Below are 288358 nucleotides of genomic sequence, written 5' to 3'. Positions count from 1 at the left end.
GCTTATTGATTAGACTTTGCGCTCCTGCGTCCCCTGAACCGTGAGCCAGAGGCACGGGGCGGGTCGGTCACTCTCACAGACATTCAAATCACCCCAGAGCCACAGGGGCAATGTCTATGCTAATGTCTATGATAATATAGCCCCCAGTTTAAGTCGATTATTGATGCTTTCTCTAAATGGACGGTTGATCCACAATTGAAGCTTTATGTGAACGGGTCAATAGCAAGGAGATTGATACTGGGCATGGGGTCAGTCTCATTTCAACCTCACTGGTTTCAGGAAATGAATTGCGAATTGCTTTGTTAATTGGAGCATTAATTGGAAAGTAAATGACATTTCTCAATTCCAAGTGGGATTTCTGTTCGTCCCTCGACACTGAACAGAAATATACAATATCCATGTATAAAGGCCCCGGGGAAGAGGTCAGAGACCCTCATTTGCTGAGGATCAATCTGTCGCTAGTTTTAATTCAGACATTTCTTTCCTTTTTAATAAGTTTTGTCAAATAGTTTCTGTTTTTGCGCGTGTGTATGTGTGTGTGTTTAAGAAGAAGACAGAGGGGGAGAAAAATGAAAAGAGCATAAGAACATATAGAGTACTGCGAGTCCCAAGGTAAAAGTCAACAGGAGAACTGATCTTACGTATATCTGGACCAGACAATAACAATGGTTGATAGTTGATAGACCTCTGGTGGGCGCTGGTGTTGGGGCCAAAGCAGAGCATCGTGCAATCAGTCTGAGAAAGGTCGGCGTATTGATCGGTGCGTATGGCTCCACTGTTACATATCAAAAACATCTTTGCTCTTCCCAACACTGACTTGAAGTACACTGCTCTTTACAACCGTCCGTCCCCAGACAGACATTCAGCTTGTGAAGCTGAGGCAACATCATCTTTTAGGCTCCAAACCCAGACCTATAGTTCTTTGTTACCACATTTGTGGCCTTTATAGGAGTTCCCCGGCAGTATCTTCTTATTTGTGCTTGAGATAAATGGAAAGATGTCTGTTTGATCACAATAATGCCGCAAAAATTAAAATCTTTCCCAAACTGATTAATATAAGCCCTCAGTGTTAGGTGGGGGAGATTAAAATTAAACCTTGATCTATCTGGAGTCGATTCTTCATCAAACAAAGAGAGGGGACACAGCCAAAAACACGCATCTGATGAGACACTTCTTTAATTACTGGTGTCATTTCCATTATGCCACTCAAACTGTGTCTTTGCCTGTAGGTGCTCTGAACTGTGCTCTAACCACTGATCTGTGTCATGTGGGAAAACTCTATTTTTCACCCCGGTCTGATCCCACACACACTTTAAGAAGCTGGCATAGAAAAGTACAAAGAGGGCACGACCGTACATGACTCATGACGAGGTGTGAATTAGGTCTACACAGTACGATGAGAAAGCAGCGGTTTGAGGCACGGGTTTTTGGCTTCCTTCGTCTTTTATTTGTATGGTTTCTGAAACAACCACTGCAATTAATGCAGCTTCACTTTGCTTCACGTGTGAATACGTTCTTAAGTAGGCCCTCATGTCCACGTATAGGAGCATGACAGTGTGCTTCTCATTCCCATTTGCAGTCGATATTGGATGAGGATATGAGAGTTGGTATTGATTGCAATTTCCTGCAACGCTACGTTCCACTCTCTTGCTTTATCAGGAGACTAATTCCTATCAGCTACGCTGTCGGCCAACCAACAGCCTTGGCTGCTGCCCAGGACAACAGCTAATGAATAAGAGAGGAGTGAATAATCCAGCGAGGCATTTCTCCTCTGACAAACAGGTTGCTACGGGGACGATAATGATGAGTCTGGGATATTGGCTGTGGGGAAATGTGTACGTGTATTAGTGCGCATCAGCAGCCAGGTTGCGTTTGTTTGCATGTGTGCCTGTGCGCTTCAGTATGTGTATTTGTAAGATGTTTGTGCTCCATGCATGCTTGCACCAGCCAAGTCTTCACTGATTTTAATGGCGAGATGTTTGGGATGTCAGACATTTGCGTGCCTTGGGATTTGCTGTTGTTGAGTGAAGTCATCAAGGGCATGAAGCCAGCTGACAGCAGCTGGAGAGCCAATCAGGTGTTTATTTTTGCTATAATTGTGGAGCTAAGTAATAATGTTGTCCTTCCTGAGATGCATCAGGGTCCAGGTACACAGTGAAAGTTTTACTTTTTTGTTGTCTTTTTTTCTTTTCATACCAGTTTCAATAGGAGAATCTCTTTTAAAAAACATAGCACTTGTTTTAGTGGACTACATCCACTGTCCAAACCTTTTTTTTTTACTATATTCACTTTTTTTCCTTTTAAATTTCATCCCTCTTCCTGTTTTTTGTTAGTTTGAGTTTTAAACCGAGTTGATTATACTGTAAGTCTCTGTGGCTGAAATGCTGCTTTAAATCTCTAAATATCCTGCTGCACACATTTCAGGTGCCTACTCTTTTCCATACCACTTGCTTCCATCTCCCCGATTAAGCATTTATCCTTTCTTCTTAGTTATTCTAGTTTAAAATAAAACGGCCTACAATATCTTTCATCAATAGCTGCAACCCTCTTTGTGTTTTGACTTAGTGTGAAAGTGGCAGGAACATGCAAGGCACCCATAAAGTGATTCAAATGTTTTGTTTTTGTGTTCATGCTGGAAATAATTCTGATGTAACTGTAAGTTTTGACGTGGTTTCCAATATTCCAATAGCCAAAAAAAATTTCAACCTTCTGTTGGGGGGTTGCCAATGCAGGGCCATTAGCCAAAGTGTAGTTGTGTTGTTGATAACCTATTCAAATTCAGTCAGTCACTGATATTAATTCACTAACTGACTGTGAGAAAAGTGTACAGTTCTTGTAAGCGCCAGACGTCTGCTTTATATTTTTATTTACGATCGAGTTCATGTTTGTTTTATAATTCATAGATTCATTACATAAGTCATCTTTTCAGGATTAATAAATATGAAAATATATGTGTTTATGTAAAGTAATTTTAAGTCACTGTTTTGGGATTGGAACCTAAAAGGGGGTACCTCTCACTTTAAGTATGTAAGTGCAATAGTAGCATGAAACCCTATGTGAGAGGGAAGGGGAGGAGCATGGACAGAGAGGTTAGGAGTCTCACGGTTTTCTGACCGTGTGCACAGGTAGTTCTGGATAACTGCTATTTTTTGGAACTTTCATGCTTATTTAGGAAGGAGTTCATTGTTACATCTTCAGTTTGTAATAAATAAACAGTCTTCAAATCATAATGCAACTGGAAGCATTTCTTTTGGAAACCAGGAACACGCGTCAGCCATAGACTCCCCTTTTTGAACTTGGTTTATTGGAAATTACCCTACAGTTCTAATGAAATCTGCTAAAGTTTGTGGCTTGCATCAACTTCTAGCTTTAGTGATAAGTATCTCTGTGTCTATGTGCAGTATATGTACAAGTAGTTATGATCATGCACATGTGGTTTTACCTCTGAGCTCTATATGTCGTATTATGGGTTGGCATGCGGTGAACAGAACAGTTGCTATCTTTTCTGTTAAATTTTAGGCTGTGCAGACCATTTGCATTCACAGAATTGAAGCTTGACTTCTGAAGAACAAGCCTAAAGTAGAGTACTGAAGATGCAGTCAAGTTTGATTGTAGCCGCTCTTCTCTGTTTCACAACCTGGATGAGCTCAGTCTGTGCAAGTGAGTACTGCAAGGAAGAAATAATTTTTCATTTACTTTATAGCTTGACTGTTTTTAACGGATAAAATTAATGCGACTTTTTCTGTGTGTGACATTTTCAGCCCCTATAAGCATACGCAGTTGTTGTGTCGTGTGGTCCAAAACCAGAGTCTCACTTGACCGAATTGTGAATTACTCCATTCAGAGTGAAGATACTTGTAGCATCAAAGCAGTACAGTAAGTTTATAGACAGCTTCACACTATATTGAAAAATATGTACTTGCTCTTCATTCAAAGGTGTTGGCCAGCTGTTGTGGGCGGAGTTTCCTACTCCAGTCCGAAGACATGCTTGATAGATTAACTAATTATTCTAAATTGATTGATGTGAACTTGAATGCTTGTAAGTGTTCATATCGCTTCACATGGTATTAATGTATCCCTCTACTGCACACATTTTAATGTTACTTGATAAAAATGCCTCCCCATCATCTATTGGTGAAAATATTTTCCTGTAGATATCCAACACTAGTAACAAATTCTACAGAAAGCTATGAATTTACAGATTTTTTACATAATGTTAAAAAAAACCATTAAGTAAAAGGAAAACTCATAGCATGACCCAATAGACCCAATAGAAACTAATTAAAAAAACTCACAAGGTTTTATTGTACAGAATGAGTTACTTGCACATCTCAGAAATGGAACTGGGAATGTAAAAGCAACAGATGTAGAACTGAGGAGCATAAGATAGATGCTCCACTCAAAGGTAAGGCCACCTGCTCAACGCAGACCTCAAAAAAAGAGCAAATACAGCAATACAAAACACAAGCGCAAACTAGTGCCTACTACGATGAGATCATGTGAAATTTCAAAAAGCAGTTATTCTAACCTGCAAAAATCCAAATGACTTTCAGTGTACCTATAATCACAAATAACTGATTCACATACAAAATGCGAGGTACTGTCTAAACAGATGTGGGTCATAAGCGACTATAAAAAATTTTTACCAAATTTTCAGTGCAAGCAAAAATACAGGTTTAAACCTCTGTATTCCATTGCACCATTTTGTAATAAAGCAAATTCTTTGAAAATCGTTCACAGAAATTCCAGCAGATCATTTGTAGGGGTTTCTGGTTTATAGTGGATGATGTTGCAGAAAAGGTTTACAAATTCACTGTATACTGGAATTGTAAATTTACCATCAGATGCAATTGAGAAGGATCTGTTATTATTATTATTATTATTATTATTATTATTATTATTATTATTATTATTATTATTATTATTATTATTATTATTATTTATAAGCAGGAAGTAAGATTCTTCGCCTTGGGCTTGGATAGGTGCAGAGCACAGAGAAAACATGCAAATTCGATTCCTTATCGATTCCCTTATCGATTGTTATTGGTTGCACTTTGAGAGTCACAACCCTCTCTAAGCAGCATATCAAAGAAATTATAATCCAAAATAATAAGAATCAGAATCAGAATCAAAATCAGAAATCAGAATCAGAAAGGGTTTTACTGCCAAATGTTGAACAGGTTTACAACATTTGGAAATTGCTGCGGTACTTAGTGCAAAACATACTGTCAGATAAAGCTCAAAAATAATTTCCCCCAGGGATCAATAAAGTATTCTGATTCTGATTCTGATTCTGAAATAAACATAAAAATAAAAATTAAAAGTGCTAAGTAGATAGATATATACATGAGTGCAGGTGGTGATCAGTGCAAACATGGAATGATGCAGTGAACACAGTGTAGGGTCATGTGTTAGTGGTGGGAACAGTCATATGGTTATTGTTCATGAGTCCAACAGCAGAGGGGAAGAAACTGTTCTTATGGCGAGAGGTTCTAGTGCGGATGGACCGGAGCCTCCTGCCTGAGGGGAGCAGGTCAAACAGACTGTGTCCAGGGTGAGAAGGGTCAGCTGTGATCCAAGCTGCACGCCCCAGTGTCCTGGAGGTGTACAGGTCCTGCAGAGATGGGAGTCTGCAGCCAATCACCTCCTCAGCAGAGCACACAACACGCTGCAGTCTCTGTTTGTCCCTGATAGTGGCTCCAGCGTACCACATGGTGATGGAGGAGGTGAGGATGGACTCGATGATTGCAGTGTAGAATTGCATCATCGTCCGTGTTGGCAGGTTGAATTTCTTCAGCTGCCTCAGGAAGTACATCCTCTGCTGGGCTTTCTGTATGACAGAGGTGATGGTGGGCTCCCATTTCAGGTCCTGGGTGATGGTGGTACCCAGGAAGTGGAATGAGTCCACAGAGGTGATGAGGGTGTCAGTCAGGATGATGGGGGGGGAGTGGGGCTGTGTGTTTCCTGAAGTCCACAATAATCTCCACTGTCTTCTGGGCATTCAGCACCAGGTTGTTGTGGCTGTACCAGGACACCAGACGTTCAACCTCCCTCCTGTAGGCAGACTCATCCCCGTCCGAGATGAGTCCAATAAGGGTGGTGTCATCTGCAAACTTGATTAGCTTGACAGACTGGTGGGTGGAGGTGCAGCAGTTAGTGTACAGGGAGAAGAGCAGAGGAGAAAGAACACAGCCCTGAGGGGAGCCGGTGCTGATGGTCCAGGAGTCCGAGACATTCTTTCCCAGCCTCACATGCTGCTTCCTGTCCGTCAGGAAGTCAGTGATCCACCGGCAGATGGGATCAGGCACATTCATCTGGGAAAGCTTGTCTCGGAGATGGTCTGGAAGGATGGTGTTGAAGGCAGAGCTGAAGTCCACAAACAGGATCCTGGCATAGGTTCCTGGGGAGTCTTTTTTGTGATCAGTTTTGAGGTCATTCAACAAAAAAGTAAAAAAGTAATTATTGCACATATTACACAGAACACTTTTCTTAAAAGTAATGCAGTACGTTACTTTATTACCCCCAGGAGAAAGACATTCATTATACTACTGGTTATGTTGCTTTCATGTTGCTCTGTAAAATGATCTGAACACTGTCTCATAATTACCAAACAGCGATATAAACCTACAGGCTATAGCCCAACATACCAAATCAAATCCCTAAATTCCTAATGAGGACACATGTGATCTTTCTCTTAGTATTTAGGTATATACACAAATCACAAATTGTAGTGAAAGTGCAAGAACTGATAAGCGGGATCGACAGGCAGGCAGAACTACAAGAACTGGTTCTTGATTCCCATCCCAACAGAGGTAACCAATGAGCCTCTCCCATATGGAAAATATATATATAAATCTTATAAAGTTTGTATCTGTCTTGTGTGAAACTTGTATGAAAATCATACAAGAGTGAAAACAGATATAAGATCCCTTGAAAAATTATATAAATGAAACTTGTATGTTTTGGATACTTACTAAAACAATATATGAAAGTAATGAGAAAGTGGCCACTTTCATGAGTAAATCATATAAGCCTTATATGATTCACTATATGAAGTAGGCCACATCTTATGCAAGTCTTTTATAAGTTTTTACTATTTCTTTTCCATATGGTCTGTGTCTCCAAACTTAACTGAACATCTCTGTGTTTGATTAGAAATAATGTCAAAAATGCACTACAGGTGTCATTAATGACTAACAATTGCAGGTTATGGACCGTGCTTGGAAAGATAATTTTCACCAACCTGACGCTGTGTGGACAAAAAAAGCTACTCAGAAGGTCGACAAGAAGTACTTAAAAGAGAAAAAGAGAAAAAAAACCTTCATAAGCAAGAAGTGAAACTTTTTAGATCAAGAATCTTTTTTGCGATTGGTTCCTCTGTCTAGATAGGTGGTCTGCACCAATCTAGACACAGGACACAGAAAATGAGAGAACATGCAGGCTTGCTGTGAGGCCTCTAAATCTGTTTGCACCTACCAGTATATACAAATAATGCTAGAAATGTATTACAATGCCATTAATAGCCAACCAACAATTGCAGGTTACGGACCGTGCTTGGAAAGACAATCTGTGCCAAACCAGACGCTGACTGGACAAGAAAAGCAATGGAGTGGGTGGACAGGGAGAATTCGCAAAAGGGATGGACTAAGAACATGTTGTGTCCCACTAACTAGCTAAGCAGCAGCAACAGTAAGTGACATTACACCAGCAGCGTTAAAAACACACACACTTAAAGACTGGCAGATTGGGGAAAAAACAAAGAGAGGAAAAAAGGGCAAAAACATGAAAAGACTTCAAATTTGCCAAAATCAGCTGTTCTTCTGTTTAATTAAACCCATCATGGTATAATTCTACGCTGTCTTCTTATTCGTGCCTCTCTTTTGTGTCTTGTAAACATTGTTTTCTGTTGTCTTCGCATGCATTGCCCTGACCTCTTCTACTATATACAGCACAGTAGTCACTCACTTATTTCCTTTTTTAATTTCACCCATCATCTATTTCTTTGTCATTTTAAATTTTAAAATGAGACAATTACATTATTGGTCTCCATGACTGGTTGTGAAATGCTGGTGTTATGCTCTAGGACTGGCATGTGCTGCCTCCTGCACACACTATTGATGCCTACTCTTTCCTGTATGCTACTTCCTTCCTTCCTGCTCTCCAATACAGCTTTTACCCTTTCTTCTGGTTTGTTCTACTTTGGTATGAAATAAAACTGCCTGCAGTCTCTCTCACGAGCAGCTGTGAGGGACGCCAGTCATGTTTGTACTTATTCTGAAAATAAAAGAAACACGTATTTAACCCAGAAATATACCCAGAAACTTTGTTTTGTTTATTTGTGGGAATTTATTCTAATGTAACTCCAAGCTGTGACACATCTTCAGATGTTCTAACAATATGTTGACATGATTATAGTTCATAGTAGTTTACAAAGGGGACAATATCATTGTCCTCTTAAATCCTCTGCATTTCCAGTGTTGAATTACGAGTCCTGTTCTGCTCCTGACTGTGAGGATTTGGTTGATGTTTAAAGTCAGTTTCCCAGGATTCCACATGCTAAAACTGCTGATTTCACGATTTAATTGTTAATTTAAAAGAAGGAAATTAAGCTTAACGGTCCTGCGATGTTAGTCACTACACACCCATACAATTGCGAGAAAGGGCCAAAAATAAATGTAACCTCTTATATGGGTATAGCTTGTGCGTAAAGGGCTAATGACGAAGGCTTAGCTGAGAACCACCCTTTCATGTATGATTCTGTGGTTGACAGCAGGATGAAAGAGGTGACTTAATTCTCTCATAGATGTTTTAGATAAGAATGAATCAAATTCAAACACTCACTGAATTCAATTCACTAATTGACTGTGTGAAATCCCCACTTTCCTAATTAACATTCAGTGTTAATTCACGCTCAAATTCAATGTTTCTTTAAGCTAGCAAACTTTTCAAACTCGTAGTGACAGTGGAGGCAATTGTGGCTTTCAGAGTGAGCACAAAGGGAAGTGATGAGTATCTCTGTGTGTGTACAAGTAACTATGCTTATGTGTGTTTGTATTTCTATACGCTGCTGTTTGTGTTGCATTGTGGGCAGGTCTGTGGTGAAAGGACTGTTTGTCATTTTTAGCTTGTAACAGATGAAGTCAATATTTCCTTTCCCCACTATGTGGCCATAGTGACTATCCCCCCATGATGAAAGGTCTGGGTGGGGTGGGGGAGTAGCAGAGGGGCTTATGTTTTATAAGAGGCGAGATCAAAAATTTAATGCTCAGAATGACTGAGAGAACTTCACAAGCTGGAAACGTCATATACCCCACGCCTGCTGCGTGAGCAACACTGCTTTGATTCGACACTCCGTTATCTGATCAGAAAGGAGTAAGATTACTTAGCAGGCTGTAAAGGTTTGCACTGACAGAATCAAGACTCAACTTCTGAAGAGCAAACCCAAAGCGCAATACTGAAGATGAAGTCCAGCCTGGTTGTAACCACTCTTCTCTGCTTCACCACCTGGATGAGCTTGGCCTTTGCCAGTGAGTATTGCAAGGAAAGAAAAAAAAGGATTTTCATTCACTGTGTGGTCTTTCTTCAGGGTAAAAATTAATGTGACTTTGTCTGTGTGACTTTTTCAGGACCTGGAGAAAGCTGTTGTGTCTCGTGGTCCAAAACCAGAGTCCCACTTGACCGAATTGTGAATTATGCCATTCAGTCTGAAGATACTTGTCGCATCAAAGCAGTACGGTATGTGTTCATAAAACCTCACACTGTACTTTAACTTGTATTTTAGTAAAAAAGTTTTTAGTAAAAATAAAACACGTGCGACATGAAGATTCTGGGTTCAAAGCTGTTGGCCAGCTGGGGTCTTTTCTAGATGTTTCACCAGTCCAAAGACAGGCCTGAGTAACTAGTCATTCTAAATTGACATCAGGTGTAAATGTACATGTGAATGACTGTATGTGGTCCTGTGATGGACCGGCGTCCTGTCCACGGTCCACTTTGCCTCTCGCCTTAGGCTGACTTTGGGCGAGAGTACTTTTCCTAAACCTGAAATGTATGGATGGGTATAAAATAATAAAATTCAGATAACCTGAATGTTTTTAAATTGTCTTCATAAATGATATAACAAATAAATAATTTAACCCTCTAAGCAAAGAGATGGTCCAGGAAAAGTTTGTTAAAAACTGAGTGAATATTGAACTGTTAGAAAAAGAATCCTTTTAGATGAGAAGCGAAACTTCTTCATTTAACTGCAGTACAGTCGCCCTCTTTTCAAGTTCTTATGACTACCATGACTTAGATGACCAAGAACGGACTCCGACAACGTAACACTAGGTGTAACTGAGAGGGAACAATTTTGCTATAAATATTAACTTTTATTTTATAGGGGAAGTGAAACGTTTTAGACAAAAAACTCTTTGTGGGAATGTCATTGGCCTAGAAAAGCGACTATTACTTGTAATATTATTGAGAGTCAGGAGAAATCAGAGCACAGAGAGAACATGCAAACTCCACACAGACCGTGCCCAGATTTGAACTCAGGGCCGCCACACAGTGAGGCAACAGAGCCAACCAGCCTCTTTCTTTAAACTTAACATGTACCAAATATGCCAGAATATATTTAGAAATAATGTCAAAACTGTATTTCAGTGCAATTAATGACTGACTAACAATTACAGGTTACGGACTGTGCTTGGAAAGACAATATGCGCTAATCCCAATGCTGACTGGACAATAAAAGCAATGGAGTGGGTGGACAAGAAGAAAGCACCAACAACATCCACAACAACAACATCCACAACAACAACATCCACACCAACAACATCCACAACAACAACATCCACACCAACAACGTCCACACCAAGAACATACAAACCAGCATCCACACCAGAATCATCCTCACTCTCAACATCTGCACCAACAACATCCACATCAGCAACATCCACAACAACAACATCTACAACAACAACATCCACACCAACAACATCTGCACCAAGAACATCCACAAAAACAACATCCACTAAAACAACATCCACAACAACAACATCCACAACAACAACATCTACAACAACAACATCCACACCAACAACATCCACAACAACAGCATCCACACCAACAACAGCCACAACAACAGCATCCGCACCAACAGCATCCACACCAACAACATCCACACCAACAACATCTACAAAAACAACATCCACACCAACAACATCCACAACAGCATCCGCACCAACAACATCCACACCAACAACATCTACAACAACAACATCCACACCAACAGCATCCGCACCAACAGCATCCGCACCAACAACATCCACACCAACAACATCTACAAAAACAACATCCACAACAACAACATCCACAACAACAACATCCACAACAACAACATCCACAACTAAAACATCTACAACAACAAAATCCTCACTATCAACAACATCCACACCACCAGCATCCGCACCAACAACATCCACAACAACAACATCCACAACAACAACAACATCCACAACAACATCCACAACAACAACAACATCCACAAAATCAAAAAATATCTCTCTGACGAAGTGCAGAAGAAGGAAAGGACAGAGGAAAATGCCATGAGAGGGAACAAGAAACGATGTGTTTGAGAAATCACAAAACATTTCAAACTTATCATAGTCGGCAAATGTTGCTCTTTTTTATTGTACTCTTCCTGCTTTATTTCATCAACAGTACCTGATAAAAGTAACATTAATCTCTCTATATATTACCATATATCACCATTCTTTGTTTTCATATTGTTGTCATGTACAAAAATGTATTTTAAAGTTTTCCCACTTTTAACTGCCAATAAAGCACTTTCCAGCAAATATTGTGTTTTTGTCATAATCAGTTAAAACAGGATTTCATTAGAATTATTCATACTCTGGTCGCTGTCGTTGCTCGTACCTTTAACTGCACACTAACCTCTAATGTTTGTCAAATGAGGAAACTCTGCTTTCTGAACCTACTCACTCTTTATTTACTATAATAAAGTGATTTTAATTTAATCCAATCTCTCTCATTTTAAAAACTGACTCGATTACATCATCAGTTTGCCTAGTGATGTAATCATTAGTATCAGTCTGCTAAAACTTCTCAGACTGATGCTTTTCAAATTCAATCACTCACTGATCTTAACTCACTTTCTCACCGTGAAAACTTTCCATGGTTTAAATTACCACGCCACATGCCACCTAAAATGCAGGTCACCTGTGGCTTTCAGATTGAATATAAAGGAAGTGGATTAATCTGTTTCTGTGCATGCACATAGTTACGATTATTTATGAGTTTGTATTTCTGATGCTGTTGTACTTGTTGCATTGTTAACAGTTTAAATATAAATGATGAACTCAGTGGTTTTTTACCCCATTGTGTTGGTAAAATGAGAACGAGCGCAAAGGGGCCTTTTTTTTTTTATTAGAATCAACATCAAAACCTGATTGCTCAGAAAGACCACACTAGGAAATACCATGAACGCATGCACTGCGTCTGCCATGTGAGCAAGACTCATTTGATTCGATACTCTGATAAAAGCTCAGGGAGGCACAGAGATTATTTAACAGGCTGTGAAGGTTTGTGCCGACAGCTTTGAGGCTCAGCTTCTGAAGAACAAACCTAAAGCGGAATACTAAAGATGCAGCCCAGCCTGGTTTTAGCCGCTTTTCTCTGTTTCACTACCTGGATGAGCTCAGTCCGTACAAGTGAGTACTGCAAGGAAGAAATAATTTTTCATTTACTTTATAGCTTGACTGTTTTTAACGGATAAAATTAATGCGACTTTTTCTGTGTGTGACATTTTCAGCCCCTATAAGCATACGCAGTTGTTGTGTCGTGTGGTCCAAAACCAGAGTCTCACTTGACCGAATTGTGAATTACTCCATTCAGACTGAAGATACTTGTCGCATCAAAGCAGTACAGTAAGTGTTCAATAAAAAACCTCACACTGCATTTTAACTTGTATTTTATGAATATAAACACATGTAGCATGAAGGTTCTGGGTTCAAAGCTGTTGGCCAGCTGGGGTCTTTCTAGGTGTTTGCTTCCCCTTTCCAAAGAGATGCTTCATTATTATCTTCAAACTGTATTTGAAAATACATAGATAACGGGCAGTGACACAGAGGTGGGCACAAAAAGGTTCTTGGTTGTAAACTCCTGGCTGGCACTGTGTTGAGTTTTTTTATATTCCACATTGCTTTGAAAACCATACTTGTTCAATTAAAAATGACTATAAACTTACAGTAAGTGCAGATGTGAGAGGGAATGGATGCCAGTCTCTTTCTGTGTTAACTCTGGGATGATCAGCTGACATCTGACACTGTGCTTTCCATTTAGTCAGCTGGGACAGACTTTAACCTCACTGTCTTCACCGCTTAAAAAAAGGAATAGATATAATTTAATAAAGTTTATACACTCCATCCAACTATTTTAAAATAACATTAAAATGACAAATAAATGACCTATAATATAAAAACACATTTTCCTGTGGTGATATCCAGTCATTCTGAGAAGTTTGGTTCTACATGTTTGACTATTCAAATACAGTGTCTGTCTTTGATTTTCACCACTATACCAATTAAATTGGCCAGTTGGGACTTTAGTAGTCATGTCATTCCTAACGATCCAAAAACCTATCAGCAGTTCTCACTGAAACCTCTTTGTACTGGAGGAAATTCTTTGAAAACATGTTCACAGGAAGGCCTTCGAGTTTCAGAAACCACTCTGTAAAGAGATGCTGCAGGGGAAAATATTTGATAAGCAAATTTACTGTGTACTGAGAATGGAGATGTTCAATACAAGCTAATTGCATGCCACTAGCTGCAACAGAGGTGAAAATATTTTTTTTTATTAACTTTTAAAAGCAAGAAGTGAAGCATTTGAGAATCAAGACTCTCTTTTGTAAGAGTGTCCTGGGTCTAGATAGGTGCCAACCACCTATCTAGACCCAGGACCCACAACATGAGAGAACATGCAGGCTTGCTGTGAGGCCTCTAAATCTGTTTGCACCTACCAGTATATACAAATAATGTTAGAAATGTATTACAATGCCATTAATAGCCAACCAAAAATTGCAGGTTACGGACCGTGCTTGGAAAGACAATCTGTGCCAAACCAGACGCTGACTGGACAAGAAAAGCAATTGAGAAGGTGGACAGGGAGAATTCGCAAAAGGGATTCACAAGTGACACGACCCCAACAGGATCCACTCCAGCAACATCCACACCAGCAACATCCACTGCACCCCCAACATCAGAAAAGATCCCTCAAAAGAATGTCACTTTGGGAGAGGACACGCAGGATGGAGGAACAAGGAGCAGTGAAAATGTGTCTGAGAAATCCCCCCCAAATTAAAGCTTACTAAAATCAGTGCCACTCTACTTAGCTTTACCGCTCTTGCTATATTTCATCATTAAAGTTAAAAAAAGGAATACTATAGCTACATAGTATAATATAATATATAAATATATATAAATATAAATGTCAGTTTGTCATGTTTCATTGTCATAAATATGTTTGTTTTAAAAAAAGTATATATTTGAAGCTTTCCCACAATCAATTAAAGTTACTTTTAAGCAAATGTTGCGTTTGTTGTAAAATATGAAAAATGTGGGTGAGGAATGTTCCTGGGAACTCTTGTTCTTACTAAGTCTCACTGTTTTTGTACAAAAATGGAAATAACCAATGTGCAGGAAGGAAGCCAATATAGAAATGCAGCTAAACACTGATAGCAATCTGGAGATGTGCATCATTTACATCATTAGGGCATGGTAAACAGACTTGTGCCAGCTGTCAAACAAACCTTGCAATAATAACCTGTACTAAAAGTTGAGTGATAGTTTCAATGCCAGTCTAGGGGTTAAGGGAAGGTGGTATGTGTGGTTTTGATCTTTATCACGTTGCCTTTGCCAATACCCTCAAAGCAGCTCTACTAAGGAGTCTCTTCACTTTTCTTTTCACTTGTTGCTATAATTTTGCCAGATAATAACATCACCCAACAGTGCAGTGTGCTAACAATTAACAACCAACTAACCAGATGTTAAACCAGCTAGCACGTCTCTGTATCCTCCAACATGCTGCTCAACCAATCAAACGACAACATGCTTAGAGTAGTACCACTCAAAACTATGCTGCTAATCGCTGTCCTAATCACTTAAGCTAACTCAGTTGCCTCACCTTCATAACTGCCAAAGTGCAGTGTAAAACCTAAAATTATAACTGATATTTCTTTTACTGTAGTTATAGGTAAAGAGGAACATTTTTATTAACTGACCAATGCGTTTCAGCTTGTGGCCTTCATCAGGGTCATGATGGGTCAGGATGGTGAGGAATACCCTGATGACGCATTGGTCAGTTAATAAAGTTGTTCCCTCAGCAACCTTTAAGTGTTGCTGGAGTGCCTGCATTGTTAGTTTCTCATCCTCTCCATGCACCTTGGAAGTAGGTGAAGTTGTTGCTATCCTTTCACTGTAGTTCTAAAATTAATATGCAATGACGTTATATATTTCCATTATGGAGATTGCATGGTAATTTTAAAGAAAACTGGACATCACATGGTCTGGCTTAACAGCTTGTTCTGATATAAAGCTGACTTTCGCCTAAAATAGCAGAGAGGCTCACGTACCGTGTTAGTATCAGGGTGTAAAAGCTGCAGTGTTTTTCCTTTCTATTTTAATGCACAAGTCAGGTTCATGCAAACAGTCTACTTGTTATGGGTGTGCAGAAGAACAGACACATCTCTGACTGATCACCATGATAACTGGTGACATTTGCTACTCACGTACATTCAAAAATTCTAGATAAGCTAATGTTATAGATAGTAATTGCATTTGAGAATTATCAATTTCGCAATCTGTATGGGTTTTTTTCTTTATTTGTGACGCACATAAAATGCCACAAAAACACCTTGTGGTGCACAGAAACCCAAAATACAAGTACATATTATAAGATGTAAATAGGCATTATATTAGTTGTATATTATATGTTAACATGTAACTTTTTCCCCTAATGACTGTTTGTTAATGGAAGACTAGTTTTTTCCATGAGTAAGAACAAAATGAGATAGAAAATTCAGAGTAGGTGTTGTTGCTTTCAGCATGAGCATAAAGGTTTTAAAAGTTTAATTGTGCTGGGGCAATTTTTTTTTAATATAGGTCATATTCCTGCAATATTTTTGCATTTATGTTTCAGGGTCGAGTTTGGTTTTCTCTGAAACTGGGGGCCTGTGATACCACGCTAACCACCACATCCTGAGTACACTTGAGCAGGTGGGATGAGTTTACACTTACGGGGTCTAATTTAGCAGAAGGCTAATATAGGGGCTATTTCCTCTCTTCTAAGAACATTAGGCATGTTTCAGTAGTCCGTGCAACATGAAATAGCTGACACAGACAAATATGTACAAGGTGTATTTATAGGAATACTTGAATACTTTGTCATACTTTTGCCTTAACAATAGAAAAAAAATACTGTGTGCTAGGTGACAGATGAGAGATGAATGTGGATATAAATAAATGACAGATTTCAGCATCTTTTAACTCACTGTTTTGGTCCTACAGCCTGCGGTTTTGAGTCATTCCTGCATTTGTCATCTACCTCCACAAAGCATGTAATGAGGCATTAAAAAGGATTGAATCAAATCCATTGATAAAAGGTGAAATCTTTGGGGGAATGAATCCTAAATTGATTTCACATTTACAGCAGCATTGATCTGGCCTAAGACTTTAGCACCTAATGTAGGTTAAAAAGCATTTCAGGAAGTTGTTCATAGAGTTGGGGTCAAAAGGCGACTCAGGAATCGTGTCGATGCAAAAATTAACTTTTGACCTGCATTTGTTATTAAAACTGATAAAATAAGTTGGCCGAGGTAAAAGGTAGGACTATTTTCTTCATATAATCTTACGTCTTTTTGCCTGCAATAGTATATATTGCCACATATCCTCTAGTATTCGGCCCTACATATGCATTTTGTGGTAGACCCGCACAGAGGAAAGTGTGACCTCACGTAGTTCTTTTGGCTCCGTGCAACGTGAGTATAATTTGGTCGCTGAGGCATAGGAAGTTATTCATTGTCACCTTCATACGGCACATGCATGCACCCACACAAGCATTTGCAGTTTTATGAAAAAGTGTGAAAAATAATGCAATACAGTACAAAGTAAATAAAACTTCACAGAGATTCTTCTGAAACCTACTGTAAACTGAACCGTGCGCAGTACTTTTGACTCGACGGCACATGAATGTGACAACTGAAAGAAAAGCCTTAGCGCCAGTGTTTTTTTTGCAATGTTTACGCCACACTTTTGTTTAACTACGGTTTAATTTGTAGTTTAGGGTTTTTGCTTAAATGTTTAACAGCTCTGTCATGCAAATAGCAACCATGGCGGACCACTAAGGTGGGTTCAGGGCTGGGAAAAACCCATTACTCTTTAGCGCGAGTAAAATGTCTCATCGACCTCAAACGCTCTCAGCCCCTCAGACCTCCCCCAGCTCTAGCACACTGAGACAGAGCTGTACTTTCTCTTTCTACCCACACATAGTAAACGTGGTTTTTAATAGCTTTTTTTTTTTTTTTTAATCACACATCATTGTGTTAGAACACCGGAATGGAGGAAACATGCAAAGTAAAGCCCCTAAAACTTCCACCTGGTCTGCCTGAAGCCCACCACGTCTTAGTAAGGGACATGGAACACGGTGACCACTAAAGAAGCAAAAATGATTAAGCTGTCAATGCAAATGACTCAGCCAAGATCGTGAGAAGATTCAGACTTTTGATCAACAAAAATGTGTCTGTTTTGATGTTTTGCTTGCGGTTTTAATTATGATTTATGAAAGTGGCTTTAGAGACAACATGTACTTATGTCTATTTTTATGTGTTTAAATCCCCGTCATTTTGAAAATTACATATTACACTAGTTATCTATGACTGCATATCACAGGATAGTTAAAATATTAGAAACATTAGCTCACTACTACACTAGTTGGCAGGTCATCTGGTCAGTTTGTTGGTCGATATGCCTAAATTGAAAACCATTGGCTGGACAATGCCCACTCTTGCTTTCATATTGAGAAACACACTGAAAACCTTCATTTTTATTTATTTGAATTCTTCCAAAAGAGACACTCATTTAATACATTTACTAAGTCTTTACTCTGAATCCTTCCTGTCTGCAGTCCCTAAACAGTGCAGACTTGAGGATGGACAAGGAGCATTTGGGCCTGTCCATGCTTAGTTGTGTGAATTATGTTTCAATCTGTGTACAGTCATCGTAAAATAGAAAGCACTGCAGTGATCAGTTCTAAAGTTTTCTGTATCAGAACATTTAAAAATTGTCTGGTCCTAAGCAGGCCTTAACTTTAGGTAAATACAGCCTCAGACGAACAACAACACATGACATGTTACACTGTGTCCTTATTCGTTTAACAGAAACTTGGACAACACAAAGTGCATCTCATTATTATGGCTTGCAGAGCCACCCTTGACAGCAATAACTTAAGGTGATCATTTTCTGTACTTCCAGTCTGTCACATCATCCTGGACCACTCTTCTTTACAGTTCAGTGAGGTTTGTGGGTATTCAGTTATGCACAATTATCCCACCACAGTATTTTGGTCAGGTTGAGGTCCAGACCTTCACTAGGCCACTGCAACTCTTTGATTCCTTTCTTCTTTTAGCCATTCCTTGTACATTTGGGCCTATGCTTGGGATCGTTGTACTGATACCTGACCAAATTTCGGCAGAGCTTTAGCTGTCGGACAGATGGTCTCACATTTGACTTGAGAATACTTTGGTTTACACAGGAGTTCATGGTTGACTCAGTGACTGCAAGGTGCCCAGGTGCTGTGGCTGCAAAGCAAGCCCAAACCATCCCCCCTCCTCCCCCTGTACTTGACAGATGGTATGAGGTGTTTCTGTTCATGCGCTGAGTTTGGTTTTTGCCAAACATCCCGTTGCACATCGTGGCCGAACATCTTCACTTTGGTCTTGTGTTGAAGATTGAGTCTTGTGGTTTGCAAAGACTCAACTTCACAAAGCCTCCTTCCGTTAGAATTTATTTAAAACTTCCCCAACCATGTTAACAGTAAAAATTTTATCATCTATTATTCCATCATTGACAATCTATTTAGTAAATGTATGATAAAGCCTACTAAGCCATTGGACATCACACTTACCTTTACTTAAGCAGCATTTTAAATCACGTTTAGCATGGTTTCTAGCATGGTTTCTGTCTCTATTTTAGTAAAGGCCTTGAACTATAAATGTTTTAGACCTGGCAGATCTTTTAGATGTGGGATGTATTTTGGATCGCTTCTCCGTTTTAAAACTCTCTAACATCAGTGCTGAGGATGACATTCCTCATCGACTTAGCCATCTTACTAAAGGAACGTTTTGGTTTTATCATATTCTCATGAAGATGAGACATTTAGAAACATCAGATAAAGAGGTGAAGAAATGCTCAAGATATAAGCTTTTCTCGCTGGACGCACCTAGATGCAATAGTAATCTTAAAAAAAAAATACAGTCACCACAATATAGCCATTACAGTGTGACACCTTTTATTACCCAATCTCAATCCATATCATTTCCAATATATGGACATACACAATAACATTATATTTACATATTTACATGCAGAAATCCAATGAAGACATTCAATGTCATATTAACTTCACGAAAGTTAGATAAGGTAGAAAAATAAGCAAATATTCAAGGTCCGTGGCAAAATCTGTAGTTTAAATAGTAATGTCAATTTTGGGTGAACGTAGATTTTGTGTCACTATTTCTTTGCCGTAATATTTCGTTTTTGCCAGTTTTTTCCATCGAGATAGGCCATGCTGGTCTGCGTCCATGTTTTCAAACTGTCCGAGCAGATTCTCCTGCCACTAATTGTGGTGAATCTGTTGAAAATCACAAAGAGAGAAAATTAACAGTCAGCAAGGGAAGAATATACATGAACAATTTGGGCTCAACATTTGAAAAACTTAAAGATACTTTAATATTGGATCATTTTTCTGACTTACACCACTGCAGGTATAGAACACGACGGCGGCTGCTGGATGTAGTAACTCTTCAGCAGGTCTCGATGGATTTGGGTGTTCGAGGTTCTCTGACAACAACTTGAAATCCCACCTTGAAATAAAGATAAAAGATTACAGTGTTATCATCGGCATGATCCAAATCTAACATGAAATCGTGCAAAAACGAACTCGATATTCATCCATAGAAGAATCCATGCATTACCTTGGGCAGCGGCTGTAGATACCATGATAGCGACAAGCAAAAGCGAGATAATTGTAAGTCCCTTCATCGTGTGGCCGTAGCTGAAACAGATTTGACTTTTGCACTGCTCTGCAAGCCCTTTTAAAGACCACCGACACATTCAGCATTCAGTTATTCCGCTTGCAGCAAGGTGTGAAGCACCCACAGATACGCACACGGCTGGAAAGTAGTAGAACAATTTCCTCCCACAATAGCTCACCAGTGTTGCACTTTGTTTCTCCACTCTCATCAACGGTGGTCTGAGGGTGTTAAGGCATTTTCCACTGCAGTTGAATGTGGTCTGTAACGATCATTATAATTTATTTTCATAATGAAAATTATATGGAAAATACCTGTAGCTACAACATGAAGATCTTAGAACACCATCTTAACAACTATGGCAAGTGGATATGATGTGATTCCTCTTTGTTTCTTTTAATTTTTAATTAAAAGAAGTGATTTGTTGACTCCTTCACATAGTTTTATTTCCATCATTAAGTGACAAAGAAGCTGGTGAAATATATAAGTACTTTATTAAACTCAAAAGAATCTGGAAAATGATGTGGAAATAAGGAGTTTAATATAACTGCATATGTTATGGTGAATTCCTCTCACTTTCTAGCACGGAAGCTTTCTACTGTTAGGTTTTTGAGGTGAGCGTCTCTCTGTGCGCTCAGTGCCGATGTACTCATTTCTGCAACCACACTGCAGAAATACATTTCCCTGTGTCGGTGTCATGGCATTTAAGAGTATATGTGAGGTTATACTTAAATCGGCACTCGAGCAGTGATGCTGGAAATGTTACATCATCCCACTTTAACCTATATGGTTTAAGGTCATCCATTCTTCTGGAAGAGCATAGGAGGAGTTATATTTAGCTCTGTTGTGTCATGGCTGTTGTGCAGTCATGGTTGGAGAAGATATGAATAAATGTTATGAAGTGGTAACATCACTACAGCAGGTCACAAAATCCCACACCTGGCATCAGGGAGATGTGAGAGCAGTCATTCTTTCACAAAAAGAGAAAGACTTCTTTAATTAAGGTGATACTAACATTAAACTAAAGAGTTAACATCCTCATGGATATATGGAGACTCTGTATATTTACAAGGGTTAGACCTACCAATCATACAGAGTGTTTAAGGAATATAAGGAATTGTTGCATTTTTCCAAGCTATCCATGGGAGGGCGCTGGCACTTGAAGATATCTGTGAGGAGAAGGAAAGAAAACCAGCAGAGGTCAAGATGCAAGGTACCCAAAATATTTGACTGACATTTACGACATATAAAGAGATCTAAATGTTTGCATCCAAATCTAAAATGTTGTGATCTGAATAAATAAATTGTGAATGTTTTTTTATGCTGCTGTTAGCTTACACACTGATAGCCTGTTGAATCATAGCTGTGTTTTCTAATTTAAACATAGTTTAGGTTATAAATAAGAATGAAATAGAAAGATATATAATTTAATGTGCAATTGGAAAATGAATCTTAGCTGGATTTTGTATTCTTTGCTGATAAACAAAGTTGCACAAATCTTTTTTTTTTTTTTTTTTTTGCTTTTCTGGCCCATTGGTCCCTACTTAACATGCTCCAGTGACCATTTGATGCTTCAGTCTACCCTAGGTCAGAAAGATGGTGGTGCTGTTAGTGTGGCAATGTAAGCAATGTAATATGAACTCGAACTTGTACACCTCTTTGTAACCTAAAGCAGCGGTCCCCAACCTCTGTATTTATCCGCAACACCTTAAAGGCCGGTCCGTGAAAATATTGTCGGACATAAACCGGTCCGTGGCGCAAAAAAGGTTGGGGACTGCTGAACTAAAGAACATTTAACAATGTTGGCGATTACCTGTGCAATGTTAAGAGGGTGTTACTGTACAAGAAAACCTTCCAAAAATCAAATCATGTATAAAAAAGCAAAAATGTTACATTTTTATTGAAGAAAATTGAAATCAAAGCTTTCCTTCTCACATCACAGGATACATCACTCATGAAGAAACTCCATTAAATACATGTACTAATTAGCATTTTAGAGCCTTTTTAGGTCTGTGTTTGGTGAAAAGGGTTTCTGTCTGATTCTGTGTCAGTGAGGTCAGTGCAGCTGTGCTAGCACACATGAAATACCGCAGGGATTTATTAATGTAGAAAGGAAACCACTGACATACAGCCAGCTCAGGGCAACAAACAGGGTGTCAGTGACTAATTTTCTGCAGAATTTCAAAATGGCAACTAAATGGTATGTTGTTACTCTTTGGACTAAGCTTAGCAACAATATAGCCATCTTAGATGGTCTAAACTTTAGACCATCAAAGATGGTTTGCAATATTTTTACAGATGTTATGATGTGTTGAAGATGCAACAGTATAGAGAAATAACCAAAATGAGGCAAAGCAGATTACATGAACTTTAATTTGTGAAGCTGAGACACTGATGTACACTGCTGACTAAAGACACACACAAACTCAAATCTGTGTAGAAGTGAAAGAAAATTTGAAACAGGAATGCTTTGGCATACTGAGGAACTGTTCACGCCCTACTTTCACATTAACTTCATTCATTCTGTTGTATTAAAAAGCATTACAAAGAGCCAGAAATATGCAAGGCTCTGCTTGAAACAGCTGCTTCCTAATTTATATAAACTCACTGATGTGTTAGATTATTGTCCTGCAGTATGTTGTACATTGCCAAAACACTGTATCATGGTAGAGATCTTTTTCATTGGTGTACATCTCATGATAGCATTGTGTTATGATGTATCTGTTACTGTATGTACTGTCTGATTCCCACTCCTAAATATTACCTATTGCAGTGACAGATCATAAAGCAATTATTTAACAGTTGTTCATAATGTTTAACCCCTTAATGCCTCGTGTATCATATTTGCTACCGTGACACAGGACCCACATACACACAGGTCTGGGTTATGCTTGTAACTGTGCTTTATTGAAAAGCACAGTTACAAGCTTTTCCTCCAGCGGTTTCCGGCACCAGCTTCGGATGCAGCCACTCCGTCACTCCCAGTGAGTGCTCCTTCTCACTGCCAAAGACATAAGACAGGTCTCCCTCATTAAATAGTCCTGTACACCTGTTCCCTCCCCGCCTCCGTGCTGCCCTGTGAGCTCACTGCGCCACCCCTCCTCTGCAGCAGGCCAAAGACCACACCCCCACCACAGTTACATACAGTTTTTAGATCTTTTGAGACTACTACACCATCAGTTTTCCCCCTGGAAAAACCAAAACAAAGAGCACACTACATTTTTAAGGAATAGATTGCAAAAAAATAATAAAATATAGCAAATATGATGCAAATTAAAGCTAAAATATACAAATTAAATATTGAATAACATTGAATTTTCAAAATATTTGGATTTCTGATAGTTATTTCATGAGTCAGGCTTTAAAGAGTTACAGGCAAAAACATTTTTTTTTCATTTCTAACAATTTAGTGGTACATATGTGTTTCATAATATTTTTTTTTTATAATTTAGCCATGTGTGTTTTACTTATTATACTTTAAAGAACACATAGGTATTTGTTTAACTGCTATAACACAAAAAGCACCATGGATACTGGCATTATGCTGGTATGAACGTGGACTCTTTTTTTGAGGGACTTTCCATCAAGATAGGCCATACTCATCTGTGTCCACAGTCTCATGGTGTCAGAGCAGATTCTCCTGCCACACACTGTGGTAAATCTGATACAAAGTACAGACAAAACAATGCGCTACAGCTTCAGCAGCTTCTGTTCTGTCTTGCAAAAAGGAGCAGATACAGGTACGTCTGCTGTGTTGGTGCTCTCCTTTAGTCCTGTTCAGTTCTCCCTGTGTAGTGTCACATATCCTGGTATCAGCTCCATACACTTGAGACTCTGCTGGAAGACAAAGCACACCTTCTTGTGATGGCATATATGGCATATATTACATTAAAACAAACATAATATGTAAGAGATCCCTCATGAAGAACCTACATTAAAGTGCATTTTAGAATAATTTTAGTTGTGTGTTTAGTGAAAAATTGCTTTCTGTCTGATTCTGTGTCAGTGAGATTACTGCAGCTGTGCTAGCACACATTACTCTCACCTCTTACATTCTGCCACCGCAGGTATTTGTTAATGTCTATAAAAAACCCAAAACAGATGGCTGAGGGAAACAAATAAAATGTCAGTGACTCATGTTCTTCACATTGCTAGCTATATTTTGACTGCTGTTGAAATATGTGTTATAGATGCACTAGTAGAGAGAAATAACCAAAATGGGGCAACAAAGCTTACATGAACTCTGAATTCTGAAGCTGACACCTGTGTGCATTGCTGACTAAGTAGCCAGAGATGGGACGTAACCAAATACAAATAGTGTTACTTTTACTCCCAACATTTTTAAACCAATGTCTGTAATATCCTTTCTCCTCCTTGCATTTTCAAAACAGACGCATTACTTCGTTACTTCTTCCAAAGCATTTACACGGGTGGGGGGATTTAAACCGGAAGTACAGCAGGTGTGTCCGTATGCTGTGTTTGTGGTACTTCCGACTCTAGCTAGCGCTACAGAAGAGGAGGAAGCATTAAGGAAGTGAGGGTTTTTTTTCCGTGTAGATCCACAAATAGCAGCAGGTTAGCTGATTACAGCACCTACACTAACCTACATAACAGATTGAAGCTTTCACGAGAATTCAAATTTAGATTTGAATAATATTTGCATTCTCCTGTACTAATATTGTTTTATATTATGTTATAAATGTTATGTTGTATATTATATAGCACAAGGTTCAGTTACTGTTTTGCAAAAATGATTATTAGAATTGTCCTTCAAGGAGCTCATTTTTACTTTCTTACTTTGAGTACATTTCAGAGCCTGTACTTTTTCACTTTTACTTGAGTAAAGAGTTGCTTCAGTACTTCAACTTTTACTGGAGCATTTCTAAATCCAGGTGTCTGAACTTCTACTTAAGTAAAGAAAGATTGTACTTTTTCCACCTCTGTAAATGGCACATATGAACAGGCCATCCTGAAGGAGCTGGTTTGCTTGTGTTGCTGCCGATGCCATCTCTTACTACCAGTACTGAGAAGGATACTAGCATCAAGCGCAACGTCACTCAGCAGGGATAAGGAAAGGGTAATGGTCTGTGGCCACCATTCAAGAATGTGCTTTATTATTTAGGACAAACTGAAATCCCTGAAGTTGAACTCAATGTATTTGATCTTACATGAGAATTATTATCTAAGTACTTTTTGTTTTTTGGCTAAACACACATTTGTGACATTTCCTGCCATAATATCAGTCCACTCTGTGCAAGCAGTGGGGAGTCATGCCACCCGTCTACAATGCTGCTGGTAAATTCACCGACAGATACTTGTGAAACACATGTGGGATGAGGTGCCACATGGTGCTGTTAGTTTCGGGACTGATAAAGCAGTTTTTGAATAATTGTGTGGCTGCCCCCAACTTTATGTGCCTCACAGTGTCTTTGTCACATTGTCCAGAGAGTAATTTCTGGAAGTCAGGCTTCTCTGTGCGTTTTTCAGCAGCTGTGGAAAGTGCGCCTCAAGGACTGCATTGTTGTGAAGTTGCCAGTGCACTGTGGTCCTTCCTGTTTCTTTTAAATCTCTGGAAATGTCAGTGGTGACTCAACTCCACTCAGGGGCTGCTTCCTTATGATTAACCTAAAACAGAAGTTTTAAGCTCCAACAAAAGTTGTAGCCCATAAAGATATGGCACAGCAGATAGTAGTCTGGCTGGATTCCTGAATGATCACATGCAGTGACACCTATAATGAAATAGTGGATTTCATTGTTAGATTGGGAACCGTGGTGTTGGATACAACCTGTCTTTTTCAGTTTCTTATGGTCATGCTTCCTTCCTCATTGTGAGTTATCATTTCTGCTTTCCTTTGACAAGTATTTTTAACATTATTGAAAATGACCAGATCCAGTGAAGTATCCCATCAGCTGACATTACTGTGACTTGATGTCATTGTGCTGTGAAGCATGTTACAGAGCCAAGAACTTTTCACATATTTAGTAACTCTTAATCTCAAAAGTCTGCTACCAAACCCAGTAAATGAAGAGATGACATGCTACGCATTTTGTGCTGTAGCTGTTTGAGATCTCATAATATTTCACTTTAAATGTTAAAGGTAAATGGGGAAATATCTTTTAGCATTTTAAAGCATTTATACAGCTATGTCTGTTGAGGATAACTCAAGACTGAGACCATTGCATTTATTCATTTCATTAAAAAATACCTCAATATTCTTGTTAGTGACACCGTGTCACCATATAACCGTGTCACGGTTATATGGTTAATATGTTCAGGCCACACAGTGGTGCAGTGGTTAGTACTTTGTGTCATATTAGTCAGATGGGCCTTTCTGTGTGAAGTTTGCCGTTTCTTCTTCCATCTTTGTGTGTTTCTTGTGGTTGCTCTGGTTTTGCCCACAGTCCAAAGACATGCTTGTTGGGTCAACTGGTGAGTCTAAATTGTTCTAAATGTAGCTGTCTGTCTCTCTGTTTTAGGTCTGCGATGGGCCGGTGATCTGTTGAGCCTTAAACAGTGAGAACATTAGGCAGCAATCTAAAAGTCCTTGTGTAATAAAGGCTACATTACAATGACAGCTTGGTGAGATTAAAGTGAATTGGGGGTAACTGAAGGTTAGGAAGTGCAGACAGAGGACCTTCTGTGAAATGATAAAAACCTGTATTTGAAAGCAGTTGTTTCATTTATAACAATGACAGTGGTTCCCTGAGCAGATTAGACTTGGGGATATCTGAATATCAGATTCTAATGAATGTTTCTGAAATACAAAACAAATACTACAATCTGAATTCTTTTTTCACAAGTAATCTCCTAATTAAAAGACTAGTGGTTTGATCTTTGTTTCTTACACATGAACCACAGGCCAAAGCCTGTCACTGTCAACTGACTTACATAGTTAGAAAAGTTATTAAATATAGCCTGTTTACAATCAGCGCAATTTTATATTAATTCACAAGGCAAATAAGTGCTTAACTTTGGGTGAAGTCTTTGCCATGAATTTATGGTTAGAGATTTGACCAGATTTGCCTAAATAGTGGCCACAGACCTTTTACTTCCCTTTTAAGACAGGTAATCTTTAATGAACAGAAATTTCAAATTAAAATGTAACATTTAAAATATCCAACGCATTATTTAATATTAATAAAAGCTACGGCGAGCAGGTTCATTCGTTCTTCTTTTGCTTGCAATAAAAGCTTTTAACTAAAAAATTGGTATTTCAAATAAAAGTAAATAAATGCTCCAATTTGAATATGTTATTATCATTTTATAAGAAAAAATATAGTTATAGGTTTGCATTGTTTTTTTTAACTTTTCCTACTTGGTTAAATCTTGAAGGATCATTGAACAAGTTCAGACATGTAGCTTTACTTAGAAATGACGGAATGACCAAATTTGGATGGAGGAGGCTCGGAAATCTGTGGTTTGTGGTGGAACCCTTAGGAAATGCTTCCTTCCCTTTTCCTTGTACTTGTAATAGCTGTCAGCATCAGAAAAAAAAGAGGGATAAAAATGAAGATAGAGATTGTGTCAAGTGGCGTTCATGATATGACGCGTAATTGCTTAAATCAGCAGATTTAACTAAAATCTTATTAATGCCTGATTATTAGACAAAGATTAAAAACTGTCAACTTTAATTTGAAGTTAAAGATAACAGTTATCTAAATGCAAATGTCCACCAACTCAATTTATCCACACTGCGTTCTTGCTTACCTTGTTAACAGTAATACTAATAATAAACAAAGATTACCAAGTGTCCTTTAAGTGGACATAGTGTGCCTTAATATAGGATCAGAATAATTATCACTGGATTGCTTCAGGTGTGTGTTATAATATTTGCAATGCACATCACTTTGTTATTTACTTAGGTAATATTAAAAAAAGTAAAATAAAAAGTCATGAACATGATTTCTTAACTCCTGTGCGAAAGTGGTGTTGAAATTTATTTAAAAAAAGGAAATGAGAGTCTCAGTGTCACCCGAGTCGTCCTGTCCCCCACCCTGATGCAAATGGATACTGTAGAAAAAGAAAGACACAATTCATCCGGTCAGTATGGCCTGATTCCTCTTTTTTTCAACGGGATAAAAGCCAGAGGTCTGCTGCAGGGAGTCAGACTTCATCTGCAAGATCTACAGGTCACCTGCTGCAAAGAACCTCAGAAAGATCTTACGCGATAACCATGCAGCTGTGCATCAGAAGACTCGCATGCCAGGCCTTTCTCGTCGGGGTTCTGTTAGTGGCCGCAGCCGCTGGTAAGTTTCCTGTCAGACTCCTCCGCAATATTGTTCTTATATTTATACTATAGTTTTAACTCTACTGTCTTCTGCTATGACTATCATTACTTGTAAAGAAATGTTTGAAATTCTGTTTTTGTTTCCTAAAAGCAGAGACCAAGACAAGTGACTGCTGCAAAGTGATCAGTCTCAATCCCATCACAGCTCCAATCATTGGCTACAGGATGCAGAAGAAGGACCCACCCTGTGTCAACGCTGTCATGTAAGATTTATCTCCTTGTTTTATCAAAGAAAGACATGATTAAAACATTTTCTTGGAAAAGCAAGTTTATCAAAGTAAGCCGAGTGAAAAATATGGGCTCAAGTTTGAGTTTTTGTCTTTTCTCCACCCAGATTTGAGACAACAGAAGGGGAAGTCTGCAGCCACTGGAAACAGGACTGGGTATATGAAAAGATCAAGGAGCTAGAGTGAGTATGCCTCCTTATCTCAGCTTGTTTCCTGTTTCGAGAAGTTATTGGTTTCTTTGCACATGAAGTTGCTGAGGTATACCACAAGCTTGTTTTAACCATTATCCACCGTGTGTGTTTTTTACAGGCATGCACGCAGAGCAAGGAAGACTGCTCTCAAAACTACCACTACTACAACTTCCAGCCCATAGAGAGCATCCCTCTTCACTCTAAACAGCTAGAAACATTTGTTTTAATCTTAAATAATTTAAAATGCTTTCTAATGTTATCTGTATGTCATATTTATAATTAGCGGTATTTATTTTTTCTGTTGTCTCTTTTTCTTTATGATTCTCTGCCTATGATAGTTGTTCGCTCTGTGCAGAGACACATCTTTATGATGAGACATGATGAGATATGGTGTTTGTTATAAATAAAAGGATTGATCCTGTCATCTGTCCACAGTCTTTGTTATTCTTGCCAATTATCTGGTTTTGTATTATTTATCTATAAAATTTAATCTTGTCTAAATCTAAGCTTATAATTAACATTTCTGACTTTATTGAACATATTCATTGAGAAGACACCAAATATGTGAGCATGTTACTGTTCGTATTAGTAATCAGGAACTATTTATTACATTCATAGTGCTTATAGTCCCCCCACGGCTCGTGATACACAGACAGACAGAGATGGACAACAACTATATAACTATTACCGTTTGATTAGCATAAACAGATTAACTTAAATGGATACATAGAAGCAGATCATTTCAAAATGTTTTATGCACCTTAAACATATTGTAATGACTACCAAGGTGTACGATGTACCTGACTAAGGTATGTTGTTTTAATGATTAATCCTGCCATCTAGTGGGTGCTTTGATTGATAGCCATGTTCTTTCAGTCGAACAAGTGTCTCATTGAGGGACTTACCTTGTCAGATAAACCCTTTCAGGTGTACACAATGTGCTCATGTAGTGTCATACAAGTAAAATACACACCATCTGCATCATTTATGGATCTCCTGTCACTCACTGACTGGAAAATATTCCCTAAATCAATGATTGCGTTTCCATCTGAACTAAGGATATTGCACGTTACATGATTTTCTTTGTTAAATGTACATTATGGTGATAGAGTATTGTTTGATTAGATAAACATAGACAGAGTTTCACTGCTGTGAAATAAATTCATATATTTGTGAGAAATGCAGTTGGTATATTTTAAGAGATTAATTTGGTTACGCAGCAAATCCATTGACAAAACAGATGTTCATATAAACATTTATTGACAGACTGATCAAATAAGCACCATCATTTGTTTAAATCTGTTCTTCTCAGTTTTGATACTGAGTACTAAGTCTGAGGCTGATGAAGTTAAAGGATAAAGTAAAAGATAAGGTAAAGCACAGTTTGTCAGTCAGTTTCAAGAGATAATATCCTCAGCGTTAACTTGACGGCACAAGCTTGAGATTCTTTTAGACTAAGATTTGGAAACTGAAATTTTTTAGTCTGTTTTTTGCTAATTGCTGTTAAGGAAAGCCTCTTTTATACAGAAAAAATATCCACGTTGAAGATATGCGTACGTAGCTTATTTGAGAGTTTAGAAATGTGTTAGGTAGGGTGTAGAATTATTGTAGAGACGCTGACACTGCCCTGGATGCAATAAAGGCCTGAGTGTGTCATGAATTTAGGAGTAGATTTCTAGGAGGCCCTCCCCCACTTTGAACTGTGAAAGTAAGAAAAAGAGAAGTTATTGTTGAGTGGAAATTCCCCAGGGGAGACCTGGGTGCGGGCCTCAATGTTTGTAATATGTTAACTCTGTTTTCTCTGTTGTGTAGAGGAATTTGGTGTAGCTTGGGTGAGGAGATTACTTTTATGACCGGCAGGAAGTCACATACACAGAGACACACACACAGTGCTTTGACTGTTATGACGCACCCACACTTACATGCACAGTCACTCACCTGCACTCACATAGACACACGGGTATGCGCACACACAGGCACTCACATGCTCGTGCATACACACACAGACACAGAGTTTCCAGCACACCATGAGGGTTTTATGATGGGGTCACTTCTACAAAACTGTGTTTCACAGACAAAGCAGTGAAGATCTGCAGAGGGACACCGGCCTTGCATGTCTTCCCTTCTAGAAGATGCATGCTTAAATGAAGATGAATAAAGGTTTTGTGAAATGACTACTGAGTTCCGGTGCCGTCTCTGGATGCCCGAGGAATAAAAAGAACCGGCTGAAACTGATTTCATAACAACGTCCATCACCAGCTGAAGCATTTCCAGTTTTCTTCACTGATGTTTACCTCCATCTGAGCCACCCTCGGACATGACCAGTTTTAAACTAAAAAATAAGTAGTTCTCCCAAGTGATATCCCAGAAACCAAATGCTTTTTATTTAGATTGATCATGCCTGCAGAGATCTTAAGCAACATCTAATTGATATTTAAATGTGAGTTAGCATCTCATACTGGAGTATTTCCAGAGTTTCCCTCACCCACTCAGCTTTCAGATTTGCACACACCTGCTTGTTTGCAATAACATACTATGACCATTATATTCAAATATTATAGAGTGAGACTTAGAGGTTGCAGGCAAAGTTGGATGGCTTGGAAGAGAGAGTATTACATGATATATATGGTAGTCATCACTATATTTTGCATCCCTTGATACAGGTCAAACGCACTGGCTTCAGCTTGTAGCTTGCAAAGTGTGTTTTGCTCATGTGGGCATCTGATGCACACACACATGCACCCACAGGACATCATAAACATCAATCATATTGGTATTATTGACTGACCAAAAGTTAAATGTGACAAAATAAAGTTAAAGGCAGGCAGAACTGAACTTAGCATGCTCAGTATGAAATAGGAGAAGGGACATCAGGGTGACCATAGCTCTTGGAGCAATGTTGACAATACAAAATACGAATGTGGCAGAGCATTCACTGACATGACCTCTGTACATATATATGAAGAGTCACTGTACTACTGATGCTTTTTTTTGTAGCCTGTGGCTCTTAAACTGGGGACAGGAAGCCCAGTGTTGTATCACAGCAACCAATACTGCATATTTTGCACCTTGGTTACAATTTAGACATGTATGTATTCAGTTCATATTTCAGTAAAATTCAGCACACGGCTGCAACTTTATCTCTCAGTGTGTATGGCTACATTTACACCTGAATGCAATTTGTTACACATGATAATGTCTTTTAGTGTTGCAGTGCTACAAAAGAAAAAAAAGACTGGCATAGCCTTATTCATGCAATATTTTGACATTGTAGCATAAAGCTGCTGTCAGGATGTTTTACATCACCAGTAACTTTGAAATTGTTTTGTGGTGAAAACTCCCCGCCCCCTTCCCCTGGTTACCATGACCTATTTAGTGTGCCAAAAGGGGAGAACACAACTGCAGCATCTTCAAGTGGTAAATGCTTTCTAGCATACAGTTTATATGAAAAACAACAAGTTGTTAATTAATAGATGCAAAATTAACACCTGACATTAACTTCTGCAATATTTAGACAAGAGTTTCTGAATGTTTTGCAATTAACAGGAGTTTAATTGCACCACATGCTCTATGTGAGTGGCCTTTTCAGTGGGAAATCAGGAGTGTGAAGGCCAGCAACACATCACTACCACTTTTGTTGAAAGGAATTCATAGCCTTGCTCAACGACACTTCAGAAGCACACATGCTTGTTCACACAGTGTGGAGACAGCTATAGAGAAGACTACTACTCGAATACATGTTGAAGGTTTTGCTTGGTTAATAAACATGCTCTTGCCAGAAACTGCTTATTCATGTCCAGCCTCACAGAGCAATTTATGTAATTTTCATGGCAAATGTTTTTCCTATTATGTGTCTTTGAGTATAAGGTAATTCATTCATTAGTAAGTATAAACACCGTAGTTAAAATATGAGCAAATTAATGCTGTAGGTACGATAATCATCCTATATTTTTAAAAGAAAAAGATCTAGTTCAACTCTTCTTTTGTAATCTTTCTTACTTATTGAAATCATAAAAGCTTACTAAGCAAGTTCAGACAAGTAACGGAGGATGGAATGACCAAATTTGGATTAGAGGACACTCAGGAATCTGTGGTTTTTGGTGGAAAGCCTTAGGACCGCTTTCCTTCCCGTTTTCTTATAATAAACATAACTGTCAACACCAGAGAAAAGGGAAGACTAAGATTAGTGATTGGTGTCAAAATTAAATATTTCTTTGTCATTGTTAATATATATAAAAAAAAAACACCCAGCACGCCCCTGCGGGCGGTTTATCCTTCAAGCTCGGGTCCTCTACCAGAGGCCTGGGAGCTTGAGGGTCCTGCGCAGTATCTTAGCTGTTCCCAGGACTGCGCTCTTCTGGACAGAGATCTCCGATGTTGTTCCCGGGATCTGCTGGAGCCACTCGCCTATCTTGGGAGTCACCGCACCTAGTGCTCCGATTACCACGGGGACCACCGTTACCTTCACCCTCCACATCCTCTCGAGCTCTTCTCTGAGCCCTTGGTATTTCTCCAGCTTCTCGTGTTCCTTCTTCCTGATATTGCTGTCATTCGGAACCGCTACATCGATCACTACGGCCGTCTTCTTCTGTTTGTCTACCACCACTATGTCCGGTTGGTTAGCCACCACCATTTTGTCCGTCTGTATCTGGAAGTCCCACAGGATCTTAGCTCGGTCATTCTCCACCACCCTTGGGGGCATCTCCCATTTTGACCTCGGGACTTCCAGGTTATACTCGGCACAGATGTTCCTGTACACTATGCCGGCCACTTGGTTATGGCGTTCCATGTATGCCTTGCCTGCTAGCATCTTGCACCCTGCTGTTATGTGCTGGATTGTCTCTGGGGCATCTTTACACAGCCTGCACCTGGGGTCTTGCCTGGTGTGATAGACCCCAGCCTCTATGGATCTTGTACTCAGAGCTTGTTCTTGTGCTGCCATGATTAGTGCCTCTGTGCTGTCTTTCAGTCCAGCTTTGTCCAGCCACTGGTAGGATTTCTGGATATCAGCCACCTCCTCTATCTGCCGGTGGTACATACCGTGCAGGGGCCTGTCCTTCCATGCTGGTTCCTCGTCTCCCTTCTCTTTCTTGGGTTTCTGCTGCCTGAGGTATTCACTGAGCACTCGGTCAGTTGGGGCCATCTTCCCAATGTATTCTTGGATGTTCGTTGTCTCATCCTGGACTGTGGTGCTGACACTCACCAGTCCCCGGCCCCCTTCCTTCCGCTTAGCGTACAGCCTCAGGGTGCTGGACTTGGGGTGAAACCCTCCATGCATGGTAAGGAGCTTTCTTGTCTTTATGTCAGTGGCTTCTATCTCCTCCTTTGGCCAGCCTATTACCCCAGCAGGGTACCTGATCACGGGCAGGGCGTACGTGTTGATGGCCCGGATCTTGTTCTTACCATTCAGCTGACTCCTCAGGACTTGCCTGACCCTCTGCAGGTACTTGGTGGTTGCAGCTTTTCTAGCGGCCTCTTCATGGTTCCCATTCGCCTGTGGGATCCCCAAGTACTTGTAACTGTCCTCTATGTCTGCAATGTTGCCTTCTGGTAGTTCAATCCCCTCAGTTCTGACTACCTTCCCTCTCTTTGTTACCATCCGACTACACTTCTCCAGTCCGAATGACATATATATATATATATATATATATATATATATATATATATATATATATATATATGGGCGTGCTGGGTGTTTAGTTATATAAAACACCCAGCACGCCCCTGCGGGCGGTTTATCCTTCAAGCTCGGGTCCTCTACCAGAGGCCTGGGAGCTTGAGGGTCCTGCGCAGTATCTTAGCTGTTCCCAGGACTGCGCTCTTCTGGACAGAGATCTCCGATGTTATTCCCGGGATCTGCTGGAGCCACTCGCCTAGCTTGGGAGTCACCGCACCTAGTGCTCCGATTACCACGGGGACCACTCATGACACCAAAGCAGCTGGATAGCGTAGTGGTTAGACTACACGCCTTTGGAACAGAGGATCGCAAGTTCGATTCCTGCCTGGGGCGTCTGTATCCAGTAAGGGTCCTAAGGCTAGACCCCCTATGCTAAGCAAGCCTACCGCAGACATGAGCGAGACAGATAAATATGAAGGCATGCCGGCTCGGACGTCGCCCGGATCAACAAGGTCCGCGTCAGGTGTTGAGGCACCCTGACGAAAAGTGGGCTACTGGAACAAGAAGGCATCGGTGGGCAAGAGACGAAAACAGGGCGTTGTTGGAATGCTACTACGCAAGTAACCCCGGCGGAAGGGGCTACATGAATAGGATATATATATATATATATATATATATCCAGCACATAACAGCAGGGTGCAAGATGCTAGCAGGCAAGGCATACATGGAACGTCATAACCAAGTGGCCGGCATAGTGTACAGGAACATCTGTGCCGAGTATAACCTGGAAGTCCCGAGGTCAAAATGGGAGATGCCCCCAAGGGTGGTGGAGAATGACCGAGCTAAGATCCTGTGGGACTTCCAGATACAGACGGAGGTGGTGGCTAACCAACCGGACATAGTGGTGGTAGACAAACAGAAGAAGACGGCCGTAGTGATCGATGTAGCGGTTCCGAATGACAGCAATATCAGGAAGAAGGAACACGAGAAGCTGGAGAAATACCAAGGGCTCAGAGAAGAGCTCGAGAGGATGTGGAGGGTGAAGGTAACGGTGGTCCCCGTGGTAATCGGAGCACTAGGTGCGGTGACTCCCAAGCTAGGCGAGTGGCTCCAGCAGATCCCGGGAATAACATCGGAGATCTCTGTCCAGAAGAGCGCAGTCCTGGGAACAGCTAAGATACTGCGCAGAACCCTCAAGCTCCCAGGCCTCTGGTAGAGGACCCGAGCTTGAAGGATAAACCGCCCGCAGGGGCATGCTGGGTGTTTTTATATATATATATATATATATATATATATATATAATAAAATTCTACACACTACCTCGAAATGGAACAGATACAAATAAAACACACACACATACATATACACCTCAAGATGTTCACATATGTTTAAAATGTGATTAAAAGGAGTAAAAAAAAAAGATGATAGGGACAGCGAAACAGTGGTGAGGTGTACAGTAGGAATAACGGATGGTTTCAAAGCGGGGTTGGGATTACATCAGGGATCAGCTCTTAGCACCTTCCTGTTTGCAGTGGGGATGCACTGCTTTATAAGTACCAGCCCATTTACCAAGTCAGTACAAGCAACACAGTTCCCCTCCTACAGGGCAGGATGATGTCTTTGCAGTCAGTTTGTCACTTCGTTATTTACTTTATGTGCGTAATCAGAGTGTGGTTTGTGTTAAAAGCGTAGGTGGGGGGTATGTTTTTGTTTTTCCCATGTAAATCCCCTATCCCCCACAGCAAACTGAGTCCTGCATGTAAAAACAAAATAAGAGTAATAGTCACAAACACGAGTGCTGAAGTCCTCTGTCAAAGTCATAATGAAATCACATCAAACGGAAATGCAGTGTCATCCAAGTCATCCTGTCCATCACGCTGATGTAAACAGACACTATAGAAAAAACTAATACGGAATTCACCCAGTCAGTATGGCCTGCTTTCTCCATTCATGAGATAAAAGCTACAAGTCTGCTTCAAGAAGATCAGTTTTCTCCACCTACAGGATCCTCTGATCAGCTTATACAGAAGCCATACAGCTGTGCATCAGAAGCGGTCTCTGGTAAGTTTCTCATCAGACTATTATTGTTACAATTTACATTACAGTTGTAACTACAGTTCTCTGCTATGGCTGTCATTACCTGTCAGAAAATGCAAGGACTTTTCATAATATTGAACAGCTTTAATGTTTCCTAAAAACAGAGATCAAGACAAGTGACTGCAGCAAAGAGGTCAGTCTCAATCCCATCACAGAGGAAGAACCCACCCTGTGTTATGTAAGATTTATTTCCTTATTTATTTCAAAGAAAGACATGATCAAAACATTTTACATTTATAATTTTGATGCAGTTGGAAAAGCAAGTTTATGAAAGTAAGCCAGGTGAAAAATATGGGCTCAAGTTTGAGTTTTTTTCTTTTCTCCACCCGGATTTGAGACAACAGAAGGGGAAGTCTGCAGCCACTGGAAACAAGACTGGGTATATGAAAAGATCAAGGAGCTAGAGTGAGTATGCCTCCTTATCTCAGCCTGTTTCCTGTTTCGAGAAGTTATTGGTTTCTTTGGATATAATGTTGCCTAAGTATACCACAAGCTTGTTTTAACCATTATCCACTGTATGTGTGTTTTACAGGCACGCACGCAGAGGAGTAAGACTGCTCTCAACTCCAGCTCATAGAGAACATCCTTCTTTATTACGAATAGAAAGGACTACAGACATTTGTTTTAATTTGAAATACTTTTAAATGCTTTCTAATTTCATCTCTATTGTATATTTATAACCAGTGATGTTAATTTTTTCTGTTTTGCCTTTTTAATTTAAATTTCCGCTTATGGTATGTGCTTGCTCTTTTCAAACACACCGTATATCTCCATGACAAGAGTAATACAGCTGAGACTTTTATGGTGTTTTTCATAAATGAAATGACTGATCCCATCATGTATCCACAGTCTTGTTGTTATCTGATTTTCTTTGCTCGGTTACAACTCCCTTACTTGACTTCACTGAACACATCCATAAAACAGAGAAGTGATGCTTTGAGAACACACCAAACCCAACATTTGAATGCAATACTAGCTGTTACACTGCTGATGGAAGAAGTAAGCAATTTGACATCATTCTTCCCTCCTGAACCACTTATCAGCCATCTTCTTAGGATGTCAGTGACTTTCTTGAGGTTATTCCAAAGCATTTAAGCCTGGGCTCTGTCAGATCTCTCAAAGTGTTGTTCTGTAGTGGATTAACTTCAGTCTTTACAGTCATTCTCCTACTGCGAACTTCTAGTGAGCTTCTGGCAAAAGAAACCACAAAGCATGATGCTTCCTCCTTTTCATGTTGCTGTGTGTCTTCCCATGTCTCATTTTTGTCAATCTACTAAAAACAGGTGAGTGCTGTTGTGCGCCTGAAGCATGCAATCTTTCTTCTTCTTCTTTTTAGCTTCATGGTGTATATGCAACCCTGAATTAGTATTTATGTGAGGTGGATATTTGAAGAGACATTAAACAAGTCAAATTATTCCTTTAAATCGCTCTTATTCTAATTGCCTTTTTTAGCTCATAGCAAAGTAGCTTTAAGACATGACTAATAACAACTGGTTTAATGAAATTGTGGATATAAACTCCTCTGACTTCTCTCTGTTTGTGAGGCATAGACCTTGAAAAAGAGAAGAGCCTTGATTTTTTGTAAATAGAGCATTTCAAAAAATGTTCATGTCCTTGTAGCCAGACTATCAAAATCTCATGACGCAGCAGACAATGGTGTTATTCTCAGATTCATTCTGCCCTCTAGTGGGTGCTTTAAGTGACTGCAGTGCATATTCAGTCAAAGGAGTGTGTCACCTTGCATGACTGGTACACCAACCTCTTGGGGTGTTAATCTGAAATAGCACAGGAAACTGCCTCCCTAACAGCCATGTCATACATTTACATGAGCTCAGAGATCAGTATTACTCATCAAGTTTTCACCATCCAACGCTTAAGTACAAGTGCTTAAAGTGTTCCTAACTTAACTCATTAATTGATTGGAAAATATTCTCTAAATGAATGGTTGGGTTACCTGAAATATTTTGTGAAACTGGTTAACAAGTTCTAAAGTCACTCAAATAACTTTAAAATCCATTCAGTGAAAGTGACATGGCGGATTTTAGCTGCAATTTGACTAAAGAAATGTAGACAACAGCGTTACATTACCCTGAAATAAATTCATTTACTTGTCTGAAATGCAATATATGTATATTTTACCTCATTCATTTGTTTACGCAGCAGATTTGTTGCAGTGAATGAAACAAAACAGATGTTATTGTAAAAATTTATTGAGAGAATGAACAAATAATCAACAACATTTGTCTCAAATCTGTTCTTAATACAGTCTTAATACAGGAGTACTGAATTTAGACTTGAGGCTGAAGAAGTTAAGAGCGAAAAGTAAAGCAAAGGCATTACACATTCAGTTTTTCAAGGGACAGTGCCCTCAGCATTAACTTGATTATAAATGCTTGAGTATCTTTATAACAAATGTATAGGCACACTGGCTAATTCTGCATGGCGATTTCTTTACATCGAGCTGTCTAAGGTGACACCTGGTTTTTGCTAATAAGCAGTGAAAGCCTCTGTTGCAGTGAGGTCAGATCCACTTCCATCACGACCTGAAGCGTTTCCAGTTTTCTTCACTGAGCCACCCTTGGACATGTTCTTCAGTTTTGCGCTAAAAAAATAAGTAGTTCTTACATGTGAAATGCCAAAAACAAACCTTTTTATGCTTTTACAGATCTTCAGGTGAGCATCTAAACAGCCCCTAATTGACATTTTAAAGTGAGTAAGCATGTCATACCTGAGTTGTTCAAGGAGTTTTTTCACCCATTCAGCTTTCGGATTGGCACACATCTGCCTGTTTGCAACCGTGTAGAAACTATAACAGCGAGACACATCATTAGAGTAACACAGAGTATCATATTACTGAAGCGTATTCATTTATGCTGCATGTATATGTGTTGGTATATGATAAATAATATCATATGCCAGAGTCGCTGCTTCAATAATTTAATAACTCAATTTAAGGATTTTAGGTTTTATAATATAAGTTTTGTTGGATTAGACTGATTCAGAACAACCTCAACTTTAATTAAATTTTGATTTATGATTTAACAACATTAAAATGTTAAAAATAAAAGTCTTATTTTTATTCCACAAAAATCTGCAGAAATAACTTTAATACGTCTCGCCACAAAAAACTACCAATGTATTTGGAATATTTTGGAATAGATCCAATCCACCCTGTTAGTCCCCACCAATCCACTTGCAAATGTTTGGCAATGTTTGCTATGATTGTTCTAGTCAAGTATTATAATGAGTAATTTAGAGGTTGCAGGCAAAGTTGAATGGTTTAGAAGAGTCTTACATGATTGCCTCGATGCGACAGTTTTCCCAGTTACGTTGTTCTCTGTATCCCTTGATGCGATTGAAGGACACGGGCGTCTTACTGTAGCTGGTACAGCAGGATGCACGGGCACCTAATGCACACACAGACACAGATGCAAAGGCACCAGATCATTAACATGTCATCTTTGAGTCGTTATGTGATATTGTCATTATTAACTGACCAAAAGTTAAATGCAACAAAATAAACTTACATTCAGCTGGAGCTGGACAAAGTATCCCCAGTATGAAGCAGAGGAGAAGGGCCGTCAGGGTGATCGTACCTCTCGGAGCCATGTTGACAGTGCAAAAAGGGTGGCCGGGGACTCACTGAATACATGGTCTCTGCACATATATATATACTTTTTCCACTACTGATGTTTTTGCATCTTGTGGCTCCTAAATTGAGGACAGGAAGCCCACTGTTGCATCATGCTGCAACTTTGCATCTTCATTACCAATTTAGGCATGTACCATGCTATTACGCAATGCTAGGATTTGTTTATGTGGGATGATATGGGCCTGGTGCTCTGATGCAGTTAGTTCATATATCTCCTTTGGCTCTAATATGGATTTATACTTTCTGCATATGCATGTTAAACTTTCTTTCTGAACAGTTGTGCAGTGAAGTTCTCCATATATGGCACAGCAGATTTGAATCGTTATATAGCTTAGCTTTACTTTGATTTCTCTTGATTTCATGGCTGCATCTTCATGTGTGAGTGCATATGGCCACATGGCTACATGCGAATGCACGTGACACTCACATGCGATATTCCCATAGCGTGTTGTAGTCCTACCAAAACATGACTGCCATAGCCTTTGTCGTACAGTAGTTTCACATTGTAGCTTGAAGCGGTTGTCTATCTTGGGTTTTTGATGTTATCAGCAATCTTGGGATTGTTTTGTGGTGAAAACTCAAAGTGTATGTGAAGGTTGTCAAACTTCCCCGCCCCCTTCCCCTGGTTCTGGTTAACATGACCTATTTAGTCTGCAGAAAGCTGACAATTTCAGATCTCGCTCAGCTGACCTAGATAGGTGCAACAGCTTCAAGTTGTAGCACATACAATAAGTATACAATATGTTTCAAAAACAGCATAAACAGGTTGTTTACATGTACGTGTAAAAATAAACAGCTCCATTACAGTAAAATACTGATATCTACAGTATTTTTTTTTTTAGGGACAAATATGAATGTTTTGCAATCAACATGAGTTTATTTGCACCACATACTCCACGTGATTGGCCTTTATCAGTGGGAAATCAGAAGTGTGAAGGCCAGCCACGCATTTATATCCAGTGCTGTTGATAGGAATCTGTGGCCTTGCTCAAGGACACTTCAGAAGCATAAATGCTTGTTGACACAGCATCTATAGAGAGGACCGCTACTTGAGTAAGTCTTCAGAGTCTCACTGAGTCAACTGTCAGCTGTTTGATTAACTCATGTGCTCTTGCCAGAGGCTGGTTTTTCATGTCCATCATCACGGAGTAATTATGAAAACGAGTCATTTTCATGGTAACCATTTTCTTTCCCCTGAAATTTATGTGTCTTAGAGCATAAAGTAATTCAGTAATTCGAGAACAAAATGCCTAAAATGTATTTATTTTCATTGTTGTTTATGCATGCTGATAGCTTTTATAAGGAGTCTGATGAGACAGATGAGAAGTCATCTGAAGCCTGAAGTTGTGATCCTAAATTAATTCTGACTCTTGTGAGCTTTGTGTCATTATGACTTGCACAGCTCCTGCCCTTCTTGAAACCTTTGCTGTCCTCCTACTTGGCAGGCTGACCCACACATCTAATTTAAAGCATCACACATGCACGGACCACGCTTGTTGGTGTCCTCCAGCAGTTTTTGCTTCCTTCTTTTATCCCTTTATCCATAGGGGGCACTGTGGTCATGGCCCGTTGATGGATGCCCAGCAAGATTTAATAAATAGAAATAAAGCAAATCTAGCCACTTTTTTTCTAGCCACGGCAGTACAATTGTTTTTCATACCACCAACAAGAATTGCCTTGTATTTGTAAAATTCTAATTGTTTGTTTTATTTTTTCTTTTCTCTTTTTATATAAAACATGTTGTGGGGCAAGCAACTTTTCTCAGCAAATTTTTATTTGTGTCATTGAGTAAAAGAAATGAAGAAACTCTCACGGTACCAAAAGAAAGCGTGTGGGAGTCACCTACATATCAAAATCAAAATGAGTCAGGTTCAAATCAACACAAGAATTAAGGTAACTCATTAACATCCCACCTTCTATTTTAACCTCTCTGTTTCTACACATGTAGGCGTTTGCGTGTGAAATCTGCAGCACGCACTGATAAAGGGAAAGGTGGCATGATTAACTCAGCAACGCCTGGTTTAACAGCCTAATCCCTGCTAATCCGACATAAAACACAGCCTCTTGCCGTCCTGTCTCCTTCACTTAAAGAAAAACAAACACCTTCCTGTGAGGTTACAGCCGCACTGCGTCTTTATTACAGAGAATTTACTCATCGTTTTTAAGGACCCAGTCAGCTGTTTGCCTGAAATCACTCTAATAGTCTTTCATCTATAAATTTATATTTTTATTTTATTTTTACACATTATCGAGAAAAGTAACCAGTTAATGCAGAAATGCCAGGATGATGATTATTATTTAAGCCTAAAAAGATCCAGATGAATGTTACACCTTGAAATAGTTTTCTTGCTCGAAAATATTAACTACTGTATTTCATTGTATTGAAGTAGATTTGTGTTTTGGCGCCATGCGAACTATTAGTCCACCTCTAACTGGTTGTTGCTTTTTAACAGCTCTTACTATCTGCCTCCACCTTCTAAATACTCCAATAAATACTTGATAGGCAGTGCATACAACTGTATGCCATTGCACAGGTAGTACAGAGTGTTTCTCACTGAAAATGCTTGCTTTATGTGACTTGAAGCATTGTTTCTGCAGCTACAGTGAACAGAAAAAGTGACACTAGCACATAATTCAAACAACACTGTGTCACAGAGAGGATTTAGCAATTTCCTTGTGGGCGGATCACTGTAAATACCATCTTTTTCAATAAAGTAACTCCTTCCTTATATTGTTGTTTCCTGTATTGCCCTTTTCATTTTTCTGTTTGGTTCTTATATTATTGGTTTGTTTGCTAAAGTGCTGTTATTATTTTACTCTGTGAAGTAGTGGTTAGTTATGTGAACCTTAGGAAAAATGGTTGCTGCCTCTGTAGCAGCTAATTGGGATCCAAAGAAACCAGAAACAATTTAATGAGATGCAGATAAAGATCGTTTGTGATTATTTTCAGTGTGACTAACTTTTTGCTCAGCTAGTTTTTGTTATTAGTCATGCTTTATCACTTGTATATACATAAAACTACTGCTTCACAGTCAAAGGGCACACATTCACACACACGCACACACATTTATCTATCTATCTATCTATCTATCTATCTATCTATCTATCTATCTATCTATATATATATATATATATATATATATATATATATATATATATATATATATATATATATATTCTTGCATCATCTTCTTTTTATAGATGTATCTTTGGTGATTGTTTGCTTTAGAGTGGGTGTGAAGTAGACTTTTTCTCCTCATAGGCCCCTCTCCTTCGTTTTGAACTTATGCTGTTGGACGGAGGACAAGAAAAGAGAGAAAGGGAGGAGAGACGAGAGGGTAAGGGGGTGGTGGTGGGGACGGGGAGTGGGGGGGGGGGGGGGGGGTCACCATTGAGTTGTCCACCCACACAAGGCCCCCTCTGGTCACCTGCGTGGGTTTAGGCCGAAAGAAGGGCGAGGATGCATGCACACACGTGCGTGAGCACACACATGAGCACACACGCACACACACACAAAGAACAAAACGGCAGCTTTTCTAACCCCAAATGTCAAACGTGCCAAAGTACTTTGGAATAAAAGCATTTTAAATGAGCAAAAAAGAACTTCCTCGAATCAACGGAGAGGGGGCATTGTCAGGATCCTTAAAAGCACTTCACAGCAGAGATGAGTTTAGCCAGAGAGAGAATCGGCAGAGAGATTAAGAAAAAATCTCCCAAAGCTCTTGGCTGTGGCATGATCTTCAAAAAATCATCATAATTAGTATCGTTCCAGACTGTCGAACCCGTGAGGCACGAAAAAAACAATGCACTCTTCAATATTTTATTGCGTTATGGTAAATTATTTCATGTGTAATTAAGTGAGCCCGGCAGATTCTGTCCTCATCGTTTTCCTCCTACATGCCATCTGCCCCGTGTGTCCAGACTGTGGGTGACTGAAGTAGCTGCGGGGGGAGATGAGGAATTATTGTGGAAAATTATAAGAAAACTTGTGATGTAACAGTCTGAGTTACACTTTTGTTGTTCAAACCAACACTGCAACATCCACGGCCTCCAATAGAATGAGTAGTAGAAGATGAAAAGGGGGGAAAATATAGAATTAGAAGACCTCTGTGACTCTAGGAAGCGCCCAGAGGTATTTTAGTCTGGCAGAAGCTAACTCCTGGCTGGGGAGACTCCGGAGGATAGAGCGAGCCAGAAGAGGTGAAGCGAACAGAGGGGAAGCGAGTAAGTTGGTAGAAAGATGAGTATTTTTAGGGTGGTCTGTTATCTGTGGAGACGAGGGCGTGCGGTATCAGAGCCGGGTCATATCGCTGAGGGGGGAAACAGCACGGGCTCTCGGCTGGGACGATAGATAAGGAGGATGGGAACAATGAGTTCTTTCTCTGTCTCTTGTACATGCATACACTCATACAAAAACACACATGCACACTAAAAAACAAAAAACAAAACAACCACATCCACAGGAAGATACACCATAGCTTCACTCATACACGGCTTCTCGCAAATACTTAGAAACCCTCAACCGTGTTAAAAGATGGTTTCAGAATGGAACCAGAGAGCTGTTACAGGTGACCCAGGAGTGTGTATTTACTCTAAAGAGTGTACAACAAAAACCAACAATATTGCAGAATCTCGTCACTGCACTACTTATCTCGCTTTCTTGCATTTCCCCTATCTGTCTCTCCTCTATTGTAGCCCTCTTAAGATGTAAATGCCAGCAGAACAGATGGATGGAGGGAACATCTCATCACTCTGACACCATGTTTATGCAATCACATGCAAACACACCACACAAACACACGCGGCATGCACGCGCACAAACACATATACACTCCATAGAAAGATGCTGATGGAGATTTCTTCAGTCATCAAAGTGAGCACATGATGCACAGCACACATACACACACACACACTTTTGGTGTTTTGGTGTTTTTGATGAAACCTTCTGTTCGCTTCTTCCTTTGTTGATACTGAGCGCACGTGTGCGTGGACACGGACGCACATCCACACACGAATTGAGTAATTCGCCAGACTAGCAGCTGTCATGGAGAAAACCGGGTACCAGCGAAACACCTCTGACATGCTAATGATGCTCTGTCGACCCAAGGAGTTCAACCACACACGCTCGCACCATACAGATTTAGAAAATCTGATTATTAACTGTCATGTAGCCCTGGGAATATCAGCCTGGTTTTGTGAATATTAAATGTTTTTAGCTCCCAGTGCGATGTAAGCACTCTGTGTAGGACTGCAAGCCAAATGAAACCTTAGCTCGCTCCAGGAATATCTTAGAGAGGCTTTGAGGGAAGATCCCTTTTCAACACCCAGCCACCCCCCACCCTCCACACGCACACATACACCACCACCACCCACCCACCCAATCAAATCCTCACTGGCAATGCGCTGCTCCTCATCTCTCTTCCCTGCTTCTTTTGTTCATCTCTCTCAGCCGCCCACACACCTACCGTCCCTCGGGCTTTTCTCTTAACACTCTCACGCACATGCACAAATTTACATTTGGCTACTTTGTATGTACTTTGCTTAAATTTCTTCCTCTTCTCTCTGCTCTCCTCATCGCTGTTTGACACTTGGCGATTCTGGATGTCTTTAAATGCTGGTTCTCATGCGTTCATACGCTAACAAGCGCCTGTATCTAGTGGTCAACAATACACATGTGTGGGCAGGAGCCATCTGGGGCCTCGCAAGGAACAAAAAAGCATGTAAGGATGTGTGTTTGTGTGTGGCGTAGGGCTAAGGGCCAAACGTAAAGTAGGGGTTCGATGCCGGGGGATCTTTGTGCAAACCCCCCTCGAGAAAGCTGCGATTCTCAGGGGAGAGTGGGAAAAACATTTCGACCGTCATCAATCAAAACTTTGGTGACACAAATGACCAGAAACAACGGAGCATTCTCCATCCATGTCACCGTGTCCCCTCCGCCTCGCTGCCATGTCCCACCCACCTGTGCCGCTGCCCCATTGGCCTTCGCCATACGACGCCCGATGCGATTGGCTCGCTGGTCCCCGAGCGAAATCGTGGTCCCCTCTCGGCTAATTGGGCCTTTGTGATTGCGCATTCTATCGTGGGCCTGGCGAAGAATGAAACGTGAAAACGTTATTATGGCGGGTGGGGGAAGAGTGGCAGGTCGATGCGGGGAGATCGTTTTTGCCGCCTCAAAGTGCCAGATGCTCCTCCTGGGTCCATTATGATGCCACACAGGGCTTTGAGATGGTTTCGGCGTAGCAACTGTGCAGACACAAAAGCAAGATGGAGACCGGCTCGCACAAACACATACTTGCAAACGCAGGCACGCACACACTCACACATGAAGTCTCACATACGGAGAGTCCCCAAAAAAGTCCTAACAAACACCTGCCATTTAGTGCTCTTTGTGGCTGGTCTTCAACAGGGGTCATCACAGCTTACCTTTGTACGTGTTAAACAAGGACTGAACATGATGGAGCAAGTCTTTGCTTCACCTTTTGTTGTTAAAATGGACGACAGAGGAGAGAAAACCAGACTGGGTCGATATAAATTGAAGAATTTACTTCTTCAAGCTTCAAGCCCCTCAGCAGTGATTCGTTTTCCAGGGTCTCTGAGAGAAGGAGCGTGTAGGAGGACAGGTCATGAGCCTGGCTCTTTGTGCGCTCCATCACGCTTACACACAAGGCCGGGCTCTTGAGCCTTTTTGTTTACGAGTGTTTTTCTTCTTTAATTAAGAACATGCTCATTTCTTTACATCCATGTGGGATTTGAAAAAATACTAAAAACTGTAGCTGACAGACGGCAGAGAAATGACTGAAGCTCCATCAACCCTCCTGTTCTCAGCCTTAAAATAACCAACAGCCCACTGTGAAATGATCCTGACCATTCTTTGGGTTTCTCCTCCTTCACCCGGCAACCATCAACAACAGGTGGCGCTGTAGTCACATTCATGGGTATTTCGCTTCTCAGGACAAAGGACAACCTCAACTCCAATCAGGCACTTCAGGCCTTTATCAGGAGAATGTGACATATTCATGTTTTGAAATGCACGTGACTATGTGATTATTTTTTAAGTGCAGCATTGTGACGTTTATGGCCTCCTGTACCCCAGCTGGCCCTCCTTTGGGTTATCACTGCTAAATGCCACTTCTGACGTGCGCCAGATAGCTTCTACTGACTACAGCATTCATTTACTCCATCATTATGTTTCCCAGATTAGGTGTTTTAAAGTGGGCTGACTAAGTTTTGTGGTCGAATCAGTGAAAAACGTCTCAATTATTATTATTTTTTTAAACAATTTTATGCAGTTTAAATTTACAGCCAGAGCGAAGTTATTCTTTTCAACTAATGTCACCCGTTTTTAAACGCAGAAGCTGCAGATCTGCATTTGCCTTCTTAGAAACGTTAACAAAGATGCTGAAGGATAACACACCGACGCTCGTATAGTCTAGAACAGTCATTTGCCTCGTGTCATTTATCATTACTGGAAGCATAGGAAGTGTAGGAGACCGCCCCAGTACCCACTGCTGCATCCAACTCGCGTTCACACTTGGTTTCATTCAAACACTTTTTTCCCACCGGGATGGAGCTGCTAGAGCGAGTGCGCGGAGCCGACGGGGAACGCACACGCTTCCACGCTGCACACATGGCTGCAAATCTGTGGCGAACGTTTTCTTCTACTATCTGGATATTAACATTAGTTTCAAGTTCGAGAACAAGGATTTATCCGCCAAATGAAGGTAAGGAAGGAGGGACTCGAATCCGTGTTGCTTGTGTGGCACAGTCGGGTCTTTTTTTCCGCTGTTGCGAGCTGGGAGAGATCCTGCGTGCGCTCAAGGCGCGTCCTAGGATAGCAAAGAACAGGGAAAAATTTGCAAACATCTAGAAGAGGAAAAAAAGTTGAATTCTTAGATATCCTTGTAATATTTGTGCAGTCCAGCTGTGAGCTTTTTCTTCCTTTAAATATGTTTCCCCTTTCTTCTTTTTTGTTCGTTTCTTTATGTTTGTGGGTTTGGTCATGGTGGAGAACACTGAGCACCTCTGTGTTTTTGTTATAAACAGTTAAACCGTTGAATTCATAGTTTGGGGTTTGGGGTTTTGTATATGAATAAAGCTCCGAGGTCTTAAATCAACAGTTTAAAATTCTGTGAAAAATATAAATGTATGTGATATTAAATGTACATATATGACTCTGTGCAGTGGAAATAAGATAAAATTTTTAAACCTAACAGTGCCAATGGACGCCTGCTTTTACTTCCATAACTGTTCACAGCTTAACCATCACTTACTTCTTGTGAGAAGTCTGTCAAATTAATTTTCTCTGCTTAAGAGCAATTAAAAAAAAATATTCCAGACTGGTTGTCCTGAGTACACCTGCATGTGTGTGTGTATGCAATTTTAGTGACCCTGCTGGATACCAGGACAGTGCCAGGAGAGCTGAAATGGGCAGCCAGTCCTGCAGAGGGAGGGGTGAGTGGGATCTGCCTGTTCTTTTTTCTTTTTTTTTCTTTATGAATACACTGTTTACAACCTGTTCTCTCTTTGGAAAACACACTCACACACCCTCTCTCGTTCCTCACACGCGCACATGCACACGCGCGGTCTGGAATCTGTAAATAATCATCCCACAGATTTTGAAATGTGCTGTTGTTCACCAAGCCTAAGTGCTAATATGAGACTGCTGCCATTGCGTTTGGCACAAGTAAAGGCATAAACCAGCTTGGTGGTGGGTGTCATTTTTTAGGAATTTTTACTACCGTACAGTTGCCAGAATGAATCCTGGTGATATCTGTTTCAGATTTGATCTTCTCTTTGTGTTTTTTTGTCATTGTCGTGATCTGCCATCCATAGTTCTTCCTCTCTTTCTCTCTCGCTTTCTTTGTCGTTCAGTGTCTCTCTTACCTCTTTTGTTGGTTTAAGAGTTAGTGGTGAACTTGCCTGTTATTTCTTCACTTGCCATTGCCCTTATACTCTCACATGCTGCTTGATTGACAGGGTCCTGGTCTGCACGCACTGAGCTTTTGATTACAGGCACTCCCCCCACCTTCCTCACCCCTTAGCTACACACATACATACAAAACTCCATTTCTGTATGTTTTTTTCCTTCTCCCTTGACAGCTGCGTAGGCTGACAAAAACTCTGAAGGAGACTAGACACAGAGACATCATACCCCATGTCAGCTTTTATACAGCTAACTTCCTCAACCCGCAAAGACACACAAACGCTGACACTATGTGGGCATGTGCACACCCTCACACTCACACACATTTTAACACACTGTACATAAAGAAATGCGTGGCTTACAAAAGATCAGTCTCGATTAGATATTCCAGGCCAATAGCAGTGCTGATACATTTTGAGTATTAAATCAATAAAGAATGGGCTTAAAATGTACATAAAACTGTAAAGACTAACATATTTACTGCACCGCTTACAAATCACCCAACATATACATAATATTATTATTAGCTGATAGCATATAGGCAATAACCCCACATTAGACAACGAAAGCGACTTTGATGGCATATCGATCAGTCTAAAGACACACACTGACACACAAGCATGTCCTTCAAGCACACACACACACACATTCTTCTGTCATTCCTCTCGCTCTCTTTTTCTCTCTTTGGACACGGTGCATTTAGTGTGTATACAGCTCTCACTAGCAGGGAGAGAGCAGATTATTATTCAGTGGCAATAAAAAGCCAATTTGGACTTGGGAGGCTCAGCGGTCATTTGAAGGGTCACAGTACAAGGCAAATAATCGGCTCTATTGAGATGGATGGTGCGGTGAAGGTTGAGCCTGCTTCACTCGTATGGAAATGTGCCTGCAAAAACCTTGGAGTCGCAACAAATCTGAACCACCGTCCACTGCAGAATATTGATGCAAGAATGAGCATTAGCCCGTGAGGCTTCACGCAGCAGCGGTGAATCAGAGGGTGGACACTGGCATCTGAAATTTATTTTGTATATATGATGACTAGAAGTACCCCCCAGTGGACAGGCAACCTAAGTTTTTCACAGTGTGCACTTTTTTGACAGCCACGGCTGCTTATGTGTGTGTTTAAAGCTTGTGCCTACGCTGAAGAGTTCAACTTTATGCGGCGTATGCAGTCATTTTCAGTTCACGCCAGCACAGTATGAAAATCAACTTTCAGACACTTTAACATTGCTGCCATCACAGCGGCTATTTAGATGCTTTTGTCAAAATTATATAACAGTCTGCAGCTGCCAGCATGGAAGGGTTTTGAAAACCCTTCTCTGTTGGTGCATTGTGGGAAATTAAACTGGCGTGTCATCTGAAATTTGAGTGCCAGCAGCCTTTTTAAATGACTGCTGCTTGGCAAATGACTTTTTTAATTTTAAAAAAATCAGACTATTTTGAATTAAGAGAAGTTTGGGAAAGCTGTTCTCCACATGACAGTTACATTTCATTAATATCAAGTCATTCATCAAGGCAACTTTGATGGAACATCTGCTTCAGTTCAATTCCAGTCACTTCAAAGTTGGTCTTCGTGATGTTGGCCTGAACTAAATGCATTTTTCGAATGTAGTCTAACGCCTGTAGGCAGCAACATATGTCTTACATGCACAATCATTGCTCTAACTAACGCAGTTATACAAATGTGCTTGTTTGAAGTGGGAAGAGGTGAGCATTATGGATGAGAAAAACATCCCCATCAGGACGTACCAGGTGTGCAATGTCCTGGAGCCCAATCAAAACAACTGGCTCAGGACAGACTGGATCCCTCGGTCTGGAGCTCAGCGGGTCTACGTCGAAGTCAAGTTCACCCTGAGAGACTGTAACAGCCTCCCAGGGGTCACCGGCACCTGTAAGGTACGTGAAAGCGTGCTCAGGATGTGTAGCGTGCTGGTGAATGTATGGCCTGACTGCGGTAAAAAGTTTTAACAAAACAGCAAAGAATTCTGATAAAGGGTCTGACCTTTTTTAATATGTTAACTCTCATGATAATTACTTAATGGACAGACTGCCGCTAATGGACCTTTATTTTATATTACAGCTGCTGTTTATTCAAGCACAAACCCCACTTTGACTCATTATCATATTAAGAGAAAAGATGAGTGCTGGTGCTGACGATAAATAGGTGCCTCAGTCTGTCCCTTTTTTTTAAATTCCCCTTTTGTCTTGTAGGAGACATTCAATCTGTACTACCATGAGTCAAACGAAGACAGAGAGAGCTACATCAAAGAGAGCAGCTTCATTAAGGTGGATACGGTGGCAGCAGACGAAAGCTTCACCCAGGTAACGCCGAACAACTGAGTCAGGCTTTGAGTTCCCTCCGCCACTCAGTGTAATTTGCTCCTATGTGGAAAATAAACCCCCCCAAAAGCACTTAGCTGTAATGTTTTTATTTGTTTTACAAGCACTTTTATCTTAGATGTCTGTTTTGCTGTCCCGGGAATGTTGGCAAGGTGCTTTTGCTCAGTCTTTGCTAAAGTAACTTACATTCTAATCTTGCAGGCCGTAAAGCTTGTTTTGCCTTAGCAATCAATAAAAGTTATTCTGAATCGGAGCCAAGTGCTGAAGATCAGCGGCGGTTCAATTGAAACGCCCACTTTAAGTTGAACAAGCAAATTGAATTAATAAGGGGTGACACGGTTTACTGCACTGTTTATTAATGCAATGCTGTTTCCTCTCAATTCAGGTGGATGTTGGAGACCGCATCATGAAACTGAACACAGAGGTGCGAGATGTAAAAGTCACGACCCGGAAGGGCTTCTATCTAGCCTTCCAGGATGTGGGCGCCTGCATTGCTTTGGTTTCTGTCAGAGTTTTCTACAAAACCTGCCCGCTAACCGTTCGTAACCTGGCAACATTTCCCGACACCATTACCGGGGCCGACACGTCCTCCTTAGTGGAGGTCCGGGGGTCCTGTGTCAACCAATCGGAAGAAAGAGAGGAACCTAAAATGTACTGCGGTGCTGATGGAGAGTGGTTGGTTCCTATTGGTGGATGTCTCTGTAACCCCGGATATGAGGAGAGGGGAGGTGCATGTAAAGGTAAGTGGTGCTGGCTACAGCAGAGCTACTTCTCTTTTGTGCACTCCTGAATTAATGTGTTGTCACTTTGAAGTTTAGCATCTCTGTGAACAACAATCACAAATGTGCTCAGCTTAACAAGCTACTCTGATAATATTGATATTTGGTTCTTTTCGTTTTTAAAGGGGCACTCGCTAGCTTGGCAAATGTGGTTTAGAGAGGACACCATAACAAATTTTATTCTGTTGCAGAAACAGTAGATAGTGGCACTTTTTTAGTGTTTTGTAAGGTATCCAACTGAAATTGCAAATTACACAAAAGAACACAAAAGAAAATTGACCTAATTCAAACTCTAATAATATTCAGATTGCAGGTTACAAGCTGAGAACAGAGAAAAGAGATAAGATGGGTCATTCTGAAGGTGATAAAATCCATTTATGAACGTCTTTAATCAAATTAATGGGTTTTCTTTTTCTGGTGTTTCCGCTGGATACTTAGCAACTGCACGGCAAAGTCAAAAAGCAATGTGTAAAAGTGTAATTTTCACTTGATTTTTAGTAAAAATTCAACAACTTTTAAAATCAGTGACCTTTAGTGGTGCAGTCCATATTGGCCTGCTCAGATCAATAGGGTGGCATGCACTGGGAGCATTTATCTGTATGGACACATGCCCAGCCATCATTTAGAGTGGGTTAAATTAAGACCGATCTTTTTGTTGCAAGTTGAAGTTCTGCTTTGTGTACTGAGCGCTAAGGTCTCCATATGAGGTGTGCTCGCATAACCACAGCCATCTGGACAAAAATGTCTTTCTGTCGCTTACAAATTTGGTCTGAACTTTACTGTAACAAATATGCAAGCTGTTCACACCTTTCACCGACTCACATGTGGCTCGGATGACGTGTAATATTTGGAAACGACTGTTGTGATAGTGAAGACTGCAAATGTCCGCGCTTATGTGACAAAGTGGGGTGAACGGGGTTGGACAGACTTAGTGGAGACACTTTTCCAACATGGCTCGACTCTCTCCATTCATGTTCACTCAAACACACAACACACATACACAGATGGACAGAGACCAATAGAAGAAGAGCTGTGGGGGTGGGGGTGAACGATTCACTGATGTGCTCCCTCGGTTTTATTTATGAAGCCCATCCCAGCAGGCTAATTGTATAACAAACAGACCCATAATTCAAAGAGAAAAGAGGGGACACTGAGAAAGAGAAATATACAGAGATGGACATAAAAAAGAGCGATGCATTGCCAGTTGGCCAGTTGGTGATTAAGAGAGAAAAAAACATGACTTTTTTCTTTGCAATGAGAGATGCAGTTGCCAAAATTCTGTATGAATATGAATAGTATGTGTCTCAGATGTTCTCTGAAACCGTCACCCGGCTTAGCTCATTTGTTTCATCTGAAAGGAGGGGGAGGTTTGTGGGGTGGTCCCTGAAGCCTGAAAGATGTTCCTCCTCAACTAGATTTAGGAGAGACCCTTGACTCTGTTGAACCTCCAGCAGATGTGAAGTGCCATCTATCTATCTGCTGCTCTCTTCTTCATCTCCCTACTCTCTCTGCCTGTCAGGTTGTTGGCTGGGCGCAGCTGCCTCAGTGGAAATTCATCAAAGTCTGAATGAATACAGAATGTATCTCTCCAAAACCTCTGACCCGACTGAATTAGACGGACACCTTAACTCTTCTCCTATTTTAAGTTTAAAATTTGCAGAGAGAAACAGAACAGGAGGGCGTAGCGGGATGGAGGGAAGAGAAATAGATTTTGGAAGAGATTAAGATGATCTGTCTCTCAACATGTCACACACACTAAGAGATTTCTGGATCATGTAGACTCATGTGCCATCTCTGAGTCGGCACAACGCGTTCAGGTGAAGACAAAACCAGGCAAACTAACCTTGGCTGGCAATACGTCATTAGAAGCTGGGCTCATTTTGCACTTGAAAGACAATCGTATGTCTCAGTTTGGAGTCTTCTCTTAGCAGTGCAACTTACAGTTGTCATGCTTGTAAGTTAGAGTTGTCATCTAATGTAGTAATGTTAGACCTGTGATGCACAGACCTAGAGACCTGTCTAAGATTATCTATCAGCCACCAGTTGGAAGGAAAAATGTATATTTACTATGAAATTGATTGCGTTTCAGCTTGTGTGTCTTGTTCAGTGGTGGTGATGTCATTAGACCACACCCCTTCTCATTACAGAGATGCACATCACCTAATATGCTTAATTGGTAGTAGGCTTTCGAGCCTATACAGCTTGGAGTAAGACAACATGCATGAAGAGGATGATGTGGACAAAATACTCATTTGCCTAATAATTCTGCACTCCCTGTAATTTGTTGTTACACTGATAAGACACAACTTTGCACAAGTTTGCATTGCACTTTTTCCAACTTTCAGTACAACTTGGAGAGGGAATTGGGTGTATTTGGAAGACAAGTCAGCATCTTCCATGCTAATTACAGCCAAGAGTGGCAATCTGCTATCAACCAAAGCGATCACAAGGAGGTTTTTGGTGCAGCACTCTTTTTGCAACCAATTTCACCTGGTAGAAACCACTCACCCACTTGTCAAGGAATAGAAAATTTGCCACAAAAACCAGAGATTACCGGGGGTTGGTGACCTGTTTCTAGGCCTGTGCAGCGTTATCTCACGTTGAACATCAACATCAGCTGTCAGCATCTTAAAAATGTGCTCTTAGCTAGCTAGCAAGGATTAGCATTAACAACATTCCTGTTAATGCTTTAAAAGATTTTGGTGATTCATCCCTCCTGCTATACAAGCTCAAGCGACCGTTGATGGGTCACACTCAGGTTTGAGAGTTATCACTAGACAATCTAGGTTCTTGTAGTGCACTAAATGTCAGTGTGAGTGCACTGAAATGGCAACTGTCAGTGTGGAAGTATGAGTTCTGTGACGCAGTAAGAGAAAAATAATTCACACACGCAAGGATTAGTTTGATTACCTCCTAAATAACTCCCACTTTCTCTTTTTGCATGAGTTTTTAAGGTGTTTATAAAGACACAGGAGAAAAATCTAGTCTGATAGTAAAACACCAAACAAGTACATTTAATTTTAAATGAAAAATCTATGCTTGTCTGCTGGAAATGTTTCATAGTTATATGTCTCCTGGTTCAATGGATTGTTACCCACATTAATATTATCTGCATGTGCACTTTTGCACTGGTAATGCATTTAAGCTTCTGCGACAGTTGCGGTTAATTTAAACTGAAACAAGTGTAGATTTAAAGGAGTAAAATGTGAGAAGTTCATTTTCAGTGTTGACGCAAAATAATGAGGATGGAGAGGATGAGCGGAGAAGCTCTGGAGAGGAAGAAGGGATTAGATGATGAATGGGGTGAGAGAGGGGTTGAAAGAAGGCCACTGACAGCAGAAGGCATCAATACAGAGCTCCCCCTCCCCTGCTGGGGGTTTGTCACTTGGTGCAAAGGGGGCGAGTGGAGAAACACAAGAGAGAGGGAACTCCCCCTCTTTCTAAACCCTTGGTTAAGACCGAGGTCATGACTGAGCCTTATGAAGACGTCAAAAACTTTGGCTGACAGCCACACACACACACACACACTTGCAGAAAGAGTTTAGTCGCACAGAGCAGGGTCACGACCGAGGTGGATGAAGACGTCAAAAGTTTGACAGCTGCGATCCGTCTGGGAGGATCGGAAACGAGGGAGGAGAGACAACAGAGAGAATGTGAAATGTGAACGGCTGAAGAGGTGGAATGAAAGCGGAGCCTCCTGGTTTTCTCTCTCTCTGCTGGCCTCCTTTTTCTCTGTCGTCCGAATCTCCTCAATTCTGCTCAGTGCCTGGGAGGGTTGGAATGTTTCTGTGTGCGAGCGTGTTTGCATGTGTGTTCCCTCCATCCAGAGAGATTTCATGGTTGTGCTTCTTTCCAACGCACCTGCAGTGTCTCGTCAACAGCAGAAAGCAGTTGGACAGAAAGAGGCAGAGGGAGAGACGGCAACACTGAAAGAGAGATGATAGAAAGAGCAAGCGGATGATAGAATGAGTGCGTAATCGCTGTATTCAGTCCCTCTAATTATTGCATCGCATTTCTGGACTCCGGACATGTTGGACTGCTGACTTAGAGTGTGTGTATGTGCGAGTGTGAACAAGTGCACGTGTGTGTGTGACTGTGTCTGTCTGTGTACTGTATCTCTGATTTTCTGCCTAACAAAGCCCTCCTTCCAATATACTCACAGTTTGGAGGACTGCCCAGGAATGCCTAGAGAAGAGTGTGATGGGGCAAACAGAGAGGGAGGAGTTTGTGTCTCTGTGTGTGCATGTGTGTTTGTGTATATGTGCGCGTATGGCAGGTGACGAGGCAAGCAAAGACACTGGAATAGCACGAGTGATTGTTTGAAGTGAGCCAAACTCAGGTGGGGGAAATGCTTTGCACTCCTCCATAACAATCAGAGTGCGTGTGTGTGTCTGTCTGCGTGTGTGCTATTGTCTGCCTCTCCCAGGTTGTTCTTAATGTACAGGAGGTTTGCCAGCTTCACCAGGCTGTGTTGTAGCTCCCTGGCATGGGCACAAGCTCCGCTCTCCCTCTCTGTCTTGCTCCTATTATCCCTCCTTCTCCAACTCCTCTCCCCGATCCACAGTCAGGGGGTGGGGGTGTTGCTGCTGCTATGGTGGTGGTGGTGGCAGGGGGTGATGTGTGTCTGATAGGGAGGGGGGGTTATTGTTGCAGAGTCCCTTTCACATGCTAATGTTCAACACTGTTGGCTTTAGGCAGACACACACACTCACAAATCCACACACTTCTCGCTTCAGACCACCAGTTTATGTGAATATTTAAATTTAGACAAACTTAAAGCTGCAGCCTCGTTTGACGTTTTAAATGCAAGACTCCATTGACCCTGTAAAATACAAGCTAAAATTGGCTACAGGGGAACTTTGATTTTGGAGCCAGGCGGTCCATTCTAGGAAGTCCTACACTTGAAAAGGATAAGGATCCGATCCTATCTTCAGCCTCATCTCCAGCCTTTCCCCCAGCGTTTCCTTGGGCGTTAATTAAAATGGGGCATGACCCCTGCGATTAACAGCGTCCCTCCTTCTCGCGTGACGGTCTATCAATCCGTCAATCCATCCCTCCCTCCATCCATCACACAGACAGGTGTCAGACCGGAGCAGTGAGGGGTACTTCCTCCATCTCCACCCCTCTGCTGGGAAGAACCAAGGGACGATGACAGCTAACACGGGGTCAAGGAGAATTCACGCAAACGCACACACACCCACCCTCACACACACAGTGTGCCGACGAGGCTTTTAGTTGGATTTGGAATGAGCTGCATTTGCATTTTGGGTAGCAGAAGAATGCATATGCAAATGAAGACAATGCTGATAGTAATCAAAGGGCACCTTCTCCTGCATGTCTCTCCCTTCTCCCTCTCACTTCGTCTCCCCTCTCTTCATCTCTTTATCTTTCGCTTCTTGTCAGTGTTTTTCTCGTGCTGCCTCTCCCAGTCAACCTTCCCAATCCTTTACACTCTGTCACTTTGTCTCGCTTGTCTCAAGCAGCCGAACAGCTGATTGCTTTGTAATTATCGTCCTGTCTAACAGGCAGAATGTTAATGTGCCCACAGACACACACACACACACACACGCGTCTTTGTTTTTTTTTTTCAAATTTCCACCTTATCAGTAAGCGTGCTTCCCTATCGCTGCTGCTTTACCGGTCAAACCCAAGCTCTCGCGCGGCCTTCGGTAGCGTAGGGTTAATGTCGGGTTAATGACACCCTCATGGGCTCTCATTCCAGGTCACCAAAAACCCACCCTCCTCCAGTAACCGGTGCTAAAGGAGACACAAAAGACTACAGAGAAAAGAGAGAATAGAGACATAAGAGGGCGCTGAAGGAAGTTTATGGCTTCAAATACTTGCTTGCTTCTTTCTCTCCCCCCTTCAGCGTGTCGTCTTTGTTTGTGAGGAGGATGGAGGATTAGATGGGACAGAAACAAAAAGCAGTGTGCTACCCCCCTGGCAGATTCTTGTTGAGCCTTGTAATCAACCTCTAAGTCCTCCTCAGAGGTTCAGATAATTTTCTGTCTTACCTACACTGTTGATAAAGGAATGCGGAGAACAGCTGGAGAATGACTGTATTTTTATCTTGCACTTTATTGTCTAAACTGCCACAACACGATGAGTCACTCGCCACATGAAAGCCGTTCTTATCAGCCGTTTTATGAATTTACAGGTTTCGACCGAGTAGTTTTCAGCTGTGTGTACTTGTGCGCGGCACCCCTGGTATCGATATGGGGGTATAAAGAATGCCAGCCAACGCTTCAAAGGTTTCTCGTGGCTTGATACTGCGAGAGGAGAGCGATGTATGGAGAAGAGTTATCGGAGAAAGACAGATAAGTGGAGGTCGAGGAGGAAGTGCATGGGGAGCGAAGGAGGGAGACTGTGAAATGTGAAAGGGAGGGCAAATGAGTGTGTGAAAGAGCAAATCTGTGGAGGCTCACACAGATGGGGCAGGATGGTTGGTCTGAGTAGATTACAGAGGAGACTTCCTCCCTCTCATCTACTGACGAGAGTGTCATAAAGCATACTAACGCACTTAAACACAAACACGCACACACACACATCATTCCCAGATTCCTATCCACTCTCACTGGGATGTCTTCATCTCCCTGTGCAAATGTGAAAAGGGCTGGGGGGGAAAAAAGCGGAGAATTGGGAAAGATGGTGGGATCGAGGAAGGAGAGTGAATAGGGTGTGATGATGAAAAAATAAGGTGTTGAAAAAATGATTGCAGTGGAAACAAATAAAGGATTTCCTTCTGACAGTAAAGAGAGAGAAGAAATTGCTCTAAGCAGCCATGCCTTGCCATCTCTTTTGCTTCACCAGTGGATGTCAAGCAGTATAATTATGCACTCATTTATTGTATTGTTGTTCTGTCAATGCATGAACTCCCTGGTATACAGAGAGAAGATGTATCTCCCTCCACTCTTCCTCTGTCTCTCTCTCAGCCCCTCTCCTTCTCTGTTTCTCCTCTTTCATATATTTAAATGTCAATTATATTTGTGTGGGCTGCCGGCGCTGAGGAGTTTTGATGTATTCAGTTCTAGTGTTTCTGGTTTCTGCGTGTGAGTGGGAGCTGATCAGTAAGTGTTCTTTTAGGTGTTCCTTTCTTTGCTCATCAAAGTTAAAGATAAAAGAAGTCAACGTGCCCCTCCCCCCTCGCGCTGGATCTGTTTCTCTCTCCAGATTTTTCCTTAGCAGTTGTTTGTCTTCGGATCAAAACGCTGTCCAAGGAAAAACCTACTCCGCTTGTCAGTTTGAATTTTGCAAAGGCTCTCTAAGCATTCAATACAGGCAAAAACAAAGAACTGTATCAAGGGTTAGGACCTTGGAAGTAAATGTTGACAGCACTAATTGCAGCCTGCCGCGGGGTGGACTTTAACTCCTATAATCTCATTATTTATTAATATGTTTGTAAAGATATCTTGCACAACGTTTCACACCAAAAATTATTGGGTGTATATTTGGAATCTAATACGCTCAGAATGTATTTCACTGCCTATAAAGAATTTATACATTTCATTTCAAATTTATTAGAAGTTATGAATTGAATTCATGAACTGATTTTTAAACTAGATGTGTTTGGCATGTAATAAATGTAGAAAACTGCATAATGCCACCTGTGTGACTGGGCGCACAGTCGGAGCCAACATCAGAGCGAACTGCATAAATCCCAGACAGGTTAACACTAAAACAACACAATTATTTTCTCCACTGTTAGATTATAATATTATTTTATGCCATGTTATACCCCGAATTAAAGATTGTGAATTATTATGTAGTTTTAGTTTGCATTATTCTCCTGAATTAGAAGAAGCTGATAACTATTGCATTAGTTAAACTGATTTGCATTACATTAAACTGCTGACTTGTTGTGAATGAATGATATTGTTTTATGATGCATTATACTGCTGAGTTATAAGAAATCTAATTTGTCTGAGTAGAAGAGAACAGAGTGTGCTGGAGTTTTCTGCCCCATTTCAGCAGGAGCAGATAAACAGGGAGCCAAGGTCGTAGCTTAGGCGCTGTGTGAGAGAGAGCATGTGAATGTTTAGGCTTTGTATGATAAGGTGGAGGCACCAGAGGCTATAAAAGTTTGAGCAATGCGCCACCATTTTGAGATTTTGAGGCTGTCTGCATCAGTGTCCATCTCCCACGCGTGTGTTCATTAAAATCATCGTTTGACTCAACCCGGCCGGACCAGTGTTGTTATTGTGGTTTTTCCTCTGGTGTCCATCCCCAATATTTTTGAACCTTAACACCACTTAGATATACAGCCCTGTGCAAAGGTTTGAAGCACCCTTTATTTCTCTATATTTTGCTGGGTACATGGTAAATACTAAGAGATAGTGCTTTTCTACTCGTTCTGCAACCTCTGTTTTACACAACATACCTCGTTTATACAAATACATTTTTTTGCTTAAGTGCTTTCCATATAACATTTACACTCTGATGGATGCATCGGAGAGCACAATTTTAAATTCGAACCTGTTGCCACTGATTTTCAGTCCAGCCATATCAGGTTTTTTCAGCTAACAGCTCTTTGGGAGTCACCTTGTTGGTGGAAAGATTCTATGTTATGCTTCTCAAATTGTGATAATGTCTTCATAGATTCAACTAAAGAAATGGGAAAAAACAATGTGTTTTTGCATCTAGGTTGCTAGTAACAACGTGCTAATGATAGAATATGAAATTGGTGCTTTGCCAGGTTGTCTGTTATGTCTAGACACAACACTGGTTTGTCCTTTGAGTTAGGTGCCTTTTATTCTTTAATGATAGGTCAGTGTTGACTTAGCAAGCAGAAGATTATTTCCCTGAAAATGGTCAGGTAGAAAGACTGGACTGAAAATGAGAAGTTGCCAATGTGGAAATCCTGAGACACCTTCAAAAAGCCTGGAGAATAATTCCTCAAGAACACTTTAAAAAATGAATTTAATTTCATCTGAAGTTGTCCTTTATTCTTTGTAGCACATAGTGAGCTAAAAATAGTGAGGTTCAGACATGTTTCACCTCTGAAAATACTCATTCACAAAGCAAGGGTGGGAGGAAGGTGTGATGCATGAGGTCAGCGTTTTTATGTTACGAAGTAGTGGACCAGCACAGCAGTGCACCTGGAGCAATGCAAATGCAGTTTTTTGTGCTCTCCAAAAAATAATGTTCATGTTTGAGACAGTGTGGCCTGTTTTTATCATTGTTTTTTTAATGCAGATGTTTCAAATGGAATCTTTCTTTCTCTGTGTCTCTGCAGCCTGTCGTGCTGGTTTCTACAAGGCCAAGTCTACAGATCCAGGATGTGCCAAGTGTCCTCCACATAGCCACTCACTCAGAGATGGAGCAACTATCTGTGATTGCCATGCTGGATTCTTCCGTGCTGATACTGACCCTCCCTCCATGGCCTGTACCCGTAAGAGTACACACGCAGACACAAACGATACGTGTATGCATTTGCACAAACAAAAGCAATAAGCACAGCCGTCTTTACCCAAAGTCTATATCTCTAACAAACAGAGGGGCACACAAATGTGTCTGAATGCCACTCCTGTTTCACAATCCCATTCCTTATGACTAAGCCACCATCTACATTCTGTTAGGGAGTGATAACTAAAGACATCAGGAAGTGAATAAATGCTCCCCCCTTTCTCTCTCGCTGTGTAAGTCTATGAGTAGGTTCTGTGTGACAGACTTGGTGGCCTTGGTTAGCGTAATTATGCCTATATACAGCACATGGTTTTCTTGGCCTGGGAAAAGCAAAAACACATACACACAATCTCTCAGGCACACATACAAAAAAATAAAGGCCACAGACGAAAACATCAACCCCATCAAAAACATCTCACAGCCGTATGATTTTCAGTCTAATGCCAGATGTCTGCATTTTAGGCTGTGCCAGAAGCCCCACACATTCCATTTACTTCCACATTTTGAATTCACAGTATATGGTTGATTTCATTTATGTTTATGCCCTCCCCCCACCCCTTACGCTCTTCTTTCAGAGCCACCATCAGCCCCACAGCAGCTCATTTCGGTGGTGAATGAGACCTCAGTGGTCTTGGAATGGACCCCCCCTCATCGTTTGGGAGGAAGAAGTGACACAAGCTACAGTCTGGAGTGTCTCATCTGTCAGACTGGGAGCCACAGCCACACTGGTGGTAGAGCCATTCCTAGGAATCGCAGCATCTCTCAGCCTGAGGCTCAGCACAGTGGGCTGGGAATGCAGTCAGACCAGGGGATTGTGGGACCCGAAGCTTCTCATCTAGGCAGAGGTGTCTTCCAGAGCAGGCCTGGAGATTTTCCCCGGCCTGGCTCTGGCGGCGGCTCTGTCTCCAGCTCTCAGTTCTGCGCGCCTTGCGGCTCAGATGTGCTCTTCTCTCCCGGTCAGACGGGCCTCACGACCACCAGGGTGGTGGTGAGCGAGCTCAGGGCCCACACGCACTACACCTTCATTGTCCATGCGCGCAATGGGGTTTCCCAGGCCAGTGGTGCAGGGGCAGCACAGAGCGTGTCTGTGAGCGTCACCACCAACCAAGCTGGTGAGAAAGAGAAGTGTTTGTTTGTGATAAATCTGTTTGTCAGATTGTTGACTGTAACACAAAATCTGCTTATAGATGTTGTCCGTAAGTGGGTCAGCAGAATACAAGCCGCTACTCAGTGCGTGCGAAGGCCTACGGGAAGTTCGGTCGCATGAGTAAAGCTCAAAACTGTAGATTGCACAAGCAGATATGCACATGCTCTGCATGTAGGTATACTGCATCTGTGTGTATTGAAAGTAGAATCTGCTGTAAGCACTTTAAAGCTGTAAAACAATGGCAATTTTCCCACTTGTGATAGGAAGTAAAGGTACATATTGGTTTGCAATGAATGGAAAACACAGTTTCATTTGAAAATTGAGAAGGTTCTGGATAACATGTGAGAAGCAGAAACATGATGGCCAGTGGGGCTAAACCTTTCTGTATGTGAGAACGCAAATGTACCACACAATGGGATATTTTAATTTAGCTACTTGCAAGAATTTAGCAGGTAATGATCTGGTGGATTCACAGTGAGCCAGCGGTCCTGTCTCCTGCCCCTCTGCCTCCTGCATGCTTTACTTAGGAATACTTTGTTTAGCTCCTTGGTTAAACAGTATCCTGGTAGTGAGATCACATCTAAAAGCAGACTACTACTTTTAATGTCATCCTGGCTTCATTGTCTCCACGTTGTTCAGGCTTCATGTGTGAAAACTGGTTAAGTTGTTAATGGAGAAACACACGACAAGGCCCGTGTCGTGCTCTCTTCCAGCCGGAAACTTGTTCTCTTACTATCACTGTCACAGTTGCCATAGTTATTACTCTGTCCTCCTACACCTAACAACAGCTGAATTAATTATAGGGGTGTTTTCAAGAGGATGTCAGAAAGCATTCTGGAAAATGTAAATCACAGACTTAAAAACAAATAGAGAGAGTTGGTTAAAGGGGGAAACGGATGCAATAAAAAGTAAATCGCCACACTTAAATAACTGAGCAGAATCGTGTCGACACTCAACAGCGCCGGCGTACCAAAGGGTGGGATTTTCCTCTTTTTTTTTTGCCCTAAAATGCTTAACCGCAAAACTATTTGAAAAGTCACTCACATTTTATGAAGTGTTTCATTTTAGTTGTGAAGGTGTCAGCTGGTGTGTGGCGTTCCTCGCACATGCTCTCCATTAGTTTTCAGCGTTTGCTTTTCTTTCTTTCTTTTTTTGATGCTGTTACATCTCAACTGTCATTGCTGTAAGTCTTTATGGTGGCATTTAGAAAGCAGCGCACCTGCCTGGTTCCAGGTGCCCCGGGGAAATAACTTAGCAGCGTGTGCACAGCATGAGAGTGTGCCTGGGATCTGTCAAGCCCAACCTGCACTACCATATGGCTCGATATCGTATGAGCAGCCACAAAGGAGGACAAAGAGAGAGTTAAAAGGAGGGAAATGTGGAGGGATTTAAGGGGAGAGAGTGCAGAATGGAGCTTGTCTCTGTGGAATAGGAAGGAACGAGATGTAGGTCAGTTCTCAGGTGCACTGGGTCAATGGGACTGTTGATAAACAGCCATTCTGAGCTGTGTTCAGTGACGCCAAACTATCATATGGTTCACCTTAGAATCAGCATTAGAGCATATTCAGCTTGTCATTCTGCATATGTTATACTGATGCTCCTCAAACTTTCTTTAAATAATGTAAACTATTTAAAATATTTCAAGGCCAATATGATGTAAAAGTGTCAGTGTCAGTTAATAAAAATACAAACCGTTACATTTTGCATTTACCGATTGCAAAAGTGGTGGAAATCCACCAAAGACAGACGGAATTTCACTGAACCGAGTCTTTCTTGTGGGTTGCACCTCAGATTTAGTAACAAACAGGGACTCGTGCATCACTGAGGATTTTTGTCATTTTCTGTGCCAGAGAGGCAACTGCAGCGATCAAACTCTTTTCCAGGCACAGTCGGTGTCTTTGCTTTGTTTTGATCAGAGTCATTACACAAAAAGAAGCTTAGCACAAATATATGGATCACCTCTTTTTCTGTGGTGTCTGTACTTGTGCTACGCTTGAAACTCTGTACCATTTTCACGATTTTCGTCTGTCATTAAATATCTGGATGTGGTTCTGTGCTCACAGTAGACGGGATTGTACTTGGTGCTTTTTCCTTCTGTGAGGTATTGCGGCAGCTGGATGAAAATAGGAATATGGAAAATGAAATGTAGTTCAGCGAGCTTTTGTTATTGAAATAATTGTTGCTAAAATATGTTTGGCTCATATATCATTAAATTACCATTTAGGGAAAAAAAAGTACCTCCTGCAGTACTCTGAAGTGCCCCTAGGGGTATGAGTACCATTTGAGAAACAGTGGGTTAGACTATTGTCTTTGTATTAGTTCTCATCATGTTTCTCTCCTCTCAGCACCCTCTCCAGTGTCGTCTATCCAAGCCACTGATGTCACCAGGCACAGTTTGTCGTTGTCGTGGCAACAGCCGGATCGACCCAACGGGGTCATCCTGGAGTACGAGGTCAAGTTCTATGAAAAGGTGAGCTGCCCGCAGGTTAATTCAGCTCAGGCAGCTGTTTGGAATGTCAATATGCCGGCTCGCTGTTCGCATTGCACTGATGGTGAGGATGGATTTGCATTCAGACACTGAATAGATACCCTTCTTTTTGTCCCGGCTAATCAGGATCAGAGAGAGAGGTCGTACCGCATAATGAGGACCTTCTCTCGGAGTGTCGATGTCACGGGTCTCAACCCCCTCACTGTTTACGTGTTTCATGTGCGCGCTCGCACAGCTGCTGGATATGGAGAGTTCAGCACTCCCTTCGAATTCTCCACAAATTCAGGTATTCAAACAGCGCCGTTCAGTAGTGGGAGTTTTAAAAGAAGCAGCTATCACTTTTTGGTTGGTGACTTCTGTGTCCTTCCTCCTTAGATCCCTTCCCTCTGATTGGAGAAGGAGTCAACTCTGCCTTCCTGCTGCTGTCTGTCAGCGGGGTTGGAATTTTACTGCTGATATCTGCAGCTGTCTTCATCATTAGTCGCAGGTATATATACACACACACACAGACACACACACAGCAACACAGACATACAAACACAAAAGATCCAGTAGCCATACACACCTATAGACTTGTTAGGCCGGCTAGAAAGTTCTCATCAGTGCAAAGCTGACGTCAACACGAGTGCAGCCTTTCTGTTAACTACTGCTTCTGACCAAACTGCTTCAGCGCACACAAACAACAGCCACAGTTCCCCTGCTATTGTGGGCCTAAATAATGTGTGTGTGTTACCTGAAGCTTTTAAAAGGGATTAAAGTGGAGACAGTGATAATCCCTTTGTCCCTGACTTGTCATTACAGTCTCTTCAGCAACATAGCATGTGTGTCAGCTTCCGCTGGCGTGCACCCTCACCAGCATGCGCAGATGCCCACACACACACACTCACGCACACACCTGCTCAGACACAAAGGTGTTTTTGACAGTCTCTTTGTTTAATGGAAAACACCTTTTATCTTGCGCTACCTGAGGCGTTGTGCCTCCTCCCTCTCTCGCTTAAATGCTTTGATCTGGTCGTTCTATGCTTTCCTGCAGCCCGTTGCTCTGCCTTCCTCATTGTCACTGCTTTCTGTTGCGGCAAATCCTTGAAAATCCAGCGAAAGGCACAGCCCTGCTAGAAGAGAAAGCACACAAAGTTAAAAGCAGTGTGACACACGTGGCCTTTTGTCAGGTCAAATGACTAAAAATCACAGCACAAAAGACCCAATAAATGAAAAAGATGGCTACGAGCTCACTTATCTTCATTGTCTGTCCCTCATTTATGTCTCATCAGGAGGAGCAAGTACAGTAAAACAAAGCAGGACTCGGAGGAAGAGAAACATCTTAACCCAGGTACTGCATATGTGCACGTAAGGTCTCGTGGATGCTGTTTCTCCAACTATTCCTTCAGATCCACCTGCACATCTTATATGCATACCGCCAAAAGATATTTACATAACATATGCAGTTATACAACAATTTCTCACCCTCCTCTGCATCCCTCCTTCTCCTCCTTCATCTCGTCTCCTCTCCCGCCTCTCCTACCTTTGCAGGAGTGAAAATCTATGTGGACCCGTTCACCTATGAAGACCCCGATCAGGCCATCCACGAGTTTGCCAAAGAGATTGATGTCAGCAGTATTCACATTGAGAAGGTTATTGGCATGGGTAAGCCTGGCATCGGTGCTCGCGCACACTCACAAACCCACACACACATGCTTACTTGGCGCTGACGCTGCTGTTTTTGCTATCTCTGTGTGTGTGTAGGAGAGTTTGGGGAGGTGTGCAGCGGTCGGCTGCGTGTGCAGGGGAAGAGGGAGATCTATGTGGCCATCAAGAGTCTGAAGGCAGGATACTCTGACAAACAGAGGCGGGACTTCCTGTCTGAGGCATCCATCATGGGACAGTTTGACCACCCGAACATCATCAGGCTGGAGGGTGTCGTCACGAGATGTGAGTAGTGCTCAGCTTAGAACTCAGTGTGGAGATTTTGCTTGATATTTATAAAACTCTTTACCTCTTCAGGTAAACCATTGATGATCATCACAGAATATATGGAAAATGGATCTCTGGATGCATTTCTTCGGGTATGGGCCCTTTTATTACGCTGTCATCTCCTGTTATGAAATGAATATAAATTTTGGTTCTGAGTTGTATTTAAAAAAATGTGGTAAAAAAGATTTAAATCACAGATGAAATGCAGTCAGTCATGACTGTACTGCTAGCTGTGGGTGTCTGTGTTAACTTGCCTTCCTGTCTCTGCAATTGTACCATTTCAGAAACATGACGGCCAGTTTACAGTGATCCAGCTGGTCGGCATGCTGCGCGGCATCGCCTCAGGTATGAAGTACCTGTCAGACATGAACTACGTGCACAGAGACCTGGCAGCACGAAACATCCTGGTGAACAGCAACCTGGTGTGTAAGGTGTCCGACTTTGGCCTGAGCCGAGTTCTGGAGGACGACCCAGAGGCCGCCTACACTGCAAGGGTAAGACACACTGTTATTTTCCTCATGTTAAAACAATGCTTTGCTTTTAATGATTGCAAATTCATTATTCTTTATCACTTACATATTTCATATATATATGTGCTATCACATCTTCAGTTCACACATTTGTTGTTAAAGGCGGCCAAAAAGCTGTAGAATTCATCAAATGAATAGACGCCGCTGAAAGAGCGACGCTTAGAGCAATAAACATTAGCAGTGAGGAGGTTTTTTCGCCCCCGACTGATTAAATGAAATCATAAAAAACATAAATTATTCAATTAACCAGTGTGACTTTTACTGCTGTTTTAGGAGGCCACTGGGACTTATCTTTCTCCTGGGGGGAAAATCCCCATCAGATGGACTGCTCCAGAAGCTATAGCCTACAGGAAGTTCACCACAGCCAGCGATGTGTGGAGTTATGGTATCGTTATGTGGGAGGTGGTTTCATATGGAGAGAGACCCTACTGGGACATGAACAACCAAGATGTGAGTAATTTTAATATTATTGAATCCATGCGATGCCTTGTAGAAAAAAAGAAAAAGAATGCTGGAATTCTTGATGTGTGTGAATGATCTTTATCCTCGAAGAAAGAGTGAAAGTAAAAACAATGGCTTATGTGATGTAACACAAAGCTGTGTTTTTGGACATGTGATCAGCTCTGAAGCTAAAATGACATATACACATATACTACAGCTTCTGAGCCACAAGCATTAACATTAATTAGAATTTTCGCAAACAAGTTGTGAGCTGTGACTTTCTCTAGAAGTCAAATTAAACTTTTGCTAATGTTCACACAGGAAATGGGACTTAAATTAACCCCGTCTACACAACACACCCCACTTCTTTTGCATATTTCAGACAAAAATAAACTGTCCTCTGTGCACTTCTCTCTGAGCAGTGTCTTTGACCTCTGTGCTGTTTGTAAAATGCAAAAAAAAGTGCAAAATTTGGGTTTGAGATCCTTGGGTAAGTTGAAAGCAATCAGAGGACGTTTTATTGAAGATAAATATTGAGACATATATGAATTGGCTGCTTAGAGTCATTCCTCAGCCAAGCCAGGCAGTAATTGTGTTTTTAGGACTCTGCACCAGCGACAGATGCAGCTGGAGGCACTATGTTTTCTGCTTTTCCATCCATCATTAGTCTCTCTCTTACTTGTTAACATGATATCTCAGGAATGCCCTCAGGGGAATTTTTTTCAAGTCTGGCACAAACGTTCAAAGGTGAAGGTCACTATGGCGGGAAAGGATTTCATTACATATGTTTACTTGGATTAGACTGATTTTCTGGATAAACGTCACTGTGACCTCATAGAACAAGCTTTTTGGACATAGCTCAAGAATTCATACGCTAATTACACTGGAGAGGGTAAAGAGATGAAGTGATTAAATTATATATCATCATGCGCTGCAAATGTGCTTTCAGTGTTGTAAGCCAGTAATAGAAGGGGAAATGGATGTAAAATATTACTTGATCTGTTCGAGGAGATACCGACCGAGTCGGCTGTACTTTGTAAACTTTTATCGACATATGAAGAAAAATGGTGTTACAGAGTTCATTTGGAGTAGTTGAAACAACTAAGATGACTTGTGGACATGTCTGCAATGTGATGGATTTCATCTGCAGCACTGTTTGGATATTTAGTTGATTTTTATTTTGTCCAAGTATTAAAAGGGGAAATTTGCACAAGCACAGGTGCACTATGCACTTTATTAGCTTATTTTTTGTAGTGCATAGATTTATATTATAAACTTACTTCACTAACAGAAACAAGTGAACTTTGTTTTCTTTCTTTATGAATATCCCGGCTATACTTTTCATACCGAGACGGGTTTTGAGTAGCATTTTAGTATCGCAAAGGTTTACAGATTGTGTTGCAGACATGTGCTGCTTGATATCTGCAGTGCACACAGGAAAATGCAGAGCTGCACACATCTGCAGGAAATTAAAATCAATCGCAGTTAGTGGTGAGACGACTTTGGGAACCGTTTGGAAAACAACAAGCGAGTAATAAATCTTCAGGGAGAAGAATTTGCTTTGCTATTGGTGAAGTTTAAACGGCAGTCGCACGATTTTCATCATTTCCTTACAAAAACCACAGATTTATTTAAAAGTCTAAAAAAAAGTGTTTTCTGACAGTAAGTATACACCACAGCATTTTTTTTAGCTAAGTGACTGTACAAGTTTTAGATGGGTTGCCATAATATTTTACCCAGATATTTGTGGTTCACAGAGAATGAATCATAATAATATTTGTCATCCTTATTTTTTCTGGAGCTGCAGAAAAGCAAGAGCGGGTCAAAGTTGGTCACTAAATGTTTGAAAGCTATCATCCAAATTTAAGATGATGAACATGGTGAACATTACACATTGTCATTAGGTAGATTAGTGTAGCGCCCATTCAGTGAGAGTGTAACCCGGGTTATTTGGCTAGAATTTACATGACAGGCTGTTACCATAAAAGCTAACAGATAAGCAGCTGATGCTACTGCTTTGAAAAGAAGGACAATTAGTAAATGGACGTTTTATGCTTCTTAAAAAGCAACACATGAACTGTGCTCTGCATGAGGATAATTACCAATGCTAACCAAGTCAGCTGCTAAGTAATCAGGAAAGCTCATCTTATAGCTTCAAATTACCATTTAAACATAAACAGGTGCAGTTTCACATTTTCTTGTGTTTGGTCTGCGTTTAACAATTTTCACGTGACCAAATTTTTGGAACATCTTGGGTTTTGGGTTTTCTGATAACAATGTGAAACCTTTTTTAGGTGATCAAAGCAATAGAAGAGGGCTACCGACTGCCTGCGCCCATGGACTGCCCTGTGGTGCTGCACCAGCTCATGTTGGACTGTTGGGAGAGGGATCGAGCAGAGAGACCCACGTTCAGCCAGATCCTCAACATGTTGGATAAACTCATACGCAACCCTGGGACTTTGCGCCGGACAGGAGGGGAAAGGTACTTACAGTGCACGAAAGCAAAGACAGAAATTTCCTCAAGCAAAGTAGCAATTACATGCACATCCACACATATCCACATTCATATTGTGCTCACACCCACTCCCACATCTTTATGATTTTTTTTCTTCAGTTATGACTTCACACTCCTATTTCAGTCCCTTGCCACCACCAACCTGCTGTTTTTTTCTGCACATATAGACCCACAGACACAATACTGGAGTCAGGGGTGGGTTCAGAGGTGTGTGTGGCGGTCATACCGGAGATGTGTGTGCCCGAGTGGTCGCTGTGTGAGTGGCTGCAGTCCATTGGGTTGGAGAGGTACAGAGACACCCTTGCAGCAGCGGGTTACACCAGCCTTGACAGTCTTCTGGCTCTCACACACCAGTAAGTGTACCTTCATGTGAAAATGGATTGAAATAGGAGCCACTCTGGCATTAAAAATGTCTTAAAAATGGAATCTGTGATTTTTTTAAGCATTGGGCATAATCGAGTTAAAACTAGCAACAGAAACCCACTCGTATTTCTGAATCAAAATTCAGTGTCATGAAAAGCTGAAACAGGGTGTAAGAAATTTATTTATTCTGTATAATCGCAGCTTTCATTCTGTCCTGTAATATTTAACACTTTAATGATCTCAATGCTTATTAACTGAAAAACGTCAGTGATGATCCATATTACAGTCTTTTTAAAGTACCTTCTGTTTGTAAGCCTTGTTTAGTTTAACCAGAAACATAATTAGGGGGGAAAGTGAGTGATAAAAGCTACTCATGACTATAACATTACATCATTTAAAAAGCTAGTGTCACCTCATAATCTTACAAATGCTTCTTTTTGTGTTAATTGGGTGTTCTCATTAGCAGCGAGTTTAGCTCGCACTCACTCTTAATGGCATTAAAACAGACCTGTTTTGCATTTGTAGACTGTATATAAAAGAAGGATGCAACCTTCTGTGATGAATGGTGATGAGACAAACCCAGCGTGAGGCACAGAGGCAGGGGAGGTAAAAAGCAAAAGAGCCTTTGTTGGCAGAGAGTCTAAAGGGTAAAAATTAAGCATAAAACTAGAACCAAGCAGAAACAGCTGAGATTATAAAAATGCGTCATAACGGAGAAGAAGACAATGACTATAAATACGCTGTGAGCTAATTACACAGCAAAACACAGGAGGGAGCAGGATAGAGGTGGAAATAATGAATCCCAGGTGAAACAAAGCAGGAATAAATAGAGAATCACAAAGATGGAAACAAAAGAAATAAAAACTAACCTTCAATGTTAACTAGGGATTAACCAAACGACAAATAACACTGATAAAAATAGAAAGACGACGATACACAACTCGTGTAAGGCATGAGTTACTAGGAAGAGAGAAGGAAGAGGGAAACGCTGGGGGGATTATAAAGGTAATAAATTAACTCAAGAACCAGAACACAAAATCAAAACAACCCAAAACCAAAGGAAGTTAAAAACTAAAAATGTCACAAACTTCTCAAAAACATGGGACTGTGACACATCCATCCATCCATCGTCCTCTGCTTCCTCACTTCAGGTTTAGCTCTGAAATGCTGGATTCTTTCTAATAGTCAGCAGGGTTCAATCACTCCAGTTGCAGAAAAGCAAAGGTCCAAATCTTTTTTCTAGATTTATAAACCTGTAAACTGAACCACTATTACGAAGACCTTTTTTTAACAAAGAGTAATGTTTATTTTGTAAATTTTAGTCCCATTTAAATGTAAAAGGCAGAAATGTTTTGTACGTGGCTACACTCCAACTGAGAAATCATTGACTAGCTCGTTCTCACTCCCGAGGCATAATATAGGCGAGGCGTTCCTGAGTAACGCGAAAGGTGACCTACTGCGTTCTTATGCTACACGGTAATACACATTCCAGCCATGTATTCGAGCCCTAACTCTAACCTTATCCCTAACTTTAACCAGCACTTTAATGACGTTAGCTAATGTTTTCCAAAGCGATTTAAGTTAAACGAACATATATGTCTAGATTCATTCCAAAAGGCTCTCATGTTTCCTCCTTTTTCTGACCTCGTAATATAAGGATGTGTTGGGTGGCAGGAAGCGTATTAAACTGACGATTTGTCACCTAGCATAAAATGTTACGCTTTGGGAATGAGAACGTGTTGCATTGACATGTGAGCATGCAGTGTCCTCGACTTCTAAGCCACACCCACTCCTCACTCATCATGTCTGCTTTTTTTTTTTTTTTTTTTTCTTAAAGCAAGTAGGCGATCATTTCAATATTTCAAGCCCCGAAGATGGGAACCCACAGACCAATTCACGTTAGACATCACATTAGCTGCAGTTGCCATCTTTTATATACAGTCTTTGTTTTATTAGCATGTGGTTTCTTGATTACGTTGCTTCGTTTTGTTGCTTTACTCTTTTAGTGCTGGGAGACAATGGTGTTTGCGGTGCAAAGGCATGAAGTATATTAAACTCTTCATATTACAGCTGTAGTTTAATTGATAGACCGCTGGCCTGTTATTACCCAGTGATTTAAATGCATAGTTGAGCAGATGCAAAACCCTAAATATCTCCAAATGTTTGTGTGTGGTGAAAGTCAAAGTGTGGGTCAATTTAAAATAAGTAGGCTCGTGATCAAAAGAAAATAACAGCCAGCCTTATCCCTTAAATACTGCATATTGTGCCTTTGTGTGTCTGAACATTTATCTCTGTCTGTGCACCCACAGGGAGATGGACAGACTTGGAATAATCACACCGTCACATCAGGACATACTAATTGCTAGTGTGCAGCAAGAAATATTCTCTCAAATGCAACACATGCAGCACACTATGGTTCCAGTCTGAGCTGGCGAATGGATACAAACCTGTTTCATTTACCTCATCTGTGCACTTTAGAGGGACTTTTCACCAGTGGAAATATAAAGGAGCGTCGTACAGTAGAAACGCAAAGCGAGACGGAAGAAAGGAAGATTGAAAAGCAGCACTTTTTGTGAACTTCCATCCTGTGGAGTTTTCTATAAACCGTGATCTGGACGTGGTCGCCGATAGCGTTGAGCTACCGGCAGCTTAGACTGAAGCCTCATCCTCTTATCCAGTTTCACTTCTTCTCCTCTTTTCTCATCTGTTTTCTGAAGGCTGACATGTGCATAAGCAGAATGGCTTCCAACCTAGTTTGTCCCTTTGGCTGCTTTTGTGCTCGACTTGAACAAAATGTATTTTGTTTGCTCGTGTGTCTGTGTTTGTGCGTGTGTTTGTGCGGCGTGCGTAGCGTGAGTGCATCCTACATGAATTCTCCCTCGTCAAGATGTCAGCTATCATTGAATAACCTTAATATGCAACGTTAAAGAGGGAGCAGGAGAAGCCGGAAAGAATGTATCATTACGAGCTCTTACTAGTTTCATACAGGAGGATGATGCTAACCAATTGTATGATTTCGCTTGTGTTTTTCTTTTTTATATTCATGTTTTTATTTTAAACTGTATGAACTTTTGATTCTGTTGAAGTAAACATTTAGATTAGGATGTTGTCCATCGGTGTCCGTGTACTTGTCACTTGTTTGATGCTAAGAAATAGATACATGAAGCAGTTTGTTTATTTATGAGCTTTTTTTTAAAAAAAAATCTAGTTTGTGCATAGTAAAATAGAAACACTGAGAAATGTTGTAATGAGTGCCATATTGCATTGCAATAAATGCCAAACCATCAGTGTATGTAGGTTTTTAATTGTGTTTTAACAGAAGTTTGGAACTGTAATATATTTAAAGTTCACTGTAATGCACTCTCCGGGCTCTTTATGTTTATAATTTCTCCGTTTTGGCAGAAGAAAGTGTCCTCTGTGAAAGTCGAGACTTAGTCAGAGGTGCCTGTAACAAGGAAAACAACTCCAGAAGAACACCCAGCTGAAAGTCTGCTGGTGTTATCACACACAGTGTTGCGTTTGAGTGGGTACGAAAGAGAAAAGAGACACAGAAGAAGAGAAAAGAAGGAGACAGAGTGGGAGAAAGGAAAAGCTGTGAGGAGAAAATAAACTTAAATTAAAAGAAGAGAAAATTAAGAGTGGGCTGTCACCAAGAGCATCTGTGTGGCCTCGTGCTTTTTTAAAAAATTTTTGGTTTCTTTCTTTCTTCTTCAGTTTTTTTCTCACTAAATTGGGCTGAGCCTGCAGTGCAAACATGTCAAATCAGCAAACATCTGTCTCCCGCTACACCGCCACACAAACATACACTGCATATATATGTGTATACTGCGACACACGCAAACACACACCAGCGAGTTGATTGGAGGAACCCTTTGATATATATATAAAAAAGGCGAAGATATGATTGGGTTTCATTCTGGCAAAAAATGTCAATGTTTTTCCGTCCTAATGAGAGTTGCCTGCGCACCAAGAAGCGAATACACACACACGACCCCCTGCCTCCCTCTCAGTACATCCAAATCACACACAGCAAGCAAAATGCTGATGGTGGTTAATGAGGCGGAAGCCTCTGAGTAAGAGACAGAAAGAGGAAGAGAGAGACAGAGGGAAAGAGTTGTGTTGGCTCGGAGCAATGAAACAGGCAGCTTTCGTCAAATAATGAGACACTGACACCACATTTAGCAGGTAGCCTTTTGGAATGATGCATCAATGCACTGAACTCTACCTGGAAAAAAAAGAAACAGAGTAGCAGCTGTCTTATTAAGAAAAACTCTTCAAAGGTTGAATAAACTCACTATCCACTGTTTCAAACTTGGCTGTATGGATGTAGCGTGTGTGACTAAGCTGGTAGATGTGCTCTGCAGGTGACTCTGTTGGTTTTGTCGTCACTTAGAAATTTGAATCCTGCTGATTTTGGTGATTACCTGATATTTCCTATAGTGGTGCCATCAGGCAAAAGCACGGGAAAGAGCCTCTCTCATCAGTCGTTCCCGTTTCTCTCCCTTATCTCACTTTTTTTTAAGTAATGAAAACACTGTATCTCAGCTTCAGTCATTCCAGTCCACTCTTAGGACATCATCGCTAAAACAACACAGTCCGACTTGTTCCTCGCTTCACTGTGTTGCTTTTAATTTGAAATCGTCGTGTTATTAGCCAGACGTCGTTTTTCTGTGTCAAACGCTACTTTTAAAGCGTAGCACCCTACTTTTAAGGAGCTTTCACATGGCACATCAACACATTTTAACCTTTAGCACATCTTTTCAGACACTTTCATCGCCACTATGGAAAGGTCATGATAAATTAGCATCAGTAAAGTCAAAACTTTACCGCCAGTAGGGCAGGTGTTTATTAGTCATAGGTTCAGGAGTTTGAGTCTTCTTGGTTTGTGAAATGTCAGCAGCTGTTGAATGGACAGTAATGAAATTTAATGCAAACATTTGTAATTCAAAGACGATGTTATCTTTTGTTTTTTGCTCCAGTGTCAGCATGTTGATCCTTTCCCTCTCTGGCTTTGACCAATTAACTTTTGTTGTCTTGTGTTCAGTGTCAAGCACAAACTGTTAGCATGTCAAAACACTAAGATGTGAACCATCAATACGTTAGCGTTAGCTTATTTAGCTCTAATCGCTGTAAACCCTTGAAAAGATTCACCTTTGCATATCCAGAAGTCTATGACAAAGTTTTTTTTAGCAAAGATATTTCATGCACCACTTTAAGGTTACATTTTCATTGCATTTATTACTATAAAGTCGCCTGTAGGCGTTCCGAGTTGTCGTCAAATTGATCAATCACGGGGATAAAAAGGACACAGTTTAGTGCTGAATCCACATTGACTGATGGTAGAGTGAGCAGTAGATATTTTAACCCTAAAAGACACTCTTGTTATATCGAGAAGGGCAGATCAAATTGAATCTTTCTGTCTACGTGTCTCAGTGGGAGGCGATTGTGGGTTTTTGTCCCTAGATTAGGGTGGGTACAGAGCCAGCTAATCCTACCCGCTCTTCCATGTGGGAGTGGCAGTGGGGTATCTTTGCTGTGCAGCCAGCCGTAATCTAATGGGAGCGAGATCGTGCTTTGTACACGGGCACGCTCGCTCACACTCAGCTGGAGACGCACAACACAAAGTCTAGATTTGTTTCAGGATTAAAAGCATCACCTCAGTAACTGACATAGTGCCACAAGCATTCCCACGGTAAGCCCAATGAGGTTGCCTCTGCGTGCACATGTGCATGTGAGGCCGTGAGCGTATGCGTGAATGTGGCTGTATTTCTATCTGCTGCTGTTGAGTGTTATATATGTATATATAAAAATCAGAGAAAAAAAAGAAATGAGCGGAGACAAATTTATGTACACACTCACATCCAGACACACAAACTCGCAGCATTCAGTACCACTGGAGAAGCAGCTGCCTAAATTGGCAGCCCATGTCCCTCTCATTATGCTGGCCAGTCACTCGTGTCCTGGCGCTCTCTCTCCCCTGCTGCTGCTGCTGCTGCTGGACAGGTAGCATCTGACACACATTAGCCTGCTATTAATAACTTCTGTTGCAGCCATTATCACACACTTAGGGAAAACGATCCCCAGGGTGCCATTTTTGCAGAGACATGCATTAAATATCCAAAACCACCCGATTTTCTCTGAAGTTCTGCAAGCAAAGCAACCGTTTTGTAAGACAAGATTCAGTTTTGCTTAGATGGAAACTCTTGTCAGTTGCAGTGCAATGATTCGATTACCCCTTTGTGTCTTTTTTAAAAAAATTTATGCCTTTTTAATGAAGATAGTAGACACTTTAGGATTAATCCAGGATGTCTGTGAGCTCAGAAGTAAATCCTAAGGAATGTGTGTGGGTGTCGTCCATGGACCTCACCCAATAGAAAGGGAATACCACAGTGATTAAGATTAATCCTACAGGTTCGGACAATCAACACAAATACCATCACAGGATCTCCACCATCAATATCCTGTGGTGCTCTTTCTTGGGTTCTTTACAACCTGATTCAGTGTTGACATTGTGTCTGTTCAAATAAAGGCTTTATTGGGTCATGGAACAATATTTCTTACAAGGATCATGGTGTGTTAGGTTAGCCTATATGTTTACCCTTCTTATAAATGATGCCTCCAGGATTGGCAGGAGGTCAAGGATTCAACCCTTGGTGCAATAAGCCTTTGTGAGTGTATAGAAACATATACAGTGAACTGGGGTCTTAGATGGATTTGACTGTAATACCGTTGTTGCTTTTGGTAGTAACTTACTTTATTGGCGACCGAACCTTCAAAAAGCCTTTAATATCTTCAAAATAGCCCCTCAGAGTCTAGTAGCTATGCTAAAGTCAATAAAAAAAATATATTACGTAAAAGTTACATATTGATTTGCATGTTACTGAGTGAAATAAGTATTTCATCAACAAGCTAACATGACTTTCTGGAGAAATCCTTGTTCTTACCCATAGCAGAGAGGTGTTTCTTGTAGATGATCACTGGGTTTGCATAAATCTCAGGAGTTCCTCATAAATTCTCTAAATCCTTAAGATTTCTTGGCTGCTGCTTGGCAACTTGAAGTTTCAGCTCCCTCTGCAGATTTTCTATAGGACTAAGTTCTGGGGACTGGCTAGGCCACTCCATGACCTTAGTGTGCTTCTTCCTTATCTGCTCCTTTGTTTCCTTGGCAGGATGTTTTGGACTATTGGAATGCTGGAAGACTCAGTCACAAATGATCTACAGTGTGCTTAAGGGAAGGAGGTTCTAGTCCAGGTTCGACAGTGCGGCGCACGGACAGATTCATTGTCTCCTCAACATGTTGAAATCATCCTGTACCCTTAGCAGAAAAACAGCCCAAAGCATAATGTTCCCTCCTCTGTGCTCGACTCAACAAACTTAGAAATTCAGCTGGAGACCAAATCATTGTTTCCTCACATTACTCCCACAGTGTCTCACTGAGCTTTTTTCTATCTGAGGTATCTTCCCGTTAAAAGGGAGTTTTCCCCTCCCGCTGCTGCTAACTGCTTGCTCATAGAGACTCATCTAATTCCTGAGGTCTTCTCTGTATTATTGTAGGATCTTTACCTGTCAATATAAAACACCCTGCGATTACTGTTGTTGTGATTTGGTGCCAATTGAATTGAATTGAATTGAACTGAATTGAATTGAATTGAATTCAATTGAATTCAATTGAATTGAATTGAATTGAATTGAATTCAATTGAATTGAACTGAAGGAGGAAATTGTTTGAATAATTTGAATAAATCTGAAACCTAACATAACATATAACATTTGTCTTATTTGGAATAAGTATGGAACAAATCCACGTCACTCTCCTTTATCTGCTACCCATGCACCTCTAGAGAGAAATAACCAATGAGAGCTGGCACACAGAAACATACAGGACTAGTCAAGCATCCAGTCCAGAGCTTCAGCAATATCTGATTTAAGATCAGGTAGTTGGGGGAATGCTTATCTGACTCTGTTTAAGCAGGGCAGAGGAGAAATGTAATAAGTGATAAGTGGTCAATCCAATCTTGCTCTGCATGCATCTTTGTGCCTCTATGTGTGCAGTGCATTCGTCCACATTAGTCCATTTTAATATACAGGCAAAACCTTGACAGCTCTGCTGGCTTCTAGTTCTGATAAAGCTCCACAAAGGTACCAAGCTGGATTTGTTTTATGTTCCACCGCAAACCACGTTAAATTGACGGGAACCCCACGAGCAAAAGAGACAGATTAAGAAGACATGGGCAGAGGCGATGCACGGCAGCACGCTGTCAGGGAAAGTTTTGTCCTTCATCAGCCCTCCATCCCTTTATTCATCCATCTCATTAAGGATGGCTAGATGATCAATAGGAGAGAAGCAGTAGAAGGGGATTAGGATTAGAAATCGATGGCTTTGTTTTCTTCAGCCTGCCAAAGATAAACACTGCCTTAAGACACTGTCAACGCAGTGGAGAGTCTTTCAAGGCTTTTCATGTGTGTGTGAGAGGGCACAGCATTCCCTCCGCGTGGATGCGCAGACATCTGTTAGCAGCTTCTCACGCCAAGTTAAAAAGAGATGTTTCGATCCCTGCCATGAGACTGGAAAAAGGGGGAGATGGGCTCTGATCCAACTTAGCGGGAATCTTCTATGGTAAGATTCAACCAAGGCTCTAGCTGGGATTTTAGTAGACTTTTCTTCCAGCGCACTTCATCACTCCATTGTCAGCAGTGTTGAACTGTGAGTGGGAGATACAGGTTATGCATCACAGATCAGAGACTGGCTTCACATCAAGTCACCATTTCAAGACTCTCTCAGAATAGCTGGAGATGACTGATGAAGAGGTAGTATCATAATTTGCTGGCTGCAAAGAAAAGTGATGCTCCTAAAAACCTGAGTGGGCTGCAAGGAGTGAGGCAAGGCATTCTGGGTAGGTGAGGCTCCACCTCCCACACAGAGATTCAAAAACATACCCCCTGCTTTGATCTCTCTTTCTCTGCTTTCTCTCTCTGCTCCTCTTCTTCTCTCTTCTTTTCACGTGCATGTGCAGACGCACACACACACTGCACACTCACCCTGTTTGTTCTGGCTTTCGCCCCTCTCTGCTTTGAAAGAACAAAGCCATTTGTTTATGTTTCCTGCAGATGAAAGCTCAGCTTTGTGATGGCCCATTCACCCCAGGTACAGATGCTGCCGCTCCACCGTGTTTCTTTAAATCCACGAATTATTTCGAAATATTTTTAGTTTATTATTCCTCGTCTATGGTCTATGTTTCATTCCCCAACCTCTTTGTTTCTTCTTTTTGTGATAATCACCATGATAATATTACTTTTCAAAGTCACAGGTGTCTGATGTCTATCCCAGCCTGCATGCGAGCAGAAAGCAAGGGGAGGAGCAGAAATAGATTGGAAAGGAAAGATAGTCATAGAGTTTCCAGTGCATCTAATATGCATGTGATTGGCTTTGGAGCTTACAAAACAGCCTCAAGCGGACGTTAGGAGAACATGCAAACTCCATGCTAGGAAACATCATGCAGGTCTGATGCAACTATTTCACACTAAAGAATATTTTTTTTCGTTTTAGGGCTCATCAAGCGAGCCCATTTTTTATCTAATGAAGACACGTTTCTACAAATGGTCAAAAATATAGACCTGGGGTTTAAGATTCAAGAAAACCCCACCAATCAAGAAAGCACTTGGTGACAGTGGGAAGGACAAACTCCCTTTTAACAAGAGCAAACCTGAAGCAGAACCAGGTACAGCCATCTGCCACAACCAGTGGGGGGTGAGAGTGATGTAAGATGTAAAATAATCACTTGAAGAGAAGATAAATGTAGTGAATTTTAATGAGGACTCTTTTTCCATTGCAGGTGAATGTACAGCAGTGGTACAGTGTACGTACTGGATCAGTGCACAGTAAACGGTACCCATGCCATATTCGTTAAAACTGGATAACATGCCTGCTTGTGTTACTGTGTGGATTAGTAATGTTTTACCAGTACATGTTTGACTGTTATGGTGCTCTATGGCAAAGTGGAATAAAGTACTGTTCACTGTTCTATCAAACTTTGGCTACACAGATTTTTTTTTTTATGTTATTTGTTCTCACTTATAATTTTTTTTTTTTTTTAAAGTCTGCCTGCCCCTCTGTACATCTGGTCTTCACTCCGTTTGGTGGTTAAAAGTTGGTCACTTTCACCAAAGTAACCCCAAAGCAGAGGTTCTCAACATGTGAAAATAAAACTGGGAAAACAAACAGACAATAGTACGATGATGCTATCATGTTGACCTGCGTTTCGATAGATTCAGCATGTATCTTTTATTTTTTTGTTTAAATGATGCTCAGTTGGCACTAAGAGGCCCAAAGCATGCCAAGAAAATATTCCCTAAACCATTACAGCACCATCAGCAGCCTGAACCATTGATACCAGGCAGGATGGATCCATGCTTTCGTGTTGTTTACGCTGAATTCTGACCCTATCATCTGAATGAGCTTGAGACTCGTCAGGCCGAGCAATGCCTTAGCTTCCTGTTCTTACCTAACAGTAATGGTGCCCTGTATACTTTCCTGCTGCTGTAGCCCAGGTGCTTCAAGGTTTGACATGTAGTGGATACTGAGATGCTTTTCTGAATACCTTAGTTGGAACAAGTGGTTATTTAACTTGCTCTTGCTTTCCTGTCAGCTCAAAGCAATCTGGCCATTCGCCCCTGACCTCTGGCATCAGCAAGGCTTTTTGGCACGGAGAAGCGCCGCTCACTGGATATTTTCTCTTTTCAGAACATTCTCTGTAAACCCTAGAGATGGTTGTGTGGGAAAATCCCAGTAGATCAGTGGTTTCTCACTTTACTCAGACTTGGCTCATTAGATATTGGTATTAATGAGGCACTGAACAAGTGCACCTAATGAAGTGACCAGTAAATGTGTATATATACACACACACCCACAAACGCACACACAGAGGCTTTTTTTACTCGCAAGTTTAACTATTACAAAAAAATGCCCAGTCACACCGCAACCTTAATTTAAACCTTATTCTAACTTTAGCTCTAAAACCAGGTCTTAACTCTAAAACGGCTGCATTTGCTTAAAGTGTGAAAAAATTTGAGCCAGCCAAAATGTTCTACCTTTCACAAAACTTCATCGCTCTGGGCACTCAAATCGCTTCTCGCTAAGATAGCTGCAAATGTTTTCATTTTCTAAAATGTATTTTTGTCTTTGGTTTCTGTTAAGAAATGACTACAATCACACACCTAGCTGAGCAGTGCTTGAGAAAGCTGCAACCCACAGCCTGAACAAACTGTTTTTTTTTAACAGGCACAATCACACACACGTTGAGCAAGTGTATCCTTGCAGCTGTCCTCTTTTGAAAAAAGTATCTCGATGATTGCCTGAGTGGACAGTTGTGAAATGTAGCTACAAAAACATGGCTTTAAACATGGAGTTAGTTGCACTTCTGGGTTTGTTAAAGAATATCCTTTTGGCTGAAATTCAGGAAGTAGGCATTAAATAGGATGGAGAGGGGGGGGAAAGGGTGCGTGTCTGTGTGTGTGTATATGCATGTGCACTGAAAGGTAGAAGGACAAAAAAGTGGAAAATCAAGAGAGGGACAATTTCATTCTTGGACAATTGAGCAGGTGGCTGCTGATCCTTGTCCATCACACATTCCATCAGTGCCCGACATGCCTGACTTGTCACCCTGACTGACATTCACAACTCTGGCCCACACAAGCACGCAGCAATACAAGTGTACCTGCACCAGCAGTCAGCAAATTCACTGCACACTTGATTAGATTTACTCTGCACTTTATTTGTATTTTACTTTTCCTCAAAGCAAATGTGTTCACATGCTTACAAATTAAAGGAAAACTTGAACTCTGAGGCCCTTTTGCTGGCATGATTTAGGTCCACGTTTCCCCTTCGAGGAGAGAGACTGCTGAATCCAGCGATAAGCTTTATCCTGCAGCGAAACATTTCTTTCAAGTGACAGCAGTCTCTTCCGAGATGACGACGCTCCCATTCATGAGGCACGAGGGGTGGCTTGACGAGTGTAAAAATGATGTGAATCATATGCTTCAGCATTCACAGTCACCAGAACAACTTTGGCAGATTTCTGGATCTCTCCACCGCTATCATCGAAATACCAAATGACTGAGTATATTTTGTAAGGGTGCTGTGTCATCTCTCCAGTTGTGTTACAGACATTTAGAGAACCATTATTAAAACACCTTTATGCTGTTTTATCCTTTAATTTGTCCCCCATCTGTGTATAGGCTACACCCAAGTGCGTGCTGTAGTTCAGTATATTTCCTCAGTACTTTTTATTGCTTATAATTAGCATCACTCTGTCTTTCCTCTGTTCTCTGTTCATTATAATAGAAACCACTATGACCAGCATCACTTTATGCAGACTATCAGCTAAAATTTCTGGTGAGCTGTTTTGGTTGAAGCCCTATCTCTTTCGAATGGCGCTGCATTTATAGCAGTAAGTCCTCTGGCGATTTATGAAAATAAATACATAAATACAATCTCCAGAAAAGCAGTCGAGATGTCATATCATTATGTTTGCATGCCTTGAAATGTCAGTGTGATGTGGAGGAGTGGGATGCGTGGCTTTAAATACAAGCCCCCCTTTTATCATCCATTAGAAACACAATAAAATGACCTATAAGCAGATGATATTCTGGTATATGTCTTTATGCAATTTAATTCTACGGTTCAACTAAAAGGGGTGAGAAACACTGTGCGACGTTTCAGGCACTGAGAATTCCTTTTCTGAGACACTCTGGTGCCATCTAGTGGACAACTGGTTTGTGACCGTGATTTAGAAAACAACAACAACAACAAATTACACAATATAATTTAATTATATTTTACACAGTGATCAGCTACAAACACCGTCACCTACAACGAGGCAGGTTAACTTCAAATAATACAGTGATGTGGTGCAGTGCTGCTTATGGACACAGTCAGGGGGACAAACTTGCTTTAGCCAGCATCACAGTGTGTGGAAGAAGGATAGTATGGCGTGCCTTTTCTTGGATGCTTCAGTTCGTACTTTGTTTAATTTGGTAAATCTTGATTAATCTGGGGTGGCTGAAGACTCGGCCGATTCAACTCTTCTGGCGTAGCCAGCAGGCGTGCAGCTGCTTCGGACTTTCATGGCCTTGAACAGCGATAGCAACTTTTTGACAAACAAAAAATATTCGTTTCCCAGTCACATGTTATACGCATGCAAACACATGCACAGACAGAGACATAAGGGCACAGATGCATGTGGTACAGCACACACAGATTATCAACAATTTACAAAAGACCTTTTTTCTCATTTTTTCCCCTCTCTTCACCTCTTTGAATATGGAAAACGAGTAAGTGCTTGGCCAATTTCTTGTTTAAACTGCTATAAAACGCAGTTTCTCACAGTCGCATATGGATTTAAGAGTTTGTGTTCGTTACATATTATCAGAAAATATGAATAAACAACTGTTACGATTATACCTTAGTTAAAATCAGTAAGGCAATGTAAACAAAGCTTTCATCGTGAGATCAGAGTTTGTCGAGTGGACTGAAAGAGAGAGAACACTGCACGCACGACACCCACAACATCAACTGTGTTTGAGTGTGTTTTCGACCAACAGCTGACGACAAGATAATAAAACACATAATTATAATAAAAAGACCTTAGCCACTGGTACACCGATAAAGTGCTAGGAATAAAGTTACACACAGCTTTGACATGCCTCTAGTGAAAAAGACAAATGGACACACAAATAAAGCATGAAGTTGTAAAGTCAGGTAGAGTCAAAAACAAAGAAGTACCACGTACAGTATGTCCATATTGCATAGCCAGAGCTGGAGAGAGTGATATCTGGACTATGTTGCTTCGCCTGCCTCCAGCCGGCAACCTGATTCTGGATAAGAGGCAGAAAATAAGCACGTGAAGGTTTGGTATCTCTGGAAACTTTGGGATCAACTCTAAAATTTATCATGTTGTGTTTGTTGCACAGAGAGCCCCGTTTTTATAACACTGAAAGCATTCACAGTGCCAGCGTGATACCTCCACTTGATATCAGTAAGATTGTCCTGGAGCTGATGCTTTAAAATGTTGCCTATAATACTGTAAGGTTTTTGATTGTTTCTTCAGCTCAGCTAAATACTTCCAAAAAAGTTCACTCCTTTGGTTTTTATTGGCAAAGCAAGCTCTCACATGCAGCTTGGCCAATCAGCGTGAACTCTTCGTAGCGTCCTGGTGGTTTCATCATTAAAGTCTCACAGATGACCTCTGGCTGCACCCACCGATGCTGCCTCCTCTGTGAGTTACTGGAGAACGAGAAGATTAACATTAGAGAGGCTGGCAAAGCAAATGCGTCCACTCGTGTCTGTTCTGTGATTTAACTTTGACTCATGAATGAACCGTGCACCTACTGGTTCACTCTCCCCATCTGAGCCCCGTCTGGACTCTGAGCTGCAGTGCAGAGGAGAGTACGCCCAGCTCCGATCCTCCTGAGTCTGCTGTTACCAAACACAGCCGGCAGAGGGAAGCGCAAGAAGAAAGAAGAGCAGAGGACTTAACACTGATTTGGGAAACAGAGCTCTGCAGAGACAATCCCTATTCCCGGAACAGTTTAAAGCTGCAATGTGCAGTTTTGCATGTTGTGGCTTCTGAAGGTGATGCATGTATAAATATTAAAATCAGAATCTGAAATAAAAGCCTCATCATCAGATCAAGCCATAGCCACTCTGTCCAAATCATGCAGATCAGCTTTAAGGGCGACTTCTCCAACTTCTCTATCATTTCAAAAGGGAAACTAGGTCTGTGTGAACTAGATATTACTTCCCCTCTTTGTTGGTTGTAAATTATTTCGCTGCTGCTTTTTAAAGTCACAAATAATTAATGTAATATGGAAACTTAAAACGTTAGCGCCATGGTCATTTACTGCCTCAGAAAGGATGATTACATTCAAAGAGGTTCAAAGAAGCTTGAACATCACTAAAAGCACAAAGCAAGTACAAGTTACAGTCAATTAAATGTAGCACAAAAAGTAAGGACATTTGTGTTTGGTTGATTATTTCTTTGTTGTAACAAAGAACTGCTTCTTGCCAAGGATTTCCTGGTGGAAATCCTGTTTCTGCTGCCACACTTGTAAGGAAAATGCATTTGTGGGTCGAGGCCATGAAAAACTTGCCAAATCTTCTCTGCTAATGCCAAACAGCTTATTCTGCTGTTGACTCTTGTTTCGAGCCTCTGGTACCCCAGGTGCTGACAATCAATTGGCTGATTTGTGCCTGATTAGCAGCACCTGTGAGCATGGACCCTGTTGCAATGGTCAGTTGGCGTCTTCCCCCAGCGTGCCACATTTTACTGGTCTGGATGAGCTACTTGATTGTATGTTCCACAAAACTAAGCTGCATTATTATTTGGAGTGAACCCAAGTGCGATCTCTAAATTGAAGGATACAGCCGATATCTGCACAGTTCCCACTGTCCCAAGAAAATTAATAAAATCCTTTAAGACCCATCTCACCTTGGTCATTTATGGATCTGAAACATCTCGCTTCAGGCAGATGTTTCAGATCCACACTGACAAAAACAGACTAAGGAACAGCTTTGATCCCTCAGCCATCACCACGCTGAATGCTGCCAGATTTTAGACAATCAGATCCAATACCACTTTGATGTACAATGTTTACATTAATACAACACAATATCATGTTTACATATTAACAACTGCAGTTAACATTGGTATTTACATCAACACCAATTTTTTTTAATTTGTATTTTTATTTTATTCTTCATCTAGAGACCTCACTTTCATTGTCCAATGTTTCATTGTTACCACGGCAATATAGATTCTCACCCTGTCAGCACTTAGGAACCGTAGGCATGCCTTTGCCCTATAAATGTGGGACATTTTAAGGGGAAAAACTGGCTTTCCAATGGAATAAGATTTACTGCCAAAAAGCATTGTTACAACAATCAAATCATCAACCAAACACACATTTATCCTTACCTATTGTACTACGTTCATTTAGAGGTCCAGAAACCTACACGTTCCAACTAATCTTTACTGTCAACAAGCTACATGACATGCAGTTTTATATGCAGCGCCCTTTCTTGTGACATCCGCATGAAATAAATCATAGGAAACAGACTTTATTTTACCTTCAAAGATCATTAAGTAGCTATGTGTGCAACAGGCCCAATGGAACAGTTACTACCAGTGTAGTCTAGTATGTACAAACATCACCTGGACTAATGCACAGCTAACTACTTTGATGGTGACTTACATTGTAACTTGAACTAGAGTTTAGCTTACGACGGCCAAGAACTGGAGAGTACACCCAATATCTGCCATCTGCATACTGATGGATGGACACACACACACACACACGGACACACACATGAAAATGAAGTGATCTGAGCATAAAATTATATGGAAAAATAATATGCATGAGAATATAGAAGGAGTTATAAGAGAAACATAAAGCAGAAAATGTGGAATAAATGGAAGAATGCAGCAAAGACAAACAAAATCCCACAAAGGATAGAGCTGTGGAGAGCTGTGAGTGAAGCTGAGAGGAGGAATGACTGCAGATCAGCAGCTAAGAATCATGCTGTGCAGAAAAGGCAACAATCAAAAAGCATGGACGGTGGCTCCTGGCAGCCTCATGCTTCAGTTGAAATAAAGCATTTTGAAAAGCAGGAGCATTTCCTATAGTGCGTGCAAACAGATAGAGCCCCCTCTCCCCCCCCTCACCATCACAACTCTACCACGCTGTCCTGACTGGGCCACTGCAAAAGACCCAGCAGATCAAAGACAAACATCAGATAAAATCATCTTTACTCCCTGAAAATGGATTTTCTCATAAATCAGCTGTATGATCATTGTGGTTTGTTTTACCTACTTTAAACTGGTTAGTATCTAGTGTGGAATATTTTCTGCAAAACAAGAACCAGAAGAATTGGAGTGCGAAAACAGGGGAACTTACAAAGTATATGTCGGAAACCTGCACCTCTCCATCCAGTGAGTCGTGGCTGCTGGAGACAGACAGCTGATTGCGCGACGTACGTGGTGACTGCTGACACACCTGGGGGCTTTGAGGGACAGAGGAGGGGGGCGTCGATGGCAGGTGGTGAGAGGAGTTGTGGGAGTAGGAGTGAGAGGATGCCGGACAGATGGGGGTGAATGCTGATGCAGGAGGAAGGGTGGAGCTGTTTGGACCTGTGGATCGTGCAGCAGAATGACAGACTGGAGAAGAAAGGCTTAAAGACTGAGCAGAAGCAGGAGATGTGAGTGGCTTGGTGGACGGACGGATTGATGAAGTAAGTGTGGAGGATGAATACCCGCTGCACTGAGAGGTGGTGGAGGAGGAGGACACAAAGGAAGGAGGAAGGCTGGGTGATGAATACTGAGAGCAGGGGTTAACAGAAGGAGGAGTGGATGACATAGATGATGCAGTGACAGGAAGCAGAGGATCAGCTGCTGGATGGCTGGATGTGGGGATTTCTGTCATCTGTGTGAGCTCCGTGCTCTTTGGGATTTTACTGCATTAACCAAGACATAGAACAATGTTAGAATACCACATATGAATAAATGGAAACCATCCTGGGATTTTTGCACTGCATATGCATCTACCTGAGCTCCACCTCCACTGTTATGGTGTCCTGGCGTTCACCGTGAACCTCAACTATCTCTTTTTGTGACCTGAAAGCAGACAGAAGCACAGAGCAAGCATGACCGTGGAAGAACAATATCATAAGAGCAGATTAGATATAACATTTTATATTCATCAGATATTCTCACCTGGAAATGTTTGGTGAAAGCATTTGCCTCCTGTAGCGAGGGTGCTCAGGTGTATCGAATGGGGTGGTGGGTAGGGAGTTGTTTGATGACAGAGTGGTAGCGATAGATGCTGTGGTGGCATCTTCAAATGAAGGAGGGGTGCAGGGCGGTTCCTTCCCTGAGGGGCATAGTTAAGTAAGAGATCATGAGCTGTGTGCGCAAGAGAGATGAAAAAATGAACAGGACATAAATTCTTTAAGAAACAGAGCACACTAACATTAAAGGTGCATCTCAGGAGGCTGTACCACAGAACAAAGATCTATCTGAGTGTACGACACTGCACTGCACTCTTCTCTGAACCTCTGATATCTGAACTCTGCCATATGCTTGCAGTGGTCCTTAAACTCAGTTACCTGTGCAAAATTCAAATTTAATTGTCTTCTTACATTCTTGCTCTTACAGGTCTTAGAAAGTTTACAAATGCTCCCTTTTTTACTGAAGTAATATCCATCTGGTATTGTTGTGCACACCTCATATTATTCCCTTCCTGTGTCATCTAGTATTGATTTGTTACTTTTACTTATACTTTGTTTCTGATGCTGCTATGCTGCTGCTTCATCACTGCACGTTAATAATAAACAATGTTTGATTTATTTTACTTAAAGGGAAAAGGAGCACTCAGCTGCAGAAAATAGAGGACGTCAGTGTCAAGGTTAGAAATCGTGTTGCTGTATTAGCTTTTAACTTGGTGTAAAAACAACAACAACAAAGGAGACGTAAGCTTTCTTAAGGAACTTCCTAACACACAAATCACAACAGTAGTTCCGTCAAGGTGCTTTAGACTGTAAGGTAAAGGTAAAGCCCCTAATGAGCAAGCGGTTTAGCGACAATGGGAAGGAAAAACTCCCTTCTACCAGAAAGAAAGAAAACCCTTAAAGGAAACCTTTGTGCACCCTGTGGGAAATATTTCTCTGTTCTTAGCAAGTCATTTTTTTCCATTAAAGCTTAGAAAAGGTCATACCATTGTCCTCCAGCATGGGGAAACTGCGAGCTCCTCTTAGGTTCTCCAAGTTGTCCAAGTTTTCTGGCCTGTCATCAGTCAGTGAAGGACGCTGCCCCGTCGAGCTGGCTCCTGCACTGGACTTGGACATTAGAACCCCTCGTCCTCTCTTGGATGGAGACGATCGCAGTGCTGTAAATTCAGCAGACGGATTACTTGGACTCGTTCCCTTTATTAGGACCAGAGGAAACACTACAAACTGCGACCTGTGCACGAACTCACAGCAACTCTTCTTGAACACAACTGTGCTACAGAACTTGTAGAACCTCTCAGCATAGAAGCTCGGTCTGTGAACCGACACAGTGTCCTGTGGGAGAATACAGGTCCCAATAAAGAAAGAGTGAAGATAAAATATATAAACATTTTCTATCCTTAATATATGCCGTAAAACAAAAAACAAGATATGGTTTAGACTGGTCTGTTGGGCTTGGATTCAAACTATTACATAACAGTTACATAAAAGATACTCACTCCATCATGGATGAGGGACTTCCAGGAATGCTCCAGTTTCTTGATCAGCCTGCCAGATGGAAAAATTCAATTATTTATTAGGTGCCGCACATATCTAGCAGTTTACTGCTAAATCAGTGGCTAATATTGCCGACATAAAGCAATCTTCCCAAATAAAAATAAAAATAGAAATCAACCTTTATGTAGATCCTCATTCCTTCCACCTGCATATTATTATTAAATGATTTTGCAGCTATTTAAAATATGACATGCTTGATGACATAAGTAGTTCCCAGTAAAAAACTAAGGGTTTGAGTATTAACAGTGCATTTTTTCTTAATAATCTTCCCAGAACGGTGCTACTTCTGCACCCAACTAAGCCTTAGTTGTTGCGTTTTCTTCAGTGGCACACTGTCTCACAAGTAGCACACACTGATCACCTACCTGTAGGACTGCAGAATGTCAATGATTCCAATGAACAGCAGGAGGCGCTCCCCTTTAGCACCCATAGCTGGAATGCCACCCATACTAAAGAGAGCAGAAAAGTTACCGTGTGCATATTTGAGGTGAGGATGAGGAGAGGCTTTTTGAAGTGCTGTCTTACGTGTCATCCTGCTCCAGAGTGTCCCTGCATGTGGAGCCTCCCTGTATTGACTCCATGGCACTGGAATACAAGGATCTCTGCCCTGCGGGCCTCTTTTCATCCCCTCCTTTGATGGGTGAGCCCTGAGACTGACGCTCTCTCTCTGCTTGGGTCTTGTTGTGGACCCCAAGCAGCAAACTGTAGTCCATAATCTTAAAACTCTCCAGAACCTGATGTAAAACACATAAAATGCAATAAATATTTGTGAAATCTTTGAGGAAAACTATGAATATTTGAGTATGGAATTAATGTTAGAGCCTTTTAAGCTTTTTTTTTTTCTGCTTTCCTCAAATTCTTTCATGAACTACCAGGAAGATGTGTGGTTGGCTTGGCTGCTAGATGCACAGTGTTAATCTACTTTTACAAAGACCAGTTTATCCAGCTCCTTTCTATTTGCCCTCTTACCAGGCAGTCTCTTTGCAGCGTTTTGACCAGAGCACCGTATGTGTCCTGGTCCAGTGTGAGGCCTTCAGGAATATCACTCAGAAAGTCCAGGTCTTTAAAAGTGGGTTTGGACTTCTCTCTTTCCTTCTTGGATGCTCGCCGCTTGTATGTTGAGCCCTTTAAGTCGAACTTGAGGTGCATGCGCACGGAGCGTGGTAGAATATTGTTCATCACAACCACTCTGATGTTCTTTCCTCCACACTGGACACAGTAGAGGCCAAAAAACTTTGGCAGTAAAGTCCGGGGGTTCTGGTTCAAGTTCTGGAGAGGGATTTATAGAGGGAGGGAGAGAGGCGCAGGGAAGAAAATGTGGCACATTAGTGGTTCATTTTGGTTGCAATCTGTGGCTTCCACCCCATTTCAGTACCATGCACATGCGAAACAGCGTGACTCAACACCAGGCCTCAGCTCATGCTTGTGTTTCTCCACCGTGTCCGTGCTTCACCAATTAAGGAGTACCCAGCCTAACTCCGTGCTCTCACCTATCACAACACCACCACCTGCTGACATCACCGCTAACCTGGGCCAACCGCGGAGGTTTGGATTAAGAGGATAAAGGTGACTCGAAGTTTCTGTGGCATGTGCAGTTCAAACCCAAAGCAAGATTTCATTCTCCAACTCCTAACATATTATCACACTTATGGAAATCATTCATTTTACTTTCCCAAAATGATTCTAATGGATGAGATACTTACCATGTAGTATCCAGGGAGCAATTTCTGCAGAAACTCAGCCTCTTTGTGCAGCACAGTTTTGATGATAAACTCATCATCACGGGTCACGTAGAAAATTGAGCCACTAGCTCCTGGATTTGACAGCTCAATCAGTGGCTCATTACACAGAGAATACTAGACAGAAGCACAGATAAAACACAGAGTACAATTTAACCTCAATTCAAACAGTCTGACTTTACGATCTCTGGAAACATGTTTTTAACATGCAAATGCTACAAAAGCAAACTAATTCATTAATTTCATATTATGCTTGTGTCACCTGTTTTGACAGAATAATTAGATAGTCAGAAGTTCGTACAATATTCATTATGTCTTTTTTGGGTGGCTGCATAGCTTTGCTCATGTTTGAGCCACTAGAGCTTTCCACCATCCAACCAAAGGACTAATGCATCTACCCACTCACTCGACATTACTCATCAGCACAAAAAAGAAACTATGTGTGTATAGACTGTTGAGATTACTACAAATTAATGCTGTATTAGTCACTCAAATGAACTTACTATCTTTACTGTTGCATTCATTTATCTTATGAAAGTGTACAGAAAGCAGGGATGATGTTTTACCAAAGCTCGTTAAGCTTTAGCCTAATGGAGGCATTCCAGTAGCATCAGCAAACTTCTCACTATATCTGACATCTGAGGTATTTGAGGTAATTCTCTGGTTGGAGGCTGGAGAAATGAGCTGAGAGGTAAGCGCGTACCCTTTGATTGTAGCTAATTTGCCTCACATAGGAAGGCAATTTTCTATGGCTTAGCTGACAAAATGCAATTATCTCATTACTCCACCCCTCCACCGGCAGCACAAACACATGCAGACACCAAAACAAACCGCTCTAACCGTCTGCTGCCACTACTTGGAATTTTAAAAGGAAGGCTTTAGTCAGCTAATCTCCCTCTGGCACAGGTAGAGTGTGAGCTTAAATGTGCTGCTGAGAACACGCTATGTCACCTCATGTGCACATGCACAGTGTGTGAATGGTCGTGCAACTGAGAACTGGGACCTTGATCTTGACCTTGACCTTGGGCATGATTTGAGTGGAAACTCATTAGGTTATCATTGTGTGCAAGTTTCACTGAAATCTGACCAATGCTTTAGGGAGAAGGGTAATTCTTGTAAAAATGTAAAGGTGCTCACAGCACAGCAACTATTACTTTAACCTTGAGCACAACACAGGTGAAGATCATTATGTGTAAGTTTTAATATACTCTGACTAATACTCCAGGATGAGGACTGATATTTAAATTGTGGATGGACACATGATGGGCGCCTTGCCGTGTCACATGATCATCTGAGTTAAAAATATTGCGTCATGTCTAATAACTGGTGGAAATGATATTGACATACTGCTTTTCCCACAATGTTCCTACTATGCAAATACAATTCAAGCTAAATATTGACAAATAGGAGGTCTTGGGCAGGATTATATAGTTTGAGAGAGAACAGTTAAATTACAGCGAAATACTCGGAATCAAGTCACACATTTCAGTCAGGATGACTTTGGAGGTGGGTTACAAAGTGGCTTGCAGAGACAGTGACAATTGTAGGAAGGCTAATGCAACTTAAATAATGTGCTTTATATGAGATTTTCCACTAGGATGTGTAGAAGGATATTAGCTGATGAATTGAGACTGATGGCTAAGCTATGCTATCTTTAGTTTATGAAAATCTTCACTGCTCATCCCATGTGTAAAGGAATAACAGTTTAGTTACACTGTAATTTAGATGATACTTAAATACACTGAGTGCATTGTGAGTCATCAGAGAAAATAAGTATCTCACCAGGTAATCATCCGGTCGGATCCCAAAAAGCTCTCTGAAGTAGCGGAAGGCCACAGGGGCGTAGGTTTTAAACCTGAAGTCTGGGAAGTGGTGGGCTGGTGTGAGGTTACTGCCTTCGCTGTATGGAGTAAAGTGCGACAACAGAAAGAGGATAAGAAGCAATATCTCATGGAAATTGTATGCACATTTACTGATATGAATGTACCTGGGGAAGAAGATGCTTTCAACCACGTAGAAGTCCTGCATGAGCACATCTCTCTCGGGCTTGGAGCTGAGGTTGCCAACAGTATATCCGATACCCAACTGGATGGCACCTTTCAAAGCAGAGGAGGTTGTCTGGAGGCGGACAACAAAGAAAAGAGCAACAGACCAAGGTGTGGGTGGCAAACAGTTGAAATCGTGATGCCACGAAAACCTACAAACAGTATTAAGAGGCAAACAGGCAAAAAAAAAGAAAAAAAGAACAATAAAAGAAAAACCTTCTTGTAAGTCGTCTCTCCAGAGGCATCGACCCTCCTGTGGCCAATCTTCTTCTCATGCCCTTGGCTTGATCCGAATGGGGACGGCATCTGTCACAGATAATGTGTATTATTCCCATGAAAGTTACAATGAAATGAACTATTCAAGCAACAAATAGATGAGAGAACAGATCGAGCAGATGCAAGACACAGAGACAGGTGAGGGGTGTAGAATGTGAAGCAACAATGGCACCTCTGTTATTTGAGCCTTCCTGCTTGAATCTGTGGACAGAAAGAAGGAGAAAAATGTTTAGCTGTAAACTCTTCACACTTCACTCACTCAGTGCCCACATCTGTACATTACTCAGCATGAGTGAGTGTGCAGATGTAGCTTTAATATCAAGCTAAATAATTAGCCCCAAATTAGACTGAAAGCACACGTCAAATATCCCAAAGTGAAAGAAACAACCAGACTCATTCTGTGGATGCTCAGGATCCTAGTTCAGAGTAGCAACATAGATTATGAGCACTACATGATAGTATGCAACATCAGCTCAAACTTTCTTAATTTTGTAGGTTTTAACTCGAAAAACTTTATCTGCAGAGCTTGAAAAAGCCAGTATAGCAGCATTGTCATTAGCATTCTGTTCCACATTCCTTGGCTCAGGGTCATTTCATTTTAGTTCATTTAAAAATGGAAATGTTCAAACGCTACTTCTGCAGCATTTATTAATCTTGCCAAGTAAATTGGTGTTTAAACTCACCGCAGAAGAGTTTAGTCTCTACAAGTTAAAAATTGTTTGATAATCCAGAAAGAAAAACAAGATACTGGATGCAGTGAAACTGACATCCAACAGTCAGGCTGCTGCAGCGTACCGTCTGTGTTTTCTATTCCTGGATCAGTGAGATTTGTAGAGAGAAGGTAAAAACTCTATTGGATTGACTTCCTTCTTAATCTGAGTGCTGCCATTGGCCGAGGTGTCCAGATCACATCACCGACCAATCACATGCAAGGATTAGGAAAAAATCTTTCCAAGCGGCAGGAAGGACGCAACTAGGCTGTGTTTGTATGTATTTAATAGGATGAGAGAGCAGGAAGCAACTTCATGGTAACTTTCATGTTGTATGAGAGTCAAGGTTAACAAAACATTGCTGAGATAATGCATGAGAAAGCCATGTTAAAGTACACAGCAGACACTGTAGCAGATGTTGCTGTCAGTTAATCATAACAGAGCAGTTTGCTGATCACATAATTTGCAAGTATGATCTCAACTGTCATAAACTTAAACTAACATGCAGAATATTTGATTTAACAAAAGTATGGGTAGCACACAGTCCTCCAAGGCCATTAATACAAGTGTATTCTCCTCTTACCGACTCTTTGCTTCAAAATAGCAGCTGTTCACTATCTCAGTGGGGCGTTTGCTGAGTAGCTCTAAAGACAATGCACAGCTGAGGCTCCAAGGAGTGTCATTAGTTTTGCATGTGTTTGCTCATGAGTACAATGTTCCTAGGTTACAGTTACAGGATGCTAACAGTTAATGGAGTTCATCTTTTAATGGCAATTGTTAGGACCAGAGCTAGAGAAAGATTTTTAAAACTGACACCAATATTTGACAGTTTAGAAATCCAATATATCAGCAATTATTTTCTTCTTTCCAACACATGAAACATAAATAGATCTCTCCAACATTTATTATGTGCAGTTACTTATGAGTTCTTGTTAAGATGATATGACAACACAGTGTAAAAATAATCTTGTTAGTGTATTACTTGTTTATGCTCAGCTCAGGTACCAACAGGAAAGTGCAAAGTGCCCTCTGGTGGACAAACTATGCAACATAACCACTCATAACACAGATGAGCGGTGTTTCTTCCCTCTCTTCTTTGCCTTTGTAACCATAGTTACTCCGCTAGCATTTATTTTTGGTCACATGCCATTTGTGTAACTTTTGCTGTTGATTTATAATGCACATCAGGTTTTATAATACAATTTTATGGTTTTTCATTATTAAGTTTATTAATTACTATTTATCTCAACATACCTATTGCAAAGTAATTTTGGTTCCTACCTTGCAGTGTTTGTGGTGGGATTGTTTTTAAAGTGCAAGATTTTGTGTGTCAGGGAGACAACAGAGAAAAAATTGGAGTACACACTGTTCTGTTGGTATTTACTATAGAAGATATTTTTAAGAGAAACTAAAGCCTGCCATAAACCCACAGCAACAGCCAAAGAGATTGGAGGACACTACCACGACCGTGACACTTTTAAAATGTGTATTTTTCTGATATAATAAATACCAGGATCAATATATTGAAGAATAGCTCATATCGGCTGGTCCATCGCCCCACAAATATATTGGTCAGGCACTAAGTTCAAAGCCTAAAAGGTGAACTGTGTAGTGTCAGTGAAAATGTGAGGGGATCACCAAAGGTGTTCATCCTCCGGAAACAATTATTGGTCATTACAATCAATCCAATATGTGTTAGACAAACTGACTGATTACAACTTGACATCACCATAGGTAAAATCGAAAATGCTCAATCACTATTTTGCACACACACACACAAAAACCAGTATTTGAACACATGATGCGCACGATTGCACAAACAAAAATAAGTGGATGATGAAGAATTAAATGATTTCTTTGAGGGGTTAAGTGGACTGTTTTGAGTGGCAATGGGGCAAAAAGTTCTGCCTTTTGTCAGGATGTATCCACCTGTAGACTGCAGATTAGTACTGCAACAAAGCCTCTCAGGCAAAACAATGAGAAGGAGTATCCTGGGGTGGACGTGCACACAAAGAGTCTCTGTGGGATTAGGGTCAGGCTAGAATAACGTGTCACTGAGCTGCAAGCAATAAACAGGACAAACCCCACTGGGTCATCTGAGATTAGTATGTGGGTGACAGGCCACCTGTAAGATGAATTTACTTTGAATGTGTAATAAAAGAGTTTAAAGGACATGTGCAGTAACTGAGAGCTCACTGAGGTATTCTTGTTATGACATATTTTGTGTCAGTGTTGAGAGAAATATGCCTTAAGGGCTGTGCGTTTGATGGCAAAGAGGATTATAGCTTTTCCTTATCAGCTGGGGGGAAGAAATGGTGGCCTGTTGCTGTGACATTAATGTGAAACTAGACATGGGGGTAGATTTTGAAGCTCTTTGCATTCAGATATATTTTGTGAACCGCTTACGCCTGAGCATGCACAGAAAGGAAATTTGCTGCAAAATTAAATAACAAAATTAAAATGCCATGGCATGCTCTGTGGTATGTGAAGCAGTGGTGTCCACAGCAATGCCTGAAAATGATATGCATTTAAGAGATTACTGTGTGATTTATGTTTTAATTCCACAAGAGATTACATGAGCCACTCTCCAGATATAGCTCGGAAGAGGACCAGACAGATGGCAAGAATTATGAGGACGGAGAGAAGCGGAGGAGAATAAAATGACACCTGACAGAGACCGAGAGAGCACACAACGTTTACCAATGGATGCTCAACAGCTCACGGTGTGTTTGTCAGCCTGTTAATGATGATGCACATACAAATGACTGCTGTCGTGTGTTTGCCATGCAAGTAAACACTTCCACGTACTCATTTGGGAAAATTAACTTTCATCTCAGCTCAGCTTTATTTGGTCTTGTGGGAATGTGTGGACACATCCCTAATGTGCACCTTGTGCTGGTGCCAGCCTGCGGTGAGTCAGTGGCATTTAAAAAAACACAGTGACTTCAATCTTGAGTTATTCAACCCACCAATCTATTGTTTAGTCCCACACTTTAGTGGGATTACCCTGGGCTACTACTCTGTGGATCTGTTTTGGTGTGATTTTCTCGTCTGTGCCTAGCTGTGTCCACGCACTGTTTGCAGGGTAGGATGCAGCCCAGCTATGCCCAACTTCCCGGGTTAGATCAGCTTTCATAGGCGGCGGCTATTAATAAAACCGCCACCAAAAATGATGGCCGTTTGACAATTTCACTAAAACATACGAACCAGGGTCCCCGAATTCAAGCTGCATAGATGGGCCAGCGGCCGCTGCCTCGCTCGGGCTGCCGTCATCCCCGGTTCCCGCAGTCCCCGCTTCCATCTCCCGGACGGTTCCTGATCACGATGCGCAGCCGCGTCCTTCCTCAGCGGGAACCAGATGTTGCTGGATGCAGAACCCCGGTCCGATGTTTATTGCTATAAATGCCCACCACATAACTCCACGGATGCAGGTTTTATCGCTGTGGAAGTGTAGCGGCGCGGACATGCTCAGTGCCAGCGGTGCCGATCATCTCTGCCGCTGTTCTGCGTCATCGTCATTATCACGCACCGGGTAGGGCGCGTGCCACTACAGCGTGAGCCCGCAGCTCTCAGCAAAGTAACAGCAGGCCGGGATACACTGGAGGGCAACGATAGGCCTGTACGTGTAAGAAGGTGCTGCTTCAAACTTAGAAAAGTAAGAAGCTTCTGTAAATATAAGGACGTTGAAACAATGGCGCAGAAAGCTGCATTTGGTCACAAGGGAAAAAACAACAACACACGAACTATAAAGAGTTGGATGTATTGGTGCATATTAAAGGGCTGGTATGATGCAAGGATGCCAGTGGTTACACTGTTATGCAATAAAGAGGATGTATGTTGTGTTAAGACACCAGTGGCCAACAAAATATCCACAATAACACAACCTATTTATTCATTCATTATCGCTTCTAAGAAAAAAAATTTTTTTTTTTTTAGGTATAAATGAGACAAAGTTCCCCAAAATAAACAATTCGTTTTCACAAGTATTTTAGAGACATGCAAGTTGGGGGGTGGATTGACTTTATTCTCAAAATGAATACTAGTTTTTTTTTCTTAATGTGGCCCTAACACTCTGTTATACTGTTTATCTGCTGTAGAGCACTTTTAAGGTCTGCCACTTCTTTTGGCTTCCACTTGACCAGTTTCCACAAATTTCTTACACTGAACACCATGCCGGTAAACCTGTTTTTTTAATTTTTAGGAATGACCTCACTGGTGAAAAACAAAAAACTATTTCATGTATTTCAAGCTCTGGGATTTTGCATAGATTCAACCAAAAAAATAAAAAAACAAAACTGGATCTTTGTTTAGTTTTCTGTTATGTGTAGACAACACAGGTTGATGAATCATACTTAAATAATTCATAGATCAGTGTGAAGTTGCTTAACAAACAAGCATTCCTCTAAAAATGGTCAAGGACTGGACTGAAAATGACAGAACAAAACAAAAACCCAAAACAAACAAACAAAAACAAGGCCTTGAGAACTATATGGAAAAATATGTGTTATAAGAATGCTGTGTGGTTCAAAGCTTTTACATACTCTATCAGAAATAAACAGACACTTCTAGCAATTTAGAATTACCATCATTTACTTCTGTTGTGCAGGTGCATAAGCAACACATCAACACAATATTCACAACTACATTTATTTTCTAATTTCATTATATAAGCCATGATTTTCAGGTTCAACATTTGGCCCTTTGTCGTTTTAAGTGCAAACAATAATATCAGTAGCTATGCAGAAATCTATTAAATTTATTGCCTTCAGTGTTTTCACATAAAACTGACAAAGACACATAAACAAACTTGTCAAAGTAACATTCAGAACAGAGGGTATTTGTATTGGACTAAAAAAAGTAATGGCTGTTTGAAGTATGCTGTGAAGTGGCTCGACTTTGGTTAACCAGTGGATGTTCTCTCTTATGGTCATACGAGGTTTAGTGTGAGTGGGCTCTGGAGATAAGTTGCACGCAAGGGATTATCAGGCCGTGCCCCACCCAGTGCTGGGTTTACAGGCAGGCCGTCACTGGTTCAGGCACACAGACACAACCCTGAAGTCCATAAGAGAGGTCAAAGGTGAAATAAACACATGGGAGATGAGACTGTATTATTACAGGTACGTGGGCAGGTCTTTCTCCACCACCTGCACAGAGAAACAAATGCAAATGTTACTACGGCAGAGTTGAAGAATAACAGCAAATACTACATATAACACACAGATAAGTGTACTGGGCAGACCAGATGGTTACAGAGCTGGGATGCTGAGTGATGAGACGCACTGTGCAAAAGTCACAAACAACCTACTGTCTCAAAATCTGAAGAGTTTCAGTCGTCCTCTGACATTAACATCAGCATAGAAACTGCACAGGGCCTCTTTGCCCATATATTAACAGAAATTACTAGAATATGCACACAGAGGTTGAAAGCGTCTTATACCCCACATCATTCAAAAGGTGCTGTATTCTAGAGAATGCACAAGTATATACTGGAGAAAAAGTGTGGTTGCGGCTTACACTGGGATCATCGGTTGGGCCATATCTCTTCACTACTTGTCCTTCTCTATTTATAAGAAACTGGTGAGAAATAAGAGAGCAATGAAAAGCATTAATTTTCAAATGCAGTTGTAGTTAAAAACAACAACCCCCCCCCCCCCCCAAAAACCCCCCCCCAAAAAAAAAACAGCATTAAGTACTGAAGAGCATTGCAGTTCTGAGTTCTGATTGTATTAGCTTAGTTACCTTTGTGAAGTTCCATTTGATGTTGCTGTTGGAAAAAAAATAAAGTACAAATGAAAACCATACTGCAAACATTAAAAGTCTGTTGTTTATTTAAACTGGAATTCTGTGGGTTTACACTGATGTGCAGATTTTGCTGTTTTTTTTGGCTACACCACCTTTTATCCTACTCCCAGTTAAAACATACAAAAAAAAAAAAAATCAATAATTATGCAAATCCCTGTATATGACAATTAGATTCCTACCCGCAGATGTGAGTAATGAGGATATTCTGCATATAACAAACAATACTTGACATTTCGCATAGCAACACGATCCACGATCCTTATTTTGCCCCTGATACTTTATGCATTTTACTGTATGATTTCTTTGCCTGCTGTTATGTGAATTGTGTTCTTTATTGGAAGGAAAACGTACAAAACTCAGTCAAAAGAAAACAAACAAACAAAACAAAAAAAAAAAACAAAAAAAAACAGGGTTTTGACGTCCCTTGTTGAGTTCATCTACAACGCAGCAAAGTGTAGACAGTGCAAGAAATGAAATCATGTAAACGTCTTTCTACAAACTCAGCAGAAAACGACAAGAAGCAGGGAGGATGAAGGCAGTGGGATTAAGAGCAACTCCCATTTCAGGGTAAAATGACGTCATGCCTGCCTGCTGTTTCAACACCGCGTGGAACATTATAATAGTTACAAAATACTTTAAACTCAGTCTGTTCCATGGCTACAATTTTAAGCTACCACACTTGAAACTGTGTAGAAACACAGAATTTGTATTTATCCATGACCAGAATTTCAGTCACAGACTTCACTTATGAGATTACAGGTGACACAGGAAGGTTTTGTTGCAGGAGGACATGAATGATACGACATTAACATTGTCACTGTACACTATTAAAAGACAGACATATTGCCAAGAAAACAGAAACATAGAATAACTTACTTTCCCAGGGTTCCCTTGCCTTTGGGCTGAGCCTTCATCCACTTCCACAGAGGGTGAGCGTTGTCTCCATTCACCTCAATCTTACTGAAGAGATCAAACTCAGCATTGTAACCTTTGGCAAACTCTTTAATTTCTGCTTCTGTCCCTGGTTCCTGAATGCCACAAAAACAACAAACAACTACTAAATTAAGCTAGAAAATGTTAGCATGCACAGATATAAATATAACCAATTGGAAAATAGATCCGAAGTATGCAACAGTCTAGCACGCATGTTTGGTACAGAGTGCAAATCAATTAGTACGGTCTCCTCTCTGCCAGCCCACTTTATTCACACAGAACAGTGAAATTAACTCATGTTGCATTTATGGCCACATAAATAATTTGTTTGAGAAAGCACAAAATAAAGGCAGCTGGAGTTTATCCACCTTACCTGTCCTCCAAACTGGTTGCATGGGAATCCCAGGATGCGTAAACCTTTCTCAGCATAGGAGGCGTGCATTCCCGCTAGCTGAGTGTAGTTTACCCTGGTCTTCCCTCATTTAGAGGCTACGTTTACGATTATGCACACATACCCTCTGGCGAAATAGAGCACAAAGTGAGGTTAAAATGCTAATTTCAAGCATTAACTACTGGTGCCAAGTGGTTGATTGTGTTAATATTACTTTTACCTGTATTTCTCCAGAGACACCTCATCCCCGTCTATGTCCTTGGCAGAAAACTCATAGATGGACTTGGCACTGTGCCAGTCTCCCACCTGAGCACACTGCACAGAGGTGAAGAAAGGAAAGCGTGCATGAGTGAGGCTGTGTGGTTAAGTAACAGCGGAGGATGGGTTTATTATAGGGCCTAAGAGAAACCAAGTTAGTCAGTGTTCTCAATGATAGGTGCCCTTTGGCCCATCTGTGTCACCAATCACGTCTCCGCCCATCAGTTTCTACACATAACAAGTTTAATCTGTAAAGGCAACATTTCGTACCTTTACACAAGCCTGCCACTAATAAGCAGAGGAGGGGGTGAGGGGTGGGAAGCTGATTAAAACAAATGTCTCCAGTCAGCCTTCGTTTTAATTCCCAATAGCAGCTTTAATCGGTCTAAATGAGGAAATAAAGCGATTACACAAAAACACGGGCTCTCTCTGACGTTAGCTTACATCACCTAGCTCTCTTATCACCGGGAATGACTAGCAATTTTAGAGGTGTTTTTAATCTTCATACAGACAACCCAAGCATTGTAGCATCACAAAATACATCTATTATAAGCTCGAACAGAGTCCGCTGTGTGCAGCGACTGAGGCTGAACTGTTAAATAGCGCCCCTGGCCTGGTCCGCTATAAACGGGTTTAAGCTAGCGTTAGCAGCTGAAGCAACACAAACATCGGATCCATTTATCTGTTGCACTGCGGTCTAAAAATAGCCACACTTAATGTTTTACAGCGGATATAAGAAGACATATTCGCGTTTTTTAGACTCCTGGCAATATAAAGCAGGGGACAGGTTTTATCTGTGCTATGTCCACTTACCATACTTCTCAATACTCCTCTGCTCCCTACCACACTCAAGACTGCGGACGATCTCCACAGCCACATGATGGGCACACTGATCACGTTACCTTTTCGACCCTCCGGCTCCGCCCACAAAGAGCCTAGCAAAGGGGTTGGTGTTCCATGGGATCAACTGTGATTTTGTAAGCACAGAATATTCTGCGTAAAATCATCCAAATACAGAGCCCTAACAAGCGACTGCAGCAGCTTCCTTCTCGATGCGTCTTTGAGTGCATTGCACCCCATTGCATCCCATTACAGCGTTATGGCTTGTAAAGTAGACTTTTTTTTTTTAATTAATCAAAGTTAATTAAGTCTTACAGGGCAACATTACTCAAATGGACCTGATATTTAGAACAACATCCATAATATTCCTCACCCTTTTTCTTCCTCTTCTTTTTTTCGTCCTTTTGTAAATTAAATCAAAAGTTTCAGTTTTACATTTCTGTATTAATGTAGGGTCTTTACCTTACTATATAAAGTGTGTAGAGTCGACTGCTGTTGTATTTTGGCGCTATATAAATAAAATAAAATTGAACATTTTCATCTTAAGATTGTCATTTTAGTATTCCCTTGAACAAATTAATTGAAATTGCATCATCCCCAGTTTTCCTCGACTGGAGTTTGTTTCTAAAAGAAATACTGGCAACTGCCAATGCTCCCCCTCAGCCTTTTTGTAGACACATCTATGGTATTAATTTGTCAGCATGGGTGAACTCTTTCTTGAGTTACCACATTCATTTTCAGAGTTTCAGAGGAATTGACCTCTGACCTTGACTTTGACATTTTGAATATAGTATCCATTTGATACTATTTCAGAAAATATGATCTCTAGCTTGACCATGAGGTCACACTCACTAAGATTCAAACTCTGCACTGATGGCATCAACATTGCCTTATTCTTGAGTTCTCATGTTCACAAAGATAGATGATGATACGCCATCGTCATCAACCAAAAAAGTGAGTGTGTGATTATGTGTATATGTGGCCTATTTACTCTTACAGTAAGAGCCATTAGTGACCACCTGAAGCTCGACATTCTCAATCAGTTTCTGCGAGCGAGAGCCTTAGATTCAAGTTGTAACAAACACCCACAAAGAGAATGTGCTAAAAAACTGATTCAGAGCTCAAAACAAGGACAGACTTTGTTCCTTCCTACAGTAGCGTTAAAGGCTGAGATTTGTGCTTACTCACTCACTGGGTAACAACTTGCAGTAGGACAACTCAGGGAATACCTCATTTAAGTTTGTGTCTAAATATGCTTGTGAAATCAGAAAGAGACAGATGCCTTGGATGCACAGCCTTGTCACAGCAACAGAGACACACTGATTGTCCATTAGAAAAACTATAATAATGCAGGCTCACCTCATCCAGAGATTACATATATATTTTATTAATTGCTGTCATGTTGTCTTTTTTCACTACTGCCATATGACAAGGAGATGGGAGAAGTCAAGTTTAAGTCATGACATTGGCATTTATATATATATATATATATATATATATATATATATATATATATATATATATATATATATATATATATATATATATATATATATATATATGTGTGTGTGTGTGTGTGTATAAACACGGAGATGTAGAGCCTAAAAGATGGGCGAGACTGTGAGTAGTGCTGGCTTAACAGATGCCATTGAGGCCTGAGGTGCTGTCACTCCTGACTGCTTATTTTTGTAAACGAGACTGTGAGAAATGGATAAAACACTGGACTGAATGTGTTTATTCTCTATCATGAGCACACTATATAGGATAATTCATAATACAGCCTATTTTACTGTATGTAAACACATGAAAATATTAAAGAAGTATCATATTTTATATATAATGAAGTGAAGATCTCAAGGACCACTGGATACCTACACTCACTTAGCAGATATACACTAATCTAATGTGATACTTGACTTTTTAAAACCACGTGAGCCTATAATTCATGATGTCCAGAAAAGCAAAAGAAGAAAAAAAAAAAAGCACCATAGTTTCATTATTCTTCCAACAGAGGGCACTACGCCATTGTAGAAAAGTTTACTATGTTCAGTTGACAACTTTTAAGTCCTGGAAAGAATGATGAGATTTAAGTTGAGAAAGAAAAACAAGACTGTGGTTTATGAAACTCATTTTTATTTTTAGGCTGGTGGCTTATTCCTTTATACCTTTGATCTGGGACTCTGCAGTGGTCTAATGTCAGACCCCTTAAGACAAAGTTTTGCACCTTTAATTTGGATGCAATCCTTCCTCAAACTAGTTACTGGAGTTGGCTTTAAAACACAAAGGAATAACTTAAAAGTGTAAATCAAGAGGTTATTGTTTACAGAAAAGTTGGCCTGTAATTTCTTTTTCAAATAAAATGTTGTGTGTCATTTTATTGGATTAATAAAAGATTTTTTTAATTTACTTGCTTATTACCACTTGTGATTTCTGTTTTTTAATAAAATGCGACATATTAGAGTTATCTGTTACAAACATAAAGACCTGGATTTACTATATTTCCACTGTATTCATGAGATCTTATTTAATGCAAAAAAAAAGTAAAAGCTACAAGTGTGGAAATGTGAACATGGACTGATAAGCTGGATTGTGTCACATCACAGCGATATAACTGAGTCACCTGAGCAGAGAAAATCTGTAACATTTCCAGTTAGTTACTTTTTTCTGCAATATGTTTAATGAGCTGATGATATGGACTAAAAATTCACATTTTATAAGACACTGAATAATTAAGATTTGACACATAGCGTGCATGTGGGCATAATTTCTGGCACAAATGGAGCCTCGTAGCTTAGAATTTTGATTCGTCCAAATTGGTTTGATAATGAGGGCAAAGGACGGCCTTGCATAATTGCAAGGATTCCCATGCAAACCTGCCGTTAATATTCCTGCACGGCGTAACGCTCAGTGAGTTTGGCTGATGTGGATGCCTTCAGAGGAAAAAAGCTTTTAATTAGGATATGACAAAACGCAGAATCCACCACAGGTTTCCACCTGATTCATTTGAAGACCATAATTAAGCACCTCACATATAGCCAATTAAAACTTGAATCAAAGGGGTTCTTCTGTAAAAGGAATCAGTAGCATCAATGTGGTGTGTGCGTGTGCGTGTGTGTGTGTGTGGACGCTGTAATTAGCTGCTCTGCGTGTACTGCCGAAGTGAATGTTTATGAAATGATACAGTTTTCTGGTGTGCAGGTGGTTTGGGGTTTTGTTTCCTCCGTGTAGCACAGCTGAAACAAATTAGTGTGTAACTGTGTCACATGAACTGTGTTCATTTATAATACAGTGTCAAGCTGAGACAATATTATGCACAATGCATCGCGCCAGGCTGGACAAATATCCTGAAATATTGTTAATATGTATCAACACCTGTTGCAGACAAGCGCACACACAAGCAAAGAGAGTCACAAATACAGGTTTAATCACAACAACGGGGGATAATAAGGTCACAAGATGACATTTCAAACTGATGCATGACACAAGTCATCCTAACGACTGTATAACGAGCTCGATGTTGTTTAAAAGCCTGATAAATAAACGGTTTATTTATTTGTATGTCGACTGTGGCAAAGAGGTTGCTCTCATCTGAGGCAGAACTAAGCAGCCAGCCAACATTTAATCATTTAATCATCACAGAGTTATGTTGGCTCATACGCCACAGAACCAGACAACCCTGCCCTAATGATGAAAAGTCGTATTTGTGAAAAAATGAGAGATAATGAATAGGAAACGACAGAGAACACAGAAGAACAAACAAGTTTCACATAAAAAAAAACAAAAAACAGTTGCCTAGAAACAACCTCTGCTAAACCTGACTCCCCCACCCCCCGCAATACACACACACGCACACAGCCACATGCGCACACGCGCACACACTTACACGCAGAGCTATGTGCACCATGGGAGATAAGATCAGATGCTTCAAGAAAAGTTAGGGTTATTTCTCACTGTTCCTAAGCAACAAGTTTGCAGTTTTCTTGCCTTCACCCTCCGTCGGCTCCGCTGGAGATTAATAGTCAGATATAAATTAAGTTGACCACCAAACTTTATGAATTTCTCAGAAGTTGACTTTATTTTTATTGGCACAGTAAAACCACGCATCACCTCACTTGGACCGCTGAGAGTTAGAGGGACGGCTCGATCACATCATTTTACATCAAATGTTCTGGTATTTACTGGGTTTAAATTTTTTACCCCAAATGTGCAGGTCAGCTAACATTCCCACATTGGCCGTTGCTATTAATTTGGAGTATGGCGGATGTGTTATGAGGGCCCCACGTGTGCCTGCTATCATACCCCAGTTCCTTGTAAGGCATAGGATGGTGTTGTAATTACTATCTGAATATGCACATTACTCTCACAGCAAAAGAAAAAAAAAAAAGGATCATGCTGAGAAGGGACCACTCACCAGAACACCTACACCACCATGCTACATTCTTACATGTTTTTGGAATACAGAACAAAAGGAGTGTAATGGAAACAGATGGCAACCTATATTTGCATTGGCAGAGAATCTTTTTACATTTAACCCTCATGCTCTGAGGGGTTTGGTTGGCAAGGCAACATGTTCTGCAATCTGTTTCCCACGACTGCATCTCAACAGTCCAGATCAGCCTGCTTATCCATCTATCTTCCTGGAGAGAATAGTAGTAAGACCAGGCAGGCATGCCCTGTGTTGAAATGTTCGACATTATGCTGATAAGCAACTGGCAGCCAGCTCACTGCATTTCACTTCAATAGCTCTTAAATTTTTCCTCAGGATCGACACCTATAGTTTCAGAAGCCACTGCCTGACATTCTATCAGAAACCTCAATCTGACTTCAGCATATTATGACTTCACATGTCGTAAACATAAAACTTCAAGGGATTTTATTTTCCTAAATGCCTTTTTAAAATAACTGGGCAAAGACACTATTACAGAACATCTCAAGCCTCATTAAGAAAATATAAGGTGTAACGTATTTGCTGGCGGCCACTTCAGGTTTCCAGCAGTCTCATTTGTTTCCACAGTTTGGGGACACTCTGTTTACCTGCTAAAGAAGGTAACAGCAACAACAAATAAAATCTTCTTCTCACATTTCATGTGTTGTCATTATTACATAAACATATTTGTTCAGAACTGCAGTAAAAGACACTTAACAAAAGCATGCCTAGAGATGACAAAACATACAGCTAATATAGTTAAAAAACAAACAAATGCTCCGCCATCAGATAAAAAAAGAATTGTGGTCTAATGAAACCAGAAATGAACTGTTTGGCTGTAACTGAAAGTGCTATGTCTGGAATCCAGGCACAGCTCATTAAGCATTTAACATTACCCCACAGTGAGGCAATGAGGCGACCGCAGTGTTGCTGAGTGGCAAGGCCGTTTGAATGCGAGGTACAGTGGACATGAAATGAGAAACATTTCATATATGCACACTGGTGCTGACCATTTTCCAACACAAGCCAAGTAAGTCTTAAAGTCTTAAAACCTGGTAAGGTGAAGACTTTGCAGTAAAATTGGCAAATTTGTGACACCTTTAAAGATTTGACTAAAGCATTTTACTTTTCCTTGTATTGTTCAGCTTCCCCTTTTGTGTTCATGAGGATCGTTTCTAATTTAAAGCAGGTGTCAAACTGCACTTTTGTGGAACAAGTCGGATAAGCCAGTTTCTTTCTTATTAAAACAGAGGGAAAGGAATTCCTTCATTTTCATCATTACCGCTCTCAGAGGTGAAGAAAGGCCGCATGCTAATTTAGAATCTCACCTGACTGGTGGGTTTATGGGCTCCATTTCTCTCAGAGTGACACCGATATGTTTGAAACAAGCTGCAGAAGAGTAGAAGCTCAATCGCAGCCTGTTGTGAGATAAATGACTTGAAGGAACAGATTTTTTTCCCCCCCCTAAAAGTCAATGAATCAATGAAAACGGATACTTATTTATTTATTTTTGTAGCTTCACTATGACTCAAAAAGAGAAACTGAACACGATTCATGTGATAGACTACAGAGAAAGCGCCTCGGTTGGAAATGTACTCGTTCGAATTTGTGCCATTTTATACTATTAAGCTGCCTGATGTGCTGCTGGCTATCACAGCACCACAACTCTGCTCTTTTAAAAGGCGGATGAGTGTGTCAGCAATGTCACAAAAGGGAGCGTAATACACCAGTGTTCACCTGCTGCCTCACAGCATGACTTACCTCAGCAGCTGTCTTTAAATGAGGTCTTTCTCTTTCATGTCTGTTTGTTGTATTTCTTTTGCTTCCTTTACTACTGCCCCTCTGCTTTAAAAAAAAATCCTCAGCATTAGTCTTTCCTTGTGTCACTATGTGTCACGATGTCCCTGATGTGTGTTTTTACGTGGCAGTGTGTGTTTTTCCTGTGATATCGCAGAGTAAAAATGAGATATAAGGCGATTTCTTCTCAGTTTTTTAGCAATTAATAAAAACATTTTGTAACAATGTACAACATGTTTATCTATGACAGTTATTTTCTTCAAATGAAAAAAAAACATACAGTCAAACTTATTGCTGCACAGACTCAACATTGTTCAGTTTTAAAGAAAGCAAATTGTTTTAACAAGCCGAACTTTCACTTATTCTTGTGAAATTCGTGTAGTGTGTCTCAACCACCTGCTTAGATGAAACTGAAGAAAATGATGTGATGGAACATCGGAAGAAAGTAATATCTCTACGTTCCACCCCTAACCACCTCTGTAAGACCCCTCCAGATATTCACACAGGAATTAACTTGGTGAATATCAAAAAAGACCCCATGGAGCTATTTGAGCAGATTTATTATTTTGTGTTTTAAAGGTATTCAAACTCTGCTTCACAGAAAGGGTTTCTTTGCTATCATGGGAAGATAAATACAGAAAAAAGCACATCTAAAAACAATGTATGCAAACCAGCTTCATTAAGAAAATAATGTTCTCCCCGTGTTTGCGTGGGTTCCCTTCCTCCCACCGTCCAAACACATGCAGCTTTTGGGGATAGGTTAATTGGATAATCCAAATTGCCACTAGGTGGGAATGTGCGAGTGAATGTGAGTGTGAAAGGTTGTCTGTCCCTGTGTGTTGGCCCTGCGACAGACTGGCGACCTGTCCAGGGTGTACCCCGCCTCTCACCCTATGACAGCTGGGATAGGCTCCAGCACCCCCCGCGACCCTGAAAAGGATAAGCGGAAGCGAATGGATGGATAGATGGATGGATGGATGCAACCATGTATTGTTATATATGTTGCATAGTTATTATATTTACTATATAATAATAAATATTACATATGATATTTTGTGAATTAACAAAATTGTCCAGTGACTTTTATGTCTTGCATTACTGGGACTAGAGGCATTGTGTTTTCATGTTCACTGGTGTTGAAAGCTTGAGAGGATTTCTTTTAATTGGTCTTGAACTTTCACATGGATATAATCGGGAAATTGTTTGGAAGTTTGTGGGCAAAGATCTAAGATCTAGTCAAGGTCACCATAACCTCACGTCATAAACTAATGTCAATTCTTACAAAGGCATCTTGAGGGAATTTCATTACAGCTGACACGATTGTTGAGATGAATGAGTGGAATAAGCTGATTAAAAATATCGTCTCAAAAAAATGGATGTAGCAACTGTTATGTCACCCACTGGTTTGCAAAGCCATAAGTTCAGGATTTTAAACACTGTATCTTGATTGTTTTAAAATCAGTTTTGCTCGTGACATAACGGACACCGTAACCTGCTTTATCACATGTTTTACTCTAAACTGCATCATGATTTACTACATGAACTGAAATACTGTATATGAGAAACTACACAGTTACGACTAGTGGTGCAACGGATCAAAAATTTTAAGTCACGGATCAGATCAATTTTCGGATCAGCAAAAATAGAAAAAAAAAGACAAAAATTCGACTCGCCATTTACTTATTTAAGTATTTTTTGCCTATTAAAAAACATTAAACTGAAGACTCATTCCACACACTTATGTAAAAACAAATTAAGGTGCAATATGGACATTATGGACCATGCTGGGCATCCTCTGCACACGGCCATAAACAACCAGAGGAGTCTGCTCAGTGACAGGTTGCTTCTCCCAAAGTCAAGGACCAGCAGACTTAAAAACTCCTTTGTCCCACACGCCATCAAACTGTTTAACTCCTCGCTGGAAGGGAAACAGGAGGACAAAGGAGGGGGGAACAAGTAAGCTGTAGGGCCTTTTCACTGTGCAATAGTTTTTGTTAATATAATAATTACACAAGCCACTGAGTTTATTTAAAATCTTATATGCTTATATATAACTTAACCGCAGAACAGATGCGTCTTTACGAGGTACTTAAGTACATCGAAGATGTTATTACATATGCAGCACAGAGCATCACTGCCATTACTCAGGCTCTAAGTTTTATTGTCTGTTTTCTGCTTCTACATATGGAATTAAATAGCTGTTTGTGGGAGCTGTCATCAGCATGGGTTGGATTGCAGCGAGGAATTCTGCAGAAGCTGTTAGACCCATACCACCAGAGACATGAGTAATTACACACTCCTGTGGTTATGAAGCATAACCTAGTGAGGAGGCATATATTTGCCATGCTATAAATAAAACTTGATTGAAAGGATAATTATTTGGAAGACAGAACATGGATTAAAACAGACCCTCCCTTGTATTGTCACACTTTCAAATGCTTGAAGGGTACTAGTCAAAATGATTTCTTTTTTTTACCACCCTCTTCTCTGTAATTGTCCACAGCTGACATGGTTTAAAGAGTGGACGATGGAAGGCTTTGACAGGTGGGGATGGTCTGGTGGACTTGACACAGACGCAGTGCATACAATTTCAGGAAATGTTATTTCCCTCTTTCTCAAACACACACATGGACATACTGGAAACAATTCTCTGAGATTTTGACACAATAGCATCATGGAGCTGCTGCAGATTTATCAGCTGCACATGCACGATGCAAATCCCTTGTTCCACTACATCCCAGATTTGCTTTATTTGATGGAGTTCTGGTGACTGTGGAGTCCATTTATACACAGTGAACTCAGCGGGATGTTTAAGAAACCAGTTTGAGCTTTCTGACATGGCGAGTTACCATCAGAGGATGAGTATACTGTGACTGTGACATGATCGGCAACTCAAGAAGGCTGTGGCATTTAACCAATTCTCAGTTAGCTGTATAGAGCCAAAAGTGTGCCAAGAAAATATCCCCCACACCACCACAGTCACTAACTGTTGTCCAATTTCCTGTTGCCCAATCATAGTGAGCCCCTGTAAATTATACAGTTTAGCCTCAGTTAGTTTCCTGTTGCCAGCTGACAGGAGGGTACCTGGTGTGGTTGGGCTGCTGTAGCCCAACTGCTTCAAGGTTCACCATATTGTGTATTCAAAGATGTCCTTCTACATACCTTGGCTGCAACAAGTGGCTATTGTGTTATTACAGCCTTTGACCTCTGACATTAGGCAACAACAAGGCTTAAAAACAGCTTTTTCCCCGTTCTGATCCTTGGTTTGAACTTTAGTAGCTTAAACTCCTGAATTAAAGCTGAAAGTTTGCACTTCAATCACATCTCAATTTCTTTTTAATTAAACTGTGATCAATGAGTCACCTAAACATGTACAGTACAAAATATACACCCCCCCCCCCCCCCCCCCCCTCCCCCAGTTTTCTTCACACATCAGTGTTTTTTGCATTACTAACCTTTCAATGTCCATGCAGCTTTGTATCGTAACCTTACCGTTTCACTCATATGGCATGGTATCATCAGCAGCCTGATTATGTCTGAAATGAAATCCTCAGTCACCAAAGATTGGTTTGTCACATTTTCCTAATATATTGGATTAGTCACACAAATGAACCACAATCATTAAATGTTGGGCTACTGACTACAAATTCCTACCCTATTGACTGATGTCATTTTTATCAGTGTTCAGAAATGCACGAGTAAACAGTCTTTCTGACTGTGGCTCCTCAACAATAACCATCTTTTAAAGTCACTTAGCTCTTTTCCCCTTTCATCCTCAATCAGAGTAATCTGAGCTCAGCCACAGAGCACGTGTCATGTGTTCCACAGAGCATGACTGGTTGCTAATTGCTGTGTGGAAACATCTGTACTTGTGCCGAAACATCTGCATTCACTGCATTCCCTCACTCATTTATTCATATTTATCTTTCAGGTTGTCATCTGTCTGTGCACACAACCCACGGAGGGAGATGTGTAGGCATGTCCATCCTGTATCAACAGTCGCTTGCATAACAGCCGCAATAATTTTTCCATGGTTTTCCACGGTTTTTGAAATCCCAGTAATGAACCTGTATAAAGGCAACCGAGTTACAGATGCTGCTTTTGGTCAAATTTTGGCAGGGGAAAATGTAATCCATTAAAATCATAATACTGATGACATCCAAGTTAGCTGGCACCTGATAAGTCTCCAACTGTAGTTTGTGGGAGTGCGAACAATATAAATAAACACAGGGTCTGTTGTGCTAAGTGTGGCCTGTTATTGTCTCACCACCTCCATTTCCAACACTCTTAAAGCCAGGCCGGCAGTGTGAGCACCTTAACAGAGAAAAGGCGACAGCAAGGACACTGAACCTTTACACAAAAGATTGTTAATAAGATAGCAAAAGCCCTGCTGGTCACATTCACCAAACGTGTAGGCTTGTCTTAAGTCACAAATAACAGCTCTGCACATGAATGAGTCAGTGCGTATAACAAGCCAGACAGCTAGAAATAAAATATAAAAACCAAAGAAAGACATTTGGGTTGAATTTATTCAAGTGTGTGTAGGCTTTTTAAAAAAAATCATCCCTCTGTAAAGCTTTTTACCTTTGTTGATTCTTCAAGCTTATCTTATAATATGACAGGTGTCGCATTTCTCACGGTTACATCACGCACACTGTAACAAGACGACTTCTGAGGGTTTTGACAGGGCCTGTCGAGAGAGATGATTTAAAGGATTCTGACAAGCAGGCTTCCCCACATCACCTGAAACTGGAAATTCATGTTGGATGTCCAAGTGGTGAAATGATGGAGCGATGGTCACGCTTCAACAACTGACCAAGTCCTCCTAGTTTCCGTTCTCAAGCTCTTCAAAACATTTAATACAGTTAATTGTGAAAGATTTACCTCTTGTTTTGTCGTAACTTTGAAAACAAAGAGAGAAAAAAGCAAATATTGGAACAATCTGATTAGTCTGACATTCCTGATAAATTTTTAGTCCCACACGTCGAGTGCCATCTAATTAATATAGTTCATTTTACTACTTCGTAACATATTGTACATTTTGTGATATTTTAATGTTAAGATCAATCGATTTAGGATATTTTCAACTAAATAAAACCTCATTAAACAGTCTTTTACAGAATTTTGTCCATTGGTGTGTTGCATGTGAAGTGTGCAGTGGATCACAGTATGTGCATTCTTCTTTCTTTCTTTTGTCCCTAGCTGGCGGTGGGCAGGGGAGGTCGTCCACAAAGCCAATACACTTGCTTGAGGGTTAGATGTTGTTGCTTAAGATAGTCTTCAGTTTGCTTTATCAAAGTCTTCTTGGGTGCGTGACCCTTGATTGTCCAGTGGGCGGGGTGCTGCTGCAGCAGAAGGTGATGCGGCAGGGGATGTTTGTTCATGCGGCAAATGTGACCAAACCATTGCAGTCGTCACTTCTGGATCAGCTCTTCCATCGAGGGTTGATGGTGACATTGACTACGTATCGCGCTGTTGCTGAGACACGGAGGGATACTTGGAGAATCTGACGCGAACAGCACATTTGGAAGACCTCAAGCTTGTTGAGGTCGTGCTTGAGGATGACCCAGGTTTCAGATCCATAGAGAAGAATGGGCAATACCAGTGTGCCGTACAGGCGGATTTTGGTGAAGAGGGTAACGTTTGTCTGCTTTCAGATGCACCACTGGAGAGAGGCGAAAGCTGCCACCGCTTGACCGATTCTTGAGTGTATTTCTGCCATTGATGCCACTTTCTTTTCTTGCACCAGATACTGAGGTATTTGAATTCCCACACTAGTTCAATTAGCACGCCTTTGAGATGCACAGTAGCTGGTCACCTGTCAGTAGTAAGGACTTTGGTCTTCTCGGCACTGATCTTGAGGACATTTGGTTGAGCAAGTTGGGCGAATTTGTCGTATGTACATTAACCACCCACTTTATAAAGTACCTGTGTTCAGCACTTGATAACAAAAACATCTAAACACATGGCAGCAACTCGGTGGATTAAACTATGTAGACATGATCAAAAAGATTTGCCGAAGTAAAACCAGAGAATCAGGATTTAGACAAAAAGTGATTTAAGTGAATGTTAAATGTGACATGTTTGTTGGTGCCTGATGGGACTGTGTATTTCAAAAACTGTTGATCTGCTGGGATTTTCCCACACTGTCATCTCTAGGGTTTACAGAGAATGATCTGAATAGGAGAAAATATCCAGTGGGTGGCAAATCTCTGGGTAACAATTCCTTGTTGATGCCAGCAGTCAGAGGAAGGCAGCAGTAACTCAAATAACCACTCATTACGTCCAAGGTATACAGAAGAGCTCAAGATGTAAAACCTGGAGCAGAAGACCACACTGGAGGGGGAGGTCATGCCTGTCAGTTAAGAAAAGGAAACTGGGCTCACCAAAATTGGACAACAGTGAACTGGAAAAACACTGCCTGGTCTGATGAGTTTTAATTTCTCCTGTTACAGTCAGATGGTTGAGTCAGACTGTTATAAATAACATGAAAGCATGAATCTATCCTGCCTTGTATCACCAGATCAGGTTCTTTGGTAATGGTGTGGGAGATATTTTCTTGGCACACTTTGGGTCCCTTAGTTACAACTGATCATTGTTTAAATGTCACAGCCTACCTGACTATTGTTGCTCACCATCTCCCTCTCTTTTTGACCACAGAGTACCAGTCATCAGATGACTTCTTCCAGGAGCATAACGCACCATGTCACAAAGCTCAGATCACACCAACTTGTTTTTTTTAACATGAGAATGAGTTCACCATAGGCAAATAGCCTCTAATAGAGCAGCTGAAAAATCTGCAGCAACTCTGTGATGCTGGCATTTTGTTGAATCTGTGCCATGAAGAATTAAAGGAACTCTGAAGGCATAAAAGGAGGTCTAATCCAGTACTTATAAGGTGTACTAAAAAGACAGACTGAAACTGTGAAACAGCTATGACTCTTTACTGCGATCCCAATTATGGATTGCGAAGTGCTCCTGAGAGTCACGCTGAACATCTCCAGTCTCACTGCCCTGCTGTTACCTTTCCCCTTTTCCTGCTGCTGCTTCGCCCTATACAATAAATACCAGCAATCATTCACATTTACTCTGTGAAGTAAGGCAATGAGTCATCCACATGTTGCCCTTATAAAAGGTCGGCAAAAGCACTGTTCAGGATGTTATATACTAAAGGAGCCTTAAGGGTCCACGATTCATTTAATTCTTCCTATCAGAAATGTACTTCAGTCCTTGCCATTTCCTTTTGTTCCCCTCAAGCTCTGAGTTGATGCTGAGTAGTTAATTCGAAGACAGCGGGAAGTTTTTTCTGTTTTTTTTTTGCTTCTGCAGACTGTGAATTAATTAAAAATAGGCATTATAAATGGAAACATTTTTTCCCTGTGAAAAGCAACAGGAAATAAAGTGTGCAGAGACACAGCAGACCTGTGATCACCTCGTGTTCAATGGCAATGTGCTGGAAGTGTGAGAATCATGTTAAAGTGCCACTATTTTTATTTTTCACTTTGCCAAAGTCCTAACGATGCTCTGGGTGATTGCGAACATGTCTTACACTTATGCAGTCTTCTAAAAAAAACTGAGCAAGAAAACAAATCCTGCTTATCTCCTTTGACTCGAATTAGATGATTAACTCCTGGAAGAAACGAGCGTCGTGGACATCGATCAGTAGTTTCGAGAAGTATTGACAACTGTTGATGGTGGAACAAAATCAAGTTTCTCTTGTCCCTCGGCCAGTCGGCGTCTGCCATGATTCATTCATCGATTTATTTATACTGGTGATGAACCCAGGCTGTTGTGTTTATCTTCTTGTCAAAAATATGCAGTGTACCATTTGGTCGATCTTCTTTTCTCTCTGTCTGTTTGAGAGACACTGTTCGTTGCCAGCATATTGTGTAAGGATTCATCATGCTGTCGTTGTCAACAGATTTAACTGTCACACACTTGTCAAAATGCCAAGCAGTTGCAAGGGATGGAGAGAGCTCACACATAAACACAAAAGTATAAATGCAAAGAGGAGGAGATCCAAAAGTAGCCAAGTAACTGAAGGAGTTCATGCTGTCTTTCAAAGAGGAGTTGGGGGGTGGAGGAGAAGGGGAGAAAGCTCAAATAGACAAAAATACCTTTTGACATTTAAAAGTACATTATAGTACACTTAAATGGTATTGGGCTAGACCTGTAAGATGCATTGTACTTTATTTGAAAAGTCAAACCACGTGTAAAATTGTCAACAAGTCTTGACTTAAACGTGGCAGAAATTTGATGCACAAACTGCACAAACAGTTGAAGTCATGTTGCCTTCAGGGGTAATTTGATAGCCTTATATGAATGTATTTGATCTTCTTTTGCCTGTTGATGAATTGTCAATACCTGTACTGATACATGTTGGTAAATGTCAGAGCCGCACAAGAATTCAGATGTGACTTGAAAAGGACAGATATTGTAAGAAAAAGTACCTTCTTTGTTTCTTTTACGAGCTAGAGTGCTCAGGAGACTCGGATATGTATGGCGCTGATAATATCTTTGCTGCACACTCAGAGGTTGACGTGCTGCATGTCCTCATCGCTCTACTGGCCTTTCTTTAGTGCCTATAAAGCAGCTGGAGAATGCAGAAGAAACAATATAAAGACATCTGAAGAATTTTACACACATGCCGCATTAATGATGCATTTTATTGAGTAATCAGTAAGTAAGTACAAATAAGCATGTAACTGTCTGCGGTATCACATTTAAAGGTGGAACATGCACCGATGCATTAACATGGGAGCGTTACTTGTGTAGGTTATATGTAGGTGTGGGCTTTTTATGTAGCAGAGAAAATGTATGCTGTAAAAATAGAAACAGGAGGTATGTTATAGCTGTTGGTTCCTATTTCCTGTGCAGTGGCAGAGAATTTGATGTGACTAAACAGTGGTCATGGCACTTTTTTATCAAGAGTGCTCTCAGGAGTTACATGTGTGTGTGTGTTTTGAAACTTTTCTTTCAAATTAAAACTTTGGATTGTTCATAATTTGTGGTCATTATAACCACGATGCATCCATATTACAGACTGTGGTTAAGGATGAGGGAAGTGAGGAAAGAGTTCTACAAACAGAAGTGGATGGATGGATGGATGGATGGATGGATGGATGGATGGATGGATGGATGGATGGATGGATGGATGGATGGATGGATGGATGGACTCAAAACATCTACAGAAGAAAAGTTGGAAATGTATCCTTCCATTTAAAACTTTAGTAGATAACCAAGCATCTCACTAAAAAAATGAATGATGATGTAATTCATTAACTACCAAATTGTGTGAAAAGTTGTGTTCATGGATGAGCTGTTTGTGTTTGGGTGTATTAATTAGTGTCAGAATGTGTGTGTGTGTGCAGATTGTGGACACGCTCCTTATTTGTGTGAAGCCTCATTAAAAGGGTGGGAATTTGCACTTCAGACATGTTCTGACCATTTTTTTTCTTTCTGTTCTGTTCTATGAGCAGTAAATAAACCTTTGCTGTTCAAATGATTTTAAACTGAGAATAATTTGTGTCTATCGCTGCTTTAAGAACTAAGGAGGCCTTATTTCTCGTGTGCTTTTATGCTCGTGTGCTACTTGTGAAACATTGATGCATTCTGGTTTTCTTATTCCTTTCTCGTGCACTCTATTTCTCCCAAATGTTTTACAGATGGTGTTGGTCCACTTTTCACTTTTTACATGCTTCATCTTGTACTGTCTTCACCCCCTCTCCATCTGTCTTCTCTTTTTTTTCCCGTCTTCTTCCTTTCCTTTTTTTTCCTTCTTGTTTACTTGTTGTGCACACTCATGGCTTCTGGTCGGTTGGTCTGTATATGTGATAATCCTCTAACAAATTTATCATCATAACTTCGAATACCAACACTAAGCAGCTCCAGATCCACTCTGTCTTCAGCTGCCTGCGCTTGGTGTTTGTTTACCTCCGTGCAGCCCCTAACCAGATGGGCTGTTTGTCTCCAAGCCATGAAGAAGATATCAGTACAGCAACGGAACGAGTCTTGCGCCAGCCAACATGCTGTTATCTAATAATGTGTATTTTCTGCTCAGTGACACAGTAACTTACGACGTGGTAGTAGTAGTTTACACTGGGATCTTTTACATGTGATGACAGAGATATCGCATTAATGACAGCGGATATTTTTGTTAAAGAAATGTTAGATTCTCAACATCTCCTGTCAGTTATCATATTTTGTCTGCACTGCAAATCACTGTGAAAATGAGTATTTTTTTATGTTTGGATAGTTTAGATACAAAGTAATATCAATCACTGTATCCTTGATTTTAATAAATATGTTGAATATCGCTGTGTAACAATAAATGTTTGGATTCTTTCCAAACAAAGTAAAATCCTACTATATGAACATGACTCAGCTCACTACCATCCTCTCATCTCAGCCTCAGTGGGGCCATGACTCACACTGAAAGCTTCTGACTTTATTAAGGGCTATTATCTTATGTGCTCACATTATATATAATTCAATATTCTATATTACAGGCCATAATTACTATAGTCTAGCACTGAGGCATCTGCAGCTTCCATCCAGCGAAGCAAAATCAAGATGGAAGACGTGACAGGTTTTTGTTAACTTTTTTAATACTGAGTCACTAAAAATATACTTGGAACAATGATGAACAAATATAGGAATAAAAAGAGATTAGCACAAAGTACAGTAAAAGTATCTGAAAAAAGTTTTTAACTTGCAAACATAACTTCAGCGAAAATTAAATCTTAAATCTTCCTCTTGTTTCGGCTGTTCCTTTTAGGGGTCATCTGCAGTGACGTTAAAGAAGGGTCACCAAGCCATTCCCAAAAACAATTTCAATCTTAAGTAGAAAACATTCACATCAGCTGTCAATCACCCAGTGGCACCTGCAATTTTCTAATCTTTAAAGGACCAGATCATTTTATTTTGTTCCTTATACTGTACATGTACGTGCATCCACCTGCCAGAAACACAGAAATGTTCATTTAATGAAACTATAATTATTCAAAATAGGCTTAGAAAATAGACTAAACAAGCTAGAGTTTGATTTGGGACAAATTTAGTGTGGAGGAAAATGCTTGGAATCATTGCTCTGAATGAATAAAATGCAATTATAAGTTGTTCTGGGACAAGAAAGAGTGGAAAATGCAAAAGCAAAAGTATTTATTCATCTCGTGAAATTCTGAAATAGAAATGTTTTAAAATGCCTTACAGAAACATAGTAATGCATGCAGCAATAATCCCTGTGACATTTCATTTTTTAACGGTTCGTTTTGGGAAGAGATCATGTGATTCCTTCGAGGGCAGTTGCTAATTATTTTTTTAATTTAAAAAATTAAAAAAATAATTAGCAACTGCCCTCGAAGGAATCACATGATCTCTTCCCAAAACGAACCGTTAAAAAACCAAAAAGGTGGATTGAAAGTTGTTTCCAAATGACATTTACTTTAAGTTTTCAGTACTGTTTCTCTGAGAAAAATTCAACCCTCAACATTGACTACGCCAGTAATGAGAAATCAATCTTCCGTTCCCGTTATACTTCTGGCACATCTTGTGCAAAGATGAATGAAAAGGAAGAGACGGAGATGCTATTTTCCCTCTGATGGGGGACCAATTTTTGCCTATCAGGCCAATAATAATGACAGCCAAATAACATCCAGTGGTGAATATACCCTAATGAAGGTAATGCTGCCAAAACGTGTGGGTGGACTTTTGCATTTCAGCTATTGTCTACGGTCTCCTGTTTTTAGACCACATTTGTTCTGAGATAGGTGCTCTCTTTTTCTTTTTCTTTTTCTTTTTAAATCATTGGATTTCATTCATCAACCTGTATTGTAAAAGAATCACCTTATGAAAATCCACTGACAGCTTTATAAAGTTATTGGGGCGATATTTTTTTAGATGTATAACACATCAGAGATCATAGTAACTGCGTTCAGCCTGTGTAAAGCATCCAAAATCAATAGTTTGAAAAAAGTTATGCATAAAAATACTATAAAGCATTTTAATATTGGGCAAATAGTGCTTTGAGTTAAATGTTAACATTGACATCTTACTCACAACCATGGTATGTGGTAATAATTAGGAAGCATGTTTACCATGTTCACAAGGTCACTTTAGTGTGTTAGAATCCTGGTAGACTGAACATGAAATATCTGATTGTGATGCAAAATAAAAGAGTCTACTAAAAGGGATTATAATGGATCATACATATACATGATCCCCAAGTCAGAATCACATTTCTGTACAGCATCCAAAGCCAAAGTCTTCTGAAAATAATGTACAATAAAATCACAAAATAATTCAATATCCATTAAAAGTGAATTTGTACACATGGGGACCATTATGCAAATAAAATAGCATAATGACTCTGTTACTGTGTCTTCCATCCTCATCTTTGGACCAGGTGAGACTGGAAAGAGAGGTCATATTTTGCATTTTTAATAATTTCCTCTTAAATGAAGAATTTATTTCAAAATCTTTTAACACACAGTCATGAATGAGCAGGCCTCATCATATGGCAAAGTCCTCACAGTACCATATTAACCTATTGGAGTACTTTGCTCTCAAAGTGCAGCCTTACTTGTGGTTCCAAAAATAGAAAGAGAGGCAGGGCTTTTAGCTGTCAGGCTGCTCTCCGGTGGACGTTTGGATTCAGGAGACAGAATCTGCTCTACCTAAAGGCTCTAAGGGCTTAAAAGTTTCATTTTTTGGTGAAAGGTTTTATATTTAGGGCTGGATCAGATCACCCTAAACCATCTATTAGTTGTGCTGCTTAAGGCTCAAGTCTGTTTTTATTGTAAAACTGGATATGTGCTAACATTCAGCCCTCCAAAAAATGAATAGCAGGTACCTCAGCATAGGTAATGTTATGTGTAAGTCAGATGCTGACTGGTTTGAATTGTGTTGGAACAGGAAAAGGGGTGACAGTGGAGTTCAGCATGAATGGGAGAAACATGACAAAAGGCATCAAAGAAAATCAAAAACTGCTCAAAATCATCAAAAACTGCTTGAGAAGCACAGACAGGCTGAAGTCGACAGTTTTCTTTGTTTGCTTTTAAGACTTCATTTCAGCTCTGTTTACATTAGCTGGAAGGCCAAGAAATAAACTAGAAAGTGTGGCCCACAGGCTCTTGTTAGTGACATGTAGATATCAGTCTACAAAGCTATCTGTCAGCGCTGCGTAAGACCAATGTAAAAGCATGAAAAAGCCTTCTGGCTGCTGGGGGATTTCCAGTGATGCAGAGCTCTATTTCACTCCCCTACTTTCATTTCCCATGTGTTTATATGCCGCGTGTTGTTCTACTGCGTGTTGCCTTCTCGCTCCCATAGTTTGTGTTTCGTACTCTCTCCGTGCTCCTCTTTTCAGTCTCCTCATTCCTTTTACTCCCCACTTGGTTACACACTCCATGATGGACGGATGGTTCTGATGGATTTCTCTTCCAGTTAAAAATCACCTTTTCCTTCACACCATGGCCAAAGGTTTGCTCAAAGAGAGTCTGATGTAATATAGTATAAAACACAGTTTTACATCAGGGCCAATAGAGTTTGACAAACCCTGCTCTAGAGGGTTTTTGCAGCAAATTTTAAACAATTTTATTCAATAGTTGTTAAAATAGCCTCTATAACAGGATAAATGAAGAGTCTGACCCAAAAGAAAGCTGCTTTTAGTGAAAGGTCACTAAAATCAGCTGGATTCCTCCTGCAGGTACGCATACTAAATGTCTTGATCATACAATGGTTGTAGAGATAGTCCAGTCTGGACCTAATTGGTGGATTGTTATACAAGCACTGACATCCATAAGTGCTAATGTGAAAGAAAAATAATAACAGAACAAAAAAATAATAAAAGAAAAAAGCCGAAATGATGGAGGACACATCAAACAAATGTTGCAATAGGTAGAACTAAAAGCCAAAACAGATAAACAAAATCCCACTGCTCATAAGAACGGCTCACAATAACAATACATTGACAGTAAAGAAAAAGCCCACATTGATTCCACTCTGAAACATGATTGGTGATTATCTGGATGAGCTCATGCTTAGCTGAAGTGACATGAGTAGCTGAAGACAGTCAACAGCTGACGCTTAATTGGAGCAAAAAAAAAAAAACAATGCTGAGTTCGATCCTGTAGGTTGGTTGCAGAGGCAAGGAAGAATCGGTTAAGTGAGGAAGGGTTCGTTATAAACAGAAGCACAAAAGCATCGGTCCAATTAAAACTGACAGAGGTACACGATCCTGCTCGCTTGTTTGTGTCTGCGTACACAAATGTCTGTTTACTGTGTTGGTATGATTTGTGAGAGAAGAGTTTTAGAGAATAATATGTATATATGGAGAGAGAGAGACAGAGAGAGAGACAGAGAGAGAGAGAGAGAGAGAGAGAGAGAGAGAGAGAGAGAGAGAGAGAGCGAGAGAGAGAGGATTATAAAGTAGGTCGAGTTTCGTATATTTTAACTGCCAATATTAGAAATCAAAAGAGCCCAGCATTTATCTTTTCTCACTTTATTCTAAATTCGTGTGTGTGTGTGTGTGTGTGTGTGTGTGTGTGTGTGTGTGTGTGTGTGTGTGTGTGTGTGTGTGTGTGTGTGCAACAGTGCCAGTATTTATCAACCTATATCAAATACTGTATTTTGACAGTTGTGAATAATTTTAAACTGCAGCTAATCTAATGTTTTTATTCAATATGTATTTATATAAATAATGTGAGGTAACGCACATGTTTTCCTTTTAAACAACATAACAGTGCAGATTGAATCTTTATTCCTCTGCATTACACATAGTTCAGAGCTGGATTGAATGTGTTTGTCTGACTGCTTCTGAGGTATCTTTATTTTCTAACGTTTGTGCTAGTTTTAATGGTTTCTATTGTTTTATTATTTATAAACTTTTTAGAAATAAAATCATATAATATCACACAACCCAGTTAAATCATGTTCACTTTGACATACTTTGAGAATATCATGACTGCAGTGATACTGTACAAGTTTAAAATTTTCAAAATAATAGTAGTAGTTCATTTAGAGGTGTTCGCTCTGCTATTCTCTGAGATACACTCTTCCACAGTGCTTCTTTGTCCCTTCATCCCTAACCAGTCACGGCAGACGGCTGCTCCTCTGTGAAGCTGGCTGTGCTGGAGGTTTCTTCCTGTTAAAAGGGAGGTTTTCCTTCCCACTGCTGCCAAGTTATTGCTCATAGGGGATCATCTGTTTGCTGGGGTTTACCTGTATTATTGTACTGTCTTTACCATACAATATAAAGATTCTTGTGATTTGGTGATATATAAATAAAGTTGAATTGAATTGAATTGAATTGAATTGAATTGAATTGAATTGAATGTATGGTTAAACAGTTGCAATGCTTTTTATCCACTATCATCATATTTTTTTTGTTCTTATTATTATTTTGTGTTTTTTATGCAATAAATTGAAAACCTCACTGGACTGCTCGATTGCAGTACATGTGTGTACTCCGTGCAGGGATAAAACATGCATTTCCAAATGGGATCAGTAAATAGTTGCCTGGCTTAATGTCTGCGTTCACAGCTAGACCAGTGGATAATTCATACAAATCTAATGGCTCATCATTTATCTATAATTGACAACGGTCTACTTTCAGAAAAAAAAAATAGCATGAATGGCTCTCATTTACATAATTATTTCAGACCTATATTTAGTTCTTTGTCCCATTGGCACAAATTACAGCTGAGACTCTTGAGTATTGTTGAGTAAGTTCACACATCTGCATTGGTGGGTCATGTGAGACTATATTTTCCTTTTTTTTAAGCATTAAAGTAAAAATGTTCTTGCTGTACATCCAGAAAAATGGTGAATGCAGATTGTTCTCACACGCCTTCTTCCTCTGCTTTCCGTGTGAACCCCCTCTGTCTGCTGTCAGGCAGTAAAAATATCAAATATCATCTATTAATATATGTCTGAAAATACTTATTGAGTTTCATCATAATTAGATCAGGTCAAAACTTATACCAAGGCTCAAATGTCTTCTCCTACTCTCTACTCTGCTAATTCACGTTTTCTGAATGCAGTTTTTTATGAGAAAAATGGTTAATAACTATAAAAATCAAATGACTTGAAAGTATATACATTGAAATAAATGTTAAAAACTAATTGGCTTTTATCTCCCAGGAACAGCGCTCATGTGTCCAACTGGTAAGACCTGTTGTTCACAATTGTGCAGATTGAGGTTTTGACTAAACTGTGATGAAAAGAAATAGTCTTTTAAAGGCAAATGACATGGAAATAAATTCAGTGGTTTAATGACGTAAAGACAAAGGTTTGCTGTTGGAGACAGGATTGCCCACTTTCACTGTGAATCAAGCCAAGCAGATCCGATTCTGACCACAAGAAGATTTAAGGATGCATGTATCAGACCCTACGGCGCCTTTAACTGCAACAGTAGTTTAATGATCCAGTCACGTAAGGCCACAAACACACATATAGTCTTATATCTGCTTTTGCTGATAGACTTAATGTATAATGATGGGCAGACTTTCCAAATAGTGAAAACAACAAGTCATACACACATTAGAAATGTTTGGCAAGGTCTGGCTAGATTGTGGATTTTTGCTTTAATATTTATATCTCCAAGGTATTCAGCTGATTCTCTAAAATGGCTTTGTATTTATTGGCCGTTTTTAAAACCCTGCAGAACACCGACTGGTCCAAATGACTCCTACGAGATGGCTGCTCATACCATGACAGATCCACCTCCATGTTTAACACCTGGCAAAAGACACTGTGGGTTGAGTTATTATTTTTTTATTTTTTTTATTTGGCTGTCTCCAAACAAAAACAGGCCCAGATAGAAGACAAAGGCAAATTGTCAATTAATGTTACTTTTGCATTGTTCAGGGTTTTTTTTTTTATTTATTTATTTGTTTTACCATTAAATATTGTAGATCTATTGAGCAGTACATGGTTACAATTGAACAAATGCAATGTTTTCAGGAAAAGTGTCTTGACCACTTTCAGGCTTTCAGAGTTGTCTTTCTTTTTTGTTTTGTTTTCTTAGACTTCCCCTATTTCAAATTATGTAATTTTGTAGTTTTGTGATCAGATCTACTATCCAGGCTTGGCATATTTCAGATGCCTTATGTTGTTTGGAAAACTCAGCAAGTGACTGGCTCTGTTTCACACAGGAGATGCCTTTATTTTTAGCTTTCAAGAGCACAAAATAAATGTATAATTCGGTTGTTGTTTTACTATAGTCCATTCATTTGCATTCATACCCCAGCTCACACATAGCAGAGGAGATATTTTTGCCATTCAATAATGAAAATTTAAATCAACTACATTAAGAAAAGAAGAGACTGTGAGTTATTTGAAAGCTTTATAAACTGTGGCAATTTGAAAATATAAATAAAATCCAAAACAGTGAGAAAAAATAGAGAAAATCGTGAACTGACACAGTCAAAAAAACTGGGGGGATGAATGTTGAAAAGTACTACTAGCAATACTGTTTTTACAGTGTTTTTTTTTAAAGGTCTGGTATTTTGTTATGAAGCACTTTGTGATATTTGTCTTTAAAAGTGCTACAGAAATAAGAAATAAAATCGAAATAAAATTTTACTTAACTCAAACATACTAAAGTAATTTGATGATCGTCCTTGATTCCTGATTCGTTCCTGATTTGGTGATTGGTTAATTGGTTTGAAAATTTCTACAACTTAAGTCCAACAAAGTGAAGATGCTGCTATTAGAGGAGATGAAGAGAGGCCAAACATCTTGGCAGGTTAGAAAGTAAAGCAGTGAATATTTGTACCTGTACGTTTATTATTATTATTATTATTATTATTATTATTATTAATAAAGCTTGTTTGTTTTGTTATTTTCTTTTTGGGGGTTTTGTCAGCCAATATTTTCAACATGTCTATGTCAGAGTTTTTGGTACAGAGAGCAGAGAGTCATTGGATCCGAGCTCTTGTTCTCTGGCAGTATATCAGACTCAGTCCATGGTTAAACAGTGGGATTTTAGAGAAATATTCAATGCCTAAGCTTCAAAATGTAATACTGTGAGGTCTTTTTCATTAGTTGAATGTGATGCATAGAAAGGAGGAGCTAAGTGGTCATTTGCCTCAGTTTAACTTGCTTTCTGATGGTCATTAAAATTGTTTTTCATTATGTTTTCTTTCTCTCTTTTTAAAATATATATTACTTCAGTTTCTCTGCGCGAGCTTTCCCCTGCATCATCACTGGGAAATGAGTTTCAGATGGTTGGTATAAATGCAGCATATTGTCAGACCATATAACGCTCAGTTTGCCATCAGGAAGTCCAATTAAGGTCCCCTGTTTGCATGCATTAGACCCATGTAATACACGGTGCACTATCTCACAGTCCATTAGAGACTAGCTCTCACGTGAGTGCCAAATGCAATCACAGTGTTCTCTCTAAAATCCAACGAAGCAGTGAGATATAAAACCCACATAATTTGCAACACTTTGTGGGTGATGAAGCAACAGCTTTCAAAATGAGTACCCCCACCGCCACCCTCCCCTTCCATGCCTGCGCTGGGAACAGTTTCATGGTAAATATCATGGGAAGGCTTCACGATCATCTCATTGGCTCAGAAGTCAGAGACCCCATCATATAAAACGAGAGCGACTGGTCTAACAGCCCTTTCCCACTGGCGAGGGTAGTGGATCACACTTGGGCTCCAACTGTCGGGAAAATACCTTTTACGCACAGAGTGTCTGGAAAGGTTGAGCGAGTCCGCGCGCCAGCGATCAGAATTTTTGAAGCGAAAGAGTCATACAGCCAACAGGTGGGTTTACTCGGCTGCAGCTGTGCAGCGCAGCGGGACTTAACTTGGCTTTATCTGGTGGAGAAAAGTTATTTAGACTCGTCTTTGCGCATGCATTTTTAATATTACTTTGAATATTTGCGTTTTCGGTGATTTAAATGACTGCGGAGTGATGAAAAAATAGTTAAACTTAAACAAAACGTTTTTTTTCGCATTGTTCGTTTAAATTATCTAGATGAAATTTAATTTTAGCTCGTGTTCTCACTAATTCCACATTCATTAAAGTCTTCTTTGTAGCTGGTTAGATAAGCGGTTTTTTTTTAATTGTTTTGTTTTAATGCTACTTCTGGTTTAAAGGTTTAGTCATCATTTCACTCACCCGCTGAATCTGAAGCGTATTTTTCTACTGAGGTGTAAAGGGCAAAACAAATTTGATCTAGGGTTAATGTCTTCTGGGAACCCACGTTTGAACTCCGATCAATGGATGCGTTTCTTTTGATTCTATCTGCCTTTTCTGTGCATCACTCTTCTCTTAATAGAAAAACTGTTAGCTGGGGCGTCTGAGTAGGCATGTGGCTACTGGAGAAGCTCCGCAGTGGGACTCAATCCCAGCCTCTGCAGACAATAGAGGCCATTCCTGTTTCTGTGTATGCCAATGTACTCACTCCAGAGAAGATTCCCGATTTCTTCATCCCACCCAAACTTATCTGCTGCCCCCCAGAAGAATCTGTCACCCCAGAAACTCAGCACTGCTCCAAAATCAGACCCTCAGCCTCTGACCATGCCATCTGCAGCCAGAGCCCCAGAGCTAGGAGCGGCAAGAACCCCTGCAGCCCTCGCCTCTTTTCCCGCAATCTCCAGAAATCAGCCAACCGGCACATCATCCAGATAGAGAGCGCTGATGAGCCTGGTGCTGGATCTATGGACAGGGTCGGTATTGATGTAAACACTAATGCTGACCCACAGTCACAGACTGCAATGTCTCTGCCATATGTCCCAAAGGCTCAGACCTCCTATGGCTTTTCCACCCTGATGGAGTCTCCTCATACCCGACGCAAGGAGAGCCTTTTCCACAGCGACCCCAGCAGCCCTCTCACCTCCCCAAACTCCCAGAGGCGCTCCCAAGGGGGAACCCTACTGGCCCCGGCTGACCCCAACCCCTACCGCTATTTCAGCGGTGGTGAGAGTGACACCTGCTCCTCAGCCGAGTCATCTCCCTTTAACTCACCTCTCCTTTCCCGATCTGCCTCTCTCCTGCGCTCTATTACACAGGAGACACAAGCCAAGGTGAGGACTTGTGCTCTATATGCTCATGTATGGCCACGATGTATAATTCAAAATCATCAGTGAGTGTGTAACAGTTTTTTCCTCCTAGTTTGATTCAGCTAGTGGCTTATTTCTGTATGTTTACAGTTGCTTTTCCTCTCTCCCCCAAGGTGTCTCGTGCCAAACGCTCCCTGGCACGCCACAGTTCCCTCTCCACTGATGAATGCAGCTCAGCAGACAACAGCCCCAACATGCAGCGCCGCCGAATGCGCTGCCCTCCCTCTCCCGCCTTCCGTGGATGTAAAAGCGGTGGCTTGAGGGGAGCAGCGGCATCGGACCTCTGTCAGCGCGAGCACACTATAAACCTCAACAAGGGGGGGAAACTGAGGCTGAGCACTCACTATGACAGGGAGGCAGCCCGGCTGAGGGTGCGCGTGCTCGCAGCTGAGGCCCTTTACGACAGGCAGACAGACCTTAAAAGCATCAACTGCTGCGTAGCACTCTACCTGAATCCTGGTAAGAAGCAGAAACAAAGGAGCACCATCATTAAGAACAGCAGGAATCCGGTGTTCAATGAAGACTTTTTTTTCGATGCTCTGCCTCAGGCACAGGTAAAGACTCTGGCCTTGAAAGTAAAGGTAGTGAACAAAGGAACCAGCCTGAAGAGAGATGTGCTTCTTGGAGAAAGAGAAGTGCTGCTCAGTGAGCTGCTCGCAGGCCTCTAGGGAGCCCCTGTCAAGACTGGCGGACACGAGCTGGTCCACACCTTGAGGGCCCCCAGTCTTTTTATCCCACCTCGCCCTTCTGACAAATACTGGACAGGAGCAAGCACACAGATGACAAGGAAGATGTTTCTTCCACACTGGGTTATATATGCGCACAGAAAAAAATGAAGGTCTCTGTTAAAGTCTCGCTTTGCCAATTCTTCAAATTCAAAATTAGGGGCAGCCCACAATAACCTATAGGCTTATCAGTGAAGTGACTATGTGAACAGTGGGGCTGTGATCCTCGTTTGTGCGTATTTCTCTTTGAGTATTGAGTTACAAACAGTTTTACTCTCACCGATGAGCGTTGTATTGTGGCTCAGTGTCATATCAGTTGGTATGCAATCTTGTTTAAGTTGGAGCTGCTTATTGTTTCGTAATGAATGCGGTGATATTATCTGTAAGCATTTGCACGTCACTGTGGAAATTAATAATGGCTCTGTGTGCTTGAGAGAATTTATATATAGGGAAGATATTCGATTTTAATTGCTAGTAAATGTAATGTTGATATGAGTGTTGTTTTGTGATATGCTTTTGAACTCACGAATAAAAACCATGCTAGGGCTTTTGTCTCGCCTTGCACTTTTTGTCTGTGGTTTTTGTCTTTGAAGTAATCCCCAGGATCACATGAAATCCCCAGAAATGATAATAAACCTCTCATTTTCTCACTCGAGTTTTAAATTATTGCAAACAACCCTCTCAAATGACACCCAGGCACAAGCTGGGTGTCATTTGTGAGCCTTTTGATTCCAAATACCCCCCCAACCCCAATATTGTTTCTGTGTGCATTCAAAATCCCTGTTTAATTTTAAAAGCATGTTTCCTATTCAGTCCTCCAGTGAGTTTCAAATAGTTATTAAGAAGGCTGGTGTTAATCACAGTTACTGGCACACACTGTCTTTCTCTGGAAATAATCCGTCTGCACAGGGAGGTTAGGTCTCGATTTATGAGTTCAACATTTGGGTTGACAAGTGGAAATGTATTTGTGCTACTATAGGATAATAAAAAAAAATGTAGAAGACACACTGCAATCCACACTTGTACATTTGGCAGACATACATGGCAGAAGTCCCACTACTAAAAAAGAAAAAGAAAAAATATTAAACGTGGACTTTTGCCTCCTCTGCTGGTGCAACAGCAGAATGACATGCAAGTGAGCTAAATCATCAAAACGTCACTTCATTTTTATAAAATAAGTGCTGAGACAGCCTTTGTTTCAATCACCACCTGCCCCCCGATATATCAGGCAGACAGTTTGGTGACCCAGAGCAGAAAATAATCCAGGATTTCATTAAAAATGTAAAAACTTGGGAGACGACGCTCAAGTTTGTGCACAAGAGTGATGACCCCTATTTCTTCACTGATATAAGCCTGTGGGAAACATTCATCTGTAAGCTAAAAGGAGATGCATTTCCTACAAACTCAAGAGCAGAGCGATAAAACTGAAAGAAAATTAAGTGTGTTAGCTGCCGTAGTGGTAATACTCAAGAAGGGAAATTATGAAACTTGAACCATCTAATAACCTCCTAACTGGAAAAAAAAATCCAGAGCTCAACAACAGCCTACACAATCAAATGAAGATGAAGAGTTTTTTTGTTTTTAACTTGAGGTAATCAAAAGCAGAAATTAAAAGTCCTGATTGTTTCTGTGAGTGCAGTTGTTGGTTTGAGGTTTGCGGGTCTCGCTGGAAAATCTTCTCACACATGCATAAAGACATTTCCACACGGCAACCAGGGTCCATCAAAAATCTCCTTATTCATTAACAGACTGTTTGCAGCACAGTCAGATGGTTTTTAAAAAAAATATTCAGCTCTGACGACTTAAAAAACAAACAAACACTTATGTAAGCATAAAAGCTTTAATTAATTTGACCAAATAATGTCTCCCCCCCCCCCCCAAATTTTACTTTTATGATTTCATGAGACAGACTGGAAATGATATTTTTAAGAGGCTTTAAAAGAGAAGCACAGTGGAAGCTTTTATTTGCATTCAGACTGTGTTTCCTCTTCATGTTTTACTGTATGCAAGGACTGAAAATGACTGCCGTGTAGCAGCATTTATCCTCTGAATTCATTTAATGTTTTAACCATCAGCTATAGCAACTCTCCATGCCACAGTGTATTTATACATATGTTATATGTTTCCAGTTTCCACTTTACAAATAAGATAAAGTCATATGAAGCACGTAGGCTACAGATTTTGGCACTGAACATTTAAGTCAATATTCTGGCCCCTGGCGTTGAGTAGGAGGACAGAGTGATGTGACCTAACAACTGTTGGGATCAGTGGTGTAGGTTTCCAGCTCCTTACTGTTTTCATTTGGATTTTTTTTTTTTAACTAAAAATGAATCTCATCCCTGCTGTCAAATTTAAAACTGTGTTATCCCCATAACATTAACCTAAGTAATAATCTTCCAAAGTAATATGTAGTCATATGGCAAGTAGGGGATGATGGTGACTGTTTGCTCACAGTGCAGGAGGCCTCGCTGCCTGTGAGATAGGATTCTGTCATTTGATTATTCGGTGATAATCATTAGATTTAGAATATTATGCTATTTAATTCAGACTGACTGAAACTCCTGATTTGAATTAAGAGCTGGTAGGATTCATGCACATTCAAAATGTGCATGCAGACAGTCACAGTTTGGCACGACGCAGCTGTCTAAAGGAGGAGAATCCAACATTTCAGCTGCCTGCAACAGGAGTTTTTTGTTTATCTGTTTTGTTTATTTTTATTGTTATTTATTTATTTTTCATCGTTTTTTCTCAAAACTGACCTAAGATACATATCTTAAGGGATGAACTAGAGAACAAATTTTAAATGGTCTCTTTTGGTGCTTTGTTGCTCTCAGACTGTCACAAAAACAACAACTACTTTGACTGACTCTATGAAAAATGCATAAGAAGATCTCACAGAGGTAACAAGGTGAGCCCCAGGGAACTTTCAGGCACAAATGTGACATCTGGGCAGGATGTGCAGGGTGTCCTTAAAATGTTTGAGGAAACCAGACCAAGTGGAGGACGAAAGAACTATTTACAGCAAATGAAAGTCATATTCTTAAGAAGCAGAAAGAAAATCCAGCAATGACCTGACACAGAACCTGAGAGATGCGTCTGATCCTTTGGTTCATCCACCTGCTGTTCAATGACACATCATCACGAGGACTCAGTGGTTGGCTGTCAAGAAGCCATTCTTAAGGAAGGGAAACAGGGGGAAGGCTGACGTACGCCAGATCGCACCTGGACTGAAAATCAGTGGCAACAGGTCTGATGGAGTGATGAATGCATATTTGCATCCAAATTTCCCTTCTTTATTTTTTTTTGTTCAAATCATCATTAATATGTATGAAGAAGACATCAATAAAACATGGAGAACGATTTTCATCCACCATGTAATACCACATGGAAAGAAACTGATTGGTGCCAATTTTATTTTTTAGCGTGACAACGAACCAAAACATCCGGATAAGAGCTTTGATTGTCCTATTCCTGAATACTACTTAAAGAAATTGAAAGAAAGCTCAATTAAGGCTGAGTTGAAAAGCAAAACAAATATTGATTCTGTTCGAAGTTTTGTTTGTTTTTGTATATATACTTTTTCCTCGCAAAATATAAAGAAATGAAGGGCGGCTCGAGGCTTCTGCACAGTACTGTATAATAACGGTGTACAGTTTTGTGAGACTAAACTATATATCAAACACAGCATATGTTCTACCAGCGGGTGGATTACACCGACTTTTATTATAAGTAGCCGCTACCGTTTTCATTACAACTCTTTTCGGGTATACTTGCTTTGTAAGCGCGGAATCAGCTGGAAACACTGCGCTTTGTTGGTGCGATCGCCACAACAAACGAACCCATCAGCTGGCAGCTCTTTAACTGACACACATCACGGGAAATGTAGTTTATCTTCCAGGAAACGCCTCCTGCTCTTGAGAACTGGAAATTCCCCCAACACTACATCACCCACAATGCCTCACCGTCATCGTAAACATAGACCTGTCAAACAACATAGACGCCATCTTGACAGCACCCTCAAAATGGCAGAAAGATGTGAGCTAGAAACCGAGTCCAAACTAAGATCTCAGCGCTCTGCTATTTAAAACCAGTCGGCGCCGTTTTTCCCCAACCGCGGGTGGTTATGGAGTTGGAGCCCAGCGAGGCAGCACAGAGCCTGTAACATGGATATATCGACGGCGGTTTTCAACGCGGCCAGAGATGGTAAGCTGAAACTTATCCAGAAGTTGCTGAGCAACAAAAGTCCAGAGGAGCTGGAGGCTTTGGCTGAGGAGAAAACACAGGGGGGAACCCCTTTGCTGATAGCCTCTCGATACGGACATTTAGAGGTGGTGGACTACCTCCTTGAACATTGTAAAGCGAATGTTGAACTCGGGGGTTCGGTGAACTTTGACGGCGAGACCATCGAGGGGGCTCCGCCGCTCTGGGCGGCTTCGGCAGCCGGTCACCTCCTTGTGGTGAAGACGCTACTGAAACACGGTGCCTCAGTAAACAATGCAACACTAACTAACTCAACGCCGCTCCGAGCTGCCTGCTTCGACGGTCACCTGGAGATCGTCCGCTACCTGGTGGAGCACAGAGCCGACATGGAGGTCGCCAACCGCCACGGCCACACCTGCCTCATGATCTCCTGCTATAAGGGCCACAAGGAGATAGCCAAGTTCCTCCTGGATCGCGGTGCGGATGTTAACCGCAAGAGTGTGAAAGGAAACACTGCCCTACACGACTGTGCCGAGTCAGGTAGTCTGGACATCATGAAGATGCTGCTGAAGTGCAGTGCCCGCATGGAGAGAGACGGATACGGGATGACCCCGCTCCTGGCCGCAAGCGTGACGGGTCACACCAACATAGTGGAGTACCTCGCCCACCAGCCTCGTACCTCCAGAGAGGAGCGCATTGATGCACTTGAACTCCTAGGGGCTACTTTTGTGGACAAAAAGCGTGATCTGTTGGGCGCCATGAGGTACTGGAGGAGGGCGATGGAGCTGAGGCAGCCAGGGGAAAAGACCGGTTCTCTTGCCAAGCCCCCACCCGGTCCCCCGATCCCCGCCTATGGCTGCGCACAGGAGGTGTGCACTGCAGAGGAACTCGAGGCTTTGATCACCGACCCGGACGAAATGAGGATGCAGGCCCTGTTGATTCGCGAGCGCATCCTGGGCCCGTCCCATCCAGACACGTCTTATTACATCCGCTATAGGGGAGCTGTGTACGCTGACTCGGGCAACTTTGAGCGCTGCATAAGTCTGTGGAAGTACGCTTTAGACATGCAGCAAAGCAACCTGGACCCTCTCAGTCCCATGACAGCCTCAAGTTTCCTGTCTTTTGCAGAGCTCTTCTCGTTTGTTCTTCAAGACCGGGCAAAAGGCTCGCTGTCAACACGCATCACCTTCCATGATCTCATGACTGTGTTGGGCAAAAGCGTGAGGGAGGTAGAGAGAGCTGTGGCACAGAGGGATAATCCCCCAGAAGCTCCTCAGTTCACCAAAGCCCTCTCCATCATCCTCCACCTCATCTTTCTACTGGAGAAGCTCGAGTGCAGCCCGGAGCAGGAGCACCAGAAGAAGCACACGGTGTACCGACTTCTAAAGCTGAACCCCCGAGGGCGGAGCGGCTTCACCCCCCTGCACATGGCCGTAGACAAGGAAACGACATCTGTCGGCCGCTACCCGGTAGGCCGCTTCCCCTCCCAGGCGGTGGCTGCACTGCTCCTAGAGTGCGGCGCGGACGTTGATTCGCGGGACTGTGAGAACAACACACCGCTGCACATTGCTGCTAACAACGGTTGTCCGGAGATTATAGCGCTCCTCATGAAGGCTGGAGCTCACTTCGATGCCACAAATGCACAGAGGAAGACGGCCTACGAGCTGTTGGATGAGCACAGCAGCGGGCACCCGGCCCTCTACCCGCTAAACTACGTCACCCTTCAGTGCCTGGCAGCACGTGCAATCGAAAAGCACAGACTGCCCTACAGGGGACTCATCTCTGAAGAGATGGAGGCTTTCATTGAGCTGCACTGACTTCCACTTCTGCATCAACCGCCCCCTTCTAATGAAGAGGCATCCCAGCAACTACTCTTCCCGTTCTCGCCTATTCTTTACTGTGACCTGACACAAACTATTCTTTTGGGGGTTTTTTTGCTCGACACAAGTCTCCTCTTGACTTCTGCTCCACTGCTGACTGTAACCAACGTTTTTATCAGACCAAACCAATAGCAATAAACATCCAACCTCTGGGCTTAAGTGTCTGCCAGAGGTCTGGTCAGTTGTTGCTTTATTCTAACACAGACTTTTAAGGTGATTGTTGGTTTCCACTGCTACTTAATGCCAGGTGAAACGTTAACATCATATAGACTCTATTGCGTCTCCTCTCAGTGTCTCCTTCTAAAACAAACAAGCAAAAAGGGAGCGGTACAAGCTGATGGGGGTTTGTGTGGGTTTGCTAGTGGCTGAAGTGTATGAGAAATGGGCTCGTTTTTACTGACACAAAGCATCTGATCAAAGTAGCCAGATAACATGCATGAAAATGAAGTGTGACTGTGGTAGCTCACTTGTTGTTTAGCAGATTCATTCAGAAAGGAAATATTTGAACAAACTCAACAAGTCACTGGCATTTTTTTTTCTTTTCTTTGTGCCTGGTTCTACTTGTTCGCATTCGGTGTACCATCTGTTATGTTTCTCTGACGCTGGGAACGTGTTGAAAGTACTGTGCCAAATGTTCCGTTACAAACTGTAAACCAGTGGCAAAATGGCAAAAGCAATGAATGTTTTCTTCCTGATTACAAGCAAAAGTAATAATATGAAGTTACAGACATGAACCTCTGAGCTTGAGGAGAACATTGACTGGACTGTGACAGTATTTTGTCAGCCTGCTGCACCGTCTGACTTAGTAAAAAAAAAAAAAAAAGAGACAGGTGCCATTATTTAACACTCCCCAGTCTCCAAACAAGATAACCTATGCAGTTGTTAATATTATTCCAAAAATTGTGAAGCTAAAAGTCGCTGCATGAACACGATTTACATGTTGTTTTTGTTTTTTTGGGGTTTTTTCCCCTCTGTTGTACATGTTCATCCTAATATGATGACTTAAATGATTGGGGCTGCTTCTTTAACAATAATTTGGTATCTTCTGAATATTTAAATCTAAGAATGTTTTGTTAATTTCTACTTATTTCTGAATGAACAGTTTCTAACAGAGCCTGACGCGTACCTGCGTGCCTCCTCCCAGGATTATGAAATCCACAAGAAAGACATCCAAGTTAATGCAAAAGAAGCAGCCTCATGACGTTTGCGGGGACAACAACGGACCTTTGAGCGCGCTCTCGTCGCTATAAAAAAAGGCACAAATCAACTGTCGAGGATCATGTGTTGGTTTTTGCCTTGCAGTGAATTTTCCCTTTAACATCAGATGCAGTTCACAGAAAACAAAAAGGAACAGATGGCTCTTTGGCCATTCCTGCATCTCAGTCTTATATTTAGTTGTTTTTCTTGTGTTTTCAGCAATATTTTATTTGTCAGTCTGTGTTAAGCACCACTAAAAAGTTGAAATACACACTGAAGAGGCTCTGGAAGATCCTAAACACCTTATATTCAGGCTCTAAACTGTCGCTGCCTTTGTCTTTCCCAGCAGATTTGCGATAACTCAAGATTAAAAGTGTGTTGGAGATGCCTGAATAAAATTCAGTATCACAACAGAATCCCTGTATGTCGGCTCAGCGTTCCTGTGGCTCTTGTCTGTGTGCAAAAATGTGAATGAGAGTTGTTCTTGACTTAGGCTGGAAAGCTGGAAATGAATCCCAGTTTTCGATGTCTTGATTTTAATTATTCAGTCTGAGCGCTGTTGCTCACATGGCAGCAGCGTTTGCATTGTGATAGCAGCAGGACATAACAGCCTTACCATGCCATTGTGACAGCCAGGTCCATGAAATGATCTAATTTGGACACTGGAAGTGACATTATCTTGGAGTGCACACGTATCAAAAACAAAATCTGCGAGCTCTCATTACGCAGGCTTTCCACAGCTCACATAAACTCCAGCACCCTGAAATAAAGCATAACAGAAACTTGATCTTTCAGAGTCCTGCACTCTTAAAATATAAATAGAGTGCAATTAACGTCACTGCTGCAGGGTAGTGCTAGAGACAGGCCACTTACTCTGCTAATTTTAGGGATCTTTTGGCCTAGCTTCCACTCTGAAAATGGGAATACTGTAATGCTATACAGTCAGACAGGCAGGTCACAGGGTGACTGGCAGAGACGGCGCACGGACAACAGAGACGGCATTATTCTTATAGTAACAGACACAATATTAGCTATCCATCGATAAAAGCTTAACCTAACTACATTAAGTCGGGCAGTGTGGTGGCAGCTAGTCGAGAAACACCAGGTGGTAAATGTAGCGTCTACCCTGCATAACAGTCATGAAATAAGAAACTGTGAACACTGACGTAATCCACATGGTCTCCCATGGCTGACCTGACCCCTCTGTTAAAGGGAAAAATGGTCATTAACTTATTGTGTTAGATAATAACTGTGGAAGTAGCCCTTCTTCATATAAGATATTTACAAGTGGTAATATTGGGATAAATAGAAGAGGAAAGTGTATTTTTGGTACTTGAAGGCAAAAAAAAAAGGAAATCCCAAAGCTCGGCTTCCTTTTAGGAACTTATCTTCTGCAAACTGAAGAGACTTGGCATAGAAATACTGACATACCTAAACCTGGAGTCATGAATTTTCTTTGTTCATATTTCCATCCTCAAGTAAATGTAACATCATATAATAGTAACTTCCCACTAGATGTCACTAGCAACAAAGAAAATCAATCAGACAAGAAGTCTTTTGTTCCTTTAAGATCATGTGAAATGCTCAGAAATGTAGCTCTCAGGCAGAAATGGTGGTGGTGGGTTGATTTTCTTTTTCTTTGTGTCTCTTTCAGCAGAGAGTCTGACTCTGACAAAGAAGTCTTTGTACCGATAGAGAAACAGAATGAGCTGTTGAGGATGGCATTTATTTGAAAAAAAAGAAAGAAAATGTAAGCACTAAATGTGCATTTTTAGGTAAAGAGGAAAAGAAATCTTGGTAGATGGGAGGCGCTGAGTCTTTTTGCAGGGTTTTCTATGGGGGTCAGCAGAAAGATTAATATAAAACCTCCTTCGTGACATCCTCAGGTGCCATGCCAACGTCCAGCACCACACTCCAACACCTCACGATCTGCCCTTGTGGCTGTTGCTTTTGTCATGCTGCGTGACCCAAATAGCACCAGATCATTAAACTAGATATAACAAAGTCCTATGTTGAACTATTTCAATTTGCTTCAGGTTAAAGAATAGTGCTTTGTTGCCCTGTTTTTCTTTTTTTTATTTTTTTTTATTGATATTTTAAATCAAATTTGTGGGCAACGCCAGAAACGAAGATAAGCTAATACAACAAAATTGGTTACATTACACACACACACATTGTTTAACTGCAGGCATTTATCCTGATAATTATATTTCATTTGATTCATTTCTTACATTAACCTGTTCGGCAGTCACTTCCATATATTTTTACCGACCCTTTGCTACTGTGATATTGATTAAATCCCCTGAAAACCATTTTTGATATATATGTACTGTAGATTAAGAAAACCAATGATAAAAGTGCACACATTTGACCCCACTGATATAAATGATCAATGAATCCACCTTTGTTAATATAACAGGACTGAATAAATTATAAGGAACAGCTCATTTATAATAGATTACTGCTAACTCCAGCCTAAAATAGCCAAGAATATCAGTACTGGTATATATGATGTATACGTATGCATCAAGAGATAAACATCAGCCGCTGCTACCAGAACACTCCTTCTCATTAATATTGGTTGATACTGATGCTCAGCCAGTGATGTAACCCTAAAGTAAAGGTAAAACTAAATCAGCAGCTTAAATGAAAGCTGACCATAACCTTGATGAACGTGGATTTGTTGCACTGTTGTTGGCTTTAATAGTTGTTCATTTTAGGCAAGTGAACCTATAAACTTGCTACTGAGTCTGTCTCCAGAACAATAAATAATACTTTTAAACTCCTTCCATCTGTTGTCCTCAGATGCTACTGCGTTATTTACCTCCTGTGGAATTATTAATGCATTTCCATAACATCTCAGCAGGACTTGTATTTCCCTACAATATTTTAGAGTCCAGCTGTAATTTAGTGTGGGAGTTCTGCTCAGTGGGAGCCGTTATGAGCCTCTCACTCTTTATTCCTGCCAGCAGCTATAATTAGATGCTATGTTATGGGAATCTAAGAGGTCTAGGGTGCTTCTCTTCATTTTAGCTCCTTGGGGAGCAAAGTGGGGGCAAATAAATAAATAAATAAATCAGTCACTAATACACAAGACCAACCTGCCACAGCTGCTGCCTCTTTTGCACCAGTCAGCGATACCAGAGAGAGCTGGAGGAGGTGGGGGTTGAAGTGGGGAAGTAATGGGGGTAATAGAGGTGATGGGGGATACGGTTGCTATTGGAGATCTTGCCTGCATCACGTCATGTGTAAGAGGGAGGGGTGGGGGGAGTGCTCCGGTGTGTGCATGAAAGAGAGAGAGAGAGAGAGCTGGGAGGGGTAGGCGAGGAGAGGGAAGGAGGAGGGCATTAAGGAAGAAGGCAGGGAGTATCAATGACATCAACCAGCAGTATCTGAGGCCGCCCGATCAGCAATGCTCTCCCGACAAAAGGGCTGAGGAGCAGCCGTGACCCGCTGCGCTCCGAGAGGTCGGTGGACAGCCAGGACGGTGTGTGGGGGGGGGAAACGCCGGCGATGTGTGCATGCACCCTCCACAAAGGAAGACCTTCATCTGAGTGGAGCTGCCACTGGATTACATTTATCCTTGCTGTTTCTAAGGAAGCTTCCAGCTGCAAATCCACCCACATGAATCTACCAGACAGTAAGGAAGACGGAGCACTTCCTACCGAGGTAACCCGCACCATCCATTTATACATATGTATATTTATTTTAACAGTTAATGTTTGCAGTCGTGCACCCCACCCAGGCTGGTTACATTTTTACTTGTCGATTAGCCTTTTGGAAACTAAAGCGGCAAGAGTAGATCCCAGCCCGGATGGAATTTCACCGCTCAGTCTTTCCCGGGGTGTTTCTTTGTGGTGTTTCTCTTTTACTCAGCAGCTGCAGCATCACTTCAGATTTTGTTTCAAGCGTTTGGGTAAAAAAAAAAAAAACCACACAAAAAAACGAGGTTGTGCAGATCAGGCTGGTTGGCAACAACGCTGTGAGTGCGCGTCCCTCTTCATCACCCCCTCCTCCTTATTGTTGGCTGGGCAGCATGAGGGACCCGGGCAGACTGGCAAAGCCTTTGTTCCTCATCAACTGTCATTAAAAGTGGCTTTTATTTTGATGGCCCTTTAAAGCGCTCTCCAGGCGCGACGAGTCTATGTTGAGTCCGTTTTTTTTTAAAGACTATTAAAAAAAAGAAGAAGAAAAGAAAAAGAAAGAAAAATATAAACAGTAGACTCAGACAAGAAAGAGCTCATCTTTATGATCAAATCTATGTAACACAGGCATCTTGTATATCTGCCAAGGATATTTTTTAAAAGAAAGAAAAAAGGAAGAAAACTCTTAGTTCTGTTTCTATTGTGTCTAAATTTCACTGATGCCACGCCAAAGTAAATATAACACTATGATAATGTCATTATGTCAGCATGCTCAAAGGGGCCCTCGCAGACACATTATGAATCCATACAGGCTATTATACCAGTATTTGTGAATCATTTATGGTATGGAAGGCACCAGGTGGCAAAGCGGATGGACTTATTTAGCAGGACTGGTTCCTAGACAATAGAGTGGTTCTGCTGCTGCTGCATCTGCTACTCTCCAACATTACTTAAAACAAGCCCATCTGCACATATAGGCAGTGTTTCTAGTCCATAGACCTCTCAGATGTCTATAATTATAAACACAAGGTTTTGACTGTTAACACAGCCAGTCACGCGTGCAGGCAGAATGTAATTTAATGATACGTCGATTCATCCTGACACATTTTCCGATGGCTATTGCCCGTTTGGGATTTAATCATGTAAACTTCAAGGGCCTGTTTAGTTTTTCTGGGTTTCCGTTGTGTGGCCTCTGTAAACTAGAAAATCACGCTGTCGTGGTGAATTTGAGGGAGGTCTTCCTCCTCACACACAGATGGGAAATGTTCCCTGGGGCACCTTGTGTTTGCTGGTTATTGTTCCAGACCATTTCCACATCCCTAATTATTTTAATCAGTCGTTTTTATGCATGGATTCCTCTCTTTAGCAGATCCCCTCCCGATTTTTTCCCTCTCGTCTTTTCAGCTCCACTCTGTGTTTAACAGAAGGCTACACTATGCACCTTCATAAGATGGCAAGCAATGTGTATATTTGCATCATTATGACAAGGAAGTCATTATGGTGGAAGCAGAATAACTGGACTGGTTGATTACCTCTGTGTGCTGGAAATAGATCAGATTTTCTCTTCCAAGAGTCAAGAGATTCTTGGCCCCATAGGTATTCATCTACGCGCTGTTAGGAGCGGTAGCTTATGAAATCAGTGATGGCATGTACTCTTTAAATAGCACTTCTAAGGGTTCAACCATGGGCCTCAATGGTTTTCTGCTCCTTCTGAACAGATACCACTGTAAGATCCATCCAGACTTTAATATGCCGGGTGACGTGTGCTCCCACTGGAGCAGCTTTGGTTTCCAAGTCAAAGGCTTCATTGAAGTCTCAATCCCACATTCTCGCTGCAGCGTCACCCTAACTGCTCTGCTCTCTTACGTTCTTCCCCTGTGTTACATGCTATGCCCATCTTTGGATTTTGCCAGGCTCTGTGCCTACCCTCCATTACCAGGAAGGAAGGAAGGAAGGAGAACATAAAGGCGTGCGACTTTGATGCTGGGAGCGTAGCCACCTGTATTACAAGAAGGAGGGAAAAAACAACTTGTTGTTGTCTAGGAATAGATATTAATTGACCTTTTCAAAGCCTTCCAAACAGTGAGCTTTTGTCTGCTTTGCCTCTGTTTATTTATATGCTCCTGAAAGCAATTCATATACAGCATGCAGAATGAAGCCGATACGCCTGTGTAATGTGGTTGGAGGCACCGCATTACTCAAAACAATACCCTTTAAAAATCAAAACATCTATTTTTTGACCTAATAACTGGAATGAAACTTGAATGAGGGACTATCAGGATGCACACTAAAACTATATTGTTTTATATCCAAATCTAACCCTTATCTTTAGTATGGCTGGGCATTAAACCAGCTTTCCTTATTATCATATCATCGTAGCATAGCATTAATGCTTTTCAAAATTCTGGTGGTCGAATTAGTATTTCTGAGCTAATCTAATTCATAAATGGTTAAATGAGGTGGCTGAGCCTTTCTATAGCATGTAGGAAGTATATTCTGTGGTATTTTATATGTTCATTTTGGTAATCGTCCAGCCATCAGATTATTCATATGACGACATTAGTTGCAAAGAAACACACACACAATTATCAACAATCACATACTAAATGACCACTTTATGGCTTCATCACCACATCTAATGATAAAAGTTCAAAACTGGCTCCAAGAGTGCGTCGAGACATGCTTATTGTGTAATGGACTGGTTCTTATATAGTGCTTTTCTACTCGAGTCAAACATTCAGAGCTCTTTATACATCAGGACCTTTTTTTATGTAGCATTCACACTTCAAACAGCATCTTGCAGACTGGAGCACCCAGGGATTAAAGCACCAACCTTCCAGTCAGTACATGACCTGCTGTACCTCCTGAGCCACAGCTGCCCTACTTTAAAATTGATGATGTGTACAAATAATTAAAGTACACAAAAAAGTATTAGGTAGCTGCTTTAACAGTTGAAACCTGCACTATAATCTAGTTATGTAAAGATGCGTCTCTTAAACCAGACCCATTATGATCCTTTCTTCGACCACAAGGGTCACTTGCGGTTATGTGAGTGTGTCTTTTCTTCATGGGTCTGTGTTCCCGTGCGTACACATGAGTGAAGGCTCAGAGATAGGTTTTGACTTGACTGATGCCCTTCTCCAGATGAATCAAAGATTCTGATGTGTCAGCAGGGATGAATAATGCACGCTGCTCCACTACCTCTCTTCTCCACCTCTTGTCTTCAGTCATTTGCTTCTCTTTTCATCACAACTGCCACATCTGAAGAGATCTTCACCTTCATTTTCAGCCCTCCCCCCCCCCCGGCCTCCTCCCTTATGCAAACGAGGTTTTGCTGCCGCCGCCGCCACCTCGCTCTCCCCTGGGTCAGCCCTGTTCTCCTTCCGAACAGCTAACTCGTTCTTATCATCGGGCGTTGCAGAAGTTTCTCCTGTTGAAATTTCGGCGCATTTCAAGATGAGGCGCGTGCAAACATTTGCGCTGAAAATGGCCAAGTGCTTTGACGTGCACAGCTCGTTATCAAGTCACGGGAGGACGACGTGCAGCCATTGACACGGGTTGACAGTTACATCCCTGACTGACAGGAGTCATTAGGAGGATAAGGTTGACTGACAAGAGGGCTGATAAAGCAGGAGACAAACTGACTAATCAGGACTTGGTGAAAGAGGGGATACCATTTGTTTTGAAGCGTCCAGTTAGAAATGTTTGACAGAATAATCCATGCTCCTCCACAGCAGCACTTGGCTGCTCTCTGAGGTATTTTCAACTCGTGGAGTAAAACAAGCAAACAAAAAACCCTTCTCTTTGAAGAAAGTGTAGGTTTCTATCAGTTAATTTTGGATGAAGTGATGCCAAAATCATTCTGATTGGAGGTCTTGTAAAGCATAAAATCATATGGCTTTGGTTTAATTGGTGTAATAAAGCCATGGAGGCAGAAAAATTGCATCTGTATAGCTGTCATATACTGCAATCCCTTTTTTAGTACCATTATGTCATTATGGTACACGCTGTGTGGCAGAAGACTGGATTTGATAAAGTTAGCTCAGGTTTCTTAGCCGATTGTGGCTTTAAGGATAGCACTGTCAGTCTATAGCTATTAGATGTAAACTCATACACTTTAGTTCATGTTGCATAGAGGATGAATCCTACTGTTCAGCAGCATGATTGCTGATCAAATACCCACAACGCTAATAGCAGTCCCAACCCCCCAAGGCTTTATTTGGATACACTGTGTTTAAAACTAAACAACAAACTAGGTTCACAATGCAAACATTACCCCTGCGTTCTTGTGTGTTCAACTCCAAGCACTGCTGTTAATTACAACCTCACCGGCAGCTAGTAAACTTAAAATAGTCTTTATGTGAGTAATTCCGCATTACAGCAGACTTAATGATTTTAAATTTCCCTGCAAATAAGCCCGGTGCTTGTGCCACCTATTTAAACCCTGCTGTCAGCGCTAGTCGTCCAATAAAAGAAAAGGTTTTGGCGTGCCTCCATATGCCAGTTGCCTTTGAAAGAACATCTTTATTGCTTTAGTGAAACAGCTTTGCTATGAAGACCTTTACCATGCAGGATGGTAAAGGGACGATGTCCAGGAAACTTGTGGCTCTATTCCATCGTCACAAATCACAGAGGGGAAATTTAAAAGCCGGAGGATTAGGCCTGATTCAGCAGGAGCATTCTGCAGTCTTTAATGTGTGTGTGTGTGCAGGTGCCGGGCCTGCCTGGTTGACATGGCTCTTGAATGCACCTCCACATTTGTCTGTGGCATTTCATGATTACTCTGTCTCCGCAGCACTGAAGGATGCCAGTTTGGATGAAGTGTTTGCTTGACAGGGGTGAGAGTAATGGCTAGTCATTGGTGAAAGGCGTCCGTGCACAAGTCTGTTACCCTTGACAAGCATTTCATCTCTTCACTTACCGAGACAGACTCCCCGACTGATTTCAGTTCTGAGGCAGAGGACAAATGCAGTTTTTCTACCCCATTACTTCGCTTTTCAATTCTATTCACAACTTTATTGTCCCTCAAGGAGAAATTCATTTGGCGTCACAAATCTCATCTCCATCAGGAAGTCATGCAATGGCTGGTTAGTGACAGACCTTTTAAGAGTAGCGCCTGTGTAGCACGTAAATAGGATTCGTTCACCGGCGTATGCGGCAAAAACATTGCAAGTTTTCAGTGTTTTGCCTTATTTTATGTTTTACATTGACCTTAACTGCATACCAAACAGTGTGGCGTGTGAAATGAATGCTGATGCTCTACAGATGATCTCAGTGTTGCTGGAGAAAAGTGCTGCAGTTGTGAGTTAATGAGCTCTCAGTGGACGGCGTGTCATGTGACCACAGGAGACAGGTGATACCATGGCAGCGAAAATACTCTGGAGAGAGTGGCTTCTTGGGCAAACAAACAATGTGTCGACAGGAAATGAATAAGGACCTGCCGAAGCGGTTGCACATCGTTTACCTGAGCAAATATTAAAAGGAGGGTCGCTTCAAAATCGCAGCACAAAAGCTGCCTTTAAACACTTGTAAGGTTATGCCCGGGGCGTGTTGGACTTTAAACCATCTGCTGTGTGTTTGCAGACAGTGATTTTCATTTTTATAAATCAATAAGAAGATGAATCGGTTTGAAGACTCTCCGTGAAGCTTACATTAATGACATCCTCGTTGTTGGGTTATGTATGAATGGTAAATCAGAAAGGCGCTGTCTTTCTCAAGGCTGCTGTTATTACTCTCGAGGCTTTTAACGGGCTCTGAAATCCGCTTCACACAGCGTGGCTTTGTCTCCTAGCTGATGTGTAGGTTTCGAGAAAGAGCTGAAACGTGGAGGTAAAAATGTGTGGCATGTCCCATTAATGAAGCGCAAGTGAAATATGATGATGGTCAGGACGATGACAATGACGTCCAGGAAGATGAAGGTGCTCTGTGTTGTCAGGGAGCCTCAGTCCTGCTGCAGGAGAAGCTCACTAATTGGTTGTCAGTGTGTGTGTGTGTGTGTTTTGCTTGATGGGCTTGATAATTCATCTAAAACACATTTATTACCAGTGTTTTGGATTTATGTAAAGAAGCAATCGCCCTGCTTACATCTGAATCAGGAGCGGACAATTTACACTCTGCATCTTTTCTCATATGTCAGAGCTGTTTAACAATTAGGGACGTACATGCAAGTGCATAACTATGTGGACATCAGTATGTATATACAGTTCTTTCTCCCGCTGGGATAAGAGTCTGTGCCAGCCTTGGATATGCTAATTGGACAGTGAGTTGACAAGGGCTCAACCATCAGCCTGCGTAATGAGCCGCTGCACAGAAGATCGGCTGCCTCTGAAGAAGCGGCAACAGAGGAGGCAAAAAAACAAGGGGGTGCGGGGGGGGGATTGGGTCGCTGAAAGAAAATTACGAATTATGTTTGGGTGTTTGCGAGCTCAGTGTTGCCGTTTCAGCTGAGTGAGCATTGCGTAGGTGTCTGCATGTGGACACGCGCGCATCCTCTTCCTCTGCTTTTGTCAGATAAAAACCTTCATCTGTCAGGTGAAAACGCATCTGCTAAAATGTCAATTGTTTTTTTTTTCTTTTCTTTTTTTTTTTTTTAGGGAGGAAAGAGCCATGTTTTAGCTGGATGACAATGCATTTTGGCATTACCCTAAGGGATTTGAAAGAGGTTTATGAGCCTAAGGGGTTGAAAAATTGACTGAGCTCACGGAGGAGCAAATAATCCTTGAACTTATTTGAAAGCGTGAAAAATTGTCAAATTGAAGCTGCAAGGTTTTCACACAGTTCCGTGATGCATAGATCATGAATATGGGACCTGTTGTCAGGGCCTATGGATTCTGGGCTGACTCTTAAATATCCTGGCTTTCCTACCAATCTTAACAAGTATAAAGATTACACACAACGTTCAGCTGAGAATCAGATCCATCTGGCCCTTGTGTGTACTGGCTTCATAATTATATTACTATCATATTTTTTCAAAATCACTCATTCGACTTGGAGCCTTGTCAGACAGTAACATACTTAAACTCGGTGTAAGCAGCTAATGGGTAAAACTACCACCTCAGAAAACAGGTGGCAGGGTATTAAAGAACCCTTAGCTGTTAAAATAAAGGTCAGAGAGTAATTTAATTTTTTTAATTAAATGTAATCTAATACCAGTGCAATGAATGTGTTTAACAGATGTGTGACATTAGGAAAGGATCTTTTTCTCATTGAAATGTTAAGGACACCAGAAGGATCAAATCTAACTTCTTGCGAGGAGGCGACAAGGACTTCCTTAGCCAGTAAATGCGTGTCAACCCTCTGACCTCCCGTAAGATAATCAGGCCTGTGTACACTTTTATAGCATTTTACAGGCATTTCCTGCTTAGCAGGATCTAGTCCATCTGTTGCTAGGCTTATCTGAGGCTGTTTTATCCATCAGAAAGAGATGCCTCTTTCTAGTTGTGTTGGTCAGTCTGACCTTGGAGCCCCTTTTAAGACGCGTGGGTGTACATTTGCCTCACCATTGTTGGGATACGGCAGCTTTAGTCCGTCCCGGGTATGCAGCGATTGAGGTCAAAGTGAAAGTTAGTTTGGTTAGTCACGCTTCTGTCTCTCCTCTCCACCCCTCCCTTTGTTCATCATCACGAATCAGTGTGTCGTCTTGGCTCGGAAACGTAGTTTTGATGGGGAAAAACTGAAGCGCGTCCAGATTTTTCTTTATAATGGGGAACAGCGATTTTAATGCTTAAATAGTCACATGATGCTCGTGCTGCTCTATAATTTTATTGATGTGCTGATGTGCAGAGAGAAAGGCTGTACTGGCATCTTCTCTTAATGCTGGGATTAGAAAGAGGGGTCAGACACCCAGGACGTTGCTGCAAATCTGGCTAAAATGAGGAAAGTCAAAGCGTAGAGTCCAGGAAAGCTCTTCTCTTTTTAGCTGTGGGTGATCAGTTAATTAAACTGTGACCTAAAGCTAAATTCACGCTCCCCACCAGAGAAAGCCTGAGAGAGTATGTGGGTAGATTCAGTTTTGAATTTTGTTTTGTTATCATCCCGAGAAAGTGTATTTAATCTGTAAAAGCTTATTTCATCATAATGAGAAAGCTATGCTGCTTTTTCTTTCTGAAGAGCTTATAATAAGGTATAAAAGGAAACTTCCTGCTGGAGACAGAAAGATTTGAAAGCACCCACAGTAGCACCCACACCAAACCCACCCCTGAATACCTGTGTATGTTCACATCAAAACTGTGCAAACAGAAATCTCTCTAAAACATTCAAGTAAAGCAAACCGTCAGCTACATCAAGGTGTCGAAACAAATGAGGAATTAAAGTCAGCACTCACCTGTCACACAGTATGACCCAGAAACAAATTAAACAAACAGAAGAACTGATGAACAAAGACACATGTATTAATAATGTATGCTGTTCTCCGTCTACTAATCCAAATAGGAAAATGAAAATGCATAATTTTCAAATAAAAAAAGACGACAGATAATTTCTAGTGATTTGTTTTTAAATGTACTTTTTAAAATTGTTGAGATGTTGTAAGTCAGATCTGGCAGAGTTAAGGATAGTTATTTATAATTTTACAACAAGATACTTTGAGCTGCTCCCTTTTTCACACGGGCTCGCCACAGCAGGTAGCGCTCCGTGCTTAATTTGGCAGATGTTTTTTTTTAAATACCAGATGCCCTTCCTGACGTAACCCAAACAGGTTTGTGTTTTCTCCTAGGATTGAACCTGGGAGCTTTCACTTGCTAAGCAAATGTGTAAACCGTACTGCGGTACTACCACTACTAAGTACTACCACTCTAATCCTCCAATCTTATTTTCTTTATGAGCAAAGCTGTTATTCTCTCTTGGACAAGTAATCATTTTGTGTGCAATTAGTGCTTTCATTCATAGTTCACTTTAGTAATTATTAACTAAGTCGAAGAAAAATGCAAGTCACAATTTAACTGAGACCAGAGTGGTGCCTTTAAATTGCCTTTTTTCCCCTGACCAACCATCAAGCCCCCTAATTACTCAGCTCAGTGTGACATGATTTAAAGCAAAATAGTCACTTAGTGAAGATAGAGAATAACAGTAATTGGGATAAGGCTTAAATGAATGGATGACAGAAAAGTCACAATCTCATCAATGAATTGATGATCCGCATTTCCCCTCGGTTATGTGCTACGTGACGATTAGAAAAGAAGGCAGCGCACGCGACATATATGGGTTTTCCTTCCATGCCTACATGTTTCTTAGGCTATTTCTGTGAGTCATGTTTGCTCTCAGAGGTGTGATTTGAAACTCCAGCAGCAGCCTTGTTTATAGGCTCAGACCCGTGATGAAAATGGTAGCTGCGGGTTGGGAATTTTATTGGTGTTTGTCAAAATGTCCCCTGATAACGCTGTTTGGATGCGCGTTGTATGAGGCAGCCCCTGCTTCAGCATCCTGCAGCATTAAGCAAGACCGATGGAGGTTTAGTTGGAGTACGCAGGTCTACATATGCATTTAAATTCCAGGGAGGGGTAGGGGGTGGGGGGCATCTCCGTGTTTGAGTGACAGCTGTTTTTTTTCTTGTTAGAGAGGAGCCTCAGATATTTTATTTCCACTGCTAAAAATGTAACCAGGGCGGTGTAGCTCATGCCTGCAGTAAGCCGTACTTCATCCTGTGCTTCTGATCCTCAGCGTGTGAGCATGTGTGTGTGTTCATAAACGTGTGTGTGTCTGTGGGCTGTGTTTTTAAGAGAGAAAGTGAAGGGAAGTGTGAGCGAGCGAGTGCCAATCTCCCCCATGATGCTTTGCCATCTGCCATGTTTATGTGTGTGCGTTCGTGTTGTGTGCGCACGGCCCTGTGGGTGTGCAAGCATTTGCGAGTGTCGTTTGCCTACAGGGTCCAGGGTCGTAGAAACATGAAGTAATATCGCTTCTAGTCTGGCCATGTATGTTAGTGATACATGATTTCTACTCCAAATGCCTCCACTCCAAGCTGGCACTAAAACGTGCATAATTCAAGACATGGTTATATTTGTGCCGAAAAAGTTTAAGTGCCCATATTTGTGTACATGATTTCAGAATCACTGATAAAAATGTGAGAGAAGGCTAACTGCAGTGCATGCATTCTCATTAAAATCCAAAAATAACTCAGTGGTGCACAGCCATGTGTTTATTTCTGTTTATTTCAGTTGTGTTCCCTGTAATTATAAATGCCAGACTACGTATATACATATGTATAGCTGGACTGATTCCTCCTCTACAAGACTCCTTTGATGCTTACTCCCAGAACTGGATCCAAATTAAAGGTAAAAGGAATCAACACGAGCCTCCTTATCAGGTGTGCTCACTCACAGCTAACGTGGTGCAGCAGGAAACAGATCTGGTCCTTCCATGAGTGCTCGTGGCTCGTTGTCATGGAGACGGGCCTTGGGAGACCATCTCAACCCACTTGTGGTGCAAGGCATCGCGGGTACGGTGGGAAGGGAGGGAGTGAGGAGGGTGGAGGGAAGGAAGGTGAGGAAAACAAAACATGTCATCTTTCCGAGGGGCCCCAGCGGAGCAGGGCCAGGTTGGATGCCACCTAAACAATGTTATTTCATCAGCCTGATGGGGCACAATAACCGGTGTACGTTTCACCACCTGAGCTTTGGTGTCATTATCGGCTTCCCCGCAATAAATAGCACACGCATCCCCATCAATCTATCTGTCTGGCTGACCATCTGTGTTGTCACACTGAAAAGGTAATAAGCACAACCCCTGCTGTCCTCTCTCTTTCCGGATGCTGAGCTCGGATGATCGGGGTGGGGGGAGTTGCAGTATCTCTGAGGGGTTATTGGCCTGAGTCATGAGAATTTTTGTGCTCGCACCTTTTAATTCTGCTTCGGCAATGAGCAACGTGCCTGGTTGTTGACTGTTTGTATGCTGAGAGGTGAAGACGATTGTTAGTTACCATAAGCACGAGCTCAGATATGCTTAGATGGGCCTGGTCTGCTGGGTCTGCTCCTGCTGGGGCTTCTGTGTATCTGTTTTGGCTTCTTCCCTCAACTTTCACAGCTGTAGGATGCGCTAAGCTCTTTTGTTTGAACTGTGTCAATGGACCAACAACAGCTGGAGCAGCCGGTGCAGGGCAGCTGGGGCGGAGGAAGAGGATTTGTATACAAGCAGGGGTTAGAGTGCGTATAAAAAAAACAAAAACGAGTAAAGGAGATGAATGATCGGGTATCACAGAGAAGATGGCATCGAGGAAGGAAAAGAGAAAAACGGGGAGGAGAGGGGCGGAAGCGGATGAAAGGAAATGGGAGAAGAGGAGATTTCTGGAATACTGAGACTAATGCAGGAGTGTGACGAGAGTAAGATTAAGGATTAGAGGCTGTGCGTCTATAGTGAAGGTAGAGGTAGAGAGGGGTTTTTGTCAGTAGGTGAAAATACAACAGGGAGGAGGGGATAAACGAAATGATAGAAAGGGTTGGACTGAGGTCACAGAGAGATATTAGTGCCACAGCAAATCCAGCACACAGGACAGTGGTAGCAGACACTGCATCATGCAAGGAGTGCCTAATGTTTCAGTGGCCATGTGGCTCTACGCAGAACGGTAACCCTGGTTAGATTAACGCTGGCAAATTGAGTTTCCGTAAGAGGGGAATTTACTTAACATGCTACCAATGGTGCTCGAATGAGCTCTGATCTGATTTTTCTTATCACATTGTTCAATTGAAAAGGGGACGCTGAAAGCTTTTCTATTCAGCGGCTATTACACGGCGTTAGATAAGGCGAGGGCAGAGCGGCGAGAAGAGTCTCTATCAGATAGACGGCCATGTTTTCAGTCGAGCTATTTTTAGTGTAGGAACTGGCAGACAGTAATGTTTATGAGCAGGTCATTAGCTCAATAAGTGGTTGGAGGAGACTTTGAATATGTAACTCACCAGAAATGCCGCTTTCGCTTAGGAAAGGCGACTAAGTGTCGGCCTGATCGCTGCTCCTCCATTTCTGGCAGCGTATCGGCGGATGTCAGGGTGAAAGTGTGCTTATGGGTGTTTGCGCATATTTATGTGCCAATCACAGCCTGCCCTGTCACCTGTTAATGCTTATTATGTCTCCCTGGGAGCGTATATGTTATCCCGTACTGCTGCTTGAAAGGAGAACATGTATGTGCGTGATTTATGACAGGTTAACAAAGGCTCCTTTCTCATTTGGCCTCCCCACCTGCGTTCTGACACATCGGGTGAGAGGGGTGGGGGTCGGAAGAGCTCGATAGGACTGAGGAGTTATTGACTCCCAGACGGGGAGCTTCTGCACAGCTTGTCTAAATCTCTGTAAGCAGACAGAGCTGAATTATGTTCAGTCTTACAGATTTGTGTGCCCATGTGCGCTTGTGTTTGTGTGAAGAAAGAGAGTGAAAAAAAGAAAAAAAAGAAATGCTGATGGAGATCCCCCCCAAGGCTAGGGATTAACAGGAAGGGGGTACATCTATTAAAGCAGCAGCTTCTGATACGTTTGCCGTTATTGAATTTTGCCGCATTCCTACTGACCCCCCCCCCCTCTTCTTTGTTTGAGTGTTTTCCATTACAGTGGTACACTCTGGATGTATTATTGCATTAACACTTTTATGTGGCACCAGAAAACTAAAATACTGAACGCTAAGAAGGAATTAGGCCAGAGCAAAATGAAATTATTAGGACGTCTTAGAAAAAAAAAGAACTTAAAACTGTATCATTGCAGCTCATTTCACGGCTCACTAGAAAAGAAGACTTATTAATACAGAAGCAGTATGCTGGAAACTATTTCGGTCTGTTTCTTGTCATAGTTATTGAGCAGTGGCTCTATTGTTCTGGTATTAGTTCAGCCAGAGCTGGCCTGCTTGAGCTGTTAATCCCAAGTCAGAAGTGCTCTGACTAAATCAAAAGACCTAATCCTGCATTAGCATGAATATGTCTTTAATTTTCTTCGTGTTTTTATTATTTTTTCTACATTAGTATAAAGTATTGTATGTTTTCCCTCTTCCTTCATGGTGCGTTGACATTTCAGATGCTGCTCTAAAAGCAGAATGATGAATCAGAGGTGACGGAAATATGCCTGACCTTCCTTCTTTTTTTTTCTCTTGTGTCTGCAGAGTGCCTATCCCTGTTGAGTGAAGCCCTACTCAAATCTCCGTCATCTCTAACCAATCCACGGTGGTGCCATGCCTCGGCCCAAGACTGGTGGAGTCCTGGCCCAGGCCAGAAGGCCAATCCTGGGGCTGTGGATTAGCCTATCTCCCCTGTGTCTGCTGTTGCCTTTGATTATCCTGCTAACCAGACCTTTGAGCAGCGTGGGTGAAGCACTAGGTACATCTATCTATCTGTCTATCTGTCTATCTGTCTGTCTGTCTGTCTGTCTGTGTCTATTTATGTGTTGGTAGTCTTTTTTTGTCTTTTTGTCTTTTTCTCAGTTGAATGGCAGCTGGTATATTGTCAGCAATGAATGCGAGGCACAGACGTGTATATATATGTGGCTGTGTGTGTGTGTGCGTCTTTGATTCTGTGTGTGTGTGTATGTGAGTCTATGTGTGCGGTGTGTGTTGTATATGTGTGTGTGTGTGTGTGTGTGTGTGTGTATGAGAGGAGTGGATCCAGGCCCGTCAGCACATCATCTTAGGGCTGTAGCGTTGTTAATGTGTTGTGATAAGCCAGGAGGTTCCATCAGCATGTTCCTCATCATCTCCTTGATTACAACATTTCCACAAATTTCCTGCCTCAGTTGGCCACACACATAAGATACACAAATGCACACACACACACAGCTGTCAGAGCTCTGAAAATGTTACTAAACTGATATATTTAGATTTTCTTGGATAAGAAGGTAAGATAGGTTAAAGACAGAGATGGCACCTCTCACCATTAGATACGGCAGTTGCCTCGTGCATTTTTTTTTCATCTCCCATTTGCGTAACCAATTTGCGTCCACGGTTCTTTTATAAGACTGACATCATATCTGAAATCTTTTTATATTCAGTGAAGAGAAAAAAAATTACACAACAGCCAACTTTCAGCTGAAATGTTGTGGGACTGAATATTGCTGCTTTTTGACCACCTACAGTGTTGCTCAGCAGAGCAGATAGTATTGTGGAGGGGAAAATAATCTTTCTTTCCCTGTAGATCCAAATCTCTCTAGCTTTCTGAGTAACGAAGGAGATAAAATCATAACTGGAATTCTTCCATTAACAATATGTATAGCAGAACAATGACCAAATTAGCCTAGGTAAACAGATTACACCATATAATGGACAATAAGTACTTCTAAAAACGAGAGATTTGCTAGTAGGCCCTCAGTGCCTCTGAGTATTTACTGGTTCAACTCAGCTCTTTTCCAAATGATTGAAAATTAATTTCAGATATTATGCTTCACCATCACTTTGTCGAATTTTATGCAAAACATGGTTAGCGTTTCCCTGACAGCGATCCTCTTCCGAGACAGTGTTCCTTTTATTTTCGTCTCTTATGTGCCCAGCAACACATCGTACTCTGCAGTCATCATCTTTGTATCACAGGAGGTTTTATTTTTAAATTTCCTTTCATTTTTGTCACGCATTTAGCCAGGAAATGCAAACAAAGTTGACAACAAAAAACACACAATCAGGAAGAGATGCATTATTAAAGTGGCTTAAGGGCTTGTCAGACCACAGCTGGTTGCACTAATACCTTTGCCATAAGTAGCGTCTTTTAGAGCTGTACATTTCACAAGAGGTTACTCTAATTCCCCCAAAAGAAAATTTCCAACCCAAACTTATTCCTCTTTAGCCCACAGCGTTACTTGAAACAAGCTCCGAACTCATGGCACTACGCCTGCAGGTGCCAGCTGTATCTCAGCTCAGCAGCAGTCAGTCTTTCAGTCAAATGATTACCGGTTACAAAGGTGCTCCCTTAAAAACAGACAATAGGTATTTCAGTGGTAGACCATCCTGTTCCGTGGAAACAGAGTGGGACTTGGTATTAAAGAGCCACGGTTTCTCATTAGTGCCTCTTTTTTCGGGGCAGCTTTCTGGAATCTTCCTCTCATAACTAGTTGCTGTTCAGTCCACATCCATCCAGAGCCAGTAGCTTGTAGGGCTTTTCTCTGGCTTTCAGAAGAGGCTTAAGTGGTAACACTGCCAGTGGGGTAGGTTTTGCACGCGGATTGGTGTTGAAGTACATTAAAAAGAACATAGAAAACGTTTTGGACTCAAAGTAAAGCCACCGAAAACCATGTTCAATCCCTAAGAAGAACATGAAATTCATTCATAACCCTATAGGATGGAGAAAGCAGTTTCAGCCATGGCATTTAGTCTTTTTTGATTTTTTTTTTTTTTGATAGTTCTTATATTGTTGTCAGAAAAAACCAGCAGCCTGCTCAATAGTCTGTGCTTTTCTAAGAGTCCTCAGAAAAAACTACCCTGCTCTTGAATCCCAAAATGGTGGGCATAAATTTGTTCTGATTGACTCTACTGTACCAGCTTTTTGCTTCTTCCTGTGCGGATTATGGCAAACCACTTTATTTCTGACATTCAGAGTGGGTCTTTAAGAGACAACACGGGGCAGTCGGGACAGGAGCAGTCTTTTGACATAATGTTATTCCAGTTACTGTCAAGGCACTGGGAAGTGTTCTGCATGGCCGTTAACCAACGAAGTGAGTAGGAGTGGGAAGACGTGCAAAAAGGCTTTAGAATCTGCTGGTGATTTCTTGATAGGCATGGCTTCTTTTTTTTTTGCTCCTGTGTGGTCTTCAGAGCAGAAGTGAATCAACACAGGCAGACCTCACCCACCCAGATGTAGGGGAGGAGGCATCCAGGTTGCCATGGTAAGGGTCATCCTGATTTCACCCTGATGGATAGCGGTGTTTCTGTAGCTGAGGAGGAGTTAAGCTGGGCACCATGGAAACAGGCCACAGACAGATAGCAAAGGGTGGATGCATGAGGTTGTTTGACTGATCTGACTCAGCCGCTGTGAGAAGTGTAGGTTCGCTACGCCTGGCTCAATATCACACTTGGAAATTGCTGTTTTCGTCTTAGAGGGCGACCGCAGCGCTCATACGTCCCACCTAAGATGCTTTCGGCCTCCAAGATGAAATTGTCTCCTTGAGTCGACTCTGAAAATTAACAAAAGCCTGTGCTGCTGTGTTCATTGTGTTTGCTAACATCATCAGGATCTCTGTGCAGTTCTTTGGCATGCACAGGCATAAAATGACACCTCTGATATTAATACATTTAAACCAATTATATGCTGTGAATTTGCAGCCAACACTTCACCTACCTGTGAAACACTCATGTGTCATGACAGCCTGTGCTGCATGAAATACAATGGCAGCCTGCCCTCGAGAAAGCAGAGAGACGGAGAGAGAGAAAGAGATGTTCCTGTGAAGCCCAGCCCCATCTTTTATTTATGGCCCACAGGAAGTCCTTCAGTTTGTCCTCTAGATGATACCCAGGAAGTAAGCACAACACATAGCCATCAGAACACAAGTCGGCCTGACCAGTCACTGACAGTGAAATGGGGCGTGGTCAGCGGGGACGGTTGTTGCTGGTTGTGGAGTTCATTTGTAGCCCTCTGGTGTCTTGTTTTAATTTTCCCCCATCCCTCACTCACTTTTCTCCCTGCTTTTCTCTCTCTCTCTTAGCTCCCCCAAAATTCACCAAGACTCCCACAGACCAGATCGGAGTATCAGGAGGTGTAGCATCATTTGTGTGCCAAGCCACAGGCAATCCCAAGCCCTCTGTCTACTGGAACAAGAAGGGCAAGAAGGTCAACTCCCAGCGTATCGAGGTGGTTGTCACAGTGCTCAATGTTCAACTCCTACTGTAACTGCATGACAGATATGAATATGCAAATCCATTTAAAAAACATGCATATTATTTGAATGTATACATTAATTACAACCTTGACGTTACACTGTAAATAAATTTATACAGAGAGTGGATAGGCGAAAAACTGTTAAGATAAAACTTTGTTATGTATGTGAGAAATAGTTTTTTTTCCAGTTATTTTTTTTTAAATTTTAATATAAAATACTAAAAATATGTTTTGGAATCAAGGTATGTTCACAAATTTTTGAAATACACAGACTGGTATCTTTGATGTGTCTGATTAAATAAGAGGCTACACCAGTGCGCTGATTAGCTTAGCTTAGCATACAGAATGGTAGCTGGGTGAAGCAGCTATTCGTTCTTTTTAAGTCTCTGAAAATAAAAATATAAAGGTAATTCATTGTTTGTTTAATCTGTACAATAAGTATAATATGCCAAACGTATTAAAGGGTTTATTATTATTGTTTTTACATGCTAAATCAGTACTCTACGCATGCAATTAGCCAGCTAGCTTGTCTATGCTGAAGCTAAGTTTAGCGCACACCTTCTTTAATGCTGATCTAAGTTAACTGACCTCTTGGCTGCAGCTCCAAAGTTAAACAGGCGGTATCAGTATTATCAAGAAGATAAAGAGACCCAACATTTAAACTATTAGTGAAAAATAATTGTTTAAAAATACATGTTTCCAATATACAGTAGATCACAAGGTTCCATTAAACGTCCGATCATTTTACAAACCTAAAATAAAACTAATCAATGGACCCTTAAGTATTACTGACTTCCTATTGAATTCACATATTGCTGTCATGGAGCTATACAGCAGCCTAGTCCAGAGAGTAAATTCTTGTGGCTCAGTAGAGGCCTGACTGTGTATTGATCCTGTGACCTAATGGTTAGAAATACTCAGTTTCTACCAGAGGACCTCATTCAACCCCCCCATCTCAGTAAGTATCAACCCAGATGAAGTGTATTTGTGCAAGAAACTGCCTCCTTCTTTACCCGCTCCAGGTAAATGTGTGAGCACAGGTAAATGTTTTGTATCTGTGCCTGACCTCTAGCATTTCTGTAGAGAAGAGCAAACAAAATCATTATTTGTATGTATTATTATTATTTGTATTTCTTTTTTTCTGGTGGGGCATGATGAAGTGCTTAGCTGTAATTGTTGTGATATTAACACAACACACACTGGGCCGAGGTGCTGACATGCAACATTATAGTCAGCTGCTCTAATAGTAGGGTTTATGTGCCTCCTCTGCTGTGACTAATATGTCTTGTTCTGTGGCTGTCCAGACCATAGAGTTTGATGATGGTGCAGGTGCTGTGCTGAGGATCCAACCACTTAGAGGTCCCCGAGATGAGAACACCTACGAGTGTGTGGCACGTAACAGCGTAGACGAGAAGTCTGTCACTGCAAAGCTGTCCATTATCAGAGGTAAGACAAACAAAAAACCCTCACATATACTGTACACACACACGCACACACACTGTGTCTACTCAAGAGGTGCTTTCTTTTGCACGCTCGCCTTCAACCGGCATCCCTGCTTCACTGAGCTGTCAGTCGTAGATGTAACAGCGAAGCAGGGCCGCACCCTGCCAGCACAGGAGGCTGCAGGGAGCTGCTCTTTTTATAGTCCCTCTGAGTGCAGCGAGCGTGATCTGGCCACAGAGAGGGCCAGCTAGCACGCTAGCTAAGGGGCATTTTAGCAAATTGTACCGGCTTGCTCTAAACGTTGCACTTCCCGTCCAGAGCGAGGGTGTTAATCGAATGTACACTGGCCCCTTGAAGGAAAACTTATCTAATGTGGAGCTCCAACATGTTATGGACTAAAATTGCAGCATGTGGCTGATAGCTTGGCATGAGAGCACCTACCATCTACCCAGCACAGCAGGAATGAAAGAAGAAACAGAGGCATGACTGCTCAGGCTGTTAATACATGAAGGAAAATCAAGGGATTACGCCCTGGTTTGGCAAAGAACCTTTGCTCGCTAGGAGTAAATAAGGAGGAAAAAGGGAAAGGGGGGATGGAAGAGGTCAAATGGAGATGATGGAAGATGAAAAGATGGCAGTAAGTTGCGTAACACAGCAGGATGCTGTGAAACAAAAGAGATTGAATGGGATGTCATAGGAGATGGGGTTTGGTGGGAGGTGGGGGTGTAGGAGTGAAGGAGATGGATGAGGATTGTGGAGCTGGCAGGGCGGTGTGGTAAGCAGAAGGCTGGTAGCCCAGGGAATAGACTCCTGTCCATCTGTTACCCAGCCCATCCTCTCTGCACACACAGCCCCAATCTAAAGCACATTACCACATAAACTACACCTCGAGGGCGAGCTTCCCAGTGTGTGTGTGTATGTGTGTGGTCGTGTTCGTGTGTGGGTGGTAGTGTGTTCCTGGTGCCATAACCTATTCTCTCAACCCGTTCTGTGTGCGGTGATGTCCCCATCCCTTCAGTGACATTATAATCTTCAGTCTTTGAGAGCAGAGTGAAGGGTAGCAATGAATAAGATAATATTTCACCGAGAGTACCAATCAGAATCAGAGCTGACTGTAGCTGTAATAGTTAGATTTGGCCTGAATGATCATGCACAGGCACGTCTCTGGCATTCAGTTGGCAATAAAGGCAATAATTTTGTGTATATATAATTTTTTTTGAGAGTTTTATGCTGCTTAGAAATTTGTTGCACATCAGCCATTTTTTGTAAGCTGTCCCTTTAACGTATCAGGGCGCATGAAGTCATTCTGGAAAGTGCTGCACATCAAACAACGGTGTAGGCTGGTTGTCAAGGTTGTCCACTAATCCCGGGGTTGGTGTTTTAATCCCTGGCCATTACCCTCGGACAATACACTAAACCCACAGTTGCTAGTGATTCCTGTTGAAAACCTTGATTTGCGTGAGCTGAGGTTAAAATTTTAACATGATGAACAATTTATTTTTAGATGATTAATGCCTGTGTATTTTAAATCAAACTTTTCAGAAAATTTTAAAGTAAAGATATAAAATAAAATAAAAGTTTGTTGCCAAGATGTTTCTAAGTGTTTTTAAATTTATATTCAAAAGTAAATCTAAAGCTTCTTTGCTCTATATATACATAAACACGAGGAGAGGGATTTAAATTACCTGCAAGTTACTGCGCAGTTTTACTTCAACTTTACACAGTGACGGCACCTCCTCCTACTTCAAACATGACAGGATACTCCCAGTGTCTTGCACCCATGCAGCCTACTGTAGGCTCAGTGATATTCTGCAGAATAGATCATGCCATCCAAGAATGCTGTTAAGTGCACAAATGTCTGCAGAAATTGTGCTTGGGTCAGTCTTTAAAAAAGAACCAGTCCATCGTAGAAAAGGTCCACCACTGAAGTAGAAAAAAGGCTTTCCATTATTGGCCAAAACCCTTCCACTTCCACTGAAAAGTCTTTTTCATCCACTGATGTGCTTTATCTCATCGTTCTGTATAATGGTGGACTAAGACTAATAGCAGTTTCGTACAGAGTGAGGGGCTTGCAGTTGGCCACAGGATATTTACTGCTGCACTGTTGGCTGCCTAATGGGTGGAGATGTGGTAGGTTATGGGCTTTCACCAACATCATCATCATCTTTATCATCCTCACACATTACCTGTAAAATGACCTTTTTTCCTCCTTATATCTTTCTTTCTTTAACTCCAGGAGCCGTACTTTGGCCCTACAGCAATATCCGTTTCTAATTTCTTCTCTTCTGTTTTATTCATGCTTTCATTTTCTTAGCCATCTATTCTGTCTGTCTGACTCTGTTTTTAACTCCTCCCGTTGCATTGCTACATGCCCTCCGCTGCTCCACCCCTTCCCCTTTCCATCCCAGCTGCTCTTTTCTATGGACACTGCAGTTGTGTTGCTCTCCCTTCAGGAGACATGAATATCTGCAGCTCTGCATGTTTGAAAGCCTCCTGTGGGCGAGAGATTCTCATCACCGCAGCGCTGTATGTGTGTGCGCTGGTAAGCGTGCGCACGGGTGTGTGCGTGAGTGCATACATTTGTGTGCGTGTGTATGTCTGGTTTTGTGCAAAGTAATCCTGATTATACTCACCTCCCAGTGTCCCATTTTAGGAGAAAGGCAGGCGGGGGATGGGGGAGAAACAGGGTGAGAGAGAGAGAGAGAGAAGAGGGAAGAGAGATGTTCTGCCACCACGGCAAACACCCTTCATATGAACAACAGAGTCAGATCAGTGATTCCCCCTAGGCGTCTGCTGCATTGGCAGGCCGGCGGCTCAAGCAGCATTTCGGTCTGGAAACAACTAAGAGTATCTACTCAGCCTGCAGGAGGATTACACTCCTCGAGTGGAGAACTGGCTGTTTCATCATTTTTAACCCCTCGTCTTTGCTGTTTATATTTGGTCCTTCTTTCATTTTTTAAATTCTTCTTGAATGTTTATATGTGGTTCGGGAATCAGCCTTACATGTGGGATCCTGTTTAGTCCTGGCCCCCTAAAGTAGGGCACACAATGGTGAAGACACATGGGTTTTTCATGTGATTGGTCTACAAAGTCTGCATTTGCATTGCATTGTGATCTATTATCATAAAGGTCTATTAGCATTTAAAGTGCTCCCCTTCAGCCCTCCTGCAGTCAATAGGAGTCAAAGCATTAGAGCCTCTGAAGACTGCTGAGTGCGAGCAGATTAATCCTGAATCAGGCTCCCCGAGATCGGCTTTTATTCAGACTTCATTCATGCACATGGCCATTTCCCACTGAAATGAACTGAGAGATGAATAGGCAACCTGTTTCTTAACTGGGAGAAATAATGATTTTTTTCCGCGGGGAAGCGGGCGTGTTTGTGTGTGAATGTGGGAGAGAGAGAGAGAGTATCTGTTTGGGTTTCTGTGCGCGTGAGACGGAAATACAAAGAGGCACGGGGAAAGAAAACCTGGATTCATGTTTGTTTGTTTGCATCATATGCATTATGTGTTTGACCCTTTGGGTGTTTGTGTCTTTCCGTTCTACTGCCGCATGCGTGTGTGCATGCACGGACACACAAATTGCATATTTGCCCAGAACTGGTTGGCTCTACTGACTGGTTTTGGGCACTAGGCCTGATTGCCCTTCTGCAAACATAACCAGGCCAAAATGTACGCGCTCAACCTCTTGATACACACAAACACAAAGCTCCGGGGAACAATGCTGCTCGACCCTTGCCAATGTTCCCCCAAACGCTGTTGACACACAGAGTGTTTGTATACACATGCCACATTTTTCCATAGGCTATCTTATCAATTTAACCAGGAGATGAAAAATAAGCGGCACTTTTGTACAGCAGTGTTTGCTCTTGATAAATGATTCATTTTAGAGGAAAGTGTGATCAAGGCCATGCCCGCAGTATCTATTTCAAGCGGTCGCTGACTCATCCAGGAGCCTGGCTGAATACCTGTAGCTCCATATTCTCCTCTCTGGTGAACTGTACTTTAGTGTCCTGTACTGTGGAATGGGTTATCTGCATCTGCGGGGCAGTGCTGTTGCTGCTGTGTTTGTGTCCTTTTAATTGAGCCAGTCTATTAAAACAGCTGGCTTTGGTTTTAACAAAGCTGTTTCCTACATTTTGCCCTTTAAAGAAGGGTTTTGTTATCTTATGTTGCTCTACAGTTCAGTGGAAAAGGCATTAAAGACCTTGCAAACTGATGCCTTCTAATTACTATTATATTATATTATATTATATTATATTATATTATACATTGATGATGATCAGGTCCATAGACGGATAATTTTCTTATTTATGAGTGATGATATAAAAAAGTTAAATTAATTACAATTACAAATGAAAATGTCAGTGTTAACAAACTGAATGAATTAAAGAAATTAGGACATTTTTTTAACTTACCTCATTAATGCAGCTACCATCTTGGCATTAGTGTTAGGGTATTAAACACGAGGATTTAATATAAGATAATTCATAGACGTTTAAAACAACCATGAAACATTAACTATCATGAAATGTTAATCAAATAAAGCAACAGATGAGGGTTAAAAAGGCCATTCTTTAACAGGCACTCACTTTCCGTCTGTATCTAAGAAATATGAGAGCCCAGGTAAGGGCAAGCAGGATATTTTAGATAATTAAAGCTGTTTTTCTAACACAGCTTTGTATATATCATAACATCATAAGGATTGTGCCATCCTTTTGAGGTTTTAGATCATCAAACATCTTTGTCAAATTGTAATATTACACAAAGATAACCTGAGAAAATGTAAAGAGAAAATCTTTTCATTTCATTTCCAAACCCCCTAACCCCTAACACAAATCCTGTGTAAAAAAAAAAAAAAAAAGGAAAAAATTAATTGTCTCTGAACCTAATACCTGATAGTGCTACCCTTAGCCCAAGGAACTGCAATCAAGCATTTGTGCAACGAGTCTTTCATTTCGCTGTGGAGGAGATTTGGCCCACTCCTCAGAATTATTTTAATGCAGCCACAGTGGAGGGTTTCTGAGCGTGAAAAAGGTTACGCCAAAACATCTCAATCTGATTGAAGGCCAGGTTTTGATTAGGTGTCTCCAAAGCTTCTTTTTCTTTTTTTGAGCTATTCAGAGGTGGACTTGCTGGTGTGTTTCGGATCATTGTCCTGCTACTTGAGCTTCCGGACACAAACTGTTGCCCACACATACTCCTCCAGGATTTTCTGGTGGAGAGCAGAATTCATGGTTCCATCAATCACAGTGTCGCCCTGAAGCATCAAAGCAGCCCCAGACCATCACACTACCACCACTATGTTTGACTGTTGGTATGATGTTCTTTTTACAAAGGACAGCAAATCAGTATGGATTTAAAGGAGCTTGCAAAGAAAAGCGTCTGGACTTCTTTAAGTTACTTGAAGACGTTTCACCTCTCATCCGAGAAGCTTCTTCAGTTCTAAGGTCAAATGGCTTCTCGGATGAGAGGTGAAACGTCTTCAAGTAACTTAAAGAAGTCCAGACGCTTTTCTTTGCAAGCTCCTTTGACTACGATGACCTGGATGACTGAGAACCTTCACAGACAGTATGGATTTAACTTAAATGGGGAGCTAGCTTTAAAGGGAATGGAGTTAAAAATGTTCATTTTATACAGAGGATGAATTGGATGAACTGGGTGCTGCAGTAGAAGATAAACTCGGATTATTTTAAACAGTTAATGATGCAAAACAATTCTACTCAAGCTTGAAATGAGCAGAATTTTAAAGTTAAAATGACTAACTTAACCCTTGTTTGTTTTCTACACTGCTGAATATCCTTAGCTATCTGAAAAGCATCGTTGGGTTCTGGATGCTTGCAAAGATTCACTACTATTTTTCCTCTTTTTGTGGTATTTTACAGCACGGCAGTAAGTGTCTTTAATCCCTCTCTCTATCACTCTCTCTGTTTATCTGTCCGACTCTCTCCATTTCTTCTAATTCTCTCCAAGTGTTCAGTCCAAGGTCCACCCACACCATGTATTTGCAGCATTAATAAAGACCTGAGTGGAATATAGAGCCACACGCCCTACAGACACACACACGCATGCATTGTATATGCACATGCCTTGAGCCCAGTGCTGTGGTGTGCTCTAATTAACAGCCAGGGAGTCCATGTTGTGGTAGCTGGCAGAGTGATAAAAAGACCATCTGAACCCTCTCAAGAGAGGGGTAGGATTCGGGGAGGGTAGAGGGGAGCAAATGTAGGCCTAGCATATTCCTCGCCTTTGGGAGTTCACCTTCTGACCTGCCCATCGATCTCCCTCTTCTCTTTCCTTTCTCTTCCTGTCTATTTCATCAGTGGCCATACCACTAGCCTCCATTCAGGTAGATCATTAGTATTGATCTGTCAGGGATGCTGAAGGGTTGGGGTGGGGGGGGGTCTCAGAAGTGTTAGCGTGGTCCACTCTGCCCACTCCAGTCTCTCCTGTCTTCACGAGGCCTAATTGTTGCACTAAACATCTTGATCATCAAGTTTTGATTCCTCTCTTGCTTTTTTGTGGCATTTCTCCACTTTCTCTTCTCAGGCGCAGCATCAGCAACAGCTTGACATTCCTATCTGACGAGGTCTCTCTAGCGCTGATGACTGTAGAAAGAGAGAAAGAGAGCGATAGATCCTATCTCAACTCAGCCTCTCATCCCCATCACAGAGTGTGTGGGAACAGATGGTATATGTCTGTCATGTGGTTAGGTAGCAGGGGGCCCGGAGGAGGAGTGGAGGAGAGGAAAAACACACAGACAGTTGACGTGGCCACGGTCTGCATCTTGGACTGCGTTCAGCTCCAGATATGTCTGTGATTCTGGGCTCAAGCAAAGCAAACTTTAGCAGGTTTTGTTTTGTCTGACAATCAAGATGTTCCGATGGGTTTGATTTATTAGCCAAGGAAATTGCCATCTCGTTGCTTCGCTGCTGCGGGAATGTGGATTTATAATTATAGTTCCAGGTATGGAGGAGGTGTCTGTGTGCATGTGTGAGAAAGAGAGAGTGGTTTAAAGGGTAAGGAGGAAAGGAAGCAGGAGGGCTGATGGATGCTTGATTACGTGTCTGGCCATCTGGACTGTTGTCACTGAGACTCTTAATCCCATTCACCAGAGAAAGTGTATGTGAACGTGTTTGTGTATGTGTGTGTGCGAAATAGAAAGCAACTGCTTTTTTGTGTGCACACACTTATTTTCCTGGATATGTGCGATCGTGCCGCTCAACATTATTCGACACTTTGCAGAAATCTGTGAAGATGCTAATGAGAACATAGCCATAGAAGCAAATATGTACACACAGCCAACACACAAACACACACACACACTTGTCCTCAGCTCCTACAACGTAATAAGACATATCCAGACGCATTCAGACACATCCCAGATCGGCCTCTCTAATCGTTGGTACATTTTAACAATTACTGCTAACAAGTCCTTATTACCCCCAGTGCCCTGCCCCTCCTCTGGTCCCAGCTTCTAATTGCCGCTGCTGTTTCTGAGCAGCTTTCTGAATAGTTATTAGACAGGAATCGTTAGCACCACATAACACAGAACCACACCTTTGAAAACTCGTAGTTCATCGCCACTGCCACCAAACACCTGTAATTCTAGGTTAGTAATGTACTGCAAAGCCTGTGTGTGTGTATTTGTGTGTGTGTGCGTGTGTGTAGGCACTTAAGTAACTCCTGCTGACTGGGCGGTATGTTTATACTCTTCCAGAAATGGCCTGTCAAACACACAGAAAAATCCTAGCTGTGTTTCTGCCCGCCTGCTATATCACCTAATGACTAGCTAGCTGTAGGAATGAACACACAACTTTGATCACCAAGGCTATAGTGGCTCTGCTGTCTTTGCTGATATCTTTGCTTTCATAAGCCTACTAATGTTTAAGCAGCTATGAGGGGGGAGCTTTCACATCACTGCATGTGTGGGAAAGGAAGGACTGAATGCATGGCAGTAGAAGCTGATACATCCGTTATTTGTTTTAGAAAAACTGAGCCTTCACTGTCCTCATGAAATAAGTACACATACTGCACTTCGCCCCACTCTAACCCTGTACTTTGATTTACACAGATTCAGAATCAGAATACTTTATTAATCCCGAAGGAAATTAGGGTTACAGCAGGCAGCACGCTAATGGCGCATGCGCACTTACAAACTCATGGACCTCAGAGGATGTCCTATGGTGTCTGGCACAGGGACTTTGGGACTTTGGCAGCAAATCCTTTGGGTGCTGTGGTGGTTGCCGGTGGGGCTTCAGTAGAATCGTGTTTTTCAGGCATACTAAAGGATTTCTGAGGAATTTGGAGACGTGGTTAGCACCATAGGCTCTTTGTCTTGTACCTTGGGTTGTTTAGGAAAAGATTTTTGCAACATGGTGAGGCGTCTTGCTAGGGGAGGCTGGTGCTCCTGTTGCTATGGGTTGATGTGATTGGTTAGCAACAGTGTTGAAGGGTGGTATGTGTGAAAACAGCATGCACATGTGTTGTCATGTTTCCTAGCACTGCACTGTACTATATGGGGATGATCACTGTTCAGTGTATGACGTCTTCCTGTTTGCCTCTAGCACTAATTAGCAGATCGTAGCATGCTTACATGCTAAACTAATGGTCAAAACACAAGTCATTATATGTGCTAAATATACATGTTAGCTCCTGTTATCATATGTTACCAGCAGACATGCGCAAGTGGTGCAATTAGACATTTATATTTCATGTTTTAAATGCTGCACATTTCATACTCTTTTCTTTCTCTTGATGCTTTCAGAGGACCTGTTGCCATTTGGCTTCCCTAGTATAGACATGGGCCCTCAGTTGAAAGTGGTGGAGCGGACAAGGACGGCCACCATGCTGTGCGCTGCCAGTGGCATCCCGGACCCCGAGATCTCCTGGTTCAAAGACTTCCTGCCTGTCGACCCCAGCACCAGCCAGGGTCGCATCAAACAGCTCAGATCAGGTGAGACAGGTGACTTTTAGTCAGACTGTTTGTATTTTCCACCAACGGAACCAACAGTGCATTTACAGCTTTGCACTTTTTTGCGATCAGGTAAATCCCTGTTGCTCTAAATTTGGTGATTATTTTAATTATGATTGAGGGATTACATGCTGTTCTCTAAGTTTATCTCTCTCCTTTGGGGGTATAAAACCTTTTTAAAGCCAATTTCATAAAAAAGGATAATTGTGCCATCCTTAAGCCATGAAAAAAATATGCTGTTTATTAGCATTTGGGAGAACGGATTATAAAAAATATATATCACTTAAAAGGCAAAATTTGCTTTCCATTAAGTATCATAATTATAAGAAAAAAATAGCAGCATATAATTGTATAGTCATTTCAAATGGGTTCAGAAATTTCACATAGAATGAAACTGTCTTCCTCAATTTATCCCAAAGCAACCACAATATCCTCTTTTCTGATGTCAAATGTGTTTGGCGCTTCTTAAAATTAAGCATTTAACTGGTGATGCTTTTATTTTGACCCACTGCCTAAATGTGCGCGACATAGCTCAGTGTCCCAAAATGTGAAGGTAAGCTCACTTTACCAGAGACACAAAAAGAGAGCAAAGACGATGTGTCTGCATACCAAAGAATCACATTGTGCGCTTAAGACAGTTTATTCAGCTTTGTTTATGCTCTTCTGTATAGATGAGTACAGTGTCTCCAGGAGAAGGCAGAAACATTTTTTTTCTCAGCCTTTCCCACTCAGCTGTCCTCAGGGGGAATGAAAGTGATGGTGAAGCGAAACCATTTTGTTGTTGTTTCATCCATATTCTCTGTGCTGCTCCGGCCTGCCAGCTCTGATATATCCCTCCTGTCAGCCAATATCCTTTACTGATCACCAGTGCCCTCCGTTAGCTGTGTCTTTGCATTTCCATTTGCCGAATTTATAATGTTTAAATACATTTACCATGTTGTCCCAAGCAACAAGTTACCTTTCTTAATGGCTTGTGATCCATGTCAAAGAAATCCTAATGAGAGCTCCTATACAGTGTTTTATATCACTGTTTAGGACTGGTTAACAGCAATAAAACAAACCATGCTTTAGGGCATGGGAAACATTCTGGAGTTACAGTCTCTTTGTTCCCTTGTGTGCTCTTACTATATTTGGACATTTGAAGAGCACACAAGGAAATAAATATGTTTTACTCACAGCTTCAGGAAACCCAGCATCAGTAGATGTGGCCGGAGAAACAGGCTCTGGCAGGGACCGGGCATTGGCAGGTGTGGCGGAAATGCAGGCTCAAACTGCGGCTCTGCAGGGCACACAGCATCAGAGGGCTGGGGCTGCCAATTCCGGCATCAGGAACCACGCTTTCTCTTCTAGGGTGGAAGCGTGGTTCCTGATTCAGCTCGTCAAGAGCTGAATATGTGCAGCAGTAAAGAATATAAGCAATGCTGACAACCCCATTTACCTATGAAACACGGAACAAAATTTAAAACAGACATGATTCTCAGAAAAAACCCAGGAGCTTGACAGTGTGGATACTTTACACAGACAACTGTAGTTAAACTACAGAATTATACAGTTTCTTTGTATTTCAAATTTTAAGACAAGGCTTTTTAGTTGAAGACTAATTAGTAAGATAAGATAAGATAAGATAAGATAAGATAGAACTTTATTAATCCCTCGGGTGGGTTCCTCTGGGAAATTCGACTTCCAAAAAGCACAGCAACGACCGAAGTTACAGTTACAGAATTGTTATATATATATATATATATATACACACACACACACACATATATAAATACAGAGACAAATATAAATAAAATATACAAAGGGGATAAATAGAATAAATAGGAATAAAAAATAAAAGTAGGTCTGGCAGTTGTACTTCTCATTTGGCTACCATGTTTGGCTAAGACTGGACTGGAGTGGAACTGCAATAAACCACTGGACAAAGCCATAATGTCTGCCTAATCTTAGATGGCATGCACAACCAGCTAAGATGTGTTAGTACAACACTTTGATACACCTTGAATCCTGGAAATAGATGAATATTAACTAAAGATGAGTTTAGTTTCCTATAGGTAGTGAACCAGCTAGCAGGAAAGCTAATGATTGCGGCTTATTGAAAGATAAATAAACGCATGTGTAATCCAGCCAGTTTCGTTTCTTTTTTCCTCGCTCATTCGTATTCTTCAAACACAGCTTATCGTCCAGTGCACGCTGCTCCAGCACCTGCAGAAATACACCGGCTGTTTCAAGTAGCCATAATTATGAAGAGAAACCCTAAATTGAGTTCTCTAAAGAAAAATAGGACTTTTAAACCTGCATATTCAGCAGAACAGTATTTTATTATTCACAATAAATTATATTCATTTCTTTTTATTCATTTTGGTCCCCTTGGTGCAACACCAAGTACAGAGCCTCCCCTGGTCACGCACGCAGAGCAAAGGGATGGCAAAGGACGGCCACGACCACTACTGACTAGTCTGGCACATACAACCAGTGGGGAAGCCCATTAGGGGAGCTGCACATATACTAGAACTGCAATTGCAATTATCTTATGACCTTCATGAACAATAAAAAAACAACAAATGTTGTTATTTACTGTTTCCTTTTCACATTGTGTACTTCTACATGGCAGTGGGGATATAGATAGAAAGATAGATAGAAAGATAGAATGAGTCAACCAAGTAAGAAGACTTAGAAGACATTTACTTCAAAGTAAAACAGGAAGCAACCAAAGTACCAATGCAAAACATGGAGGCAAGAAGACTCCCAATAAACATGAAAACAGAGACGGGGAGTACTGAGGGGCAAATGCATAAACACAAAAAGACAAAGTCGAGGAAGGAATAGATAATGAAACGCTGAAGCAACCGAACACAGTCAAAAAATAACAAACTCAAAATAGGACCTGAGGCTTAACACAAACAAATAATTCAAATTTAAGAACAGTAAGGCAGTCTAAACTGGTACCCAAACCTCCCCAGAAATGAAACACCGAAAATCAAATAAAACAAAAAGAACTAATGCTGAAAATTACTAGAATGATAATGAAGTCAAGGTAGGAATCTAAAACTCCACCTAACAAAAATCAAAGTACCAAACGTACATGTATAGACTAAGAATTTGAACCTCAAAATCCACACAAAGCACACAATAAGAGTGAGTGACCAGAAAACAAAGACTATCACTGTTATTACATCAGAATGTGCAGAAATAAAAAATTACAAAACATCAGTATCTGTGCCACCTCGGTAATGGTTGCAGCTTATACCACACCTGATCATCACTGGCCATGCTTTTATTTTTATTTTTTTTATTTTAGTTGTCCTTTTTTTAACTAAACTATAACAACTGCTAAATTGTAGCCACCTAAAATTGTACATTTACTTGATCTGCTCTGAGACGTTTGCTCCCTGCTTGTGTGTCATGCAGACATGACAATGATTCAGTGGTACAGTATGTTAGGACACATATCACATCAATGAAACAGTAGCAAGACGAATGGCCTACTGAGATTCACCCCAGGCTTTAATAGGATTTGAAATCACCAAAACCATCACAAAGCCAAACAACAAAATGTGCTGTATAATGAACCGAACAGTGCAGCGAAATGACTTGGAGGAAATCAATTACACCTGACTTGGGAAAGAAATGCGTTATGGATAAAACACTCCTTTAAGATTTGTTTAATGGAGGCACTTTCCGAGCAATGCTTCTGATTTAGTGGATAGCTGCCAGCTCTTATTGGACTGCAGCCAGGAATGTGTTTTGGCCACAGTCATTCTGTTCTCTCTGCCTCTTTTCTTCTTCTGTTGGCTCTTGGAAATACTTTTATGAGCCATATGGGTCAGGAAGAAAAATGAGATAGAGAATGACTGCAGTAGAATCCCACAAAGGATGTCTCATCTTAGCCATTTCATAGCTCATAAGTATCCATCATGTGTGGGGGCTTATCACTGCAGATAACTGTCCACGGTGGCCTTTGACAGCCGTGAACTCTGTGTTTACCCACCTCAAATGCACACATACTCACCCCATCAGTCCTCGGTGACAGAAACATATGGGGTGGTATAGAGATGAACTTTTGCTGGCATCTGTATGCCTCGATCAGGTATCTATCTTTTTTCCATGCCATCTGCTGCACCAGTTTGTATGTGCATGAGGAGAACCATGACAAGCTATCTGTCTGCCCCTGACATTTGGGACTTAGAGCTGGAAAGTTAACCTAAGCACTTAACAGCTTATGTAGACCCACACTCTTAACAGATGGCATTCAGTACGGACCCTGAGGTTGACTCCAGGATTACATATGCAGACTCTTTGGTAAGGACTAAGACGTGATGAAGGTTAATGGTGTATGTCAGTTTATCTGTTGACGTCAATACAGAACACTTTTTTAAAGTAAATTTTTGCATGCACCAAACAAAATTGGTTATTCATTTTTAACACCTATATAGGGTTGCGTCAAAGAGACTGACCCAAAATCGCGCATCATCGTGAAATGCTATTTTCACAGAGTTTATATTTGGTTGGCTGTTACTCAGCAGAATATTTCACAACCAGATTTTAAGAGAATTTGAAATTGGGACTTTAGCCAAAGTAAATCATTCATTTTTGGTAACAGTCTGTTTCTAAGAAAAGAAAAATCTAAAAATGGTGAGCAGTACAAATCCTTTGACAGAACGTGCTTTCAGGCTGACAGAAAAAGTGGAACTTGTGACACGGATAAATCTGCAGACTGACAATTAGGAATCGTTTCTGTCTCTGTGTGCGAGAATAAAAACCAGAACTAAGTCAGAACCTGGAAATTTTGAGCGTTTTTGCGTCTATATTCATTATCGATTTATTAAGTAACTGCTGCGTTAAACCATACCTAAATTTCTGCGTAACACTTTGCTTTGAGGCTTTTCTGTTCATGTTTTAGTGAAATGTGAAATTAAAGAGCAGGTTGATAATGGTTTGGAAACAACAGTTTCGGTTTTAAAAATTACCAGCAGTTTATTCGTAACTGTGTTGCGTTCGTAGTAACTGTCCTTTGTGTCGACGCTTGTTAACATGTGCCTCCGGTTAATTTAATGTCTCAACTTGTGGGAGACTGGAGCCCAAGTGATCTGTTTTACCTCAGTGTCCCATCAGAGCTATCAGATTAACAGTATCCGCTGTCATCTGATCAGCTGAGTCTCAGCCCACAGAAATAATACACCATCCACGATTTCACAGTAGCTCAATTTACTTAAGTCACATCTTATTCTGGGCCTGTCAGCATCCCAAAACTGCTCTCTCTCCTCGTCTCTCTTCTTTTACTTTTTCGACCTTTTGCTTTGCCGTCCCACAAACCATCATCACGTCGTTTTGACGCCCGTTTTCTGTCTGCGCTATGTGCTTGTGTACATAAGTTTTGACCTGCTGACCTTTCTATGTATATATTCAGAACACCTGTCCACCCCAGTGTAATGTAATGTCATGTTTTACAGCAGTAGATTACAACTGGCAATTTCAAATTTTCGCTGCTTGTTAGCCACACGAGCTGCTTCCAGCTGTCGCACAAGTTCTCGTTTGCAGATCTAAACCGGTCCATTTCTACCTCTCCACCTCCTCGCCATCTTTCCTCCCACTGCTCCTTTCTTCCTCTGCTTTCTGGTTGAGAAGAAGGCTCTTCTTGTAGAGCGGATAATTTATTCCTGTTTGTTTCCCAACTCTGCCCTGAACCACAGGGAAATGAGAGATGGAAAATAGGGAGAAAGAGGAGGGCACGAGCTGTTCTGCTGTCATGTAACTGCAGAAGACAGAAACAAATGGATGACAGCTTCAGCGAGCAGCGTCTCAGCTCACCTAACACGTTCCCTCCTTTAACCCTCTGAAATCACAGCATTCAAACTTCTTCATAAGCTGACCTGCAAGTGTGTCTGTGTATGTGTGCGTGTGCAAAATCTACGTATACTAAGACACACAAAATCTGTCTGTATGTGTGTACATAACCTTAAATATGAGGTTTTATTTTGGTGTAACAACCACCTTATTAAGTGTTTGGTGTTGATCCACTGGGATTTTCCCACACCGCTGTCTCCAGGAAGAATGGTAGAAAAAAGAAAAAATATCCAGTGAGCAGCGGTTCAAATGCCTTGTCGATGTCAGAGGTGAACGGAGAATGGCAAGGCTGCTTTGAGCTGAGAGGAAAGCAACAGTAACTCAAATAACCACTCATTCTTACCAAGCCATGCAGAAGATCTGAGCTCAGCCTTTGACACCATTTCTCACTCTGTCCTTCTAAGCAGACTTTCCTCTCTCGGCATCTCTGACTCACCCCTCGCCTGGTTTCAATCATATCTCCTCGACCGTTCCCAGTTTATTCAACTAAGATCATTCCGCTCTCGTCTATTCCCCGTCACCTCTGGTGTACCCCAAGGCTCAGTTTTAGGCCCTCTTCTCTTTATAATATACATCCTCCCTCTAGGTACCATCTTCCGCAAATTTGATCTTCAGTTTCACTGTTTTGCTGATGACACCCAGTTATATCTCTCTTGCAAACCTGATTCCTCCCTCCCACCTTCTTCCCTTACAGAATGTCTATCCGAGTTAAAATCCTGGTTTGCCTCTAATTTTCTAAAGCTCAATGAGGATAAAACTGAGATCCTCCTTATTGGCACCAAATCCAACCTTTTGAAGGCGAACCATTTCTCACTCACCATCGATAACTCCACAGTTTTCCCCTCTCCTCAGGTTAAGAGCCTTGGTGTCATCCTAGACAGTTCACTTTCCTATAAATCTCACATCAATAATCTCACCCGTTCTGCCTACTTCCATCTACGTAACATTAACAGATTGCTTCCTTCTCTTTCCACCCAGTCTACGTCCATTCTTGTACATAGTCTTGTTACCTCCCGTATTGACTAATGCAATTCTCTTTTGCATGGTCTCCCCCAAAAATCCCTCCATAAGCTTCAACTGGTTCAGAACTCTGCTTTTATTGTTCTTATTCTGCCATTGTTTTACTAAGTGTTTTATCTTATTGTAAAGTGTCCTTGGGTGACTTGAAAGGCGCTCATAAATAAAATTTATTATTATTATTATTATTATTATTATTATTATTATTATTATTATTATTAAGAGCATCTCTGAAAGCTCTTCTGCAGTTTTTTCCTATCTTCATGGACAACAGAAGATTCTGCCTGCTGTGACAACGTTATGGTTGGGATTTAGTGTAAGGATCATGAAAACATGGATCCATCCTGCCTAGTATCAGTAATAATGGTGTAATGGGAAATGACTTTAGTATGAGTTCAGTATATCCATCTTCTGATGGCTCTTTCCAGCAGGAAAACGTACCATGTCACAAAAATCAGATCACCTCATACTGGTTTCTTTAATATGACAATGAATTCACTGTACTCAAGTGACCTCCACAGCCAATATGTCTAAACCCAGTAGAGCACCTTTGGGATGTGCAGCCAACAAAGCTGCAGCAATTGTGTGATGCTATCATGTCAATATGAACCAAAATCTCTCTTTTTTTTATTAAAGCAGTTTATGCCAAATAAGGGTCCAATTAACCAATGCACCTAATGAAGCATCTATTTAGTGTATTCTTTCTAAATATTATTACTGTGCATTTTATTTTCTTTACCATTTTTAAGATATACAACAGATAATATTCAAAAGAACATTTGTACATAATGATGAATACAGTAAAAGGCATCAGTCAACCATCCAGCACTGGAGCAGATGGTTGAGGTATTTAACATGTGCCATCTTTTGGCTCATATTGTCTGTCACTGCCGTGCACCTCTGCCTATTATATCAATGACAATGTCTATCTCTCGTGGAAGAGGTATTCCACATCTGCTGCTCTTCCCAAGGTGACCTCAGTTTTCCCCATTAAAGATCTTTTACAGAGTCTTTCCTTAAGGTCAGCTTACTTAAAGTGAAAAGAAAATGTCTATAAATAATTTGTTTCTGGTCCACATGAATTAATAAACCCACTAAATTTAGCAGCTCAAGAGTTACAACATACAACAATGACATGTGCAGTTATCTTCAGAGATGGCAAAAGTACACACATTTGTTCCTTAAAAAGAAGTCGTTGTGTTTAACTGATTCGGCTCACTTTAACCTCTGACTATAGAGCTGATGCATTAGTTATATGCTTCTCTTTGCTTCTTTCTTATCTTTGTGTGATAAGCACTGGTGATAGATAGACCAACAGGATTAGCGTTTATGTTATATGGTTTCCTCCTTTAGGTTTACATCACTTTTACAGGGTTACGGTTTTGATTGATTGATTGAATCTTTATTTTGAACATGTTGAAAAAGTATAAAAAAAAATAAAAAATATAAAAAAAAATAGAATTAAAAGAGACAAATGAACAAAGTACTTGTAAGTAGTACTCTGTTACTTATCTTTTAAAATTAAATAATATTTAGATTGAATGGTTGTGCATATTGGTGTAATGCACAGGGGTTATTTCGCTATTACTTCCTTTTAATATCAATATAAACGGAGGGATTGTTTTTAAGTATTTTGGCTTTTATTTTTGTATTTTATCTTGTGTATTGTGTATGGAAAATAAAAAATCTGTGCAGAGCGATGCACAGTATATCTTGCTTTTCTCTAAATATCCCTGTGCTTCTCTTAAAAGCCAGATGCCTTTTATCAGTCTCACAGAAGATCTGATATAAAACACAGTGCTTTGTATGAGACTAAAACTTGCTCTTTTTGTGTGGCTGTTTATCTACACACTCCCGTATGTGTTTCCATCCTTTCCTTAAAAAGTGTGTGTGTGTGCCATGTGCATTTAGATTTGTGTCACTTTCTACTCTGTGCAGTGCAGCAGAGAGTGATGCATGGTTTTGTGCCTCCTCCTCGGGCTCCGTGTCAAAGTCAGTTTCAAATGAGACGGATGTGACAGAGCAGACTGAAAGAGGGGGGGAAAAAAACAAAACCAGAGAAAGAACATCTCTGCTGGTAATTCAAAAGGCCGTTAGCTAAGAAACACAGCAATAAGAATAGTACCACGTGAAGCAAAAGAACACCTGACGAGTGCCGTGTGTAATTATAGCACGTTTAGGGAGACTAGGACCAGCATCGCTGGGTCGTTGCCCTGGGGTAAAGCTGTGTAGCTGCTGCCAGTTAACTGCAAAGATAGAAACAGGCTTTCTTCATTCAGCAGTGTGCCTGCTGCTGGAGAGGAATCACCAGCTAGTACAGAAGTATAAACTAAAGGCGCTTTAAGTGTCATCTAAGTTTGTAAAAAGTGAGTTTGAGACTTGTTTTTGACTTCCAAACTTTTCGAAAGGGAATTCTGAATTTGTGAATATGTTGCCGCTTCCTTTCCCCCTTTCGGTAGCAGGATGGGAGACGGGGATGGTTAGAGGAGACGCAGTTCTTTGTGGAAAATCCAACTCCTGATACAGAGAGAGTGTTGTGCGGACCATTCATTTCTGCCTTGCAGAAATAACAACTGAGCTGACTTTATTGGATGTTGAAGCAACAGACAAAGAGATACCCCAGGGTCAAACTATAGCAGATATTGCAGGATGAAAAGGAGAGGATGCAAAAGGATGGCGGACAGTGGCAGAAGCATTTTCTGCAAACATATTTATCTGGGGTTTTCTTTTTTTTCTCTTGCAGGAGCGTTACAGATTGAGAACAGCGAGGAAACAGACCAAGGGAAGTACGAGTGTGTGGCCACCAACTCCCAAGGCGTGCGCTACTCTTCTCCCGCCAACTTATACGTGCGAGGTAGGACCTGAAACGCAGAACACACATGCACGTACACGCACGAACAAGACACAGACACCGAAAAATCACTGTGACGAAGGTGCCTTAGGTATTACTAGTAAAACTACCTCTTCTGTATTACTGTGCTCTTTAACAAGTATTACTAACCCATCCATTGTCTACAATATATGTTGATTCTGTTGTTTGGTATTTCTCACAACCACCTTTAACAAGTCCACCTTAAACCTTGGTGCGAGCTCCGACGGTTGAATCAAAGCAAGGATAAAGCGGGACCACACCTTGGTTTAACTGCATGGAAACATCACTGATCTGTCTGCTAAAGTGGTTTCTGTACTAGAGGCAGATTAATTGGTTGAGAGATTTGAACAAAATTGGGAGTGAGAGTCAAGATGTAATTTTGGCTTTACAGTGTTTCACATTAATGGGATCACTGTGGACCCCACATGCTTAAATAAATCTGTGGGTGCTGTTGTAACACTGGCTTATGGCTCAAAGGCCACAACCAATGTCCAGTATTGCAAGTTCTAGTTTCTATTTTACGTGGGATAACAGAGAAGCGTGAATGCAGTTTGACTGGTGCGTGCGTGTGTGTGTGCGCGCGCGTGTGTGTGTGTGTGTGTGCGTGCGTGTGTGTGTGGTGCAGTGAAGCGAGTGGCTTTGCGCTGGCCGTTTTTATTCTCTCTGTGTTTCCCCGTTCTCTCTCTCCCCTCTCACGTCATTGTGTTCTGCATCAACCCCCTTCCATCCCTCAGAGCTTCGAGAAGGTTGGTGCGCTCTTTCTTTTCTTTTGTTACTCCTTTGTTTCAGAAAGCTTCACTTATTGAAACAGAGGGAAACAAAAAAAGACGACAAAAAAAAAAACAAACCACAGTATGAGTTAAAGGACAGCGGAGTAGATTTGAAGTGAAATGATTCAAACCTGTATCCAAAATGATGAGAGTAAAGCTGCTGCGATGATGAAGCGGTCTGCCTACGCAGCAGAGTGCATTGACTGCATTGTGAGGCCTTGTGTGCAGAACCCTTGGTATTGCCTTCACTCCCCGATCAATGTTTTCTGCATGGTATGATCTTGTTGTCATGGAGACCCAAGAATTGGAAGATTAAAAAGAGGCAATGTTTGCATGGAAGGAGTGAGAGAGAAAGAGAAAGGAGCACCGCTTGCATGTGTGTTGACTGACGGACTGACACCAGAGCATGGCACAGTGTGTTATCACGCTTATTGATATGCTCAGATTGTGATCTGATTGAACTTGCTGTCTTGTCATGTCTTGCTACTGTTTTTTTGTGTGTGTATGTTTTTTTTTAATTCTTTTCCCCTTTGTACCATCTTGTTTGGCGGCTTGTCTTTGTTCCCATGTCATCACATCTGCTCCAGTGCTGCACTTGTTGAGTGGAAGTCTTGCACTTGCTTGTGTATGCCCCCTTGTTCTGCAGTTTTACGTTCGGTTTGTCAGACGAGAATCACTCACTGGTATAAATTCATGACGCAAACTCAAAATGGCAAGAGGACGGGTCACGTGACTGATGATGGACACTAGTGTTGAAACTAACATTAACGTTGGCTAAATTATCCGGAACCACTGCACTACAGTTCAGAATACACGTGTTACGATGGAGCATCATAGACTGTACATAAAAGATGGATTGTGAGCAATAATTTTTTGTTTGCTTTCTTTTTTTTCCTTTGGAGCCAGAAGTTACCATGTTTAGATGAAAAGGTGGATGCGCATTAGCAAGACCGATTAGCAAGATGCATCCACCGAGATGCATCTCATTAGGATACTGTGTTAACCATTCAGAAAGCCATTTTATTTGTCAGACAATTGCATTAATATCATGTCCATAAGCCATAACATTAGAGACACTTCAAGACAGCTAGCCGCAGAGCCTCCTCTGCTGGCACACACGTCTGTCTGCCCCACTCCTAATAATAACACCCAGCATTGCTGCTTGTGTTACATACTCAAGCATAATATGAAAAATAGGATGCCTTGCTTTAGACATTATAGAATACTTAAATTAGCTACACCTCAACCAAGTTCATTTGATTTGTATTTTCCACAGCTATGAGACAAAAGACATAAGGTTTACAAGGTTACAGGTTTTATTTATTTGTTTATTTGTTTATTTTTTCCCCTTTTCCACCTGTGTGCTTTAAATATTCATACTAATGCTGCACATTTTCTACAGGTAGCCTCTGAAGGTTTATTATACAGTAATAAGTAAAATAAGCTCTCTTTAATGGACTGTTATACAGTCTAGGCCATGTCTTACCTTGCTTGACTCCCCACCAAACACTGTGATACGTCTTTGTTGACTGACATTTGAAATTAATTATATCCATTCTCAATCTTAGATATTGAGAGGGGTATTAATGATTCTCTCTTATTACAGTGGTTAATGAAAGCTGTGTCCTTGAGACAGACAAGATGGTGCTGAGTAAATGTCAGCTATATAGCGATGCTGAGATTCAGCGGTAATCCTTATGGCTGTGCCAAGGTCTCCCCAGCCCGTAGCCTCCAGACTCCCTGCAGAGAACAGGACTAATGATAGCTCCACTAATAAAGAGCGAAGCTCCTGGCTCGTACAAACTGTATAGAAAATGGTGGGGAATCATGCGTCCTGGCTCGATTAACTTTAAGCTAGAGGCTCTGTGAGCACAAAAAGGATTATCCCTTGTTATGAGCTCACTTTATTGTAAAGTACTCACCTTTGGCTCCCCAGTGGATTCTTCAGTCGTCGTCTGTGTTCACGACCGGTATTTTTAGAACTACTCCACCGCTTGATGTAGGAGATTACCGAACAGTCATCTTGAGTCTTTACTTTCATCCTTAAACTTAAAGCATTATCAAATTAGCCCACATGCTTACATTGACATCTTTTATTTATTCTTGCTGTGTTGACAGATACATGCCCGTGTGGCTTAAACTGACGTTTTGGTCCTGCTGCATTGCACCTGCTTTGTCTTGTGCATGGAGCTGTCATGGATGCAGTCTGTGTGCGTGTCTCTCCAGCATGCTCAGATGAGGAGATGCCTGCCCAATCATGTCTGTTTTCTAACAGATCTACCTGTTTTTGTCTCTTTGTCTCTTTCTTGTCTTTAACTTCTGTATCCAATTCTGGGTATATTTTTAAGTTTGATTTTTTTTTTATTGCTTTGGTTTGTTTTTCCAAGTTGCTTTGAACTTTGTTATTCGTGAAATGACCACAACTATTTACTTTTTTTTTTAATTTCTTGAAATCATGCAAAAATGTTAACTTCTATCCAATTGTCTCTAGATGCTTTGAGTAGGGGGGATGTGGCCCACGAAGATTCCCAGTAATGATGTCACTCATTAAGGAGTGGAGGTTATGCAGCAAATTTATCAATATTTATGTATTCATTCAAGTATTTAATTTGACATTTTCTTTCATATAGCGTTAGATTTATTGCTGGATTTGCAAGTAATTGAGAAAAAAAAGACTAGACTCTTATTGTTTTGCTACTGTAGGGATATCTTCTTTTATTCGTAATCTTTTTTAAACTGTCTATTTTTAGGGCTTGTGTTGTTTATCGCACATATAAGCTTTCTAGTTTTGAGTTTAGTTTCAACAATGTTTCTGCTCTTTGTCTGCCTTCCCTTTCATTCTCTCCTTTCATCCAGAGATGTTTGTCCGTTACTCTTTTTGTCTCTTTCTGTTTCCTGTGTTTTTGACCCACGGGTATCCTCTTCTTCTCTGTTCTTTCAACATCCGTTCTCTTCAAGTCCTTTTCTCTCTGTCTCTCTCTCTTTCTCTCTCTCTCCCTCTTCTCTTACTTTTGAAGCACCTTCTTTCTGAATGGGCCTGACTCTGGTATACAGCCGTGTTTTAAAATAGATCCATGTGTTTTCTTCTTCCTCGCTCCTCTTTTCTTCCCCCTTTTCCCTCCTTCCCCACGAACCCTCTTCTAATCCTCTCTCCCCTGTCTTTTCCCCTCCTTTCCCATCCCCTCCTTTTTTCTCTTCTCCTTCTTCTCCTTCTGCATTCTGTCTGCACCCTGATGTGTAGGAGCGACAGACACATGTACATAAGTTTATTAACTTATAAACATGCACATACTACCTCACATATCTCTCTTTTTGCTCGCACTCGTTCTTTCCCGTTCTGCCTCGTTCTCTCATGCTGTCTTGGTGTTCTTTACTTAAATGTGTCCGATGATCACTTTGTAAATGCCACAACACCTTTTTAGAACCCTTGATCCACTCCTGTCCACATTTCCTATTCATTTGACTACACACTGTATCAGTTTTGAATCCTATGTATTGTACAGTATGTTGTTGTACAATGTGGCTGTCCTTTGCTACATTGCGTTTCATTGTCTGGAAGAGAAGCAGAGCTGCCTCTCTCTCTCTCTCTCTCTCTCCCTCCCTCTCGCTCTTTTTCTTTGTCTCTCTGTCTTTTTCTTTTCTGTCCTTCGATCTGTCCCTCCCGTGTCTCTGCTCTTATCTTGCTTCTCTCTGTCCCCCCTCTCAGTCCACAGTTCTTCGTTCTCTTCTTTGTGTTTCTCCACCATTTTATCCCTCTTGAGTCGCCCAGGCATGCAAGTGACCTATGAGTTCAGTCTCTCGATGCATCTCTCCCCTAATGTGTAGTCAACCGAGCTCTGACAGATGCAGTATTGGATATAACTTGCCACTTTGCTTGTTCTTCTCATGGGGACACAAATAGCAGGCAGGGCCTATTGATTGGCCCCCATGATGCATATACTCTCTAAAAGGAGCCCATCTACCGCACAGGCACCTCAAGGCACGGCAATCTGAATGAAGAAAAGTTTTTTCCCTCATAAGTTACTGCTAAAGTTTAGCCTGCTTAGTCACTGCTTCGAGGTGTTTTATTAATAATTCTGCATAAATCTGCTTCCTGCATAAATTGATAACCCGTAAAAAAAAAAAAAAACCCGCTGTTGTCGTTTTTTGGGTTTTGGTTTTTTACGAAAGAGAAACTGACTATAGGTGTCATGTCCTGGATGAAATGATACTCAAGAGTTTGTCACTTTATTATTTTGAGAAGGCAGCTCACTCTGAGTGGTTGAGCTCAGCACAAGATTTGTGTCTTTTTGTTGGATTCATCAGTGCCATAAAGTAATTGGGACTAAACTTGAAATATCCCTATGTAATTTTCTGTAAAAACCCTGAAGTTCATTCTCCCCCTTCCTGTTACCTCTCCTCTCCTTCTCTCTCTCTTTCTTTTTTATCTTTCTCGCCCTCTCTCTCTCTTTCTCTCTCTCAATCTCTATCTCGCTCTCTGCCTCGCTCTTTTTCTTCTCATTCTCTCCCCCCTTTACTCCCTTGCCCCCTCCTCCTTCTTTCTCTCCACCTTTCTCCTTCTCACTCCCTTCCCCACTTTTCTCCTTCCCCTTCCTTAACCCCTCTCCCCCACCCCCGTCCCACTTCCTTTCTCCCCTCCCGACTCTCCTCCTTTCCCAGTGCGCCGCGTGCCCCCTCGTTTCTCCATCCTCCCTTCCAACCACGAGATCATGCCAGGAGGGAGCATCAACATCACCTGCGTGGCTGTGGGTTCACCCATGCCTTATGTCAAGTGGATGCTGGGTAACGAGGACCTGACTCCCGAGGATGAAATGCCGATTGGACGGAACGTGCTGGAGCTCAATAGTGTCCGCGAGTCTGCAAACTACACCTGTGTGGCAATGAGTAGCCTGGGTATCATTGAGGCCAGCGCTCAGGTCTTAGTGAAGAGTAAGGGCCCCGGCAACCTTTAGATGCCTAAGAATGTTTTTAATTTTAGCCTGAGAAAGTAGAAAAGTTCAGCTGTCTTCTCATATGTACTCAGCAGGGTTCTGGCATCCCTTGTAGGTGAAAGTGTAGCAATTTAAATAGTATAACGTAGCATCCTTAATTTATTAATCAGTGTATTTCAGGTTAAATGTTACTGTCACTGGACACTGCAAGTACCACTAAAGAAATGCAGTTTAGCAGGTTGAATCTAAATGTAATATATGTTAAACAAAGCAACATTTATACTGTAAAAGAATCAAGTATTTCCACTAAATATAAAATGTAATTTCAACACTGAGACCAAGAGAGTATTTTTCTTTTTTCAAACGTTTAAATCACCTGCTGCCACTCTAATCCCCAGCTTTACCAAAGCCTCCCGGCACGCCCATTGTCACCGAGACCACAGCCACCAGTGTGACCATCACATGGGACTCTGGCAACCCCGACCCCGTCTCCTACTACATCATTCAGTACCGAGCCAAAGGGCCCGACAGCAAGTATGAGACAGTGGACAGCATCACCACCACCCGCTACAGCATCGGGGGGCTCTACCCCAACACAGAGTACGAAATCAGAGTTTCAGCCTATAATACCATCGGCCAGGGGCCCCCGTCCGCTCGCGTGGAGGCTCGTACGGGAGAGCAAGCCCCCGCCAGCCCGCCGCGAAACGTCCAAGCTCACATTATCTCTGAGAACACTGTGATGGTCCGCTGGGAAGAACCGGAAGAGCCCAATGGACAGGTGAGATGAGGATTGGAACAGCCCTGTTTGATCTGTTATCAGTAGAGGAAAACACACATTTTTACATTTCCTTTTATCTGCTGGCATGCTTCTCCAGCTGTCAACCTGAAAAATGTTCTCAAAAGGGTGGTGAATGCCTGCACCGAGACCTCAGATACCCAGCAGAAAAAGTCCTTCATTTTTGTGCTTTGTGTTCTGTAACAGAGAGGACGGACCGATGGACAGACAGAGAGATAGATAGATAGATAGATAGATAGATAGATAGATAGATAGATAGATAGATAGATAGATAGATAGATAGATAGATAGATAGATGTCTCCCTGTGCTCTTCTCTCTAAAGAAGGAAAGGGTAATTGGACAGTCCTCTCTAAGTACAGAGCGCTCCCTCCAGAGGCCTGTTTCCTTTTTCAAGCCTACCAACCTGCACCGTAGGTCCATAAAAGTACAAGACTGAAACTGAGTGCATATGAGGATTATGGATATTAAAGAGTAATAACAGGAGAGCTATACTTTGTACTACCCATAAACTAATCCCACAGACGAGGAATATCGTGATCACATTTTAAATGCTACAATCTGATGGCATCCACAGTATTATTTATTTATTTTATTGAAGCTTTATCAGGACGAAATGTAAAACTGCACCTTATGACAGTGACCTCTAGGAAACAGTAATCTGTTGGACCTGAAGTCAAACAATAATTCAGACACGATGACCTTGGCTGCCGTAAATTCTTGTTGTGTTAAAAGATGGCATTATGGATTACCCCGGTTGTAGGACAGTGGGATTAGGTGAAAGTCACGTAATGCATCCCAGTCCCCGATGACCTTAAAATCCAGTCCCAATCAAAACAAACTTGTCCGCACGATTCACTGGGTGGCTTTCCTTTTGCTATGTTTTGTAGGTGAAAGGCTATCGTGTGTACTACACCATGGATCCGTCCCGGCCTATAAACGAGTGGCAGATTCATAACGTCCAGGATAGTGTGCTCACTACCATTCAGAACCTGGTAACCTCAGAGACCTACACCATCCAGGTCCTCGCCTTCACCTCCGTTGGGGACGGACCCTTCTCAGACCCCGTCCACGTTAAAGTCTTGCGTGGAGGTTAGTGCGCGACCGTGCATCGACATAATCATCGGTAGACGTTCGTGAAAGAGAATAAATTTAGCCCGCATGCTAGTGCATTGATAACGGCTAAGTAGCCATTTGCATTTACTTATGTGTGGATGAGTAATGGTTATTTTTTCAGACGAGCATGTGCAGCAGAGCACAAATGAGTAAGTACTCGTGATTATGTGCAAGTATACAAACCGCTCAGGAGCTTATTCGAGGAGCTTATGTAAAGTTTGAGTAGCAAGCCACTGTGAAAGTTTGACCTGTCAGAACATATGACTTCTTCAAAGTGAATAAATTCTACCAGCCGGGACCGAAGTGTGGAGATTTATGTGAAGGAAACAGGGATTAACAGCGAGAAATATCCCTCATGCCCCGGTGCTGATTGTGTCACCGTGACAGCTCCTGAGAAGCTGCTAGGTTTATATGATGGGAGGTGAAAAGAGATGACAAAATAAAAAAAACTGCGACGGTATTGCTGGTTAAATTTCTGTGGCACTTTTACTTCTGCTCCACTTTTAGTCTCTAACAGTTTCTGACACATAAAGAAATGAAAGTATATGTAAGAATCCGATTTATGATTAGATGTTTAAGGGTTAGTACTTAAATGATTAGTAATTAGGTTGGGTTTAAGTACATTTTTTAAAACCTTTGTCTAAATTGAAGTCTTTCTAGCACAATTACCAATAATAATGATGAATACATTATCAAAAAAATATTCATTGCATTTGAATGACTCAATGAAACAGAGTTATACATATAATAAATAATCTTTATGAATAGTGCAAAGCCAAGTATTAGCACTGCTGTAAGCCAAGGTCTTATTTGAGTGTGTTTTGTCCTGTTCCCTGCAGTCCCTGGCCAGCCAAGCAAGTTTAAAGTGGGTAAAGTGACAGACACGAGCATAGAGCTGACCTGGGAGCCTGTCCACAACAAAGAGAAAATCGTCAACTATGAGCTCCTCTACAAACCTGTCAAGTTTGGCAGCTTGGTAAGACCTCTTAGTCTGTTTTTTTAATAAATCCACCTGCTGAGTGGATTTCTTATCAAGACAAAGGCTTGAAAGGGAGATAAAAGAAGATTTTTTAAAAGATTAACCCCAAAGTCCTGCACCCTTGTGTCTAGTGGTCGCACTCTCGGTCAACTTCTCTTCTCCAGCTCTTCTCTAATGTCTCTCTTTTTACTCTTCTCATCTCCCCCCCTCCCTCATCGTCGCACCTCTCTGCTCCCCTCTCTTCTCTCTCACAGGAGAAGCTGACCTTCGGGCCCAGGAATTCTTACACTGTGGAGGGTCTCAAAGCGAACACCGAGTACTCCTTCTCCCTGGCTGCCATCTCAAGCAAAGGCATCGGCGCTTTCACTAACGAACTGGTGCAGAGGACATCACAAGCCAGTACGTCTCGACTGAGCCGGATTCACAGTGTTCCTGCACACACCAACGCATATCCCACAAATTCAAATTCTATTGTGTTTATTTATTTATTTAATGTATTGTGCCGCGAATATCTTGGAAACATTTTGTCCTCCAAACGCTCTCACACACAGCTCGTAGCGGTACATTTCCCTCAGCTCCCGGCCTGGTAAAACCTGGAAGCCGTCTCTGCATCTCTCCATGTGTCTCGTTTATCAACCCATACGTCCAGCCCACCCCCTCCTCCAACCCATCCATCTCTGTTTGACCGTGCCTTTCTTCCACCCCTCAGCCTCTCTCTTTCTCGCACAGCCAAAACATCATGACAGATGGAGATGGAGCACCGATTAATGTTTCACTCTTCCTTTCCTTTGCCCTCTTTTCACTCTTTCCACTCTATCAGTGTCTAATGTCTTTGAAAGGGTGCAACTGTCTGCCACTTATTGGCTAGCAGCCAGTGGTCAGGAGCATTAAAGGATGGCGGGTAGCCTGCTTTGTTGACAGGTAAGTGCTGGCCAGTCTGTATTTTACCCACGCTGAGCTTAGATTCTCTCCCTTGTCTCCTTTTCTCTGATTTCTTTGGGTTTTTTTCTATTTTTGTGCAATCACTCTTAGCCAATAAGAGTTAAATGAGTTCCACCATTTTGTTCTGACACCAAGTTATTTCATATCTGCTCTCAAGAAAGGATAACAGAAAAATGGTACAAGGAAAAGAATTTATAAAGTCGATATGAAAAGCCCCGCAGTTCACCGCGCTGTTTTCCTTTAAGTGGTAAGTACTTGCAGTCACCCATCAGACTGCGTTTAGTGGGGTTCTCTTCTCTCTTTACTCCCAAACGGAAAGAGTAACCAAGGTTGTGTACCAGAGGATGTTGGGGGGGGGGGTGATATTTGGAAAAAGGGAAGGTGCTAGATAAGCAGACTATTTCATGCAGCAGAATTCATTTCCCAGGGAGGTTATGTGCGCTTTCTTATCGCCAAGCTTTGGTGCACATCTAGATTGTCCCCCGAGGCCAACAGAACAGTGGCTGTATGGCTGAGTGGATAGATACTTGAACCTGTCAGCCATGACTATTACACTCCCACACACACACGCACAAGCCTGGACCTCGGACATGCCCGCCTTTGTTTGTGTGTGTGTGTCTTACTTAAATGACATTATATTGGTTGAGCTATATCTGTGATTCGTAAATCTGTGGTGTCTTTTCGTGATTTCTGTTTCTGCACTCATGTCTGTGACAGTAAATATCCAAGCCTCTGTCTGATTCAGTGTCTGCAATTCATCATTCTAGCTTGACTTTCAATTTCCCGTCTTAGCTCCTTTTTTCCCCTCCGGGATCTCAGATTTTGTTTTGTGTTTTTTTTTTCTTTTGTTTTTTTCTCCTTTACCTGCCTCCTAAATCCTTTCAGCACCGTATGAGATCTGGTTTAGTGGGTTTTTTGTTTTTTTTAATCTCCTGCTGCGATGTGTAAGACCTTTCTCTAGTCAGCCACAGTGAAAAATCTCACACCACCCTACCGTCTTGAGGACTCGAGGATTAGCCGGCTGGTCATGTGAAATGTATACATGTGTCTGTGCTGTCGTGCAGCTAGCTGTGCATCCCCATTTTTTTGAAAGAGAACAGACATTTATCTGTTTTTCATTCATAAATCTCGAGCCTTTTTTGGCACTACCTATAGCCAGGGGATAAGATATAATCATTGACTGCTGGATGCACATTCTCCTTGGGTATAATTAAGTTGTCCACTTAGGGTCGATACTCTTGTCTCTGGTTTATTTCATTAGGCTCTCAGGCTAACATTATGCTTTTACATTATGTGGTTGCTCCCCCTTTTTTTGCCCAATTCAGGTTTGTCCCAGTGTTATCTCTTTCAGTTCAGTTTACCTTAGTTTCTCATTGTTTCCTTTTTTATCCTTATCTCCTGTCCTTTTGCTTGTATTTTACCTTCTCCCGGGTCATCTCTCCTAAACTCTTTGCCAATTGCCCTGCTTGCCCTTTGTCCAATCAGAGCCCTCAGCCGCACCAGAGGGTGTGTCCTGCGAGAGTGCCAGCTCCACCTCGCTGAGAGTAAGTTGGGGGCCTCCTCCAATGGAGGGCCAGAATGGCGAGTTGGCAGGTTATGAGCTGAGATACCGGAAAGTTTCTGGGGCAGGAGGTGGAGGTCTGGGTCCGGAGGTGAAAGACCTTCCTATCCCGGCCCAGCAGGGGCAGACAGTGGTAGAGGGGCTGGAGAAATGGAGTTGGTACAACATCACTATTGCAGCCTCTACCGCAGAGGGGACTGGACCCAGCAGCCCTGCTGTGCTCTGCAGAACAGACGAGGACGGTGAGCGTGAGAGCCGCAGATCAGACCTAAACGTTATTGACTGCTAAGTTGATTATTTACTGGCTAGAACTTTGGTCACTTAATTAATTCCACACGTGTGCTCAGTTCCCGGCGCAGCCCCTCGTCAGGTGGATGTCCAGCCGCTGAACTCCTCGGCTCTCCGAGTCACGTGGCGCCCAGTGTTGCCACGGTTACGGCAAGGCCAGATCCGTGGCTACCAGGTGCATTTCAGCCAGGCAGAGAGCGGTGAATCACGCAACCTTCCCCGGATCAAAGACCTCTTATTGGACGAGTCTCAGGTGACAGCATAGCTAAATATATAAATGATTAAATGGTGTTCATTTGTTATATTCATCCTCCCTTTCTCCTCCGCTCCTTTGACTCACTCCTTCTCTCATCCGTCTCGGCTGCCTGTGGGGTGTGTCTCGTCTGTGGGATAAGATGGAGGAGGATGACGCGACTCAATATGTGAGTGCAGACTACCCGTCCTCTTCTCATTATAAATGAACCAATTATTAATGCATACAGCGCTATGCTGCTAATAGACCACAGATTTAATTATCAACTCTTATGTAAGTTTTCTTTTCTTTTTTTTTTTGCTGATGCACAGTTCTTCCCCAAAAAAGGGGAATAAATCAATAAATAGTGTCTTTTTTTCTAAGATTGAAAGGAGTGAGTTTGCAGTATTTGATGGTGGTATTTTGTGTTTTCTCCCGCAGGAGCTGATTTTAGGAGATCTGAAAGCAGAGACTTTGTACTCTGTCTCTGTGGCAGCATACACCACCAAAGGGGATGGAGCACACAGCAAAGCCAAGCTGGTGCAGACCCCGGGGATTGGTAAGCATATGTCAAGTATACATTTCAGTGCCCCAGATTTAGTAGCATACTCAAGAATTGATCGTACAGTAAGCTGCGCCAGGAGATGGCAATAAATAAGCCGACAATCAATTCTAATTCTTCTGTATTTGCGTGATATATGTTTATCTCTATTCATTTTCTTTTTTTCTGCTGCCTACGCTGTTGTCTGCAGTGCCTGGTCCCCCCTCCCTTTGGGTGCGTCTGGGATCGAGCCCGTCAGTTGTGGTGCGGTGGGCTCCTCCGCTGGAATGCTCTGATAGCCGGGGGGCCCCGGTGGAAATCCAGGGCTACCGCCTACAGTTTGGCCTGAAGAATAGCTCTTTAGACACCACGGTGGATTTCACAAATCGTGAGAGAAACTTCACTGCGAGAGACCTCTCCCCAGGCTCCTCCTACATCTTTGTGCTCGCCGCAAAGAGCCGAGCAGGCTATGGAGATGTAGTCCAGCAGGAAATAACAGTCCCTATTTTTCCTCCCGTGGGATACCCCAAAATATCTGACTTTGTTAATGTCACTTGCTGCTCCCTGCAGTTGTCCTGGCTGCCCCCAACCCCAGAGGAGAGCAACGGTGTGATTACAGAGTACACTCTAGCCTACAAAGAGGCTGCACACACCCAACCCTCTGCTGACCCTGGCCCCTCCGCTTTTCCAACCCCCTTTGCTCGTCCACGGCTGATAGCGCTACCAGCAAGTGAGTCGAGCTACACCATCCTGGGCCTCAATCACAGCAAAGCTTACGAGGTGCAGCTCAGAGCCCACAACAAGGCAGGGCCGGGCCCCTTCAGCCCACTACTGGTGCGCCTCACCCTGTCCTTGGAAACAGGTAGGGCTGGCCTCCGGCCTCAGGAACACCTTTCTAAGCGCTGGTTCAACTTCACATCTCCCCTTACTGTGGATTTCACTCCAAAAACACTAAACTTAATGAAGTCTGGGCCAGTTCTTACAGGTCTGCCTCTCACCAGTGCACCTCAGAGAGGATGAGAACTGCAAAGTGCGGGACACAACTACTCTCCCCAATCTCCTCCACTCACTCACTTATACCTTCATCACCTACCCTTCACCACCAATGGAAGCAGGCTGAATGTTAATGGATGTTTGCTTCAAGAGCACTGCTTATCACAAACCCTCAGGTAAAAGTCAATACAGGGCTCGGATATACAGTATCTAATAGCGAAGGTAAGTGTTCGGTCTGATTTGAAGCGAAAACCGGCGTCTGGCGCTGTATCTGCAGGTAAGCTTTTTTTATCTGATAGACCTTCACTACCACCTTTTCCAAAGGCTTTGCTGAAGTCTGAGTCTAACAAACACAACCTTACACTCTAACAACGTGGCATGTCACATTTCTGCAGCCAGTCTGTCTCTTACTTGTACTTATTACTCTTGCCATCCACTTTCCTCATCACCTGCCTATCCTCCTAACCATCATGTCTTTCCCCCTCCTCATCAACTGACCGGGCTGTTCTCCATTTTTACAGGTCGAGAAAAGCAGAGGACGCCGCGATTTTAATAAAACGCTTCATCACGAGTGACTCTCTGCCTGTTTGTTTCTTCACTTCCCAGATGTGCCGAGGAATTTTTCGGTCAATCTGGCCACTGAGACCAGCGTTCTTCTTACCTGGGAGTTTCCAGAGACTAGCAACCCCTATCGCTTTACTGTATGTTGAATGGCACGTGCAGTGCCTCATTGTGTTACGTAAAACTCTAATGTTTTAACATCTGTGGGATCCTTAAGATTATAATACTCAGCTTTATTTGGGTCAAGTTTTTGGAAATTATAGAGTGCATTTTAAATAGCAAGAGTTAATTACAGATCAGCACATTGTAGGACAAACAACATCTCAGACATGCAGAAAAAATGTATGACAGGAAAGAGGATAGAAACTATTTAAATAAAGCGTGAAATACTGAGTAACACAGATCTAATAAAAATGTATAAAATTAATATATAAAAAGAACACAAATAAAAAGCAAAACAGGCAATATTTTTTTAAATCCAAGATTGATCAAATAAAAAATGTGAAATTTAAAAACACTTATGAGCTGCTGACTCATTTTTAAAATATTTTTAGCATGCATGACCCCGACACAATAATACACCCACAGATCTACCCACAGGCATTCATGTGGAATTTCTCTGGACTATGAGAAGTTCAATTAAACTGAGCATTTACTGAATATAGCAAAATCCATCTACCAGCACTTTAAAGTGCACTTATTATCTCATTTATTGAATCCAGAAAAGAGGTTTACTGGGATTATATCCCTTGCTAATAACTGACTAGGTTTACTAACTCCTAGTTTACACTGGTCCTGGCTAAGAATAGTTTAGCACACATTCCTCCAATAAAACGTCAGAAAGGGCATCTGGTATAAAAAAAAAAAAACCTAAACTAAATCTGCCGAAGTGAATGTGCAGAGCCCCCCGCTGTGATGACCCCTTGGGAGCAGCTGAACGGAATTTTAGTTCAAACTCTCAAACAAACCCATCAAAAAACTTTATTCAGGGCATTTTACAAATGTTCCTTAATTTAGTTCTATAGCATTAAATGACTATTTAAACAGCACACAACATAAAGATTAGCTTCACCAACTCTTTCCCACCCTTCAGGTTGAATATAACCGTCAGAAAATGGAGGTGGACGCTCGCTTGAGAAAGGCAGTCATCCCAAACCTTCAGCCTAACACGAGCTACGACTTTAAAATCACTGCTCCTGAGGGGAACCCTGGAGGCCTTCGCCATCGCATCTCTGCTAAGACATCCCCAACGATCACCATCCGCCGCCCTGAGATCGACCGCACTCGTGACTCCGAGACCACCGTGACGCTTATCTTGCCATCACTGGAGAATCGCAGTCCCATCAAGTAAGGCTGAAAGACTGAGCCTTAGATGCTCTTACAGGCCTTGAAAACGTTGTCATGTCATATAGGGGTGACAGTCATCTGACTTGCTGTGTTCAAGTCTGGTGATTACAGTCACGGTAACAGTATGGGGCACTGATGATAACAGTACATGACTGCTCTAAAGTGAAAATAGTTACAGACAGTTTGCTATTGTGCAACTGCAGCTGTTGTTATGTTGTTTGTCCTCTTGCACTCCTACAGGAATATTTATGTTGTTGTGGTTCCGCTGCGAAGGCCCCGCGGCGTCATCAGACACCTCAAGAGTCCAGACGAAATGGACCTAGAGGAGGTGAGAACCACAACAATAACAGCACCCACTGATGTCTGAGCCTGCGAGGAGGAAAAGACCTATAAACACACACAATCCTATCTCTGAGAACTCCTGGCAACGCTTACCCTTTTTAATTCAATATCAGTCTTTAAACATTAGTCACAGTTATTGGAGAGGCTTATTTTGCTTGTCTGTGTCTTTTTTCTCTTTCTCTTTCTTTCTTTTAGCTGTTAAAAGACATCAGTCAAAGGCAGAAGGATACTCGACAGCAGAAGCAGGTGGACTTGCGCCGGGCTTACATCACAGCCCGTTTCACACCTGCCATCCTGCCGGCTTTCTTCACCCTGGGGGACCAGCTGGACTATGGCGGCTTTGAGAACCGAGCTCTAGAGCCAGGGCAGGAGTACGTCTTCTTCATTCTGGCTGAGCTGAACTCCACATCCGGGGTATGAAAGACACTACTTTACATGTCTTTTCCCTGTTTGTTTTTTTTTAAACTGCTCCCACATTCCAGGCTGTCCGCGTTTCTCTCCTGCAGGCTGTCACTATACATTGTAATCAATACGGCCGAGCTGCTAAAACAATAAAATGCCCATCAGTCAAAGTGTTGTAAGCAAAAGGCAATAACCCTCACATACTTCCATCACCACTGCTAATAAAGAGTGAGTGTACCCGCTGTGGCAGTGGAAGAAATATTGCCTCATGCACCCCTGCTATGTATGTGCATTCAAACTGGAATAGACATAAATATACAACTTAAAATTAGACTAGGGTCTTTATATTAGATTTTTTTCATTATTGGATCCCTTCTAGCTCAGGGGATGCTCTTCCAAACTTCTGCAGAACTAATAAAAAGCAACAGTTCGAGCAACAGTAAGGTTAGGTACATTTTTTTTGAGCTACTGTCTAAAATGCTGAGGAAAAATAAAGGCACAAATGCCTGCACATTATATGACTGATCACAATTATACGGACATGTTTTCAGTCTAATGCAATCCACTGCAACAGCTCAGCAATAATGCAAACACTGACCCTGTTTTACTTTTGCAAAAAAAAATGAAAAACCTGAGGGAGAAAACAAACGATTCGACTCTACACTTACTTCTCTGTGTCATAGTCTTTAGAATGACATGACAAAAAGAGCAAGAGAATGAAGGCCGATAAATAAATATTTGCCAAAATACATCAAAAGAGTGTTAAATAAATTTTAAAAATAACCAGTCTTATCATCGGTATTTTCACTACGGGAGCAGGATGGATGAGAAGCAGTATTTTGAATGGCACAAATCAAACAGAGATGCATTGGAGTGAAGATCTCACTCAGCCTGAAGAATGTGGGGATTTGTTGTGAGGAAACACCAGGCTCAGGTTTTCAGGTTCTCTCCAGTTTTCCTGGTGATCCTAATCCACACCTGCTGCAGTAATCCACAGAGATAGAGAGTGCATCAAATTGGAATTTAGTCTCAGGTGTTCACGGTAGACCAAAGTAAAACACAAAAAAATAAAATGCCCTTTTTTGTCACTGCCTGTCCACAATTTTGTGATCATCTTCTTCTGTGGTGTTTTTTCGTTTACGTTTTTTTTTACAGAAGATGTACGTGGCCAGCCCGTACACAGACCGCGTGATTGCCCCGGACTCAGACCCGCAGCCATTCGATGCAGGTGACGGTCTGATCTGGGTGGTTGGACCAGTCCTGGCTGTAGTCTTCATCATCTGCATCGTTATCGCCATCCTCCTGTACAAAAAGTGAGTGGGATGGACTTCATAAAAATAAAATGTCAAATTTTCCAACCATGACGCTAACTCACACTCTTGGTCACACTGGGTAAATGCCACAGCAGCTTTGATTATGACTCTTCAAGGATAAGACTGACTTTAGTCAAAACTTTTCACAATGACATCAAACTCCATGAAATGCGCAGAAATCTTTTCATGTGTTTCAGCCTCGCTGTTTGTGAATATTCATTCTAACTGAATATGTCAATCTTTGAAGATGTCCCACACATATAATACATTATATATTTAGTAGGGGTGCAACGATACACAAAATTCACGGTTCGGTTCGATACTTTGGTGTCACGGTTCGATATTTTCTCGATACAAAATAAAATGTTCATGCCTTTTTAATTTGTCATTTATTAAAATTATAAATATATATTTTAACTCAAAAGTAAGTTTTTAAATTTAACCCTAACCCTTGTGCGTGTTTTTTATTTTGACAGCGAATGCGCACCTGTGGACCACTTATGTGCAGCCCTGGTTATTTAGCTCGTCATATTGCAGCCACAGAAATTATTTTGTCCATGAAACCATAAAGCTGCACTTTCTTTTTGCCTTATAGTCTGATTTGTCATAACTTCTCCGTTTTGTGGTAAGCTTTTCTTTGGCTGTCACTTCTTCACCCTGACCTGTCTTATTTGGCTCAGCAGAACTGAAATGCTTTTACACACTCACTCACATAAGCTCAGCGATTCTCTGCACGATCAACCTCTCACATGTTTAAGCTTGCTGCGGGAGATTTCACTTGTCATGTTTGCATAGTAAGCTAACGATTAATAAGACGATGTCAGAGGAATTGGTGCGCAAATTATCATCACTCACCAATCAGTACTGTCGCTCTCTATACACAGTTCACGCGATTGCAAAGTGAAAGCAAAAAACAAGCGCAAATTCAAACGCGATTTCAATATGTCACATATTGACAGTGGCTCACCGATGCCAATGACATAATTACCCAGCTACATTTCTGAAAGAATGCAAAAGCATTGACATATATTTTTCCTTCCTATGATAGGCCGACGGGCAGGGCAGAGATAGATTTTGGTAGCCCGACTGGAAAAATCTCTAGCCCCAGGACGTCAGGCTAGCGATTTTGCGAGCCCTGTATCTGATTGAGGAATCACTCATCTTTGGAAAAGAGAGTTTATTACAGAGAAATGGCTCTTTCCAAAATAAAAGCTATACTATACGCTTCTTCTGGGCTATATTCTCAGCAGCATATTAAACATATCAGGTCCCCATAAGGAGAATCATGTGCTAACAGCTGTCTAAATGACTCGGTAAAGTTTGTAGCATGCATGCTTGTTGTTTTTGTCTTTGCACTAGGATGATGTCGGCGTAAATGTGCAGTCATATTCGTTGTGTTCCCACTAGTGCTTTCAGGTTAACCTCGTTAAAATGACCTTAACGCCACAACACGGCAAATCTCCGTTAACGAGCTACCCCTGATAGCCCGTGCATGGGGCTAGACAGCCAACACTTAACGAGCTAACTGCGCTAACACACTAGTTCACACCAATGTAATTGAGCATTGCATGGCACATCCAACATACTGTTTTACTTTAGTCCATGACTCGCTTACCTTCAGGGTCATACGTCACATGAAAACCAAAATAATTCCAAACGCCAGATCTGAATGAGGGGGGGAGGTTCAATTTGCCATGTTGCAAGGAGAGCTTAACTTCTGTCTCGCTAGCTTGCCCTGCGCTCTTCCTTCTGACTATGCTGTCTGTGTGGAGCGCTCAGTGGATCTGCGCTCGACAGTGCAGCCTAGGCGGAGTAGTCGAACACAGATTCACTGAGCGCTCCACACAGACAGCATCGTCAGAAGGAAAGTTGATAAAATAAATTACAAATGTTGTATTGTTCGATACATATGCGTACCGAACCGAAAGCACTGTATCGAACGGTTCAATATCGATACGAATATCATTGCACCCCTAATATTTAGGGACTGTATTTTTTGGCAAACAAATATGTGTCAGCGACTATTTACAGCAACTAGAGTAAAATACATTTGTGGTTGCTAGTGAGTATTTACAGCAGCGCGATTATGCGTCAAAACTCGAGTCAAGATAAACGACGGTGCCATTACTTATCATCCATGTTCCAGCTGCGCCCGTGTGGCTCACTGATGGGTTTTAGACAGTGCAGCAACATTAAGCATACACACTCAGGTACTATGCTTATATCCTTGTTGCACCTCCTGCTGTTATACTCTTCCACGACAGCTCAACATTCACCAAATTCTCTATGAATTTGGAAATTTTGTTCATTCCTCAGACAGCCATCAAGCAGTCTGACCCTGCTGTAAGCCTGTGATATCTGCTGCAAGCCTTCAAGCATTTGAATGCTAATGCAAAATATTGATTTTCCTCTCTAACAATCTGTCCATTTCCTTCCCTTTCTTCCTCTAATTATTCCTGCCCATGCTCCCATTTCACTGGAAGCAGCAAACCTGACAGGTAAGATTAAACCAATGTCAAGCTCTTTGTACATTTTAACCCACAGTAATTACAAGATACCAGATGCTGTACAAAGAACTTGTACAAGGACTTAAACACTGTATCTGTTAATGCTGTGTTTACGCGAATCAAGCGGCCATGCTAATGACGTGTCAGTACCGAGCCTGCTTTCCTGTCCCCGGTTTGTTTGCATGTGCTAATTGCTCTTTTGACTCACTGGTGTTTCAGCAGTAAGCGCAAAGACTCTGAACCTGGAACCAAGAGCCTTTTGAGCAACGCCGAGATGATGGCCCATCACCCGACCGATCCCGTGGAGATGAGACGCATCAACTTCCAGACTCCCGGTAGGCAGCGTGCGCCTCCACGGGCACCTGAAGAAACACTTTTTGTTCTGAACGATAAAATCTACTTTTGATTGCTCATCGTTTGAAAATGAAATATTCATGCCGGCAGTTTTATTCCTGGTAGAAACCCACAGACGAGATTGAGAAAGTTTTCCTCCTCATCACAGCCAACACATACCTGGCAGCTTCTAGTCGTTTCTGAGATCAAAATGGCTTCTACCCAGGTAGTACAGTCACTGCTTAGTCACGGCTGAGTCATCACGGTGTGACAAAATCTGATTATCTCCGCTCGCCCACAATCCACATGCCAAGCTGCAGAAAGTAGCATCAGAACAAACAGAAATGACAGAAATCTGCCTTATCAATCTTGAATGTTTAGAGCTCAGAGCGGATTCTCAGAAGTTATGCTGTGGGTTAACAGTGATCATTTGTAAAGCAATTGGCTCTCTTCTCGCCAGCATAACCAACCAAAGCCTCACTTTGAAGTAAATACACAGATTTTGCTGCTTCCCACCCCCTACCGAGCGAGATCTAACAACACAGCTGCTTCGGTCGAGGCAACGGGCCAATGAGGCTTCGCTTTCACTTCTTCCCGTTCAGTTAGCACCATCCTAATAACACATGACCTGAAGGAATTTAATCACCGCTCTCTGTGTATTTTTTGTGGTTGCAATTTATAGAAGCGTTTCGGGGTCCTTGTTGAAAAAGGTGGCGAGATGTGTCACCACAGAGAAAGGTCACCTGCCAGGATATTAAAGGGCAAATGAGAAAGATTTTTATTTAATCAATAGATAAAGGTCTAAAGTTTCTTTTTTTCCCCACATGTTCCTGGGAAGCAAAGAATCCCCCTCCCCACACACACACACTCTCACACATACAGAAGAAAGCACTTCAGAGCTTCTTTCATCATGAGAATTTTTCATGCTCGCGTGGCAGCAACCTTGACGCTCCCTCCTCGCCCACTTCTTCTCCCCTGAGATTTGTGCTTTTGAGACGCTGAAATTTGTTTCCAACAAAACCGGCCGATCCTATCTGAGGTCATTCCGGTCCCGACTTGAACGTTTTGTCGTGCTTACCTGCGGGTGCTGCAGTGCCTGCCTTTAGAGAAAAATCAGCGTTGATGTGAGCACGTGTTTGACGGCTGTAGCAGCACAGCGCGTCAAATGCTTTTCATAGTGCATCTGCGTGCATTATAAATCACCCAAACATCGAAAATGCGTTCTGGAATCTGGCATTGTGAAATCTGTTTATTGCACACAGAGTTTGTGTTAGTTTGATTTATTGTTGAAAGTGTTTGCCTTTTGAATGGGGAATAGATTGCTATAGCTTCTCTAAAGAAACGACTGTACGAGGCAGAGGTTGCTTCCTTTGTGTGCATCCGTGCGCGTGTGTGTGTGTGTGTGTGTGTGTGTGCGTGCGTGCGTGCGTGCGTGCGTGCGTGCGTGCACCGCCCTCCTAATTAGTGTTCTGTCTGTGTTTGTTTTCTCTGAGTCGCTGCTCCTCTGATCACAGAGAAAGCAATTTATCAAAGAAAAACAATTTACAAACAAACAAACCTCGCCTCACTTTGTCCGCGCACATGGATCAAAATTGATTTTCTGCCTCAGCGTGTTCCTTAATGATATGTGATGTTGTCTGATTGTATAATTATCGTCGCATCTTTGCATATGAGTGATGTCGAGCGGCGGCAATTTAGGTCGCTGAGCTGAAGTCTGCGTGACCTCTGACCCTCATTGTAACGCAGGAATGATGAGCCATCCTCCCATCCCCATCAGCGAGCTGGCTGAGCACATAGAGCTGCTGAAAGCCAACGACAACCTGAGACTCTCCCAGGAGTACGAGGTGAGAAATACTGTATATTATCATTCCATATAATAAATAGATACCATTCTGTTATTTGGCGATGTTAAGCCTGTTAAGCCTTCATAAAACAAGTGTTACTTAACATTTGTTTACCTGCGTGCAGGCTGCTTGTTCATGATTTATTCAGCAGCGCAATTTATTGCTGTAACTCGTCTACATTACAGAGTGCTCTCTTTCCATTATCCTCAAATGCACCACTAAATATGCCAGCACACGCTATTAATGCACGTATTTTGTTGCTCTCTCGCAGTCAATCGACCCGAGTCAGCAGTTCACCTGGGAACACTCCAATCTGGAAGTTAACAAGCCCAAAAACCGCTACGCCAACGTCATAGCGTACGACCACACCAGAGTCATCCTGTCTCCCATAGATGGTGAGGATTTGCTGGAAATGAATGTCAATTAAAGAAGATTGTGAGAGTTCCTAATGGAGGGGGCGGGGCATGTTTGAGCTGACGGGTGGGTGCATAGCACACAAAGAGTTGGTATGGGGAGAGTGATGCGAGAGCTACATGATAGATGAAATCTGAATTTGCGAACAGTGCTGAGACCAACTGTGTGCAGTGGCATGAGACTGACAAACAGCGTGAGTGCATCCAAGTGCAGCCCGCTCTCCTCCAGAACAAGGAGGAGGGGAATGGTTTTGATCTGGAGCTCATGAATTTACACCGACAGATTCTTGTTTGTTTGCTGTCGTCCACTAGTCATCCAGCAGCCTGTCTGCTGGAAGCCACGGCTGTCAGAAACAAACAGTTCGTTAGGCTGTTGGATGTCATACACGGGGGTTAATTTATTGTGCCACTTGCGCAGATTGCAGTTTAGCAAGAGACTCAGAAGTGTCTCGCTTGCAGGTATCCTGGGGAGCGACTACATCAACGCCAACTACATTGATGGCTACAGGAAGCAGAATGCCTACATCGCGACGCAGGGGCCGCTGCCAGAGACGTTCGGGGACTTTTGGAGGATGGTGTGGGAGCAACGGGCTGCTTCTGTCGTCATGATGACACGCCTGGAGGAGAAGTCACGGGTAAGAAAGCAAGACCTTACCCACTGACCCACATCTGCAATTTCAATTATCCAGAGTCATACTGCATACATGAAACTGAAGAAGAACGTCGCTTTTCTTCTGAGAACTGCAGTACCGATGAGGCTAATGCTTTTCTTCGATCCTCGCAGATCAAGTGCGATCAGTACTGGCCGAGTCGTGGCACGGAGACATACGGGATGATCCAGGCCACGCTGCTGGACACAATGGAGCTGGCCACTTTCTGTGTTCGCACCTTCTCCCTGCATAAGGTACATTATTTCACGCCTCCTGTTCCACCTGTGTGCCCCTCGATTCACTTCTCTGCCCTCACCTCCCTAAGTTTACGGACATATCCACAGAGAACAGCTTTGATCTCTTGAACTTACAATTTGGAAGCAGGAGCAACTGAAGTAATCATGAGCGAGCAGCGCGTGTGAACACAGAGGATAATAGATTAGTCTGGGCTTCGTGGAGTGTTCAAACCAGGCCAGCCTCCCTGTGTCAGGGACTGTGATTTGATCTCTGTTGGAGGCAGAGCAATTTCTTGTGGCACAGGGCTAATCTAGGACCGTCAGACTGGCGCGTCTCTCTCTGGCCTACTTACAAACAGAAACTAGGCCAGCTGTAGTTTCCAAGTAATACTCCACCTCTCGAAATATTTGTTTATGTGTTGTAAAATGTTGCGTTAGATTAACAAATGACGAAGAGAATAATAATAGTAGGCTGAAGTACTTTTATGTACGAATAGCTTCTTTCAGCTGCTCACCTTTTTTACAGCGGATGTCCTTACCCAGCCAGCCCCCTTATGTTAGGCTGGGGACCAACAGTGGGAGCAATAGATGTGTATCCTGCATCATCATAATAATGTTGGTCCAGCATCAGCATTGCAGCTGACAAATCGCATTGTTGTGATGTCATAGCTTTGCAATGTGGAGTCGAAAAAACCCCACTCTCTTAATATAAAACTCTTTTGGATCAAATAGTCGGTATTTCAATAGCTTTCTATACAACATGGTAAACGTATGATTAAACTGAGGTTTGTTGTTAGCCACATTTAGCTTACTAATCTTGGTTTGGTAGTGATAGTTTTTAATAGCATTAGCTAATGTCTTGGCTAATGCTAACTGAATACTCATACAATATTGTTGTGATGATGTAGGAATAACACCAATACTGGGTTATCAGATTGTGTGTACACTAGCAGTCCTCTTTTTGATATTGGGGTTGTGCTTTTCTCTTTCCCCTGTGAGCTAAAGACATTTTGTGATGTTTTGTAGCTATCCATACATAAAAAAGTTAGCAAACATGCTAACTCCTACATATCAAAATAACCCTTTGTTTCTTGTTTTCAGTTCAATTATTTTGAGTAAATTCTTTTCGTCTTAAGACCAGTGGTCAGTTTTGTGTTTTTAAATGCAGATCCCTGTGAACTTTGATTACGCATTAAATAATTTGCATGAATAAAAACATGTATAAATTTACATTAATTTTAGAGGAAATTTCTGGGATCAAGATTTAATCCGTGTTTGTTTTTAAATTACATTCCTACCAAAATAAGAAACTGGTAGGTTTATGAATTTTATTAAGCATCTGATTTCTTTGCTTCATTTGCATTCGGCTTTGTATCTATTGCATCTTATTATAGTCATAATTTAATGTGTGTACACACCTCACTCAGTTTCCACTTTTTCTAACACATCAAATATTCTATCTGTCTTAAAACTGATTATTTGGTATATTTGCTAAAAGTCTGACTAGTCCCGTTATAGCCACTAAGTTAAAAACATTATCTTTCCTATTTGGTTTAAATTCTGTATCCTGTGAGATTTCTCTCAAATAAAATCATTCCACTTTTCTTTCTGCATTGCTCTACAAATCCTCCTCCAGGTTTTAACTGTACTATTGACACACTCATTTTATTCCCAAAGGAAATTATTGAACCATTTCATTCCTAAGCTCAAGATGGTTTTTGGAACACACACTTGCAATAATAGATAATTAATCTTGTCAAAGATGGTTAAATTTAACAACTTCCACCTCTTTTGTTTAATCAACTTTTTTTATAAGAGTCTGTGCTAATGAAGCTTACAAATGTCGCCATACAAGTTGTTTTGGCTTAAGTGACACTAACCTCAGTTTTTCTCACATGTTTCTCACATCAGAGTGGAAGCAGCGAAAGGCGAGAGGTGCGTCAGTTCCAGTTCACAGCCTGGCCCGATCACGGCGTGCCAGAGTATCCCACCCCCTTCCTCAACTTCCTACGCAGAGTCAAAGCCTGCAACCCCCCTGATGCTGGACCTATCATTGCTCACTGCAGGTATGCTCACACCCACATTTAATCTATCTTGGAGATAAATAGGATCAATGCGGCTTTCATCATGACTGTGAAGCTTTATTGAGGGAGCGTTTAACTTGGAAAAATGACTGGGAAAGTGGCTGATTTGCTACGCTAATTTCATCTGAAGGTAACAATATCCGACCCTTGCGGAGCTCACTAAATTTCACAGCTGTTTGATCTGCAAAAAACTGAAGAGATTGAAAATTGCATTTTCACTGGTTGGTTATGCTGGGAACTGTTTCTTGGCTGAGTACAGAAAATTCCTTAACTCTCCAGTGGTCAACAGAAATAGTGTGAGAGGACTTGCTATCATTGCGTAGGATGCAATGTAGCCACTGGAAAAATACAGTTTGTCCTGTTCATTCTTTATATTTTTAGTAGATTATATCATTTCGGCTAATTTTTTATTCCCAGTCTTTGGGCCAAGCATCAGCTATTTTTACATTTGACCTGAACTTCTGAAAAGACCCATAAAAACATTGTAATCTTTAAAGAAATCTTACTGAAGAAAATATCAGTATATAAGACGTCTTTCCTCCTCCTATGTCAGTGCCGGTGTTGGTCGCACTGGCTGTTTCATTGTCATCGACGCCATGCTAGAGCGCATCCGACACGAGCGCACTGTGGACATCTACGGTCACGTGACCCTGATGCGCTCACAGAGGAACTACATGGTGCAAACGGAGGACCAGTACAGCTTCATCCACGAGGCCCTTCTGGAGGCTGTGGCATGCGGAAACACTGAAGTGGCTGCCAGGAGTCTCTACTCCTACATGCAGAAGCTGTCCAAGGTGGAGAGCGGAGAGCATGTGATTGGCATGGAGCTGGAGTTTAAGGTGAGAGTGGAGGCAGTGGAGCTGGAAACCATTTAAATGAAATGGAAGGCAAGCAGATTTGACGTCTGATATTTGTTTGAGATGTAGAAAATATTGGCAACATTGTCTCCAAATTTCAAAAAAGAAGTGCCCATTTGAAATAATTGGTTTGATAGTGTGTCTGTGAGTTGTAAACCTTTAAGCTAGACGTGATCTTTGCCTCACAGGTTGGTTTAGTATAGAAAATATTGTTAGAGGCCCAATGGTGATATAACACCCATATCTTTGTGATAAAAATAAAAAAGATAATTAGAGCCTGTACTATTTTCAATTTATTAAGTAGTTAAGATAACTCTTGGCTTGTTCCAGTTTCTCAGCTATGACTACATGAATTTATGCTGTTGTTTTACTTTTTGGCAGCAAACTGATTATTTTGTGTGTTTGGGCTGTTGTTAAACAGTTATTGGATTAAATAATCAATTAAATAATCAGAAAGATGATTTAAGAGTGATTTGAAAAACATTTACTTGATTCATATACTTAAAGATACAGTGTGGAAAATGTCACCAGCAGATGTCAGTAGAGGGTAGATTTCTTACCCCTCTCAATTCAAGTGCATGATTCTATCCATGATGCCCACAGTAGGAAAAAAATTACTGACTGCGCATTTAAAAGAATATAAACACTTTCCTTCATTTTCTCTCCACCCAGCGCCTGGCTAACACCAAAGCCCACACGTCCAGGTTCGTCACAGCCAACCTGCCTTGCAACAAATTCAAGAACCGACTAGTTAACATCATGCCCTATGAAACCACTCGCGTGTGCCTCCAGCCCATCAGAGGACTGGAGGGGTCCGACTACATCAACGCCAGCTACATAGACGGTTACAGGTATGTTTTCGTCCTGCAAACGCTAATATGACCTGACCTCCTCCCTCCGCTGCGGTCCTCTTATGATGGTTTGATGAGTGAATGGACTGGATAGCTTTTCACCACATTGCTCTCACCTGTCACTTCCTGTCAGATCTGTCATTACTGTGTACATGTTGCCACTATTTGTCTTGCTGCATGGCACTCATTTTGGTCCAGTGAAGACTTTCTGATGATTCAGGCATTCAGAGTCATTGTACACACATGTTGTGACTGTTGCTTTTCTTGCCTGCAGCCTGACCCCCTTTTAAGTCTGATTCTTGACAGATGAAGAAACAAGGAGGGAAAAGGAGGTGACAACATAATGTGTGTTTGTGTGCGTTTGTGTGTAGGCAGCAGAGAGGCTACATTGCCACCCAGGGTCCACTGGCTGAGACTACAGAGGACTTCTGGAGAATGCTGTGGGAACACAACTCCACTATAGTAGTTATGCTCACTAAGCTGAGAGAAATGGGACGGGTATGGACAAAATACACAAAGCTAAATAAACAACAGGTCTTGTAACATTGCAGCCCTCTTGCATATGATTACTGAAGACTTCTTATGTGTTCTGCTCTGACAGGAGAAGTGTCACCAGTACTGGCCCGCTGAGCGCTCAGCAAGGTATCAGTACTTTGTGGTGGACCCCATGGCGGAGTACAACATGCCTCAGTACATCCTCCGAGAGTTCAAAGTTACAGATGCCAGGGTTGGTTCATGCTTTGCTTAAAGTGTCCTCTTGCATGTTGCATTCAGAAAACGGTGTAACATCACACTCTGAGGTTATTCAGGAGTATTTTGTCAGTGCTGTTAGCAGGCAGTGGCGCACAGCATGTACTATCGACCTGTAGTGTGTGCTGGTTAGTGTGTGTTTTCTATGTGAATGTGTGTAACACAGCAGGTTCAAGATATTGACAGACTCCTATGGATCACTCATTCAACCATGCTGTCTCCAGATTACCTTGACATTGTGTGTGTGTGTGTACACACACATTGTGTGACATTGTGTGTGTGTGTGTGTGTGTGTGAATACACACACACACACACACACACACACACACACACACACACACACGTGTCAGTCATACATAAATCCAGTTAAGCCTGTCCTGCCCCGACGCCACATTGACAGATGCTCTATTGATCTCCATTAAAGGGGAGTCAGAAAGGCTGAGCAGAAGAGAAAAGATGTAATTGCCTTCTGAGAGGCTGACAATAGCAGACGCACTGACGTTACAGCTTTAAGTTAACCACAACCACTGATCCAGGATCAGATAACAGTAATCATTAGAAGGAAGAGAGGATATTGCCTGGCAGTCTCACTCCTCAGTCAATACAGCGAGAGGAAGCTTTGTAAATAATCATTTCGAAATAATCACCTTGCATGAAGACCAACTGCACATTCAAGGACAAGCGTCTGAATATGTGAGAAAGACATCAGATAGATGTTCACATCCATATAGTGTGCAGGTTATTGTTTTAACTGATTCTTCGCTCCCCCAGGACGGCCAGTCACGAACAGTGCGTCAGTTCCAGTTCACTGATTGGCCAGAGCAAGGTGTGCCCAAATCTGGGGAGGGCTTCATCGATTTCATTGGCCAAGTGCACAAAACCAAGGAGCAGTTTGGCCAGGATGGACCAATCTGCGTTCACTGCAGGTAAGCACCGGACTTTATATTAGACAACTCGTCATTGGTAATTAAATCACAGTTTAATGTGACTCTCGCCTTTGTAATAACAGTAGTGTGTGTGAGAATCCAGCACACTGTTGATCTGACACACTACATACTCTAGTAAAATTGTTTTCCTTTGTGGCTGCAGTGCCGGCGTGGGGCGGACAGGTGTCTTTATCACTCTGAGCATTGTCTTGGAGCGGATGCGTTACGAAGGGGCGGTAGACATCTTCCAAACTGTCAAAATGCTGCGGACACAGAGACCAGCCATGGTGCAGACTGAGGTAAACACACACTCATTAACTTTTTCTTTTTATTCTTCTTCAGACAAAAGCTTCTTACTAAAACATGATGCAGGCACATGTGAACCGACCGCCTTTCAAACTCTTCCAGGCTTACTCATTAACCAGGGCAGAGACAGTGAAGTAGAGCGCTGCATTAATGAGAATGGTGGTATTTGACATTTAGCTTATCGTTTATTTTAACTATTTGGTGATTAAAGGAAAATCTCTCTATTAAAGTCTTTTTGTAAAGAATAATGTGGATTAAGAAACCATTAGATTCATATTATCACCAAGCGTTTAAAATTCACCCAAAGTATCAGAGATGGAAATGTTAACCACATAAACGAGATCATAATTCCACTGGTTGTGTATGTATTTGCAGTCAGATCTGGGAAAAGAACAGAAATGTCACTAGCATAAGAGTTTAGAATTATATTCATTATCTGCCCAAGAAGCTAAAGTGCTTCGCAGCTTGGCATGCTGAACTGTACTGCATATTTTTAATCCATGCTACAATAACACAGGCAAAGCCTTAATGTCATTTAGGCAGCGCTAGCTATTGATGAGCAGTCCCACCCACATCAATATACATTTGCATTAGCATAAGTAGGACACTGAAAGGAGGAAATAGCCCCCAGAGTGTGAATTTTTCATTGTAAACTGTAACAGCAACACACACAAGCTGGTGGAGCACTTTGTAACAGTGTCATGTTATATTCTGTATACAGAAGCAAGGTATGCACATGGTTTAATTCATAGTTTTATTTGCATAAACATGTGAACGCATATTTGATAAAGTGCTGTGCTTTACACTATGCACTAGTGCACTGTTTTACTATATGTAAAAATTAGAGATGGCACGATACCACTTTTTTATGTCCGATACCGATATCATAAATTTGGATATCTGCCGATATGATATGAATCCGATATAGTGTTTTTAATCAATAAAACTGTTTTTTTTTTTATATCTTGCTGCATTTTGTATAAGTTCATACTCAAGTTTTAAAAAACAAGAGACTGAAGCTATTCTGTTATACCTGTATGCAAAAAATACACTGCAACCAAAATATTTCATAGTTCAGCAAAACTGATCAATCTAATGAACTTAAACCTGCTCCATCCTTCCTATTCTGGTATTTTAAAGAGTAAGCAACCTAACTAACAGGGTTGAAAACTCCCAGCAAAAAAAAAAAGAAAAAGAGAAAGGGAACCCTCCACCCTCCACCTCATGATGCTTAATGATGCATAATCAACTTTAATTTGATGCAGTGTGAAGAAAAATGCACAGAAATCAATTATTTTTCTACAGTATTTAAATAGATTCAACATCTTTCTTCAACAGAATTGCAGACTGCACAGATGGTATCTTCCCAAAGGAAAAAGTACTATAGCTTACTAGGGTATATTAGACTTAATAGTTACTATATACAGTAATGGACTTCTATATATTTCACATCAGATTAAAACTTTGGGTGTAAGATTCAGATAATTATTTATTAAAAGCTAGACATTTTAAATGAGAATAAGAAAGAAAAGTATGTCTTTGTGCCCCCTTTTCCCTGTTCATGCCCCTGGCTAAACTTTGCCAGGGGGGCCCCTGCACAGTTACCAGCCGTCAGCTGCGTAGAAAAGGATCCTGGTGTAGAAAGTAATATTAAATACATTCTAACAACAGATTATCAAGCTTAAACGTGCTGCTGTTGTTCAGCCGCTGGTTTCCTCTTTCTGGCGCAAAGTGGGCAATAAACAAACAAGTGAGAAAAGCCGATCAGCTGATCATTGATCAGTTTCAGGATTGAAGTAGCAACAGGAGAGGGAGGGAGAGAGAGGCAGTCGCTCCATATATCGGTGGTTAAGCTTAACACTGGAATGCTTTACAAACATTCAGAGATGAACTTACACACTTGCTTTACTTCTCTCGGAGATGAGATGAGGCTCCAAATGCTCAACCAGACCGTCGACAGGTCTCGCGCCACAGCCACTCTATCACCTGACGCATACTGCTCCAACGTGCTACGGTTATGAGCCGAGTTACGTTTTGTGAGGTGCTTTTTTGATATTTAATGGATCGGATTACTTTTTTTTATTTCTCTCCGATATCCGATCTAGTAATTTAGGTCAGTATCGGACCGATGCCGATACGTAATATCAGATCGGTTTATCTCTAGTAAAAATCTGACTTTTTCATGTTAATTGTAAGGAATTAATGAAAATATATTTCTAAGTGTGCTCGAGTGCTAAATGCATATTCATAAGTATACAGCATTGTGCAAAGGTCTTGAACCACCTGATTTCTCTATGAGCAACAGTTCTCCTGGCTTTCTGCTGATCTTTTAAAGATTTTCTTTGGACATTTGCTGCTTTTTCACTCATTTTCAGGCCAGTCTTTTTACCTGAACTGAGCAGTGTTTTTCATTTGTTCCTAAGCCACTCAACACTGACCTATGAATCATTTGAGAAACATGAATGAAAAAAAGCATATACCTCAAGGGAGAAGCCACTGTTGTGTCTATACATAACAGAAACCTTAGCTAAGAGCCAGTTTTAAAGTATCTGTAAGCACTTTGTTACTAGCAGCTTGTTGTAAAGCCACAGGCTTGGTTTGGAACTGCATTTCTTCCAAATATATGACACTCTGTTTATGGGAAATATATTTTTCCCTTATTTGTACTTGTGTTTTTCACACAGGACGAGTACCAGTTCTGCTACCAGGCTGCTCTCGAGTACCTGGGTAGCTTTGACCACTATGCAACGTAAGAGAACAGACAACCATCCATCCATCTTTCTGCTTTGAGGTCCACAAACAAAACCAACCGAGTGAGCCAACAGAAAGACGGCGTGAGATAAACGTGAACATTGAACCTTTTCCGGGAGCGAGATTCAAATTCTGCACCAACGAGGACAAAAAGCAACAAAAACAGCAACAAGAAAATCTCTGTCTAACAGCGTCTCAGCAGGAGTTTCCCTGAGGAGCTGCTGGGTGTGGAGACTATCCATGTGTAATCCATATACTTACCTCAGTGTTCCAGTGTGAAGGACGTATAATACATGTGTGTTGTGGTCAGCTATCTCCAATATGAACCAGTGAAATACAAATGGCTTCTGAACAGGAATTATGATACTCTATGTGTATAAAACAAACAAACAAACAAAAAAAGATTTTAAAAAAACTAAACAAAAAAAACACAAGAGCCTGGATATTTGCTGCACCCTAAATGGGCTTTTTATCCTCAACTTTGTATCTATTGGTTTGATGTACTAAAGGGGTTACAAAGTGCAAAGGTGAACGTTTCTATGTGTCTGTGAGTCTATTTCTAAGGTGTCTACTGCTACCATCAGTAGTCCTGCCTGTAGTTTGACTAGGTCGTGGCTCAGCAGAAGCCTTCAGTATGGACTCACCACCCCGAGGACTGTTGGAGAAGCATGTGGATGATCATTTACCTGATGCACAGTGCCAAGAGAAACCATGCAGCGTGAACATAAACTGTGGCCTAAAAGGAGAGGTGACTCCTTCTTTCATCCAGCATAACATAATCAGACTAGAGACCGCTCCTTAAAAAAAAACACAACACAATAACAAGGATGAGTTGGCAGCCCCAAACAGCTGACCTCGAAACAGCGATTAAAACCTACTGCTTTCTTCACTCAACAAAGCTTGCTCGCTATTTGCTGTAGTCCTTGTTCATCTTCCAGCTCGGCTCCTCTTGATGTCAGTCCTATCGGTTCAGTTCAGCAGTGGCTTACTGAAGAGAGGCTTAATGAAAGAAAGAACTGAGCTCCAGTCAGTGTCTTTCTCTCTCTTGAGTTCAGAGAGCCATCTTTCTGTAGATTTTTCTGTTTTCACTGTATGTCTTTGCCTTACGTTGACTTTATTTTTTTTTCTTGCGTCCTTCACATGCTGCTTCATGCTCGCGCAAACCGTGTTAAAGCTTTTATTGCCGTGCATTGTCTTCACTCGAGGATGAAAATTTTTTGTTTGGTTGGTTTTGTCCCGATCATCTTCCTCCACTGAAGTTCTCCTACTTGAATTTTGCCGCTTCTGCAGTTGAACCCTTGTGTTAATTGCTTTTCCTTGCTAAGGCTACCGTCAGTGAACGATTACAGGAAAAAATTCAAATTACATTCAAAGCTAGTAGTGAACCGCTCACTTTCAACAGTCCTCTGCCTCTATCCCATCCTCCTGTTAACCCTATTAAAAGTTTCTCTTTTCCTTAAACCCTTGTTGTACAGAACATGCTCAGCTTTACCGACTGATAGATCCCCGCCCTCCCCTTCCAATTAAGTATGACTGCACAACTCCTCGATATGGTTGTTTATCTTTTTCTGAATTTGAAATGTAGTCATGATTGGTCCCACGTGGTGATTAAACAGCACAGCGATGTTCCAATATAGCAGACATCTCGACCGAAATCACCGATTGTGTACATACAGTCTATCATTGGAGTCCTATACAGTACAGTTGCATAACGTCTGAGCACAAAATATAACGTGGGATTGGATGTGATGTAGTACTTATTGTCGCGAAAAAAGAAAAAAAAAAGAAAAAAGCCTTATTGTTATTGTTCACTTCGTCATATTTATTTCGTATGATTTTTTTTAAAGGATATTTATTATGACTGTTTTGTTATTTTTTAAGTTTGTTTTTATTTATTTGGGATTTCTAGCAGTTCTATCCAATAAGACGATGTTTATTTGCTTCTTTGGCGAGCCATTGTTAAAGTATGATATTGTCACTTTTTTAATTTTGTCTTTAACCGTCCATTTTGGTGCTTTTTTTTTCTCCTTTTTTTTAAAAGAAAATTGCTTTATTGTTATAACGTATGCCCTCAGTGTAGGGTGCTATTTGATACTGATTACTGATGTCCAACTAGTCAGCTAGAGATGTACGTACAATAGAGGCAGGACTAGCTTCAGTTTACAGAGATGCCCTTTCGATGCTCTCCCTCGTTCAACCTCCATAGCTGGAGGTACGTTTCACCCCACCGTGATAGGTGTAAGGGCATCAGAGAAATTAGATATATAGAGCAGACTACAGGGCAGATCGGTGAAGACCTCCTGGCAAGCTGTTGGTGTTTAGTTTGCTTGAAAGCACATGGTAGCAAGTGTATTTTTGACAGAGAATGGATAAGAATTGCCTAGCTACACACTTTACACACCCTGAAAAGTTATTGTTTGAACCTGAAATTATTCTCATATGAACTCTATGTGTGGTCCATAAGTCTTGACAATGTTTGACATATATGAAATATGTTATTCCTTCGATTTCTAATGATTATTGTGTCAAGAGAAATATAAAAGGCACACGCGAAACATTATATGAAATGTGTTGAGGGAAAAGCTCTGGTGATGCCATACCCCTCACTTATGTACCTGTTCTTTCCTTTCGAACCATAGATGTAGATATTGTATCTCGACTTTGTATTAAAAGCAGGATGATTGGATATACAGCACAATGAGCTGCTTGATTCTTGTGGGGGGGGGGGGGGTAGCTCTTTGGTGTGATTCACTCTTCGATCACTAGATGGGGCCAAAGTAGCTGCACCTACTCTTCAGTAGTGCGCACACAAACAGAATCTGTTTGGATTCGGTTTAGCCTCCTTTTTCCACTCAAAATGTACAAAATTCTTTAGCTTCAGCTTTTACTAAAATCTTGAAAAATTGCAGGTGAGTTCTTGGTCTTGCAGGTACTTCTTGTGCTAATCAAGCAAAAAGCCCTGCCTGAATGTAAAAAGTGCAGATGGTTGACTGAAAATGTTGCCCTATCCAAACTGAGAGAAAGAGACGACCATTTACACTGATTGGTCACTTCATTAGTTCCACCTTCCTTGTGGTTGTTTAAACGATGATCAGTTGGTACAAAGGGCTCAAGTACTGTTGCCTTCCTATCAGCTCCAAACAATGTACTGATTCTTCTCTGACTTCTGACATCAACAAGGGATTTTGGCTCAGAGAACTGGAGCTCCCTTACTCGGTACTCTTGGTGTTTTTGTGGGAAAATCCCAGCAGATCAACAGTTGTTCTGCACTGGTGCCAGACAGACTGGTCCGCCACTTAAAATCAGCTCACTTCCCCATTCTGTTGCTCAGTCTGAGCTTCATGATCCCGTATGCACACCGAAATGCATCAAATTGCTGCCATGTGATTGGCTGATTAGATGTTTGTGTTAAAGAGCAGGTAAACCCAATAAAGTGGCCGGTGAACGTGTATGCACTTTCTAGTCTTACTAACCACTCAGAGGGTTTTCAGCAAAACAAAGAATATTCATGCATTCAGATACATATTCATGTAGCTCTTTATCTTACCTATAATAATGAATGCATGAGGCACAATTTGACGTTGACCAATATTCTTAATTTTAGTCTACCTACCTCGTTCCTGAGCCTCGGCCACCTCTACATCTTCAGTATCGAGGTTTATTAATGAGTTTTTTCAAAGGATTAACTCTAAATATTAACAATAATTTTTTTTTAAACTTTGACTTTTGACTATTTAAGCTCAGCGACAAGTTTAAAATGTTATAATCCCAAGTTCACGTATCCATAAGGCTTTGACTCTATACAGTTCTAATACATTATATCTAATATATCATCTCTATAGCACAGTAGTGACGATGTTCATTATAAAAATCTATAACTGTTGTCACATCACAGGTTCCTTACTTGATAAAATTAAGTAGGCAAGTAAATTTTATTCCTATAGCACATGTAAAACCAAAGTGCCTTATACTAACATAACAAAGAATATTCAGGTTCGTGAAAAATGTATGCCACACACATTCACAATGTTTACATGGAATAACTTAACAACAACCAATCGTCCAATCACCATTCCAGAAATCAGCAGTTTCTAAAAGTTTGACAGAAATGTTTGTTTTTCCAGAGTTTCAGTGTAACGACTGCAAAGGCACAAGCCCCGACCTCAGGATGATCAGGAGTGTTTGAGAATCAGATCTTAATGATTTTAAACAATACATGGATGCCACAAATCTGTCACGTGCAGTAACAAGACCATTTAAACACAAACAATTAAATTGTTAAAAATAGAGATTTTGATGTGTCTGTTGGGAATTTAAACCAGCCTAATAATGAACAGAACTCCATTTCAGGTATTTTAAATGGAATTTTATTCAGTTAAAATTAAACTTTTAACATAAAAATTATATTTAAGATACCTCCACTTCTTCTAAATAGTCAAAAGTAAAAAAATTTCACATTACAAAAATGTCTTTCATCCCTCACCCCATCCATTTAAAGCCACCCGTCAAAAATATGGATTGAACAAACCAGAATTTATGGCAGATAGTGACGGAAACCAGGACTGGACAGACTACTTTCCTTTCATCAGGAATGTTGCTCCTCGGATTAGTGATAGGGTCTGTTTTCAAAGCACATGCCATGCACAAAGAGATTATCAACTGCTGTTCACTAATGCTCACGAACTTGCCTGTCCTAGGCAGAGCTCTACACGTGTCTGACGTCTGGACTAAATCTGAAAAATCTGCCTGCCATCCTCATTGTTCCTGACTGTTATCGGTCTGATATGAACATCTGCTGCATCTTACACTGTTTCTTATCAGACGGGGCCAAATGTTAACTTACTATTTCTTTGAAATCTCTCTAAAAGCCAACCCCTCACTGCTGTTAAATGTTGCACAGAGGAACAGAAAGGGAAAGTCAAGAAATGCATTGTTCTGTCCATGAAAGGCACGTTTACAAGCGCTTTCATGACTCCATGCTGGTGCACGTCCTTAATGAGATGTGTTAAAACACGTCAGGTATGTTACAAAATCAACATTATTTGCCTGTACACGGTTTTGTGCCCCAGTTGGTTCCACACCTACAGACAAGTCACAGCAGTCAGTGTGAAGCACCCGTGATGGTGTCAGCGTTAGGGCTGAAAAATTCCTATTATGTGAATTATTTAAACACATATGCTTGAATTTAATTTCACTCTGATTGACATTAATTGTACATAGCGTTTTTCTGTCGGTACATTTTAAAAACTCATAAACTGTACAGGTTAAAAAAAAACACTCAGTTAAATTAAAACTTTTATGTTTACACAATTTCTTTGATTACCTTTCTTTTTATAGCAGTTATCACTAAGGAAAATCTGATCATCAAAAAAACAAACTGGCTGCTCAGTGGAGGAGGAAGGAAAAGAAAACCAAAGAAAGATCCTTAACCTGAGTTGATTTTATACTTCATAACAGAAACAGTCTTCTACCGCAAGAACTTCTTCACTGCTTCCATAATACGCAGTATTACTCTGCATGTACATGCAGTACATAAGTGGGCGAAATAAATACTAAAGTGTGTTGCATATTACTAGAAAATGCAACTGTATAAACTTTATTTTCATTCTTGAACTTGTATACAAAAACAAAGAGATTTCCTAAGATCCTCTGTCAGAGCAGACACTTTTGTTTCAGTTCTCAGAGGTTGTGGCTCTGTTTCATTACAACATCTCATTAAGAAAACATTGCTTCATTATTTACACCTGTGCTTTCCCCCTCTCGCATATCAAAATATGCCGCGATGCAGAAGAGCACAGTTGTTTTGACAATCTAATATTTCATTAATTTGCAAGGTGGTCTGCAGATGGCACCGGGGTGCAGAGGTTAGTGCGATTTCCCAACAGCAGCTGAAGCCTCCTGCTTGGCTCCTCTCTGTGTGAGTTCTCTTTGTGTCTGCACCACTTTTGTCCCATATTCCAGAGACATGCTGCTTTAATTTGGTATTTTAAATTGGCTTTAGGTGTGTGTGGTATTAGCCCTGTGAGATGGACTTAAAAATTCTAAAAAATGGTCAAACTGATTCGACTTGTTCACTCGAGTCAAAGTAAAGAAGTACTGAAAGTATACAAGAAAAAGTAGATCTTTATTTATTTGCCAAGCCATCTGAACCTCATGTCACATTAATATTAATGCAACTTAGATCCGATTCTAATGAATGCACCCAGCTTGAACATCTGTTGCGTAGAACACAAGCAGAGAAACTTAAAAAAGGAACTATTTTTGCTGTTGCCTGCATTGTAGATGGGTGACCTTCCCTTCAAAGCTAAAATAGAAAAATGAATAGACCCAGAGGTTAAAGTGGGGTTTGGCAGGTGGAGAAAAACAGTTAGAAACAGCTACAGTAATTTCCAATGTGAACAAAGCCGATTTTTTTTTATGATATTTTATTATGGTGATCTATTGTACGTGTAATCATGCATGGAAATTAGCTATCAGCTAACTCTGGTACAATGCATCAAATGGCAATACTGACAGCCCCTTTTTGAATAACATTCATTTAAAAAAGAAAGAAAGATGTTGCATGAGCTAACACGGCTGATTTTTAGCCTCCAGACAGTATAAAGCTAATATACAGGTGGAATTCAGTGAGTGAATCTAAACGTAACCTAACTCTGACCATGAACACCACAGACACTCTGCACAAGTCTCACACAATGCATAAGTGTAAACTTTGCCACAATACCTCCGCCTGTGTTAAACTGCCTGGAAATTTCATGCAGTCTTTAAAAAATAATACGTTAGTATACTTCAATTTGTTTTGCAGGATGTTTCACTGTATAAACAACCTAACTTCAGCAACAAATCTTGTGTAGCTTCGATATCCGTACAAAAAAAACAAAAAAAACAACTGAAATTACTGGTTTATCAAATCTAAATGAGTAGTGCTTACGTTTAAAAAATAATCTCGTATCTTCCTCTTTTGTCTTTCTGATATCTTTCTGTATCTTGGAGTGATTTTATCTCACATTCTTTTCTCTGTCTGGGAACTACAGGAGCGAAACCTTTACTTTTAACTTCACCTTTGTACACAAACAGGTCGCGTGTTTGCCCACATTTGCTGAGCTATTAGAAAAATTACCTGCAACCTGGCTTCTTTTACATACATATATATAATTTGTTCGCATTTATTTATTTATTGTGGAAAAACGAACCCGACATTTCTGATAAAATGTAGGGAGTAAAAGTACACAGTGGCGTGTCTAGAAAATTTTTGTTGGGGGGGCCAGGTAGGGGCACAGATTTGGAGAAGGGTGGCAGATTTAATTGGCAGATAATGTTAAAAACAATTCTACCAACCGTTAACCATAATTCAATAACCCTGTAAACCTAATAACCGAATGAACTTTTAACTCTTATTAGTGGAGATTTTAACCACTACGGTGCAAAGTTTTTAGATACTGCGTTGATAAAGTACAAGAGATACAATCAGTCAGTGTTTATTCAGCATTCAAGGACATCAATATTTGCATAGTATTTTTACTGACATGTAGTGCACATATGTTTTGGGCAAAAACATTTTTGAATATTAAAATACGAACATTTGTAACAAACAATTGGCAAATTAGCCAATGCCAATGCAAAACCAATGCCTGTTAAAAAAAAGAAGATAATCTTCTCACAAACTGGTGTCTGATGTTGAAACAGGAAAAAAGTGGGGAAACAAATGAAAAGACTAACATTTGAATAAAACCTGAAAGCAAGTAAATACTTTCTATGCTGCCTTATGGTAAACTTTGGTAATATTGATAAAGAACAACACTGGCTGATGATGAAATACATTCAGCTGGCATGGTGACACTGCCAGTATTAACCTGCAGGGCTGGACTGGGACAAAAAAATTGGGCATTTTTACTACAGACCGACCCACCAGGTATTAAAGCCATAAAGACTTTGAATGAAAACAAATGCTGTTGTGACAGTGATGTACAGTCTTGTTGGTATATGTATGATTTCTATACATTTTACGTCAGATAAAAACTTTGGTTGTAAGATTTAGATAATTATTTAATAAAAACTAGACATTTTAAATGAGAATAAGAAAGAAAAGTATTTCTTTGTGCCCACCTTTCCCTGTTAATGCCCTACCTGGCCCCCTGGCAAAACTTTGCTAGACCCGCCCCTGCACAGTTACCAGCTGTCAGCTACATAAAAAAGGATCCTGGTGTTATTTATCTCTCAGAAACAGTTGATAACTTCAACTCATTCATGTCACCTAAAAGGTAAACCTGTTTCTCCATCACCTGTTCAGCTCTGATGATTCAGTAAGGACATCTCCTGGTTTCATCTTCATGTTTCCCTCTCACCACATATCTAAACAGACATCATGACCAGCAGCTTTACAGCTGTGGCTCCAGCAAACATCAGCTGATACTAGAAATTAATATTAAATACATTCTAACAACAGCTGATCAAGCTTAAACGTGCTGCTGTTGTTTAGCGCAATATCTGCTGGTTTCCTCTTTCTGGCGCAAAGTGGGCGATAAACAAACAAGAGAGAAAAGCCGATCAGCTGATCATTGATCAGTTTCATGATTGAAGTAGCAACAGGAGAGGGAGGGGAGAGAATGAGAGGAGAAGAGGCAGCTGTGCAGCATAAAGACAGAATAAATCCAGTTTTGTGTCTTTTTTCCATTCTAGCTAAAGTCCGGGACAAACTGCGTCTCTTCTCAGCTCAATACGAAACGCGTAATATTTTCTCTGAATGAGGGACCATTCCATTTTTTTAAGGAGCCGTTGGCAACTCTACTAACCTTATGAATAAAATAAAGTTCACTATCAGTAACATCATAGCACCCACCCAGCTGTATAAAAACTCCGTCAAACTGGCTAGAACGCAGTATGAGTTATTGCAACTGACAGTAAAAAGTCAGCAACATGAAAATAAACTCCACCTAAACTTGGTTTATATCTGACCCAGATAGACTGCAGGTCATAACTTCTTACCTGAAGTTCAGTTCACCTGACACTCGGACTGGCGGCTGCTTCGGGTCTCTCCTCCTGCCTCCCCTTCCCTCATCCACCTGTTGCCTCTGTGGAAGCCCCGTCATAGCCACCACCAAACAACGGAGTTATTTCTACACATCGACCTGCATCTGGCCAATCCACCACCTCTCATTGTTCATGCCATTAAAAATAAATAAATAAATAAGTCACTGGGGATATGCCCGGTATGCCCGATGGCCAGTCCAGCTATGTTAACCTGCAACCAAATCTGCAGCTCCATACAGCAATGTTACGACTTAGATTATATCTTATAACTCATAACTCTTATGTTAGCTGCCCTCTGTAGCATACTGTCTGAAATATTCCACAGCTGCAATAATTCTTTAAGTGTTATTTTTTTCCTTGGTATTCTAATTTCACCGAAGTTTACTAAACTCAACAAACTTGATATTACTTACCGGGACATTTATTCTGTCCTCATTTTCTTTCACCGAAAAATTGTTTCCTGCGGTGCTGTCTTTCGCGCTTGGCTCTCCTACCTTTGCTAACGTGATGCGCATAGCGCAGAAGCGATGCTGCATTCACTTACACTCGGATATCTGAGCGTCACCGTGAAAACATAATCGGACATTTGATATTTGATTGAATTTTATTGTTTTGCCTTTGGGGTGGCACCTGGGGTGGCCAGTCTGGTTTGGGGGGTGGCCTGTGCCCCCCCAGGCCACCCCGCTGGACACGCCATTGGGACCATTCCATTTGTTTAAGGAGCTGTTGGCAACTCTACTAACTAACCTTATGAATAAAATAAAGTTCACTATCAGTAACATCATAGCAACCGAACAGCTGTATAAACTCGTCATGCTAGCTCACGCAGTATGAGGTATTGTAACTGACTGTAAAAAGTCAGCACAACGAAAATAAACTCCACCTAAACTTGGTTTATATTTGACCCAGATAGACTGCAGGTCATAACTTCTTACCTGAAGTTCAGTTCACCTGACACTCGGACTGGTGGCTGCCTCGGGTCTCTCCTCCTGCCTCACCTTCCCTCATCCACCTGTTGCCTCTGTGGAAGCTCCGCCATAGCCACCACCAAACAACTGAGTTATTTTTACACATCGGCCAGCATCTGGCCAATCCACCACCTCTCATTGTTCATGCCGTTACAAAAAAAAAAAAAATAAGTCATCAGCCCACCATGCAAACGTCCGATGGCCAGTCCAGCTATGTTAACTAGTTAATCTTTCGCCGAAAAAATGTTTTCTGCGGTGCCGTCTTTCGTGCTTGGCTCTCCTACCTTTGCTAACATGATGCGCATAGTGCAGAAGCCGATGCTACATTCACTTACACTCGGATATCTGAGCTTCACTGTGAAACCATAATCGTACATTTGATATTTCATTAAATTTTATTGTTTTATCTTCGGGGTGGCACCTGGGGTGGCCAGTCTGGTTGGGGGGGTGGCCTGTGCCATTGAAAGTACAAATTTATTATAAAATAAAACTCAAATAAATGCTAATTTCAAGAAAATTCAACTTAAATACAATATGTCTGCCTCTGGCCCCAGGACCCCCTGCACCCTAACTTGGATATGCTATTAAGAAAATTAATGGAGACGTGTAATGTCACCTGTTACGGTGGTAGAAAGGGACTTTATTTACAACTGTATAAAATGACTTTTATCAAAAAATTATTTGTCATCCTATTAGATAATGTGCAGTGAAATCAACTGTGCCATTGGAAGAACAGTGTGCAGTAACTAATGAACTAAACACAACGATATAAATTAAACACACAGCAAATGAATCATGTACATCAGGAAAAAGGCGCTAGCTTCAGCTTTTGCAGTCTTTAAATCACCTTCAGCAACAACATTCATAAATCACCCACAGTCCTGTGCTGTAAATTACTAATTAAAGTGTTGAGCTTTTTCTTTTAGACTCTTAAGGAAAAGTTAGCAAGCATCAGCAATTCTACTTTTTCATTACTTCAAGACCAAATGATTTGGTAACACTTTATAATCATGTCTTCCATTTAACTACCTGGTATAAGTCCCTGGTAATTATATGTGCCTTATATTTAAAAGGTGGGTACACTGGAACAAGTCATATTTTTACAAGAAACAAGGAAATAATTATGCAGTAAGTAAATTTAAGTTGTGCATAACTAATTTTAAGTTGTATCTAAACTGGGTATTTTACAGGAAAGGAGACACTAATTATACAAAGTAATATAGTCATTTTGAGCACTGTGTAATTTTGTGGAAAATCAAACAGTATTTCTTCATGTTACATATAGTACACTGTGCTTTTTGGGCCTTTTTGGATCATATTATGGATTTTCCTTAACTTTGCCTAAGCTGCAGGTATGTTATAGGAAAGGAGACATGACTTTCTGAAGATTATGTTTGAATCGAGTTTGAGAAAGAAAAACAAAAAAGTAAGGCCAATAACATTTTAATGTAGATAGGCCTGGAAATTTTTTGCGGTATTTATACGATGGGTGGATCGACTGGATCGACTAAAAATCTTCAAATCTCTTTTCTGAAAATCGTCTGAATGCAATAATTTAAAAAGAAAGTTACCTAGGATTTTCACATTTTTCAAAATTCTCTTACCAAAAATCTTGGACAAGTTTTGGACACCTTGCACACCTTGGCCTTAAGGTTAAAGGGCAGGTTTTCAGAAAATCTTGTGAATGCAATAACTGGAGAACGTGGCGGTGTAAGATTTTCAAATTGATACCATAGGCGTATCTACTAAAATCTCAGACAAGTTTGAATCTCAGTGTCCTAAAGTTCAGAAGTCCATTTTTTGGGAAAATCCTGTAAATGTAATAACACAAAAAGTAAGCATCGTAGGATTTCAAAAGTGGTAGCACTGGCGGTTGGCAGTATCTTTTTTAAGCTACTGTCTGTACAGTGATGCAATATTTACATAAAAATATGTCATGTCACGCTATCCTCTGCTGTGTGTCCGTCATTCTTTCCATGTGATATTAATCTATGCAGGCTGAAGGTTTTGCATGACAGACAACAATGTTACTGTCATATCTAAATCTCATGACGGTTGTCTCTGCATACCTTCTCATTGTGTGTGCTGATGCGTGTGGGTCTAGAAGGTGTGTCTCTAAGTCAAAGGGTGAACATAGACAGTGCCGCCCATAGAAAGATCTTCCTATGAGGAGCAAACTCTGCATCAGTGTAGATTTTCCTCCTTCCTTCACTGATTGGTTTTGTTATGCAAAGCTCCACCTCTCACAGCTAATTGGTTAACATTAAAAGGCAGCCGTCAGGAGGCTGTCTTTGTCCTTTGTTTTTTCTCTCATCTGTGTTCACCTGGCCCTTGGTGATTTAGAGTCATTTCCAGGAAATACAAGAGAAGCAAAGCCCTGCACAGAGCCAGTAAACGTGGATTACAGACATAAAGTTATACAGTTACACTATGTATTCGAGTGTATGACTTTGTGTGTGCGTGAGCCGGAATTGTTTATGTTCCATCATGACTCTGAAAAACAGGAAATTCTCACTGGACAGCTCTGGGTGAGTGTTTATCTTATCACATTTCCTCCTTTGTGCCTAATGTACATGTTTTATCGGTTGACAGTGATATTGACTTTTTAAGCGTGCAGTGTAAAAACAAAAAGCCACTCTAAATACCAGCTGTAGAGTACAGTTTTTCATTGTGCTCGGGCTTTGTGGCGGCTGCTTTTGCAAAAGTAAAACCATCCTCCGGAGAGCCAAGTCAGTTGCCCGGAGACAGCAGACTAACCACCGGTCTGCGAGGCAGACAGTCAGAAAGTTGGCACAGCTGGTGCTTAAAAGGCTGCTCAAGGACTTGGAAGAGAGTGTAGGAACAGCATATTATTTTCTTGTACCTTGTTAATGTTCAAGAGTGCTTTGATGGCGATCAGATCTTTCTTGTACCTGTTGATGAGCTCCATTCATCGTTGTGAAAAGTCATTCTGTGACTGATGCAAACAAAATAGCTGAAGATTGTAACATTTTCCCCATCGCCACGCAGGAGCTGGCACCCATCCATCAGGGAGAAATGCATTAATTTCTATTTTGCTGTGATTTCATTACCTTTTTGGTGTTCTATATTGATAGCGTGTGTCTGTGGGTAATATAAAAGCTGGATCATCAGTCTGACATTTATATCCTGGTCTCTTGGGACAGTATCGTGGAAGGAAGTGATATTTTTGGCACGAGAAGAAGCAGTTTTAGATCTAGTACAAAGAAAAATAAACAGAGCACGATGCTGGACGCAGTACAACTGGAGGGCCAACTAATTCACAGCCTTGACTCCAACATGGCCCTGAGGTAGAGTCTTCCTTCATCACTACACAGGGTTGGGGGGTATTTACTAAGTATTGGATGGTTTAAAATGTTAAAGCTGCACAGACTGTCAGATATCTCCCTGAAAACATCCTTATCTCATTTGTGTTACTATTGTGCCTTTGTGTCATCAGAGAGCAGACCATAGCAGAGGAGAATCTTCAGCGATCAGATGATCACGTAAGCCTGCTTCCCTTTACCCTGCTCCTTCTTGTTCCCTTTTATTCACAGCACAGGAACTGAGGCGGCCATGAATAATGTTTTCACAGTGGCAATGCATTATGTTCCAACATGAAAGCAATGTGACAAAGTGAATGCAAGAAACCTACCTGAATATGACGCTCTACTTGGATTTAAGGGGCTTTGTGGTTACCTTTAGGTTGTTATTTATCTTCTTGCTTCAGGGCTGAGTTTCAAGCTAGTTTCTCGTAGCATTTTCGGACATCCCAGATGGGAAAGCTTTACAATGTAACATCAGATACACATGGTTATCAACTACATGAATGAGGAAGTAGACAATTTAGAGCCACGAGTGATCTAAACTAGAGTTCAATGCAGGCTGGTTATTGGCCATTTACCAGGTATTCAGAGACAAAGCAAATTCTAACTGCTGGAGGGTTTAAATAAGTAAATGTTTGATGACAAGCTTGGCAGCTCAAAAGTTTGTATACTGATGCTGAGTGCAGGTCTCGAAGTCAGTTAACAAACCTGATTCTTCTTCTTCTGTATCTGAAACAAGTCTGAATGAAAACCTTTTGTTTCTTTATTCCCTGCAGTACTTCAAGCACAATAAAAGCTTCAACAAGCTGTTTCCAGAGATTCCTGTGTGGGACAGCCTGGCACACGGTGAGCTGAGCTGAGGTCCAGAGGTTGTAACTCATTTGCGAATATTGATTATGGAAATGGCTTCGCAGAGTGTCCCCGATGTCTTTGCTGCCAGATGAAGTGCCACTTAATGCTTTGTTTTCCAAGCGGTCTGGGGTGACTGCACGGCCGAAACGCTTCAGTAAATGTTTCAGCAGTCATGGCTCTGGTGTTGTGTGGGTATCACCTTAGAAACAGTGACCTAATGCCTTCGAACTGTGTGTATCTGTTGCAGCTTTCACGTGTTCCCTGCAGAAGGAAGTGCTGTATCACGGAAAACTCTTTGTTTCTCAGAACCATGTGTGTTTCTACTCATCTGTGCTGCTCAAAGACACCAAGGTAACTCAAACTTACACCACACACTGAAATGTGATGGCAGGAGCTGCAGTACTTGGACTTTCCCAGCTGCAAAATTACAATCAAAGGGAGATCATTTGGATTTTCTAGATAAAGATACAGAGGAGCAGTCAGCATTACAAGTCCAAATCCTGGTATTTCACTAGGATTTTTAGCATTTATCATACCTGAAGAGAGAACGACACAGCAACTTGCTCTGGGGTTTGTTTCTGCTTGTTTCACTTTGTGAACGTTTGGCATGTCATTTTACTGTAATGAGCTCTGTAAGTTTCTAAAGAAAACCACACTCATTACCATTCATACATTGCAGGTGGTGATTCCTGTTTCCAGCATAAAGGATGTGAAGAAACATGGCTCAGCCCTGTCTATGCTTTCTATACAGACTGCTGAAGAGAAGGTCAGCACACACCTTTAAAAGTAGCAGTTGAGTCTTTGCATTACAGATGTAAAGTGTAGTTCTGCGGTTAAGTATTTAAATCAAAAGCTATCAGAAACTTAACTTGCTCTCTAATAAGCTGGCTGCTTTGGTGCTCAGTATCACGGGGAACCCTGTCAGGGTTTCTGGCCTCAATGACGAAGTTTACATCTAAAGGGAATTATAGTTGTGAAAGCAGAAACCTTTCTTTATTGTTGAACTTCTTACCTACAACTCAAAGAACTCCATCCAGCACTTTTCTTCCACTTATCCTTATCAGGGTCGCCCAGCTACCACAGGGCGAGAGGCGGGGTACACCTCAAACAGGTCGCCAGTTTATCGCAGGGCCTCAAAAAACTGAAAACATAATTTTTTAACTGGATACTTTTGAGTTCAGCTAAGTTGATTCGTGTAAGCATGGATGATCGGGAGGTTTTGGTTACCTCCACCACACAGGTTATGCTTGTGTTAGCATTTTGCATGCGTGCATGTCATTCTGTCTGTAAACACGATAGCTCAAAAAATTCTGAATTAATTCTGATCAAACTCTGTAGAGGTGTAGACTGAGGTCATGCTAACAGTCATTTAAAATTTGGCTTACAGCCACCAAGGACATAATTTTATTATGACTTTCTTACGTACATTAGAATAACAGGTTATAACCGTTTAAATACAAAACTTTTTTCACTTTATATTTGGTAATTAATGGGTAATTTTTTTTTACTAAACAATAAAACAAATATTACACATGTAGTGTTTCCAAATAAATAAAAAAAACAATGAAAATAATTAAAATAGGTTGAAACAGGCCAATTAACAGAAGTCTGCACTACAAAATTCTTAAAGTATGTTTAAAAAGAACAAAGAAAACAAGATGAATGTACAGAAAAATCTATATTATTCCCTTAGAAGTAAACGCTGCTCAGTGAGTGAGCTGCCTTGGTGGACATTTGTTTTCTCAGACTGCTTGTTGTGTAGTTTTTACCTTTTATAATGTGTATTATGTGTTCCTTAATATGTGTTTTACTTTGTCTACTGTGTACGCGCAAAATTCATTTAGAAACCAGCAGCACAATGTAGCATCTGGTAGCATTCATTTATTTACAAATGACGAGATCTCCAAAAATAAGTGTTCATTCTTGACTTGACACAAATGTACCGGTTGGTTTAGCAGCTGGTAAAAGGAAATGATGGACAGTGTGTTAACTGTGATCGGGCCTCCTGCAGTGAGCCTGACAGCTTGTCGAGCTAACATTGCAGATTAACTTTCCGGGGAAACACTGAGATTTAAGCCTTTCCTCTGCTTGTTTGTTTTCTCTCCCTCAGTACTCGTTTATGTCTTTGAGAAACCGTGAGAAGTGTTACAAACTCCTCCAAAGTGTGTGCTCATATGCGCAGGTACTGCTGCTGCTCCCCGGACACACATGCAGGTGCAGGCATCATTTCTCAGGCTAACACGAGCTGTTGTTTTTTTCTGAACTTGTTTTTCATTTGTTTCGAACAGGCGGAGGCTGTAAACAGCAGCCCTCATCTGGCTGTTGCAGAGAACGAAGCTCACAATCCGGTAGGTTTGACGCTCAGCAGCTGCAGGAATCTTGTAGCAGCTTAGCGACTATCTTGCCATACTGCGTAGTGATAAATTATCTTATGGCATCTCTCTCTTTGTCAGCAATTCTCCAGTTTTTCCAGTTTGGACGACCGTGTAGATTTTCCGAGCAGTGACTCTCTTGATACCAGCTTTCTTCAGACGTCCAGTGAAGGTAAAGGAAAGACACTAAAGAGCACTGATGGGTGATCATCACCGCTTAATGGTTTTGACTTTAACTGTTAAAGTTCACTTTTCTATTTGAAAAAATTACATTAAGGGGTTTAATTGCTGAGCTTACTTGTCTTAATGTCTTTTCAGGCCCCAGCACAGCCAACTCCACTCGTCAAAACAGCATAATAGATGAAGAAGACAGCGGTGTGTATTCAAATACAAACACACACATGTTGCGGCCATACAGAGTCGTGTGATTGTAGAACAAGTATTAATTTTTTTTATTTGTTTTTTTGGTCTATGTCAGCTGGACTGTGGATTTGGAGGTTCATTGCACAACTGCCAGAACTTAAGACTCTCAGTGTTGTCTTCCACATCTACATGGTGCTGTGAGTATAGTTTTCAGATTCATAGATAAATACTGCTTGAAATCTGTAGTGAGCAGTTTCTTTGTAGAAGGAAGAAAACATGATGTACCATTAGGGTCATCTCAACAGTAACGATGTGGAAGGAGATTAGAAATTTAAAGACGGCGCCTTCACCCAGCTTCTGTGTTATAGACCAGCTATGTGGAAGGCAGATTGTGGACCTGAACGCAGGACTCAGGGAAACAGGAATAAATTCAAAAATCGGCTTTATCGCTGGTAATACACAAGAGTGCAAAAAGATCTTTAGGGACAACACAGGGTAAGGAAACACAACATCCAGGGACTCCGACCAGAGTTATTATAAGTTCACATTTTCTAATTAGCTTTTATTTTTCTTTGATTTTGACTTTTTGTTTTTATTTCAGTTTAGTTTCCAGCGTAGATTTTCACCTTTCAGTTATTTCTTTTATTCTTTTTAAATGTTTACCCTTAGTGTAGTTTTTATCCATTTCAGTCTTAGTTTTATCTTGTATGAGTGACATATGTCAGAGGCGAGATTTAGGAAAATCAGTGTAGGTATTACAATAAAGACACGGAACGTTTTAAAAGCAATTCCCTCACGGTCTTGTCTCAATAAAGGCATCAATCAACGTCTCATCAGGAAAGCCGTATTAAAATTTTTACCGAACTAACAGATAATAAAACCCAGGATATTTCCTCTATATTTAGTTAACTATAATAATGAGGGGAGCGGAAACAGGTGGGAGGGCAGCTGAAACTAATCAACAAAACAAGACAAAGGAAGTAAAACGTGAAACATGACACAGAGAAATAAGATGAGCAAAATACAACAGGAAACAAGAGACAAAACTGTACAGGGAGATCAGATTAAAGTGAAACAAAAAGACAAACATACAGACAAGACTGAAGGAACATGATGGGAACACAAAAAAGGAACTAATTAGTCCGAGGTCATCTAGGTCATCTAGGTCAACTAGGTCATCTAGGTCATCTAGGTCATCTAGGTTAACTAGGAACTAAAGGGAAAAGTTTTCTTGATGCATGCTCAATCATCCAGGTAAGGAAATCCAAAAAAAGTTGATTCTGTTCATCTGGACGTAACATTTTTGGTGGGAGAAACATTTCGTCGCTCATCCAAGTGACTTCTGTACTCTCAGCAGGTTTCCCCAATCTTATAAACAGTACATTTGCACAATGACTGAAACTAGCACCACTGAAGGAACATTAGGCTGTGAGGTCAGCTTCTTGATCATTAATATGCAAATTGTCATGACCACTGATCAGCAACCACTGCTCAAGGTCTTTGATCAGTGGTTGGGGTTGGGGAAACCTGCAGTCAGCAGAGACTGTAGACGTCACTTGGATGAGTGATGAAACGTTTCTCCCACTGAAAACGTTACGTCCAGATAAACAGAATCAACTTTCAGGGGGTAAAAGCAGGAAACTATAAATAATTAAACATGAATCACTTCTCAAATCAGAAGAAATCACATAAAAACACAAAACCCAGGGTCCATGACAACACGATTCTAGTCACAGCTGTGAGTTTGACTGAAACTGACTGTACATCCTAAAACACTGAAGGTTTGAAGGGAAAAAAGGACCATGAGCTATTGCTTTATGTAGAATTTTTCAGCAGACCAAAATTCATATTTTTGAGGTATAAAACTGCAAAAGCACTCACACATCTACTGGATCTTGGCATGCTTTTTTTTCTCATACTGATTTACTGGAATGGCTGCAAACTCTCCAGGAAAGACAAATATCTAAACCTTGGTTGTGGAAATGTTATCAAGGCTGCACACAGATCCAAGTCTCTGATATCCTGCTGTTAGTCCTGTACAACATGTACTCATCCTAGACTCTCAGGCTGTAGTTCTTCCTGCACAACACACATTCAAGACTTTACTGTGGGTGTTTGTAGGCTGGTGTTGCTCCTGTTGGTGTCCGGATACATCGGGCTAAGGATTTTAGCGCTGCAGGAGCAGCTGAACTCTTTGGGAGCTTTGACTGACTGGTCTTCACATCACAGAGAGTGAGTTGACACATGCACGCAAAGGGGAAGCCACAAAAAGAAATCTGTTGAGGAAGGGGGGGGTGTCTCAAACCGGTTTTTGGAGACTTTTTTTTTGGAGACCAGTTTTACTGGTTCTTAACAATAACACAAGGAAAAGAATAGGCTTCCAAGGAGAATCACACCCACTCGGGATTATGCATTTTAAACTGTAGGCAGTGAAATGATGCTTTGCAACAGGCTGGAAAATACGCCTGAATCTCATTGTAGTTAAATTGTTTTAGTAATGGGAATGGATGTAATAAGTTACATGGGCAAAATAATCAAAATGTATCGATACTGTCCTCTAGTTTTAGAGGAAAATATTCAGCTTTTTTATTTTTGCTCTGATTTTGTGAGGCTGTGTTTAGATGTCGATTTGTTCATGGAAAACATGTCATTACGCCGTACGAGGCATAATTAGATGCTGAGCTACCTCGCATTTTAAGTTCAAATTATCTCCACTTTAACCGGCTTGCATCTATAATTAGAGTCAACCTGAAGCAGTTAAAGACTTTGTTTTTACATTTTCAGTATTTTTTTATTACATACCATTTCAAGCACATGGGAGTTTCATTTGCATTTTCATATAGTAAGATTGCCACTTTACTTTATTAAAAGATTAGTACATGCCCCACCACTGCTCTCTGTCTCATGCTTGCTCCTTGTTTTATTTTAACCAGGTACCAGGAAACATAGCTGTTGGCTGAGATCTTTGACTGCTATGATCCTTTTTGTACATACTGTACCATTGTTCTGCTGTTGTTTGTCCAAAGAAATGTTCAGTATTGCACACATACTGAGTAGACATGGAGCTCCTGTGGTAGCACGATGTTCTACAGAGGGCGGAGGTCAGCGTTGGTGTGTCTGAATCGAGGCCACATGTGGTGAACGACGTGGATGACCGATGGAGGACAATATTTTCTGTTAAGAGCACATTGATTCTCTGCTGACTGATCAGAAAGTGAGGGGAGGCTCTCCTGCATGGAGCCATATGGAGGCAGTCTGCTGAAGCCATGTTTATTTGCTGGCTGATAAACGGCTGAGCTCAGCTAGCAGTAGTTGGCTGTCCTTTTTCTTTTTTTCTTTTTTTTTTTCCTGGAATCAACACAATCTGCAACATTGACAACAAACTGAAGATGAAGAAGAGTATAAATGAAGCAATTTGTTACTTGATTTAAATTGATGTTAAAGAATTAATTTAGGGCCCCATATTGCGCTCATGAACTGCTGGAATCCGTAGGCATGCTTTAGAAGAAGGCTGGTAATGACAAGAATTAGCCAGCAGAGGGCAGTCGCTTCCATTAAACGCAGACGAGAGATGAGATTTGTTTCAGTTGCACTCACTGCACTTTCACACCGACTTGAGGCTCTGATATTTAAACACAGTCAGTGAGTGGTTCATTAGTCCCATCATTAAACTTATTTCATACAGGGCTTGTGCACATTTTGGCCAGTGTTTTCCTTGACTGCTCCATGACTCATGCCCAACCCTTCATAAATTGTATGTAGTAAACAGTACTGTGCAAAAGTCTCCAACCACCTTTTGTTTCTTTCTATTTTGGCAGGAAAATGGAAAGTTTATGCAATTTATTTGAATTTGCTAATATAAATGGAAAGGCAACGACAGAATTCTAACAAGGGTTAAAATCAATATTTGTTATGATCACCTTTATTCTTCAACACTGGCAGCTTTCTTGTAATTAATTTAAGTAGTCTTCAGGAATAGTTCTCCAGGCTTCTTGAAGGACATTCAAAGCTCTTCTTTGGATATTGGCTGCCTTGTGTTTTGTTCTGTCAAGATGTTCCTGCACTGCTTCAATAATGTTGAGGCCAATCCATGACTGATAGTGTTTCATTGTTAGTTTTTCTGTACAGGTTTGCTTTTCCTGCAATGGTAGTGTGTTTGGGATCATTGTCGGGCTGAAAAACAATGCTGTAGCAATCAGACACTTTCTAAAATGCATTTTTCTGCATGTAATTTGCCATAACTCAGCCTTTTCTCCATTTCTCTTCATTAAGAACAGCTTCTTGACAGCCATCCTTCCACTGAGACCATTTCTGATCAGGTCCAGGTCAGCTCTCTGCTGTTTATTAAGGGCAGAGTTTCAACTGCTCATCAATAGTTTTTTTTAGGCCTGACACTTGTCAGTTTCCTACAAATCTTTAAAAGCACACTGCACACCATGCAGAGATATGCTGTGATTTTTGGCTAATAGTTCTTTGAGAATCACCTTGTACCCCCCAAAAAACTATTTTATGCTAGTTAAACTGTGTTATTGTTGGCATTTTCTTAGAGATAAGAACAAATTGAAAATGGCCAGGGACAAGGGCCAGACTGAAAACGTCCAAAGACTTTGAGAAAGCCTGGAGAATTATTTCTCAAGAAAAGGTTCAATGAGAGTCTGACTGCTTGGAAGCAAAATATAAAGAACTGAGGGACAGCTCGAGACTCTTGCGCAGTACCTTATATGTGTCAAACTATATTTAGGTACATAAGTTTTAGATAAAGTGCAAATGCAATATAAATTATATTACATGCTATTTTTATTTAAAGCTCTACATGTCTTTCAAATCTTTATGTCAATATGTACTGTAATTTTTCAAACGCTGCCTCTCAGGTCTTGTACTCCAACCTATTAACTTATTGACTTTGGAAAAATGCAATGACTGTCTAAAATCAACCCTACCAATTGTATCTTTTTGTAAATAAGTGATTTTATTTTGTTGTCCATAAAAAGGTCAAGATTCAGTCCCATGAATTAATTTCATTACATCATATTCTCAGTTCAAAAAAAGCAACATAAAATTACAAATCATAATACAAAGAATAGAATAGGTAAGTACAGTAACCATATAAACAGTCCACTAATATTATCTAGCCCCACCCGCCCGCCCGCCTGCCACTGCCCCACTCTAGCACAAAACTCAACAACACATCAGTTAGTATCAGCGATAAAAAAATTCAAATGTCCCTTTTTTTTTTTCATTTTTAAAAAGCGCTTCAATGTTTCAATGCCGTGAGTTCAGCTTTACCCTCCCGCAGACTACACGATAGATAATGAACCACCCCCTCATTTGCTCCGCAAAACACAACAGACATGCATACAGTTTCGGTTTTTTCCCCACTGTTACCCCCGCCCCACCCCACCCGCGAACCCCCACCACATCAATAAACATTCAAGGCCAGAGGATACAATGTACATCAACTATAGTGGTGCATCAATAAAACGGTAGGTTTCCACACAGTTTCTTTGACCCCATGAGTGAGATGTGGATACAGAGGATTCCCTGATAACTCGACCTGTCAACGAAAAACTCAAAGACACTGTTTACTTCTAGAGAGAGAGAGAGAGGAAATAAATAACTCTCAAATTCATCCGACAGTTCAGATCCCTGGTTCGAGAAGGTAGCAGTTTTCCGTTATTCAAATATCAGACAGAAAAAAAAAAAAAAAAAAGCCACAAGATGAAACCGGGAATATTCCCCAGTTTAAAAACAATTAACAGGAAGTTGAGTGGTGTTCAGTAATTCTGCTCCGCTGCTTACCAAGCCCCACTGGTACTCCCAAAATGAAGTAATCAGATCAGTGCTAGTTCAGTAAATGTTCCCTTTGACAAAACGCAGCTGCTATCACTGACACCGGCGGGTCTGCTGTGCAGTAGGCACCTTCTCATGCTTTTTTTTCAGGGCCTGTTAGTCCAAACAGGACTCTTGTATCTTTGATGCTGGCCTTTAGAACACACTCTATAGTAATGAAGAAGACACAGAAACTTACATTTTATACCCTTATTACACTTTGGATACTTTGTACAATAGTGCTGAACTTAAGACCTGCTTTCGTCATGCTTGATCTGATATATATAAATGTGTAAATATACTGTATGAGACAGTATGTGTGTGTGTGCGGGTGTGTGTATGTGTGTGATGATGTGCAAAGGTGTGTGTATGTGTGTGTGTGTCTGTGTGTGTGGTGGAACCTGCACCACACCAACAGTGAGAGGCTCAAATATGGCTTGTGTCACACATGAAGCGTGCTGCCACCCATAAAAGAGCTCCTGTACATTTAGGGCCACGGAGGTTAAACCAGAGCTAGTAGACATGATCTCCCTTCACGGCAACCTGATCCGAATCGCACTGTTAGCCTTTACCATTAACATGCGTGGTTCTGAAACAACCCATGGCCCATTCTAAAACAAACACATTACAATCATGACGAGAAATAAAACAACAACAAAAACACGCTACAAAAATTTTTTTTAAAAATGTGCGGAGGCTGACTAACCCTGGTGATGAGTGCTACGGTAACAAGACATCGAAATCAACTTGTGCTGTAAGACTACAAATTCTCAGTACACTTCTAATGAAGCACGGTAATTCAGAATAAAATGAACATAACATCTTATGGTTTAGGGGGAAATGAGCAGCTATTTTGTCTCCTTATTCCTTTAGAGCCTCTGAATCCAACCAGAGCATCAATCTCCACAATTCACCAGAAGAAACTACAATTATTCACAACCTTCTCAACAGCTGCACTCCAGGCTTAAAATGTACAATCTGACATCTGCTAAATGTGCATATTTGCTTCTTTTTTTGTCGTTGTTGTTGCTGGAAGTCACATGAGATGAATGACACACCTGTGTATATATATGTGAAGCGACAACCAGCAATTACCAGCTTACAAGTAAGACTGGAAAAGTGGAGGGGAAGCCAGCCTGGCTCTAAGCAAAGGTGACAAAATCCACTCAGCAGCCACTATAAACCTTACTATATAACCCTTTGTATGTGACATGCAGTTGTTTTATGGGGTGTTACAGGCTGGACAACTTCTTTTCTGGGTGCAGTCACCTTCTGGGACAATTGTATGTGTGTCCCAAATTGCCAAACCTTTCCTTAAATCTTGCCAAACCCATGCACTCCAACCTCTTAACGTCATTCATTAGTACCTGATGGGCAACAGATTTCTGTTAAAATGCGAGGTGAGAAATACTGAGTAGACCTGCTTTTCTATAGCAGTATTGTTAATGTGCCTTCTGACAGGCTTATTTCCATTTCAACCACTTATTAATGAGTATGAAAAATGTCAAACTATACATGAAAAAAAAGAAATTAAAATAGTTCCCTGTGGCATGTAGCTGCAATTCTGCAGACAGTCAAATGTAACAGCCGGGAAATAACAGGGAGGCTCACCATTCTTTGATCTTTTTGGAGACAAAATAAGAAAAGAAATGTATGAGACACCTAAGAGCCATAACACTGTGACAGTACTCCAGGCTTGTCCCTTGCATTTCCACCATAACTGACACCAAAGGACAGGAGATGGACCCCCAAAACCACACAAAAAAGGAGGAGGGTAGTGTTTGCTGGACAACTTGGTAAATGCCCTGGCAGTCAGATGGATGTTCATTAACAGTAAACAAGGAGGGGAGGAGGAAGGGTGCACGTGCTTGACCAGTGTTTGTCCACAGGAGAGAGAACTGGTCAAGCTGTGGAGGTATTCTTCATACATACAGACACAGAAAACAAAACAAACAAAAAAACACCAATATCTGATAAATCTCCATAAGCCTCCTCCACTCTCAGATGTCCAAGTCATCAGGATGTCCTTCATTTCTATCAGCGCTCACCCACACACAAACGTGTGAACACATTATTCAGGTGTCACAGGTCCATGGGGGTATGACTATACAAGCAACACTCACAGTGTTAGCACACACATTCACCACCAGACACTTCACCATTACATCTGTATGCCTTTTTTTGCGACAACGCACACCGTGAACCAGGTGAAGACATTTTAAAGCTGCAAATCAAACTCTTCCCTCATTAAAAACTGCACCTGTGAGGTTGTTTCTTTATCTACTGTAGTGTCATCTATCCTTATTAAAAATGTTCTAACCTTTAAAACAGGAAACAGAACATAGTTTGTGTTTGTGTTTAACCTGAAGGTGTGCTGCTTCAAGACACACAGATGTGACCAAAAATCACACAACCCCTTTAGAGCCCCCCCCTCCCTTCACCCATATTTCTATGCAAACATGCCTATATCCACCCACCCCCCCACGTATTCACAAATACACACACACAGTCTCATTCATACAAACACAGAGAGGCTGTGTGTTTCTCAGGCATGCTGTGCAGCCAGGTCCTGGTTAATAAAGCGTCGTAGCCTCTCCAGGTACTGACTGTAAAGCTCAATGTCGTTGTGGCCCGCTCCCTCCACCCAGAGCGGCTCCACGGCCTTGGGACAGCGCTCGAACAGAGCCAGGCCGTGGGAGAAGTCGATCACCTCGTCCTCTGTACCGTGAATGATAAGCACTGGAGATGGGATCTTTGACACCTTCTCGATGCTGGAAGAATATTTACAGAAAATGCAGAGAACGGAATCAATTTCTCTGTCCCATTGTAATGCATTTGTCTCAGCACGTCTTATGGCATGCAGATTGATTTTACATCTAATCTCTTTTTCTTTTTTGAGGATCTGCATTTGAAACCGGTGGTTCTATAAGATTTTTAATTTCTTCTGTAACAAAGAACAGCATGTGGTCATTCTGAAGGTTTCTCTGCAATCTATCTAAATGCTAATAATTTCAGCAACAATCGAAACATGGTTAAACTCTGTATCATTCGATTTGGTTGTAAAACAGTACAATTTTCCAATCTTTCATTAAAAAAAAAAAAACATTTACAGAGCAATGAGCAAGTACGAGGATTTAAAATGAACATTAACAAAATAATAAATAAAACCCCCTGTGCATCTGCTTTTTCCAAGCAGTCCTATCAAGTCTATGAAAATATCTTCAACAGACCACATCACACTGCTATACATCACCATTTAGAAATAAAGTATTAATATCCTGCAAGGGACTATATATAAAAGTAGCTTTGTGGCTAATCCAGGCATATTTATATCGATATGTTCATTAACACATGCTCTGTACCTTTTAAATGAACTGAATTTAAAATATGATGTCTCAAACTATCGCTCTATTGCAACAATCAACACTGTTAAGAAGTTAGAACATACAGATGGACTAATTCTGCTTCAGAAAAGAACTGAGACGCTAGTCAAGTTTCCTTTTCACTTAATTAAACTGTAATAATTCACTTAATTCTAAATGACTTCCAAGTAATCAAATCGACAGTCTTCAGGTTTGCAGTCTTGGGAAGTGAACTTACTTTGGAAAAGCATCAAAGCAATATGTTTTCTTAGTGTCGGGGAAGGCAACCCTCATGCCGGAGGTGAGAGGAGAGTGGAGGACCACAGCAGCACACTCAAACCGCGATGCCAAATCAACTGTAGGCACCGTGCCGATGCTCTGTCCGTACAGGATGATATTCTCAGGGCTGATGCCGTACCTGAGACACAAAAATTCACGTTTCACAATAAATTTTGGCAATAAGTGACACAGCCTGTCCCCTAATCAGAGAGTTGGTGGTTTTATTCCCAGCTCCTCCACAAGACAAAACACTGACTGCAAGTTTGTCCTGATCCTGCACAGTCGCCATCAGGTGTGAGAGTGGGTGAAGAGGAACCACATTACCTCAGGTTAACAAATGCTATGCAAGTGCAAACACTGAACACAGAAATATGTTGAGCACAGTGTACAAGTGTGAAACTTCTCATGTCCAGATAAACGCTAATTTTCAGACTCGTGCTCTGAACGGTTTTCTTCCACCCCTGAATATTAAAGAGAGAACACGCTGTGCAAAGTTAAAGCGTTTTTTTTATGCTTGCACACATAAGCTTGAGTTACAGTAGTTAATCTGTTTACTGTTTGCTGTAATTGCTAGTTACACTCACAGTTTGCACAGTTGGCAGGGTGATTAGGCCAGCTGGCAGGATGGGGAAAGAAAAGAAAATGATTCGCGTGAACAAGAAAAAAATAAATAAAAACAAAAGGGATTCATGCATGTAAAAAAGTTTGGGGGAAAACTTGTTGAAAAGCACAAACATACGTGGCATAAGCCACAATGAAAAGCACAAAAATAAAATGTTGAAATAAACCAGAATCTTGTTTTATTTGTTCAGCGTCCTCTGCGGTGCCATCTGGAAATGTTAATTTTCTACCAACATTAGGCTCATTAACTATGATGGCAGCAGATAAACAAGAGGGACAAGTAAGAAAGAAGAATATTAGATGCACCACTTCACGTAGAGCACAGTATGTCATCCTACTGTTTGACTGCGAGCCACTGTTTAGCTGTGACTACACTGGCTGAACGACAGAGAGAAGCCACTGTGGTCAGCAGGGAAAAAGCTTTCATGAGCCAACCAAATGTTTTTTTTGTTTATTTGGGTTTTGTTTTTTTCAAAAAGTTACCAGTCAGTGATGTAAGTGGCCCTTAAAAACTTAAATGGCATTTCATGCTTGCTGCCCATTAGGTTTGGACCCACCAAGGACTGAATTTGGGCCTTCTTACCTTGAGCGCAGGGCGTGCCAGGCAGCATCAATGTCAGCATATAAGTTCTTCTCAGAAGGCTTGCCAGTGCTAACGCCGTAGCCTGAGTAATCATAAGAGAAGATGTTGCAGTTGATGCGGGTCCCTAATCCGATGTAGAAACTGCTCATCTGGCCCAGGTCTACTGCATTACCGTGGGAAAACAGAACAGTGAACCTGAGGGACAAAGCAGAAAAATTGGAAAAAAGGAAGTTAGGCAGCGAGTTGTGCGGCCCAGGGTTGGTGTGAAATCCCACAAACAACTGCATTCTAAATACAGACACACAAGGTTGTGATCCACTTATCCAAAAAATGTCTCATGGTTTCCAGGTGCTGCTGTGCCTCTCACCTGGCATTTGGGGCACAGCGAATGTACATGCATCCAACCCTGTTTCCTCGGCTAGATCTGGTCAGGAATACATCCGTCACGTCCAGCTCTCTCTGTGAATACTGGAACTCTGCTCTCTCTGTGAGATGCAGCTTCCACCTGCCCTCACTCCCAACACTGCTGCCACCACCACTGCCACTGCTGCTACCACCACCTCCTCCTCCACCACCGCCGCCACCACCTCCAACACCACCGCCGCCGCCTCCTCTGTCACCTCCGCTAGCAGTGCTGAGTCGAGAGCGAAGTCCAGGGGCTCCGAGAGAAGGGAGACCAGTCGCAGACGTGGACCCAGATGCCGCTCCAGCCCCAGAAACTGGATCTGGGTCAGGGAGAAGAGCATAGGTGGGCTCTGGGGGGAGGAAAGCCAGTTTGGCTGCAATGCGGCTTGGGCATGGGGGGCAGCAGAAGAGGCAGCATAGCTCTCGTATGGACAGACCGTTCATCTTCTGGTGGAAATACAGATATAGCAGACAGAATAATTAGGAGTCAGGAAAAACAGAACAAAAACAACATGCTACAAGCAAAGCCTTTAACCACTAGTTCACAACAGGGTTTCCCACAGTTTCTTTCTTTGTTTAAATTTTTTTTTTTTTTACATATTTATTATTGTTTGGCTGATTAAGCTTACAACGCTACAATGGTGCAGTTGATAGAACTGTTGTCTTTCCTTTACATGTTATTTCTATGTCTTTGTGGGTTCTCCAGGTACTCCAGCTTCCTCCCACATGCCAAAGTCATGAATGGGGTCAGATTAATTAGTGATTAGCGAATGGTTGTTCTGTCTCTATGCAATAACCCTGCAAAAATTGGTAACCTGTCCAGGGTGTACCCTGCCTCTTATCTGGACTAGCTCCAGCCACCCACACCCCACCAACCTTAATTTGGATAAGTAAAAGATGGATGGAAAGATGATTTAGTGTATGAGAAGAGTAGTGGTATCACATCATTCAGCAAAGGAAAAATATTTAATCAGTGAGGCAAAGATTTAAACTGCCATCTGCTAACTACACTGAAGATGAGATGTGATGCCAAAAGAACTATAAGTTAATTTAAACAGACTGATTGGTGAAGAGTGTTTTTCAAAGTGAATAAAAAATTCGGTTTTGGGTGGATGGCTACACACAAATAGTTTAACCACCTCTGCTAACCAGCTGCCTTGGGGAAACCCTGCTATGTCCTGTTATGGACGTACCTGGATTCAAAAATCCCAGTATCTTGAAATCTACTGGCACACAATGGTGCCAACGTCCTCTGGTCTTGTCACTGAGCCAGCTGGATCTTTTTTTTTTTTTAGGAAGAAAAAGAAGAAGATGAAGAAAGAAAGAAATGTTTAAAATGGTTTTGCGTCGCGCAACACGACAAAATTATACATGGCAATATACAGTTACAAAGGCGTGGCCGCTTTATGAGTCTCAGTCTAAAACAGTCGCCGCTGCTTTGGATTACATTTAGGTCATATACAATTATAAAAGTCAATAGCATCCTGGAATCGTATGAGGATGAGATCAGCTTTGTGGAAAGTATGTGACAACCCATTATTTGTCTGCTGTTGTTGACATCATTGCACACGACCCATAATCTTAAGTAAATATGAAATATTTAACTTCAGGTGTGGACTGTAGCTCCTAACCTCTCAGGGGGAGATTAAGGTTATTTAGATACCCTTGAAACGGGTGGACAAGAGTGCTTAAATTCAACACCCCCTCAGCAGACAGTCACACAGAGCGATATGCTAACGGTAGCTACATGGTTAACGATAATAACCTCTAGTGTTAGCCATCGATGTTGGCTGTATAACTGCAGCAGACTGCTGGCATAGCAATGCATGCGACCGATGAGCTAGATAAGGGCCACGCTGCTGCTGCACACTAGCCGGTGCACACGTTAATATCAGCTCCGAGTCGAATAGATCATCACTTAGCGTTAGCGAGGCAAGCAGCTAGCGGCGGCTAGCTCGTTAGCAAGGTATCCTAAATGCGAGCTGCTTACCGATTCACAGTAGGCTTGGAGGCAGGAAGGTGTGCCCCTATTTGTACACAGAAGCAGCACAAGACTTCGATATTCCCTCTTTTGCCTTGACATGGATGATTTTACTCAAGTGTACTAACAGCTGTCGGTGGCTAGCTAGCTGATATTCATGGCAAACAGATTTTTTTTCTACTACTGTCTTACGACAACCGGAAGTGACGTAAGAACGTAATCCCTTTTATAGCTTTATTATAATGTGACAGCAATAATTTATTATCTTGAAATTTATTTTTTAATAGATATTGTCCGCAAGTAAATTTAAACAGTGACATTCAGTTATCATTTTATTTATCATTGTTTATTATTGCACACTGTCAATCTTTTCTATATAGTGTCAGTTATATGGGTAACACCAGTGTAATTACAAAGGACAAAATAGGTGGAGGGGTTTACAAAGTTCTTCAAAATTTTAACAAAATAATAATACTAGTACTAATGCTAATACTACTACTAATAATAATAGTAATAATAATAATAGTAATAATAATAATAATAATAATAGAGCATATTTAATCAAATCCGTGAATCTGGGAGATTAAATTAAAATAGCTCGAACAGCAGGTCACAGAAGTAAGGGTTGTTTTTTTTTTTTCATATTCACTGGAGACAAAATGTATTTGAAAATGTGCTATTTGTTGGAACAGCAGTGAGGATGAGCCAATGCCACAGTGCAGAAAATACTCAATCAGTAGTAAATATGCTGCATTTAAAATCTTAATTATAAGCCCAGAAGTACTGCAAAATGCAGCTGTGTCGAGCTTGAAGGTGCTTATTATGCAGCAGAATGGATTTATGTGCGTGTGTGTGTGCACGCTCTATTATTTCAATAACATGGAGTAAAAACAAAACAAAATGAGACCAACTAGATATCAGTTATTTTATTTATTCTTAGTTTTTAGGAAGTCCTAGCTTTCTGAATGCAAAATCTTGTCTTTGTTTACTGCCTCCACAATTATTTGCACCCCCATCCCAAGCTCTCAGATCCACTGCATTCTTAGCACTCACCACTCACACTAATAACCCTCTCAACCCACTCTTCGCATTATGCCCAATTATGTGATGAAGGACTTAAAAACAGAGACCAATGTGGCATAGCAGCCCTTCAAAATTCCTTACTGACTTAGTTTGCATTGATCCAGACATATCTGTGTATATGCATATGTAAAACTATTTGTATAACTATGTGGTGGGAAACAGGGTGGACAACCAATGTCCTGATACCTACATGTGATGAAATGCATATGTCTGTAGGTAATATGAGACAGAGAACTATAAAAGAGAGATAAATGTAATAATACAATACCTCAAATAAGGTTAGTAAAAGAACATGGCAGGAAAAAGAAAAAGAAATAATATAAATACAGTATGCTAAACTAACCTTATAATGAATTTGAGAGCAAGGATATTTTTATTAATTATTTTATTTTATCTGATTAACACTTTTTGCTTGTTTGTGTGTTTGTTTGTTTGAGTTTGCTTTTATGCAATGAATAACAGATATATATCCATATATTTTCATGTCTTTTTGCTGATGTCGTTTACAATTAAAACAAGTGTTATTTGGTGATATTTTGGTATAGATCCGGCCCTACATCTGTCTACTTATTATTTCACCATTTTCCTAAATAAGAAGTAGAGGTGCATGTCTTTGTCTTTAAACCCTCTTTGTATTCATTAAGGTGAAGGCGTCTGCCAGTTATGTATTTAGTCATAAGCTTTATTCGGGTATTTTTATTATTTGGCAAAATATTGTTAATGTGCTAGTTCACTCTGCAGCTTTATGTTTATGTTCTGTAACTCACAACATGCAGTACGTATAGACCTGTATGTGTTTGTGCGCGCGCGCGTGCGTGCGTGCGTGTGTGTGTGAGAGAGAGAGAGAGAGAGAGAGAGAGAGAGAGAGAGAGAGGTCCTCCATTCATCATTGATCCACTGCAGGACTGTGTTTCATGGGGGTGTGAATTATGGGCCCCTGTTGTCACTGTGCCTGCTCTGCGTTGGACGTTTCACCTCGCCACTGTAAATTTAAAAAGGGGATTAGATTTTGCTGACAACTGATTTCAAAGCCGCAGCTCGACCAAGTGCAGAAAACTGCACGGTACCTCTTGAAAGAAGACTTCATACTGCCCCGCAATTGCAGGATTTGGGGAATTTGCAAGGATCGGAACAAACCTAACGGGACGCAAAACGCATTCGAGATCACAGAAACCTCAGTAGATTTTACGCAATTACACTACGGACTCTTTTCCTTCAGGGAGGAGAAAAAAAAACCAAACGTTTAGTTGACTGGGCGTTTTGGACGCGCAGTGATGCTACGGCGACGCACAACAGAGGGAAGGGACAGGTGAGGTGCGGCTGAGGAGCGCAATTTTAGAGAGGCTTTGAATACCCCCGAGCTGTGCTACCCAACCCCGGTTTCATCATAGAAAAGAAGAAGATCGACCGGCGAGGGCGAGTTGGCGATTGGCACCTGCCTCACCCTCCAATACCTGGCCATCTGGCGCGGTGAGTATGCCAAATGATGGTGGGGTTTGGAGATGGATAGATGAACAGATGCTTTGAGGGAAACGGAGGGTGGTTGGGGTGAACAGGTAGTGTATAAGTGTGCAATTTTATTACTGCCACTAAACGCCATGCTGCATTATTACAGTCCTCCGGCTTGGATGTGGTACCGTCTGGACCTTTGTGGGCACGAGCTGCTCTTTGTGTCTGCTGTGCAAGTTTGGTGTTATTTGCGTATGACGTGCAAATCTTCATCATTTTGCTTTCACGTGTTGCATATGGTTTTGAAATGCTTATTCTTTATAGGCTTGAGTGATGTCTCAGCAAAATAACTAAATATTTAAATAAATACAGACTCACAATGCACATTACCATGTAACATTAAAACGACGGATACGGCTTAATTAACATTTTCATTTGGATTGGATCATAGGTCGTGATTTGTGCCCATTGCTCCCCGGTGACATATTTTACTGCCCCTCTGTGTACATTTATGATGGTTTTCTTTAGTGTTTGCAAGTTGTTTTTTTTTATTTCTTTAACAAGAGAAAAGGTCAGATGTGATCATTTAGAAGCCATAAAGTCGATTGATTATGTCATTACTCACTTGTGTGGTTACAGGGTGAATGCGCAAAGAAAACAGTTGATAAATGAAATGAAATTGAAGAAATGGAAAATTGTTGTGAATTTACACATAGACACATGTGCCTCAATATTTTCATCGCATAGGTTCAGTCACAGAGTGACACAAACTGAAGTCACTTTATGTCTTTTCTCCTAAATGTGCCTTTTACAGTTACAAGAACTGACACCCGAATAGTCCATAACCAGCCTGCGCACTCACAACCTCTATAGCCAAAGTTAAGTGCTCAGTCACCGCTGTCCCAGCTTCTACTGAAGTGATTTAACAGTTACATGTAGTTCACTGTTTACAACTTCACCCTTCATACTAAAAGCTATCAAGTTCCACAGAAGGACTATTACAGCTTCCAGCTGCTGTAATTTGTGTTTGTTTTTCTGTGCGAGCTGAAAGGCAAAAAGAGATGGTTGGTGACAGACAGAAAAAGACAGACAGGCTAACAATGCAAAGGATGAAGCAGTCCTGGCATAAACTACAGGGGGGGTAAAAAAAACACAGAAAAAGAAATGATGGAGCAGAAAGCACAAGTGTTGAGGGAGAGGGGCTGCAGACAGCACTTGGAGCGGGTGTGAATGGTTTCCCTGTTATCCCTGCTGCCCACACAGACATCCACACAGCAGCCGTGCGAGCAGGTGCTAACCCCACCACACAGCAACCGCAGGGAACAACAGGTGCAGCCACTCTTTCCTTCAGCCTTCCTTTGGAAATCCATCTAACACCTACCCATCAAAAACATACAGCTACACCAAACCTTTCTAACATCCCCACCCCAAAGCCCACAGCCCATACTGAAGGGAACCAAATGGATACTTCAGTGTACATTTAGGAAAATAGCAGAGGATGGCCAGGAATGAGGAATTTAATTATAAAATCTATTATGCCATAAGCAAAAGTGAAACTACTTGAATTGATAAAGCAAAGCGAGCTGCAGGTAAACACAATGTAGAAAGCTTCAGGTTGAGATAGCTTCCCATAGGGACATTTAATGAACTCTATTGATCACATAGGACTCTATTCAATCACATATGCTAAGCCACAAACGGAGAAATTCAGTCTTGGAGGGAAAAAACAGAGAAAGAGATTGGATTCCAGAGTAATACAGCCCAACACAAAGAGAGTAAATCAAAGGCAGATTACTGTGATGGGGTTGTTAAGTACCACATTTCTAAAAATGTGTAGAATGACAGTCTCAGATCCTGTGTGTTAAGCAGAGTGAGATGAAACAGACAGAAGATGTTGGAAGGAAAGAGATGTTACCTAACAGCTTCTCTGTTCCTATTGCCAAGAGAATACGTCAAGCAATTGGCGACAAATTGCTCCTCTTTACCTCTGGTACACAGAAAGGAACAGTCAGACACCCCTGGTTTAACACTGGGAGGCTGCAAGCTGCTGCAAAACCAGTCGCTTTCTTATCAGATTTACTTGTTTCTTTATTTGCCAGCCCCGAAGATCTTTTATACTCAATAAACTCGGTTGGGTGAGCAGATTTTTGTGAAATAAGTTAATGCTTTCTGGGGGGTTTTTGTTTGTTTTTTGTCCTTTTCTAATTTTCTCATTACATTTAACCCGTAAGTTGCTCACTGTAGATTGCCTTGTTCTCACACAGCCTGGACATGCCTACCACCCACTCAAGTAATGGTAACATACGCTCTTACAGTGTTTGGATGAACTTTACTTTCCAGACTTGATGAATGAACTCCCACCTGCCCTAACAGTAATTTCTGTGTCAAAGCGGAGACAGGATTATCCACTAATCTGATTGTAAAACAAAACAAAGCTGCGTCTAGTATCAAGAGATTTGAAGAAATGCTTATTTTCCTCAAAAGGAGCCAGCATATTACGAGGCTCCAGTTTCATACAGGGAGCCATATTTATCGGGTGGCAGGGTTTGGTGGGATTCTTCAGAACAAAATTGACACTTCAAAGGGGCGATGGAGTTCTCAGACCTCGGGGCAATGAAATCAGAAGAGTTTAAGCAGGCAGGCATCTGCTGGGTGACCTATTCCTGCTGGGCCCTCGGTGCATGGACCTCAGGGAGTCATTCTGCAGGATTAAAGGGGGCCAGAGGGTCAGGAGTCATGCAGGCGTGCTTTCTTTCCTTGGCAGAACTTTGTTCCCTATGCTGAGATAGGTGTTTAAAATATACTCCTTTACGCAAAGCTTCTCTGTGTTGATGTGAGAGGCTTTCAGGAGTTTTACTGCCCCCCCCCCCCAGCAAGCCCCTCCAGATGTTTTAGACGGAAAGAAGCAAGATAGCAAGTACCCCTGCAAACAGAGGAGCGTTACCTGTGGAAAACTGCTGTAAATTGTCCACAACACCATAAAGTGCACACTGCAAGATAAATGATGTTCAGGTGGCCAAGGTGGCTGAAGCATGTGGATTTAGTTGTTGCATCAGCCACATGCGCCGTGTAATAATACCGTGCAGTTATTTCCATGTTAAAATCCCTTCAGAGTGGCCATACATCTTCAGTTTTATGACTCTTCTTTCAGTGATTCCTCCCTGAGGGTGCTGCTCTTTTTATGTATGCCTGTGCACATTCTTCACACGCTATAAAGGCCTCGCATGCAGGGATGGATCATACTATTATGAAATGTAATCAGCTGCCAAATACAAGCTACCTGCAAGCTTTTGAAATAGTAAATGACATCAAACATAATCTGAGTAGTTTTGGATAACTTGATACATGAGCATGTTAGATTACTCAAATACATGTGTTCTTATTGTATTGTTCTATCCACTGTCTTACCTCATCAGCACCTCCCATTACTCCCTCACCCAGAGGTGAGGAGTGGGAAGGTGTACGCACATATTTCATGTGCGCGTACTATACGTGCGTGTGTCGCACATGAGCTTGAAAAAAGGAAGTATGTCTCGCAAATCAACCCTCTCCTTTGCACGTAACTCGTATTCCCGTTTAAGTGGCTAGAAATTGGTTTGGAGCGTTATCACAGCTGTTTCAACTCAGACAGATAGAGACCGCCTAATCTCCTTCATTCTGTGATCTCATTTACATCGCAAAATTGCAAAAGGGAGAAAATGACCATCCACTCCATGCTTTCACTGAAGCACTCGCACACATCTATGCGCGCACACAAACAAGATAAGCAAATAACCAGTAACCTTTTCTCAAATGCCACCACTAAGGCACTTGACTTTTTACTTCTCTGCACAAAATGAATGGGGCTTTATATATATATATATATTTCTTGGGAGCTTGGTCTATCTTCTCATATTTTGCTGCTTTTGTTGTCCAACACATTCAGTGAGCACCTATGCCAAAAAGCAAGCTTTAGTTATGGCAGCTTAGCCGGAGGGATTTGGAGGACTTTTTTTTTTTTTTATTGGGAGATAAAAGCATTGGAGTCCTTTGTCTTTCCAGCTACTTGAGACTGTTTTGTGGCCTGGTGAAGCTTTGTTGTGGCTAATCTTTCTCTCCCCTCTCTGTCCTCGCCTGCACCCATCCCATCTTCGCGGCAAACACAACTTTTCTCTTTTAATTATGGCTTTTCTTCTGGGGACCCAGTCACAACTGAACGGAGAGGAGCAAAGCATAGCAGAAACACAATTATACCTGCGAGGAGGAGAGAACTTTCTCAGGGGAGGTGTCAGTGTATGGGTGTTTATACGCTGCTGCTGCTGCTGCTGCTGCTGCTGCTGCTGCTGCTGCTGCTGCTGTGGGAGTGTGTGTCTGTGCAAGCATGCATCATGTACATGTGTACAAGCAGATTCTTTGGCATTTTTGATATCTGCAGTGAGAAGACCACCTATTGTGGGCTATGATCCTCTTAGCAGGCCTCTGCCAAAAGAGCTATATTTACTGCTGCCGGTGATCACAGCACACAAAGAACAGCATGTCATGAAAATGAGCTACCTTTCAGCCCCTTCTACACCGGCATAAGAGAAGCCACTAACAGAGTGTGAGATGTATGGTAATGGATGCCGCGCAGGGACATTAGCACAGCCTATTTAGCATAGTCTTTGTTGAGGTAGAAAAATGAATAGGCAGGTGGATGACGAGTGCTGGTCAGTGAAAAACACAAGGTAAAAAAAGAAAGAAAAAATACAACAAATGCAACGATTATTTTTGGCTGCAAAATCCACAGTTTATTTTTGTCAAAAGAGAACCAGTTACCAAGCAGTAAGATGATTTCTTTCCTTGTAATGAATGTTAAAAAATAACGAGGCTTTGCTTCAGAAATTGATAAGAAGGGAGTAAAAAAAAAGATTCTGCCTGGAGACAGATGTCATGGACACCATTAAGACTGTGTGACTAAACAGGATAATGACTGTATAAAACCAGGTCAAATTCATAGGCGAAAAACCCCTGTCGCTGTTGTGTAATTAGACTGCATCTTCACTGGCGTCGTACGCACAGGGGTGTGCGTGCGCTTGACTCTGTGCTCATAGTGTGTGTCTGAGTGTGTGCACTGCATACTCATGTGCCTGCCTCCAGCTCGGAGCTGTGCAGTGAATGTATATGTGCTTACTGCAGTCAAACTCTGGTTAGCAACGTTTGCCCTTGCTGCAGCTTTGTACAGCACGGTAAATGTTTTCTGTGCGTGCAAGTCTATGTGTGTGTCTGTCTGCGTGTGTGCGTGTGCTGTTTCAGACGTTTTCATATGCATTTCTATCCCACAGTAGCAATAAAAAGTACATACATTTGCCTGTTTTTTAGCCCACAAATTGTTGTTATTTGCATTTTTAGATGCATCCTCTCTACTTTTCTGCACAAACCTGCCTGTCACCCAGACACTGATAGCTCCCTGCATGCTGTGTGTCTGTCACTACCAGCAATTTAGCTTTAGGCAAAGGGCCTGTTGGAGAAGATGTCTGAGGGGAGATGAAACCCTCTCTGGCTAGACTCCAGCTCTGTCCATCCTATTTTAATTACCTATGGCACTCACCCAGGGGAACATCACTTCCTCTCTGTGTCTTCTCCACCCTTTTCCTCATCTCCCTTCTGTCTCTTTTTTCTTTTTTTGCTAGCACCGTCTCTTTTCATCTCCTTGAGCCTCATTATCTCTTTCGCAGTTTTTACCTTTTTCCGCTTTCACCCATAAACTAACAGCACACAGCTGCGTCAGAGCTATACGCAGAGGTAACCTTTGCATTAGCATATAAATGACCCTATAGATTGAATAGTATTTTAGGATATTTAACAGCAGGAGACAGATTCCTTTAACTCTGATTAGACCCGTTCTAAGGAGACAAGCAGCCACTTGAGGGAATATCGCCTCCACCTCAATAAAGATAAAGACCGCGACACTTCCACTTCTGAGGAGCGCGTGACTGTGTCCGTCATAGACATTTGCTCTGTCCTGTCATTGAATATGAGCGCATGTAAACACATCAAATATCTGTGTTTTAATTTAGCTTCTTCCCAACCTGCTTCCTTTGACACCATGTAGTCTAGCCACCTGTTTTGAGAGATTTTCACATTAACCATTCTGAACTTGCGTCACAGACCCAGTCCCGGATTTACAACAAAGACACATGTCATTCATAAAATCCGAGTTATCTATAGAGCAATGTGTGGGAATTTACCCAATGAGCCATGTCAAATTAACATTTTAGGGATCCATGCTCATTTACTTTCCTTCTGGGATTAAAAGACAAGTTCATTTAGCTAAATACCAAACCCGAAAGCAGGTGAAACTTAGCTCTGTCAAAAAATTGAAAGAAAAATCCCATATTACACCTTATAACCGAAGTGTAAAAACATTCATTCACACTTTTACAGGAAGTTTTTAAAGACTTCTCCATGAAGCTCCCAGCCATAGAAAGAGTCTTGTACATAACACATGTAAAACAGTGATAAAACACCTTGTTTTTGCTTTTTCCAGTCTCTGCAAAGAGCTAACCTTCTGCTCTTTACATTTAATTTCCAGAGCAGAAAAGAGGAAACAAAATGTTGAACTGCCCATTAACAGAGATGGCATCCTCAACGTGTACGATAAAGACAGGAGCTGTAACCCACCTTCAGAGTCTTTGGATCTTGGAGCGATGACTCCAAGAATTCTCAGCTTCTCTTTTGAAATATAAAGCTCATGTTGATTCTGTTTTTAGTGTCGAAACAGATTTGTGCATGAAGGCTACCACATCACAGTTTGATCTAACTATTTAACTGGTATCACTCTATTAATGGACAAAATTAAAATTCATCATGACAAACACCCTGGTCAGCTACAAACACAGCTCATCACATTTTGCCTGAATTGAGTCTACTGTACAGTAGCAGCACATACCAAAGAAGGATTCTGGATTTTTTTCACTATTTTTTACCCTTCCAGTGCACCCTTTTCATTTTCAGCTCATATCTGATTGAATCCTATTAATGAAACGATACTGATTGTAGCGCGGAAAACTGAAGTCTGAAGGTGACCCACTTCTCCCATTTTAGCCCGTGTCTGTGTTTCTACCCTTAGGCCATCTTGCTTTATTCCGGGCTTTAACCTGCATACTGTCCTCAAGGAGCAAGTGTGTTACAAATGAGAACAAGGTCTAAAGGATTCTCTCTCAGCTGAGTCTTTAATACTGCCATAGCCAGCATGAAAACTCTACAGTCCAGTTATCCTTGTAAGTATATTGTATATCGCATATTAGTAAAAGTCAGTCTGTCATAATAATACAGTAGAGGAGGTCTCAGAAGCTCACTGGGGAAAAGCATTGAAAGCACTACACATAGTTCTTTAAGGCCAAAATTGTGGACTCAGAGTTTAAACTATGTCCAGCATATATATATATATATATATATATATATATATATATATATATATATATATATATATATATATATATATATATATATATATATATATATTTAGAGACCAAATTGCTTGTCTCCCATCCCCCTCCATGCGGGGACCCACACCTCCTTACATCTGTGTCCATGTACACGACTGCGCGTGTACTTGTGTTCCTGCTTAAGTGTGTACGCATCAGTGTGTGTTGTTTGTTTGACTGCGCACACATATGTGGGTAACGTATGAGTTAGAGGACAGACCCGCCCTCCTCACGTTTACATCTACTGCAATAAAACATCTCTCCCTAGCTTTGCTATTGGTTGCTACGGTAACAAAGGCACAGAGTGGAGTGGTTGCCGCAGCCAAACAGTGAGCGAGAGACTGAGAGGAAAAAAAAAAAAAGATTCTGCCTGTAAGACCTAATCACAACAACAGATTCGGTGCATCGCACCATAAAACACAGCTTGGTAACAGTCATGAGTAAAATGTCAACACCATGAAAAGATAGGTTTGGATTTTATTCATCCATAATATCTTTATATATATGTGTGTCTGTGTGTCTGTGTGTGTGTGTGTCTGTGTGTGTGTCAAAGGATTAATTAATGGCTGTAGTGTAGCTGGGTGCAGCACAGGTCATAGCATTGAGTTGATGTCTGCCTGTATGTGTAGATGTGTGGGTGTGCGTTGGCGGCCTCGTGTGCCTGGGTGGGGGGGCTAGAGGGTGTTGCTCAGGCTTTGCTCATGGCCAAAGCTCATCAGTGTGAATAGGGATGGTGCTCTTTACTCCCTATTTAGCAGGATGAGAGTGTATTGATCTCACTCGGTAGCTTTAATAGCTGAGATGTCATGCAAATATGAGCATGTGCAGCGTGTATTCAAGGCCAATGAGGCATTTAGGGACAGGATCATTGGTAAATATTGAATAGTTGATCCTCGAACTAGATGTCCTTCACGTAGCTTGTTGACATACTGGAGGTTGTATAGAAGTCCCCAGCATGCTGCTCACCCCCTCTGGTTCCTGTCAGATCAGCTGTGGCAGGCGAGACCTCAGAGAAGAAGACTCACTGTCAAATGAAGCTCAGTCACAAGTGACGAGTACCAAACATATGGTCAAACTGATAAGAAGTGAAAGCCGGTGTGTGCGCTCCTTTAGATGACCCGCTGATTTGCTAATTATGTGGGTGTTAGCAGGTGATTTGCTAATGAGCTGCCTGATGAGGCTAGATTGCACCGTGCGGCTGTCGTCGTCATTACATGCGTCCCATGATACGAGTGTCAGTGTCACACCATTTAATCCTATCACACCAACATGATCTGACACAAATAGCATAACATCCTTTCTTCTGCTCCACTTGCTCACCTCTCCTCTCCTGATTTCCTGATACTCATCCTGTCACCAGTCTGGTTTTTATAGCTTGATGAGCTGGAAGGCAGTCGCAAGTGGCATCGCTCTTCCTCCCTTTTTGTCTTTCATCTTTCACTTCTTTATTCAGGATTTTGGCTCAGCTGGGAAAACTCAGAGCCCTTGATAATCAAAGAGTTGCCCCAAACCTCTTTTTTTTTATAACTCAGATCATTAAAAAAACAGTACCTTTGTCTTTGCACTGGATAGCGGCAAAGGTTTAATAAGTTGGCTTGGCCCAGATCGTATTGCTTATCTTATGGATCAATAACCGTAATCAATACACTCTCTAATGAGCAGGCTTAATTAATCTTTTACCAGAGGGTTTTAGTATGTTTGGGAGTGTGTGTTTTTAGCCTTTACAGGCTTTCAGAACAATCATTATATAGAACACCTTTATGCAGCACAAGATTTTTGTGCAAGTTAAAATTATTTTGGTTTTTGCCTTCAGAGCTGCTTTAATTCTTCATGGCAGTGATTCAACAAGGTGCTGGAAACATTCCTGGGAGATTTTAGTCCATATTGACATGATTATATTAACACACAATGGCTGCAGATCTGTAAGCTGCACATAAATGATATGACTCTACCATTCCACCACACCGCAAAGCTGCTCTATTGGATTGAGATCTGGTGACTGTGGAGGACATTTGAGTGCAATGAACTTATTGTCATGTTCAAGAAACCAGTTTGAGAGGATCTGAGCTTTGTGACAGAGTATGTTAGCCTGCTGGAAGCAGCCATAAGATGATGGATACACAATGGTTATAAAGAGATGGAGTCAAGGGAATATCCTTCAAACCAGAACACAACTACCAGAAGCCTGAGTCATTAATATAAGGCAGGATGGATCCATGCATTTGCGTTGTTGTACCATTAGAATGATGCAGCCAAAATCTTCTTCTGTCCAATTTTGTTTTAGCTGTTTTACCTTAGTTTCCTGTTCTTAGCTGACAGGAGTGGGTCCAAGTGTGGTCTTCTGCTGCTGCAGCCCATCTGCTTCAAGGTCTGATATGTGTGTTCAGAGAGGCTCCTCTGCATACTTTGGCTGAAATGAATATTTGTTTGACTTACTGTTTCCTTCTCATCAGTTCAAAGCAGTCTGGCCATTCTCCTCTAACATAAACAAGCCATTTGAACTGCAGCTCACGTGATGTTTTCTCTGTTTTGGCGTATTCTCTGTAAACACTAGAGATGGTTGTGTGGGAAAATCCCAGTAGATCAGCAGTTTCTGAAATACCCAGGCTATCCGTCTGGCACCAACAACCGCATTCATCATTAAACATGTCTAAGACAAAAGATATGATCATTGATTTTAGAAAATGTATTCATACACAAGAGGTCATGTCCATTAAGGATCGGACAGTGGAGCATCTTCAGTCTCATAAATGTCTTGAAATAATTATTGATTAAAAGCTGAACTTAGAAGCAACTGTGAGGCAAAAAAAAGGTATTGGTGTCTAAAATGCTCGCATTTCCATAGTGATAAAACCAGGATGATTTTATTTGATCATGCTTTGATTGAATCTTTTCGTATCCTTTTTCTCTGTGTCATGGTTTGGAAACATATCTGTAAAGAACAGAAACTCACCCAGTCACATTGTTAAATGGTCTTATAGGCTGATATTTTAAAGGCGCCACAGCTGAACCAACATCGCCGTACACCAGAGAGATACGGGGTTTAGCTGGTTTGATTTTACTTGATGACTCACATTGCTTAGTAGTCTTAGTTTTTATTATAGATGTAACTATTGTTTTCACCTCTCGATCATCAATTGTCCGCTTGAATCATCAGTTTATTTATGTATCTGTTTATTGCTGAACTGTTAACTTTTCTGCACAAACCTGTTCTTAGATGTCACTGAGCTGATCTGTCATGGCACCCCCTGGCAATTGCAGAAGTAGCCCCTGGGGTATTTTTTTTACCCCACTGGGAATCACTACTGCTGGTGTATTTGAAAGGAGAAAGCTCCTGTGGTTCAGAAATATAAGATCATTGTCGATGGGGCTTTCAGATTTGTAATACTATTAAAAGTATTCAAATGTGTTTGTCAATTCTTTATGCAAAAGATATTTTGACGCGCGTAGTTATTTGTTTCATTTTGTATTTCTTGAACGCAAATCCAGTTGAACTTTTGATGTAAACAGGAATCATAACCACATAAAGCAAACACCACTAGAGTAGTTCAAGTTTGTATTTGTTTTTATTTTTGGATATTTAGCAACATCTAACACTTGAGAGTGGTTACTGCTTCCTGTTCGTAATGAGCTCATAAATATACAAAAACCTATAAGTGAATTTATTCACAGCGAAAAAAACATGACGATTCTCAAGCAGGCTCAGAGTGAAACAAAGCGTGTCCTTTCAGTGATATATATTACGATTTATGCACGTCTATTTAGAAACGCAGTGTAAGTCACCAAACTTAAGATAAACAGAAGGAGCACAATTGTTTAGCGGCAGTGTGTTCAGGCGTATGATAGCTAATCTCACTGGAACACACACTTCATTTAATTCCATCTATCCATCTTTCAAATCCACAGACAACAACAGAATTTCATCGTAGACTTAAGCATCATGTGTGGACCCTCCTCGTGTTGTGGTCATAATGAAACGAGGCTGACCCTAAACCTGACTCCATCTGTTTTAGTCTAGGGTATCCCATAGGAGTTTCAGATGAAACAAACCCTCCACTCCCCCTCAGGCCTCATCCAATGCATCTGATGAGCAGCAGGCTTAGAGATGTCAAACCTACAATCTCTGGGTTAGAATTACATTTGAAGTGGCCCCAGAGTATAGCCTCTAGCCCACATCAGCTCACAGATGTCTTCAAACAGCATGTCTCTCAATCTTACACAAAGTCTGAAGTAATGGCAACACAGGTTACTGTGTGTTTGCACATCTCTGTTGCTTGTGGGGCTCGCACACAAGAATTTCACTCGCATGTGCTGTGCCAGTGTGCCTGCACATGTGATGTGACAATAAAAAGTGATTTGATTTGATTTGATTTGATTTGTACTTAAGTATGTACGAATATATGTGCCCTACATCTGTGCGCCTCAAATAGCAGTTGTCATCTCCTTAGAAACGAACACATTTACCTCTCAAACTGGTTTTCTATCACCGAAAACAACTGTAAGAGGTTTTTTTTAAGTGGGTACAGACTAGATGAGAGGTAGAGAAACGAAGGGAGGTGGTGTGCAATGGAGGAAGAGAGATGGAGGAAGAAAGGAAATAAGCGGCTCGGGGTTGGGGAAACATGGAACATGGTATTCGGGTTGATTTGATGGGAGCAGCATTGATATTGCTCAGATCTCTTCTTCCGTTTCCAACCTCTCTTTTCATTTACATTGTGTCATTCTTCACATTTCCCAGTATTACAGCAGCTCTGTTAGAAACCCAAGACAAAGCCCAAGTACTCCGCCCTTTATGCTCTCCCCAGTTTGTCTTTTTTCTTCTCTCCTCATTATATCGCCTCTCCTCTTTCAAAGTATTTTCCACATCAAAGACAGTTTGTGCTACCTCGCAGGCGGCTACAGCTGCACTGTTCCAAAAAATAGTAATGTCAAAGTATCTTACTGTATATTTTACAGTTTTGTACTGTCTTTCTAGAATATCATTACATTTACATAAGTAGACTGTGATTTTACATGTCAAAGGTAAAATAACATAACATCACTGTAAATATAGTAAAACACAATTTACTTGTTTTTTAAATATATTTTTTTGTACATGTGCATATTTAGATTGTAAAAATACATTCAGAAATGTATCATAATCTCACAAATATTTGTCTGTTATGTGAGAGAATGATCTGTTAAATTTAAATGTAATACTATGGAAAAGTATATAAAATGATCGAAAATTAATGAGAATAATCAATAATTAAAGGAGTATTTGAATTATAATTTTGCTGAAAATTTCATGTCATCTAGGTCTGACTCAATAATTCAGAGGTAACAAGTGAAAATATAATTAATAGGAATAAAAACAAAAAAAACCCATATAAAACATTGCACGGCCACGTTGTGCTAATTATATATTTTAAAAAATAAATGTAAAGGTAGGAATTGCAATTAATATAAATCTCGAAGTATTCACAACATTCCTGAACAGAAATAGGTCTCTGCACCTGGGGTGTGGCCATGAAAACAATGTGACGTTGGGAGACATAATAACATGACGCTAAGCATCGGCCAATGAATGTGAACTAACAACCACAAGGTTGCGGGTATGGCTGCACTGTAGGAAAAAATCCTAATATAAAAGTATTTTACTGCATTTTACAGTTTTGTTCTGTTCTTCGAGAATATCATTAACGTTACGTAAATAGACTGTGATAGACATTTCAAATGTAAATGAACGTTAAATCACTGTAATGTAATAAAACATAATTTTCATGATTATTAAATGTATCTGTCTGTACACATGCATATTTAGATTGTTAAAATACATTCACAAATGCATCATGATTTCACAAATATCTGTCCGTTATTTGAAAGATCAAACTGTTGAATTCAAATGTAATGCTATGGAAAAGCATATAACATGATTCCTATAACCACCACAACCACCAGCACTTTATATAGCCTCTGTAGAATTATCCACATATCTCACTTATCTTAACTGCACTACTGTATAGCTCTGTAATAATCATTCTGTACATACGATAATTTTTAACCCTACAACTGTTTACAACTTGCACAGTTCCCATTTCTGTATAGCTGTATATCTCAGATTCTGTAAATTTATTTATTTCATATTCTGTATAGTTTTTCATATTTATATCCTGTTCATAGCCTGTACATAGCTTGTACTCACTACAGCCTGTACATACCTATAGTTATAGAATATTCACAACATACTTCATACTGTGTACATTATAACATACCATAATAGACCCATTTCTGTAATATATTTACATATCTATATTATTGCTAATATTTATTGTAATATATCTATATCACTAAAGCAATTCTGGATGGATGCAAACTGCATTTCGTTGCCCTGTGCATGTGCATGTGCAATGACAATAAAGTTGAATTCTATTCTATTCTATTCTATTCTATAAGCTTGTGTTACATCTAGTGTTTTCTTTGCAAGCTCCTTTGTCTAGTGTTGGTCAAGTTACTTGAAAAAAGTAATCAGTAACTAGTTACTGATTACTTCCCCAAAAAGTAATCCCGTTACTTTACTGATTACTTATTTTCAAAAGTAATTAATTTCAGCCCAATTCTACTTTTTCTACATAATCCATCATACAAAATGTAATCAAATGGAAAGATCCCTTTTTAAAACTTGTTTTATTAGTTTTAATCTTTTAACTTTATGCATCAAGCAAAAATTTTATTATATGCAACATTCTCTGACTGGAAGAAATTTGTTTAATATTTAAACCTATTTTCTGCACATTCCAGCACTTTTTTTTTTTTTTTTTTTTGTGGGTGTTTACACTCACTCTTTCAAATAGATGCAAGTAAAACACAGCAGAAAATAAATAAAGTCAAAGACTAGCGGCCCTGTTGCTCTATTTTCACCTGTAAAGCAGGAGTGGGGTAGGCGGAGGTTTGCTCTGGTGCAGATGTGCCGCTGCGGTCAGTGGAAGAATCTGCGAGTTTCTCTGTGAGTTTCCCATTACGTCATAGCGCACTCGGTGCTTGCTTGGAAGTTTAGGGGGGGTTTTTTCGCAGTAAGAACGGACACTAATGTTTTTGTCACTTTTTATGGAATCAAACTCAAAGTAAGGTCAGTACTTCCACGCTTTAAACGCTGCACGCTCATACTCTCTCCCGCACTCGATATATGATGCACTGTTGATCTGCAGACAGCTGTTGTCACGAACGTCACTGTCATGAGACATTCTCACAAAAAAAATCACGGTTTTAGTAACGCAGTAACGCAGCGTTCCTACAGGAAAGTAACGGTAATCTAATGACCGTTTTTGCAATAGTAATCCCTTACTTTACTCGTTACTTGAAAAAAGTAATCGGATGCCCATCTCTGGTTACATCACATAAGTATTATTATCATTGCTATTTAGGGCGATCTTGGCTCAAGAGTTGGCAGTTCGCCTTGTGATCAGAGGGTTGCCGGTTCGAGCCCCGGCTCGGACACTCTCGGTATTGTGTCCGTGTCTTCAGCTACTAGTGATGGCCAGAGGGGCCGATGGTGCGATATGGCAGCCTCACCTTTGTCAGTCTGTCCCAGGGCATGCAATCGATTGTTAACCAACTGTTAACTGCATATTTACGTATTACGATTCATATTGCCACATTCACCTTGTTTATCGTTAATTTCATTGTTTGATCACGTTAAAATGTTTCTAATTTAACGTTTAAAAGCACTTGGAAAAGGCAGAATCCCATGTAAAATTAGCGCAACAAACTGTATTGTCATTACTGGAAATAACAGTATTTTTATGAGGAAGTTATTTTCTGTTATTTTAAGGTAGTATGTTGGTGCCCAAGCTGCCGGAATATTACCGTTTTTTTAAGATGTTTTTTTAACAGTGTGAGCCATAGACATTTTGAGTAAAGGCGTACTAATAAAGCTTTTGAATTCAAACATGTGCTGGATGGTTTGGCTACCACATTTTATCCCTAACATTTTATGTGCAGCAGTATTGTTCCACTGTCTCTGCAAGAGTTTGAACTCTTTGTTGTAACCCACCCTTCAGGCTGTATAAATTCCAGTGTGTCTGTTGGTCCATTGTTGCCATTCAAATTAAAATATCCAAGTATTTAATGGAAATTAAACTTTAAGCAGTCATTTCTGGACCCAAAGGGATGAATGCTAACAATTTTAGTGATCTCCTGATGCTACCTCGGGTGCCGGGAGGTTAGCATTTACTGGTATGGTTGCATGTGAAATCTCTCAGTAATAATAAATGAATTGTCCTGAAATCTGATTAGAGACATCCACATTACTCTGAAGTGGGTCTTAAGTGGGCCAGACCAGTAAAACCATAGCACGATAAACAATTTAATTCTTAATATTCCTCTTTCCCTTTAGTACCTTAAGTCCTGGTCTGTTCTGAAGACGCTCACATTTAATGAACCAACTGGTTAATTCACAGATGATGAACAGCCCGAGATGTTATAGAGACATAAACAGGTCAGAGTTTATATATGATCTTTACTTTGGCTGGTGACCAAATTCCTGCAGAAGATCTGCACTTTCTTCTCAGCAAATCAACAAATGTTTGAAAGCTAACATGCTAAAGCAGTAAGCTGGTCACTAATTTTTGCATCTGTATTTCATGCATCTAGCACCAGTGTGATCCTTATGTGGCCTCTTAACTTTTTAAAGGCCAAAATCTGTTTCCTCCACTTTGATTTAGGGCGTCTTTTCAACCAGAAAGACAATGTCCAGCTTACCCTGGTCGCTACCTTCTGCTCTCTTCATTCTACTTCTAAAGGCCATCTAGTCTTTTCTGTTTTGTGGCTAATTACCCATTTTATTGCCTTTATATGTACATAGAGAAACACAATTAGTCAGAAAAGCATTGCCACCCAAGAGTGTTTTGTCTCTGTGTGAACGTTTTGTGAGAATCCCCTTCCATTCAGACTCTTCGACAATGGAGTGACATTTCTGACAATAGGTCCCTGTTACACCTCTAAGGCAGACAATAGAAACACATTTGCTCCCTGCTGAATCCAGGTTTGCAGCAGCAGTCACCCCGCTGCACTTCTGACCCTGTCTCACACACACACACACACACACACACACACACACACACACACACACACACACACACACACACACACACACCTGATCCTCTGCACTGAGAAATACTGTCAGAATACCAATACGCATACCCGTGTGCACTCCCAGCCATGAACACACACACACAGACAGTGCGCAATGAAATTTTTCTCTCTCCTTTTCGCTTTGTTAACAGTGCATCTGTGTTGCTGCCATGGCAACTGTGGCTCCACCCCTCGCATTTCTTCTCCTGCTGCTTCAACTGGCTGATGGCTCATTCCCAGAGGAACCCAGTCCACTCAGCTACGTCCCTGTGGAGGGTACGTGTCCTTCGCCTTTGTGTACGTGTTGTGCACCAGTATAAGTGCAGCACTGATGAATGGCTCTGCGGTGGATGTGGAAATTGGAGGTCAAGGGTCAAAGCCTTGGCGTGAAGCTACTTTCGAACTACCCAGGCATACAAATACAAAGAAGCCTCACCTCATCTTTCCATGGCAGCAATAGATTAATAAGCATGAGAGAGGGCACGAAATAAACACAGTGGCGTGTGAGAAATGATCATAATAGAGCTTGAAAGGTGGAGAAAGATGAAAAGGTGGGGGGGTAGTTGGATTGGATGAGGTGATGTAGATGGGAGAGAGGGGGAGGAGACAGGTGGAGATGGATCGCTACGTCCTCTTTCCCTCCCCTGCAGTCAAGGACAGCGAGAGACGCGCTTTCCCAATCTGTCTCCTGATGATGAGGGCTCCCTATGGAGACCTCCTCTCCCAAACTTTCTTGTAGCCTGATACTCCCACCTTCTCTCTCAACCTCATCTTTTACTCCCTCATTTGTCTCAAAGGTAAGAGGAGACAGGGAAGAAGCGCCTTTTATCATCATAAAATAACAGCAAGAGTGATTAAACACAGTTTTTCTCATTGTGGAGCTGCACGCATCAACAACAGCGCAAAAAAGCACAAAAAACCCCACTTAGAGGATAACAGCGTTTCAGCACGCTTGAACCGCTGCATAATTCGTCTCTGCCCATTATCTTTGTTTTTGGAAACAAAAACATCAAGAATGAGTGAGGACACTATTAAAGTGAAGGTTAGAGAAGCTGTTTGATGGCTTGCCTGAGTACTTTGGGTATATATAGATGGGAAAAGTAGCCACTCTGTCCTCAGCTGTCAGAGAATCATTGAGCAAGGATTTTAATTCTCAGTTTTTTAGTCTGTGTCTTTTTGTCTGTGCGTTCACGCCAGTGGTGAGGAGGTATCCAGTGTTCCTGGGCCGAGCTCATCGTTCAGCACAAAGACAGGAGCTGCACATCCAGACGGTCCTCCAAGTCAACCGCACGCTGTACATAGGAGCCAGGTAACCAACAGCAACCACCTCCGACTGTGCATTACTGATGCGTTCGCACTGATATGTTTTTCTGCTTTCGCTTTGATGCCACGGCTTCCATCTGCTGTCACTTTGTGGAGGACGTTTTCAGCAGTTTGCTGGAGTGGCGATGTATTCAGCTTTGCTGTTAAATGTCAAGTGAAAAGCTGCTCATTCACATTACACTTACAGATGGAAAAATATGAATCGCCTTACTCCAGCGGCAGTCCAAACACTTCTCACTCTGAATGCATCAGTGCTTTGACCCACCATCGGCGTATTGATTAACAATCATGAATTAGCATAGCATAGCATCTTTATTTATAACGCACTTTACATCCAACAATGTTGACCAAAGTGCTACAAATATAAAACAGAGAGGAAACAGTTTAAATTACATATAAAATATCTTAAAATTAAAAATAATATAATTAATAAGAAAATATATTAAGAGACATCAACAAGTCCTGCTGTGCTAAAAGCCAAGGTAAATAAATATGTTTTAAGACGCGATTTAAAAACAGATAAGGAAGGTGCCTGTCTAACATGTAAAGGCAACTCATTCCACAATTTTGGTGCTGCCACAGCAAACACCTGATCCCCTCTGAGCTTACGATTAGTCCTGGGCACACTCAGGAGGAGCTGGTCTGCCGACCTGAGGGACCAGGAAGGTATGTATGGATGAAGAAGCTCAGAGAGGTACAGAGGGGCAGCATTGGACAAACATTTAAAAACAAATAAAAGCAGTTTAAAATGGATCCTAAAATGCACGGGCAGCCAATGAAGTGAATATAAAACTGGGGTGATGTGCTCGTATCTACGAGTGCCAGTTAAAAGGCGTGCAGCAGCATTCTGGACTAGCTGCAGTCGAAAAACAGAAGATCGACTCACCCCATAATAAAGAGAATTACAGTAATCCAGCCGAACGGTTACAAAAGCGTGGATTACTGTTTCAAATTGCTGTCTCGTAAGAAAGTGCTTAATTTTGGCCAGTTGCCTCAGATGAAAGAAACTAGACCTTACAACCAACCCGATGTGGCTTTCAAGCTTAAGTTCAGGATCCATTTTAAAACCCAGATTAACAATCTCTGGTTTACAGAATGATTTCAGGGATTGCAGATCAACACACGGAACAGCAGTGGAGGCAGGTCTAAACACCATTATTTCAGTTTTAGAATCATTAAAACAAAGAAAGTTTAGCGCCAACCACGACTTGACGTCCTCCAGACATGTTTGCAAACAATTTACAGATGACCCATCTTTCTTTTTAAGAGGAACATAAATCTGGCAGTCATTTGCATAACAGTGAAAAGAGAGTCTGTGCTTTCTAAGAATTGAGCCCAATGGAAGTAAATAAAGTGAAAACAGGATAGGGCCCAGAATGGAACCCTGTGGTACTCCATGAGACAACGGAGCACGGGAAGACTCACAGTTTCCTAAGCGAACTGAAAATGATTTCAAATCTGTTGAAGAAAAAAAAAAAACGCGGGTTCACTGTGTCAATTTGCATCATATTGCTTAACTGATGCTTTCGATTGTCTTGCTGTGTGTTTCCAGAGATGACTTGTACAGAGTGGAGCTGGATAACATGGCAGGCGATGAGATGTTTTACAGCAAGGTAAGACTCACACATGCACTAAAACAAAAAAACATAATCATGTGCGCATACACACATAACAAGCGTGCAGGGAGGTCTGACTGTGGTTTATCCCCTTCCAGAAAAGGACTTGGGAATCCAATAAGAACGATATTCGAGTGTGTCGGATGAAGGGCAAGCACGAGGTAAAATAATCGCTCACAGCACTTTGACTGACTTTGAGATCCACTAGTGCACGCACCAGCGCTATCTACACCATCACACGCATGGACAGACACAACAGCTGTTACAGAAACCTTATTCCCTTTGGGCGCACCTGCATACGGTATTTACACAAATTTGATCTTGTTGATACAGAATCAGCACATCGCTTAATCACACCAGCTCGGTGACACATTACCCAGGCCAAGAGATGTTCATGGAGCTTCAAAGCTGTTGGGGTTTTTTTTTTCTTCAGCATCTGCATTGTGCTAGTTTTCTAGTCATATATCATTTTCAGCCTGTGGGGTAAGACAGAGAAAGTGGGACAATTTTAAGTGTATATATAAAGTGAAAGGTGACAGTTCTGTGAAGTATGAAGGGAACCTGATCAAATTTAGGATAAGTATCTGATGGGGGGGGGGGGGGGGGGGGGGGGGGGTACACTGTATAAATGTAGCAATGCCACCAGCAAAATACAATCTAAGCCAAAAAGGCAGGGGGAGACATTATAGAGCAAAGTGAGCAGGGAGAGTGACACAGCCTCAGGGAGGAAACGGTAATTGAAATGAGTTGAGGAAGGCATGTATAGATGGCAATGGGACGCATGTAGGTGGAGGGGAACTGAGGAGGAAAGACATTAGGAGCACAGTGCAGCCACCAGGTAGTAAGAATGAGGTGGAGGGATGAGAAAAGGGAAAAGGTGTTGCTTCAAACACCACAGATGAAAGAGGAGATGATGTAGGAGTGAGAAAAAAAAAACAAGAAGTAACGCTGTGATAAAAGGAGAAACAAAGAAAGTCAAGAGGATAAACACTGGAGAGTGGTGAGAATGTGAGACAAAGGACAGACAAGTGAACTGCGTTAATTAAAATTCTTTAATTCATGTTATAAGATTGGATTTTAAACCCCCATCAACACTGAAGCAGTAGGTAAGTGTGCAGCATTGCCCCACTTTCATTACATTTAATAAAACCTTCAATGCTCTTTGAACATTAATAGTAAGCAGGCACTAATGAAGCAGCTGTATTAAAAGAACCAGTTTGACGTTTTGGACTTTACATTCATTTGCATTATGCCAGCAGTTTTCACAGAAATGTAATTGCCCAGCTGAGCTTAAGCTTGAGTCCAAATTATGTACAAAGCAAGCAAGACAACATACATTATCCCCAAGTCTTTCGAATATTTGTTTGAAGGAAGACAAAAACATCATGCACTGAGAGGAGCTATATGTTTAATAAACCGGCAATAAGAACCAAGAGTAAATATCACAGAATTACAGTCAAGGGAGTAACGCTGTGGAATAACTGCACAGAGGCAATGAAAGCCTGTTTGTCACTGCAGAAGTTCACACGGCTGTATAAAAACAAGAAACGATGTGAATGTGAGAAAAAATTGGCTCAGTAAATAAGTGGCTTAGGCTTTTCTGTTTTCTTGACTCACTCGGGTTGTCTGGATGCAGCTATTTTCCTTTATCATTGTTTTGTACACATATCTACAGCTATGCCAATGTAGACAGCCTGTATAAAGTTTAGGTTGTATTTTTTGTTTCTATTTATATAAAGGGGTAGCTCTTGATAAGTATTAAACTTCTCTCCTTTCCCTTTAGAAGTTTAATTTAAATAATTCATTACCATCTGTCCTCTTCCTATCTTACACACAAATGCATCCTTGCAGATTAGCTATAATTTGTGACACACACATAATCTTTATGGACAATTTAACAGCAATTACTGTAGTTTGCTCCTGGTAATATTTTTGTAATTACAAAAGAAGGAATTAAATCATTTTCTGGATAAAGCTTCTTTTTTTTCTTTTTACGGGCTTGTGTAAAACTCTTGTGCCAACTTTCATTTCTTTGTATTTTCTAGGAAAATGGGTAAAAGCCTCAACAATTCACTGAAACATCTATCTATCTATCTATCTATCTATCTATCTATCTATCTATCTATCTATCTATCTATCTATCTATCTATCTATCTATCTATCTATCTATCTATCTATCTATCTCTGGTAGTTCTGAGTTTTGAGATTAAGCAAATGAGGTATATGAACGGTGTTATAGAGGTGGTGGTGGTAGGTGGATGCAACTGATCTTGGACAGTGCTGGAATAGCTGTGCTCTCCTGTTCTCAGTCTTTAAGCCAATCCAATCCAATGTAGCTGGCATGAGACTCTTGACAAGAAAGTGATTTCAAGGGAAGCGATCCTGTCAATTATTTCCAATCTGACGAATAAATACGGAGCTGCCGAAAAGCACAAGTGTTAATCGTCTACCTGCACAGGTATTTTTTCTGTGTTTTCAAGTTCACGCCATCAGACATTGTGGTAAAATACTATCACAGAGGGAGGAAAGGATCATCAAGTTTCCGACTCTCTGGTAGCATCTTTAAACTTCAATCAGCAGCCTCCACTTTGAAGACTACTATAAAGTGCCCATCCTGTTGTTCTTCCAGATGGAGTGGGGTTGAGAGTGTTATTTCCTCTCAGGGCTGTTTTTAAGCTGCATTCTTCATACTTCACGCTGACAGTCTTGTAGCGGCTTTGTTCAAAACCCTCTTTGTCACCTTGAGTGCCCTGTAGGTTTACCCCCCTTCCTTCTGTAATAATAATTTCCTTTTGTTTGGTCTGTTTGTTTTTTCTACAGGGAGAGTGTCGTAATTTCATCAAGGTTTTACTCAAGCAGGACGGTGGACTGTTTGTATGCGGAACAAATGCCTTCAACCCTCTGTGTGCCAACTACACTGTTAGTATCCGTCTATCTGTCATCCACCCTTTCTTTGTGTATCTGCCAGTTGGTTTATCTTTTTTTTTTTTATTCCTCCTGCAGAGAGACAGTCTAGAAATGGTGGGAGAGCCTATCAGTGGGATGGCACGGTGCCCATATGATCCACGACATGCCAATGTGGCTTTATTTGCAGGTAGCATCTCGGCTTTGCTCTGTAAAGATGAAAAATGTCGCTTTTGTTGCCGACATCAGACTCAGTTTCCAGCTCCAGACAGTGAAACGTCTGTGCCCTTGTGTTTACCTTTGCAAATGATTTATAGTCAGACCTCTCGCTGCATTGCTTGTTTGGTTTTAATCTTCCCGACCTTGTGCTATCGCTCTATCTGTATCTTCACCTTCTTTTCTTCTTCTCCTCCTTCTCTCTCTCCCTGCGTTTCTCCGTCAGATGGAAGTCTCTTTACCGGCACCGTGACAGACTTCCTGGCCATCGACGCAGTGATCTATCGCAGCCTCGGCGACAGCCCTGCCCTCCGCACAGTCAAGCACGACTCCAAATGGTTCCGAGGTACTTTTAGAAACAGACATATTGAAAATGTCCCTCCAGAGCCAGACAAAGAGACAATCACAAAACAAATAAGAAAGAATTGAAAAACTGTCATTGCTATCTTTTTGTAAGTGGCTCGCAGGTGCACAAGACAATTTGGGCGAGTTAAATAGCAAGCTAAATTTGGCAAAACCAGACACGATTAGGCTCTCGTTTTATCGATTTTTATCATAAGTGGAACATGTCCGGGCAGAGTGATGTATTGAGGTTAGTCAGACTCCACAGATTCGAGGTTTTAACAAGCCTTGGACCAAGCAGCGAAGCGCCTGTTTTCCATGGAGAAGAAAACAAGCCGGGGCAGGTCAAAGCTGGCACAGTGCTGGATGAATAAATGATAGGTAATGTGTATAATCTTAACCCACAACGATAAATTAAAGAGGACATGTATATTTAATGAGTGAGGCTGGTGGACAGCAGCGGTCCATGTTGATGCGACTCTCACTGCAGCCCCATATCAGGGGTTGCGGAGCCTTGTTTGACTCCAGGGACTGTGCTGTAACTGTGATTGTGGTGTTTTTCTCATTTGAATTTCTCAGAGCCCTACTTTGTGAGTGCCATGGAGTGGGGGCCTCATATTTACTTCTTCTTCAGAGAGATGGCCATGGAGTTTCATCATCTGGAGAAGGTGCTCTCCTTCCCTTTTTCTCCTTCCTTCTTCTTGCTTAGTCTGAAGGGTTTTTGTTAAACTTTCCCTTCTTATTCTAGGTGATGGTGTCCCGCGTGGCCCGTGTGTGTAAATCAGACCTGGGTGGCTCCCAGCGCGTCCTGGAGAAACAGTGGACCACGTTTCTAAAGGCGCGGCTCAACTGCTCCGTCCCCGGAGACTCGCACTTTTACTTCAACCTCCTGCACGCCACGAGTGGCATCATCCGCATGCAGGGACGAGATGTCATTCTGGGTCTCTTCTCCACGCCACCCAACAGGTACCACGGGACACATAATACCCAAATAAATGTAATGTTGCTCTTGTTTTCTCATCACCGTCCTCTCCCCCTGTGTTTGGTAGCATCCCGGGATCTGCGGTGTGTGTGTTTGACATGCAGCAGCTCGCTCATGTCTTTGAGGGACGCTTTAAGGAGCAAAAATCCCCCGAGTCTATTTGGACACCTGTACCAGATGAAGCCGTGCCTAAACCAAGGTATTATTATGCAAAGTGTATGTAAGCAGGACTTGTAAGCAGAGTACTGCAGTGCTGCTGTCTAAGCATCTGTCTCACATTCAGTAAAGTCCTCCTATAAGCTCCAACTGTCAGTTTTACTTCTATTTCACAACTATTCACCAAATATTCTAATACTGCCTCCAGCAAATGAAAAAAAAAGAATCTCCTCTGGCTTTTCTCTCGGACTGCTTTTCAACTTCTCCCTCTGTCTGCAGGCCAGGAGGATGTGCAGTGCAGGGATCCAGATTTAGCTCCTCGACCACACTGCCAGATGAGGTGCTGAATTTTGTCAAGACCCACCCGCTCATGGATGAGACAGTTCCGCTGCTGGGACATAGACCCTGGGTGGTCAAGACTATGGGACGGTACACAGAGTGACTCAGTTGTTTAACAGCATCCATGTAGCTCTATAGAACTAAAAAAGAAAAAAAAAAAAGGGAAGGATAAACTGAAAAATAACAGCCAGGATAGGATAGGAAATGTAGTCGATTCACCTTTTTTCTTTTTAATGATCTCTGTTTCTAGGTACCAGTTGACGTCTATGGTGGTGGACACAGAAGCTGGCCCCCATAAGAACCGTACAGTCTTGTTCCTGGGTTCAACCCGTGGGACCATTCTCAAGTTCCTAATGATTCCCAGTGGAGATTCTGTCTCTCATAGCAGCGTCTTTCTGGAGGAGGTGGAGGGATTCAACCCAGATAAGTGAGTATGAGGCAGGATATCTTTGTCCTTGGCATATATCGAGTCACTGTAACTGCTTCTGGCTGATAACTGCAGAGCAGCAGTGCTTTTCACCCAATAACTTTCATCATTTATACTTAATTAAATATTAGATTTTCTACATTTCTGAAGTCCATTTCACAGTAAAAGCCTATTCTTTCATGCCTTTGACCGTATCTATCACAGGTATAGTCATATAGACTATATAATTAAAGCAGTGTGGTGACATTTTTTTTCTTAGCAGCAGTGACAGCAGTCTTAGCCGTGGTACTTTCACAACGCCAGCTCATTAAATTCGGTTGGGCTGAAGGATACTGGAACACAGCCTATCAATCTCTCATGCAACAAACCAATAATCTCACTGTCCACGCATGTCAACTCAGCACCTGGTTAATCTGATTACTGTGACTGAAAACAACTCTGCCCACAGCAGTTACGTGTGAAAATGTAGCTGCAACAGGGAGTTGGTGACTAGAAAATGTTTTCAGCTGCCAAAACTTTTATTGCCTAGGTATCTAATATTCAACTGTTTGTTTATTTGTTTATTTAGGACAGACTTCAGGTGATTTGCAGGTTATTCAATCGATTAATCAGTTAAGTTTTAGTTGTCCCAAAAAATGTTGGTGCATTGTGTAAAATGCCCAATATGACATGTTAATTAAAAAAAAAACATTTTTTTTGCACCTTCAAATTATTATTAAAAAATAACAATGGAAATGGTTGACAGCAACAAATCATTCAGCCAAACGTATCAGGGATATTTGATGTTATGATGTTTCGTTGCTGAACCAGTGATTTATAGGTACACTCACTGGCCACTTTATTAGGTACACCTTGCTGGTCTCAGGGTGGATCTACTTTTGCCTTCACGGCTGCAGTAATTACTCATGGCATAGATTCAACAAGGTGCCTGAGACATTCCTCAGAGATTTCAGTCCATTTTGACATGATGGTATCACACGGTTGCTGCAGTTATGTTGGCTGCAGGTCCGTGATGAGAATCTCAAAGTGGCAGGTGAGTGCATGTGCCAGTTCTGTTTTGGAAGCACCAAAATAATCAAATTAACTATTGTTTCATGTTGACAGCAAAATTCGGCTGAGACCCTTTATATGATGGCAAGGGCACAGAGCTTTATAGTTAAGTGTTTACAGTGGGATGCAAAAGTTTGGGTAACCTTGTTTTTCCTGTATAAATCGTTGGCTGTTACAATAAAAAATGTCAGTTAAATATATCATATAGGAGACACACACAGTGATATTTGAGAAGTGAAATGAAGCTTATTGGATTTACAGAAAGTGTGCAATAATTGTTTAAACAAAATCAGGCAGGTGCATAAATTTGGGCACTGTTGTCATTTTATTGATTCCAAAACCTTTAGAACTAATTATTGGAACTCAAATTGGCTCGGTAAGCTCAGTGACCCCTGACCTACATACACAGGTGAATCCAATAATGAGAAAGAGTATTTAAGGGGGTCAATTGTAAGTTTCCCTCCTCTTTTAAATTTCTCTGAAGAGTAGCAACATGGGGGTCTCAAAACAACTCTCAAATGACCTGAAGTCAAAGATTGTTCACCATCATTGTTTAGGGGAAGGATACAGAAAGCTGTCTCAGAGATTTAAGCTGTCTGTTTCCACAGTTAGGAACATATTGAGAAAATGGAAGACCACAGGCTCAGTTCAAGTTAAGGCTCGAAGTGGCAGACGAACAAAAATCTCAGACAGACAGAAGCGACGAATGGTGAGAAGAGTCAGAGTCAACCCACAGACCAGCACCAAAGACCTACAACATCATCTTGCAGCAGATGGAGTCACTGTTCAACCATTCGGTGCACTTTACACAAGGAGATGCTGTATGCGAGAGTGATGCAGAGGAAGCCTTTTCTCCGCCCACAGCACAAACAGAGCTGCTTGAGGTTTGCTAAAACACATTTGGATAAGCCAGCTTCATTCTGGAATAAGGTGCTGTGGACTGATGAAACTAAAATTGAGCTATTTGGGCATAACAAGGGGCGTTATGCATGGAGGAAAAAGAACACAGCATTCCAAGAAAAACACCTGCTACCTACAGTAAAATATGGTGGTTCCATCATGCTGTGGGGCTGTGTGGCCAGTGCAGGGACTGGGAATCTTGTCAAAGTTGAGGGACACATGGATTCTACTCAATGTCCAGGAATCAGTGACAAAGCTGAAGCTGCGCCGTGCTGGATCTTTCAACAAGACAACGACCCGAAACACTGCTCAAAATCCACTAAGGCATTCATGCAGAGGAACAAGTACAACGTTCTGGAACGGCCATCTCAGTCCCCAGACCTGAATATTATTGAAATCTGTGGTGTGAGTTAAAGAGAGCTGTCCATGCTCAGAAGCCATCAAACCTGAATGAACTAGAGATGTTTTGTAAAGAGGAATGGTCCAAAATACCTTCAACCACAATCCAGACTCTCATTGGAACCTACAGGAAGCGTTTAGAGGCTGTAATTTCTGCAAAAGGCGGATCTACTAAATATTGATTTCATTTCTTTTTTTGTGGTGCCCAAATTTATGCACCTGCCTGATTTTATTTAAACAATTATTGCACACTTTCTGTAAATCCAATAAACTTCATTTCACTTCTCAAATAACACTGTGTGTGTCTCCTATATGATATTTTTAACTGACATTTTTTATTGTAACAACCAACGATTTATACAGGAAAATAACGGCGATTAACAAGGTTGCCCAAACTTTTGCATCCCACTGTATGTGAAGCCAAAAGAGGAGTGCAGAGGTGTTACATCTGACTTGACTTTCTGTCCCTGTGTCCAGATGTGGTGAGGACTCTCCTCAGGCCCGTCAGCTCCTGTCTCTGTCGCTGGACCGAACAAGCCACACTCTGCTGCTGGCCTTTCCCTCGTGCCTGGTCCGAGTCCCCACATCTCGCTGCCACCTTCACTCACGCTGCATGAAGTGAGTGGCACTTTTGCCTTTCAGAGTATTTTCCTTTTCTTCAATCTTTCTTTGGCCAATAATTAGGTCACTTTAGCAGCTGCCATATGCCAAGGCTTTATTTTCTGGCCAACTTTTATTTCTCCTCTGCTTTCTCACTTCCTGGTACTGCTATCATCCAATTAAAATGTACAGTTCTATTTTCATTTTTTGCATGTTTGTATTTTGGATATGCATGTCACAGCTGGCTACTTTGGTTTAATATTTATTTTGAGAAAATTTGTTTTGCTAGCAAATGATATTTAAATTGACACAAGAGGCTGATTGACTGTGAAAACAAAGGAGGCACCTGTATTTTATCTGTCTATATGAGGAAGGTGTTTTGAACACTGTGCCATGGACCTGATTCCCACAGCAGATAAATCACACTTAGATAGTGTGAACAAGCAACCATTTGATAGAATATGTGTGTCTGCGGCGTATAAAAATGAATCCCTCGCAAGGATTTATTATCTCAGTAGTTGTCCGCATATTTCAAAACAGACACGTTTCACATTTGAGGATTTTAATGATGTTTAATGATGTTGTTTTGATTGTTTGCTTGTTGTGTGAGTAGAAGCTGTCTGGCCTCCAGGGATCCATACTGTGGCTGGACCAGAGGCAGCACTTGCTCCTTTCTAAGACCCGGTACACGGTGAGGACAACAAACATGCACACAACACTGAATGTTTACTTCCTCCAAATGAAGATGATGTAATTGCAAAATCAGTATGAGCTGCACAGGCTACTTGACCTAAATGGTCTCTCTCTCTCTCTATGTATGTATATGTATGTGTGTATATATATGTTAGCATGAATAAACCACCAGTGGGTCACACAACTGAAACTAGGAGATGCAACCATTAACACAAATGGAAGGGAAAACATGCAAATTCCACAGAAAGAGGCCCACAGCCCAGATTTGAACCCAAAACCTACTTCCTGTGAGGCAGCAGTGCTAACCGCTGTTCCCACCTCCAAGTCTGGGCTGTCACCCCTTAGCAAGTTTGTGCCAATACACATGTTGATAAAGGAAAACCAGTGAACAGTTTGCTTTCCTTTCTAAATGTTTAAGTTAATTTTGTTATTTCTTTGTAATGACCAGTAGACAGTGCTTATTTTTTATTATTTCTTACTAAAAATACAGGTGTCTGAATCAAATGCAGAACCTGCAGACTGATGAAGTCTTTGAAACCCGTAATCAGAGGGACTCCATTGGCTTTATTACACTATGGGGGTCATTTTGCCAACATAGTTTGGGTCCACTCCTCCCGCTAGAGGGATGGGACCCAGCAAATCAATACGAAGTACGATTACCTTTATTATATGGTGAAACATTTCTATCCTGATGTCAGTGACCACTTCCAGCGTAACAATGTCTCAATCCATAGGGTAACCGGGGTCACCGAACAGTTTGATGATGATGAAGATCGTATGCCTGACCTAAATAAATATCTATAGGAGATACTGTTAGGCAGCAGCCTCCACCGTCATAATCAAAACACTAAGTTAGGGAGCATCTTTTGGGAGAATGATGGTCTTCTCTAGTAGAATCAATACCAAGAGGCATCAAAGCTGTTCTGACAGCATATGGAGGTCCAGCACTGCTATTAGGACACGTTACGACCCCCCTCCCCCTCTCCCCTCTTTTTCCACCAGCTTGTAAATCACAACACACGCTCCCCACCCTTTGATCCTCTTAGGGGTGGAAAAGAAAAAGAAAGAAAATCCATAAAGGGATCAAAAATGTCATAACACCGAATCTTAGATCCATATGTGCAATATCAGTTTTTATTGATCCCCACTAACAAACATCATCATTCACAAACAACTTTCTGCACAAAAGTGAGCATGAAAAGGGTCGGATTTTCATTGATTAGCTGTAAATGATTTATTTGTGAAGTCAGGCATCAAAATTCATTCAATGCGCTCTTCCATGAGTATTCATGTGTCTATATAACAATTAAGGAAACATGTTTCCTGCTGTGTGCTGTCTTTATTAAAAACAAATCTCTGATTATTTTGTCTGTGATCTCTCTGTCTCGTAGACTCCCTTTTCAGCAAGATGTGGAGTATGGAAACACCACCTCCCACCTCGGAGACTGTGATGGTAGGTTGCAGCACTATGACATGGATGCTGCTGGTTGTGTGCAGTCGAGTGAGGGCAGGCTCCACCTAGTGGCTCAATCGCTCATTACACCTGCCTATTTGTCACTGAACATTATGTTCTGATAGTACCAAGTGAGAGAGTACAGACAGTCATTTCTGGAATTAAGTTAATTTTAATTATCAAGGATGTAACATGATTTACTCCGCAGCTCAGCAAGATCCATTCAGCATGGAAACTGAATACTTTAGTATTTTTGTGAGAGCTGGAAGAAGAAGAAGTGAGATTCTGGTTTCGGTCTCACTTCCTTCAGGTCAAAACATATCCCAGAGTGACATTTTAATTAGGGAGGTTGTGAAAGTTGTGAAAGTTGTGCAACTGTGTGTAGATAATACTGGAAATGCACTATCATTCAGCATATGAGGTTTTGTTTTGTCATATATCTGATAGCGAGGAATGGGTTCGGCTGGTACGCGAGCAGGAAACGGCTGAGCATAATGTCACTACATCCCGCTTCTGTTGAGAGGCTCAGATGTCACTGCAGCAGTACCACAGAGGCCCTCTTTGAACCGTGCTTTGAAATCCACAGAGTCAGTGGAAAACACCAAAAAAAGGCATTTCCTCTACAGCATTTTCTTTTTTTACGAGGTGTTCCGTTTGCTGTAACCCAGATTCAGCATCATAAAATCCATTTAGCTGGTTCGGAATTTCCAACAAAACAACAGAAAAGGGATACGCAGCACATTCCAAGCCCTCACCACACTCATTTGTCTTGAAATAACATATGACAACAGATAGCACTGGAAGTCAGTGATACCCAGCTGCACATCTGTCAGACTGTAATCCAAGCGGTGAAAACGTCGGAGAGGCTGAGCCAGAGACAGGCATGTGGTGCTGTGTCTGCAGATGGGAGCTATTAGAGCTGGGTGGAAACACTGAGGTAAGGCCTTGCTGCAAAGGGGCAACTCTCTGGCCAGGCAGCAGGATGGAAAGTGTGAGGAGAGGGAGAAAGGGAGCTGCTGTAGTCTTAGCTGTGCTGATGACAAGTGCAGGCCTCTCTGAAACAGAGCTCGTGGAGCCTCAAGGCCAAACTGGAGAGAAGTTACTCTGAAACATAATCATCACAGAAAGAAAATCCTATAATGCTGCAGATGATGATCACCACTTAGGAGTGTATTGTAGTTTTTGATCTATCATGATACGAGACGGGAAAGTGCTAAGTAACAGAATAGGACTATATGTAATAATAATCATTTTAAACTACAGCCTCCGGTCACACATTGAGACAGGACGGTCATTGGAGAGTTCTACTGAATGTCATCTTTGTAACTGTGTCTTTTAATCTTCAGGAATTCTCCAACAGAGTTTGCTCATTGAACCGGAGAGCCTGGTCTCGCTCAACCTGCTCGTGGCATCTGCAGTCTCTGCATTCACCATAGGGGCGGCGCTCTCGGGCCTTGCTGTGTGTTGGATCATGGCCCACAAGCCTGCAAACCGTCGCCATGGCACCACTTCCCAGGCCTCCATCCAGCGGCGTGAAAGAGGCCTGCTGAGTAGTGGCGGAGGGATGGAAGGCTCTGTGTTGAGTGTGACACGGCAGGGAGGAGGGGAGCGCCCCTGCTCTCAGGGCGGGGAGACCTTGTTTGTCATGCCCAACGGCTGGGTGAAGTCGGGAGAGCTAGACCCCGGTTTCCTGCCCACTCCGGAGCACACACCCCAGCAGAAACGCAGAGGCCTGCGGCTGTCCGACTCCAACTCTGGAGGGTGGGACACAAGTCAGACCTACCTCGGGGGAGGTTCTGTAGGTCTGGGTTCACCCTGTCGCATGCCCCCCTCTGTTTACCTGACCACCAGACTCTTCCAGCAAGGCGGAGGTGGAAGACACAGCGGCGACAGCCGAGGGAATGACACGCCACGCCAGCACTATGTCTGTCTGAGCAAGCAAGAAAAAGCGAAGGGGACGCCCAAAGCCCCCCTCAGGAAGTCTGCAGTAGAATATGTTTACCCCATGACCCCCCAGGACTCACCTGAGCGTCGGAGGGTGGTCTCAGCACCCAGCGCACCAATGGAGTACAGCGAGCCACTGCCTTTGCGTTGGCCAGCCCAGGAAGGATACATCCTCAGCAGCCACGGGATGGTTCCTGTCCCCCTGCCTCCCCCATCAATGCCCGCTCCCAGCAGCCAAGCTTATGTGTCCCAGCAACACACCCCCGGGCTGAGCAGGGCTCTCCTGAGAGGGGCCCTGGAGCGAGGGGAGCTGGGTGAGCTGGTGGATCTCAGCCAGCTGATGGGTAAGAAGAACTGCAGTGACAGGACTCAGGCTGGCCAGTGACTGTGGAGGAAACCAATTCTGTTTCCAGGGCTCTTTGTTTTGTTTACATAAATGTCCTTACTCTTTATTCTGCCTGTCACTCTCTCCCTTCTCTTTTCCCCACATCTTTATTTCATTGTCATTTCGGCCCACTACCCCACTCCATAATCTTCTCTGTCAGTCTCTCGGGCAACCCCTCTTTCACCCCGTGATGAGCCTCTCCTTATGACTGGCTGCTGGGTCTGCCGCTCATATCCTGGCTCACATTAATTGGTCAGATGGACTGAGGTTGTTGCTGTGTCTGCATTGCAGAGTTGCCTCCCTCTCCTGATCTTAGTGGCAGCAGGGAGAGAGAGAGAGACTAGAGGGGAGCAAAGAAGATGGAAAGAGAGCAGAGAGGACGAGGATGAAAATGGACGTGGCACTTAGATACTGCGTTCACTGTGCAGATTGACTGCAGAGCCAGTCGAATGCTCCTGCAATAGTGGGATGCTTTTCCCTTCATGGATAGCATTAACAAGACTGCTAGCCATCTGTTCCCCACTGCATTACCTGTTGGTGTGATTGCCAACTGGGTACTTGAAGTGAAATTGGAAATTCTGAACATCTTTAAAGTATCTGAAGCTCCAGGTGAAAAAAAAATGGTCATTCTCTCAAGACAGATATTGAACCTATAAGTCCTTCAGTTTTTTCCCCACTCTTTCTCCTTGCTGCACACATACAAGTACATGTATTTGTACAGGTGGGTATTTAGTATTCTGTGTATACGAAGGAGCATGACTTGTGTGCCAGATGCCTCTAACCTGTCTCGTGGGGATATGGGACCATAACTCACGTCTTTGGAGTGCAGGGCGCAGGACTGGAACGTCAGCACTATTCCTGCCAAATGCATGCTCTCTGTAATGACGGCATCTCAGCTGTCCATCACTCAATTCGTTTCTTGCTTCCACTCTATGTACTCTTTAACAACCAATAATTCCACAAGGACATCAGGTGGGATTGTACCACAGCACTGGACTGACAGAAAAATCACAAATGACAGAAAGATAGACAGAAAGGCAGGAGGCGTTATGGAGAATATAACGTACAAGAACTGCAGTGTAAGAACACCTTGTCCTTCACTGTCACCTTATGGTTTTTTCTGCTTACACACACACACACACACACACACACACACACACACACACACACACACACACATTCATTAGGTCTGCATTATAGAACGCAGTCCAGTTTTACGGGGGAAGATTTCCCCTTAGGCTCACAGTGGGTCAAGGTCCCACAGATGTAATACAGAGCACAGTGGCAGTTACAGTGGGGATGATTGAAACCTCTGGCTCATCTTAGAGCCAACAGGGGTGAGGGGAAATGTTCTCAGCTGGCAAATGGGACTATATATTCAGCCCATCAAAGTGTCCGCGGTGCCACGAAATGGTCGGCCTTTAGATCAACACAACACGGTTTAAACGTGTTGCAGCAGTAAAACAGAGACCAGATAAAGAGGGCAGATGGAAAAAAGGAAATAAAAACACGATCATATGAAGGTGCAAGAACTAAAACTACTGTGGGAAACAATGAGAATCTGTTACAGCTGACTGGGTGACTTGACGGTCAACCCTCCGGTCTACTAGACGACAAATGAACGCTGGTTTGCGCTGAATCCGAAGCGAGCAGCAATATATGGTTTATATGTACATAGTAAACTTTAATTTAGGTGAGACCATAATGTTAGACAAACAGTAACTTAGAAAAAATATAGACAGGCATCAGCTTGGAAACAAAAATATGCATTTTACTGTCTCATTATAAGAGTAACGTGGAAAATTCTCACAGTGACCTGCTCCAAGATGGAAATGTCCAAGACACTACGCATCGCCGGTGTCTTTTTTTTTCTTTTCTTTACTTCAATGTGCCAAACCCAAATGAAGAATGATTTACTGATGCCTGATTAATGAAGCAAAAAAAAAGAGTGGGAGAAACTTTAAAAGTGCCATGAAAACATAGTTTAGGTCAGCAGTGCACCTTCCTCACGTACTGTGGTGTTGAAGAACTCACTTATTGCAGTATACTTCTTATAATTCTGCCTTTGACGTAACGCGATGAATGTTTCTTCTTTTTTTCATTGAGATGCCGACTTGTACTGCTGTTAAAATACACTTTTTTCAGCTCTCTTCATGTGACGCTCCTGATGCTGAATGTTAAAAACACTATTTGAGGGTCTGTTTGTAAATTACTTTTACTTAAAGGGACGGTTCACCTCTGAAATGAAATGTATGTATTCTTCCTCTGGTCTGCTTTGCTTTATTTTATTTTATCCATAGTGTGAGTTGCTCCTTTAGAGACATCAGCTGTAGAAATACTTGTCCGCTCTTGAATATAATGGAAAGAGATGACCATTTCCTTGTGCTTTTCAAAAATAAAAATAAAAACTCAGCAGTTTTGTCCCTTTCCACACATCATGATGCAGTTGCTCAAAAAAACCCGGAAAAACAACAAAGCTTGCTGTAAGCAGCTTGTCATTGGAACTATTTTCTCCGTAACGTTTAATCATTGGTGAGAAGGAGCCTGATGCTTCCTTCTGCATAGTGACATATGTGGCTGATGTAGTTTGGTTCCTCCATGAAACTGCCTACATCAAGGTTTGTGGGCTGTTTTTTTTTTTTTATCCAAGTAACACTTTTTGTAGAAATATTGCAGCTGAATCTTTCAAATGTAGTGTTTCAGCACTTTGTGCGCCACAAGGCAACTGCAATGTGCTTCCATTATATTCAAGAGAAGGCTGACTTTTCTACAGCTGATGTATCTCCAACACGTTTTAGATAGAAAGCGCAGCAGACCGGGAAAAAAAACCCTGATCTTAGGTTTAATACATCACGCCATATACTGTACATATGTAAGCATACATTACATACTCTGTCATGCCCTTTCAACACTATTAATGTTTTCGCTGGTGCCGTGACATGAACTGAATAGCAGATATCTAACAATAATAATAATGTTTTATAAGTAGTTCATAAGCAAACCCTCAAATGGACTGAAGTGCATTGAGGGAACACTGTGTAGCTCATTTCCTGATTATGGACGTTTCGTTGTGTAGTCTGTAGTCTGGTGATTGTCTTTCTGTCATCGTCAACCAACTGCCATACTGGAGGATCTTGAAAACCGCTCGTCAGCATCCCGAGTGAATGAATGTAATCACTTTTGTTTGGCACCATTACAATGTGCAGAAATAAGGAAAAGCACAAACTGTGTGGGGGTTTCTTTCCTTTTCTTTCTAAAAGGGAGCTGTTCTCCATAACATTTGTGAATAATGTAAATAACCATCCTGAATGTATTGTGTACCTGTGTGGTTTCAGGGATGGGGGTGTGGAAATTGGGAGGGGGGGATCCGTGCTCTTCTAAGGCAGCGCGGTTGCTGAAGTGCGAGGCTATTTTTTTCGGTGACGATACTGTGAATAAGACGTATGTACAGTATTTACGTGACTATTGGCTGAACGCAGACTTCAGCAGTTTCCTTCCTGTCGTTAGAGTAGAGTCGCAGGCCTGACCTCAGTCTGAGCTGAGCCGTCTCATTTGACTGATGCCTGCCAAGTTTTGCAGTCGCTAAGCCACTGCTGATATAATAATCATCAATCTTTGGAGTACTGCTATTAAATGGCATTATATAATTGACTGCTAATGTTGTCGCGTGTGGTTTTGAATGCACTCATTAAAATAAATGCATGTCATTATACACGTGCCCACGCACACAGTGCACACACAAATGCACAGTCACTAATGCAGCATGATTGCTTCACTGCCGTCTAGAGTGATGTGTATATCATTATCGCAGTTTATTTTCTTTAAATGAGACATATTTGTCTCAAAACTGGCAGCTTTAGGCTTCAGAGCAGACAGATTCAGAGCAGAGGAAGTGGAAAATCTTTCAAGCATGTGCTTTTCTTGCCACTAGAGGGAGCTGGACACTGGCCTGCATTCATGTGCTCCTGGGTTTCACACAGGAAGGAGTGAAGGACACAAACTCCCATGGGCCCGCTTCTGTTAAGTGCACATTGTCTGTCTGTGCTGCTATACGCCTGAGACAGACTGATGTTTTGATGAGAGGTGTGTAGCAAAGCTGGCAAAGCAAAGCCTTTGTTATCTCCTTTCCTGTTTTGCTATGAACATCACACAGACAGCACAGAAGACATAATGGGTTTTAAAAAAATACAGATATTTATAGCTTAAGACAAATATAAAACATACATAACACACATTAACTAAGACTTAATACAGCAATTTATTGAGTCAGTCCAAGCCAGGTGTTAAAGACAACTGATATATACCAATGAGTCACTGGGAAATAAACACAGATAATAAAAAAAAGGAAAAAAAGAAATCCATTCTCTTCCACTTATCCAATTCAGGTTTACAGGGGTTGATGCCATTTACCATATGAGCTGCCTGGACAGGCCAACAACCTGTCACAGGCCTAAAAGAGAAACAGACAACCATTCACACTTATGGGCAATTTAAATCACCATGGACTAGAAGGAAGGAAGCCAGAGTACCCACAGACAACATGCAAACTCCACACAGACAGTTGATTCAAACCCAGGACCTTCTTGCTTTGCGTCAACACTACTAATCTTGCTGTGCAACTAATACAAATTTCCATAGCTAACCAGGAATATTTGTGTACTTCATAGACTATAAAATTGCCTCTGCGAAAAAGGAATCATATGTCATAATACATAAAAAAGAACAAATCACAAAAAACAGTCAAATATTTATTTTAATGCAATAAGTCAATCAGCTGCTCCATTGCTAAGTAACTCAAATGGAACCAATGTTTTAAAAGTCAAAAAATGTCTTGAGAGAGCAAGAGACATTTTTAAAATGGTCAAAGAGTAGCAGCGGTATTCCAACTTTTTGTGAAAACCAAATGTATCAAGTGGATTCCTGTGATTCTCACAGTGTACCACAGCTTCTTCACTTTAATTCTCAGAGATTTCAGGTACTTGTCTTCAGCAAATGTCAATCAGAGCAGGTGAAATTTACTAGAAAGCCCCTTCATGCATTGTGCCATCAGTGTGGAGAATGGGACACCCACTCCCAGCATGCCTACATGTGCAGTAAATGTGAGTTTTACGTTAATATTCTTTAAGTCCTTAGATTGGTTTTGTTAAGCATTGGTAGGCATGGTAATCAGCTTTTGCTGTTGCAGACTACAAACAGTTCGTGGCAACCAAGGGAACAGTCAGATATATCTAAGCTGTCAGAAAAAATCATCCATACGAGTCACAGATTATTCACTTAAATTATGCATGAGGGATGGATGTTTTTGACAGATTTCTAAAGTATTTGTCTTTTCTTGTTTTTATGGTCTATTAGATTTTCTTAAAAATGTGTGTGGAGATGACAAAACAGCACCTAAATGAAATACATTTAAGTTAGCATACATCTTGTTGTCTGATATCTGTGACTGAACAAACATTTACCTAAGTTAAACAGCAGCTCTGACTCATTGTGGTCATTTGACCTGTATTTTTGCCCATGTGTTCTACATATTTATCAAAGCCTCAGGGTTTAAGATCTTCTTCTAGTTTAACTTTTGACTTCAAATATAACTGAACTTTACGGTATTTTGCCTCTTTAAATAACACACTCAAATGCTGCCTTAAGAGTTACGTGCTTTTGAATAAAAGCCTTTCAATAAAAAACAATAGCTGATGGAATCGAAACAGCAATTTGTGCCAGCAATCCATTCAGACCAGAGTAAATACTTGTGCACAGTAGTGCTTTTGCATATCCAGTCTTCCTGTGGCTCGTCAAAGAGGCCAGCAACAAAGGCGATATGGATCGGCGTGTAACAGACGATAAACACAATCATATTGGCTGTGACTATGCCAACAATGTTTTTCTTCTCCTCTGACTTGTCGGCCTCCTTTAAAAACATACGGATGATCCGAGTGGAGCAGAAAACGATGATCAGGAGTGGGATGAGAAAACCTATAAATATCACTGACGTCATACTCCATGTACGATGTGGAATATTTTTACATCGTTCAAAACATGTCCAGAGTTTTTCAGGATAGTTGTCCTTGCGGACTATAATGCATGCTGTTATCACAACTACCCAAATGACCAAACACACTGCAAAAGCTATCTGTTTCTTCCATCTCCACGATCTGGCACGCAGTGGGAATCTTATACTCAGGTAGCGTTGGACACTGATGGCTGCTGTTGTGAAGATGCTGGCATACATGTTGATATAATGTACATACATGAGAAAGGTACAAAAGTAAGTTACAGGCAGGCAGGAGAAGGCATCGTAAATCCTGAAGCTCAGGAAAAGGATGAGGGAAAAATCTGCAATGTTCAGGTTCAACATATAGATGTGCGTGTCTGTCCACGAGCGCCGTACGGTAATGAAGGCATACAGAGCAGCAGCATTTATCAGGAAACCCAGAAGAAACAAAGTTGCATAACCCAGACCCTGAAGATAATCCACTGTGCAATTCGTGGCACAGTTGGTGGTAATGTTGCAAACGGTCTCATTTGCAGACATATTGTTCAGTATCTGCGGCCCTGCGTTAGAATCAAACAGAGTAATACGTTAATTACTTGTCTAGATAAGCGAGCAAATCAGTCATAATAATCCACATGTTACTCATTAAAGCGTGTGTACTGTATATATTTTCAACTCTTCAGGGAATATTTTCATGACATATGTACATTAAAGTGTACAATGCTGCCTTGGAGTAACTGTTAACTCTTACTTTTTAGCACAAAAGGTCCTCACGTGTTACTGTATCTACCCTGGAGTTCAGCAAGTGTGGGAAACAGTGAAGTGATTAGAAGAAGTGAAAACGTAGAAGGCACTCGCTTGACTTTGCTTAGAGTTGCTACAGTCATGTCCTCTGCATATGTACTCAGAAATATTAGCGCAGCAGTTAACAAGTTTCATCATTATTTGAAAATAACTGTCTGGTAAGACTAAATATAAATACCTTGCAATATAAATTCCAGTGAAATGGTCGTATATAAATAAAATCAGATGTAACCATTATTCAAAATCTTCCCCTTTTTAAACAGTGAAACAAGTGTATAAACTATCAAGCAGGCAATACATAACAAAGACAACTATTGCACACCAATAACTACAGGACTGCCTCACAATATTGTGTTCAACAGAACAAAAAAATGAAATTAAGTCTGCCTTTTCAGCTAATCATTTCCAAACATGCAACACGAGCTTCTGTCTGTCTTCTTCATCCCCAAGAGGGAAACTCAATTCACAGCCAAGTGACATCAGCCAGTAAAGTATCAGCTAAGAAAAACTGTGAGAAACAGTAACTGTAACAAAGTAACGTGTCTGACTTCCTGATAGCGCTGAAATTTGTCAAAACTAGAAGAAAAATCTGATAAACTTTGAGTTCCTGATTAAAGTCAACCATCAGAAACCAAAACTCACCGGCTGAGATGCACTCTTCTTCATAAAGCTCGCTGAAGTGATTTATCGTACTGCTGCACCAGCATGTTTCTGTGTCAGTAACAAACGCCCGGAATTCAAATCTGCTGTTAGGTTGCCTCATTTCCTTCTTTGTTCATTTCGGTTTATAAATTTCATGAGAAACGTCCAGCAGCACGAGCCACGAGCTATATGGTGATACACCACATCATGCCGGTTTCATGGCAGGCTAACAGTATCTATTTTCAGACTACCTGCCACACAGAAAGATGTGTGGTGAGAAAATGAAACTGGTGCAGATTTTTATGACTACACTTTGAATCTGTAGTACTTGCTGTTCGCATGCAATACGAGAAAATGTTTGTAAAGTTCTTACATTTTTTAATCAATACATTGCAATCCAAGAAAGATCTAAAACAGGTTGGAACCAGAGAACCAAGTCAGGGCAGTATAGTAACATTTCAAAGACATTTTTAAAAAGGTGTAGTTTTGTCCTTGTGCAGGAGTTCTAGTTATGTAGAAGTTTTTCCAGTTTGCTGGTGTGTGTTAACACAAAGCAGTGGATAAAAGACATCGGCACTGATCTTACTTAAGCAATTATTGCTGCTGATCAGTCTGGGCAAAGATTATAAGTCCATTATTCCACAGTCTTCTTCTTTCAACTGCTCTCTTTAGGGATCACCGTTGTAGATCATTTGCTTCTGTCTCATCCTATTTCTGCTATAATCCTCTGTCACACCAACCGTCTGCATCTCCTCCCTCATTGTGGTCTTTTGTTCTCCTCCTGCATGGCTCTTTCTGCTATCCTCTCTTCACTCTCTTCTTCAACTTTCTTTTGCGCCATCTTTTACTTTAAATGGTTGACCACAGGAATTCAAAATCATCTACTTTAACTGCCACTACACCTTGCACTTTCACTGCTACACCTGCCTCCCATCCATCCACACACATATTCTGTCTTGTTTCTACAGGTTTCTCTCCAGAGCATACCTCCACCTTTCCAAGCACTTTTCCATTTGCTGCCTATTCTCACTACAGATAGCAATGTCGTCTGCAAACTTCACAGAGACTTGCCAGACCTCATCTATCAACCCATTCATCATGATTGCAAACAAGAAGAGGCTCAGAGCTGATCCCTGATGTAATGCTACCCCCATCCTCAGTCACTCCTACTGCAAACCTCACCACTGTCTTCCTGTCATGCATGTTCTGCATCACCTTCACATACTTCTCTGCCACTCCTGTCGTACAGCACCATAGTTCCACCTTTATATGCTTTCTCTACATCTACAGGTCAACTTCTTCTGACCTTCTCCATCAACACTCTTCACACAGACATTGCATCTGTAGGGCTCCTAGCTTTAACAGCCCTTTTCCATATCTTCATGGTATAGCTGATGAACTTCATCCCTCCGTAGTTCTGTTCTGTAACAACACGCTTCTTAATCATTCCTCAAGCATCCTCTCACTCTACAAGATTGTGTTAAACATCCATCCATCCATCCTCTTCTGCTTATGTGGGGCCAGGTCGCAGGGGTAGCAGCCTAAGGACCAGCATGCTTTCATTCTCTTCTTGGCTGCCCTCACTTCCTCTCCACTTCCTGATTCACTAACTGCCCTCCACCCATCCTCCTCTCTCACTCATTTTCTTTAAGCATGAGCTCCTTAAAGGGCTCCTTTCAACTTCTCAACTCACTCTCTTTACATATTAGCACATTTTCATATCTATCCTTAATCACCCCACACTACTGCACGTCCACTCCACCTCAGTTTGTCTGTTTAACTAGCTAATCAACACAACTCCTGTTCTCCACCTTAGTGTTTAGCCTCACATACAGCTCACTATAAGCCTTTGCATTTGCTTTTGTAACCTCTCTTTCTAGCTGTACACCTAGCCATCAAGTCTCCTTTTTCCTCTGTCTGGAGGATAAACCAAAAACCTTCTTGGCCGTTTTCCTTTCCACTTCAGCTTTCAGAGATTGTCTCAACCCCTCCCTGAACTCTGTGCAACATTCGTCCTACTTCAACTTCCACCATTTTGTCCTAGCGTCTATTTCACTGGCTTTCTCTTCTTGATTTCTAAAATCATACATACTACCATCCAGTGCTACCTAACTACATTCTCCCCTGACATCTCCTTTCTCTTTCCGGTTGCACTTCCTGGATACGATGTAGTCCACCCAATACTATGTCACCTTGTGAAATATATCTTGATGGCTATGGCTACTTCCATCCTTTTTTCCCCCAAATCCACTACCATCTGTCCTTCTGCATTTCCCTTCTTAACACCACATCTACCAACACCTCCTCAAGACCTCTGTTCGCTTCACCAGTGTGTCCACTGAACTCAAAATGTTCCAATCACTGGTCGCTCTCCCCTGAGAACACTCTATTCCAGTTTATTCCAAAATTCCTCTTTGTCTTCTGCCTGACATCCAGGCTGTGGGGTATATGCCCTACAGACATTTAAAATCACCCCTTCAATTTCCAGTTTCAAACTCATGATACGGTATGAGACTTTCTGCACCTCCACAACACTATTTACATGCTTTTCCTTCAAAATTATCTTTACTCCATTTCTCTCCCCATCTACACGATGGTAGAACACACTGAACACACAATGCTGAGCTCTTGCTCCCCTTCCACCTTGTCTCCTGCAAAAATGATAAATCTACCTTCATTTTGTGCATTATTTCAGAAAGCTCGCTCTCTTCGCCAGTTATATTCCCTACTTTAAAGTCCCGACTCAGTATTCCACTCTCTTGACTGCAGCGTGAGAAATTAATCACAACTTGAAAACATTTAAAACAGTGTCCAATCTTCCCAGAAGTGGACGTGTGAACAATTTCACCCCAAGGTCAAACCGCTCATTTCTCAAAGAGAACTGTCCAGGCCTCAGTCAGCATGTTAAAAGTTCATGACAGGAGGGTTGATGATTTGGGCTTGTTTTGCAGTAATTGAACTGGTAGTGAAATCCTCTGTATACTGAAGTATTCTAGAGTCAAATGTGAGACCATCTGTCTGACAGATAAACTGGGTTGTGCAACCCAAAAAATATCCAAAGCACAGCAGCAAATTTAACAAAGAATGCCTGAAAAAGAAAAAACTTGGAGTGTTGCAATTACCTGGTAAAAGTCAAGACTTCAACTCTGCCGAAATGCTGTGTCAAGACCTTGAGAAAGCTCTGCATAAACAAATACCCACAAACCTCAATGAACTGTAGCAACATTTTAGAGAAGAGTGATGAAATCATACAGAAAAAAGTTAATTCCCATTATTGCTGCTAGTAGTGTTTCTACAAGCTATTGAATCACGGGGTGTAAACTTTCCTTTTCACTTGACAGTAGATTGTAAAGATAAAATGCACCAGAGGAGGCAGCAAATTTCACCAAGCACAAACAGGAAAGCGACGATCCTTGGAAAATATGTGTCAGTGTGTCAGCCCTGATTGTGAAAATGTTTAAGTCATTTTCTGTTGTCAGCAGATGAACCAGAAACCACCTATGATTTCTCCAAATGCTGTCAAAAGCAGACAGTCACAGCACAACAGCCGAAGACTCCAGGATTCAACATCTGTTTATGAGCATGCACAGATCATTGAAACAGACTGAGAGCTCACCAAGACATCTGCGGGACTTTTTCTACCTTTATTCTGCCTGATGAAACAGCTTCAGGCTCATGAGTTATTTTGTTAACACGTCCTCATCAAAGTGTTTCTATGATGAGGACATGTTTCTGAGGGTGACACTCATGTAAGCCAGACTCCGCACAGTCAATGGGAATTTAACTAGACAGGGCCACAGATTGGTCACAGAATATGTGTGCTTGTGTTTGTGTTTTTGTCACCGTAACCATAATAATGCATGTAATAATCATCATTATAATTCTTTATACAGCTGTGGTCCCACAGTGAGTTCAAGTTTTAGTGCACAAGCCCAGACAGCGATGGGCAGTGAAGTGCTAGTTAGCAGCAGGCAACACACGCAAGAGCCAGGATGTTAGTCATTCTGGCTCCTGGCAACATTTTATACAAAACCGTCATGGTGTGAGTGACTGATTCATAATGTGGGTTTTAAGCTTATACTTCCTGTCAATGATTTTTCAGGGACTATGATGACAAAGCACGAAATACTAGAAAACTAGAACTAGAAGAATGTTCGATTTTTTGCGTTAGACTTGGACTTCCACAAAAAAAAGTTGGAGCGGGCTGAAAGTTCATCCAAGCTAAGGGAATTACTGACGAAAACTACTGAAAGTGATCAACTGATTTTATATGGAGTGACTGAAAATGTAATCTGGAAAGGGTTTTTTTTGACGGGCTTAATGGAAATAATGAGAAAACAGATGACAGAGCAGAGAGGCTCAAAGTGTGAGCTTGTCCTTTTAGCTATTTTAGGCCCTGCAGCTTGGTTTCAGGAAAGTTTTACAGTCGCTTTAAAAAAAAAAAGAGTAATCGGCTCCATCCGTCTGGGTCCTCTGTGAACTAAACTGTGATCCTAGGGGAAAGCCTGAAGGTCAGAATTAAATGAGCATTGACTGTGGGCCTCTCTTTTAAATAGAGTGGCTTAAGTAAGTAAAATACCTGCAAATCAATGTAGTGCAGCCACACGATTTCCCATTATAACACCCTTTAACATTCATAACAAGATGAGGAACTCTATAAAGCGGAGGAAATGTCGGATTAGATGTAGTTTATCAGTAATTACAGTATGCATTTTGCAGTTATTACATTTTTTGGGGGGAGGGGGCAATCTTGTGATTTTATTAAAAGCTACTTTATGCCTTAAAGATATTATTCTCTAGAACAACGGGAGAAATCTAATATTGCACAGGATATGAAGGGGTTTGATATTTCAGATGCTGTCTGTTGTTCACATTAATTCGTTTGAAATCCCTTTAAGGCCTATCCTGTTTTCACAAAGATATTTCCCAGATCTACTTTGATCTGATATATTTTGTGGATATATTTGCTCCACTAGTCTCATTTTGCTTGACTCACACGGGCCTGTCTGTTGATCCGCTCCTACCTGTCTCTCTCGCTCTGACTCCCTGCATTCGTTTCTGTCTGTCTGGTACTGTTTGAAAGTGCCCTTTACACGTCAGTAGTGAGGCGGGTGGTGCAGGGAGGTGGGGGTTTCCACAGCTCTAACTAGGTCAATGAAGACACACCCCTTTCTACCCTGGCTGTGCCCCTGTTCCTCTCCCCCTCCTGCTTGTCTCCTTTCCTTTTTCCTCTGCTCCCTGCTGTGACGCAATGCAGACTTTCTGCAAACCTCCCGAAGCTGAAAAACACAGCACAGTCTTCCATTTCATTAACTGACTGACACATCCAACAAAACAGCCACACAAAAAACAACTTTCATAGATGCCAACCCGGGCAAGATGAATCAGCTGCACCATGTGGACCTTCTAATCGGCCAAATTTTCAATGATTTCGCCCGGCTTCTTGTTGTGATTACAGATTACATAATGGTCCGGCATTGCATAATGTTTGTGGGGGTTGTCAATCTGTGATCAGCCTTTTGCACATTTGGAGGAACAGTGCGGCCGCCATAAAGGGTTGTTTGCTTTGGGAACAACATCCTCTTATAGAAAGTCAGCTGGTGCACACCAGTGATATAGCAGATAGAAATGAATGCATTTATCTGCAACTTGTGAAACCCATAACATATTCGGCCTGTTACTTGCGATGTGTCTGACACGTTCTTCGAACAGTTTGGACTGGAAATCACAAAATAAGCACAAGTGCTAACTCCATGTGTTACATAAGTCCAGCCTGTTATGGCACAATCCCGACACTGGATGTCTCCGTTTCTGCTTGCTGTGCTGCGATGAGTCATCTGGGAGGTTATATATGAACTGAATTATCAATGTCACTCATGCCTGATTCCTAAATGTATTTTGGTAAACAACAACCAGGAAATAGATCCTGCTATCTGTAGGTGTAGAGCTGATCTCACAAGCAAGAAAATATCACAAACTCCAGCCAACAACCATAAATGAGCTGCAAAATAAAAAAAAAGATTAATTCACTGATTTTTTTTTTAGCCATAATA

General features: G+C 41.3%; 12 protein-coding genes across 26 annotated transcripts; 8 read left to right on the top strand and 4 right to left on the bottom strand.

Annotated features, from left to right (window-relative positions):
• The first annotated feature begins 9204 nt into the window (after positions 1 to 9204).
• Positions 9205 to 11828, top strand: LOC105940743 (uncharacterized). Its single transcript, XM_076877083.1, has 3 exons — positions 9205 to 9527; positions 9627 to 9735; positions 10671 to 11828. Exons 1-3 carry the CDS (start codon positions 9461 to 9463, stop codon positions 11587 to 11589), a joined length of 1095 nt encoding a protein of 364 aa, XP_076733198.1. The 5' UTR covers positions 9205 to 9460; the 3' UTR covers positions 11590 to 11828.
• Positions 11829 to 28396: 16568 nt separating this feature from the next.
• Positions 28397 to 29430, top strand: LOC143413455 (uncharacterized). Of its 2 annotated transcripts, none has more exons than XM_076876566.1 (4): positions 28397 to 28549; positions 28685 to 28793; positions 28925 to 28999; positions 29127 to 29430. In XM_076876566.1, the coding sequence occupies exons 1-4, from the start codon at positions 28477 to 28479 to the stop codon at positions 29188 to 29190; spliced, it is 321 nt and encodes a 106-aa protein (XP_076732681.1). In that variant the 5' UTR covers positions 28397 to 28476; the 3' UTR covers positions 29191 to 29430. The 2 variants fall into 2 exon arrangements, with proteins under 2 accessions (XP_076732681.1, XP_076732680.1); XM_076876565.1 differs by having other exon boundaries at positions 28398 to 28549; positions 28682 to 28793.
• A 9486-nt stretch (positions 29431 to 38916) lies between these two features.
• LOC101474260 (C-C motif chemokine 20) lies at positions 38917 to 40358 on the bottom strand. Its single transcript, XM_004542460.3, has 4 exons — positions 40250 to 40358; positions 40018 to 40129; positions 39451 to 39528; positions 38917 to 39324 (listed from the first exon to the last, which is right to left on the bottom strand). Exons 1-4 carry the CDS (start codon positions 40329 to 40331, stop codon positions 39210 to 39212), a joined length of 387 nt encoding a protein of 128 aa, XP_004542517.1. The 5' UTR covers positions 40332 to 40358; the 3' UTR covers positions 38917 to 39209.
• A 7212-nt stretch (positions 40359 to 47570) lies between these two features.
• On the top strand, positions 47571 to 74560 carry LOC101474544 (ephrin type-A receptor 4). Its single transcript, XM_004542461.4, has 19 exons — positions 47571 to 48095; positions 48758 to 48825; positions 50996 to 51193; positions 51509 to 51619; positions 52023 to 52377; positions 61649 to 61804; positions 62394 to 62930; positions 65311 to 65435; positions 65580 to 65739; positions 65829 to 65940; positions 66725 to 66783; positions 66984 to 67097; positions 67197 to 67382; positions 67455 to 67516; positions 67709 to 67918; positions 68228 to 68404; positions 70690 to 70877; positions 71078 to 71263; positions 73583 to 74560. Exons 1-19 carry the CDS (start codon positions 47939 to 47941, stop codon positions 73698 to 73700), a joined length of 3279 nt encoding a protein of 1092 aa, XP_004542518.3. The 5' UTR covers positions 47571 to 47938; the 3' UTR covers positions 73701 to 74560.
• A 9522-nt stretch (positions 74561 to 84082) lies between these two features.
• LOC101486656 (phosphatidylinositol 4-phosphate 5-kinase type-1 gamma) lies at positions 84083 to 98906 on the bottom strand. Of its 8 annotated transcripts, none has more exons than XM_012916831.5 (18): positions 98584 to 98906; positions 94839 to 94867; positions 94607 to 94696; positions 94333 to 94463; positions 94128 to 94245; positions 92310 to 92462; positions 91576 to 91875; positions 91132 to 91340; positions 90972 to 91055; positions 90549 to 90597; positions 90300 to 90384; positions 90039 to 90209; positions 89039 to 89195; positions 88871 to 88939; positions 88224 to 88779; positions 87522 to 87596; positions 85660 to 85746; positions 84083 to 85554 (listed from the first exon to the last, which is right to left on the bottom strand). In XM_012916831.5, the coding sequence occupies exons 1-18, from the start codon at positions 98675 to 98677 to the stop codon at positions 85552 to 85554; spliced, it is 2460 nt and encodes an 819-aa protein (XP_012772285.1). In that variant the 5' UTR covers positions 98678 to 98906; the 3' UTR covers positions 84083 to 85551. The 8 variants fall into 8 exon arrangements, with proteins under 8 accessions (XP_012772285.1, XP_012772286.1, XP_012772288.1 ...); XM_012916832.4 differs by having other exon boundaries at positions 85660 to 85743; XM_012916834.4 differs by lacking the exon at positions 98584 to 98906 and adding an exon at positions 95350 to 98548.
• Positions 98907 to 99948: 1042 nt separating this feature from the next.
• Positions 99949 to 103716, bottom strand: LOC101475014 (phospholipid hydroperoxide glutathione peroxidase). Its single transcript, XM_014412302.4, has 7 exons — positions 103574 to 103716; positions 102723 to 102817; positions 102485 to 102629; positions 102055 to 102206; positions 101116 to 101140; positions 100891 to 100950; positions 99949 to 100520 (listed from the first exon to the last, which is right to left on the bottom strand). The coding sequence occupies exons 1-7, from the start codon at positions 103637 to 103639 to the stop codon at positions 100488 to 100490; spliced, it is 576 nt and encodes a 191-aa protein (XP_014267788.3). The 5' UTR covers positions 103640 to 103716; the 3' UTR covers positions 99949 to 100487.
• Positions 103717 to 128252: 24536 nt separating this feature from the next.
• LOC101475301 (C2 calcium-dependent domain-containing protein 4C) lies at positions 128253 to 131166 on the top strand. Its single transcript, XM_004542463.3, has 3 exons — positions 128253 to 128599; positions 129118 to 129865; positions 130015 to 131166. The coding sequence occupies exons 2-3, from the start codon at positions 129149 to 129151 to the stop codon at positions 130567 to 130569; spliced, it is 1272 nt and encodes a 423-aa protein (XP_004542520.2). The 5' UTR covers positions 128253 to 128599; positions 129118 to 129148; the 3' UTR covers positions 130570 to 131166.
• A 3427-nt stretch (positions 131167 to 134593) lies between these two features.
• On the top strand, positions 134594 to 138327 carry fem1a (fem-1 homolog a). Its single transcript, XM_004542464.2, has one exon. The coding sequence runs from the start codon at positions 134790 to 134792 to the stop codon at positions 136641 to 136643; it is 1854 nt and encodes a 617-aa protein (XP_004542521.1). The 5' UTR covers positions 134594 to 134789; the 3' UTR covers positions 136644 to 138327.
• Positions 138328 to 141232: 2905 nt separating this feature from the next.
• ptprsb (protein tyrosine phosphatase receptor type Sb) lies at positions 141233 to 212771 on the top strand. 6 transcript variants are annotated; one of them, XM_076876407.1, is made up of 36 exons: positions 141233 to 141572; positions 154623 to 154836; positions 158141 to 158286; positions 159618 to 159759; positions 168523 to 168711; positions 178337 to 178447; positions 182477 to 182491; positions 183895 to 184164; positions 184565 to 184944; positions 185851 to 186052; positions 186916 to 187052; positions 187310 to 187454; positions 189483 to 189800; positions 189906 to 190099; positions 190242 to 190268; positions 190520 to 190637; positions 190831 to 191481; positions 192219 to 192313; positions 193267 to 193520; positions 193761 to 193848; positions 194058 to 194276; positions 195420 to 195577; positions 198061 to 198075; positions 198307 to 198419; positions 200164 to 200261; positions 200533 to 200656; positions 201134 to 201309; positions 201459 to 201578; positions 203472 to 203626; positions 204198 to 204483; positions 205174 to 205352; positions 205724 to 205850; positions 205954 to 206079; positions 206874 to 207028; positions 207192 to 207327; positions 210019 to 212771. In XM_076876407.1, the coding sequence occupies exons 2-36, from the start codon at positions 154692 to 154694 to the stop codon at positions 210085 to 210087; spliced, it is 5883 nt and encodes a 1960-aa protein (XP_076732522.1). In that variant the 5' UTR covers positions 141233 to 141572; positions 154623 to 154691; the 3' UTR covers positions 210088 to 212771. The 6 variants fall into 6 exon arrangements, with proteins under 6 accessions (XP_076732522.1, XP_076732523.1, XP_076732526.1 ...); XM_076876408.1 differs by lacking the exon at positions 198061 to 198075 and having other exon boundaries at positions 158141 to 158289; XM_076876411.1 differs by lacking the exons at positions 182477 to 182491; positions 198061 to 198075 and having other exon boundaries at positions 141234 to 141572.
• A 9573-nt stretch (positions 212772 to 222344) lies between these two features.
• Positions 222345 to 231995, top strand: LOC101475895 (GRAM domain-containing protein 2A). The gene is made up of 13 exons (XM_004542465.4): positions 222345 to 222611; positions 223248 to 223391; positions 223541 to 223586; positions 224183 to 224252; positions 224506 to 224609; positions 224938 to 225024; positions 226369 to 226440; positions 226547 to 226606; positions 226712 to 226802; positions 226949 to 227005; positions 227109 to 227190; positions 229115 to 229225; positions 229927 to 231995. Exons 1-13 carry the CDS (start codon positions 222571 to 222573, stop codon positions 229940 to 229942), a joined length of 981 nt encoding a protein of 326 aa, XP_004542522.1. The 5' UTR covers positions 222345 to 222570; the 3' UTR covers positions 229943 to 231995.
• Positions 231996 to 233293: 1298 nt separating this feature from the next.
• LOC101476191 (alpha/beta hydrolase domain-containing protein 17A) lies at positions 233294 to 240240 on the bottom strand. 2 transcript variants are annotated; one of them, XM_004542466.3, is made up of 6 exons: positions 240063 to 240240; positions 239266 to 239351; positions 238035 to 238519; positions 237668 to 237862; positions 236423 to 236602; positions 233294 to 235593 (listed from the first exon to the last, which is right to left on the bottom strand). In XM_004542466.3, exons 3-6 carry the CDS (start codon positions 238514 to 238516, stop codon positions 235368 to 235370), a joined length of 1083 nt encoding a protein of 360 aa, XP_004542523.3. In that variant the 5' UTR covers positions 238517 to 238519; positions 239266 to 239351; positions 240063 to 240240; the 3' UTR covers positions 233294 to 235367. The 2 variants fall into 2 exon arrangements, with proteins under 2 accessions (XP_004542523.3, XP_076732521.1); XM_076876406.1 differs by having other exon boundaries at positions 238035 to 238516.
• Positions 240241 to 242032: 1792 nt separating this feature from the next.
• LOC101476675 (semaphorin-6B-like) lies at positions 242033 to 278528 on the top strand. The gene is made up of 17 exons (XM_004542468.3): positions 242033 to 242606; positions 259294 to 259417; positions 260339 to 260450; positions 262017 to 262077; positions 262179 to 262241; positions 264901 to 264999; positions 265084 to 265174; positions 265427 to 265546; positions 266122 to 266210; positions 266291 to 266508; positions 266592 to 266723; positions 266960 to 267109; positions 267270 to 267446; positions 270273 to 270413; positions 271009 to 271086; positions 272480 to 272541; positions 273888 to 278528. The coding sequence occupies exons 2-17, from the start codon at positions 259312 to 259314 to the stop codon at positions 274868 to 274870; spliced, it is 2682 nt and encodes an 893-aa protein (XP_004542525.1). The 5' UTR covers positions 242033 to 242606; positions 259294 to 259311; the 3' UTR covers positions 274871 to 278528.
• The last annotated feature ends 9830 nt before the right edge of the window (positions 278529 to 288358 follow it).

Source organism: Maylandia zebra, linkage group LG18 (assembly GCF_041146795.1).
Source record: "Maylandia zebra isolate NMK-2024a linkage group LG18, Mzebra_GT3a, whole genome shotgun sequence".
In the NCBI taxonomy this organism is placed as follows: Eukaryota; Metazoa; Chordata; class Actinopteri; order Cichliformes; family Cichlidae; genus Maylandia; species Maylandia zebra.
This window is presented reverse-complemented; position numbering and strand designations above follow the sequence as displayed.

Excerpts from the sequence above, each read along its gene's own strand:
- LOC105940743 (XM_076877083.1), top strand. The coding sequence starts at position 9,461 with ATGAAGTCCAGCCTGGTTGTAACCACTCTTCTCTGCTTCACCACCTGG. Across the intron at positions 9,528-9,626 it reads GATGAGCTTGGCCTTTGCCA|GACCTGGAGAAAGCTGTTGT; the intron begins GTGAGTATTGCA and ends TGACTTTTTCAG. Across the intron at positions 9,736-10,670 it reads TGTCGCATCAAAGCAGTACG|GTTACGGACTGTGCTTGGAA; the intron begins GTATGTGTTCAT and ends TAACAATTACAG.
- LOC143413455 (XM_076876565.1), top strand. The coding sequence starts at position 28,477 with ATGCAGCTGTGCATCAGAAGACTCGCATGCCAGGCCTTTCTCGTCGGG. Across the intron at positions 28,550-28,681 it reads GTTAGTGGCCGCAGCCGCTG|CAGAGACCAAGACAAGTGAC; the intron begins GTAAGTTTCCTG and ends GTTTCCTAAAAG. Across the intron at positions 29,000-29,126 it reads GAAAAGATCAAGGAGCTAGA|GCATGCACGCAGAGCAAGGA; the intron begins GTGAGTATGCCT and ends TGTTTTTTACAG.
- LOC101474260 (XM_004542460.3), bottom strand. The coding sequence starts at position 40,331 with ATGGCTCCGAGAGGTACGATCACCCTGACGGCCCTTCTCCTCTGCTTC. Across the intron at positions 39,529-40,017 it reads TGTCGCATCGAGGCAATCAT|TTTCTACACGGTTGCAAACA; the intron begins GTAAGACTCTTC and ends TCGCTGTTATAG. Across the intron at positions 39,325-39,450 it reads AAACTCCTTGAACAACTCAG|CGCAAAACTGAAGAACATGT; the intron begins GTATGACATGCT and ends TTATTTTTTTAG.
- LOC101474544 (XM_004542461.4), top strand. The coding sequence starts at position 47,939 with ATGGAGCTGCTAGAGCGAGTGCGCGGAGCCGACGGGGAACGCACACGC. Across the intron at positions 52,378-61,648 it reads GAGGGGAGGTGCATGTAAAG|CCTGTCGTGCTGGTTTCTAC; the intron begins GTAAGTGGTGCT and ends GTGTCTCTGCAG. Across the intron at positions 67,383-67,454 it reads GGAGGGTGTCGTCACGAGAT|GTAAACCATTGATGATCATC; the intron begins GTGAGTAGTGCT and ends TTACCTCTTCAG.
- LOC101486656 (XM_012916831.5), bottom strand. The coding sequence starts at position 98,677 with ATGGAAGCGGGGACTGCGGGAACCGGGGATGACGGCAGCCCGAGCGAG. Across the intron at positions 94,464-94,606 it reads GAGAGACGACTTACAAGAAG|ACAACCTCCTCTGCTTTGAA; the intron begins GTTTTTCTTTTA and ends GTCCGCCTCCAG. Across the intron at positions 92,463-94,127 it reads TCCGACCGGATGATTACCTG|TATTCTCTGTGTAATGAGCC; the intron begins GTGAGATACTTA and ends GCTTCTGTCTAG.
- LOC101475301 (XM_004542463.3), top strand. The coding sequence starts at position 129,149 with ATGTGGCTACTGGAGAAGCTCCGCAGTGGGACTCAATCCCAGCCTCTG. Across the intron at positions 129,866-130,014 it reads CACAGGAGACACAAGCCAAG|GTGTCTCGTGCCAAACGCTC; the intron begins GTGAGGACTTGT and ends CTCTCCCCCAAG.
- fem1a (XM_004542464.2), top strand. The coding sequence starts at position 134,790 with ATGGATATATCGACGGCGGTTTTCAACGCGGCCAGAGATGGTAAGCTG.
- ptprsb (XM_076876407.1), top strand. The coding sequence starts at position 154,692 with ATGCCTCGGCCCAAGACTGGTGGAGTCCTGGCCCAGGCCAGAAGGCCA. Across the intron at positions 187,053-187,309 it reads CTGTCAAGTTTGGCAGCTTG|GAGAAGCTGACCTTCGGGCC; the intron begins GTAAGACCTCTT and ends TCTCTCTCACAG. Across the intron at positions 205,851-205,953 it reads AGCTGAGAGAAATGGGACGG|GAGAAGTGTCACCAGTACTG; the intron begins GTATGGACAAAA and ends CTGCTCTGACAG.
- LOC101475895 (XM_004542465.4), top strand. The coding sequence starts at position 222,571 with ATGACTCTGAAAAACAGGAAATTCTCACTGGACAGCTCTGG. Across the intron at positions 222,612-223,247 it reads TTCTCACTGGACAGCTCTGG|TATCGTGGAAGGAAGTGATA; the intron begins GTGAGTGTTTAT and ends CTCTTGGGACAG. Across the intron at positions 223,587-224,182 it reads TTCAGCGATCAGATGATCAC|TACTTCAAGCACAATAAAAG; the intron begins GTAAGCCTGCTT and ends TATTCCCTGCAG.
- LOC101476191 (XM_004542466.3), bottom strand. The coding sequence starts at position 238,516 with ATGAACGGTCTGTCCATACGAGAGCTATGCTGCCTCTTCTGCTGCCCC. Across the intron at positions 237,863-238,034 it reads CGCTGTGCCCCAAATGCCAG|GTTCACTGTTCTGTTTTCCC; the intron begins GTGAGAGGCACA and ends TTTGTCCCTCAG. Across the intron at positions 236,603-237,667 it reads TGGCACGCCCTGCGCTCAAG|GTACGGCATCAGCCCTGAGA; the intron begins GTAAGAAGGCCC and ends TTTGTGTCTCAG.
- LOC101476675 (XM_004542468.3), top strand. The coding sequence starts at position 259,312 with ATGGCAACTGTGGCTCCACCCCTCGCATTTCTTCTCCTGCTGCTTCAA. Across the intron at positions 259,418-260,338 it reads CAGCTACGTCCCTGTGGAGG|TGGTGAGGAGGTATCCAGTG; the intron begins GTACGTGTCCTT and ends CGTTCACGCCAG. Across the intron at positions 266,211-266,290 it reads AGTTTCATCATCTGGAGAAG|GTGATGGTGTCCCGCGTGGC; the intron begins GTGCTCTCCTTC and ends TTCTTATTCTAG.